Raw genomic sequence first — 254822 nt, forward strand, 5'->3', positions numbered from 1 at the left:
AAAAAACATTTTAAAAAGTTAAATATAGGCGAGATGTCCCAGTTACAGAGAAATATATACTCCGGCTTCAAGCCCAAATTATAAAAGCCTGTTTATATTGAACATTTGACAATTACAACATTACATAAATACTACAGTTGTTATGCAGACATTACGATGAATCACCAGCAGATGAATTGTCTGCCGTTAAGTCTTTTTGCTGTCTATATTGGCTCAGTTAGACTGAAGAACAGATGCCTGCTTCAAGCTAAACAACAACATTCAGCTGCAGCCTGTGGTATGTAGAATAAGAAGCTGTAAAAACAAGATTTATCACACATCCATTGGTCTTTATCTTATTTGATGTTAGATATAATTTTCCTGAAGTATTATGTATTTTTTTCCATTAAAAACTCTTAATCAATATATGTATCATATCTTTACTCCATAATCATTCAGATTTTTTCTTTTCACAAAAAAAATATATATTTTTGAGGCTTGTTTCTTTCTGAGACTAATAGCTACACTATGGATTTATTACTTGACTGAGAGATGATGAAGCCTCCTTTGACCAATGTTTACTTAAGAACAGCTGTTCAACCATTGCTGCAGATTTACATACATAAATTTAGAGGAACAAAGTCTTGAGGGAAAAGGATGAAAAACCCCTTGACATCTTTCAGATCTGAGCAAAAAAACTGCAGTTGGGTCTTTTCTTAATGTTCAAACCTTTTTGGAAATCTTCCCCTTGCTTTCAAATATTCTTCAAAGCAACTTTTGGAATATTAAGCTGACATTATGCTTTCATGCATAATTTCCCATGTTCGTCTTAAACTCTTCAAGTATCTGGTTGAGCGTACCCAAATGTAAATGGCTGAATAAGTTCTGCATTGGGACATTAAGAATGTATCTTTTAAAGTCTTCATTTCATGGAGGTGCTAAGTCACATTTTTCATTCATGAACCATTTCTTTTCGGCTAACATCCAGCTAATATCTACCACCTTCCTCTCCACCGCTTTTCGAAATGCACCAACAACTTCCTGTCCCCTCTCCTCTCCTGACATCAAATTGCAAACCCTCGTCGTGAAGCCTAATTCCTCCTCAATAGCAGCCGTGTGTTGGATTCACCTCTGGCGTGCCAAGGGGGATTATGGTTAATGGAGTTGTCCAATACAGAGGCAGAATTAGCCCTCACTGATCTTCCTGTGTGGTTTGAGCTCAGGTTCATTGTGTTCCTGCGGTTGGAAGCAATAAAAAGAGATGAGATTTGGAAGTGGGAGGATTTTTCTAGCCTGGAAGATGGAGGAAAATGCCTGTTTTATGTTTTAGCTTTTTATGCTAATAATGACTGTCCAGAATGTTTTGTGTTGCACAGGAGGAGACAGAAAAATAAAAAATAAAAATCTGACTTAGTGTTTAAAGGCATGTGGGTGTCTGTGTTTAAGATATTTATCGATTGTAGTTTAAGGGTTAGCAGGCTGGAATATCGATGTTGTCAAAAATAAATGATCATGTAATTTCACCATTTCACCATTAATTTCACTGTCAAGTGTTTTCCTTGCTCTCAATTGTCTTTTTTTCATATTTTTACACTCTGCTGGAAATATACTTGACTACGTGACCTACCATGGAAAGAACCATTTTGCTGTCATTCTTGTTTTCTTTTGAGCTGAGCTTTTGATGCTCCCAGGCTATGTCTGCCCCTGACTCCTAATCAAATGTTTTATAGTTATAGATGGCTAAAGGTGAGGTTATAGTTTGTCGATCCAAGTGGGCAGGATTTGTACACAGCCTTAGAGGAAGGTCTAATTTGGATGTTCCAAGGCAGTAGGTCTCCTGGGTTCTGAAACCAGCTGTCCCCAAACACCAGGCCAAGGACCAGTGCCTGGACAGAAAGAATAAATAATTTACATAACTTCACTTTATTGACTACAATCTGCAGGGTGTTTTATTTTGAAAAATGACCGGAATCTCTGCCCTCTACTTCCGTTTGTGCCTCTACAGGTATGTGTCCGCTTGACCCATACCTGTCTTTCATGACCGTGGTGCCCGAGAAATTAAGCCCACAAGCTAGCTAAAATGGATATTAAATTAATGTGTTTCGAGATCTTTTTTGTTAACGAAAAAAGCCTAATGACGAGACAGTAGAAGAGCCTAAGACTGTCAAGAAAAACAAAGCTGTATTTAGTAGGAAATACTAGGCATTCTATTCAAAATATGACTTTAACCCGACAGGTGATTTACATACTCCAAGGCCCTTCTAATAGCGACAGGCTATCAGATGAGGCAGTGAAGTCTTCAAAACTGCTTCGTCACATGAAGACAAAGCACCCTACTTTTAAAGACAAGCCTTTTGAGCTCTTTGAACTTGAAGGACAGAAGCAAGTCTTGAAGGCCAGCAACGCGTGTAGCTACATTGGGAGCATCGTAGCCTACTCAGTGGCTAAAGGCTCAGAAGCTATTGATGAGGAGTTGATCCTGCCTGCGAAGGACGCGAAGGACATTTGCTGCGAACCTGCTCCTATTGATTCTGCGTAATGGTGAGTTGTATTTTTTATGTAGCTACTTTCTGTTTGTTTGTTTTTTATCCATTTCCGGTCATATATTCTATTACATGAAACCGGTCTGTGAAGCAAAATCTTAGGGACTGCTGGGCTCAACCGTAAATAGCAGCAACCTTGGTCTTCATCCGTATTGAGATGTTGGTGTTCTGTTGCAGCCTGTTAGAGTGCCAGGCTAACGGCTGATTTTTTTTTTTTTTTTTTTACTTAAAAACTCTTAGTGCAGCTTAAAGTAAGAAATGTTTGATGTTGATTTGAGGAATCACAGCATGTCCAGTAGAGTGAATGAAGTGTGTGTTACTTTGACACAGGAGTCTGCTGTTTGCATACCATTTCCTCCTTAACCATGACTGCATATTTTCACAATTTTGTTTTTACTGTGATACATTTCGCCCCTGCCATCAAGAAAACACATCATAAATCACTAATAGGGTTTATTTTGCAAGGAAATGACAAACATGACATGTAATAAGTGCTACTGTTTTTCAACATTGACATTTTTTGGGGGGTGTGTGCGTCCAGATTTGTGTATATATATCAGTTAGCTCGTAGAAATTATAAAACACAATTTTATTTCAATTTTGTGGGTTTATTTGTGTTATGGTCTGTTAAAAGGGGTCAGCCTCATTGTGGTGATGTATGATGTTTTGTTGTTCTCCTCGTGGTGTAGGTGTGGATCGTCTGCTCAATCAGTGATATTGAAGCCCGCTGTGCATCATTAGGTCCTGTAAGCAGTGACTGATGGGTTTCTGCCAAGTTATGAAAGAGGGGTAAAATTGCTCTGCAGTAAATGACATTCTGTTGAAGGCGATGCACTTGTGGATGTGCATTTGTGCCCACAGGTAAACAGTGATTTCAGCAGTAACTGCATATTAAATTAATGGTGTTTGGCTCATTTGTTTTTATTATTTTCTGTTCTTGGTGTCTGTTTGACTCACCCTATTCTTACCAGAGTAGATGGTAGGTTCCAGGTGAGGCTGAGGCGGGAAAATGCCAGTCTCAGTTGTAAGAGTAGGTGGCAGTCTGCTGTGAAGTTCATTTTTTCCCCGTTCATTTTTAACTTGTTTTTGGTAAACCTCCAGGGCTTTGAATTTGAATCCAATAATATTTTTTAGTAAACATCATGTTTTTATGCAAAAACTCCTGCCTGAAGTGCTGTTTCCTTCAGCAGCTCCCTCAACTTTTCCATGGCTTACCAGCATCCACTGGTCTTTATATAGAGCTAAATTGTTCAGCTTGGAGGACTTTCATTTTCACTATTTTGAAAGACATGAGATTCTATCAAACATCTTATCCAACAGAGGCACATGATGATGTAATGTGACATGTATTTGTGTAGTTGTTGTTGAGGAACATTTAAAAAATATTGTCTGTGGCCTGATGGTCTCTGAACATGGTCCAGTCATCGCTTACATGCCCTACAAAATGTTGGCGTTAAGTTGTATAGAAATGTAATATGTAGGAGACAGAGTTGCCTGATCCCAGACACATTCAGTAACCAAGCTCTCCAGAAACTGATTGTCCTCTTTATATAAGCTGTCTTTCACATTACATGACAGATTTAGTTTATTTGTTCAACATACCTTTGTCAGGAAACAAACAGAAACATAACACTTGTATGTTTATTATACAGCACTTTGCCCTGCAGTGTGTCCTGTTGCCATTCAACAAAAAAGGGTGCAAAGGTGCTGATCCAAACTGACATTTAAAGTTGTTCCATGTGGGCAGAATATGCAGCCATGCGTTCACTTCTAATCTGTCACTGTCTGCTATTGTTGCATTTAAACGAGAGAAGAAGATAAGACCTCTGTGACACTGAACAACTCCCAGAAACACAGTTAGCTGTCAGCAATGTTCAGCTTTGTCTACGACTTGCTTTGGTTCAAGTGTTACCCAAAGAGGCGTGACAGTGTCTTAGCAAGCACACATTTGTTTTTTCTTTTTCTTTATTTTTTGTATATCAGAACAGCTTGTCACTTCATTATTATTCACTACAGAGGCATTTTACTTTGCACAAAGTTTTCATTTTGAAGTCCACGACTTTTAATTTCAGCTGTGACGCAGGGGAGGACTTGGTGTCTATGAGTGTGACACTGTGTGTGTGTGGTGTGTGTGTGTGTGTGTGTGTGTGTGTGTGATTCATGACATTAACTGGCTCAAGAACTCATCTGCTGTGTACACCTGCTAGGAGTTCCTCAGAGGGCTGATATTGAGCTTTAATTGAATCTCATTCTCTCTTGGAAGCACTGGGGCGACAGTGGAAATCTGATCTTTGACTTGGCATCACTCCATAGGCAGGTGGAATGCAAAGGAACTGCTGGCACACCAGCTGTCATAAAGTTAGTACTGGGACTTTAATATGTGGGCTTTGAGCTTTTTCCTAAAAGCCAGTGACTCCCCCTATGATTATTACATTTTTTAAGCCTATTTACAGGATGCCTGTTATCTCCAATGAAAATGTATCATGAGCAACGGATGCTGTCTGGTTCATAAACTTCCTAAGAGCATCCACAACTTGACAGCAAAGTAAACTGGGGCAAAAGCATTAGGAATATACATAGAAACTACTATTATCTTGTGTGAACAGTCTCTGATAAACAGGTGCAAAAAATCAAAGTCCCTGTGATGCAGAGGACTTACAACTGAGAGGACTTCAGATAATGCTATTCCATCTGTATTTGAAATAATATCCAAAAGAAAGAAAAGAAATGTGGCTTAAAGGCTGAAAGTTCAAGAAAAGTCAAAGGATTGAGGAGACAGTGTAGGTTATGAGGGTGAAGGCAGCCTTTGTTATAGGAGAGAAGAGAGAGAAGACATGTTTTAAAAGATGATGAAACCAGGGTTCACAACAGAGGAGCAGGGGGAGCAAGGGCGTTCAGTATTTACCATGTGCAGAGTGGGTGGTGGAGCCTAACAGCATTGCATTAAAAGACCTCCTGTAAAAAGGGACTTGTTAAATGAACTGCCTCACTTTTAATTATAGAGGATTCACTCAAGAATGCCTTGGCAGTGCACTTGCATCGCCACTACAGAAATAAGAAAAGGATATCAACAAAGCCATTGCTGAAATCTATTGCTGTCAACTTCTTCTTTTGATTTTCTTTTGTTGGGGAGAAAATGAAATACATGAGAAACAGGGATTTTTCATATTTCTTTCACAAGAAAGTTAAAGTGCAAACTGGCAAAGATGGCACACTAATGCCTGCACCTCATTTACAGTGCAAAGAAAGACAACAGACGCACAACAGAGATACTTGAACAGATAGAAATCAATGACTCATATAGTGTCATATAGCGTACCTGCATGTATTTCTGTAAAATGTAGAAGAAACTGACAACATAAGTATGTTGAAAGATCCTGTTGCTCACCATTTTCCTCTCATTTCTGGGCTGCAGTAGAATTTGTCAACGCTGCTGCTATAAGAACTGAGTGGGCTGGGAGACAGAAATCTCAGCATATAATTAGGACTTTAACTGATTTTGCTGGCACCCACTCCATAGAACTTTTTGAATAATGTTCTCAGTAGAAAATGAATCATGTATTTAGCCTTCTTAAAGGGAAATGCAATCCCATGGCTAAGTTATGATTGTTGGAAAGAGGAGAAAGATGTAATGTTTTGTTTCGGATCAACATTTGGGGCCATCTGGTCTTCTTTAGGATAGAAGAAAGTGATTATCTGATTGTTTATGTATGTAAACTTATGTATGCATACTTTATATATGCAAAACCATCTTCCTCCCTTGCTGCCCCTACAGTGCTTGTGATTGTGTGAGTGCCTAGTCTGACTCTCCAGTCCAGGATACCAGAATTTCCCCAGGTACTGTCATTCAGACCACCTGTGATTAGACAGCTTGCCACCATTCCTCTTAATTTGTCTTTCAGTTGTGTTTCAACAGTAATTGATTGACTTTATATGTTATCTACCTGTGGACTGGACCAAGTATAGTTTGTTACTAAATGAAATACTGTCTTTTTTTTCTTTGCTTTAGCAACATCTGCTGGCTCTTTTCCCTTGTGGCTTTTCCTTTTTGATGATAGTGATGATTATTTCTACTCACATCACATTCTTTCAAAATAATTCTAAACTATTAATAAATAACTTTAATTGCCCATTTTATGTTGCTTCCCTTTCACCTAGAGAACTGGGTTGTAACACTAACTTACATCATGAATTTATCTCATATTAATAAGTTCACAGTATAATCCTCATGACCATAAAATAAAGTCAAAAGAGAGCCAAAAAAGGCCTCCAGTATCAACATTGTAAAAACCAGCAAATACAAAACTGAAAAGTAGAAGTCCTAAGAAAAACATCTTAAACTTAAATTCAAATTAAACCTGCAATAACTACATCTGTCAGAGGAAACAAGCTGTAAACAGAGCACTGATATGTTATCACCTTTTTAAGTTGCCACATCCGCCAGACACAGAGCAACATTAGCATTCATTTGCAGTCGTGTCTCTGTCTTATATTCACTCCACTTTTAGTTCTGTACTGTGCGTTTATCTGAGTTTTTTCACTTAAAATAGCTGCTTTTAAAAGCTATGCTCAAGAGATCTGTGCAAATAAATGCAAATAAAAATCCAGACAGGAAATGCAATTGGGTGCCTACAGACATTGCATTAATGTATCCCTGTCAAAGCAACAGGAATGAATCGCATATGCAACCTTTTAAAACAAAGAAACCAAAAAACCTGCACTGAAAACTGCTAGTATGTATACAAAATACCCTGTTGCATTTTTGTGTGCACTGTGTAGTGTCCCAGTTTTAGTTTTAGATTAATGCTTGTAGTTTGTTGTTTTTGTTATCGTTTTTTTTTCTTTTTTTGCCTGTAGGCAGTGTTATTGTGTAATCTAAAGAAATTAGTGGATCAGGCCTCTAATGGCAGGTATTTAAAAGTTTTAACATCAACCAGAGTCTACAAATGACACACAAGTTTTCCAGCAGAGTTGATATATAGAGCTGTTGTTATATATACAGTAACTGAAGCTCAAAATGTTTCTTTAAAAAAATACACCCATCCTGTCAATCTAAATTATAGCTCAGTGGAGGAGGGCGTCTCATATGTTAAAATTAAAACAAATTATCAGGTACAGACTGTGATTTCCCTACAACGAAGGATAAATTAAAATCTCAAAAGTCCTGTCTTCCGAACAGCAGTGATCAGAACGTTCCATCCAGAAAATGTTCATCTCAACCTTCTGATGCCTCTTTCATCTTGTTGGCTTCCCTTAGTGTAAGCATCACAGGCTAGCTGATGTCATTGTTTTTGCGTATTGAAGTTTAATTTTTTCATACCTCTCAAGCTGTCTGCATTTAAAGTGTCCTCCAACAACTTTAATATTTCGTGGCATCTATAATTAAATCACTGATTTGGTTCCAGTGGTCCAACAACTTCCTCCTCAAGAAATGTCAAGTTATTCTGCACTGATTGACCGGCTCCGCTCATAGTCTTTAAGTGGACATGTCTGATGGAGAGAAGCTGAGTAGCTCAGTTTATCCTTAAAATGATTAGGCTTCTGTGAGTCTCCATCTCTGTCTCTCTTGTCACTTCAGTTCCACATTTCTGCCTCATCCTCTCTCTCTCCCTGTCTCTCCTCTCTCTCTCTAGTCTAATTCCCTCTCCAGTGGGAGTGACATGTCTTGTGGGAGGGAGTGTGTAACAGTGGGAGTTAATTTAATCAGCATCATGCTTGGGTAAGGCAACCATTTCTTCAGCCAGTCCACTCACTGACCTCCAGGTAGTTTGTGTGTGTGTGTGTGTGTGTGTGTGTGTGTGTGTGTGCATGCACACACGTGTGTCGAGGGAGGCAGGAGATTGATAGAAGGAGTTGATTGTATCACCTCACTGTCCCTGGAGACCACAACACTCTACTCTTTCTACACCTTGACTCACCCCCCGTGACTGTTGGAGGTGGGTGGTTGTGGGTCTCAAAGTATCTAACAGTGGGGAATTTCCATGAGATGGCAGCAGCAGGTATAGCTGTCGGGAGTCCAAGAGGACAGTGTGTTCTCTGGCTTCTTTTGTGTATCTAGGCTTGTGTGTGTGTGTGTGTGCATCAGAGGGGGGCTCAGCAGGGTAGCTGTGCTGTGAAGCAGCCTCTGCACCTCTCTGTGTGAGTCTGAAGGTAGCCAGGAGCTCACTATCCAGGTTCATCTCTGACGGGATGAGAGTGAGAGTGGGGCTTTGTTTTTACCTTAAATTGGTTTTGGATAAGTTGAAATAAAGTAATTTGCACAGCATGAAGCATTGTAATCAGCATTAAGTGGTAGCACAGCATGAAATTGTATAAATTAGGGATTGCTAATAGCCAAGAATTTATCTGGTCATTCCAAGCTGATTAACTGTTTTATTATTATTTATTCAGTGCAATAAGACCACTTGTCTATTTTCCAACAGCGCAAGTAACTTATAACATTGTCACTGTGATGCTTGGTGCAGGTGTAGATATACAGAAAATTACAGCACTGTTTCCAGCAGTCTGTAAGCACTGATGCAGATCACTATAAAGTTAAAATATGAGTTTTTGTATTTTCCATGAAAACTGCCCAGTTTTTGTAATTATGAACATAGATAAGTTAATGAATACATAAAGCATGATACAGCCTGAACATATATAGCACAAGTCTAGTGTTGTGGAGGTGATATCAACGGGTGAAATTCAACTCTCAACTATAAATCAAAGCCAACTCCATAGATGCGTCAGCAGGATGCTCGTTAATGCCTTGCGCCAACTGTAAATCCAGTTTTACTGTGACAACAAGACTCTGGGAAGTCACTACATCTATCTGTTTGCCAAGAAACAGTCACTGCATGTAACATTAAACTTTTGTTTGCATATGGATTAAACAAATGAGATCCACTTTGTTTAACAGTGACCTTTAAATGTGCTGGTAGGTATGTGTGTTTTAGCTTTAGAGAGAGACAAGCTAGCTGTGTCTCCGTGGTTCTGGTCTGTATGCTAAGCTAGGCTCCTAAAATTCATATCTAAGGTAATCCCAAAAATGCACTTGAGATTCATAAATGAATAAATAAAGATGACCAATGCCTCCTTTATAATAGATAACGATTAGGTATTTGAGTCCAATGTAAGAATTCCTAGATTATGCACTTCAGGAGTATGTTGTAACTTACATAGCCACATTCACTCAACCTATCTTGTCTACTGACTTCCTACATCTCCCACAGTGCTCTTCAGCCACCCCCAGAGACCATGCTAGACTTATATTCAGCTTCTGTAGGATTCATGTGTAGGCAGAGAGAGCAGGAATAAGAGTTGCAGCTTGAGAGAAGAACACAGTGATGGTGGGGAAATATTGCTGTGTGACAGATTATTTCCTATATTTGCAAATATACTCAGGGTGTCTGTGGGTACTGATGGAAAAAGAGAGAGATGGTTTGATGCAACATCACAAGGTGTAACTAACAAGCTTGGGTTTGTCCTGGGCTTTACAGTATAAAAATGTCTCCTCAATCACTGCCATTTTGAATTAAAGGATTCCTTTTAATCACTAATAACAAATATACTGTATTGTGCTTTGATCCACTGAGTTGGAGTGAAGAAACAGATTTTTAGTTTTGACCTAGCAAAGTTCCTGTTTTGGGAGTGGCAGTAGTTTTCTGCTGTGTAATAAATTAGTAATCTGGGTAGGCTTGTCAGATCAGGCGTGCTGTTCTGTTAGGCCAATTAAACTTTGATGAAATCCACAGCTTTTAGCATTTAAAAATGAACATTAGTACACTCAGTCATGCAGTTGAAACATCCTTCTGATATTCTTTCTGGGGCTAATATGTAGTTTTAAGCATGTTTTAAATCTATTTCAGTATATCAAACATTGCAGGTTTAGTGTCATCAAACTTATGACTACTGCATTTAATTATAGTGCCATCCTAAATCTGCAAAATGCAACGACTCTGTTATATCCTTCTTCATGCATTCACTGCTTTGTCAGCATTTACCCATACTAATATATTGTCTCTATGATCTGTTGATTCAGATCTATTGCTGGCTGCTGTCTGGTTTTAATTGCAGCCGAGTCCTGTAACCTCCCTTCTAACATATATTTTTCAGATTCACTGCTTATGTAAATCTTTGGAAACTGCTGTGGGAACCACCTCACTTCCTCCTCACATAAGGTCAAAACTGTTCCCTTACTGAATGGGATTGAAGTGCAACAGCACAACCTGCTGGATTCAAGTTTATCAGTTATAGTAGTAAATAGTCTAAATCATTCTGGTGTGTCTTCCTATTTATTCATGACTGTCTGTATATTTCCTCTAATGTATTGCTTGCTTTTTCTTTGAAATAATCCATTTATATTCCTCTTCTCATTTCCTGTTTGTCTGTTTCCTCTCCCTTTGTTTGCTCATCCTCCAATTTTGGTGTATTTCTGTCCACCTCCTTGCTTTTTTTTTTTTTAACCTCATAGCCTCTGTCTGTCCACCTTCCCTTCGCTCCTCTCTCCATTCTTCTTATTCATCTCCTTTCACACATTTCTTGAGTGGGTGATATTTAATGCATTAACAGCTGGTGGTTGACACGGTGTGCTTCGTGCAGCACAAACTGTTCCTCTGCGGTACATATTTGGCAGATGACTCATTATATCTGGATCCTTTTTTTTCCTCCAACAGCTAACTGATGATGTGATACATGCTGTAATGGAGCATCAATATAATTGCAGCTGGAGGAACAATAAAGTGTGAGGAGAGTTGCTTTGATGTTTTTTGACATAATCCCAGGCAAAATAAATGCCTGCTTAGATCAATTCATCTAAGCTATAGAGCATTGCCTTTTATCTAGTGTTAAAAATAGTGATAATAACTAGTGTTGTGTGTTATCTAGATAAAACTGAATTTTACATTCATTTAAAATATTTGACCATAGTGCCACATCACATTTCAATTCTCTACTTGTAACTGTTTTAACTTAAATGGAAAAAATTCAAAACAGATAAGTACCGCCACAAAAAGATGCGCAAATGTCCAAAAGAGATGTAGCAATGACCAACAAGGCATAGACAGAGCTTATTACACCTTATCATTTCATTGGACAGAAAATGTAAGAATCTTGGGTTGGTGTTTCTTAATATTTCATTTATTTTTTTGAATGCATAAATGGACCAGTATGTAGGATTAGATGGCATCTAGTGGTGAGGTTGCACATTGCAACCAACTGAATACCTCTTCCCTCACCCCTCCCTTTCCAATTGTGTAGGAGAACTTACTGTGGCCTTTAGGTAACATAAAAAACACAGAAGTCCCACTCTAAAGCCAGGGATTGGTTTGTCTGCTCTGGGACTATCTCAGAAACATGGTGGTAGACTTTGTGGACGAGGACCCACACCCTATGTAGACATGATGGGCTCATTCAAAGTGAATGCAGAAAAACAATGATTTTGTTAGTTTGAGCTGATTATACACTACTGAAACATACGTTACTTTGAGCTCTTCACGCTTGCTTAGTTTGTACACACTCTGACAGCTGATTCTTTTCATATAGATCTGTAACATGGCAATAAAGAAGCCAGTAACACAAAGAAATAATATAAGGTTCGAGTGGATTATTTTACACAAATCTAATTAATTCAAATGTAAAATGACAGAAGATTTCCATTAACTTATTATTAGAGAGATGTTAGGTATCACAGAAATGTAGACATGATGCTGTGCTCATCTTACCTGTGTATGGGATTTCCTGGGTGTGTTGAGTGTCACAATATCTGCAGCATGTAAGTGAAACATGGTATCGTGTTTGCTGTGCTGCAGGTGGTCAGAAGCAATCTCATTCTGACTGCTACATGATGGATGTTCCAAGAATTCAGCCCTGCTCTGTGTCATGTTCAATCCCCAAAGCTATGACATCTCTCTCTCTTTCTCTCCTCCTTCATCTCATTGTACTTGTGTCTTTACAAGTATATGTCCCTGTCTTTCACCTTTGTTCTATTCCTTTGACTTTGTCTGTGTTTCTTGTCACCATTTCTGTAGATAGGCTTTTCTCTGCTCTCTTTCTTTCTTATTCTATCATGGTATACAGTGTTGGGTGGCGGTGATGTGTGTGTATGGAGATGAAGATCTTGCAGTTTTAACTCTTTAGTGCTCAGTTTTCCTTTAAAATCATCTCATTCCTCAGTCTGACAGTGTCATATATATATGTCCTGTATAAGCTTGTTATTGACACTACAGTATACATCCATTTACATTGAGTGAAGTGTTCAAATCTAAGACTTCATGCTTTTAATTACATCATTTCACATTTTCAAAAATTCAGTCTTTCTTGTTTGGTGTTTCTGAAACTTTGGGTTTTGTAGGTTTGAACAACACTTTGTTGCACAGCATGGGCTTATACTCACTGACGAGACATTTTGGGAAATTCACTTATTTGCTTTCTTGCTGAGCGTTAGATGAGAAGATTACTCTGATATTGGTCCATTAGTTACTGCCAGCGGCTGGTTAGCTTAGTATAATGACTAGAAACAGGTTGGAAACAGCTAGCCTGCCACATTGATCAGCATGTTCCCTATAATTTGTTTAACAAAGACCAAAAAGCCCATTCACTCTGTAAAACCACAACATGTCATTTTTACGCTTTGGTTAGATTTTTTTTAGATGGTTGAAAAAAGTTATAACATGCTAATTGAGCTTTAGCGACATCAGAATTTTGTTTGGACAAAGTCAGGCTAGCAGTTTCCCCTGGATTCCAGTTTTAATGTCAAGCTTTTTATGCTAAACTAACCTGGCTTAACTAACTTTATACTAAAAGGACAGATCAATTTTCTCATGCAACTTACAGCAATACAGCATTTTCTCTGCCTCTTTCTCTTGATATTTCTCTTAATCTCTATGTCAGTACAGTTACTCCCACTCTTTTTCTCTTAGTCCACTCCTCTGAAAGATTAACATCGTATTGCAGTTCTCCCTTTTCCTCCTTTCTTTCATGCTTTCTCCTTCTTTCTCACTATCTCCAGTTGTGTTATTATTCTCTCCCCTCCCCAGAGGAGGAGAGAGAAGAGGGAAGGCCCAACTGCCGACTTTGTACTGTCCAAATATTATTTCATCTCATTCATCAGTGCCAGCGCCTACCCTCAGTGGAGAGGCAGGATGCCGGTAAGAGGGAGGTGATGAAAGCGATTTGATAGACAAGCTAAATTACCGGCAGTTCCGAGTCCCTGTGGACTTTTTTCTCTTGGATACGTTAATTAAGTTTTCTTTAGGTGTCACTTGAAATATAGCAGCACTCAAAAGGAAAAAAGAAATCACTTTTTACAACAAGGATTGTGCTAAATGGAGAATGCTTCCCCTGTATGAAGTGAAGGTTGTCCCTATACAGTAAATGAGTCTGTAAGCATTTCCACTGCAAGCTGTGTTCAATTCCAACCTGCTTCTCAATTCAGATTTTTTGGATGATCTCTCTTTTCGGATGAAAACCACACCCAGTATAAACTGGCACTGCATATTGGCCAATATCACAGACACATGCAGTGACACACCTGTGTCTGTGCTGTTGCTGCTATTGCTTTCAGAATGTCTATTTGAGGCAACTCGAGGCAACTCACACACCAATCATATCTGCTTTCCCTTTTTTACTGCTGTATCTTGTGCAGATAGGAGTTTTGCTTAAGGTAAGTCTTCCATCATAGTACCAATAGCTCAGCCCACCTGTGCAAAATGTATGTGTGTGTGTGTGTGTGTGTGTGTGTGTGTGAGAGAGAGAGACAGCTCTGACAAATACCAGTGACATATACAATTTATGGCTGAAAATCAGATTTTATTATATGCACCCTAATTGATTCAGAAATTAAACATGGGACTCCTGTTACAGCCTCAAACTCAAGAAAACATCAGAGCTATGAGGAAGATTTGGGCATTTTAGCTGCAGTGTGTGAAAGTTTGAGCTTTTATCATTCCCTGTATCTGCCCATGAGAATTCCAATTTTTCCTTTGGGCCACACTCATAAACATGTGAGCTGTTTAGATCAGCAAGTGGGTCATTTTGACACATCTCAAGTCCGATATGGAGCAATTAATTTCATGAGATCAAAACTTCTGTTCATGGGTGCATATTTAGCATTTTCTGCCAGTTCCTGGAATGAGGCCTTTATGTCAGACTCTCTGCATAAAGTGGTGACAGCAGCCTGCCAACTGGTGTCCTGTCTCATTATCTCACACCTATCTTGAACTCGTGCTGCTAAAGAAAACTACCTGACATCCCCAAAGTCAGATGAAGGGACTTTACTGTCGGATATGTTGTAGTCGACAGGGGTTTAAAAAGTCTTCACAGCACAGCAAGGAGGAAGCCATCAAGATTTTTGTGGAATTAATACTAGGCACATATACACACAAACAAAGAGTAAAATGTAAAAACTATCATTAAAATTCAAAATATTAAACATCCCTTATGATAATTATTTTTGTTTTGTTTCATAGCCAAATCCAGCTGCCCATCCATGTGTCATTGAAAAAACAGATTGACCTATGTGCCTTTATGTAACCAGGCAAAAGCTGGATTTATACCTCTACATCAAGGAGTTACACTGCAAGGCCTCTTCAGAATTTAAAGGCCAATTTAGGTATTTCAGTCTGGACCAAAGTGGTAGACTCACTGACACTACCATCCATAAAGCCAGGCTACCAGCGTGGCTAAAAATATGTTGCAGGAGGTCAAAAAGTGGGCTCATCTTTAAGCATCAAGACTACAATTCAATTTTAGCTTCAGTTTTGTTAGATAGTCAGGGAGCTGAGTGAGCCCTGCGGTATCCAGATGTTCAGCCATGTGTCCTTGAGCAACACTCTGTAAATCTACCTGTTAAATGTCCATCATATTAACCAATATGTCTTCATGAAAAAAGTCCTTGGAGGGCTAAAAGTTGTTTTGCTTAGTCAACCTTTGCTCTTTCTCTCTCTGGTTCATCCAATTCTTGGGGGGAAAAAACAATGTATTTGAGAAGACGGTTAGAGATGTGAAGTGGAGCATTCAACCATTGACAGTTTGTCACTGTCAGCTGGGCCACCAGAGAGCCTCACCCTGCGTGGTGGGAGGGGTTTGACACAAGGAGGTCGAGGTATTTCTAGTTTCTCATCTCCCGAAGGAGAAGGCATCATGTCAGAAAGCAGCATGAGCAGAGAGACAAGAGAGAAGATACTCTATGGGTGTAAACGATGCCTTTTTCATCACACGGTGCTCATGGTGTGTGTGTAGAACGTGCCAGTGCAGATTTGGAGCCTGTGTTTGCCTACTAGTTCCAGGAGGTGCCATTCTAAGTGTGAATGAGGCGGTAATTTATACACCTGCAGAAGCACTGGGAGACTTAAACATGGCACAACAACTTGCATTTAGAGTGGAAGAAGGCTCAGATTTGTTGTCCATGTTAGTAAGAATTGTTTTTTACTTTCAGTAGCATATTTATACAGGGATTTTCTTAATATTTTGCGTGTGAAGGGGGTTGTGAGTGCACATGCGCATGCAGTGATGCATGTGACTGCACACGTCTGAGACATGCACTTCCCACATCTAGGTGGTTGCTATGGAAACAGTCCCACAAGTGCAAGCAACACCCCATCACTAAAGTGACTTGGTTCAGATAGAGAGCACCTCTTATAAACACACAACAGTTATTTCCTCAGGCTCATATTTCACTACACACTTGGGAGACAACAGTATATGCAGTTAGAGGAGTGAAGGGTCATTGACAATTAGTAGGGACATGTAGTTTACCGCATAAAATATGCAGGCTCTCATTACAAAGAAACTCTCCCAATTTCCAAATCCCAATTTTGTACAGAGTACGGTGAATCTATCCATAAGCTGCTCTATTTTCTTTGAATGACATTAAGGCTGTGTGTGCACCACATTTAAGTTGCAGAGTTTCTAATATATTTTAAATCCCAAATTAACACTGTTTTTGTCTCCGTTCTGTCTTCTGTTCATTTTCTCTTCAAGTGTCTACAAAGCTCCAGCCTGATTTCTTACTTATGCTACTGTTCATCCCACTTTTATGCATGTACAGTGCAGTGTGATTTTAACATTTAACATTCTTGCATTCAAAGTATTTTAGCAAAATCTTTCTTCATTGTTTGGAAAAGTTGAGCGTGAGCTAAGCTGAGGGAAAGAGCAGATCGACTGAATAATTCATCAATTCAAAGAACAATTTCTCTTGCAGAAATGTCACCCAAATTTAATCCAAAGCATATTTTGGACTATAGTTAGATTTAGGAGATTTAATCATTCCTTTTAATTCTTCATTATTTATCCTTTTAATAGATGTTGAAGAGCTAATAGGTTTCCTCTGCCATTACAGTTGGTCACCCAAGAGCTGCAGAGAGACATGTTGATCCTCATGCTGCTGGAGCTGTTTCATCTATCAATCATCCATCAGTACATTTTTTTTTAGCATTATTTGTAAAGGTAGCGCAACCTAGAAGCTGTTTTGCTGCAATTTGTAAGGTTTGGCTCAGGGAACTAAAACTTCTTTGTTATGTTCCAGGAATGTTTGTGGTCACAGTTAAGGGAAGCTAACGTTGAGAAGTGGAGACAGGATATAATCCACAGTCTCCTGTGTCAAAGTCAGACAGTTTGCACATCCAACCATCAACCCCAGACATCCTTCTTACGAGTATTTGCAGTGCTTCCTCCATCTTTACCTCTAAGAGATGACACTCATTATTTGCACAAGAAGAATTCTTGAGAGAGAAATGGAAACAAAAGTTGTTGTAAAATTCGAATCAATGGCAGATGCTTGTCATTACCTAAAATCTGAGTCACCAATGATTTGCAATCAGATTTGCAGTATGTTTGCATGTCCTGTATTCAGATTACATGAATATGCACCCACTAATGGTTTTTCAAAGACCACTGTGAATCAATAGAAAGCCTTTGTGTACACATCATGTAACAGATACTACACCAAGGCCATTTCCCCTTTTTGCTTTTCACATTCTGGTTTTCACATTCTTCTGTTCGTATTACAGAATGAGCATTGCTAAATTGGGTTAATTTTGCTTCAAGGAACCATTTTACTTTGATCTTACCAAGTCAGGCAAGTACACAGTACACCTTTATGGCGCTCTTTCAGAAAGTAACATTACACTCATTTAACCACAAGAGGGTAGCAGAGTCCCTCTTTTAAAATGGCCCTACATCCCTCTCAGAGCCCCAGGTACTGCCACTAAATTCACCTCATTAATAAACCCATGCTTCTACTGACACAGGTTCTATGAGTTTGTTCAGCTTCCACAGGGACATTCCTGTAATGAATGACTGGAGAGGATAATTTTACTCAGCCACATACCAGTATCGAGCTCACTTTGCTTACGTCTTACGGGTCAGTGGTATGAGGCAAGATAGGAGGCACGTGTTGATATATCTAATGTGGCTGCGGGGTATTTTAAGCTCTACAACCACTGTCAGAGCGAAAGATGATATTTTCACAGGCAGCTGTAACTACAACTTAAAGAAGTGAAGAAACATAATCTAAGGTTTGTAGATTGAACCCTCAGGGTTTCAGTCAGGTCTTTGGCGATTAAACAAAATGCTGATGTTTCTATGTAGATATTCTGTTTGAATTTCTCTAGATGGCACTGTTTGGAGTGAGATTTGGAGTAGCATGAAGGTGATGTTTTAATATATTTTATCGATCCAGGTACATTGGCCAATCCTCTGTTTACTGTCTTTGTGCTGTAAGACTAAACATGTCCTGGGACTCTCCTGCACTGGACACAGATAACCATCAAGTTGTTTGATTTGAAAGTAGGTAATGGGGCAGTAAGGTTAGTTCCTAAAATTGTAACAATAAAACAGTTTTACAGTAATAGAGCACTGGGTTTGTTCAGTCAGAGCACTGAAGTCACACAAGCTGTCCAGTATCAGCTGTTTCATTTATGCCACAGCATGAGTTGCTCATTGAAACATCTTGAACAGCTGATTGGCTATCATATCCTTACAGGTGTTTGAATATAAGCAAAGTAAAAGAAATAAGAGACTCACAAAATGAACAGAGACAATCAACCAATAAATCAATTAATCGACAATTGTCATAAATTCCTTGAATGTACATGTTTGCTGCATGGGGGATTAGTCTCCCAACAGAGTCCTTACTATCTGTCAGATAATTTGAGGGCAGAGCCTTTTCCACTAAATCTGATTTTATAGCCACATTTGTGATAAATGGTTGGCAGGGCCAGTTGTAGGCATAGAGTGACACCAGTTGGAGAGGCCCCTAAGTAAAATATTTTGTATTTATTTATTATACATGTATTTATATTTATTTTGTAATATTTTGTAAATTGCTACCCTGAAATTACCATAGTGTAACCCAGGCATTTTGATATCAGTAGTCTGTCAGCTATAAATCAGATTTTTGCTCTTGGAATGACAGCTGTCAAAATCACTCCTTACTGTGCTCCCTTAAAACACTGAAGGCATGGCTTTTGTTATCTGCTGAGCCACAATATGTAACATGCCATTTTCAGTCATGTAACAGCAGCTGTGAATTCAGAAAGCTGTTTGAATGTGTTTTAGTGATATTTAGCAAGTTTAACAGTGCTGTTGTTAGTTTGGCATTTTGTCGATGCTTGAGGTTAATGAGTGTCTTTCTAAATCCTGTCCAGACCTTCCTGCTACAAAAGATTCACACTGACACCCTCTCTCTTGGTATAAGCCCAAAGTGTGCACTGAAAGTTGTATAATTAAAGAAAACTGAATAAAAATGAATATGAGTAACATGCTTCAGCACATCTATAAGTGAAAGTCCCATACTGATATCACATGCTCCTCAGTGCGAAAATGAAAGAGACTGTCTAATGTAGAGACATCAAAGACACAGATAAACAGCATATGGTTAAAACCAGGATAACACATAACATGGACATTGTGCATGTGAAGGTACTAACTGACAGATAATGTTGATGGCAGCTGAATCAAATTAAATCTGGAAATATTAAAATCTGATAAAATATTCAAATGAGTGATGATTCACATCCTCAGGTGCTGCAGCAGACATCTTGCCTGAGGCACCAAAAGTCCAGTCGTAATGGTTGGTTCCTTGATATAAATGTTTGTGACTAAAATGAGCTAACAGCTGACAGTAACCTAAGCAAACATGACCTCAGATGACAATAAGCTTCTGTCAGCCACTGTTTAGGAGTCACCACAACTGCCTCAGCAAACACAAACTAAGAATCTTCCTGTTCCTTGGCTTGTGATGCCAGTGAGGGCGGAGACTACTGGGCATGACCATTTGATTGAACCCACCGCACCCCGAGGCCGGTCTCAGTCATTTCCTCTCTGGCTTCTTTCTCTGTGTGCCTGCTCAGCCCTGGCCAGGCTGTTCCTGTTTGGATTCCTGCAGGAATGGATAACTTTTACTGTGGAAGATTTTTTTTGGAGTGTTGCCTCAGCCAGAGTGGTGCCACATTCTTTCCTCTTCCTTCTTCATACGTACTGAAGAGGTGAAACCCTGTCTGAGGGAGAAGAGGGAATAGGTCTTTTAGATAGTAGGGCAGACATGCTGGTGGAAATTTATTCCATCATATTTCAAACGTATTTATCTTGGCAGAGAACTGTGTACTGTTGACTGGAAAATTTGTGTTTTTCAAAAAAGAAATGAAAACATTTATATGATGAACTATTGCAAGCACCAGGTTTGTGTAACCAAACCAAATCACTCTTGGCCAGCTGTTAATATTTACATTTTATGTAGTGGTATGTAGTGTGCTATTTTATTGTCAACATTCATTTTTTATAAGTTACAAACAAGGGGTTGCAAGGTGCAGCTGAAAACCTAAAAAACAAACAGATTTTTTTTTCTTTTAATTTTTAGGGTCAAGAACAAATTCAAAAAATGTATTATTATCATGATTATTTTACCGGGATGTTGTGTTTTAATGCTTAATCTGAATGAAAAATTTTATTTCACAAAAATCACTTGCATCAGTTTTAGACTAAAGCGTTCCAAGTACAGGATTTTTATTAAAGCTAGCTGTTATCTGGACGAGTGTACAATATGTTTTAAAGAGGAACAGCTTTGATCTGGTTGGAGAGCCCAAAGTCACAGTGACCTGAAGAATAGAAGTAATAATGTGTTATTTCTTCTTCTCAGACTAATCTTAATTTAGTTCTTTGATAACCGCCCAAACAATGAATAATAAATTCTGAACTTTGTCCCTGTTCTGCCATAAAAACTTGTTCTGTATCTCCAGCACAAAGTGTTATTAAGTCATTACATTCTTGTGTTGGTGACATTTCCTTTGAAAATAGCCGTGTCATCTTTGCAGGGCAGCTTGCAAGATGCTAATAGTGTCTGGCAAGTTCAGATTTATGGCCTTTTTAGTTCTAAAAAAGCTGAGCTCTGACCAAGGCCAAGGTTTCCCACTGCTCATTTTATGCTCATGGCCTCTCCTCTATGTGGAACTTTGCCAAAATAGCATCTCCATCAAAAAGACCAGCATGGCAGGACTAAGTTTATTGCTTTAGCTATTGTCTTGGAGGTTGGTGTACAAAAACAAGACCTCAATAAATAAATCAACCCCAGACAAAGCACTCATCACTGTTTATCTTAAAGTAGTAACATGAAAAATTTACAGCATAAATAAATGTCTGTTTTGTTACTCCCGCCGTTATTAGACTTTTATCACAGGTTGATATACTATTGCAGTTCTCCATAGGATTATGAACATGTATATTTGCTGCCTAAACACCTACAGTATGAGGGGATTTATTGGGCGGTGGGGGCTAAAAACAATAAACATTTCTGCTGCTTTCTGATGAAGTCTAAAGACATGCTATATTGAAAATATGGAATATTGTGTAAAACCCTTAAGATGCAACAGTCTATAGCTGCATGGCATTATCTATATGATATCAAAGGAATGACGGTCACTGAAGAATCAAAAAATAATAATGACAATAATAAAATTGCACTTTCACCCTCATTACATAACAGATTGATGAATGGTAGTTTCATCTCCACAAGAGTTAGTGTTTCCTCTCCAGTGTGAGCAAGACACTGAACCACTCTAGTAACCATTAGCTTTGAAATGTGCCCCTGAACTCCACAACCCTCAGAGGTATATGTGCAAGTTGTCCTACCCTTGGTTGTTTGTTAGTCCACCTCAGACAGAACAATCCATATGAACATTTTATTAATCTGGCAGCAGGAGGAGGAAAAAAAATACCTTTTTCCAGCTAAGGCAACTGAACTATTGTACCTAGTTAATGGGGCACGTAGCCAATTTTACTCGAGTATCTATTTTCTTGCAATCGGATGTACTGTTCATCTTGACCTTTACCTTTTTTTTTTTTTTTTTTTTTTTAATCTTCCCCATGTATAACACTAACTCAAAGGAGCAGGATCATTGGCCGGCGGTAGGAGACAACATCATGAATCACCATCTACGTGTTGCACTACACACCTATTCACCCACACTGACCTCCCTCCTAAGCATTATAAGAATGTGAAATTACTTCTTGCTTTGTTGCTGAATGTGCTGTTTGTTTGGCTGTTTCTTGCTGTTTGAGCAATTTTCCAATGCTGTTGCTGTATAATTTGAAAGTAGGGTGTGTAGACACATGCCTTGGTCAGCCAGAATCAGCAGGTCTTCATTCCAGCCAACCTAAAATTCAGCCAAAGGGGAGAAAATTTGATATTTCTTGCTGTCGTCTTTGGGTAGGCTGCTCTCCTCCCTCTAAGACATACATTGATTTTCCATCCCTTGCTATAGAATATACAGTAAATGCCTCCTGTATGACTTAAGATCTTTGTATAGCTCATGAGTGAGGCCCAGCCTAGTTCGAAGTAATGCTGCTGGGACAGTTTTTGACCCCAGAGAGACAAGTCAGCAATGGGGTAGGTGAGGAATGTTTGGTGCCTCTCTCCTCAGGCTGTTTACACTTTAAACCAGTGACTGCACATTGTTGTGTCAGTTTAATAGACGAGTATACTGTGAGTTTCACAGAGTTGCTTTTGTTAGGCTGGTTCACAGTGGAAGAGTTGCTTTGTGTTTTCCCTCCTCCTAGTCTTCATTTGTTTTTCGCTGGGATGTTTTCCACTAGAGATGAGTAGTGGAGGGTTGATCAATGGCAAATACACCAGCTGAGTCTCCAGGGTTCAAAGTAGGCCATTACTCAAACTGTACACTCTACGGAGCATGCACAGAAATGCAATGGCACATGTGGAGTGTTAGAATTATACTGTCCTGTTTGTGGTTTTGATTCCACCCAGAAGCTATCTCAGGTCATTTCAAAAGGCGTAATCAGTAAAATCACCTGATGTTGCCTTTGGGTGAAAACAAAACCCATATTCTCTCTTACTTTGTACCAGATGTGTATATGCATATACTAACCCTTACTCCAAACATTTCTGATTTAGAAAACAGCTATTGAGAAAACTGGTAGTTGAGGACATTCACTTGACTCTTAAGGCCTGTTATTTTGGTTTGGAATTAAGGCTTTGTCTGCCAGTTGCAGATATTTTAGAGAAGTGGACATCATGCTCATGAAATGCTGCCAAGTAGAGCAGAGCTCTTAAGTGCATGGGGGAAAGTATTGCGGCATTAGAACAGCAATCACGATACCTACAATATGTGGAGTCTTTCAGAAACTCCAGAAAAAGCAGTTTGTCATACTCAACAAATGACTCCTTAACCCTTGCGTTGTCCTCTGGGTCAAAGTGACCCGGTGGCCGACAATGTGCCTTCGTGTGTGTGTGTGTGTGTGTGTGTGTGTGTAGTAGGATTTGTTGTTGTGCATGACATTCGTGATTCTGAAGTGGTTATCTTTTGTTTTTGAATAATAGTAAGAAGAAAAAAGTATATGGAATACGAAGGGCAATGGGAGGGTTAAGGAGATATCACCATATTTGGAACTATTGAAACAATTTTTCCATCATGTGATTCTTTGGCAGCTAATGTCTTGAATCATATGAGTTATCATCCTCAATGCTCTCATTCAGGGTGCTGCTGCATGCTCCACATGCCACACCTCTCTCATCACAAGCTCTCTATATATAGAATGTGACATATTCAACCCACAACTGTTTGATTGCCCCATATATCTCTGGGAGCAGATGTTTGAGATGCCAGTCCACGGAGATGCCTCACCCCAGTTTTTAGTAGCTATGTGCGCTCATCCCTTTAATCTCACATCATAGCTGCTCAGGTTAGACTTCAAGAATGATAAGAGTTCGTCCTCTGACCACAGTTTAGTTTTGCCTGTTCATGTCAGGTCTTTTTCATGGTGCTTTTAAAAATTTATTTTATTCATTGAATTTATTCAATGTTTGAATTTATTCAACATGCGTGAACCATATATATTCATATATTTCCCTTTCTGTACTTCAGTGGATTATCAATCAGGCAAGTGCCCTTGAGGCCCAGACTTTCAGAGGGCCTGAAAGCTCCAGGTTTACTGTGTGTGCATGCGTGTGTTAATATTTAACATTAATACTGAACTATTACACAACATTATAAGTATAACCCAATCTTAGCCCACATTTTGTAGAAGAACATTTGTAGAGGAATTTTACCCCAGGGTTAAGCCCTTTTATTATTTTATTTTACATTGTGCATGTTACTGCATAAATTTGTACAAAATCAAGTCACCACAAACTCCCAATCACTAAATAATAAATACACAAAGTACAAAGAGTGGACTTTGCTACACTTCTTGCAGAGACATACAGTAAAGCTGTTGCAGTTAACATTACAGTGCAGGGTAACATGATCTCATGGGATTGCCAACAATTAACACACCACTTTTGAGATATTTTGCATGTCATTTCTATGCCCTTTTGGTTAGGGTTAGGGGGAGGAGGATGGTTAGGGGTTAAAAAATGTGGAAAGGAAAAAATGTGTAGCAATGACACACAAAAGGACTTGGCATATTATTCTCTTACTCAATTTCATTAGACCAGGCAAGGCGGGGCTTCAATGCAGTGCAAAGAGAAGGAAGGCGTATATAATTACCGTATTAAATTAAAGTCTACATTAAGCATTCAGTAGACATATGTATCTAGGCACACACTCAATGGTGTGTGTAGGTGAAGATCAACACTTTTTCTGGGGCGAAGTTTATTCCTCCAAACAGCTCACATCTCGGCTACAGCTGAATTGGGGTGAATCGGGGTCTTGGTGCAGTAAAAACCTTTCTTCTCTCTGGGTCAGCGATTATCAGCATCAGACGTTAACAGGGAAATTACTTCCCTAAACTTTCTCATTGCAGATACAAAATAAATGCAGATCAGAAAACTGGTTGGAGAGGCTGCCGTGTAGCTGACACTTGGATTGATGAATCTGAGTCAGCTCCAGAGGAAATGTTTTGCCACTGATCATGCTCCTGACCTGCAGACCTCCCTTAGAATCAGAAAGATGGAAAAGTAAGTAGGAAACATAGAGCTTAGATCTAGTTATGTGCCACGGTGGAATAATTTATCCATGCAGCTGGCAGGAGGCTCTGCACCGTGGTTGTATCCCCTATAATCCTATCTCTCTAAAGGAGGCTGCTCACGTCTTCCTCCTGGTCCATCACGGATGACCTTGAAGCTATTTACCTTTACCTCTTCACATACTATATATAATATCTCATTGCACATGCCAAATGAAAGTTTAAAGTCAAAATTCTCCACATATTGCAGGTGAAGTTGTTTCTTGACCCACTGCTTTCATTAAATCAGCTTCGAAAGATAACTTACATTGAATGTCCGTGCACTGCCTCTGGCTGTTTCATTTGGTTGCATTCTTACCTGACAGAGATCCCTCTGCTTGAGTAGATTTCAATCTGAGATGCAGCTGTGGTTTTGAGTGAACTTTGGGTGGGATTATTTAATTATTAGTTCTGTTTATTTACTTGTGACATTTAGCAGGTTAAAGGGGAACACAGTAGCTGCCCAGGAAACAAAGCTTAAGTTTATACTTGGCTTCAACAAAAAACTGTAGGTATGGCAAAGGTCAAAGCTGTATGTTTTGTACAGGAGGTGAAACAAACTATCGTTGCAGTCTTAATCAAAAATGTGCTTTAAAAATCAATGAAACCCATACATAAAAACTTTTGAAAAAAGGATAGAGATTGAAGTTACAAGAGATGTGTGATGGGAAATTGAAATACTCAAGGAGTGAGAGGTAAGATTTGTAGGATGATATATATTGAGTCAGGACAGCTGAGTTGAAGCCCCTCAGACTTAACTTTTTTTGTTCACAAAGATGGGATCAGATGAAGATCCTGGAAGCATGCCAAGCCTGCAAAAGATGTTTCTACATGCAGCTAAAAATGTCAGAAAAAACTCTGTCATTGTGTGCTCTGACTCCATAAATCTTCAAGCACTGAATTATGAGGCTTTTTAGTGAAACAAGCAAGCTTTGACATGACTTTATCTGACACATGTTGACATTCTTTTAATGTCTCCTCTAACGTCCTTATCAGCATAAAGACAGCTTCCCTCAAACAGTGTTAGAGGCAACATGGCAGGACATTTTGTTGTGTCTGGTGTCTTTTGTGTTCAAGGAGACAAAAAAAATCATTATGGTGCTTTTTTCTTATCCTCCTGTGTAATCTGCCAGTGACCACACAGGTGCTGTGTTGTTGAAACACTGCTGGCAGAGACTATTGGCAGTGAAGGGAAGAGCTATGCTCCAGATGCTTCCAAGACTACATGGTCCAACAGTTATTAAGGCCTTTTGGAAATAAGGCCTATAAGCATGAAAGAAATCTTAAAGCTTGGGTTGAAATGTAAATGCAAACATGTCTTATCAGGAAAAGTGCAGCTGCAACAGAGAGAGTCAGACTACCCAATAAATTTGCCTTAGGAAAAAATAAAAGAAAAAGAAACAGATTGACATTTTGGGAAACTGTTTATTTGATCAATACAAAGTTCATATATATCCATAAATTATGAAGTTGGTTAGCGTAGCTTAGCTTGGGAGAAACAGTTAACCTACATATAACCACAAATAAAAACACAAATTGTAATTAGTGAGCTTTAGAGGTGTTGGTATGCAGGTTTTTGTTAACACCGCATAGTTAGGTGCCAAACCTGCATTTGACCCTTAAAGCCAGCCGTAAGCTAAGCTAATTTGCTGCTGGCTATAACAAAACATTCAATATACAGATATCAGTCTTCTTGTCTCAAAGCAAAAAACAGTTTTTTCCTAAAATACAACTTTTTCTTTAAATGCAGAAACAGCAGTGTACTGTCAGCTATATGTTCTCTGAATACTTAAGTTCAAATTTTGTAAAATATTAATTAATAATTTAATTCCTGTTAATGTGTGAAGTTCTTTGTGCAGCCACAAAATACACAGTTAATTGAGAGAAAACCCAATCCAAAAGTAAATGAATTAATGTTATGATAAATAAGTTACTCTGACAGATTCTGCTTGTGGGCACACAAGTTTTTTGTCAGAGTTCAGTGTGGGTGAGTGGCAAACTTTGCTGCACCAAGTGGGAAAAGTGACATCATGGTAAACCAGAACGATTATCGGGGCTGAAGCTGAGCTTTATGAGAATAAAGAGTCCTCTGTTTGGATGCTATTTGGAGTCTGACCAGAGCAACAGCCAGCTGGGTACAGTTGAGATGAACTGTCCCGTCCCAAATTATTTTCGTAAACTGCCTCAAAGACAAAATCTTCTTGTTTTCCATACTGCCTTGGAGACAAGATGAGGAGAAACATTAACTTCACTCAAAATAAGAAGACGAGAGAGACAAAAAGAAGATGGAGAGGAAGAAACACAGAGAAAAAGGCTCATTATCTGTGAAAACAAGAGTGAACATGTAAGGCCTGTCATATAGAAGAAAGAAACATTCACTGAGTAATTGTATACATTTCACAAACCATCCCTGAAGCTACACCTTGTGAGGTTATTTAAATTTTTTTGAGAAAATGATCCAATTTGCCAGTTTATCAAAAGCACAGACTTTCTCAGGGCTCAAGCTAAAACCTGCTTAATGAAATGGGAAAACTGAAGTACAAAGCCTGTTGCCTCTTGGAGCAGCCTGAGGACATACATTTTGCAAACCCTGCATTTTCCTTTAAGGCACAGAAACTTTAAAGTGATGCCTATTTACCTCATCAAACTTTCATCACAGATTTAATTAATTAATGTGTTGGTTCAGGGTCAAATTGTTCAGTTTCTATGTTTTGCTAAATTAGCTTTATCACATATCAATTCCAGGAGTCAGCAGGATAAATTCATGTTGATACAAGTGTTGTTCAAATGTGGTTGTGATAATGAGCAAAGCAAAGATGTTATTCTGTATCACAGCATCGGTCCTAGAGGGATGGGTAAGATCCTGGAGTCTCTGCTGGCTGCCTGGCAACTGGTCCCAGGCAAGAGGGATTTCCAGTCTTAATGCTAAGCTAAGCTAACTAGTGACTGGATCCAGCTACATATTTACCATAAACATATGCCAAGTGATATCAGTCTTCTCATCTAACTCTCAGCAAGAAAACAAACAAGCTTATTTCTCAAATTGTCGAACAATGCCTTTGACTGCTGATCCACAGTACTATTTTAAGATTCCAGCCTTTACACTCTGACTCTCATTCACTAATCTGTGTATCTAAAGAATAAAGTTATTAGTTTTTAATCTCTTGTATGTAAATCACACACTATAACCTAATAAGCTCATATCTGATAGGCTGTTTGACTGAGTTTAAGCCACCCAGGGTTGAGACAGTTAAAGCTAGCTTTGTTAAAACAACATTTTTGCCGTCTACATGATGAACTACTTTTGTGGTTGTCCTTGCTACCTCTCTGTCTGACAGTACCAAAAGTCTGAATAGACCATATCATAATTGTAGTAGTGTGAAATTATCTTGTTGTATAGGTTACTTAAGTGTGTAACTTCACCCCTTTAACAAATAATAAAATATCAAAGTCACAACATTGCAGTAGACGAGGTCACAAGTGCAACTCTTGTTGGTCTTTGCAGTAGTTTCAAGATCATGTCAGTTGCCTCTCCCCAACAAAGATTTCAAGTTTTTTTTTTCTTTTTTTTCCTTTTAATTTTATCTTGACTTTAAATTTCTTCATCTGCAATATGGTTGAATAATATTTTTCATGGGTGAAAAGCTGATGTTTGGCTGGGTGTGCCTGAGTTGACTAAGAACCTACTTGTAACGTCTTGTTTGTCAGTTTGGAGTGCAGCACTTGACCTGCAGACGTGTACACACTGTTTTTACCGTGGTCTAATTTCTCTGAGTCTGGTCTAGGTCCCACTGTTTGTCTGTGTGTCTGTGTGTGTCCTTACATATATGGTTACATGCATGTATTGGCCAAAAGTGGTCTTTTGTCTGTGTGTATGTTATTGTCTGAGAAAACGCATGCACACATGTGTGTAAAGAAAGTAAGTTCCGCTGCTGAGCACTCTGGGAACTAGAGGGGTTTTTCTAACACAAACACACAGAGGCACAAACCCCGCTGACGCACTAATACGGGTGCAGAGGGGTTAAAACAACAGCCAAGTGAATGCCCGGCATGGTCACAAGAAAATAACCCTCAAAGCCCATTGACTCCAACTCTGAGAGCCCAAAGCCCAAATAAATGCTTTTATTGACCATCTAATGCTCAAACATCTTCAATAGTACAAAAATAAATAAATACAATGAAAATGGTTGTGACAAAAGGAGTTTTCATAGTTTAACTGAAATAAAGAGTGCATGTAAAAAAGAATAGCACAGTCTGACTTCTCAGTTAAAATTCTCACTGTCCCAAGTTCTTTCCCAAACACGTTTCAAGATATATAATGTACATCATAATACAGTAAGTAATGTTGTATTGTATCTTAAAAATAAAATTATACAGGCAAGGCTATACTGAAAACAAGTGAAGCTTCTTTGGCATCTTTGGGTGTTCTTTGGAAAAGAAAAAGAGCATTTTTAAGACTGTACATAAGATAAATAGCTCATTTAAATGAAAATCTTTTTTCAGTGTATAATGTGTGATGGTGGTCAAGCCAAGTGGATCTGGGCCATGACTTATTAACTACAATAAGAGGCTTTATTGATATCTTAATTCCTGCTGCACAGTTGAGGAGTGGAGAAGAACATAATTTATCATTCCCGTCGTGCATAATGCAAAGTATGCTTGTTGGAAGGCCTCAGGAGGAGAAAAAGTTCTAACTGCAGCATATTCTTTACATAATGATAGCAGCTTACTGGCCTATGGGGAAGAAAGAACTGAAGACCTAGAGAAGGAAGTGAACCTAATTAGTTTCCTTAAGTAAAAGTTAGGTTCGCTGTCAAAATTAGTTAAATTAAAGAATTTCTCAGTATCTCATGCAAATGGCAGGTTTTTGGTGCTTCCTGAACCACAAATTACTTGAATGGGTTGCTATTACATAATTATCACAACTTATGCTTTTTTTAGAGGTTAGTGGGCAATTTATAATAAGTCCTTCATTAGCAAAAAAAGAAAAGAAAATATCACACTCTTGTGATACAAGATGATATTAAAGAATTGGCATAACTTACATTATATGTAATCATTTTAGGCATTAGTTGATATTTTTATCCAGAGCACCAAATGTAAATGGATGAAGCTCCAGTGTCTTGTAAAAGGACATTCTGACAGGACAGGATAGGACACACTGAAGTCACAGCGATCAAATCATTAATTTACTTGGCTGTCTCAGTAATTCTGCACTTGACTGGTGTGAACCTCATCACACATTCATTGTGATAACTTTGATCCCGTGGGCATTGATGTAGGTGAGGAGGACCTTTGCCCGCCTCTCAATAACATCGATCAGTTTGTCGATGCCCTGTCGGCCTCCCTGGCTCTCCCAGTACGTCTGGTCCAGGAACAGAGACTGGAGGAGTTTTTCCCTCAGCCTCCTGCTCCTTAGCACTGACACTGCCTGCTCTGGAAGTCTGGATAGATACACAAGTGTGAGAAAGTAAATTGAGTGTTAGTGAGAGACACACTGTCTCAGAAGCAGACGTGTTCTTTGCTGGAGGCATAGGTAATGCGATTGACTCTCTGAAGCTATAGCACCCTATGTGAAAGTGGTATAGGCTACCAACAACAGAGTGTGACATGCCAAAAACAGAAGCAGGTAAACATAGTGATGCAATCATATTTGTCTTTGCTGCAACTGTGTCTTGGCTATATCTTTAGAGTAAATCCTGCAATACTGAGAAGGTAATTGATACCACAGAGACAATTGCACAGAAAACGATAACAACTTTATATCTCCAAACTAACATTTAATCCCTGCTCTACCCTCCATGTGTGCACTGTTAAACAAACTAAACACACTTCATGGTTCAGGAACTAATTAAGGTGAATTAACACGGGATTTAAGGCAGGAGCTGGTCTTTAAAGTTTCTACTGGAAGCACCTCTAAAATATCTCACAACCCTTTTGCTGATTGTGGTTACCGTCTGAAAAAAGATGCAATACAATTAAGAAATGCTAGACACTGAAAGCAATATTACTGCTTATAGCTATTGTTTCTCGTTGTCTCACTCAGTTGTCAGTTCATCAGATTTCCCTAGTTATAACTAATGCAGTCTTATGAATGTAGAATATGAAATCCCTGGAATAAATCCTACCCCTAATACATTTAAAACAGTTTTTTGGAGGGTGTTGATTCAGCTTCATGGTCATTGCAAGCTGTAGTTTGTTGTACTGTTGAACTGTAATGCATAGTGACAGGCGTTTCTAAAATTACCCCAGTTAAATCAATGAGTGTAATAGATTTAAAGGGTCCTCTCAGAATAATGCAATATAATTAAACACTATCACAACCTCCAAACTAATTAATTTCAATTAACACCTCTTTAAAACTGTAGAATGTTTTGCAGAGCTGTTCTACTAGTTTAACCTAAAAAACTGGGAACAAAAATAGTTAGTTACTCTCCAGTAGTGGCTTGCCATTTACATTAGCTGACTTGAAATCAGAAAAACACTGGCACTTTTGTCAGTTGAAATTACACTAAATCCCATCCACATCCAACCACATATTCATCACTGACTGAATGAAATGAGGTTATTCATAATTCCAGCACAAGCAGGGGCAGAAAGTCACTACTTCTATTTTTTGACATTTCAACAGCTTTCGAGAGGCTCCACTCGTACAAATGAAATACCAGCAGAGATTAAAAGTGAGATCAGTATATCATGTGAAACTGCAGCAGCTGGTTGCAACAGCAAGGTTTGGAGTCAGACATCATCATGTTTTTTCCTCTTAAGTATGAATGGGGGTGAGTGATACTTCATATGTTTTCAACAAGAGCAAGACAAATCTGTGTGGGTTGAAGCATTCTATGCACATAGTATGGCTTGTAATTGAAGAAAACAGAAAGTGATATTTGCTGCTTTGACTCAGAGATACAGTTTTGTGGTTTGCCTGGTTGAGTTTGAATTGGAGCCTGAAAACTGCCTGCAGGGGGGCTCTACGTCAGAGAAATGTACAAAGTAAACAGACAACATAAGAGAGACAGGTGGAAGGTGATCATGCAGACTTTAAAGACAATTAGAAAATAGCCGCAAAAAGACTGCTAAGTATTAACTGACTAAGTTCAGGTTTTGAAGCAGCTCAACGTTTCCAATAAACTGTAATACAGTATGGTGTACATGTCTGATTGGATTGTGCCTGGAATAAAATGTCAAACATCAGTTCATTTAGCTTTGATAGGAGTCACAGATAAAACCTCCTCAGATCTACAAAAAATCCAACATATGATCAAAAAAAGATCAGATATTAATGATGTCCTGTGATCTTGTAGCTTTAATGTCATCTGATTGCAGCTAAATTTATAGTTTCGTTTCCCTTATATCTGATTTGAATGCCAGAATACAGACTACAGTTTTGATGAGGATCACAGGGATGCATGTTCGAAGGGGAGACACAAGCGTCCTTGCCAAACCACAGTTTCTCTTCCGTCTCCTCAGTGATATGACTCACTGATTTATTGATCAAAAGATGGATGAAAAGAAAGCAAAGTCTCTGCAGTGTGGTGTGGAATTATATATCCATAGAAATCAGTGGGGAATAAACCGAAATAACACATTATCATGGGACACACTTGCCCCCCAGATTCATCCAAACAACATTTTTACTTTGTGTAACCAGATTTAAATGTTTCTTAAAATGTTTAAACTATGACTTAAAAATATGATTTTAAAGTTTTAAAATAGCATGTTATTGTCTATAATTGCAGATTATTGTGTACAAAACATTAAATCCATTTTCTGAACACCCTTGTCAGGGATTCAAATCTGCTTTTTCAGCTTTGCATGCTAGAATTTTTCAAACTGTGTTGCAAAGGGAAAGCATTGATGGATCTGGCAAACATTATTTTGCTCATTTGCACAAGTTAATATCAACCTGTCTGTGTGAACATTTCATGAATGAGGTAGTGTAATAAAAACAAAATCACTGAAATTATTATTATTAGTATTAATCAAACAATAGATTGTTTTTTTTCTTGTTAATGTTATGATCCAAACTTACTCCTTGATTCCCGCGAGCAGCCTGAAGTCCAAGTTGTCCTCATTACGGTCAAAGAACCCTTTGTTGTTGGTGAAGACCAGGTGTCTGGGGTCGTGACCTCTGTGGATGATGTTTGCCAGTTGGATGTGGTCCTGGTCCCCGCATTCAGTGTGGTGGCCAAGCTCCACGCACACATCTTCCTGCCGGGGCCTGAACCCACAGCAGCTCTTATCCAGACGGTTGTGAATCTGAAAAAGGAAGTTTACATTTCTTCAGAGGATATTTGTAGTTGAGTGCTGAGTGATATGATCGCACAAAGGACTTTCTTAAGCCTGTCAGGCAGTACCTCCTCTCATATAACTCATGCTGCCTCCACAAGGAATGGCAGCTCCAACTCCCAACCACGGCACCACGGCTCATCCATTAATCTTTCTCAGTGTGCTTAACCATTTGATTGATGGAGGTTTCAAATGGTGCCACCAAATCAGGAGGGCACCAAAGATGCAGCATCTGAGATGTTGGATATCATAGGTTTCAGATGGGACTTTTGAAGCAAAGATTAGATGTACTTTTTTGAGAAACCTGGGGATTGAGGGGACTTGGATGGGTGAGCATCTGCCAAAACATGAAGTGTGCTGAGCAGAAATACCTCTAAGCATAACCCCTCCAAACCCAGCATCCATTGTCGTGGACCTACAGTTTCAAACTGTTCAGACTTGAGCCCAGTGAGTTAAAGAATTCTCACTAAAAGTGGCGATTAGAGGAACCACTGGAGTTCCACACTGGTGTTCAGCCATGGTTGTTCTCACTGGGGGTCAGTTCAGGATAAGCAGATATCTTTCTGTGACATGAACAGATGTTATCTGTCTGTTATGCAGTACAAAAGCAATGTAATAACTTCATTATATTCAGTTCACTGATATCTTTGACAAGATGTGTTATGTGGTCTGTAGAATCTGTTTCTCTCAACTGCACAATGTGGGTTTCTTGTTATTTATTCATTCATTTATTTGTGAGGAACCTGAAATAACGAATTAACAGAGATGAACGATCAAAGCTGTGACACAACAACCTCAACAGCCAATTTACTACTTTTTTCCAAGCTTTTTAAAATTCCTCAGTCCACAATCTTTGCTATTTCGCGATCAAGGGATGAATTAATGAATTCTCAGGGGATGTGTTGTCAGTGCCAAAATGTGATGTGGAGAGGTCTCTCACACAGGAAACAAGGCATTTATTCAGCCAAAGGACAATACCTCTGAGGATATTTAACTTTTTTTTCCACAGTAACAGCTGTTGGACCATATTGCTGATGTCACACAAAAGGATGTTTGCAAAAGACATCTGTGAGGCATTTTTGGAATTCAAAGAAGGCTGGGAAGGCTCTAACCGCACAAAAGTGAAAACACAAGGACATAGAGGTCACTGATATATTTTTCTGCCTTCAGAGAAATACCCCAGATCTCAGTGTTTGTCATTATCACACTATGTTTTTCAAACAGCCTTTGTTACCTGTAACAAGAAGTCGAACAGAGCTAGCTTGCTCCACTCATAGTGATGAATAGTGGAGCAGCCAGAGCCGGGCTTCGGGATGATGTTTTTATGCCAGCACCTTTGTTTCAGGGAGCTCTGGTAGTCCCCCCATGTTAACCTCACGGTGGCCTGGCCTGCAGCAAGGCCATCTGGGTACAGAGATGCATCCCATGATACCACTGGACAGGGCTGGCCATCTAGAGAGGGAGGATAGGCGGATTACATGGTCAGATTTCAACAACTGTTCGCTCTCACTGAGTTTTAACCTATTTTTATCCAGGAAAAGCTTACTGAGCAATGCATGTATGTCATCAGTGGCACCCTCACTGACATTTATTCAGTTTAACACATACACACCTGGTTGCTCAGTATCTACCATAGGTAACTGAGCAGAAAGCTTTCTTCCCACAGTGTCCAGGAATTGCATAAGCTGACCAGACTGTTTACCTTGCTAAAGCAACTCACTATCATCAGTTATGATAGGAGCTGTTAATGGAATGATTCGCTCATTTTTTGGTTATGCAATATCCTCTTTGGTGCATGCTGGAATGAGTTAGGGCACCTAAGAGCAAAGAGAACTGTGGGACTATCCAAGGCATCATCAAAGCTGACTAATGTGACTTTTATGAGTCAGAATAATATATTTATTTTTCAAATCAGCATTTCATCAGAGCACTAACAAATCACACACCTAGAGAGACATGATGTTCTGCGATCTGAGGCAAAGTGAAAAAAGAATGTTTTTGTTTTTTTGTTTTGAAGACTAAAAACAGATATAGACGTTAGTCATGATGGAATAATGGTGGTGTAAACAAGAGAAGGAAATGGACAAGGTCTCTCTTGTCTGCTGATTATATGCTCCCTAATTTGTAGTTACACCCCTTGGAAACGCTCATTACAGAGTGTTCTGCCATTCTCGAAGTTCTGGAGAACTAGAAGTTTAAATGTATAAATGTAATAAACACATTTTATTACACATTTAAGCACTGGTTTGGTAATTCAATCTGGCCTCAAAACAATGTTCCTGATGTCACAGACTTAAGAAAAAGAGAACTTTGTGTGGTCCCACAACAGGTCAGGTATGTAAACTCACGCCTCCCTTAAAGAGTCCTCCTTTGCCAGTCTTGGTCTTGAATATGTTTGGACAGCTCCAGTTTCAGTCTTGTCTCCTTGGAACATGTGCTCACTCATGGTTTTGTGTACAGTCCTGCTTACACTCTTTTGCCTACAACAACGTGCAGGTTATGATTCAGTGTGCAGCTGAAAAGCACATAGTTGTTGGATTGTCATGGCCCACCTCTCCCACTGCTACACTACAATTTCAGAGCACCTCATTTGCTGGAAATTTCATTTAAGTCAACCATAGAGTCCAGTAACACAACATATACACAAGATTTGTAATGAATAGATGGTTACCATAAGTATAAGTGTAGATGTTTAACATAAAAAAAAACTAGTCTATGACAGAGCTGGCACAGACTCACCTGAGCACATCTAAAGCAGTTCCACTCAGAGTGAGGAAACCGACCAGACAAGTTAGAAAATGTCATTTTTCATCCTCTGATAGAATCTTCTCCACCTTTAAGCTGCTCTCTCTCTCTCTCTCTCTCTCTCTCTCCTCCTCCTCTCTCCTCTCTCCTCCTCCCCCCAACCTCTCTCCCTCTTCTCTGTCCCTCACCGGCATGCATTAATGCTCAGTGATTATTATCATCATTCACTGCTTGCAATAAAATACACCCGGTACATTAATGAATCAACCTGTTTTTTTTTTTGTTTTTTTTGTTTTTTTTTAAATCCAACTCAGCTCAGGTAATCAGACACGCTATTCGGGTGACTGGTGACCTACCGTGTACAACTCGGAACTTTCTGCTCACAGCTGGTAATGTCCTATTCAGCCCCAGCACCCTGTCCAAATGGAAAGCAAAGACCTCAGTAGTGTCCACGGGGCTGCTGATGACTCCACACTGCCCCGCGCACACATTGCTCCGCTTTGTGTGGTTTTTGTTGGTCGGTGAAACCTTTGTCTCGCCGTCAAATATCAGAAGAGATGAAGAGTCTCCGTGGGAAACTTCTCTGATGCGCAAAACTTTGGCATCCGCAAGAAAGCGCATGGCTTTCACGTCCTGTGGGCTGAACCATGGTGGCGCTCTTTGGCTGTAAATTCTGATAGAACTAATGTTGGAGTCTGCTACTACATCTTTATGAGACTTCTGGATTATATCTAAAGATTTATAATCAACATCCCTGCTTTCTCTCCAGGAAGTCTTGGGTGCAAAGTTGCGCTTAATTTGGCCCTCGTCCCGATCCAAAGTGCCAAGTTTGTTCTGCGTAAAAGCTGAACTGGCTGTTTTATTCCTTTTCACTTTTTTCCTCAGTTTTGGTCTGATTGTACCCCGAATATTTGCTGGTTTCAGGCGCTTAGACCTTAGCGTTATGTACACCACGTTGGACCGGGTCGGAACCACAAAGCTCGCACCGGTCGGCAAGTCCACTGAGTCTTGAAGGGCACCATTAGTCTCCAAATTATACAATCCACGGGTGTGTCGGTCTTTATCTGTCCTTCTGTCCCGGCGGTGCTGCTGCGAGTATCCAACTTGTGAAACCACAAAAACCAAATAGACAACACATACGGTCGCAATTATCAAACTCCTTTTTGAAAGAGGGCACCTCCGAAAGCTGCTGCTGAGTCTTAAAAAAGGGAAGCACAGCCAGTGTAAGCGAGACTTCCCCATTAGAACTTATGTTATTGTCATGGTTGAGTGTCTTTTTTGCGCCAAACTCTAACCAGGGAGGAGCGCACAACTTCCGAAACTCATTTTGGAAGGGAGGCTTTGTGGCCACACAGGGCACGGAGACAACTGCGCAGTGGATGGAGGCGCTGGGAAACCACCCTCCAAGCCAAATATGAAGTAACTTGAATTTCTTGATTTTTTTTTCGTCCTCTTTCAGATAGAAACTGGACCTGTGGTAAAAATGCTATAAACACTCATGGAACACCTTATTAACCAGTTAACTCAATGTTGAAATGTATTGAACACCCCCTGAAAATGCATGGGATTTCCGTTTACACAGCCTCAACACAAGACTAAAAGTGATCCAGTTATGTACATAGTTCAAGTAACAACTAGTCTAACACGTGTCTAACAAATGTTTGGACAGCCTACTGCTTTTAACACAATGTAAACCCCTAAATGACTGTGAGATCATCGGGGATATAATTGCAATTAGTGCTAAAAATTTCATAAGAATTATCTGTTGACGCGTATTAATCTCTATAAGGACTCTGTGGACTTAATGGGATTATTATTATTATTTGATGATATCTAAATACAGAGGTTAGAGGTGAGGTTAATAAGTTCAACAGTCTTTCCTCTGAAGAACTAAGAATATGTTCATCCATTGTACATTCATGCGTTTTAGGCGACATCTGCTGGTCCATTTCCCTAATTATCAATTATCAAGTACAGGCTGATCACGGGTGGAGATAATAGGATTGAATAGAACAGAACAGAAATGTGAAAGGGGGAAACAGTTAACATCAGGAAACAAATTTCCTTCTTCCTTGTGGCAGGGAAATGCAGTCTGGGCGCAGCAGCTCGTGTTGCAGGATTTCCTGACTTGAATAAAGACAGGTTTAAATATAGATCTATTGTGTTGTGGCCTATAAAGATCATTGATGTCCAGATAAGGGATGTCATCCTCAACATACCAGAAAGACGAGTCTTCAAACCTGGGGCTTGTACTAAGAAGCGAGTTCAGCTTAGTGTGGCTCTCTTGGAGTTCTCTGGCTTCACTGAGCCGGATACTGATCACACTGATGACATGGATAGGTTGACACTGATTAAACTGTCTCTCGAGGTCTATCTGACATAAGTAGCCTATTGCATTTATTATCACGTAGCCTACTATTTCCGTGTGTAAATTATTTTTCTAATAAGATACAACAGATGGTTTCGTTTCCAATTATCACCAAAAGGTCTGCTCTGAGCAGCAGTGATGGAATAAAAGGCGTGCAAATGCATCCACACTGTAAGAAATGAAAGAAACTGCAACGAAAATGCAGCTCTAATGGTCATTATGGTGACAAATGGAAAGCGTGGAGCAGCGAAGTGTTTCCACTAATCTTAAAAAAATCTATTGCTCTTTTTTAAAATTTATTTGTTTATTTATTATTTTTGAAAAATCGTTGAGAATCTTCTGTCAGGATCCCATAAGAACTCAGTTTTTCCAGGTCAGGTTGTTGACGGGTTTAATCACATCCTCTGATGCTGACTTGCTTCGGAGCAGCTTAGTCGTACATCATGCGTTGCCAAGTGAACCAGCTTCGCGATACCGGTTAACCTAAGTTGATCCCGGAGAGAACACACATGGATCATTTCCAATCATTTCTCAATCAAATAAAAACAGTAGGCTATGATTAAGTTTCCCATGAAGCACTGAATAATAAAACAGTTAATCGGTGACTCATTTATTTTCTTAACTTCATTTGACTCATCGAGTTTGTGCCGACACTGCTCAAAATAATCAGTTTGCGGAGACAGTAAATTAAAATAAATCATAAATAAGGTTTCTATATGATTATTTCAGTTCACAGAGATGACAGAAGTCTTCATGTTTGTCCTGCAGTATTTTTATTTCTCTTGCCATACATCCTCTACAGCCGTTATGAATCAGATCGAGTGATTAGATAATTGGCAGCACCTGGCAGATTCTCTGTCCTCACCACCGCGGACACACAACGGCCTCAGCGCTTTTTAACATTGTGGCCTGGCTACATCACAGGAAAAACAAATATTTCGTTTTAACATGCTCCAAGCAAAAGTCCCACCTTTGCTTTTATTTGTCACTACATTATTGATGGCGAGCTGTCGTAGAGCTGAACACGCCGCTGAGCATGGTACGTAAACTATAATTGGTCTGTGATGAATGTAGGGGCTGGTGTGTTGACTGGTGTGTTGACTGAAATCGACAGTCCTGGATGTTTTCTTTTACTTCTCCAGGTGGCAGATATGGTGAAAATGCTGCAGTTGGAAAAGTGGAAACATTTGATTTCACCTTTAACTCAACTAATATGACTCATTTTGCCTATGGAATTGCTGCAAATGTAGTTGCTGTGTTGCTGTATGGAAGCAACTTTGTTCCTGTCAAAAGGATAGAGACAGGAGATGGTGAGCACACAGCATTTGCTTTTCAAAGACTAAATATTTTCATTTAAAGAAATTATTAATCTGCTTTTAAGACTTTTCTAGTGCTGTTAAATATCTGATGGCCTACTTAAGAGTTTGCCTGTGTTGTGTTTACAGGGATGTTTTTTCAGTGGGTAAACTGTGCAGCCATATGGGTCGTATCAATGATTGGAGACTTGATGCTTCAGTCACCCAAATTCCACCCTTTTGCAATGCTCGGAGGTGTGATCTGGGCCACAGGTATTGTACCATAAAAGCAAAACTTCAAGCTCAGCTCATTCTTTGTGTTGTTTGTGCGGTTCGAGTGCAGTTGGTCTCGTAGGATCAAGTGTCCAGCTGGACATTGGGCAGCAGCAGATGGACTTAAAAGATCCAACTTAAAGAGTCCATCTGTTGCAGTCCATCTTAAAAGTCCATCTTAGAATAATGATGTTGGTACACTTCTGTGGGAGAAGAGACCAACTTTGAGGACACTGACAGTGTGTCCCACTTTCATAAATACCACTGCCATAAAGTGCACTTCATGTGCCACTGAGGAGATATACTAAATAGCCTGTTCTGTTTTTTTGGTTTTTTTTTACTAGCTGAACAGTCATGCCACATGTTATTCACATTTTCCCAGCTGTGACTAGATTGTACTTCTGTGCATTGTGAGAAAACACAAACACTTCACTTAATTACACAAACATCCCATGAAAGAAAGGCTCTATAAAAAGACCATCTACAGTTTATGTTGCTGAATAAAACCAAGGGTCTGTTTCTCCCACACTGCTTTAAAACAGTGTCCCTAATGTTAAAGCAGTTTGAAACCTTGTGCAATGCATGTCACTGCTGTCTCCACTATTGATATGGACATAGTCTTATTGTACGTCATCACACTGTAAGTTCACACCATAAGATAAGCCATACATGCTGCTTCTCCATCCAATGTCGCCCACAGGAAACATAACAGTTGTTCCAATTATTAAAGCGATTGGCCTCGGTCTTGGGATTTTAATCTGGGGATCGTCTAGTTTGTTGATGGGCTGGGCCAGTTCAAGGTGAGTCAGAGTAATGTGTGGTCTTCCACCCAAAATGTAAAATGTAATTCCTTTTATTCTGGTGACTTTTAAATTGACTGTAACTCAATCACTGGGTCCTGTAATAGAGTTGTCGCCTAATATCAGCAGCAGGATTTTCCCCCCTCTATTTGACAATATATTCAAAATAAACAAAGTGCCTGTCTTTCACAGATTTGGCTGGTTTGGGATTGCTGCTCAGGAGGTTTCCAGGCCAATATTAAATTACTGTGGAGCTGGGTTGTGTCTGCTGAGGTAAACTCTCCCACCTTATTGCTAGTGTAGCTGTCTAGTACCTATTACCAGAGCAAAAAAATGTGATCATACCAGCTTGCTTTGTTTTCTTTTGGGCAACCAAAATAAATTTTGTGTTTGTTCCAGTGGGCTAATCTTTTTCTTTGTGAAAGCGGACGTGGAGCTGCATCCCAATTCTGAATCGATTCCATTACTTATCGACAGGGTGAGTATATTGATTGAATGTTTGTTTATTTTTCTCACCCCTTCTCAGGAATTTAAATTACCAGTATTCTCAAGTAAAATGTGAAGGACAATTGATTTCTCCCCACATGGTTTCCTGAAGGGAGTTGACATGACGTTGTCCTGTCTTGTGTACTCTGCTGGTATCACTTGTGAAAGACAACATGACTCCATATCAGGATGCTGTTTCTTTCTGCAGAGAACAAATTCAGGCAGTTATGGACCGAGTTCCTCTGAGTTCTGGATAGACGTCATCGGGCCAAAGACCAGACGGTTCATGTGAGCTCAACACACGCTGTGTGCAGCCTAAACACCAAGACAGGGGAGGGCTTATAAAACATTTAATTTGATTAAATTATCAATACATATGTTCCTCAAGGATAGAACAGATATTAAATTAAATATTTTATTAAATATTTTACATGAGGCTTGAGGCACTCATCATAGGCCTTACTTGTTCAGTCTATAGCTGCTGGCTTGTTTGATATTAAATGCAACATGATTTGTCTCTTTGCAAATGTTCTTTCTGAGGTGAGATACAGTAAGTCTCTCCTTACTTTAAATAACTTACTAGAACAATTTTATGATTAAGGGAAGTTATTAATCCCACTAGATAGATAAATTAGAGCAACAGAATACACTAGGCAGAGAAAAATGAAAGCACTCAAAAACAATACAAACAAAGCACTCAAACTATAAAAATCATTAAATACAAAACAAAATAATGCTGCCATCCTCAGTGATAAGATTTTAAAATTGAAATGTTGTAAGTAGGTTTGTATACATCCCTGTTTACCATGTGCATTCAGTCTTGACAATGCCATTTTTTTTATTAGCTTTGTAAACAATGCTGAAATTAACTTCACAAATTGAACAATGTGTCCGTGGAGAGTTAAAATAATCCATTACGCAGTTTTACAGTCTGTTCCTCATCCCTCTCATCAGAGGCTGCCTGCTCGCTGTTGTGTCGGGCCTGCTGTATGGTTCCTCCTTCGCACCAATCCTCTACATTAAGAGCCATTCATCGTGCCATGACAGCATGTTTCATGGAGCCAGTGTCTATGGTATGGATTCAGTGTTTGATAACTACCATTAAGCTTACCATTATCCTCAACTTGAAGAAAAGATGGAGAAAGATCAAAAATGCTGTGTCATTCTGTGTTGGTCTTGAATAACACTGGACCCTCCAAAGGACTAGATGTAATATCCAAATCCCTGATTGGCTCTCTGAAGTCAATGTAAGTGGGGCAGCTCAGGAATTTGATAAAATGTTTTCCTGCGACTTTTATATTGCTTTACCTCTAACCTGTTGACTACTATATAGTGACGAACCTTTTAAAAACAAAGAAATACAACCGATTTCAGCTTTTTTTAAATCACAAACCCACAGAGATAAACACAAATGATTTAAAAATGTCAATTCTTGTGTTAACTTCTTTACAGACCTTGACTATGTTTACGCGCAGTGCTCTGGCATTTTTGTCGCAAGCACATTGTACTTTGCCATCTACTGTGCTGCTATGAATAACAGGCCCAGGGTTTACTCCAGAGCCATCCTACCAGGTAACAGTTTTTCTCAAGCTTTTGGCATGACCATGGTCTTATCATGTTCAGCTTTTGGTGATACTGGAATTTAAGGTCTTAGTTCAACCCTGTAGAAAGCCTTCAGTCATTTCACCCTGAGCCCTTGCACTCTAGATAGTCTTCATCAGTGGTGAATGGGGCCCCCAAATAAGTCTGGAGGATCATAAGTTCACTACAAAACTCTCATTTTTTTCTGCAAATTTAGTCCTCATAATCAATGCAGTGAATCAGAATATTTCTGCTTTTTATTTTGTTTTTTGTTTTTTTCAAATGTAAAATAATTGTTTCTAAATATTTTCTAAAATCAAGTTAAATTGCAGTTAATTATGGACAGAGCCAGGCTGCAGACTGCTGTTCCAATTAAAAGCTTGCCTTTTAATTTCTTTTATTTTTTTCTGAATTTCTATTTCTATTTTTTCTATTCAGATTTCTATTGGAAGATAAATAGAAATGACTTAATAAGATGAAGATTGTCAGTGATGATCAAAGTCGTGAAATAAAAATTAAAAATGATGGTCATTTTTTCCCAGGCATTTCTGATTTATTCCTTTTTTTTCACCTCTTCAGGCCTCTCAGAATGGTTAAAATGAAACTATCTATGAAGGGAAATATCCTCTCATCTTCACACCACAGTTGTAACCTGTGATAAGTGGCCACGGGTTCAAAAAGGTTCCCAGAAAGACTGGGAACCACTTGTTTACACCATCAGTGCCATCACTGCTGAAACCATAAGCTGCTGCCTCAAAACTGGCATCTAGTCTGTTAACACTCCTCTGCTCAGACAGGGAGTGTAAAAACTGAGGGACCTGTCTTTAACACCATTTTCCACCAGCTGATTTATTTCTGTGCACCACTGCGCTTGTCGTGCACCAGGGGCAAACAGAGTGTCTAATAATAGCTTCAGTTTGACTCTCACCAGCACAGGAAGGATCAGCTGTTGTGGAGGAACTACAGTGGCTTCCTTTGCCAAGTTGCACATGTAAACATGTCCACTCAGGGAATGGTTGGATGTGTTCACTCAGGGAGAACTGTGGCCACTCTGGCCAAACATGGCCACTCTAGCCCAGAACTTGGCATGCAGTGTGGCTTGAGAGTTTAGATCTGTCATTTCATTTAGAGTTTGGTGGGTGGACAAACCAGAGTGGTCCTTAATTTCATGGCACCATAGGGTACTTGACCACTGTGTCCTCTCATTTACTGCACAGCTACTGTGTCTGTGTACCAACACTTCTTAACCCAACTGGTCAAGGCAGATGGCCACCCACCCTGGGTCTGGTTCTGCTCGAGGTTTCCGCCTCTTAAAACAAAGTTTTTCCTTGCCACTGTTGCCTAGTGCTGCTCATGGTGGGATTTGTTGGGTCTTTCTCTGTAAATACCTATTTTTAAAGAGTATGGTCTAGACCTGCTCTATATGAAAAGTGCCTTGAGATGACTTTTGTTGTGATTTGGCGCTATATAAATAAAATTGAATTGAAAATTGAACTGAACTTCAGTTTGTGAAACAGTCACCAGATCCTGCAGCTACTTGGTTGCTGCTGTGAGAATGTAAAAAGAAATATATCCCCACATTTTAATCCTGACTCTTTGTCCCCTCTTAGTACTACATGAATATATTTACCTGTTTTGTGAACTCTGCTTGCTTGTATGCTGAGTATTGACACTGTTTTTGACTCAAGCACATGTACATGTACATTCTCATTTTCTTTTGCTCCTCAGGTCTATTGTCTGGACTGATGTGGTCATTAGCCACATACTGCTGGTTCCTGGCCAATAACTACCTAAGTGCAGTCATTACCTTTCCTATTGTCACTGCAGTAAGTAAATCATGTCCTGAGTTGAGTGGTAATGGAAATGAATGCTGTCTGTTTGCCACCACTTGGACTGCCAGATTGTTTGAAGATTCACACTAAAAGTCTTTGGAGACACTTGGATGTCCAACTACAAACAGACCAGCATCATAAATGAATCAGTTTCTCCATACAACTGCTGATGGCATCTAGCTATGCAGATGGTTTTGGATTTTTCTGTTGAGATTTTGATGTCTGCCTCCGATTGTGATAGTTTTGTCCTGGGGTGGTGATACTAAGGCTTACGGTGTGTTTTGAATGCAAAGGGTTTTGGTTCCCTGAAGAGCATGACTTCTCAGTAAAGGCTCAGTTTTTAGCCTGATGGAGGTATACAGAAAATGTCAGGCAGTCATAAAAGCATTAGGATTATACCCTGGAGGGTATAACTCTTGGGCCATTAGTTTTCAATATAATTTCTCATGGAGAAAAATATTGGTCAATGAAAAATTTGAATCAAAATCATCAATAATTTTCAAGGGCCAATTTTAATTCCAATTTAACTAGAAGTTGTTGCGACATCTGGCACCAGAGTCTTTATTGGCTGGATGAACCAATATTGTAATTTTTGCAGTGGTGAGATGAACTAATGCCCTCCTATGGCTTATATCCCCTGCCTCTGTGGTCTAACAAGACTTTACATGTTTCTCTCATTACTCTAATCCCTCACAAAAAGCAGTGTAACTGTAATGAAATATCTTGAAACTGGACCAATTAAATGTATTTGTTAAAATAGGTTTAAAGAAAAGAATCCACGTGACATGCTTGTTAAGACAGTGTTGAAAGTCTACACCATACAGTATATTATTATCTGCAACTGTAGCATGTATGTATGGAATAACAGAGAGCGCCTAATGGCCACTACTTTTTATCCTCTTCTTACTCCTTCCTTGAAGACACAGATGTCAGAATGAATAACCAGCCGGATCTTGAGGTGGTAGCTCAGTGCAGGATGTGTGTAATTCAAAAACCTTTTCTCGGCAAGACCTTCAAAATTCTACAAAGCAGAAACAGATTCAAGGTAAATGATTTGAATCAGTGGTCTGTGTTGAATAAACGGATTGTTGTTTGGTTTCTCCTCTGTAGGGATACGGTCTGGTTGCAGCACTGTGGGGATCTTTGGTGTTCAGAGAGATTAAGGTAAGGATCATATGATCAACACTGATCATATTCAATAATCTTGATTTTCTCATTCAATGGTTGTATATTAAAGTAGCTGTAATACAAGTTGTACTCACTTAGTAAGTACAAAGGAACAGTTTACCAAGGTGAGCATATCCGCAGAACTACAATCTTAAAATGATAATATTAAACACCAGTTTTTCCTTCAGGGGTTAGTCAACTGCTTTATCTTCTTCTTGGCCTCCTGTGTCGTCCTGACCGGCTCCTTGCTGACTGCCATCTCAAAGCTCTAATAATTGCAAATAAGCTAATAATGCTGTTGATTGAAAACATCTAGTGATTGTCATTTTCCTCCATCTCCCCAACTGACTTAGAAAATAATGTCTGTGGTTTTAGAAAACCCTTTGAATCCCACCAGATTGAACCCAAATGCATGACAGTTGAGCTCAACTTAAGGCTCTCTGCAAGATGTCGTTTTGAACCAACAGGGTTTACACTGTCAGCCTACATTTGGTGGCAGTGTCTCACAGGAACCTCTCATTGTGCTTTCTGGTTGGGGGAGAGGATGTTTGCTGTTGTATTTGTTGTTGAAAGATGTATTTGGTATATATATGGTTAATATGGTTTTGTCACCTGTGCTTTTTTCGGATGTTGGTAACACAATACCCACACACCATGTTTAACACGTTGCTCACAAGCTAACAGTTGTTTCAGAGAGGCTTTCATACAGAGATACAGCACATTTCTATTTATACCATACAGATGTGGTGGTTGTGTGTGTGTGTGTCAACATGTGACATTTATTTGTATTTTTGCAAGATTCAGCTATTAAAAATAATTGATAATGTTGTCCCCAGCTGTCACAATTCTGCTTTTTGGGCAGGGTGATTATTATGAATATTTGTCACACATCCTGCTATCAAAACATCAGACATACTGAGGCATAACTACATACTTGTGTATCTACAAACAAAATTTTATTATTGTATGTGCTTTATATAGAAATGCAGTTTTTATATTTGTCTTTTAGTTGAAGGCATCATGACCTCTCCCCATAGAATGTGTGTGGTGTTATAACATAGATGAAAGTACAACGTTGACAGGAGTGTGATTTCTCTCTCTCTCTGTGTGTGTGTGTGTGCGTGTGTATGTGTGTGTTAAGTAAACACAATTGCTCAAAAGTGTGATTTATTATCACAAGTAAAATGGGAAAAGGCACACACTCTTAGTTGTTATGCTTATTCCTTATTATCACATGCTTCACACCAATGGGGTGCTGTTGCTTGGTTTGCATGAATGGTTTTGCTAACAGTAAGACTGGCCTAAGATTGAACTCTGAAAACCAGAAGACTGTTGACAGACAAAAGGAGACATGAATTATTAAGCGGTAGCATAGATAAAATATATAGAAACTTGCTGCTTTTTACTATGTTGCTTGTATAACCTGAAAACCAGACACTTTAAAATATGGAAATTTAAGATTTTGGTATTTTGTGAAAGAATTAATATTAATAAAATGAACAATTTTGTATGGCTTTTTATAACTAGGAATAAAAATTTAAATAATAAAACTACTTGGCATAATCAAGCTCAATTGTATTGTAATTGTATTTGTATTTATTTTTAATATTAACAGTATAAAAGAAAACCGGTTTTACAGCACCATGTCCCCAGACTTCCCTATAGAATTTCTGAGGACATGCCCTTTTTACAGACAATTTTTTGGCATTTATGCTTCAGCAGACAGATGATAACAGACAGACATAATAGAAATGAGAAATGACACAGGTCCCCTGGATAAGACAGGTTTTCACAGAGAGAGAGAGAGATGACATTTGACTCAAACTTTTTACCCAAACATGCCTTATTTGTCTTTCTAATCATTTTTTAAACTGTGATACTGTGAGCAGATGAGACCTGCTGATTAAATGTCTAAAATGATGATGATTTGGCCTTAAGAAAGTACTGCTTTGGTTCTTAGTGGGTGAAATGTTGAATTCCAAGGCACCATGTTTTTTATGGCTCTACAAAATGGAAATAATTTAGTACGCATTTCCACAAAGTTCAGCATAAAATACAAGATTCAGTGAGGGTTTAAAGTCCTGTGGGTTTGAACCATGTATGTTAACTTTAAATCTACTGTTCAATCAGGTAGGGGTGTAGGGAACAGGAAATGGGATCATCTGTTCATATCAGAAATTGTAAAATAGAAAACATTTTTTTAATTTGTGAACCGTTCCTCTATGTCACTCACGTTTATTAGATTTTAATTTGCAGTTTAGGTGGAACCTGTTCTTGTTTACACACAGCAGCATTTGGCAGACAGCTGTGCTTTACACCTTTTGAAAGCACCATTTAACAACCTGCTCTAAAACCCAGCTAAGATAATCAAACGTTAAGTAAAAGCAACAGCCTCCTCAGCTCCAGTTTTTTTCTAACACATGATAATGTGAGCTGACAAGGTCAGAGTCTGGGAACCTTTTTGAAGAGTTTTGCAGACAAGGGCTGAATTCTGTGCTGTTATCTTCAGTTTCATTCATCAAAGTTAATCCAGAAGCCAAATGAACCCATTAAGAGATTCAGAACAGTGTGTGTAATTCATTGCAAAACATACTTAATCTCCAGAACTGACTGGCTGACTTGACTATCCTCAACTGTATCACTGCATCATTGCATTTTTCAAGGGAAGTGAGAAGCCAAAAACGAAGTGGGGAACTGGACTTGACACAAAATGTCTTCTTAATTGGAGAAATGTATCTGGTGTTTCCAACTGTGTCCTCTCTGTACTCCAACACAAGTTAAGATCAATGTATTCTAAGAGTGTGCACAAACAGGTGCAGCCACGTTCTGCTTTTCCTATGGAGAGCGAGGCATGAAATTAAGACTGAGCGTTGTTAAAGCTGGAGCAGTGTTTGCCACACTCCGTGACTTCTTAGTGAAGAGCTTTAGGTTGAAAAGAAAATTTCTCATAATGGTATTATGCTCTTGAACAGGATTATCACACAGAGAGAATCCTATCCCTTTAGTGATGTAAATCTTGGATACACACAGTGGCAGTGAAATGCTTCGTCAGCTTGTTAAGGCACCTTAAATTTCACACACACACACACACACACACACACACACACACACACACACACACACAAAGTGTGTGCAGTGAATGTACACATGATGCAACAGATCAGATGTTTCTAAATTAGGCACCATGAAGTAAAGGTCTGTTGATTAGGTACAAACATGCCCATAGTTACCGTTTAAAATCATACTTGCAAAACTGCCCTGTCTGTGCATAATGTGATGCAATTCTTTTGTAAATACTTACTTCTCCACAGTAATTAAACTGGATACATATTTAGAAAACATTCACTTTGCTTTGAATGTGTTTTGAATGATTGTGAAGTGTGAAATATTGAGAACACTATTTACAGGTGCTGACAAGCAAACTTGTTTCATTTGGACAAGGGTCAGGCTAGTTGTTTCCTCTGTCTCCATTGTTAATGCTCAGCTAAACCAGCTGCTGGCTTTAGCTTTATTGTGTATTTACAAGATAAGAGTGTGGTATTACCTAAAATTTTGAACTACATTGTTAGCACAAAACATTCTCTCTGATTTTATCAACCTTATTCCTCCACGTTAATTTGAACACAGGTGTCATTATGCAACCAAAGAAATTTTGGGGACATAAGAAAGAGCCCAATTTACACCTTGATGTGTGGTAATACATAGTCTTTGTGCTTTCTTCCATTGGTGTCTTAACCTTCCAATCTTGAATATTAGTCAAGCAAATGCACAAGTGGGAGCTGGAGAAATCACAGGCCGGTGTAAAATTATAAATATCACCACTTGTGTTGGTTGATACTGGCTCAATCCACCAGGGTTATTATACAATTGTTGATTATTTATTTATTTATTTTTTTAAATCTTTCTTTGTAATGTGCTTTTTCTCTTCCTTTGTAATGTGGAAATTGAAGAATAAAAGCATGTACCATAATGATTTGATGTTTTCAGCTAGCAAAATGCCACAGATAATAGGTTAAATTGTAGTAATTATCGTTATAGGTGTGGCAAAATTGTTCAGATGGCAGAAAAGGTGCCACTGAGGTGACAAGTCAAACCAGGAAAACAACTCCACATGTAGTAGAGAGGCATGGCAAGATACAGATGCAGGCAGAACTGATATAGGCAGGTAACTGAATGATGGGTGGATAGACAACCTGGCTGAAGTGACTGATAGCTGTCCTCTGTGTATACACAAAAGCTGGCCACAAATGAGGAGAAACCAGGCAGGCAGTGGACAGGGTTCAGGTAATGAGCTGAAGTGAAAACTTTAGGTGGACAGGTGTGGATTGAAAGGTCTTGGGGAGGATTATATGAGTAACAGAGATGAAGAGATGGGCAGTTGAAATATCTGTCTCAACTACATACATAAAGAATGAGGATCTTATACAGGCATCAGTTTCAACATACAAATTTATAAATTGATGGCAGGATACACACTCTAGCTATAGCATGTGTAGCAACTTTTTGACATAAAACTGTCAGTCAAGGTCAGTCTAAAATAAACATGTTCTGAGTAATTCTTTCACATCTGTCATCCTATCATACAGATTACTGGCTCATAGCGGATTCAGAAATCCAGCAAAGTCATGGGAAAGCTTCATGCATGAAAAACTGAGCTCAGGATAGATGTGATTCAATGAAAACTTCCTCCATCTCCATAGGCTACCTCTGTCTATAAACCTGTCTGCTTACAGAATATCTGTGGCTTGGCAAATTAAAGCCCACATATGACCAAAGGTTTAATTTAGATGGAGTGGTTTGAAAGATGAAAGGCTAGGAGTTTCATTAGTATGAAAGGCCCCATTGTATAACGCTGAGTCCCCCAAACCAATCAGCTACCATAACCCCAGTACACAAACACCACTGAACACAATTACATGACTCAAGCAATCCAAAATTAAGGTGAGAGGCCATGTTTAATCTTAAAGGTATTGTCATTCACAGTCATAAGAAACCTTTGACTTGACACTGTCCATTCATTTCAGTGTGTTTGAAGTTATTGTGCGTTATTCCAGCGTTTCATTAAAGTCATTTCAATGGTCTGTAGGAGTTTGTAATTAATACCAGAATCTGAATATTTCAAAGGATAACCTGAGCCTTAGTGTTTGGGTGGAAATGACTGATAGGGACAAAAATCTTTGGCACTGGTGCCGTATTGAAAAGGATTTTTAGCCAAGCAGAACACAGGAACTGCTTTGCTGATGTGTGGGAGAGTTGAATGTGGGATGCAAAGATACTGTATTAGGAGAAAGGGATGGGCATATGCTGGTGTTCTGAAACAACAGGAATTCAGTTATCATCTGGTGCACTGATCTGGTCACTTATCACCACCGTCAGAAGCTGCAGATGTAGCATTGGCTGTGACTCAGAGCTTATAGAGGCAATTAAGATACTGTAACCAGATTACCAGAAGGTATGTCAAAAACACTCCTTTAACTTACCAAAGATGTTATTTTCGTGGAATAAACATCCCATGGAAACCCATGTACATTAACAGAGTTATCAATTTCTGTCATTGTGATTCAGGCCATGTGCCACATCACTTTTGTTGGACTATATTAGGAAGGGATCTTTTCACAGCCAGCATTGGCAGTAGAAAAAAAAATCTCTCAATGTAGATACAGGCTTGGGAGCATTGTTTTAATATAAACCTGAAAAAACGTGAACCTATCCTTTAAAGCCTCCATGGAAAGGATTTATACTATCTACCAATGTGTACTAGTGGCACACATTGGTAGATAGTGTCAAACAAAACTAACAAAATAATTTTGTAACAATGTGTTTTAATATTTCAAGTAACCTTAAATCAAGCAGCGCACTAAATCTCTGCCCCACTGCCTCACTACTTGTAACAGCCCAATGCAAGTGGTTTGCTTCTGACAACCAGTTTTGCATCAGTCTTGCACACCATCCTTTTGAAACAACCTCCAAAGCACCTTATTGGCCTGTCATCTTTATCATGGCCTCTACTGGGGAGGGAGACCTGAAATGTTTCACAGTGTGAACTTGTGAAACTAATTTCACAAGGCAAACTCTCTGTACTGTGTAAATAACTCATCACAGCAAGCCTGTAAATGGTCTTTTTGTAGGTCACCTTTGGGCATATTTCAAAAAGGTACAGTTTAGAGAAACAATGCAATTACCATTCCACTGATGTTTTCTGACGGTTAATTAAAAAGCAAATTTCTTGCCCCAGTTATTACTTTCAAGTTTTAAGTATTCACTATATTATGACTTTAGTGATTTTACTGCACTTTTAGCATACTAATGTACAGCACCTCATTTTACCACAGAGAGAACACAGCTTTGTTCTCCTTCATTTACTTCATGGGAAGCTATAGCCATTCTTTTCAAGTCACCCCAGGACTTCAATCTGTTGCTAAATTATGCTGCTGACTGTATCTCAGAGGAAACAGCTACTGTACCCTGGGTTTCATTAAAATGGTTATGATTATATTTCTCTCCTCTCATCTCATGCTCTCTTCCTTAATATCTCAGATAAGACCAGACCCGAGTCCCTTGCTGAGCTCCTGCAGAGATTCTTAACGGAGGACATACATCAAATTAGGTCCTTGAAGTGGGTCAGTTTTTGTAATCAGAATGAATCAGAATTCTCTGTGTGCACCATTTGTTTAAAGTATGCCCAGAGGTGGGTGCTTTTGTGTAAAATGCTTCGTTATAATGGGAAACAAATGGTCCCAACACTTTAAATTGGACAAAAATAAATACATCCCAACATTGGCATTGGATGCTTACTTAAATGCAACAAAACAATGCTTTTTGTTGTGTGCTTTATGGAGGAGTATCATAGTGTGTATTCCTCAGACTAGACAATAAAAGTGGAAATCACACAAGCATGATCTGCCTCCAACTTTGAACATTCAGATATCCAGAAGTAATGCTGTGAAGTTGATCCATAAACTAAAAGACTCCTAGTTCCCTATATTAACACAACTCTCCTACCCTGTTATATGTGGAGTTATAGTCACTCACTTTAATCATACATTTTGAAATCAAATTTTTCATAATCAAATCACAAATGAAAATGTAGTGACATCTGCATTAGTCTCAGCAAATGTTCCATTTACTTAAACTGATGCAAATTATGAATTCAAGACACGCGACATGTATAGTCTACATTCGAGAAAAACTCAACTGCTTCTCTTTTTCAGTCCAACCTCTGGCTGGTTCTGGAAGACTTGCAGTTCACCTTAGTTCAACTATGACCCATGATTTTGCAAAACTGTCCTCCCAAAAAAAGAACAGCACTGTTTTCTTCAGCAAATGTCAAAAAACAACATGACAAAGACTCAGCAGCTGTAAAATATGATCAAAGAGATGTAACTTGTAAAGTACAAATCACAGAAGAGTCAGCGTTCATGTGAACAACAAACTGTCGAGTTTATATGAGCAGTTGTCTCTGTGCTGTGTTTGTTTTGTTTTTTTTTTTTTTTAACATGATACAGTCGTTCTTAACTGAACTAATGTGTTATTGTATATTGATGATCAGTGTGATTTAAGTATTTATTCAGTACTTACTGAGTCATTTTAAGATTGTACTTTAGTACTTCTGTTTTACAGTACTTTATATTTCTACTTCACTACATTTCTGTGGAAAATACTGAACCATTTACTTTACTACATTTATCTGACAGCAGGAGTCACTTGTCTCTCAAAATTAAGTTCTCCCATAAAAACTGGGTGATGAATGACTAGGTTAAAAAAATAAAGATGTATTGCCAGAGACTCAAAAGTTCTTAATGCAATAATCCAGTTATTGAAAACGTGCCATTCTATGAGTAGTTTGACTTAAATATTCTAAGTGCATTTTGCAGGTAATACTTTTACTCATGTACAATTATGAATACAGGACTTTAAGTCATAATAGAGTATTTGTTTTCCTAAAGTAAAAGATTTTAATACTTCCACAAGTGATGATGAAGTCAGCTAACCTCGACCAAGTAGTAATTTTGACCCAAATCATAATCTTCAACAGGGTAAAAAAAGTGAGTAACATGGACTGGATGTCTCAGGTACAAACTATCTTAATAGAAAACATTTCATACAGCCTCTCTGTTTGACTAAAGCAGCAGGGGCTATGGCCCTGCAAAGAGAGGGCAACAAGTCATCACACAGTGCAGTAATTGGACAGCAAAGTGTAGTCCTTCCAAAATGCTCAGGTAGAAAGCATGATAAGGCCATGGTATTTTCCGTCGAGACCGGGCCTTATCTAATCTCTGTTTCCAAGGAAAAGCTCTCTGCTTTCCTACATTAGACTAGAGAGAAAGGGGAGAGGATATTTAGCCTACAGTTAATAGGCTGTAAAAAATGGTCATTACTGGGCACAATATCCCTGTAGACAGTAACACCAGTTGCTAGAAGAATGATAACAAAAACCATTTGTATTTTGAATAAGACGTCAAACAGACTTCAACCAGAGACATTCTATATAAGCATAAAAGTTTTTCCTGTACCAAAACCTATAGTCATGTCATGTTGCACTATTACCTGTACACGTAGAACCACGGAACTGTAACTGGTCAGCTTGGTCTGCTTTGTTTTTCCTCCTAAGGCTTTAATGGTGTATTTGTTGAGAAACCAATTTCACCATGGTCCATTTAGTAACTGTTTAGAGCTTTTGATCATGTCACATGATTTTCCTAATCAGATGGAGACGCCCAGTTGTCAGGGAATGGTTAATGTTCCACTTACCATTTTTCTGAGTTTTCAGGATGTCTTGTCCACATTGGCTTAAGTTTGCTCTTGAGGTTGGAATAATCACCAAAAAAGTCAATTTAATAGCTGTTCTGGAGCTTTTAATGACATAACATGACTTTCATTAGTGATGTAACATGGATCATCATGATATTCTTTGACACTGGACAAAGTCCACCTGCTGATGATGACAATGTGACATTATCAAAACCTCCAGAACAGCTACTAAATGGACCTTGTGGTCTCAACTGCTGTCTCCAAGGTGAAGAATCTGTTTTGAATATTAGTGTAGATGTTGTTGCCCTTTTAATACATAGCGTTCCCATTTTTGGACAGTGCAACTCAACAGTGATTTTAAAGCAAGCCAGTCTCACAACAGTTTATGAAATAGTCACAAAATGTAATCTACTGATCCATGTACATGAACACAAATTTTTTTCTCGACAAACTAATGTATTTCAATTTGCAACCCAGCAGTTCAGCAGCTCATGAAATATTCACAGAATTTCCCTTTTTCCCTTTTTTCCCCAGAGAAATTAAATAAAATTCCAATCTACTCTGCAATCTGTCACCACTTTACAGAATGACTGCATTTTACTGCAGATATTTTATGCATTAGATTTATTTAATTTCTATTCATGATGCATGGTTGTAACAAAATAAATAAATACATAAATAAATAATGACCACAGCCTCAGGCATATAATACAGCCTCTCATAATTTTTGTTTGGGAGAATAGTCAAGTCAAGTCAGTTTTATTTATATAGTGCCAATTCACAACAAAAGATATCTCGAGGCACTGTACATATAGAGCAGGTCTAGAAATGATTAGGCTTGTCACTGATTTAAAGGTTTAGTTGGTGTGATTCAGAGCTTCAGGGCAGGTTACAGACCACAAGCATTGAGTCTTTTCTTTATGTAAAGTGAAGATCTTTGATGTGAATTTCAGCAGTCTTTTTAATGCCTAAACATACCTCTGTGAAGTGGCTCCAGTGGAATTATATGCTATCATGCATCATAAGACGTCCATCTGCTGATGCTTCTTATCTGGCCAGACAGATACACAGAGGGAGAGTGTGAAAGAACCAGAGCTGGGTCTTCAGCAAACATTTTGTGTTTAAAGAGCTGATATGAAAGCCTGTGCTAGTGCTGAAAAGCTAAACTTGACAGAATGTATACAGTCATTCATAGCAGTTATGTGTACCTTTTGTAAAATTGAGGTCTTAACTGCTTTATGCATCTAAAAAGTTTTTGAATAAAGATCTGACATTCCTTAATGGGCTGTCACAACTTTGTGCTCCCTTCAATGAATATTAAATTCACCAAGTGTGAAAGCAGCACTCAGAAAACCACTTATGTATGAAGAGCATATGGATGTGCTGGAATTGTGCCTTAACACTGATGTGATATTTAAAGGTGAACTGTAGAGGTTTCCATATAAACAAACATTGGTTTATTTACACTCTCTTATGCAGATACTGACTATTAAGTGTTATCTAATGATAAGATCCATTCTGCCCCCAGTTTGTGCTTCTTGTTCCAAGTTTGTGCTTATCAAATGTAATGCTAAAATGGCTGTTTTATTTTTATTGTCTTCAACCACACTAACAATAAAGGTTAATGTTAGCAAATAACAATCCAGTAAGAATGCTACATCTATACTGGTACAGCTACTCAAACTTTCATTTTAACTGAGTATATATGCATATGCAATAAGTAGATTTTGCAGTACAAAAGTCTGTCTCTTTAGGTAGTGTCTGATTGATTTGGGACACTGAAATGAACAAAGCAATCAAAGTTTAGGTTTTGCACTGCTTCAGGAGCTCCAAGGAGCTGAGGTAGAGATTCCTGAGCCTCTAACTGTTTCAAATGACTACAAGAAATATAATGGCAGCACAAAGGTGAAAGGAGGCAAGACCTCAGCTCCTCCTGAATGTCCTGGACTAGTAGGCATCTGATAGAGTGGTTACTGGCCTGATGACCTTTGCCTGACACCTGTACATGAGGTGGCAGGAAAACGTCATTGTGGTGAGGCTGGCCTGGTAGCAGCAAAGGAGGCATCAAGGACAACCAGTAACAGCCTTGAAGAAGAAGGCCTTGATTTTGCTTTTTGCCCACCCACTGTGGTGTAGTTCCCAGAGCCATAATATCTTTTATTTGTACATGAATAATGCCTCTTTAAACTGCCTCTTTAATTTTTTTTTTTGCATATATTAGTATCTATTCTATTATCTATTATCTATCTATTATTTTTCTATTTTTCACAGAGCCCTCAGTCGTTTTGGAGAGGTTATTAATACCCATTCATTCTTATGCATGAGGTAGCATCTAGGCAGCAGGTAAGGTCCTCTCCATGGATTTCACATGCCAGTTTGTGCCATACTTACATAATGTGACTTCCATATGTCCAGAATATTTAGACCTCACGGACCTGAGACCCTTCATGCACCAAGGCACATGATTTCAAATGTGAGATTTATTTGTTACCGTTTTTGTTCACACCTCTGAGCTCCCCATCACAACCACTGTACATTAATGTCCAGATAAGGTTAGTGAGTTATTTACCATTACACTGATATCTGTATTTGTGATTGCCTTCCTTCCATAGTTTGTGTAATGCACTGGGTAGGGCTGGGTGTAGATTAATTGTTTTGTGCATTGTTTAATGAAGGGATGTAACATCTTCATTTGTCTTCCAGCAAGCACAGACATGCTTACATTACAATATCTGACATGGAACAAAATGAAATAGCACAACATATGCAGCTTTGTAAGCTTTGTAAAAGATTCCACAAGGTAAAGGCAGTTTCTGCAAATATACACACTTTACAGTAGAAATATTACAATGTCAGTCATGTAAATGTTTGATTTTCACATTTTCAGACCCCTACAAATTAAAGGGGAGGGAGAGCCCCAAAGCCCTTCAGTCAGAGCTGTCACTCGATGAGACAAATCAGTGGATTCCAAGACTGAGTTCAAAATGGTAGGTCATTTTGTGTAAATACAGTTTGTGTTGAATGTGCTTACCTAAACACAATATTTTCAGTTTTCAAGGGGTAAAGGCTCCCTGCTGAATTTGCAGATGAAGATGGAGTGCTTTCATCTGTGTGTTAAGCAGCAAACCTGAACTTTTATATTTTATTTTTTATTTATTTATTTATTAATTTATTTATTTTGGTTATCCAAGACATCAGCAAATGGCAAGCGACATTTTGCCGACGAACATAAAGGCAAATACAAAGCTGTCTGCAATGCTGAATGAAGATGCCATGGTGGAAGGAGCAGCCAGAGTTGGGTCAGCAGACGTCTTCAAAGACAATTATGTTTTCCCCTGGCGGCTGCCTTTTGATGGTATGTTCTTCATTTCTTTTTTTGTTTTTTTGTTGTTTTTCCCTGAGAGATTTTGTTTTTAAGTGTGCTGTCAGCAAAGGCTCTATAATAACAAGCCGTGTACTGTGTTTATTTGATTTCAGGCACAGCTGGCATCTTCACCCTAAAGATGATCTTGGATAATGGATGGTGATGGCTTTAAGAGGGCTTAAGAAACAAGAAGCGATACTCCTGAGGGAGATGAGGCAACACTGGAAGCAAAGGGAGCTGACTTTGCACAATGCCATCGTTGAGGAAAGTAAGAACAGCAGAGATGTTGCTTCAACACATTCAAACTCCCATTTGGGTATTTTGGCCCTATTCTGTTACAAGTGTACAGGCAACAGCATTATCAATAGGTAAAAATCAAGCATGTGACTGATGGGGAGATTAAGAATTTATTGATATGTTCTCTCCTTTGGATTGTCTGCTAGCTGGTAGTTTGAATGTTTGAAGTTATAGTTGTTTTATGGTCTTTCACGACAGGCCTTCTCACAGGCTTTTGTAAAAGAATGAATTAGTTCTTTTAAATCCTATTTATGCACAACACCTCTGAGTTTGGCTGTTCGTGAGTTGATAAAAACCTGACTTTCTATGGATAGAGATGTATAAGATGTTCAAAACAATCACACTGAGAATCACGCAGTAAGAGGCTGGTCTCTTGAACATGGCCTTTCCTTTTCAGAGGATCACAGTAAATCAGTTTATTCCATGAAATGTTGGAGAGTGCATTTATCAAAGCCCTTTAAAGGTGAGAGAAATAGCACATAGATAAATATAAGTACAAAGGACTACACTTTAGACAGAATTATTTGTGGTGTTAGTTACCCTGGCTGAAAGTGACTGGCAGCCTTTTGCAACTTCTGCAAACATACAACAAGTGCGCTCATGATCCCTTGCTCAAGATTCAGAAAGCAACAACAACATCCAGACAGCTCAGAATCTAAATCCATACTGTGTGACACCCTTTTATGTAGCATCAAGATATATATATATATATATATACAGTCAGTTACATTATCATCTCCAGGTTTGTGTAAGGATTTTAGGCTTAGTCTGTCATTCATACACCAAATTGTGCAAAAACTGAAAACTAAACAAAGGCACCTATGTCATTCTGTCATTAACCTGTTAACTTTAGTTTATGATCATCTAAAGAATTATGACAGTGGAAAGGGGGTAGAACATTAATTTACCAAATTAGTTTTAGTTTTAAAGGAAGCAGTTTGCTGTTGCCTGTTGACTGTACTTCACACGAGCCAGAGCCATTGACAAAATAGTGGTCTAATAGGATCTGCTCTACTACTTCATATTTCTTCATGACTTCACATGGATTTTTTTTCTTGAAGAAAGGATTCACCACTTCCACAAGCAACTGTGAGTCTGTGGGTTTGTGTGTGTTCACCAGTGTTTTTTCCGCTCATTTGGCTCCAGGATATCTACTGTTGCTGTTACTGTTTATTTCTGTAATCAGATAGATTTGTGTGTGTGTGTGTATGGACTACTACTTATCATTTTGTGAAGACAAGTTCGAGCTTGGGGGGAAAGTGAGGACATTTTGGTCACACCTTGTGATATACTGATGATACTGATGCATAGACTTGAGCTCAGGTTATTTGTCACATCTTGAGGATGGTCTGGAGGTGCTGGCAGCTTGTCAGACAGAAATGAACATGAGCAGTCCAATGGGGTTGTATGTGTTGTTGCACAACAGGGAACAACATGTTGAAATATATTAAATTGAAATGACAGTTTTGACTTTCTTAGATTTCTCTCACTAGTGGGGCAAAAAACAATACATTTTTGCCTGAGGGGGACACCAAGTCCATGCTGTTTGCTAAATCATAATGTTTTTTTCTGTGTTTAGTCAGTAGATACTTTGTGCAGTGCAGTGCACTGGCAGCGGTAGCTGTGCTTTTAACTGAGTGCTAACATATTGATCAGCGTGTCAATAGATTAATGGCCATCATGCATGTAAAATGCACCACTTAGCATTGCATTTGCAGTAGAATGCAATATAATGGCTGTATAAGTTTATAATCTCAAGCGGACACAGGTCACACTGACACGGTCACACTCAGCCTCAGTATCCCATATTCCCTCACAGGCTCCTGAAGAGGGAAATGGTCAGAGGCTTTCTCTCAGTCCCTAAAACACATGTAGACTGGATGGTCAAACTCAGCAACCAGGGATATAGGTGGGGTTTCCTCTTAGTCTTCAGACTCTACCTCCACAGAGGATGTGTTGGGTTGGGTCCAGGAGCTCCTCAAAGTGCTCTTTCCAGTGCTCGACAGTATCCCCCATCCAGGTCAGCAGTTGGCCTCCCTGGCTCCCACAGCTTGAGCCAAGCCCTACTTTCCCTCCCCAAGTATGTGAATGGTTGGCCAGAACTTCCTTGAGGCCAACCAAAAGCCCTTCTCCATTTTGTGAAAGAATTTAATGAGTGCTGCAGCAGATACATGGTTCAGTAAAATAGCAATCAAGCATCTGGGTACCTATTATGACTGTCCTGATTCAGGTGCTTGGCTTCAAAGCAGAGCATTGGAAGAAATTTTATATTGTGCTAATGACTAAAAAACATGGAAGTGTCGGGAGCCTTGTGCCAGCAACATGCCTACATGCTCTCCTCAGTGTCTTCTGCACTGTGGGGTTGATTAGCCCAATCAAAGTGACACAGTATGGAGGAACCTGGAAGGGTCAATCATCTTTCTGTGTGTTCTGTTGCTGTGGCCTCTGGCTATGTGTCTAGACCCTGAGGCATGCCCTGAGGCTTTCTACTACATCTACTTCATAGTGAGTCCGCTTGTGTGTAACTCAGGCAAGGCAAGTTTATTTATATAGCTCAGTTCAGGTATCAAAGGTCACTGAGCTGTGGTATTCACTTTGTATAAATCTAAAAAGAAATCAAGAATCCCTTTGCCCAGACAGACCTGGCCAAAATAGAAGCAGTATTTTTGGTTGTGAATGGAATACCAGTAAATACATTTGACAGTAACATGAGCAAAAAGAAAAAAAATAAGAAAAGAATAAGAGGGGGAAAAGAGAGAAACTGAATAAAGAATAAAGAAAGAAGAATAAAGATCAATAATTAATTAATTAGTAATCAGTAATCACTCAGTGGCAGTGGCATATCTGTAGGTTGTGAAAATCTATATCTAGGAGATAGGAAAAGGACCAAATACATACTGTATAAGGCATGGATCCATCCCTCACTAAAAGCTTCCCATAGAATGCAAATCACCAATATGATCCAACTTAAAATCAGTAGAGTAGCCAACATAGTGCTTGCATCATGGCTGAATTTAAACAAAAACCTTCACTCTCTAATATCCCATGACTAACAGCTTTTCACATAACAATTTTGGCTTGACTCCTAATAATATACTACTTTGCACATGGTGACCTGTGCTTGCACCTAAAATATACATTAGATGTAATTTTTCAGTAAATTTTACTACGCTGGGCTCAATTTTTGTGTTAATAAGATTTTAATTAATAACTGTTTACATTTTTAACAGATCTTTCTGGGGTGGGAACAAAAAAGACTAGAAAATTATTGGAAAAATACGTCACAGTACTTGATACAGTGACCAGTTAAGGTTTCCTGTTCATATTCTATACACTTAAGAACAGTTCTTTTATCCAGAAGTCCAGTACATGAGCAAATAAAGACAAAAACAGATCAGCATCCAGTACTTGGCACTTATTATTGCTTTACTGTCATGCTTTTTATTGGTATTTTTTTGCACCTGCAGTAGTAATAGACCTGCAGTTTTTAGTTGCACATGAGAAGGCTTGTCACTAGCAGCAACCAGCATTCTCTCCCACTGTGTCAGCAATCATGTACAGAAAACCAAGAATGGTATGAAAATAGACTGTAATCATAAGTGTTCTGCTGAGGGGATTGCTAGGAGAATGAGCAAGTTTATGCAGTTTTAGGTCTTTACATGAGGTGGTTTTGTTCAGATTATTTAGAGCTGAAACAATAAGTTGATTATATATTAAACGGGTTGACACAAAATTAACTGACAGCTACAGTATTTTGATAAGTGATTAATCATTAGTCAATTTTCAAGCAAAATTTTAAGCATCCTCTCTTCCCAGCTTTGCAGTTGTGAGGACTAGTTGCTTTTCTATTATATCATCATAAATTAAATACTGTTAGGTTGTGCTGGTTGAACAAAACAAGTAATTATTATATCACACTGGGCTTTAGGAAATCATGAATTTGCATTTTTCATCCTCTTTAGACACTTCCACTGCCAAACTGTTTTATAGATTCATTAATTGTTACTTGCAGCCCTTTCTGATTATTACAATAAAATGACAGAATGACCAGATAAGAAAAGTCATGACATATCACAACTTTCTGCTTCAGAATGAAGAATGAGGGAGCACAATTTTCCTCTGATATTTCTTTTTCCTTATCATGTGGTCTTTCTAGCTTTTCAGCTTAATTGACTCAGTTATTCAAAGGGGGTGTAGACTTTCACCTACGGCTCATTATCTTTACACCGTGTGCCTCCCTTTTGAGAAAAATGTGTTTTTCAGCAGTGTCCTAAAAGCAAGACTGACCTTCTCTGAAACTCTACACCCGGTTCTCAGAATTTCAATACAGACATTTGGACAAAGGTGGTTAAGAAATGCTGAAATAGGTTGTAAAATTGATATTTTCTATCTTGCAGAAAATTGTATAGGACAATGGGTTCGTAGTTTCTGCATGAGACCTGTATTGGACTTGTTTATCTCTATATGCTATTTCATTTGGGTAGTGTACTTTAATGTTATTGAAATTCTCCCTCTATTCATTCCTTCATAGCTTTGTCCTCTCTATGTCATTGTATCAGATGTTATGACTCCAATGTGACACACACACTGTGTGCAGTCTGCATGTATATATATACTACACCTGAACAACAGCCACACTTCACGCTTTGAAGCAATAACTATGAACATCACATTGGTCGAAAACATAGTATGAAGGATGTGTTTCTAAAGTAAATGCCACACTTGTAATCACATGACAAAGCTAGTTTTAGTATTCATAATGAAAAGTAGGAAGTTACAACAAAACAGCAACACTTTCAGAAGTTGGCATCCTTTTATATTTGTTGAGCAACAGCTCCAGTGTTTGAATAAGTGATTTAATCTAATTGGTAATGTGGGAGAACAGCACTTTTCTGGATTTAGATGATAAAGTAAGCTTAGAAAAATTGCTTTTTTGGTTGTCTCTTTCCCATTTTGGATTAAAACCAGCATTTTAAATGGTTTTTGTGGGATACAAGGAGCTGTGCAATCTCACACCCTCTATCAAAATCAAGACAAATATTGTTGTTGTTGTGTGAATGTCTGCAAAATATACAGATAGCCTCTGGTATCTGCCGGAGTCTACATCAATTCTACATTCAGGCAGGTTGTGATACACGCAGACTTGTATTACTAATCAAAATTCCTTAAATATAAAATTCCACTGCTGAAGAAGAGAAGATATCAGTATCAGTATCAGTATCTGAAATTGTCTAGAAAGAGTTGCCCATCAGAGTGGTGGCTTCTCATTTAAATGCATATGCTGTGTTTGTTGCTTAGGGATATATAAAATTTGAATTTACTTCAGATTCATAGTGATGACACAGTGGTTTAGACTGTTGCTGAACAGTTCGATTGTGACTTTTTGTGTGGACCTGACAATGCATAGGTAGAGAAAGAGTCTTCATGATTATTAGTTGCCTCTTCATTTAGCAGTTCTCCTTATGTGGTTCTTTAAAAAATAACACTTTTCAGGCCTAAAACATGTCAGCCATGCTGGCCCTGTTTCGTACTCTCAAAGCAGGGCAACACTTAGTCATAATCCACTGGCTGGCTTATCTGTTTCAGCAGGAACATAACCTTGCAGATGAATAACTCAGGTTTGAGCCTAGTATCAACATCTACTGTATTTGACCTGCTGTTCTATCCTTTAGTGAAATGCTACATGCACTCATCTCCCTGTAAAACAGAGAGGACCTGTAAGCCCTCAGGGCGCAACACACTTTGAGAAATGAAATGTTTTTATGTATTTTTTGGTTTCTGACTTTTACTCAATATGCATCTCTTCACCTTGGTAGAAGTTGACTTGTTAGCCCCACTCTTCTCCACCTCAAGTGGTCCAACTCAAGCCTAAACACTCTGTCTGCCTTGAAACACCATATCGTCTGATGGTGAAACAAACAGCATCTGAAGAGCCACCACAGGAGCTGAAAGAGCAGATGGTGAATGCTGTTAGCACCATTGCTTTGAGCAAGACTTGTGCCTGCTGCATGTTCTTTTGTTTCTGCCATTGTTCTGCCATTGTTGTTGCCAAGACCTCTCTCTTTTTTTATTCATTTATTTGAATGCGAGATCCAGTGCATTTTAGTTTAAAAGCTGCTCTGAGTAATTTCACACACTGGTGGCTTCAAAAGGTAGAAAATATGACGTGTGAATTTTGAGGACCACATACCCAGAAACTGTGCATTGGTTGGATCTGTAATTGCCTGCTGGTGGAATCAATGAAAACTTTTGTTTTTTTTCCTTACAGATGCACTCACATGCTGTTGTGAGTTTTCTATTTCACTTTCAAGTTACAGATGATTACCCCCTGAGCAACAAGTGAGTTTCCCGATGACAACATCCAAAAAAAAAAAAAAAAAAGAAAAGAAAAGAAAGAAAAGAAAAGAAAAACACAAATCATAAAGAGAAATTGATCACAACACATATGTAGGCCCTATTCTTGGCATATGGCTCAGGCCTGTAATTTATCAGTGTATTGCACTATGCAGATTTAAACAGCTTCATCCTCTTGCTTGAAAATTCATATTCACATACATCAGCAATGCCTTTTTCTGTCTCCATCTTGGAACTGCCAGTCCAAAAAATAGCTTTCGATAGTGGCACATTTGTATCTGTCAGTTTAACCCCAAAAGCCCATTCCTCAACACTGACTGTGACATCAAAGTGGCTCATTGCCATTCTCAGTTATGTATCTTTGCCTTCTGTTGCTCTAATAGAAAACGTCCAGATACATGGTCAGTATTTGTTTATATTTTCAGAAGTGTTTGAGAAAGTTGATTTTCTCTGAAGATTACAAGTAAAGTGGAGTCCAGTTGGCCTGAAATTTACATGTAGTTTTTATTTATGTTTTCTATCCCTGCAAACCATTTGGTTGGAAAGCTCTCCCACCAAGTGTGATTTGACTTCTTTGATACTCATACCATTAAACCTGTTTTGCTTTGTCTAGATGTCTAAAAGCCTCCATTTGAGTATATACAGTATCCCCAGTTGTCCAACTGTGCTTTGTGGGTTTTTGACATTTGACAGCTATATACTTCTGTCCATCAGTACACTGCTGTGATGTCACAGACAGCCTTTCATTTCCCTGACCCTGGGAAAACTACCACCTGACACATGATTCATTTCTGCAGCCAATTAAAGGCAATTTTCTCTTCAATTTAAGTGACAGAAAACATTGTACTCTTTGGACACAGTTAATCAACTTCTGGCATTCTGAGGATATATATGTCTATATTTCTTTCTTTCAGCTCAGCTTTTGTGAAGGGCATGATGACAGGATCAATTGTATTTGCTCTAAATTGCAGGAAGAAATGGCCAAAGCAGAATGGCAAATAATCTTGTAAGATGTGCTCAGGGAGGACAGACTGTGTCTTCTTTGTACCCTCTGAGGATTTATGACCTCCACTAAAGGTAAATCCTTATTGTCGCTACTTTATTTTTACTTTGTACCTTCCAAAACTCTTTACAAATACTTATCCCTGACAAGAAATGCGCAGCAAAACCAAATAATAAAGGCTTTAACTTGAATTCTACTAGTGCTACTGCCACTTTCCGACAATATCAAAAAGTTCTATAAATAAAGAATAAAAATGTATCAACAAATGGCAAGGTTTCAAGTGACAAAAATTATAATTAATAATACATGATTAAAGTTGTCATCAGAGGATCATATCCAATATAAAGTAAAAAATAAAATAAAAATATTTCCACTTCATTTATATTTACAAATAAAAAGTGTTTAAATACCTCCTTAAATAGTCACTTAACCAAAGCATAGTCCCACTCACTGAACTGAAATACAGCGAGACAGTGTATATTCCTCGTGATCTGTGTTGTTGCTGTAACAAATACACCAAACTTTTCCAAAGTTTCCTTGCTGGACTCAATAGTTTTTAATGACTTCTAAGTTTGTTTGTTTGTTTTTTTTTAACTGACCCACAGTTCAGCATTACTCTTGAACTTACTGGGCCTCATATTCAAAATGATTTTGAAGCTGTTGTTTTGAAATAAAAATAGTTGCATAATTACATAATGTAATTTCCTATATGACAGTTAAGCAATGTGAAGATGATGTAAGAAGAGGAAAATCTCAGCAGTACTTCGCCAAAAATTTTAAATATACATCAAATCAAACTCTCTGAGTCCTCAAGAGAAGGTCCATCAAAAGCTATACAACCAGATTTAAGGGAATATCAATGATGTTGAGGCATAGTATCAGCAAATGTTTGCATCTCAATCACTGGAACTTATTTGCATCGTGTGCTCATGATATAAACCATGTATCGCCAATGCAATTAATTTCAATTTCATCAGTTGTAAATGACAGCAGCATAACATTCTCAAATAAATAATTTACCTAGTTGAGTTACATTAGTAAAATTCTTGTTTACACAAGACCACATGTTCACTAAGTCTCAAAAAACCCCAAAGTTTTCTAAGTGTGTTATACTCATACAGTAAGTATTTCTAATTGGTTGTACACTACCATCTAACTAAATTTGTTGAGAAAATATTTGTAACTTAGTACACAACTCAAACTAAGTACTGGACAGCTGGCATGTAGCTGTCACAGACCCACTCAGTTTCAACAAGACTTGACCATCAAATGTGAATGGCCATTAGGCTGTGCATGGTTTGGCATGGGTAGCATGGTCACCACTCCAAAATAAAAGACTGGCCAACTTAGCTGGCTTAGCTTCTGAGATTTTGTTATAGTTATTATTTTTGAACTCCATCTTAGTTTGCTCTTTTCTCGTCAATGATACTGTATGGGGATTTAGTGGCAGTTATGACATCAGTTTTGTCTCATCTATATCACGGGAAAAAAGGTCATTAATAAATTCATTTGTCACGATTTTCATTAACAAAATTAACACTAATTAACACTAATAAGTTTATATAATAACTTCTTGGGGTTTTTTTTAGGGGTCAGCCCTTATTAGCATACAGTTCAATCACTAAACCAGAATTATGTAATTAATAATTGTAAAAAGTAGTCATCTCAATGTATTATGAAAATGTTTTGCCATACACTTACTTCCATCCTTTCTACCAGCCCACCATCACTATCACTTCTCCCAGTAACATCCCCAACTTCAGTTAGCTGAAGCTGCTGTTTATTTCACACAGTCTTCACTGTTATTTTGAGTCCTTGAACTTGATCCTCAACAAAGAGACAGCAAGTTCCGCTTTAGTCCAAAGTCAGCTTAAATCCCAGGAGGGAAACACTCCTAAAGGCTTCCTCATGTCGAGCGGACGTAGACGGAGCAGGAGCTCATAACAAGCTGAAGATGGACAGCCTGTCCAATATAACTAATCACAGAGACGGCTGGAAAATCTTGAAAGGATGGGCTTTGGTACAAGCTGGAGAGAGATCTGTCCCCTTCAGTTTTAATAAATTTAACCCTCACTGGGTATAAAATAATCACCAACTGCTGTCAGCCCCTTGAAGGCTCAAATGAGTTAGATTTACATATTCAGGATCCACAGGAGCATCCTTTATACAAAAACATATAGTTGATTACATAAGGAGGTAAACTATACAGGAGACAGCTTATCACATATTAATGTACCTCACACATATTTGATGCACCTAATTTATAATTCATTTAATCGAATGCTATTTATCCTGTGGCCAGAGACACTGTGAGTTTAGAGGCATCATATATTATGTAATGGTGTGTTGATTAGACCAGTAAAAGGAGTTGTCTGTTACTGTATAAAAGAACAAAATTTAAATTTCCACTTCCTTCTTATTCACCTGAACTGAGCTGTCCAGCTGAAGTTACTGATTATGTGCCTTTTGCCGCACATTGGGATGTTTTATTTGTCTATTTGTTTTATAATTCTTGTTTGGTGAATAGTTTTCTATGGGCACTCACTCAAAATAATAGATTGGACTCTACAGGTCCATGGTGTGTGTGTGTGTGTTAGTAGGTAGCCACAGTGAGGTATTGTGCCTGTCTGTTTACATTAATTTCAATTCAGTTTCCAGTATCTCACAGCAATGACGACACAAGTGTCTCCATCAGACTTTCATCTGTTTTGACAGACACAAAGTTCAGCACATTTGATCCCTTGCTGGGTGACAGACCTGACACCAGGCGCCTTGAGCAGTTCCTACTTTCTGTTTTTTTTTTTTTTTTAATTTAAAGCCACAGATAAACAAACAGATAACGCATGAATCAGATCAGAGAGAACATTTCTGTCATATTTTTTAGAAGTGAAGTATCCAGTCACTGTGTGTCTCACTCTGCTGCCATCTACAGCCATCAGCTACTGAAAATATGGTGCCCACTCTCCTCTTATCCCACTTCCTGCTGTCCTTTTCCACTCTCTTACCATAACAAGCATTTGTCAAAACTGTGTGTTAGGCTTAAACAGATTGAAACAGTGAATATATAACACTTCTTTGACAAAATAACTTCCCCATGCCCTTGAATATGTGGCGTAATGAGACATTGGGCACATTTCTGTTAAGACATTGATGTGGAGACGTGTTGCTTCACTTAGCCTTGATATCAAACTTAAAATGTTGTGCCACAGCCCCACTGAGGCCTAATTTGGCAAATTGCAAAGTAAGAAGATTTTTTCCCACAGGCAGTAAAAAGAAATGGGCACATTTACATACAAGAATTTGCACTTTCTGGTTTGGTAAATCACAGAGAGGGAGTCATTTAAATAATCAAATTATAATAAAGTCCTTCTCAATTTTTATGACTCTAAATTGACATTGGTCAAGTAGAAAGTTTGCAGCCTGGATTCATCCGTAGTTTTCACTTGGAAAATGTTCCTTGTGCATCCAGTTTTGTGCAAGTGCATTACTGTCTGCATACAGTATGAAATAGTGCCAAATGTGCAAGTTTAAATGTGTTAAGCCTGGAAATGCACATAGGGCTGCATCATAGAGTCCTTGAACTTGATCCTCAAGTTGAACTCAGTTTTTCCTGAGGAGGAATATGTAAATTACTAATAACATATGCACAAACAATCAATGTATTATGAGGTCTTTTTATGAGTGAACAATACATCTGTTTAATGTGCTCTGTGATTTTCTTTGTCTGTTAATTTGTCCTTTATCTAATACCCCCTACATACAATATACACACGTCTCTGAATAGAGGAGAAACTGATAGTGTTCATGCTTGACAGCTTTTTAATATATTGGGATAAATGAATGACTGCATAACTACAAACCAAGGTTGTTTTATTTTTACTTTGTCAGATTAGTTTTACTTTTTATTACTTTATGTCAGGATTTCAATTCTAGTCTAATTCGTCAGAGCTATTGAGGATTTCTTCTTTTTAATTTACATTTCATTTACATCAAAACTAGATTTACTTCAGAAAATTTTAGATGCTGGGAATTATAGCAGTGTGACTTTTTTGTCCAGCATGCTCCTGTGCATTTCAGAAGCAGGTATTTTACATAATGCAGAAACTTCATTTTCACCCTGTACTGACTGTTCTGACCACAGAAACTTTATTGAAGCCAAACATTACAGTCTCCTAGCTCCTGGCTTGTATTGTCTGCTATCTCTTTGGACGTCTTTATCATCTCAGTACAGAGTTTTATGTAAGCACTTGAGGTGCATTATGAGATTTTTTGGGGTTTTCCCTTCCTTTTCAAGTGTGTCAGATGAGGCTGAGCACCTTTTCATGGTGTGGTTTGTATTCAAAATGATCCCACACAGTGCTGTCACATTTGCCGCAACTAATTCAGTCTCAGGTCTTTGATTCCAAACATGTGCTCCATTTGTATGTAACATTAGGCCAAGCAAACTGCTGCTGCTGCTTACTGTTTTTACTGACCGCAACCCACGCTGAAAACATAGAGCCTTGTTCAAGGATCAACTTCAGGCTGATTGGCTTTTCATGGAGGTAGTGATGTTCAGTGGTTCTTATCAACACTGTGCACGTACTGCACATATGCTCATGAATGTATGTGCTCAATTTGAGTGTTTCTATCTCTCTGTCTCTTTCTCCCAATGTATTACTAAATTGTTGACGTTGTACTGACAAATGTAATCTCTGCCCACAACATTGCCTTTTCAGAGGCAACGTTTTCCCTTTTCCTTTTTTGAGTGAATAAACCACTACATACAGAGATGAGGATAGGTGTAGGCAACAACACGACTTTGCTTAAGGTTGGGCAAAAATAATGGTTTTGGTTAAATGTAAATAAACACATTGTGTCTCAGTCAATGTGAACTTTTTCTGTATTAAAACATCTACAGTCTTTTCCTAATCTTACCCAAGTCCTGCCAGTGCCTGAACATAACCATTAAAAAGTGTAGCTCTGTAGTCACAACAAGCAAAATAGTATTTCAGCAACTTTCCAGCTACATTAATTAAAAAAAAAAAAAATAATTTCCCCATTATGGTAACAGAAACTATGATCTGTCTATATTACGTTTAAAATGTCTTTGCTGTTGCAAATTAGTTTTATATAAAGATAATTTCTAGGAGACAGTGGAGCACTGCAGAAAAATATCGTAATTAAGATTAAGGATTAGCTTTTTGATTTGGAAAAAAAGTTTTTGCAGACAATAGAAAGACAAAAGGAAAACACATAAAAACAAAACTTGCAGCTAATTAAGCATTTACCTTTTCCCCCTTTTTAAATGATACCTCTACAGCTTTATATAGCTGCATCAGCACCTCTCAGAAAGGGTTTACTACACTGTATGGCAATGTTAGACAAGCTCCACAAATTATATTTAAACCAGCAAGAAAAGTATAGTCTACTTCAGTTCAACAAATGTCAAAAATACGATGCCTCAATAAGCCATCCATCGACACACAGTTTTCCCTACACAGTTTTAATCAGTTTGAAGTTTGAAGTGCCATCAATCACCAATAGAAACGGAGAAAAGTTACTGAGTACTGAGTGTGTAACAGAGGTCATATCTCTTGTGAAGGGCTGAGGCCTGACAGTTTGTATCAGTTGAAATTTATTGGATGCAGCAGCTTTTCTCCAGCATGCTGGACTGAAATAGTGACTGTAAAGTCCCAGCTTTCAGCTTTAAGAGTGTTTAACTGTTGATCTCTGATACACTGGGTGAACAGGACTTGTAGTCCTTTTTACCTCTGGTAGTTATGTACAGAATAGGTTGCAATTTTTGCACAAGTCATTAGACATAAATGCAAACACCCTTAAATTACACATATTAATCAACAGAAACACATGATCATCATCTGTTTTTCTGTGTCCTGCTTACGGTATGATTAATCATCATCAGAAAACTAGTTCTACATGTGAACTGTTATGTAAACACAGACTAACACCAGCAAGTGCAAGATTTTTTCCTGTGTGGCATAATGGATATCACACAGCAAACAGCATCCTTGATCTTATATGAAATCCCATTTCATGTCACACCTCAAACCAGAACACCTTGGTTCACTCCTTGATGCTTGTTGTCATTCTTTGGTCTGCTGGAAGGGGAAAGGACACACAGGATGATATTGTTAGAAAATTGTTATTGTTAGAAAAAAAGAACATTGGGTTTTTTCACACTGTAAATCTTAATTGCTATCAGATTTCTTCAAGACGGTATGGAACATGATTCAGACAGCAGATGAAGGGAAACGTCTTCACAATTCATCATCATTATCTGCCTTTTTGCACCTGTGAATGTGTCAAATTAACTGTGAAGAAGCATTGCGTAGTTAGGCCTTTCTGTCCGTTTATCCCTCTCTCTGCATAAATGACCTTTAGTCTTTAAGTCAGTATGATTTGATGTACATATTTGAATTGTATTCCTTTCAAAATAACCTAACTGATTAGTTAAATAATTATTGATAAATTAGAATAGGAGACATTTATCAGATTTTAACCTTTTTTTCTGAGCTGCTCCGCATAGTAACAGTATTCTCTCTGTGGACGCTTCATTGAAAACTCTTGATGGATTTATTTTACAGCCATGACTCCTGGATTTTCTTATACTGTCATGATGAAACAAAAAAACTTCAGTGCAGTCCTGATTACAGAGTACATTCTTTCATTCTGTTCAGCCTTTACTTTTGCAATCAGAGAGCTTTATTATGTTAATGTAATCTATCAGTCAGCCATGCCGCAGTGCTACAGATCACTGCCTAAAGATAAATCTACAACTGAAAAGGTTGAGGTTGTTTAACTGATCATGACCCAGGTGTCCACCTGCAATCCTCTGACTTCAATTTCAATATTTCTCTTATCTCTACAGCTTTGCACAGATACATGTAAAACATTCATCTTCTACCTGTGCTTGTGCTCCAGTGTAAGAACTGACTGTAATCATACATTAATGTGCACATAGGAATGATCTGTGCAAAACTACCACAGATGAAACATGTAGGCCAACTGCTCTTAGCTTCAGGCATGTGATTTTTAATCTGCCAGCATATGTCTACAATTTTCAATAATCATAACACTCACTAAGGACCTGGTTTTATGAGGTTCTATTGAAGAGTTGGAGATTAAAAAGTAAAGAGGATTTGACCCAAAGCACCTGACCATGCCCTGTAAGATAAAAAAATCTCCTTTGTGAAGGCTGCTATTAAACTATTGCAGTCAGTAAGTAATAGTGTTACTTTACAGGCCAACAGGCCATGAGATGGAAAAATTAAAGATAAAAAAGTAAAAAAGAAAAAATAATCAGTAGTTAATTCACAAATAACACACAGAGAGTTAACCTTGTCTAAGAGTGAAAAAAAAAAACAAAAACAAATATGATACTGTGGAGTATATATACATTTCTGTCCATTATAATTCTAATCAGTTTTGTAGCCCTGATCTTTTAAGGTGTAGTATTTTGTCCCTGAAGGGCCTTTATAGTCTTTGATAGATAGATAGATAGATAGATAGATAGATAGATAGATAGATAGATAGATAGATAGATAGGTATAATTAATGAATTGAAAGACAAAGTGTACAAATTGTGTGCATGCAGTTTTAGTGAGGGTATACCACTGTTTCCTTATATTGCAGTGATCTGATCCGTCAGATTTGTAGAAGTTGAACAGTCATTCTGTATCAGCAGGTTGCCACAGCCTCATATTACCTTTTATAAAAATGATTCCACTAAGTTCCACAGTGAGGTAAGCAGATTTTACATTTTTGGGAAAAGGCACTGTTATTGGATTGGTATTTGGTACTGGCAGATAACTTCATTTGCGGTATTGAAATTTATATTGTCCTCCAAGGAGTCTTAGTCCTAGTGTTCTGAATGAAAAGAGCCATGGGAGAAGAGCAAATGAACATAACGTAGGGATAAAACAATGGTGAGCATGACGCACACAACTATCAGTGGCTAGTAGGTGCTGAAATGTGCTGTGAAAATGAGGTTCCTGACACATTTATTTACAGTATAGCACAGCGGAAGTAACATCCCCTTGTGTCTGGTAACAATGTCCCATTATCTGTATTGATTTATTAACAGGTTCAAAAACATGTATTGAATAGAGAAATATGTTACTGTTAAGGCTTCTCTGCCTGACAAATACTGTCTACTGTTGCAATGTAATTATAAATCTATTACTGTTATCACACAGACAGATTAACTGTCATAGTGTCTGGAATCTGTACTTTCCCAAGTTAGATATTATAGCACTAATTATAGCAGCAACATTGGGACTGTGGAGGAAACATTTTTGGACTCCTTGGCTTTCCCTGAATGAACTCAGATGATGTTGGGAAGTAAAATGAAAAAGGAGAAGAAGAAAAAAGTATCATGAGGCCTAATGAGGAAACAATAGACAAATCTGCAAAGGCTTTTTAATGATTTTCTAATGGCTTTATAACTGAACAGCAATAATATTACTGTCACTGTTGTTGGTGTTGTTCCTGCTCCCAAAAATAACTGCCCCAATGTAGAGAATTTCAGTAATGATAAAATTATTAGGGCCCGAGCAACGAGTTGCGTGGGCCCAACGGGGCCATGCAACGAGTTGCAAGGACCCTCTTGTTTTCGGTCTGTTTATTAGGGCCCGAGCAACGAGTTGCGTGGGCCCAACGGGGCCATGCAACGAGTTGCAAGGACCCTCTTGTTTTCGGTCTGTTTATTATTATTATTATTATTATTATTATTATTATTATTATTTTTTTTCTTCTTTTTCCGCCTCTTAGATCGGCTTTTTGAGGGCCTTAACATGCGTGAAAACTTACCAAAATTTGCAGACGCGTCAGGCACGGCGAAAAATTTAATAATTTAGGGGTCTTGAGCATGGGCGTGGTAAAATGCCCTCGGTAGCGCCACCTACATTTTTAAACGGAACAGCCCCTCAAGCCCGTTGCGCCTAAAAATCTGAAAATCTGCACACATATGTAACATCCCATGACGCACCAAAAAGTCTCTTGGAGCCATATTCTAAACCCAACAGAAAGTATTTTTATTTTGACCGGAAGGTGAAAAAATTGTGTGTTTTTGGCCATTTCCAGGGGTCGCTTGAACGCGAACTAGTCCTAGACGCATTATCCGATTGACTTCAAAACTTAATAGTATGTTCTTAAGACATAGACGATGTTAAATTGCGGCAGATTTTGAGTTTTTGTTGAAGGGCGTGGAAGTTATGGCCCCTCAAAGTTCGATTACTCGCCACGAAACAGGAAGTTGCTTTATTTTTGCTATATTTCGGCCATACTTTGTCCAAACTGCATCAAACTTTACAGGATTGTTAATGGTACCTATCTGCACACATCCATATGTCAATATTCATACAATTGTTGTAGCGCCACCTATTTATAGCAGGAAATGACATATTTTATAGTGTGATGTCCAGTTTCTAGACGGGTGACCAGATTCACTTCAAATGTTGTCAGCCCCTCCTTGACAATTTTTGGAAGACTGGCTCCGAAAATTGTGAGTTTGGGTCGAAGCGTGTGCCGGTTCTGGCCCGTCAAAGTTCGGAAACCCAACTTCCTGTTTGAAACCTCAGATTTTGGGGTAACTTCCTGTTGCGACTCTCTACTTTATCCTACAGATGGAGCCATTGTATTACTCTTTGATGGGTTTTTGGAAGGGGGTCTCTGTGTGTGTGTGTCTGTGTGTGTGTGTTTGAGGGGGGAGGGGAAGAGGAGTTGATTGAGTCTGTGAGAAGCTGCCACAGGGAGGTTACAGTCAAGAGAGCCATGAGCTGTCACAGATGATGAGTTCTGAAAAATATTATCACAGAAAATAATTAGCATAAAAGCTTTTATTTTAAATTTGTTGCAACAAATTCAGGTTTCTTACAGCATTTTCCTTATTGAAAACTAAATTCTACCTGAAATGTATCAATAAAAATCTTCTTTTGCAGTTAATGTCACCAGTTTATAGTTTAGTTTTAATAGCATTCCCTGTCACTGATGTGCCTTTAATTATCGGTTCTATCAGGGATCATTTATGTGTTTATCTTACGGGGGTGAGCCACCTCACAGGTTGGTTATATTACCTGTTGACCTCAGCTCAGTGAGCTAAGACAATGTTTAATGCAGTGTTTTTTCTGATATGAAAATGGATATTATTCAGCACATCTAACCTCAGCAGGCCCCTCTTCAGAAACTCATATCTGCAGATGTCAAAGCTGGCTCAAAAAATTAAACTGGCTTCAAATTAATTTGAAGGAATTGTAGGTTATTTTGAATTCATGTAATCTTTCTCCATCACCCTTTCTGTTTCTTTCCATCTCTCTACTCATCTTCTCCCATATGTCTCCCCTTGACCAAAGCTGAGCGTGGATTGATGCTGTCTTTACAGTTTGGTTTTGATCAGTTAGGAAATTTCACACGGGGTCAGCTGATTTTTTCGTGTTACTCAGTGTACGGCGACAGGAAAAGTGCACTAGGTCCACGGGCGTCGAGGTGAACCAGCTGAATATAAGCCACTCAAGTTGACGACAAGTGCATTGAAAAGTAAAAGCTGCTGGCCTTTACCTTTTCTTTGTCAAAGCGCCTGTTCGGCAAGTAGTTAGTAAAGTAATATTTTCAGCCTTGTCCACAGTCTCATAACATGTTTAACAGGAAGCACAGCACGCTGGTTAAGCTCATGGCAAACTGTTACTAACAGCTAAAATGAAAGCTTGTCTGTATGTAGTCTAACTGGTTAGTTTGTCACTAATCTCCAAATTTTGCAAATTGCTATAAACTTCACTCTCTTAAACCAGTAACAGTCTGAGCTGGACTGATAGGGGTCTGTATGGATAAAGATAAAATCCTAATGATACCCATCCCTACAGCTGGTTAGTGGCTTCGCCCTGACTTTAGGCAGATGAGATATTCACTGTTCAAATAACTTCATTATAACCCTTGTTTAAGCATAAATGATTTATATATGCACCCAATAACAGAACTTGCAAAAAAATGCTTTTGCTCAAAGCTCAAAGCTTTTAAACTCAAGTTAAAACTGAGTTTTATCTCCTTTTGGGAGGGGGTATCTGTGTGTGTGTGTGTGTTTGTGTTTGTGTTTGTGTTTGAGGGGGGAGGGGAAGAGGAGTTGATTGAGTCTGTGAGAAGCTGCCACAGGGAGGTTACAGTCAAGAGAGCCAAGAGCTGTCACAGATGATGAGCTCTGAAAAATATTATCACAGAAAATAATTAGCGTAAAAGCTTTTATTTAAAATTTTTACATCTCGGAAGTGTGAACTGTTACGCCAGCGTGTGCCCTGCGACCTGCGTTGACCCCGCGGTTGCCGGGGTCCCGCGGTCGCCGCTCCCCCGACGGGCGCCGGGTGCGAGGGCCCGTTCAACGCTGCTCGCAGCTTTAATTATTATTATTATTATTATTATTATTATTATTATTATTTTTTTTCTTCTTTTTCCGCCTCTTAGATCGGCTTTTTGAGGGCCTTAACATGCGTGAAAACTTACCAAAATTTGCAGACGCGTCAGGCACGGCGAAAAATTTAATAATTTAGGGGTCTTGAGCATGGGCGTGGTAAAATGCCCTCCGGTAGCGCCACCTACATTTTTAAACGGAACAGCCCCTCAAGCCCGTTGCGCCTAAAAATCTGAAAATCTGCACACATATGTAACATCCCATGACGCACCAAAAAGTCTCTTGGAGCCATATTCTAAACCCAACAGAAAGTATTTTTATTTTGACCGGAAGGTGAAAAAATTGTGTGTTTTTGGCCATTTCCAGGGGTCGCTTGAACGCGAACTAGTCCTAGACGCATTATCCCATTGACTTCAAAACTTAATAGTATGTTCTTAAGACATAGACGATGTTAAATTGCGGCAGATTTTGAGTTTTTGTTGAAGGGCGTGGAAGTTATGGCCCCTCAAAGTTCGATTACTCGCCACGAAACAGGAAGTTGCTTTATTTTTGCTATATTTCGGCCATACTTTGTCCAAACTGCATCAAACTTTACAGGATTGTTAATGGTACCTATCTGCACACATCCATATGTCAATATTCATACAATTGTTGTAGCGCCACCTATTTATAGCAGGAAATGACATATTTTATAGTGTGATGTCCAGTTTCTAGACGGGTGACCAGATTCACTTCAAATGTTGTCAGCCCCTCCTTGACAATTTTTGGAAGACTGGCTCCGAAAATTGTGAGTTTGGGTCGAAGCGTGTGCCGGTTCTGGCCCGTCAAAGTTCGGAAACCCAACTTCCTGTTTGAAACCTCAGATTTTGGGGTAACTTCCTGTTGCGACTCTCTACTTTATCCTACAGATGGAGCCATTGTATTACTCTTTGATGGGTTTTTGGAAGGGGGTCTCTGTGTGTGTGTGTCTGTGTGTGTGTGTTTGAGGGGGGAGGGGAAGAGGAGTTGATTGAGTCTGTGAGAAGCTGCCACAGAGAGGTTACAGTCAGGAGAGCCAAGAGCTGTCACAGATGATGAGCTCTGAAAAATATTATCACAGAAAATAATTAGCATAAAAGCTTTTATTTTAAATTTGTTGCAACAAATTCAGGTTTCTTACAGCATTTTCCTTATTGAAAACTAAATTCTACCTGAAATGTATCAATAAAAATCTTCTTTTGCAGTTAATGTCACCAGTTTATAGTTTAATTTTAATAGCATTCCCTGTCACTGATGTGCCTTTAATTATCGGTTCTATCAGGGATCATTTATGTGTTTATCTTACGGGGGTGAGCCACCTCACAGGTTGGTTATATTACCTGTTGACCTCAGCTCAGTGAGCTAAGACAATGTTTAATGCAGTGTTTTTTCTGATATGAAAATGGATATTATTCAGCACATCTAACCTCAGCAGGCCCCTCTTCAGAAACTCATATCTGCAGATGTCAAAGCTGGCTCAAAAAATTAAACTGGCTTCAAATTAATTTGAAGGAATTGTAGGTTATTTTGAATTCATGTAATCTTACCATATGTCTCCCCTTGACCAAAGTCTTTACAGTTTGGTTTTGATCAGTTAGGAAATTTCACAAGGGGTCGGCTGATATTTTCATGTTACACAGTGTACGGCGACAGGAAAAGTGCACGTCTACATCCACCGGCGTCGAGGTGAACCAGCTGAATATAAGCCACTCAAGTTGACGACAAGTGCATTGAAAAGTAAAAGCTGCTGGCCTTTACCTTTTCTTTGTAAAAGCGCCTGTTCGGCCAGTAGTTAGTAAAGTAATATTTTCAGCGTTGTCCACAGTCTCATGACATGTTTAACACGAAGCACAGCACGCTGGTTAAGCTCATGGCAAACTGTTACTAACAGCTAAAATGAAAGCTTGTCTGTATGTAGTCTAACTGGTTAGTTTGTCACTAATCTCCAAATTTTGCAAATTGCTATAAACTTCACTCTCTTAAACCAGTAACAGTCTGAGCTGAACTGATAGGGGTCTGTATGGATAAAGATAAAATCCTAATGATACCCATCCCTACAGCTGGTTAGTGGCTTCGCCCTGACTTTAGGCAGATGAGATATTCACTGTTCAAATAACTTCATTATAACCCTTGTTTAAGCATAAATGATTTATATATGCACCCAATAACAGAACTTGCAAAAAAATGCTTTTGCTCAAAGCTCAAAGCTTGTAAACTCAAGTTAAAACTGAGTTTTATCTCCTTTTGGGAGGGGGTATCTGTGTGTGTGTGTGTGTTTGTGTTTGTGTTTGTGTTTGAGGGGGGAGGGGAAGAGGAGTTGATTGAGTCTGTGAGAAGCTGCCACAGAGAGGTTACAGTCAGGAGAGCCAAGAGCTGTCACAGATGATGAGCTCTGAAAAATATTATCACAGAAAATAATTAGCGTAAAAGCTTTTATTTAAAATTTTTACATCTCGGAAGTGTGAACTGTTACGCCAGCGTGTGCCCTGCGACCTGCGTTGACCCCGCGGTTGCCGGGGTCCCACGGTCGCCGCTCCCCCGACGGGCGCCGGGTGCGAGGGCCCGTTCAACGCTGCTCGCAGCTTTAATTAATATTGTAATGCTTTTTAGAGCTGCCTGATGCTTTTGCACTCTCCCTCACTGAACGGGTATTGCCATCCAGTAAAAGACAATGTGTCAGATACACCAGTGTTTCCTCCAGACTGGAGCTTTCTAGATTTTGATTGATTCATGGAGGGCAAAGAGCAGAGGATGGGAGGAAGCATAATTAGTTGAATGGAAGACACCCACACAGTCTCTAAAATAGGATACAGAAACTGAGGTGGAAGAGGAAAATGATGAGAACGTCCCATTGAGAGGGTTCGATTCAACTCTGACGTTGACAGAATTTGAGATTGTAGTTTTTGGTGTTAGAGTATTGGATTATACTATGAGGTGGTTTTGCTACACATCCCAAGATTCTGTTATAGCTGAACCTGAGATGACCTTCCAAGTCTTCCTGGAGATGATCTGTTTACCAAGCTCACATGTCTGAAACAGGGAAAGAAGGAAAACATTGGCATGTGAGGCTAAAGGTGATGAAACTTTACAAAAGAAACGTAGCTGGTTGTGCTATATGGATCAATTTGTTTTTCCTTGACAGTCAATATTTGGACAAGACAAGGGCAACTGCAGAAAGATCCTTCTAATTCCATCCTTTTGGTGGTCATTTGATGGTATATATATATATATATATATATATATATATACACATTTTCAAATGCACACAGAAAAATAATATTCCTTAGAAAAATAATAATACCGCGAGGGTGGGTGATGAATGATGTGATGTTCCGGTTCAATCCAACAAAGAACAAGAGCTATTGGTAATCTATGAATGGATTTACTCCATAAATAGAAACTTGAAATGCATTTGTGACCTGGAAACCAGGATGTAAGACATATATTTACCTCTCAGAATGACAGACAGAACATCATCTCAGGGCAGACACATACTTTCCCAGTTCTAATGCCCAAAGAGTACATAGTATTGCCGCATCCCAATCATATATGAGACTATACAGTATGTATGAAATGTCAGTCTTCAAAGCAAATGCACTTTATTATTTTGCATTAATGGGGAATGCTAAAAGATGTGTGCTAATGGGAAAAAAAGACTCGGAAAGATACAGTCTATTTTCAAAGTTGGCAAAGAGACAAATAGAAAGATTTTTTAAATGTATCTATATTTTTTAAAGTTTTTCTTTTGTTTTTAGAGATGTTCGCGGAGCTTTCTCGACACATCAAAATATTTTCTTCCAGCTGTCGAAGCATCCTCCACTCCTATTGGGCATTCCATTGTGGGATAACAGTGACCATTGACAGCAAGCAATTTTGCCTTTTCATAGTGAAGGCACATACTGATATACATTAGAATAATATGTATGGAAATGGGGCAGAACTTATTTAATAACTGTAAAATGTAAAGCAAATATATGTAAACTTGCAACTTGAGCTGATAGCAAATTTAAAGTCTAAATTTTGTCAGTGTTCTGTTATGACTGAAGATTTACAACAGAAATGTTTGCTGGCAATATTGTGTTGTATTTATGTACTTGGCTGATTGAATCCTAAATCACCTGTGATATAAAAGTCTCAATTTCTTTCTGTTTTTTTCCCATCATATTCACTCTCTGGGACTAGCCTTGTTTGTTCGGCATTTTGCCTCGCTTCATTTAAAATTGAAACCAGCTTGTAAATCACAAATTCACTCCCTCATGTTTAGCAGGCTGTAGATTTCCACGAGCCAGCTACTCAGTCATAATCAAACCAGCTCCATAAATGCAAAGTTGAATGGAAATGCCATTCAGTTTGTGTCTATAAAACATAAAATGTTGACTTTTAAAGATTTAGTCAGTTAATTTATTATTCATTTCCATTTCCAACCCAGAAATAACATCTATATACTGTACCCTCATTATGTTAATACACAATGTAATCCAATTACAGTTACTTTTCCTACAAAATGAATTTACTTTTGCAGCTTAGTTAGTTGCATAGATTCGTAATTTGCCATGTCTCTTTATACTGGCTCTAAATTAAAGCTTTGACAATCACACAAGTGAGTCTCAGTGTTACCTTTAGAGTCATTAACTACTCTACCCACAACAGACTGATAGTATTAGTTGTATACTGTATATTTTTTTTTTCTTGGCATCCTCTCTCAACCATCTGGTTTTTGATTTAAACAATAAAATCTGGCTGGGACTCTTTTCCTCTCCAGAGTAACCAAGTAGATACACCTGTAAGCTCCCTTTATTCTGCTTAGTATTAATGTGGTCAATTTAACAAAAGCCCCGTATGTTGAAGATTTAAAATAAAAACCTCAATCCTCAAACAAGCAGTTCTCTTGCAGTTCTAATGCTTGCATGTGTTACAACAAGTGTTAAGAATTGCTGAAGTTATTGTTGTCATCAGCATGTCTACGTCTGACTGGAACCTGGAACTGAAGGTCTGAAATTGCTACCATTTTTAAAAGGATAATGAGGACAATCCATTTATTCGTTTGTGCAGTTTTTACAGTAAATATGACATTTAAAAGAAACATTAAAAGACTATTTACATTTATCAATTGTTCTAATATTAGATCTATCTGTGACTTTAAAGTTAGAAGGGAAGTAATATGGGTCAGGGCACTTACTACTTTACAATATACCAGAGTTTTTCGAATGGTACTTTATCTTGCAAATTGTTTCCAGCTGTTCTATAAACACAATTCAGTTTTCCAAGATAAATAGCTTTCATTTAAAGGACAGCAAAAGCCTGTGATGCCTCCATCTATTTGTGATTTTTTCCCTCAACTTCCCTGTACAGTTTCACAAAAGGTGACCACAATAAATGAATTGGATGTACAGATGGCAGTATCAGCAGCATTTATTCCCACTGATTTGTGTCTTTCTGTAAGTTAAATGACCACCTTTTCACCTTCCCTGCTGTGTGACTGTTAAGAATTCACATCAGTCAAAAAAAAGAAAAGAGAAATGAGTGACACAAAAGGACCATGCTGACGACAGATGCATTTGCCTCAATTTCCCACAAATGATAACAGATTAGTACTGTCCCAGATAGTAGTTCTATTATATTCAGATAACCGTAATTTTTCAGCACATTAAATACTGGAACCAATGGCAATAGCATGCCTCCATTACTCTGCAGCTCTATCTTAATATTCATCAAAACATTAGCTGGTGTCATCAGTGGTAGAAGCTAAGCTTCCAGACAAGTGACGTTCTCCACACCACAACCCAAAGACCCAGTAGATACAATGACATTTTCTTTTCATACTTTATTGACAGACCTCACTCTCTTTTTTATTTGCTCTCTCTGTTTACACCTTAAGCTGTATATCTCATGTATATTTGCCTTTCTGATTAAACAACAGATGTAAGTGTCCAATGGAATAATTTTGGGAGATTATTCTTGGTGATATGAGTCACTGATCCATAGATATTCTTCCTTCCAGGCTGTATTGTTGGAATAGAGTCAATTCAGGAGATGTTTTCTAGGAATGTGAGCGCCTTCCCACATACATAAACCTCTATACCGCACGTGTGTCTGGCAAATCCAGTTCTATGCTATTATGATCATAGCTGGATTGTTTGGTATCATCCGATGCTGAACATTATGTATGGCTATATTAACATGCACACAAAAAAACTAAAGAAGGCAGAGAATCAGAGCTTGCATGCACAGTAGTAACCTGGTATTATATATAGCCTTTTTCATGCAGCTGGTTTTTCAGATTAATCTGATTTCTTTACTATTCCCCATAATTTGATCATTTTCTAACTGTAATTATATTCATCTTGTATAGTAAAACACTGCTTCCTGAAAGCTTCATTACTGGGCAGACAATACGCTAAGAGAGCAGGCTCTGTGAGAGTCTGCACTACTTTTTTCTAATAGCACCCTTTTGCAATGTATTTTTTACTTACTTAATAAAATTATATAGATTCCACTTTTTCCCATTTTTGTATAAATTTCAGTTTAGATTTGATTTTGTATTTAATTATTTTGAGTGAAACAAGGTTTGTAACCAACAATTAATTCATCCTGCCAGGAGATCCGTCTGTGTACTGTATCTTATTCCTCAGTGCCATAGAGCTCCATTGTTGCCCAAAACTGTCAAAACCCATCAGTGAGAGACATTGTTGCACAGTGTGACATGTCCTTTCCTTATGAATACAGGCAACCATAGTCCAGCCACATCTGCACACTGTTCTGCTGCCACTGTTTCTCTCCAGTGCAACAAATTTGCCAGAAGATCAGACTCAGTAGCAAATACATTCCTGTTTGGGTAATGTTTGCTTAAACTAGCATTCTCAATTGTGGTCATAATTAAAAAATGGAAGAAGATATCCATTATCTTTGAAAGCTTAGACCTTTTGTAGAAATGAATGGGCTTGTGGCTGAGAGTCACATAGTTGAATTTGGTTATTGTCATTTTACTCTTTACAATGAATTTTGTAAAATAGAGAGTAAATATAAGTAAATTTTTAATTTCCTATTTTACAAAAAATGTTGACTGTGAAGTCATTTGGCATTAGACCCCTGGTTTGATTGTTTCTTATCCAAGGACATTTCAGCAGGGAATGACTGTCAGGTGAGCTTCAGTCCATGTCTTCTAATTGACAAACTGACTCTTTGTTATTCATTATCGCTCCTCATTTTTGTCAGTGTTTTCACTCTAACAGTGTTCAGTTTCACATTATGTTGCACATTGGCCAAAGCTTTACAGTCCAAACTGTTTTCTGCTTCACTGTGTCAGAGATCCATCATTTTGAATTAACCTTGGAGATAATATGAATACACACAACGTGTGTTTCCCCTTTCATCGGGAATTTCAAAGGTTTTTTTTCTTCAGTTTTTTTGTAATTTACATATTATTAAACTAAACCTGAAGTTCTTTGGTTGAGATTTAACATAATGAGATTATTTCAGAGCCGACAGAGTTGCCTCCCTCCTGAGGAATGTTTACGTAACAAAAACTCAAATCTTGCGTGAAGGGTTACTGATGCAAAAGTCTAGCACAGGCATTAGCAAAATGTAATTATTTACCAGTTTTCGTGTGGATGAAAAGCTCCTCTTCAAATGGAAAATAAGAAGATGACAGACAGTCTCGTCTCTTGGCTTTGTTGTGTGTGTGTGAATTTCAAGACATTGACAAATTTGCTTTGAAAATATTGGGTGGTTAAGAATGTTTGCTGAGACACTTTGTGTGAGTGGGGGCGAGTTATACCTTCATGACCTACATACATTATCAACAACAACAGCCTTACATGAAAATCCACCCTGAGACATTTAAAACTGTTTACCAACATCTGTCTGTTCTCTGACTGAGGCCATTTTAATGTCTGCTGGTGTACTTTTCTTACTCCTGTGGATATCTGTCAAAATATCAACAACATGACAGTATATTAATGTATTCCCAAACACCAACTTTAATGTCCTATGATGATGTCAGTACAGGGGAAAATTTATAGTAGAAGACAGTTGCCCTAGCAGTAGCCTTTGTGGCCTAGAAAGCAATGCAACATCAGACATTTTACTCTGAGTGAAAGAGAAATGAAGCCTTTTGCGGACTTTCGGCTCATTTGAATGCAGCAAGGTCACACCTGCTGGGGTTGTGTCATATTATTATGACAATAACTGACTGATGATTTTTGTCAGAATTTAAGAGGAAATAGGCACACCAATAATAGTCATTTAATACTGTTTTGGTAAGAGTTGGGGAGAGGGAGAGTTAGGGGTTAGTAAGTAGGGAAATGACAATGTGTGAAATGACACACGAAAAACAAAAAAATGCGTACAGAAAACACAGAAAATAACTTGAGGAAATTGACGTGTTATTCATACACCATTTGGCAACATGCTGGCGTGAAAGCCTAATACTGAAGTCAACTGCAGAAGCCTTCTTTGTTTTCAGCTCGTTCTTCGTTGCTGTCTTGTCCATCACGTGCATCTCCTCTTTGCAGTTGATTTTTCTCTGCTTCTTTTTGAAGTGTCTTACATAACCAATACCACTCACTTTGGTTATTCTGTTTGATTGTGACCATTTGAAGCCAGATGGAAAAGCAGGTGTCAAGAGAGGAGCGCAGATAGTCATGGAGAGAAACGAAGTGACAGAGGGGAAAGTGATGGAAAAAGTGAAAAGGGAGAGGTTTGCACATCAAAGACTCTCTCATGGAAAATAGTTATACAGTAGTTGATGTGATGATACTGACTCTCAGGGTTTTAGTGAAATATGTGTAGCTTATCTCTCTAACAGCTGTAACCAAGGGGAGACATGCTACTTATTAAACACTTGAAGATATCAGTTTTTATTCTGCAGTGTTGTTTTACATGTAAAAAAAAAAAAACAAAAAAAAAAAAACGCCCAAATCATTTGAGAAAACTGCCAATTTTGAACATGTGAAACAAGGTGAAATTGCAGATCAACATGAGTCACACATAACCACTTACAGGTTATGTGTACTCTTTCTTTTTTTTTCTGGTAAATAGTGAAGGAACCAAAATCCTGCATACTATCAATCATACACTTGTACTCCCTTTTTTAATGATTACTTGTATTCCTGTTTATGATGGTTCACATCTAATCTTTTTGGCTCTATTCAGGTGAACTGTGGTGCATTTGGCTGATTTGGTTGGTTCAATTCATTTAAGCTTGTGAGAAAGCTGTCAATCAAACTTTGCTTGGGAGGAGGGAGGGTTCAAACCACTTGATTCTGTGATAGTAGATACATAATTTCATATATAAAAATGTATTTAGTCTATTGTTAAACACATGTGATCTGCCAAGATTATAATTATGTGATATAATCATCCGATAGTGATATAACCATGGTGACACACATATTCATCAGCATGTGAGTGGGGGAATCGAGAGTAAGCGAGTTTAGCAGTTTGTCATTAAAGACTACCTGAAACACATAGTAATAACTACATAGTAATTATCTCCCCCTGTAATGTTACCTCCTGTTTCTTTCCATTCATTGTAATTTATGATCTGTTGCATTAATGCTTATTGAAGCATGACTTGCTGTCAGTTTCCTGTATTCTGTATGCTTTCCCTAACTGAGTGTGTTCTCAGATAAAATGGGCATGATTTGGTTTAGTAATTAACAAGATTGATCCAGTTCAGTAATCTGCTTCTCTACTTGTGCACTATAATGGTTCCGTTTCTCAGTATACATCAGTTAGGCTAAAGATGCTCTAAGTATCATTTGCATAAACAACGTGCTGAATACAGAGCTCACACAGATTAATGGATAAGAATCTGTAGGTTTTTGCTAAAGTGTTCTGAGAATACATCTCTGAGTCCCTACCTGCTCTCTTATTGTGAGTCCTCATACAATACAGTAAGTCAGCTAAATGAGTGAGAGTGACTTCAACTTCTGTCTTTTTGAGTGACCTTCATTGCTAGTGTCTGTATCTGTACGTGGGTGGCCTGCATAGGAGTCTAACTCCAAGCTATGGGTAGTATTAGTGTCACTATTGATCTATGCAAGACCACGAAGCAAATGTGAGTGACTCTGAGCTGCAGCAGGTCTTGATCAATACCTGTGATGATTTTTCCTTTTCTCTCAGCACATTATCACTGATCAAATTATTAGATGTGACAGCCAGCTGGAGCCTTGTCGAGGCTCATTTTAACAGAGAACTGGGTTTTTTTTTTTTGTTTGTTTGATTGTTTGTTTTTTTTTCAGATTGAGACTTAATTTTTCTATTGTTGTTCTGTTTTATAATGTATAATGTAAATGTGCAGCATTGAGGGGTCTGCACTCTTAGAAATTATTTTTTATAAAAAGGTTAGATAAGGAACCAATGAGATCTTTTTGCCACGAGAGGTATAATATTATATTTGTACAGAACATAAAACCAGCTACTGGAGAGGAGAGCTGCAGTGGTGTCCCATGGCAGTGTGTGGTAACCCAGTTTCATTTAACGTGGGTTGGTAGCACTCTTTTTTTCTTTTTTTTGCACATTTCTCTTGCACTTAGGCATCCATCTCTTTAGTATGAGCATTTCAATGTAAGATGCATGAATATTGAATTATGCTCTTACATGTGAGTCAGATATCACAATTAAAGCTATTCATTAAAGGGGCTATTTTTAAGTTTTCTCTGCTGCTGAACATGTTTTTTTCCTGGGAACAGGTAGTGGCGATGGTCGTTTGCCAAGAGCTGCAGCTGACAAGACTCTAGTGGATTTCATATGATTTCATGTTCTTCAGCTGCCTTTTAACTTATTTTAATATATCTAACTTAAGATTGATTTAATTAAACCAATGCACAAATATTTATATTCTACATTTTCCTCATGCCCAGTGTGGCTCTGTTTCAGTTTAGATGCCTTTTCTTAGTATCATTGTCTGTGTGCATCAATTAATAGAGAAAGTAGAGACACACTGCAGCTCCAACACAGTGCCTTGTAGGGCTGTGTTTCTGCTTCATACCAAAGTTCTGCACTGAATATGCAAGTTGAGTATTGTCAAATATAGAAAATCTGAATTAGGGTTGTTTCTGTATTTCCAGGATTTCCAATTGCAAGATTTTTTTTTATTCAACAATGAAGCATGAGACCTAAAATCTACTTCCAGCTATTTCTTGTATCCTATATTTACATTCAGCACATTCAAGAGCAAAAGCCCTTTTTGCTCCTGAATGTGCACACTTGCTGCATATTAAACAAAAGCAATGAGAAGACAAAGAACTTGAGCAAATACTGTGCATAACATGCATAAAAATGCATGTATTCAAAATCGTAATTTCCATGAATAAGATATTCTTTGTGGCTCATCCCTAATCCTTTCCAAACAAAACAGAGAGAGAAGAGACATAGAAAAGTTAACTCAGACAACCTCAGAAACTTGTTATAACAAGGGGGTGAAGATCATGACCACAATTAAAAGTGAGATAAGAAACTGTTTCAAAAAGACTAATAATAGCTACAAGCTTTGCTACTCCCAAGACATGTATATGACACGTCCTGACAGCTTCCCACACACACTGCTGCCCTTTCTCGACACTTAGAAACTCATAAAATGTATTTTTATATTTATTCTACAGCTATTTAATCTTTATATGTTTTTGAAATATTGATACTTCTTTTTTAATTAATGGGTTTTAAGAAAATGCTAACACAAAATGTATAATTCATTAGCAACACTGACAGCAGACAACTTGATCCAATCATGCTGTTGGGTGTTGATTCCAGCTCCAATCAGTACCCTAATTAAATTTTAGGCCTGACAGCCACCTCTTTCTCCTGCAGTATACACATGCAGCGAACTGGAAAAAATAATTCAGTAACTAATCTCACAGCAAGAATGACAAATTCAGCTTGCCAAATGTCCTCTCAGCATAAAAATTGCATTCATTCCAATTCTGAAGTAGAAGTTTTAAATCCATTATGTGTACGATGCTTTGGCTCTCTAATAACTAATATTTTTTTATCTTTAACCATGGGATTCAAAGTCATTTTCATACACGTTTTTGAATAATCTCCATGTTATTAATAGCTTAGAAAATAGCTGTAAAGTCGTTTTTTCAGCTGATGCAAGGTCTTGCTTTTAATTCAGTTCTAGACTTTGCTATTATTCTACTCTGTTATCAGTTTAATTTCTTTTGATTCAATCATTTTTTAAAAATTATTAGTTAGTTATTTTTAAATGTTTTGTTACATTCAAACAGCCTTCAGTTACAAACATTTATCAGAGTGTAAGAAAACAATGTTTTAGCTAAAGGAGGAAATGTGCAGTATCATAACCAGGGCTGTAGAAAAATTGAGGTCATGAGTTCAAGTCCCTGTTCCATTAAGTTTTTTTTTTTTTTTTTTTTTTAGTCATCAGGATTTTTCATATTTTATTCATTCAAATTCATTTCAGAATTCTTTTTCCAGCATGAAAGTCTGGTCTAAAGCCCTCGGCACATTGTCAGGAATAAAACTTTATGAGAGAAATAAGAGTCTGTAGAGCTGAGTATCAAACCTTTAACTTCTTACTTTTTGAGTGCTGAACTGAGTATTAATGCCATGCCACACATAAATGTTTGGTCAGACTCTCAGACTTGAATTTATGATAAACAAATCTGTAATATTTCATTGGCAAGTTTTAACGGTAACTGATCCCTAATGTTAACCACGTTTGTGACTGTAACAGTCAGTAAAGTTTATATGAGCACTAATATTCCACAATTCTTCCCAATATGGTAATATTAAGAATTTGATGTGTATGTAAGCTGCATATTCATTTGGATATACTGAATATATTTATGAACTGTTTTATTTTTCAACAATGGTTTGCAGCTGCTTTGGGATAGCACAGACAAATGATCATGTCAGATGATGAGTCATCCTGCTGATGGGGGTGTCAGATGAGAGGGTACAGTACTGCTCTGGCACTAATTTTGATACTCGGCTCTAGTCTTTTATTTTTGTATTTAACTATTAAACATACTGGAAACTTCCTCAAGTTGCTAAAACACCCAAATTCATTCAAATACATGACCTCGGTGACCTCAGTGGTAGCTGCAGCCTTGGTTAGAACATATGCCTGGTGTATACATTTTAGCCAGTAAGCAGTTATTTTCTATGTCTTAAGTCAACACTAATTAGGCCGACATTAAATGGGAAATCTCAACTCTGAGAAATTATACATGTCTCACCTTTTCCACTGTAAGGTCATGCATAATATTCTCTCCTTATTTATCCTTCTGAATTTTGAATCTGTAAATTCAGAGCTCTGCCATGTACCAACCAAAAACAACTGCATGCTAAAGCAGTGAAGCCTAAAAATAAACATGAAATCCCCTTTTCCAAGAACAGAGAAAAGATTTGAAGATGAGATTGAGGATGCCTTCAGTGGTGTAATTCAAGTAATTCACTGGCTGCCAAAACATTACAAGCTTGCCCACAGGGCTTGTTTGTATCTAATGATCTGACAATCTGAGGCTTGTCAGAGACTATAAACTGCTAGAGACAAACACATGTAATGTATTGAAAGCCAACTGCTGTGGTATTTTCAAACAAGCAACCTCAAACAAGCACTTGAGAAAGCTCCAACGTATTTTACAGATAATAACTGTCCCAAGGTCAACTATATGAGAACAAATGTTTTGTTTTGTTTTTTCTTAGACAAGGTCAGAGTCAGTGAAGCTCTTTTTCCAGTCTATTGCTTGCATGTTGCATATAGGGGATGCTGCATGCTTACATGAATGAAAAAGCATACTTGCGTATAAATTGTACTGATTCTTTATGATTTCCAGTTTTCCAGAGTATTTCATTTGAAAAAGCAGAGTTTATGTTTACAGTCTGATTCCTTGAAAGACACACTGTGCATCCTTGTGCATCTGAGCTTTTCATTGTTAACAGTATCTGAAATTAATGAGTAACTGGGTGGTGTTTGTGTGTGGGGGTGTACTAAGTAAACAAAGCCTTTGGTTTGCTCTTTAAAGCGACAATAATTGATGTTTTTTTTAAACACTTGTGGGCAGTGGAACAAGCTGTGAACACAACAGTGGCATTTTATTACCACATTAACTTGTCAGGAAACAGTTGCTTTTTACACATTTGGCAGACAGTGAGCAACACTGGCATCTGTTTGAAGTTGTGTTCCTGGTTAACTGACAAGTTTAAGTTCAATATTCACTGTTTTTAGCTCTGTTTTCAATATCCACTAACTTCTGAGGGAAATATCTGGCTCTTTAGCTGCTAAATTCTCCACTGTGTTCACTAACTACTTGCTAACTTTGTCAATCTGCTGTTTGGTGCTGAGCAGACAATATATGGTGGGTTTATCTGAGCTTTTTTTTTTTGCAAAACAGATGTCTGCTGAAAATAAGACCAAGCCAAAACAGTAAAACTAGGACTCACTAAACCAAAACAATGAGCTGAAAGACAGTAAAATCAACAGAAATATTAATGAGTGCAGCTTGAAATCCCCATTTTTACTCTCTTCCATTTACTTTAAAAGACTTCTGATGAAAGTAGCTACTTATAAAACAGGACTGGTGACTTGAGAAGGACTTTAGAAAACTGAATACAGACGAATACACTGAGTAGATATACTGTGTGAAGAGGCAAGATAAGATGAGCCAGTAAACACTAGGAATAAGATTTCAGGCATGGATCACCCTGCCTGTCAGACCAAAGCCTCTGCCTGAGAGTCTTTTTATGTGAACACATATATATAAACAGTACAGAGGATAAACCTAAACTGACAACATCCTCTGGACTTACTCTGCTGCTGATTACTTTGAGGATTTAGCACAGGATAAAATTCTCTCAGGTAATCATCATGCCAGGATTGTTTTATTCTCTTGAAAAATAAAACACGAAAGCTGTTCCAGGCTTGTGGAAAATGAAGAGACTGTTTGTGAGGCTCTTAAACGCATCAGTCCTCTCATGGCACCAAAAACAGAGCATGGTGAGGGGTTTTTACAAGCTATATTTTTAGTGCTTATAGCATAATGAAGGGCTGATACGCTGCACCTGGAGAGTTTCCCGCTGACAGTCATCGCCCTAATGAATGCAAATCAGCGGAGCATTTCATGAGCAGCACCGCTCGGGTCAGTATCAATATTTTTCTGTTGTAGTCCAGATTTTCCTCTTCGTCAGAGCCCCAGATAGATACCTACTCCCTCCAACCCACCGCCCCCCTTCTCTCCCTCTGTGTCTCACACTCCCACCCCTCTCTGCGCGCTGCACCTGTGCTGCCGCTGCTGCCGCTGCTGCTCGTGCGTCAGACGATGGCAGCTGACTCTTTAGACCTTTCTCTCTGTCGAAGTGGCTGCAGACCGAATCGACCGTGCGAAGAGGCTACAGGCTCTCCCCCCTGCTGCCGCGTGCTCCCCGCGTTTGTCCATCAACAGAAAGACGCGAACAAACTTTTGGTGATATCTCTTTTTTATTTTTTACGCACAGGTTCCCCGATTTGGACAAGCAGTCGAGAATATCTCTACTCTACCCGCTTTCCCCCACCACCCGCGCGATTTTCACAAAAACTTCAAGAGGTACCATGCAAGTTTATTTGGCTGTGATATTCGCTTATGGAGTCTTGGGTAAGTTAAGCAACTTCTCCCTCAATTCACATCTTAACCCCAACAATTAACGCGTAGCCTTGGGATTATCCCAATACACAATCTCTGAAATCTGAAGATAAAGAGAAAGAAAGAGAAGAAGGTAATTCGAGGACTGAGAGAAATTTGATACTATTTGTGCCGAAGGAAGATATCTCTGTAATTTGCATAGTAAATTCGGTGTATTGGTATGGAAACACCAGGAAGCCATACTGATATTTTCAAGGCAATACTTATGCCCTCCACAATGTGGTAACTGCCTGCATATCTGGAAGGGGGAGAGAGTATTATCAGTGGGAGGCATCTCAGACGATGCCTAGTTATTCCGTCAGTTACAGACTCTAACTGTGAAAATCTGTTCCAAACACAGAATGCCCTCCTGCCCTACTATTATATAGCAATATAGGGATTGAGGTTTTAGCGTCTTTATCCCCTGTATTTTGCGCTTTGTGTGAAGTTGCTCAATAGTGCTGTGCATTTTGTACTTCCCTTGAAGCTTCTTCTTTAAGATCAATCGCAGTGCAGAATCATTCACTACTGCAATAGTGAACGTGTGAGCTGTAACCAGTCACTATCCAGTAGCTCCTGTTACATCATGTTCCCAGGGCAAGTGCAGGGTAAAAGGTCTGTGTGAAGCTTGACGTGATGGTCCACTGAGCTCACAGAAATACTGCCTGTAGCTCATAGATAATGGGAGCTTTAATTCAGTGTTTGCATAATTTTTGATTTCACAAATACATTTTAGAAGGCAGTCAGTTTCAGCTCAACACAAAATCGTGCGCAACTCTGTGAGATGTGATATATAACATAGTTTCAAATCCCGAGCACATGCACTGCACAGATTAAGTTACTATAGACTAGAAAGGAGCAGGAGCAGTTTCTTTCCTTGTGCAATCACCTCATGAATAGCTGAGCTGTATCATCTGCTATTCCATAAGTAATCTTTTTTTCTTCAGATAGTTATCACACCTTGCTCCACATCTACACAGTATTGTGCAAATAATCTTAGATCACAATTCTAATATGTGATGCACATCACATTCTTTGTTAGCACAACCATACAGACTCATACCTAGTGTGTATTGTTTATCTTTATATAATCTGTATATTACTTGAGAGTCACCAACAGCCTGAAGCAAATCCCAGTAAATCTGATACTGACTCTGTTTCTTTCCTAGTCAACACATTCATTCATAGTGTACGTATAAGGCATTGGTCAAGACATGGATCTGTTTTCTGTAACTTGTGTTTGCTTTTCATTCTAGTTTGAATCATGTAGGAGATCTGAGAGAGAGAAAAAAGAGTCCAGAGCCATAACTGGCCCTACTGTGTGTGCTGCCTTGTGAAAAATGAATCTCCCGCAGGAGGAAACTACCCATGAAGATTCTATTTTTTAAGTTGTCACAGTCTAAGAGATGATAGGCTGCTCTGGAGAAGCTCACAGAGAGATGCCCCAAAGATCTTTTTGACCCTGATTCACAATCAGTCTGCCAACTGTTGCCTGTGGTTTTTGCTACGAGCCTGGCACTGCCTGCTCTAGTTGCCCTGTATCTTCTCCTGTTTGGCTGACTCTGCATATTAAATCAGTGGTGGAGGCAGTCTGTGAGAGAGCGCTATCTCAGTGACTGTCCAACTTAGTCAATCATTGTTTGTATTCATTTAGCGTGCTTTCTCTTCTATTTTCATTTTCACTGCACAAGAAAAACACCACAGGCTGCCAGGTCAAACTTTTATCAGACATAACACTTATTTCATATTCCAAGCAAGGCTGATAACAAGTGGCATAGAAATGTTGAATATTTATGGCTGATCTCAATGCGATGAAGTCGGGCAAAGTTTTCTCATGAGAATAATGACGTTTATCAGAATAGTTTGTCAGTACAGATAATGACTAGTTATTTCCAATGCTGCGCCTCAGTCCCTCTAGTATCTTGTATGGGCTCAATCATTGAGTAGTGGCCATTTGAGCTGTTCAGAGTAATTTCTACTTATGCAGGTGCACAGCATGCATACTGGCCATCAGCTGTGGCCTTTACAGCGTGTTCAAGTGCTGTTGGTAAAGGAACATACAAAGCCTTTGATTAATCTGTTTTTAGTCAGCATAGTCCGACAGCATATTAGGGTCATTGTAGTTAAGAAAAAAAATTATGGAGTAGGGGAAAGGTTAATAGTCAGGAAAAAAAAGATTTAAGTCATAAATTGATGTGATATGAATTCCAATATTCTCTGAGATCAAAGTGCTAAATCTATGAGAAAAAGCTGTTAGCATTACAAAATATATATATTCAGAGATTATGAAGTCATAAATTGGTTTGAAAAACATTTTTAAGAGTTTCTTTTCTTTTTTCCTTTTTTGTTTTGGTTAAGGAAACGCATTGTTTCACTTTGCAAGGCTGGATCAACCTCAACACATCTTGTAAATGTTTCAGTTTTTTCTTGAAATATTAACCTCAGTTCCATCATTTTTAATTTTTTATTTTATTTTATTTTATTTATTTTTTTTTTTTTTTACCTACAATGGCCCTAAAATGGCATTGTTACATAGACCCTACAGTACAGCCCCTGAAACATGTAGCTAGTCAAATGTGAGCTTGGTGTAATCTGTACTGCACTAATAATACCTTTATATCTTTAATTTGTGATATTTGTGTTTTTTATTTAACATGCTGTAAAGCAGGAACAGTGAAATGTCCACCACTGCACAATGTTCCAAAACATACTTTTATGTATAGTCTTTGAGCATTACAGTCTCTGCAGTCCCTCCTCAACACTCACAATCCACAGGTGTCAGACTGCTTTCCTGTTGAAAAGGTTATACTTTGACTGACTGACTGAAGCTTTATTAGGGACATATAACAATGGGGACTATGATTCACAGCCATGGTCATGATTCATAACATATATGTAATCTTAAGAAAGAAAAGAAAAATAGCTAGTGATGTCATCTGGTCACCTCTGAATGATGTACCCACCTGTTGGCCTTTGTGAAGAAACTTGCATGTCGTAGTTGTTGATTTTTCCTATTCTTAATCCTAAAAATCTTAAGTGTTTACTCATGTTTTTCTATTATGTGATCACAGAACTATCATTTGCAGCGATGGAGACGCTTAGACTGAAATAATTAAGAATGTTGATATAGTGGCAGGCATTGTGCATCTCACACATTAGAGGGTGTCTGTTTCGAAAAGAATTTCATTTTTTCCAAGAAATTGCAAGTTTATACTCCAGGGAATAGTGATTTATTTGGCATCTGGAAACAGATGCCTTTAAACATCCTCCCATGTGGCTTGGAGGCAAAATTGCCACAGTGTTATTCAATAGTTTGGTTCCTGTCAGGTGGGAATTTCACAATTAAGTGCTTAACTGTAACCTTACCATTGTAAATATGATGGATTTCTAAAGTAGAGCAAAGCCAGTGATTGATGACAATCTAATGTGCTTTATTTGAACCCATATTATTTTAGATGAATGTACTTAATATCTGTGCTTAAACCATTTGCCATCAGAATGGACCTACAGTACTATTTTAAAGGTGGCAAATATTAACTGGTGTAACATGTTTCACATATCGTACCGTATCGTTCACTACAGTTTTAAGTGTAAGTGGACACATAAGTAGCAGCAGTTTTCAGCCAAGGAAGACCAGCAGTCACCAAAGTCATCTATAAATATAGCGTCAGTGGTTGATGCTGATATAGAGATTTGCAAAATACTGACTCAGATCTGCTGCTTGCAAGTTATTTTAAAATCACACCAACTCATAAATAGTACACCACCTACTTGAGGCAAGCAGCAGTTGATGTTCAGCATTTGTCTAATAGCGGTAAAATCTATAGTTGGTGCTTTAACTGTTTTCTCTTGGCACCCAGGTAGATTAAAAAAATGCACTAAATGACATAAAAAGGTTTCATAAGCTTGTGATCTATTGTTCCTTGAGGCCTGGCTGATCATGCTGAGTATTAATTATGTAACACCTCAGCAGCACTTTGATTTTCATTAACTGTCTCCAGGGACGTGTCAAAATTACCTGAGGTGATTACACTGTGCTGTTCACTGTGAGGTACCATGATGAATCAGCTTAAATTATTGTGGGCATTCCATGTGGCTACACTAAATTCTCTGCTTGTCAAAGATGATGACGACAATGTTTTTTTCTAAATAGTGGGTCAAGCATGCAGACCTTGGTCCTTGATGCTCTGGGAATGGCTCTGAAATCCAGCTGTTTGACAGCAGGGTTTTTAATTTATTCTTTCTTTGTCTCTTTCTTAAAATTTCATTGTTCATAAGTTTTATTGTTTGCCCCCTGGTGGCTAGTGGTTTACGCTGCAGACCATGAACCACAACATCTGCACACTACCATTTGGGGACCTTTGTTACATGTCTTTCCCCCCTCTCTTCCCTCATTTCCTGACTTCTTTTCCCTGTTGACTCACTAATCAGGGCATGCTTAAATTATAGTTGATGTTTCCATCTGATATTACATCACTGATGTTTGACCTGTTACCATCAGGAATAGCAAAATGCACCAAGGAACACGAGGTGCCTCACTAATTGTTTTCTTTAAAATAACCACAAACCAAACATTTTCAGATGTTTGATGCATTTTTGCTTTTATCAGGATATTCAGACCAGAACCCCTAAGGTAGATATGCAGTTTTTTAATGCAGGAAGCAGTTGTTTGGTTGCCTGAAAATGCTGTGATTTTCTTTGATTGAATCTGTATCTATGCCCCCAGGAGCAAGATGTGCCATTGAGGAAATGTTATCATTTTACAGGAGATGAAGCGTGGAATTTTAATATGAAAGTACACTGAAATGTATGTTTTTGACACATACAGTAGATCATATAATTATACACAACATAAGAGTATGCCTAGAAACAGGAGTAAACAATACAGAAAGGTTAGTTTCCAACAGGATTTTACTGACATCATCTCTGGAAAGAGCTGAAATACACAGAGGTAAAATTCAGCCATCATGTTTCTAGTCAGAAGCAGGTCACACAGTCTTTGAGGGCCCAGCAGGGTGATGAATTGTTTATCAAGTTTGAATAAATGTTATATAACTAACATTTATATTTGCAGAACACTAATGGCCAAATTACACATCATTTAACCTGTATGCACTTTTACTTTCCAATTTTATCTGCTGTTTAACATCAGACTAAAAAGGTATACCTTCTGATACTCATAAAGTAATACAAGGTGGTTGTGATGGGTTAAGACAGCTGAGCACAGAAGGTGAGAAAAACTCTAAGGTGTCATTGGGACATGAAATGATAGGTGATTTAACTTGCAGCCAGACTGGTAAAATGCCTTGTAGATGATGAGGAGAATCATAAATTCTATTCTGTTCTTAACTGAACACCACTGCAGGGATGCCACTAATATGTAATCTACAGCTGGCTTGTCATTAGCTTGTCTGCTTTATTTTGAACCAGAGGCATGATAAGGCAGATTCACTATGGTACATGAATAAAGACTTTCACTAATTAACACAGGATGAGCTTAGGGAATTAGTAATTTTCTCTCCCATCTTGCACAGCATATGAAGTGTATTTTACAATTACCACATTTCTCAATCTGTACTGTTTGTTCTATGTCTCTGCATAATTTAGACTCTGACTTAAAGTATAGCAGTAACAGTAAAGGCTGTTGATTAAAGGCATATAGCAGCTCTCAACATGCACAAAGAGTGGCTCCTTGTGGCAGTGATGAAGCTCACTTACATGGGTTTGGACAAATGCATACAGAGGCTTCCATAATGAGATGCACATACTCCTCATATTTACTGAAATCTTTAACAAGGGCTCTCAATATGTCTCTGACAAAGATGAGTGGCATAATCAAATTCTTTTCTGGCTTGTTTACAGCGCTCAATATCACAGAGGAGAAGGCGACATGCCCCCTTGGATATTTCCCCTGTGGCAATTTGACCATGTGCCTCCCTCAGCTCATGCACTGCAATGGCATCGATGACTGTGGAAATCAGGCAGATGAGGAGAACTGTGGTGAGTCACTGTTTCTACTTAATAGATGAATGTTAATGTGACCATGTTTTGTATAACCTCATGCCTACACCTACAATGTACCAGCTCTGCAGGGCACTAATAGTTAACATGTACATTGAGAAAGTTTCCACACTGTCTCTCAACTTTAAAGAGCAACTTTACACTAAATCTGCATATTTGAAAAATTTTGGCTTGTATGCCACTTTCCTGAATTACAGCACAACTAATTTTGGTAGTTTACCACTTATTCATATCCCATACACGCATTCTGTCACTCTCCATTGTGTATTAGACCATTCTAAGTAAGCAGGTAAAAAAGGTCCAGCTCTGAATCACCATCTTTAACATCTGTGTAGGTTAAGAATCAGGGAAACTAAAGTCACTGTCAGTGCTTTCAGTGTTGGGTACTAATGAGACATCTCAGGTCGTGCAAATGAAACATGAGCCACTACAAGGCTGGTGTAGAAATTAAAAGAATGTCTGTTAGTCTGTAACTACAGATCTGCAGTAGTCCACCAGATGTACAAGACTGAATGTGTACATTGTAAACAGTCAGGGAGAGATAGAGGGACAGTGGAGCAATAATCTGACAGAGCTGTGAGCTGGTCAGAGTGCCAGTGCTCATGCAGTAACTGTGGGGTGTAGGTCTGGGTTAAGGTTTTAATGCATTTTAAAAAAATTGCTAAGCAGGTATGTTCAATTTAAAAAGGTAGACATAAAATGTATTCTGTCAAATACACAGTACATATAAAGAGTTACCATGACAAACACAGCTATTGCTTTTGAATTTTGCTAATTTGCTTCTGTCATGCAGCTCAGAGTTCTGCATGGTTCCAGTTTTACAAAATTGCACCTGTACCTGACTTGACCCATGCCCATAATCAAATAGGCCCAGAGCTGTCCTGCTGGCATAAGCAGTTTAAATAAAACTGTGGGGCATCAGGGTACTGTAGGGAAATAAACAAAAGCTAAAATGAATTTCACAGTGATGATGCAAACAAACTGCATGATCCATTTTTGAAATGGATTATGTTCCCTTGTGTTTCTGCCTTGTTAGTATACCTCATTCTCAAAAAACAAAAAGCCGGCATAGTGTGGATACAGTCATGAATTATTTAACTCACCTGTCTCGGCACCAGAATTTAACAGCAACTGCCCCCTGTACTTTAATACACACTGGTGAGCTGCTCTAAAAGCTTTGTTTAAAAAATATCAATTATATTGGTGGGGATGAATATAAAAGAATGCAACACCATACATTATTTTCATTTTCACTCCTGTTTCTATTTGTTCACTTCTCTTTCTGTTTCTATTGCATCCAACCTGGTCCAGGACTCTGGTGCCTTTAAAGACCAAAAATCATATCCTCAACATGTAATCACACATACAAGGAGTTATTGTGCCAATAACAGCCAACATTTGTGATTTTAAAAAAAAACAAACAAACCAAAAAATCATATGTATACTGTAATACTTCAAAATGGTAACTTTTTAATGTCTGAACCTCCTCACGTCTGCTGAGATCTGCAGCTCTACTATGTGAAAATGTCATTATGCATGACTGATTTCCAGAGTTTATCTTGAGGAGACAGTCATCAATCACAGCTTCTGTGCTTGAACAGGTGCAGCTTGTGAAATAGCTGTCAGATTATAATAAATGATATTTATAAAATCTACCGGACTTCCGTCCATTCCTCAGGCTCAATGTAGTCGTCCTGCAGGAAGAATTATGATCTAATGGCAGCTTTTTGTCCAGTAAGTGCTGGTGGTTTGAAATTAGAACCATTTCACTGCCTTTTATACTAATGCAAAAAATAAATGTTCCTGTCTCCAGCCATACTCAGCAATATCCTCTCACAAATATGCCATTAGTGCATTACTGGCTAACAGCATTAGATGACAAACACATTTATTCAGTAGTCAATTTCTTGCTAGTTTATGCTGAGTAAAGTTTCAAATCCCCATTTTATACACACTAGCACTCCCTCTTTCTAGATTTCACATACACAGCAAACATCACAGCAGCATTGTAAGTTGTTGTGGTTAGCACTGGTGGACAAGTAGGGCATAAATGCTATTAATCTGCTCTATCAGTCAGTGTTCAGCTGCACAGTCTGTATTTTCCCAGCTTGCATCACTGTTGCTGCTGAGCAGGATGTCCATGGGAAAGCCAGGCTGGATGTCGTCTGGCCAGCTCAATCAGCAACACCCTCTGCCTCTTTTGTCTTTTGCATTTCCTCAAAGGCAGACTCATGATTCATACATTCCCCTGCACAATCAGAGTCGTAAAATGCAATCAGTACAATAACCCCCTAATTATTATAGTCTACTGCGGGATATATTTAACCCCTCTCTGAAACAGAGTAAGAAGATGATGAGTTTCAGGAAAGATAGAATGTGTTGCATGGTCTGTTGTATTTGATTTGATTAGATTGCAGAGGGGTACCTAATAAAATGTGAACTCGATGTATCACTGGGTGTTGATTGGCTGACTAAAGCACAGTTCTTAACTCCAGTAGCAGACTAAGCTGCAGTGATGTTCCCATGCTGAGACAGGCAAAAAGCTTCAAAACACTTCATGTAGTTCTTTAATGATACACTGACACAACAACATCCTGCTGTGTGAATCTTAACCTGTGTAACGCTCTCCAAGGTAAACTCCATACTGTCAGGTGAAAAGAGCTTATTTATAGCAGCAAATAACTTGCAGCTGACTGTGGCAAAACTGAGAACACTGGCAAGAATTTTGAATGTCACAGACACAAAACTCTTATGACTAAAACATGGGAATAAGGCTGAAAACTGGGAATATCCTCATGTTTCAGGATGAAATATTTAAGGCTGTATGTAAGTGATCTCTGGCCTGTACTGTCGACTTAGGCACTGCAACAAGATTTGCCCAAAATATCTGCCCTCTTTCACATACCTCTTGAGCTTAAAAGCAGAATTAGTTTATATTTTATATTAACAATGGAGAAACATGACTTTGTGTAATGTGAAAGGGGTCACTAGGTTCACTTGAAGTGGAACATTGTTTAGTAATGAGAGTTATTTAGATATTAGGCATTTTTGGCATGAGTTGATGAAGACCAAAACAGAGCTAAAAGGAAAGTGTATATTAGATATTACATTCATTAGGTGGCTAGAAACACAACTCCAAATAAATGGTAATGGTGTATGATATATTAACTTCATCACATAAGGTGAAATAATGTCAGTTTTGTGTTTGTTGTAATGCTCCAAGTGGCAACAAATCACTTAATGAATATTTAACTGACATAATCTGAAAACACTTTTGAACCAGCCTTTTAAAGGAGATTTGGCTTTTCAGTTGTACTTGTTGCCTGCTCACAGTATGTGGTTCACCACTCAGTGCTTAGGAGGATTTGTTATGCTTTTGTTTTAGTTCATTTCATTACTGACATTTCATTAATTTATCAGTAGATTAATTAAATGATAAATAATGAATCAGAAAATCAAGGCCTTGTATAACTAGATTGCTTTTTTTTTTTTAGATTTAAATCTGACAAATGTAAAAAGAAAAATTAATGATTTATATCAAAGATCAAACATCAAATGTTTCTTGAAATAAGTGACTGGAGATGAGTGAAGGTACCTTTAGCAACACAGTACACTTTTAAATGTTTTCTGCATTTGCAAAGCTGCTATTTGCAAGTCCAGACACTGCTTCTGTCAAGAAGAACACATTGCTCACCTTAGACTTTGAGGGTCACCGATAAAATCCTCTTGGGGCAGTTTGATTGTCACTCCTTTTTCAAGTGTCTCTGAGCAAGACACCATGTCCCTAATCCCGTGTGGATAAGTGTTAAGGTTAAATGCAGCAATCTCTCTAGGGGTGGTGGTGCAAAATACCAAAATCCTAAAATTCTTAAAGCTGCAGAACTGATAATAGTTTTTGCTCCAACTTTCAGGAGGACAAATCCATCATGCTTCACTTTAATGACTGATTGAAGCTGCAGATTTTAAAAACACAAAGAGCATTATTTCTGTCATTATGGGCTTTTCACGGAAGAGTGTAATGGTTTGTTGATTCCACCATTTTTCGGAAGTGTTTTAAAGATTTAAACAGTGCAGATTTCTCAAATTGCCTCTCTCAGTCATTATCTCCTGCTGAAAATAGCAGCCTGCCTCAGGGGTGTGAGAGGCACAAAATCGCTTGTCCCACTTGAAGAATCTGTGATCAGCTGCATGCATGGGGTGACTAGTTTAGACAGAACAAGCACAAGAACCATGGACACAACAGGGGAGCCTGTTATTCAGATTGAATTGTTTTTTGTTTTTTTACTTCTCCGGTATTCAATCTGACATTGCCCTCTTGCTAGCCATTTTGAGGGGGATTTGATATCCAGCTGGTCTGATGTCACTTGCAATCAAAATACTGAGGATGACTGTTGGTGCATAGTTTACAGAGAATGTCAGATCTTTTGCAAATTGCAAAATCTCATTGAGGGGTTTCTTTTGAGGACATTAGGAGTAGAAATACTTGAAGCAATTTCCTGCAGCCCATAAGTACATGTTCAAATTACTTTTTATTTCTGACAAAAAGTCCAACCCACCCCCCCAATTATTATTCAGTTTACTGTAATGTAAGACAAAGAAAAGCAGCCCAGAGATGCTGGATTTGGCAATGGGTGGAATTTTTACTCAGAAAATGTATTTAAATAATTAAATGATTATCAAAATAGGTGGCAGTCCATTGCCTGCGATTGGCTAATCAGTTAATCAAGTAATCACTTCAACTTTATTCCTTTATTATCAACATTCTAACTTAAATAGTATCTACTACAGTGCTTGCTGTTTGAATTTGAACCCTCAACACAACATATGCACAGTAATCTGTCATCATAATCTTTAGGTCATTCCCTTTCCTCCACCCATACACTCTCTGATCTTTCCAGTGTTTTAGCAGTGATTTCCATTGTCTAATCATCATGGTGCATCAACCTCTAATATGGCCCCAGTCCAAACCATCCAGTGACATTTATACATATATAATCCAGACAGTTGAAGTGAACTGCAACATATATTGTTAACCAAGGTTTTGTTGTAGGGTTGGAATGTCTACTTTGAGACGTGGACAGGGCTCAGTAAAATGCGTTTTACGTGCTGAGCACCAGGGCATGGTATTGACAGAAATGGCAGAACAGACAGAAATGTTGGCAGATCCCCCTCATGCTGCATTCAGAGCCTCACCTTCACAGAGCCCTCATAGAGCCCTCAGTGTGCACTCTCACTTAAAGAGTAGGTATTGTTGTATGTTTGACTGAGAAATCTGTTCACCACAGTGACAAAATGCTTAAAGTCAGACACTGACTCCCCTTGTTAACCTTTGCTATATATGCGAGGTAGTCACAGTAACAGAATTCCTCCAGTCATTATATTGAATACTTCATCCAGACTTCATCCTTGTCCTTCTGTGTCTCATTTTTCTCTCCCTTGTGTTTACAGAAAAAATAAGGTGAATTTGTTTTATCCCAACAGTGGAGGGATGAATATTTTTCAGTATTTCATCTAGTCATCTAATTCATCAGCATGCTAAAGGTGCAGTGGTGCAGCGTATGTGTTTATATGTTGCTATGTTATTTAAATGTAAAACCTGATACATTTCTTCCTAGTATGATGACTTCATTAGTCAAAGAGTTTACAGAAAGCTTCTGTATCAGTATCGCTGGTTAGGCTGACAAGATACTGAGTCGGCTGTTATCACAATTACCTACAACCTCGCAAAACATGCTGATGTAAACAGAATTAGTGATTCAGCTTTAAATCACATAAAAATACAGTCCACTCATCTGTGTCAAATCTGAATTACTTTTGCTAAAAAAAAACTTATTTCACGGTGTGGAGTGTTTTTAAAGCCATACAGTTATTAATGTGCACTGTTTTGACAGCAGCAGTCCTTAAATTATCCTTACTCCTGATGTATTCACTGTAGTATTTTGGCAGGCCTCCAACTAATGAATAACTCAAAGCCAAGTAAGCTGCAAGTTTGTGCAGAAGCAGGAAGAGAGAGTGAGTTTGTGGTTGTGGTTCCTGTATCACTTGTAGGCTTAAACACCATAAACAGATATTTTGCAGCAAGTGCTGAACAACTTTTTAAAAACTTTTTCTTTTAATGTAATTTCAGTGGGAAAATAAATGAAGCAGATTCTCATCAGCAAAGCCCCATACTGAACTGCCTGTCAAGATTTTCATAAGCACTTTTGAGGACACTGGGAGATTTCTCTACAAGTCACAGAATGTCAAAGCTGCAGGAGGCCGGAGTGGCGTGTGTCAGTTGAACAGAAGGTGTGCTGTGTAATTGTCAGCTTTCTGAGTGTGTGTTCAGTGGTTAGTGTTAGTGTTTGAGTATGCATGTGTGTGAAGGGATGTAGCTGGATTATTAATATTCTTGTTTTGAGGAACAGTATAAACGAGGATAACGTTTCACAAGATGAGGGATGAGGTGAAGGAAAAGTGCTAAGTGCTTTAATGAATTCAGAGTGATCACTAAAAAAAACAGTGCAGCTTAATGATTGTTAATGGAAATGTGTTCAAGAGACACAGCAGTTACTAATAGTAGCTGCTTTCCTAATAATGCAGGAAGATTCCCAGTACAAAGCAGTACATACTAAAAAAAACACATTTAATTATAGCAAAGTCTGTTAATGTCATCAGTGTACCGTGCATTACCCATTTAGATTTAAACCTTTTAAAATATCAGCAATGTTGTGTTGGGAACATCCCTCCTCTGTGACCTTGTGCTTGCTTCCAGCAACAAAAATCCCTTCCCTAAATCCATTAATTTAGAGAAACCTGCAGCAATTAAATAGAATTTCAAATGTGTTTCTCAAAGACACACTATTAGTATAAATGGCTGCTGATCAAACATACTGTGAAAAAGAACTTCAAAAGTACAGAAAACTATCTAAAGGTCTGACCTCTACATTTTAATTAGGAAACTGCAGCCTCTTTCTAATAGTAAAAAATCTTCCTACTAATAATTTTGTTTCTTTTCCCCAAACTTTGTGAATAATATAACATGAGGGAGTGCTAGCCCAGAATTTTGGGGCACACACTGTGTTTTAGTCTTGTCAGGTGATTGTTATACTTGTAAACCTTGATTTAAAGCTGGAATCTCTCAGTCACATGGTGCAAAAAAATTGTTCTGTGTGCATAGATTGGTAAACTGAGTGTGCCGGTGACCACTGTTACAGAGCATTTCCTGGCCTGTGCAGCCTCCCCACCATGTATGGAACTGTGATATGTGACTGTCTTCATTTCTTCCTCCTCTCTGTCCCCTTGACCACCACAGACTGACAATCTGAGTGTAGAGTGACAACCCATTGTTTGGCTCTCTGTGTGACTTTCACGGCACTTGATGCAAGTGAGAGCCACACTGACAGAAAGTATCTTGGTGCTGAACAGCTCCAGACATGCACAGATGGTGGGAGTTTCCACCATCTTTTTTTAAAAATATCTTTTACACAGCTCCTACCACATAATGTTTCTCACAAGATGCTTGTTAGCAAGGTGAAGAGAGGTGAAAAAGTTGTCACTTCTTCTACTTCTGCTTCTTGCTGTTGAAGGCTTCATTAAACATAGCGGCACTCTCTTGGTGCTGTTGGCATAAGATTGTTGTCATCCTTCACAGGACTGACTTTGGTCTCTTCCTCTGCTGCCAGCCAAATCTTCAGGTTTGGCTGGTGTATTGGGTGAAAGGGTACCATAATTTAAAGGATAGCAGCTGTTCAGTTGCTCTGATGTTAATATCAGGTTGGTTGGAGGAAATTACTTGTAGGAGTTGGTAACTTTTTTATTATTGTTATCTCAATACCATAAAGATCAATGCAGAGTTTTGCTTGATTGATGTACAGGCTGAGAGCTTTTATTGTTCACAGAGAGAATTAATACTTATCTGAACCTCTTTCTTTCCATCATCATGCTGAAAAAACAATTTCCCATTCCTCATCTCAGAAACTTTACAAATCTGTGATTATTCCTGGCTTTATATATCAGAATAGTTCTGGAGGATTAAAGTCATCAGCCCTACTACTTTCATGCTCCAGCTGTTGCTTTTCATTTGTTGGTGGGCCTCAGCATCACTGCAGTTTCAATTGAGCGGCAGTGTGATTACACTTAGTGGACTATTTTCAGTATTTTGTTGACAGAATTCTACTTTTGTTGTCACTGTGCACTTTCCCCTTGGCTGATGCACTCTTCAGCCGTTTCTTTCTCCACTTTCTCCACTCCACTGGCACAGTTGGTTCCAAGTGATAAGAAGCTATCATGGGTATCCCTGATCCAACAACCCTAGAGGGCAGCAGCAGTAGGACAGAGAGGATGAACGGTCAGGTATCAATTGAAATGGATCTGTGAAAAACAAAACTCTGTGTGACTGCAGGACATGACACTTGAACATTTACAAGACATTAGACATAGGCTGGCTGAGAACAAGCCACCCAACTGTCCAGATACAGACACAGCTTATTTCTTCTTTTTTTGGATATTTTTAGAATTTTCCCAATTTCTGAGTAAACGCAATGATCAGAGGAGTCTCAGAGGAGCCATAAGACCAAACAGCTCAAGTGCTTTAACCCTGTCTGACACAGTGCTTCCCACAGAATTAGATTCTATTTGTGGTGGTAGCTGACCTCCATATTTCTTCAGTAATCTCACCTGTTGCCTCTGCTGTAGCCAGCTCTCCCACAGCAGCATGTTGGCTGCTATCCTCTTCTTCCTCTCCAACTTCTCTCCCTTTTTGTTAGCTACAGCTATCCCTTCCTGACTCACTCTTAATGCTTCAGCTGTAGCAACAGCACTGGTTAAGGCCTGAAAATATTAAAAACAAATCGATTGAAACTAAACACACTGGTTTCAAGTTTCCCACTTGTGTTTTCTCTATTTTGGCACTCTGTTTTGCTAATATCTCTGGTTCAGACTCTCTTTGCACCTCCTCGGGATAAGCCTTTTTGACAGTATTTAAGATAAGATAAGATATTCAGTGTCTGGATTGAGGGAGCAAACATTTAACATTAACAATTAAAGAATTAGCATAAACGTTATCCACTCGCACGAGCAGTTGAACTCTTCAGGATTCTATTCAGGATCTCGGCCAGTCGTCTTCTCTGTAGGGAACATGCTGTGGTTTGATCCAGAGTGTGCATGGATAGGAGGGGGGCGTTTTCAGTGTGTACAATGGAATTAGATTTAACCCATTTGAAATGGTCAAAAAAAAAAAACAAAATCAATATGTGGTGGTCAAAATTGATATTTGCCTGTGACATGCTCTGTCAATACCTTGTAATCCTCTCTGCCTTATACATCATTACCAGGTGAATAAGTTATAGATCTTCTCCAACCTCTTGGCTTTTATGTCCTCAGTACCAAATCAAACAACAACAGCAGAGAAAAAAAAATATATTCTGTATTTCAGCAAAAGGCTATATAGCACCGGTTCTGTGGCAGTGACACCATTCATAATCAGTATTTCTCTGGAAATATCATAATTGAATGAAGGTCTGTGGTTCCACATTTCCAATCACACACTTTATCTTTCTTTCATGTGCTCTCTTCCTGTGGTGAGTAGGAGGTGGCAATTGCCATTGTTACTGGTATAATTCCAACTTCAGTAGGCCATATGTGCATTCCTGAAATAGCTTATATCAAAACAATGATTGGGAAAATGTGATTTGAAAAATGCAAAGCTTCTAAGATGATAGGCTTATTCTGAGCCTGTCAGCAGTATTTTAATTGGAACAATTCCTACACAAGGGGCTGTAAAACAGTATTTTGTCTAATGTGGAATAAGAATAAGTATCACAGTTTTAATGAAGACAGAAAAATACAGAGTTGGGCCTGAATTTATTAAGCAGCTCAGAATAAGAAATAAAACACGCCTAAACCCAGAGAAGCCATCCTAACCCCTTCAGGATTAAGGTAAGCTACAGAGCTGTGACCCTGTTAAGAGTTCCAAGATTTCTTTACGAAGTAACTTAAGACTAAATCTACTTTTCTGAGTTCGTAAATTATATGTGCAGTCGATTGTAGACTCAGTCTGTGCTGTTCATGGCAGTGGTGGTTATTTGCATTTTTCAGAGAATCTCAAGTAATGTTGCTTTGTAGAGCAAAGAGAAAATCTATGACAGCTCCCTCTGACATATTTATACAGAAATTGGCAGTAAATCAGCAGTGAGGAGAGTTTAGAATTATAATATGCATGCAACCAAAACCAGAAGTACAGAAGTTGAGCCTTGTTGAGTTGTATTGTGCACATCCATAAGGACATACAATCATGGTGACATTTAATGCTGTTTCACAGGCTGACAAATGTGCAAAGAAATGTAGTAGTGCACCAAAAATGCAAGGAAGAGGACTGAGAGCTAGACAACATGGATGCAATGCAGATCTGTCTTTACAATTTATATGAAGTCTTTGTTGAGCTTCAAGGATTTACAAATGTTTTTTTGGTGTGAAACACTAAATGAAACATAGCTGTTTGATAGCAAGAAAACTCCACAGGGTACCTATTAATTATGATCAATGTGTCAAGTGTAGTTTAGTAGTTTACTAATTTGCTGTATCTTTGAGCATTCTCAGTGATCTCAGCCCAATATGGACCTCCTGTCCAGAGATCAAAAATCGTCTTGCTCAGAGGATGTATTCTACCCTCTTGTCATGTAAATGCAGCGATGGAGCGATGGAGCAATAGCAAAAACATACATATAGCACCTTTAACTAGTGTAACACATTCAGAAAAACAGAATCCACGCAGGTCCTGCAGGTTCATCAGCTCTCAAAACATATTTTTAGCATCCACCTATATTAGTAATTCCTTAAATTGTGTTGAATAAGTCCCCACAATAACTTTTGCAATTATTTTCCTGATGCAAGCAGCACAAACTGTGCAGGCAATATAGTGACATTTCCAAGAATGTCTGCAGTCATTTGTTCCTGGGGCAATGAGGTTTTTCACTGTAGAACACTGAAGTAGTTTCTGACTTATCCTTTCATTGCATTAGAGTGGCTTATAAAATTTTTGTGAAAGCTGCTATATGCTTTTATTAAGAACAGCATATGTTTTCATTCTGTGTTCTTATCACTTCTCATATTACCACTGCTAGCTTTGTTACCACCATCACAACTCCGGCCATATGTATAACGTGTTTGTGCATATAACTAATTTTGATTAATATCTTTTATTTTCACAGACTTTTGTATTTTGTTTCTCCCCATTCTTTGGTGTCTTTTCTAGAATAGTCTCCTATATATGATTAATGTTAGGGGTGAGTTTGTGTGGTTAATAATGAGATATGTTTATGCATGGCATATTGCACAAATCCAAAGACAAGGCAATGAAAACATAGTAAATAACCATGTAGGCCCCAAACAAATTGACTTTAGGAAAAGTTATTAGGGTGTTAGAAAACATGAATTAATCATATGAGCACAGACAAAGACTGAATGACAGCAACATGTATGAGGCATTTATATCCAGCCCTGTGGGTTTACATAACAATTAGGTTTAATGCCTGTTTGAATGTGCTCTGAATTTTCACTGTATGATCTCATGCTTTTACTCCCATTTACACTAAACAATATATATATATATACACACCCTCAATTTCCATTCTGGCTCTGGATTTGAAGGGGTTTTCAACTCTGTAACAACATTGGCTGTTTATCAGAGTTTGGCGGATGTCAAACCCCAAAGATTCAGACATCAGAAAGATGAAATGTTGTTTCTATCCAGAGAATTGCTGAGCAAACAGTACTTCACATATAGGTTCAACGTGAGGGGGATGAAACAAAGTTGTGCTGGTGCTTTTTTTTACACTGTTGGAGAAAGTGAAGCGGTGTTGGAAAAAAGAGCTGGGAGGATGATGTAACAGTCAAAGAGAACATCTTGCCATTGAAAGGTTCCAGGTTAGATCAAAGCAACCACAATGTTCCCTGTTTAACTGTCCTTAAGAAAGTCAAGTCAAGTCAGTTTTATTTATATAGCGCCAATTCACAACAGAAATTATCTCGAGGCACTGTACATATAGAGCAGGTCTAGACCGTACTCTTTATCTTATAAAATTTACAGAGAGAAACCCAACAGATCCCACCATGAGCAAGCACTAGGTGACTGTGGCAAGGAAAACCTTTTAAGAGGCAGAAACCTCAAGCAGAACCGGACTCGGGTGGGCCGGCCATCTGCCTCGACCGGTTGGGTTTAGACAGAGAAAGGGGGGTGGGGGGATGGGGTAAGAGAAAGACAACATTGCAAATACACAGACTAAGTCTAAATGTAAATAGTAGTAATAATAATAATAATTATTATTATTATAGCTAAAGGAATAATAATGACAAAACAGTGAAACATTAGTAGCAATAACACTATCACTAACATTAATAACGCCACTATCAGGAAGACGTAGTGTATGTATAATACAAGACAAGAGACAGAAAGATGATTCTGCAATTACAGATTTGACCTGAATACAACCACTGCATCACTGAGAAACTCACTTGCGAGCAGAAACAGATTTCTATCTGAAACAGATTTCCATATCAGAACTATAGAGTCTCTAGATTTTTTGAACAAGCTACATTTACTATGAGTGGCACCTAGTTACAGCAGCTCCAGCTGCTCTGGTCTGGTGCTAAGCTTTCTTTCTGTCTACTTTCCCCAACTGTTGTGTCTCTTTTTGTGTGCATGCTTTTCTATTCTATTCTTTCTCTCTGTTCTTATTCAATTCTGTCTCTTTTCTATTCCTGCCTTGAGATCTATCCCAAACAAAATAGACAAGCTGGTGCCACGAACCCAGTATCAGAAGGATCACCAGGAGTGTTAATTACCACTTATGGCTGCAGAGGCCGTTGTTGCTGCTGCTCAGCAAAAGTTACATTGTGTTGCTTTAAGAGAGAACAGCTACTTCAGCTACCAGCTGCTCCACCCACTACTTTCAGACTGTACAACCAGGACTGTTTCCAACCAGGCACTTCAAAAACACCAGTGGACAGCAGTATGTGCATTATTTCTGTGTAATACACACAACTTTTTTCTATAAATATTAATGTAACAACAATGTGCAATATTGCACCTCATGTAAATCATATATACAATATCACACATTACATTACACCTCATGTAAATACACATCTAAATATTTTCTTACTCTCTCAACTATGCCTAATCCTTGTCCCCTGCTGCTTCTGTAATGATTCAGATATCCCCCGTTTAGTCTCAGTTTTGCTAAAAAAAATATATATTTTTATAAAATAAAATATATAAATATAATAAATATATATAAATATAATAAATAATATATATATATATATATATATATATTTTTTTTTTTTTTTTTTTTTTCTAATTGAAAACACTTCCACTGGTGTTTAATTAAGTGTGCTTTTTTTCCAATATTGCCAAAACAATAATAAAAAAAAAACCTTATGCTATGAACAAAAGCAGTATCTGAATTTGAGCCTTGATTTTCATAAAATGTTAATTTCCCCATGTTAGAAATGTGCATTCTGTAACTACACTTGATTGGACCCTTATACAGTCAGTCTCTAAATAATGACTGTGGCTCAGTGTGATCTAATGACGTGTTGATATGAGATGTTATTGTAGTTCCAAATGAAAAGTGCACTAATTGAATACCAAAATGAAACCTCCTGGTTGAATGAAATGAAATCTCACTCAGTATTTTCTGCCCTGAAACACTGTAACAAATGTGCTGAATACATTTCCTTCCTGAATGAATTTCCAAGCCCATTTGTAAAAGTAATTTCAAACAAGCATTGTGATCATCCACATTCACCACCTTTCCTTCTTTTCGTTGACAAAGAGCTGTATTTTTTTAGATGTTACTGTCACCTGTGCACATGTGGATCTTCATGTGAGTAAGCACATATTATTTTATCTTATCATCTTATTTTATTATTTACTATCTGCAGCACTGAAGTAGACCCTGTCATTCACAGTGATTTGTTATTGTTTATTACAGTGTCTAACCAATTTTAGTCTTTTAATTGCTATTGTAAAACACTGCCATCGTATTGATCTATTTTGTTAAAAAAAAAAAAAAACATTATTTGAGTCTATCTATTTATTTTCTTTAACTGTATTTACAGTATCAGAATAAACAAAATGCTGGTGCTTGCTCAACAGGTAAAATAATATTTGATCTAAATCCTACCTTAGGTGGGAAACCAATGTCAAAACTCTGTATCACCCCCACTTCCCCCAATCTTTTTTTTCTCTCTCTGTCTCACACACGTAGTCGAGTCAAATCAAATCCATTTTACTTACATATATATCCCAAAAACACAAATGTGTCTCTTTGCAGTCTATACAACACACAATAGCCTCTTCTCAATTCAAAGAAGGAAAAACCAACCCTACTGACGGACAAATTCTATCTCCACTGATAAAAATCCTAAACGAACAAGCTTAATAAATCAAAACTGGCTCCAGTCTTTGCTTTGATGTGAGAGTGAAGAGTGAAGTTATTACCATTTACCAACAGGTTATTTACCAACAGGCTAAAGCCTCAATTATCAGCACCTTTGGAAACAAACAAACAAGGCAAATTGGTTGCTGGTGAAAGCTCTCAGTTCTCTGCAGTGTGTCTGGTCAGATAAGCAGTCTCACTGCAACTATGCAGTAGTTACACTGTTTGGGATAATCTTTTTCTAACTTTGATTTATCTCACTGGAAGAAAACTTCAAGCCCTGAAGTCATGAGCCTCCTTTTTAAACCTGCAATTATTTATTTAGGCAACATCTTTAGTGCTCAACATTCACATCTGTGGTGTTTTTGTAATGTATCCCTTGAGCTCTCCAAATGTGGACAGTTTCTGTTGTCTAATCAGTTCCTTTTACCTGGATTTTAGTGCAAATGCTAGTTACCTAGTTCTTCTGCTTGTTCCAAACTACCTGATGCTAGTCTTGTGCTAAGATTGAAGGCAACTGGCCTTTTTTTTTTGGTTTGAAGATGTTTCACCTCTCATCCAAAAGGCTTCTTCAGTTCTGAAAACTGGTTCGGGAGTCTCAGGACTGCATTTTAAGTTGCTGAAAGTTGCTGTTGTAAGCCATCACCTCTGTTCATGATAGGAAATCTCTCTTTCTCATTTAGAACCCATCATTGCCAAGTTAATGCTTTTCAGCTGTCCTATTGGTTTTTGTTTATGCTGGTAGCTATAAACCAGGGTAGTTTTGTGGAAGGCAGTGTACTCCTCTTTTTTTCTTTTTCCAGGACTGACCTGCTTCACACACACACAGTCACCCTTACACACACCTGGAAGCTAGACAGTATAACCACTGTCTGATGTATGAATCAGCTCACACGTGACGTGACAGTCCTGAAAATGGTGATCTGAGGCCAGATTTTGTGCTTGAAGTCTTTTCTAATAGTCCAGTCCTCTACTTGGATGCTCAGCAGTTTCATTGTCTTTCAGCCTGTTTACTTTAAAAACATAAGAATTTCAATCTTTTCACACTGCTGTGGTGTAGAATGACATTTGCCACTCTACCTCAGGGTGCTCCTGAACCGGTTGTTAAAGAGCACACAAAGGTATCACAAAGAAACACCCAGTGAGGGAGACTTGCTGGAGCATTTTGTGGCACATCAGCTCCAGTGTAAACATCATCCTGTCATGGATCATTTCAGGATTATTTCTGAATGAAGCTGTGGGTGTGAAAGGGCTTAAGTGCAAAACCTGAGCTCTTTAAGTCAATCTTTCCAGATACCTGCTGTTCATTTGTTCCAGAGCCAAAATGAATTTTATTATTTTTTGAGCTAAACCTTAATGCTGGTGGCTCAGTTTGCTGATGTGACACCAGTCTTAGCAGGTTAATCCTCCTAGAGAAAGATGAGGTTCTGTGAAGTATAAGAAAAACCATATCGAGTTGACTGCACATTGTGTACTATTTCAGTCTCTTGTCTGAGCACAGTCATCTCAAGCCCATTGTGTAGTGTTGATCATTTTGAAATGAAAATCAAAGGACTTTAAGTGGATGACATATTTTCTGAGAATTGGTCTGTCCAACTGTCTCAGGTCACTTTGTTCCAGTGTAATGCATTCACTAATGCTTTCTCCTACAGTAACAACAATTTGCATGTAATAGAATACTGTGTATGAACAATAGAGTGTGGAAAAGCAAAGGCTCTTCCCAGATAAGGTTGGCAGTATCTTGGGTTATGAAAGATGTAAGTGCTCCCCACGCCCCTGGCAAACAAGAGCTGTTCAGGTTCTCTGCACTGTGAATTACATTCTCTACAATCTGTGTCTACTACAGGGTATTGTGCATATAGAATAGCCCTCTGCCCAATTAAATTTTACATATATCTGTCTGTCTCTTTAAAACCTGATGTATCTTATGTTTGTATGTGTAGTGCTACTACACATCCTCTGTAGTAGCAGTTGTCAGACCAGGCCCTGGGACACATAGCGCTGGTCTGCCCTACCAAGTACCTAATTACATTTACTTGGCGTCCTAGGTAGCACCTCATTAGATGACTAAAATGAAAACCAGTGGGGGAACCAGGTCGTGAGAACTGGAATTGAAGATTGTGAGAGCCACTGCTGTACTGTGTAATTGTACTTCAGGGCAGATGCCTGTACATATAATGCTGCCAGGAGCAATATGCTGTAGGTCAGATCCATTGTCTGAGATCATATTTCAGTAACATTTTGATAGATCTATTGGGGGTTCATTTTAACACAATTACACCAAAGTGCTCCAGTCTACAGAAGAGGGAGTTGCCTAATTCTACTTGTTTAAGATGCTGACAGATGCTTGAAGTGGGGTTTGTTATCAGAAAGAAATTAATTTTTTCTCATAAGTCCTGTATCTGCAGGCATGTTGTGTATCTCTTTGACTTTGACTTCAAATAGTGTAGAGGCTACATCACATCACAGATTGTCCCTCTCCCTCTTCCTTCTTTTGCATCAGTGTGATTGTTGATCTCTGAACCTCGATGATGCCATGATTTTTTATTTTTTATTTTTTTTATTTTTTGCCACATCATTGGTGTGTTTGAGCACGAGTCTATTTGTGTTATTTAACTTGTGTCTACCATCACAATAACATAATCAGTCTGAAACTGATCTGCCTTTGAAGCCAAAGTTCAAAGTGACTCAGTGAAATTCTGATGATTTCACTTCCATGGTTTATCAAACCGTGGAATCACATCTATGGTTTCTTCCCCTCTAATTAGGCAGTTGACTGAAAATAATATAAACAAAATGTAATATTGCAATGGATGGGGTGTCAACAGTGACAAATTGTGCAAGCTAAATTTCTTCTTGGATATGGCTAGTTGTAAGATGTGTGGGTTCTTAGTCATGCATGACTTTTGTAAAAGATTTATTTGCATTCAAAAACTTAGATATTCACAAACAGATGTGAACACAACCCAAAAGAAAATAGTGAAAGGATTGAGGATATATTGTCTTTTGATGCCGTTAAGCTAAACCCCTCTCCTGAACGGGGAAGTCCAGTCACACCTTAGCAATCATAGCCAGGCATCAGTGCATCTGTCAAGCTTTGTCACATGCTGAAGGTGGTGCATATTCTGAGTCTTTTGAGAACAAACACAAGGGTAAAATTCTGGGGGCAGCAAAACAAACTATTGTAGTTTTAACAAGGAAGTCAGGTAATAACTGGCCTTTTTCCATGATTCTATGAGCAACTGTTATCTGCACACAGCATGAGTCTGCAAACACCTGGGCTCAGTGAAAGGTGTGGGTTACCTCGCTGAGAGGTTGGAGGTGTGCTGCCTGTCATCTGCAGCTCTTCATCTAACAGCTCACTGTGGCTGCTGCATCACTCTCCATTACTCCTGCAATATTTCAATTTGATCCGCTGTCCAAAAATGCTAAAATTACCATTGCCAAGTGCCAAGTTCAGACAGACACACTGCATTTCCTCTGAAAACTTCATAATAAAGAGCCATTCATGTTTTTCTACTTAAATGCTTTTAACGTGAAGCTGCAGCAGTAGGACATGTTTACTTTGCACCAGCAGTAAGTAATAGATTTATTTAAACAAGAAATCTTCAAGATTGCCTCTTTAAATTAGCTGAATACCTAATAGTAATAGTGTTACAGTGCATATCATTAACTAACTATATAAGTTTTTGTAGTTACAGGGGAAAAAACCTCTGCTCATAATAAACACTTCCCTCACTGTGTGGAAGTTGCTCCTGGATGCTGCTGTGTCACAGTAGGCTGAAATTAGCAGCTCTGTGCTGCTGCATCAGACACAGGATAATGTTACTTTTGTTACATCCGTTAATCCTCATCCTAAAAGCCCTTTCTCTTATAACATTAAAAGTGAAAACATATTGTTTGAAAATACCATATACGTAAGCTAACCATCCCAAAATATTTATGTTAGAACAGAATAAGTCTGACCTACCATTTTTCCTTATCTCACTTATTGGATTAACCAGTTTTACACAGGCAGTGCAAGGTGTCGCTCCTGTTAGCTTTAGTCTAAATATTTTAGTAGTAACTATCTATGAAAGTGCCAATTTAAGAGGATTTTACAGGGTACTCATTTTAAGTCAGCTTGAAACAAAAAAGCCAACTAAGCTGCCACAATTGACAGTTGCCAACTTGAAATAAGAGGTCTTCTTTTGTCTACCTCTCTCTGAAATCAAGGAGCCATTGTTTCATTGTTTGTAATTCTGCATGTTAAATCTGCCACCCTTATCATTTGCTGTCTATTGTCAGCTTGATAAATTGTTACACTCAACAACCTCACACCATAATTATATAAAAAAGCAACCATCATATTTACACTGATAGTAATATAGTGTGTTTTGTCTTTTCTGCTTTTCTAAAGTAGATATGTAAGCTAACCACTGTAAAGCCACTAATCCAAAGGAGCAGAGGCTCAAGAAGTAAGTCAGCTTGAGTTCTGGGCCATGCACTTGTTCAGCAGCTGTTTTCTGGGTTTTGCCTCATTGCATTAGAGACTGCATGTGCTTTGGGAGGGTATATATGGTCTTGGATGAGTTTCTGTCTTAGTGGATTTCAGGGTTTCAAGAACACAGTGGGAGTGACTGATGTAGCTTCTGCTCTGCTTCTCTCAGCCTGTTATTTCTCAGGTGTATCTTTTTGCTCAGCTTGAGCTGCTACGATCTTTTGTCTTGTACCTTGCTGCTTCTTGGCACATTTTCCAGCAGTGAAAGGTTCCAGTAACCCTCAGCTTATTTTCCAGCAGGTGATGAGAACCATTTTTCTGTCAGCTTTGACATCCAGGCTATCTTTACCTTTTGTGTGGGCCCCAGAAAGCCCATCTATTCTCTTCTGCATCATCTTGTGTCACAGATTTCATTTGTTCCATAAGTACTTGCATTTGGCTAGACTAGGCTGATAATGTACCAAAAAATGAACATGCCATGGTATGTGACCTTAAAGATCCATTTGAATGGGCACTTGAACCTTTTTGAAAACAGTGCATCTTCAAGGGTGAGCTCATCCTGCTTTGCCTCTGACTACAAAAAAACCACAGTGGAAGACAATGTTTGTGAACAATAAAAGTTTAAAGTTTTTTTCCATTTTGTTCTAGTGGGTGTACATAAAAAGTACAACCAACACTTATTTTCTGGTAATTTTAATCTTCCTGCTGTATGAAAAATACCTTTCTCTCTTCTCTCTAACTTCAGTGTAAATGCTGCATTTACATTTGAGACTGACCTTGGACTGTTCTGTATTCCAACAGAAAATACATCACACTAAGGAAGTGATGATAGCATTTCAAGGGAGCCTTAATAGCTCACAGGTCTGCTTTGTGACTCTTATGTGACATGAAGGTGTAAACAACCCACTAAGGACTAAATGGAACCTCTCTGGCAGTCTCTTCTGTACCAATTTAGTATGTCTAAACATGACCCGGATGACCGAGAATCCTCATTATTTATTTATTTATTTTTTTCTGATAGAACTAGGGTAATGCAGACGAAAACACAAGGCAATGACTGATGTAACTTGGATCTAAAAACTACAGCAAGGGGACAACAAGGGGAAAGAGATTTAGTTTTAAAGTTCAGTAACTCACTGATCACTCGTGCATCATGCATCATTTGGCTCCTGCCCAGCGCTCCTTTCAGTAAGTTAGTGCAGCATCTGACAAATGTGCATGTCCTAAAAGTGAAAAAAAAAATCAACAATAAAATATGGGCGTAGAAACAAGTTGTGAATACAGCATTAACCTACCTACCTTTTAAGTTGATATGGTGAATTTGTTCATTAACACTTGTTCATTTACACCTCAAGCAGATAGGAAGAAACATTATCATTCATGTCCCTGTCCATGACTAATATTCACTCTCTTTTAGCTCTGTTTTTTGTCACTACCAGCTCCCGAGGGAAATATTTGGTTCTTTAGCCGCTGAATGTTTCAATCAGATACTGTGTTTCTGCTGTTTGGTGCCAAAAAGGTGTGGGCTCGACAGCTAAACAATGAGCTGAAAGTTGCTACTAAGTTTTGTAAAGCCAAGAGATTCAGCTGATAATTCTCTGTAATTTCTTTGTAGATTCATTTTAAACTGTAAATTTCCCCATTGTGGGACTAATAAAGGATTATCTTATCTTATCTTTACTAGCCTTTTCCCACATGATATCAATTATAAATAAAAAAGCTACTGACTGTATTATAATTTTAGTCTGTGTGCACTTGGAGCAAACTATTATTTCCATTGTTTGTTTCATTTTGTTTTAGCATTTGATAATAATAATGGCTGCTGCATGAATATTTGAAACACTTTATTCATATGATAAAAATTGAATTGTGAAATGTTTCGTTGCCTTCTGAAAATATGTCTGTTTTCTTATTTCCTCTGTCCTCTGTTGATACTGTTTGATCTCTTTCACACAGCAGTCCCTGCATTGGATTGCATCATGTTGGGAGGTGTTTTGTTGCTGCTTCAGTCAAAACAAGAATAACGGAATCCATAAATGAAAGCATGTTTTGATATAAATGCACATGTAATTTGATGTTAGGTCATCCTGCTCTCACCGTAATCATCCAAATTTGTTTTTCTTGCAACATGGGGATCCATTTATCATAGCAGTTTTCACCATTAGCTTTCATCAGTGCAGTTTTAAAAAATCACACTGAGATATAAATAATGAGCCATTAATGACAACATCAATCAATATGAAAATCATTACGAGATCCAGGGAGCTGTCATATCACGATAAAAAAAGAAACTAACCATTAGGGGGAGAGGTTCTTCAAAGGCATCATCAATCACCAGGCAGTAGTTGGGTCCAATTAGCCATGACAGTGTAAATCCTACATGATCAAAAAAACAGCCCCTCAGGTGAGGAAAAAGGAATGGAAGAGCAGTATTATTTCACTAATCAATAACATATGAATATGGATTCACTGCGCAAAATAGGTCGCAGTTTATCCTTTAAATTATGTACAATTTGTACTTGTAACAAATACACATAATATCAGCATAATAAGAATGTGCTCATGAATCTCTGAGCCTGGCCTGTGAGTGCTGCATGATGTTTGCCTTTCACTCTTTCTAATTAAAATGTGTTTCAGCTGCCAGACAAGCCACTGATACACTTGAACGTCAATTTTCTGCTGCAGCTTTGTAATGTTGAGCACTGAGATGAGCTCATGAACCTAATCTCAAGTCAGATACTCACATCCACAGGGCCACAGTGCTTGTTGAGTTATACTTGTTTAATTATACAGAGAATTATTATTGACTACATCTTGTGGAGAGACAGTAATATTTTACAAGCTATTAAATTTTTATTAAATTTTTTGCACTAAATATGGAGCTAACCTCAACAGCTGGTTAGCTTATTTTAGCATAAAGACTGGAACAAAGGGAAGCGGCTAGTCTGCCTCTCTGCCTTTTGCTGAATTATTCCTTTTAAAAACATGAAGTTACACTACGTCAGTTTGAAGTTTAACAAAATTGACTTGTGATGATCACTGATGATCTGCTACTCCAGATCCTTTAAAGAGTAGAGAGTAGTCATTGTACAACAGTATTAAGATGGTAATGGACAATTATTTTCATAATAAACTAAAATGCTGTATTTTTTCAACTAATTAATTGTGTAGTCAACAGAATATCAGAAAATGATTTTAAAATGTCCCTCACAAAATCCCAGAACCAAACATGACAACTTCAAAATGTCTTGCTTTGTACAACCTACACTCCAAATGCAAATATATTCCATTTGGGAATCAGCAACTTTTTTGCATGTTTCCTTAATAATTGACTTTAATGATAGATCACTTATATACATTACATTGTTCCATGATATTTGAATACATTTTAGAACATTTATGTCTTCATTTGATAGTCAGGAGACTAGAGTTGTCAGTGGAGAGATAACATGAAACCTATTCCTAAGATAAAAAAAAATCTCATAAGGCCCAGTGAGAGCAGTGGATGGAAAATAGATGAGTAAATGCCTATATGCAGAAACCAAAGGTCATATTTGCTCCTTGGATCAACCAAGTGTATGACCATGATCAGCCCCATGTTCTGTCAAAGTGTCTTTGAACCAGTAGATTAGATTGGATTTCAGCACTATTAAAGATTATAAGTGGTCTGTTTTAGAGGAGAGTGCACACGTCCAGTCAATCAGAAGTGCCCTACTAAATGTTTTTGACTTGAAATTTTCTTCACAAAGCTGCAGTAGGGGTGGTACATTTTTATTTTATGGTAAAGTCTGAGAGAAAAAAAAAATCATCTCATCTCTATGTGAAGAAACTTTTAGAGTGATACTTATTCCAAATTGTAATAGGCACTTTTGAAATTAGTGTCCTGGCTTCAGCTAGTCTGTGGGGTCATCACTTTGTATTCATGTTTTCAAGAGAATGTTTTTGGCACAGACTGATAAAAGGTTAAGGAATGTGTGCAAATCACAGTTAATTTGCCTAATTTTGATACAGTTTACTTAATATGATGCAAATGACACAGAGGACTGTCTAAAGTAGCTGCCACAGTCTGTTTGTTGGGTTCCTTCATCTGTGCAGTGTGTAACATGGCAAACAAAACACTGTCTTAGCATAGTGATATAAAAGGGAACATACAGCCAAATCAGCATTACTTCATTTTCAACCACTGTATAACAGGTTTAACTGTGTTAACAGTGATGTTTCTGATAGTGATCGGGAGTGAAAACAGAGAAAACCAACAAGGTATGATGCAAGGCATGATGCACCATCATTGGCGACATTATCTATGAATTAATACAATGGTTTTGGACAGTGTCTCTAAACAGATAATGGACCTGTGTTTGAAAATGAGGTTTCTGTGTTTTTAATTTTCACCTGGTGATTAACTAGAAAGTGTCCTCAATATCGCTCTTTTTGCTAAGTGTTTGAAACTTGGGTGTCCTATATCCAAACGCACTCACATTCATGGGAAGCTTATCAATTAATGCCAGCAGCACTGTCTTTTTTATCATAGCTGCCTTTATCACTGCTGTTGGAGTCACAGCAACGGCACTTTGTGAGATTTGTATTTCACATCCAAACTGCAGCGAATGTGTGAGAGACCTCCCGCTGCCTTTGAAGTAGAGCTACCCACTGAATGGTAAAATGCTAAACATAAATCTAAATGACAGAGGGAGGGGTAAGGTTTCACCGCCCCGGCACTCTTACTGCAGTCACTTTGATCACAGACCTCAGCAAATTGTTTAGCGCTGCTACGTATTGTTGGTATGGTTCTACAGTGAGTACTGTACATGAACAGATTCACAGAATGATATGTGGGCTCCATCTATGTATTAGAGGGCTGTATGAAATCACAGCAACACCACATGAAAAAACTATGACGACTATGTGTTTGAAGTGAAAAATTCAATGTTAGTGTAGCACTGCTTAAAATAATACTGCTACCAAATAACGTAATAAACGAGAATGCTGCTAAACATAAATGGTTTGTTCTTTTCCTGCCGAGATACAAATTCCCAACCCATCATTATATGCATGTGCAGGCTTTATAGGTACTGTGTGGAATTTACATTGTAAACAAAAACAGCAGTAGGCCTCAGGGCCCAACAAACACAGTAAATGTGTTTTGTACCCCATTAAACAAAAAATCCTTTGTATGTTTTGAACCCTGCTTTGCTTATTTCAGAGGCTGTCTTCTTATTCTCCTCTTTTACTTATTAATTGCCAATGGTTACCACCCTTTTTGTCCTAAGGCTGTGGAATACCTGTCCTTCTTACAACACCTGATTCAAACTAGTACAGACTTGGGTCCTGCTCTGTAATAATTGCAGAAGTCAGTGGTGTTCTCAAATTCTTGCCTTTGCCACTTCTTTGTCTGTTGTTAGATGGAAATTCCAGTGGAAACAGACCAAACAAAAAGAGGGCATCTGATAAATAAGTCCAGTGTGAATCAGCATCCCACCAATTTGGGGTCTTGTTTTGCATTTTTTATGGAGCTGCAGTGCAAATGATGAAAAGCTTCAGTAGCATTTTGACCGCAAATTCAAGAAGCTCCTCAGTGACTCAGCATGGAGACCCATTTGGAGAAGGACCAACTTCCAATTAGTATGTCTGTTAACTTCCGCAGAAACAGATTTTGTTTATTTCATCCAAATGCATCACACGGCACAGATTCAGATGGGGAGTTATTGTACTTCAATGCGAATTTAGCTTTAGATAAAAGAATGCAACTGATCCCATGACTCTGCAGCTATACAAACATGTAGATGACTAATTGTGTTGTAAGGCTATTCAGTACAGCCAGAGGCTAAATAAAAGTTTAAAGAATTTGCTAATCAGGATCACCATTTTACTGATTTATTCAGGTAAAAATGTTAATGTTAAATAACCAGTGCTAGATGAGATGACTGCTATTCTCTGATAAGCTCATTTTTAAACAATGGTGTATTCGTCAATGAAAGGATATACCCTGTTTGGGTCTGACAGGTTCAAAGCGAAGCTGGAAGCTATCAGCAATCTTGTACATTTCCACTGCATGATGTGTCCAGCATGTGGGGCACAAAACTACAGGGTGATTTTAATTTGATATGTTGCATGTACCACACTAAGACTGGTTCTGTTAAGTTCATAGCCAGCGACTGCAACAATCAGGATGAGGTGTTGAGTTGGACAGGACACAGGAGTCAGGTCATCAACATCGTGCCATTAAATCTGTTCCAGTTTTCTTAAGGTTTCTTCACTCTGTTTGTACTGTCTCTCTGTGTCTGTGCTCAATACTTTATTTATTCTACAACAATCTAAAAGACATCTACAATAACATTTTTAAAAAGCATAAAATTTAATTTTTAAGGATGGCACTGTTGGTCGGACAAATCCTAATGACTTTTCCACTAAGGCCATCATCAATCTAAAATGTCACTGTGTCTAATAGTTTTCTTTATCATCAAGGACCTAATGACTTCAACCTTCTAAACTAATATGGTAAACATAACACCTGCAAAAACAGCAGTATTGTCATTATCAGCATGTTGGCAGTTGGCTCAGTAGAAACCTCACAGAGCAGCTAGCGGGCTGTTGTTTGTATACTCAAGAGATTTTAAATTCATGCTGAAGTAAAACCATGGCACTCCTTCTTTAAACAAATACAGAATAAAAACTAAACTGGAACGAGTCCTCTCCAGAAACCGAAAAACTGTACTCAACCTGTTATCCAAACGGAAATCTCAAAGATAACGAGGCTTTTCTTCTCCAGAAAATAGACACTGTTTAATACTCATTATTAATTGTAATACTGTTCAGTCCACATTATGCTCCATTATATTAATCCCACAAAAAGTCAGGCCAAATAAAGACAAAATTAAAAGGATGATATTTATGGCATTGTAATAAATCACTCCATTTCATTTGCTGTTGAAATTTCATTCTGCTATATAACTTGTAAAAACTTCCAATGACACCATGCTGAATGTCAGTGTAGACAAAAGACATTGCCAGTCAGACAATATTGATTTTAAAGGCAAAGTTCGTAATTGGTGTAGAGAACACTTTTCCATTCCAAGATCACATGTCAACGTGATCCACATGCCAACAACACCCCTGGTAGTTTGTTGTGGCAGGCAGATCATGTTGACTCTGCCTTCAGAGGTATGGCGTTTTCTTCAAGGTCTATGCCTTTAAATCAATACTGTGATTACTCTTTATTTCACCAGATTGAGGATTGACTTCATTGTATTTTCACAATGAGCACTGAATCTGAATGTTTCATGTATGACAGACATAATGAGCGTAGCAATTTCAAACTGTGATGGTAATGTGGGGGAGATTATAGATCATTTGTATTATATATGTCTTTAATTATTCATCCAGTGAATAGATTCTCCAACAGCCTTATGGCAAATAAAGGGGTAAGCCCTCTTGCAGGTCACACAATGGCTGGTGCCATGGTCTGATGGTGTAATTGTTGTAATAACCATTGTTGTTATTATGTTCCTGGGGTGAACTTTGCACTTTATCTCAATTATTCTGAGCAAAAGCATTTTTTTCAGGTGTATTAACGAATTTTACACAAGAAAGCACAACAAAACAACCAATGTATGATGCGTATAATGGAATGGCAGAGGTTATGGGTTTATGAAATGGTAGGCACAGAGATAAAGTAACAGTAACCTAAGAAACAGCAACAGCACAGTGGGTTAAGGATTAGTTCCTGGCTGAGGTTGCAAGTTACTGGAAAGCACCTGGGTTTTAAGAAAGGTGATGGATAGTTGGAAAAACACTTGTGAGGAGTCTTCTCTGGAATCTGGACTTGGATGTGTAGGGAGTGAGTCTGCCAGAGCAGGATAAGTGGCCTTTAGAGGAGCTTGGTCTGACTACCTCAAACGCTGCATCAAAGCCTCACAGGGATTGATGCGGAGGCTGAGTTGCGTCTTTACTGTCCGGGGAGTGGCTCGCCTCAAATTTGAAAACATTATTTCTCTGCAGGATATTGTTCTCATAACACTTTAATAGTTCAGATCAAGGTCTAACATGTTGAGGAAAGTAATCATTTTCATTTTCAGTCAAAATCTCCAAATATGGTTCAAGTTAGGGTGAGGATTTGCCACTCTTCTCTGATTTATGTTATTTCAAACTGAATGTCTGAGGGATTTGGGCTGTGGGTTGCACAGAACATTTAAAGTTGAGTATGAAATACAAAGATTTGAATTCCACTTTAAGACTTTCAACCACATGTCACAGTCTTCCTCAGCAGATGGAGCTCAAATTAAAAGTGGTGGCACACATCACAACAGCTGAGCCGATTGCGAATTAGGGTGTGATAACTGATCGGACTAAGTTGGACTGGATCTCTTCCAGTCTTGGTTGGTTGGTGTTGACAGTCAGCAGATAAAATCATATATTGTGTGATTTGTAAAGATTCTAATCTTAGGCCAGTTCCTCCTGCAGGCTTAACAGTCTGCACGAATGTCACTGCATGTAAACAGTGCAAGCCGCATCTTTGTTTTGGTAGAAGAATGTGCATTAGTTGGCGTTCTGACATTATTTGCATGTTCGACTACCTTCAGAACACCAGTCAATTTTTAACAATTTTCTGACATTTTTTAAACCAAATGTTTAATTGAGTAATTGATAGATAGTTAGAGGCATCCCTAAACTTGATGTTAATGGTACAGAGACTGAAGGAATACTGTCATTGAATGTACAGTATAGTATGGCCCAGTAGAGAGTATTGCTTTTATGGTGTATATAAAAATCTTGTTGGTGTGTATTTGTAGGTTGGGTGTCACTGACTAGGATTGCTAAGTTTTGTGTGTGTATCTGTGTCTTTGGTTGATCAATACACATTGCTGTGGCATTTCAGTTTAACTTGTCATCTGTTAGTGGTTCTATCAGTGAAGTGCTCCATTTGTTTTGCAGGAAGTCTTGTTGCTGTTTGTCCTTGTTTACTTGTCAGATAATTAAGGTCATTTTGCTCCTTTCTTAAGATCTGACATTGACTTGGCAGCTGTCTACATCATTTACGCCTGTGATCAACATTGTTATTATTACCATTTATGTGTTTGTGCCACTTGACCTGGCACCTACTCCTCCCAAGGAGGGTGTGACAGCAAATGATGAGGTGTTTCCAGAGTTACAGCACGCTGAGCAGCCCATAGGAAAATTTTTAACAGAGATGTTCAAGGTTACACATTAGATGATACACCAACAGTTATTTTAATGAGTGCACAAATATTTTGCTGGTTTATGACCTGTCCATGGCTTACAAGTAAGTTAGAGGAAGAGGGAGGGAGGGGGTGAGCAAATAATTGAAGATGGATGGATGAAGATGGATGTTGCCAGCCTCTAATTTCATGCCTCTGCGAAGCTGTTGGTAGAGCAAGCACAGTGGCCACTTTCACCAGGTGCAAGCCAGTGATTTTGTGGCCCCAAGGGAATTTTCTTCCACTACTTTGTATGGCACAGTTCAGGTTGTGCAAGCAATTTTGTTGCTGGTTTTTGCATGAATTCACCTTGTATTTCACTTTGATATGGTTTTGCAAATCATATTTTGTACTTTGCTAGATCAATGGATGATTCTAACCAATGACGACATCCACAACTGCTTGCATTGTCTGCAAGGCCAGTGCCAAGGCTATGTTTATCAGTTACCAATAGCCTTCAGAAAGCGACAGGAATGACCTTGATTTTGCCTACAGATATATGTAGGCAAGCTCTGTGTATGTCGTCAAAGAGCGCAGAGCAACAGGCACTGTGTATTTTCTCCCCTGCTTTGTGACAGAAAGGAATATTTTATCTAACTCAATTTGTACCAAATGAACGATGTTTGGTTTTGAAGGACAAATGGTCGGTTGTAATCTGTGTCTTATCTTCTTTTCCAGGAGATAATAATGGATGGCCCCATCTCTTCGACAAATATTTTGGCATGCCGAGCTATAATACTGGGACCAAGTCCAATGTATGCTGTAAGTATTGTTGTTTTGTTTCTAAACTTTTAAAGGCATTTTTTGGTCTATTGCTGCTCATATATAACTTTTTTTTCTTTTAAGAATAACATGACTGTCATCATATCAGCAGTGATTGAATTGTCCTCATATTTTCTCCTTTCTTTTTGGTATCCTTTAAGGCAGCAAATAGAAGGCTGAACCAAGTTGAATCACTGCTGTGTTTTCATTATTTTACCAACAAAACGGGTACAGAACTGTGTAAAATAAAAAAGAAGAAAGTGTAAAAAACGCTCCACACAGCAAACTGGTTTTAATCATAAGCACATACTACAAACTGGTAGATGCAGTGACAGAAGTTTGATATTGAAGCAGGGGCTATGGGTTACTATACGCAGGTATCAGGCACATAGGGAAACATAGGGGAACATAAGCAGATGATCTGACAGGCAGCTTGTTTAAATACTGGCTGAGAACAGGTGTGTGAAGTGGGCAGGGAAATAGTTGGAATAGGAAACAGGTGAGCAGGAGGATCTGGTAGTCGGAGGAAAGTCTGAGGACATCTGGTGGGTGGTTGGAGAGTGTCAGGAGATGGAGGCCAAAATAAACCGGGCTGAGACAGGAATAGTGACATTAGGGATGGTTGAAGTCCAGAAACAACTCATGACATATTTAACTCACCCTACAGCACAGTAATATCAGGTTACAAGACTACCTGAAAATTTATTAAAGCTAAATTCAAACTCTCATCACTATTTGTCTTATATCTGTATTATCAAAACTTAAAAGTCATAAGATGTGTTGTCAATTAGGATTTGAAAATCACAGCCCAGTTAATCAACAGATAAACCAACAAGCCCCCATAGCATCTTATGTATCACCAGGACAGAGGAAAAATATCATACGCTTGTAAGTACCCACAGTGTTCTTTCTATGTAAGAGAACATGAGCAAAAAAAGAGGGAAAATGGGCAAAGCCGCCAATCATGCTTGCTGCTGACTTGCTGATGTTTACCTGCTGTGCAGTGCTGCCTTAGTACTTCACACAAGAGAGCACAAAAAAGAGAGTAACGCTCTATTTGTATCTGAAGATAAAATTCCAGCCAGTTCTACAACTTTACAAGGATATATGTTCTTGAATATATTGAGTTTTATCATGGGCATGAATATAAATTTACTAAATAAAAAAATGGATAAAAGGAATTACATTCATAGATAACAAGCCCATCCAAAAAAGAAAAGTTTAACACATTGTACTCATTAAACTCTTCTCCAGCAGAGAAATCATTTTTCAACAGTGAGTCTACTTCTTGAATTCTGGGTTTGGAAGAAAACAGTTTTTATCCAGCTATAAAAATTAAAGGGTATTTTGGGTGATGTGCTCTCCTGTACTATTTTTTGCATGTAAGCAAATCCATTATATACAGCTCTCTCGTTAACCCAACCAGGCTTTCTCTCAGCTTGTTTAGAAATTGAATGTATCCCATACAAGTCCTAGTATTAGGATTAATTTACTTTCAGTCAGTGGTTTGTCAGGTGCTCTTAATTGAAGGCATTTTATTTTGACAGCTGGAAATTTAGCTGGCTGTTGGTCTGCCAGACTTGATCTGTATATAGATGAATAATGCATGGCCTAATTGTTGACATAATTATACATTTAATGTGCCATCTGTACTAAATTACAAAATCTCAAACACGAAAGCCCAAACAAGTCAAAGGAAACCACATTTGTCAGGTTTTGTTATTAGCCATTACATCCAGATTTGTGAATTTTTCTCCATACAGTGAAGTTGAACAATTTCAGTAATGTGATGCAACTGTGAGGGAGAACTGATCTAGTTAGTGCCTTTATGTAAATAGTAGCTGATGTTTATCAGACTGCTGTAGAAGAAAGTCCCTTGTCAAGAAGTTCTAAAGTGAAAGACAGTGAACTCCTTTTGAAGTGGTCTTTCTTTATGGTAACAATCACACTGAAAAGTGCAGAATGTGTATCACTTTGTCACCAGCAGAAGCTTTGTCTTCATGGTTAGCTCCAGTCCAATACAACACCCACATCACTGCAGATGCTAAACCTGGGTCAAACCCAGGTTTAGCATCTGCCCATCTTGCCTTTTACCCTAGCTAATGTACAAGACTCCAAAATAATTAAACTCCTTGATGTGGGGGCAGCAGTTTGCTCCCTCATAGGCTTTCCTGAGAAGGGGAGCAGTGTGATACGCCGATAATTGAAACAAACCTTCTGGTCCCCTTTTATAAGATTGAAACCAACACCCCCCGTCTGCCATTTCATCAGCTGTGTTCTTGTCCTCAAGCCCTGTACTTTGAACATCATTCAGATTCCACATCCCTAACATCCCCTGGTATGCAGAAGACATGGCAGTTGAACATCTTGCAGACAGGGACATCTGCCAGACATTCCCATTTTACCCTCACTACATGTTCAGATTTATTAGGTATGTCCCTCAGCTTCTCTTGACAGCCGAGCACTGTTTTAGGACCATGAGCAATGTCAACCAAGGGTTTGTGAATATCTTCACACAAACTCAGAACCTCCCAGCTTCAGCAAAAGAGACAGTCTTGCTCCAATCTGCTTCCAGAGTGGGTACTGTGTGTGGGGGGTGAGATTAACTTCACGAACTGCCTCTGGATCCTTCCATGTCAGAGATTAAAAGTTACCGCCCTCTAGCCAGTTAACAAAGCCAGCGGTCTTTCAAGGCATGTCTTTTCCTAGCTGCCCCTACTTGCAAAGCACCATATATCTACATTGATCCATGCGGGTGATGAGCTCACACTGGCAGCTTCTAATAGATATACATACACATAATAAACGTTGTGATCACAAGCATTACCACCATTACTGTGGCGTGAAACTGAATATGTTCATACAGACAATGAAAACAAATGAGTTAATCTGGGTTGACAGTCATTCCTTCCCACAGAAGAAGGTACTGTATGAATGTCTGGATGTGAAAGCACTGTGTGGAGCAGCTAATTAAGCTCAGCAGGAATTACCGTCTTGTGTATGATTTAAATCATCCTCAAACTTGATGATTTCTTGCACTGTAATGAGAAGAAATGCATCATTTTATAAAATGGTGAAAGTCATGATACTGTAATAGTAGAATTTCAGTACAAAGCTTGCTCCGATTTTAGTGATGCCTGGTCAGCCCTTTTGTCAGCAGGGTGCTCAGAGTGCAATTGAAATGTGGGAACTTATGATTTATGAAAGTTCATGGAGCAGAGGCTTTGTGTACTTTCCTTTTTTTCCCCCATAGTGTCAGTTTGTTGTTGGAGCAGCTGATATCAACACAGAACAGAAAATACACGTAGCCATCTTTAAAACTGGGCCAAATTTTTTTGTAAAGGTTAAGTTTTATATCTTATGACCTTCATTTTTGAACAGCTTTCACCATAGCTCCTGGAACTTCTGTTCTGGATCTTATTAGATTGCCTTCTTCATGGAAACCATCAAAGTCTTTCAGTCACATTTGGTCATGCATCACCTTGTGCCATTTTGCTAGAGGATCTTTTCTCACACAGCTCCAAGGGTCACAGAGACATACAATAATTTATCTATTCATGGAGGGGTTTCTGAATAATGTTTTCCTACATTTCTTCACTCCTTTCAGTGAAAATGGCAGTAGATTAAACTGCAGTTGTGGACTTCAGCGCAGACCTCTGCATTCTGTCATATCTCAACCTTGAGATCTTTTTGTGCCAAACTAAAATAAAAATAAAATATTGTCTTTTTCAGTGCTAAAGCTTAAATGAAATCTTTTAAAAGTCAAATATTCTTTGGCAGTCAGTTTTCTTTATTCAACAACTTACATATTGAAAATAGCCCCAGTTGCCGTTCCCTCTTCTCTGAAGCTCAGACTTTTCAAACAGGCCTCTGTGTGTTTGTATATTGTTTAAGAAGCCATTTCCTGATATGGCAGCTGGTCTCATTCAAGCCTACAAATTGCCCTGCCTCTTTTAATCAGGTGTGTCGATGTGACTGCAGCCTGTTGTTGAGCATGCAGAATTCCACCTCATGATAAGCAGTGTGTTGTTCATTTAAAATCAAAAGAAGGCTCAGTCCGTTGCTTAATCGAAATACACCTTGTGCATTCACACCACATTCATGATGATTGCCAAAGACTTGTTAATTAATAAAACTGCTCAGTGTAGTTTTCTGTATTTATCAGCCTTTAAGCCTGAGGGTCTGTGTATATATCAGATACATTCTATATAGCTACATTTTCATGTCAATTCACACAACTGTACTGCTATTTTGTAGACCATGAAATGCTTTGCCCACGTTCTTGGTATTTTTGTGCCCCGGAGTAGCTATGCAACAAGATGTTTAATGCACTTCTTGATAACTGTATGAGGGCCTAAAAATATGCCTCAAAATAATGATTATAAAAGGCAAACATTTCCTTCTGGCAGTTATATTCAGTGCTGAGGTTTATTTCCATTGTGATTCATTTGAAGCATTTCAGAGGACTTCAGACTGACAACCGCAACATTATTTGGTCACAAAGACATCCAGTTTTTTAATTACTATTCTTTCCAGGAACTTTCATATTGTTATTATTATTATTATCTGAATACTGGTGTGGGAGCTTTTGTGTCATTCTGTGAAAGCCAGAGTGAGATTTATTTCTATGGGGTTTTCCCATTAAATAGAAATAATGTCGACTTTATTTTCATATGCCCAGATTTACTACAGCAAGGCAGTATTCACATCAGCAGAACAACACAGAACATAGACACACAGATGTTGTTTGACTTGTTTTTGTCTAGTTCTAGCTGACCTCTAACCCCCAAAATGAAACGACCTTTCAAATGGGTTCGAAGGATCCTGTCCTAAATCATAACAATAGAGATGTTTCATGTGAAGTTTCATGTGAGCCAAGGGAGCAACTAAAAGGAAATTGTTCAGTTTTTAAGAGGTAGTTCCAGTGGACCTGTTCTCTGGTGCTCTCTTCATCCCCATCACGAACAGTACATTAGAATACTGAAGTAAAAACCCATTTTTATCCAGTTTAGAGGTGTGGTGCACCTACAAATTGCTGCAGAAATAGAAGGAAAATTATTCTTTCTTCTTTTCTTTTTTCGTTGTTCAGCTTGTTGTTGTCACTGTCAGACACTGACATATATTATAATTACTTAAAAGCTGGGTTGTGTTCATTTCAACAGGACTGGTAATGCATTGTACCCTGTATAGTCAGTACCTATATGAATAACAATAAAAAGATAACTGAATCTGTGCTGTTGTATGAACTGGCAGACCTACTGAGAGCATTCTAACTAATAAGATGTATATTTTTTCATTATCTGCCTCAATCAATAGTAACTTTGAAAACATTCATTTAGCTGAAATGGGAGTTAAATATGACATGTCACAAATGTGTAATTATCTCAGTAAATGAAAATGTGTTTGTCTGACAAAGGGGAGCCTTCCATTAACTTACCCATGTGGATAATTCTGATGTCTCCTCAAATATAATTTGCTTTTATTGGAGCCAGGAAAGCCTGGTTACACAATCTTATCTGCCCCTTTTCATCCCATCTTGCATATCTAAACTGTGATTTAATCAAAGATAATCAAAGGTAGCTTAACCTGGGAGTATTCAATAAGCAATATTCAGAAACAAGGGTATGTTATTAACTATTGCCAAACTGTGTTTATCCTCTAAGTCATTTATTAAATTCAGCTTTCATTTTATTCTTCACTGCTTTAATCTCAAGGCTTACATCCTCCTCCAGCAGGACTACGTTGCCATTCTTCCAAACAGCTCCAGTTTTGACACATGGTAGGATGACCATTTGATTGATGTATCCTCTGATGTGGCCTCCGTCTCTCCTCTATCTTTCCAGTGCTGGGTGCCGTTCCTGAGCTCTGCCAGTGCCGAGACCTTGAGCTGGACTGTGACAGCACACAGCTTCAAGATATCCCAGTGGTGGCGATGAATGTCACCATGATGTGAGTAGAAAATAACCCCTTATTTTTTTAATAACTTAAAGCTCATGCAATTCCAAGAAAGCCTCCGTCCCCGACTTTGACTGTCACAACATGTGAGAAATGTTGTAGCAAATCCCCCCTTCTCCAGAGCCCCACCCTGCTACTGTGAGTACCTGTCATTGCCAGGTGCTTACTTGCAGCTAGAATTAAAGATGAATCTCTGGCAGGAGAAGTAATGAAACCTCATCACATTGAGCTGATGAGGAGTGTATGTCCTTGAAAGTCTTGTAAGAGTCATGCATCACACATTTTATTTCTATATCATGGGAGTTTTCTGTCAAAATTCAAGTTTTTTCTTTTTTCATTTTTTCTTCTTTGTAAACCAAAAAAAAAAAAAAAAGTCCAAAATAATTTTTGTCTTCTTGTCATGTATTTAACAAGGACATATAACCTCATGGTGATTACAAAGTTGTCTGTGTTTGATGAAAGTGCATTACCCTTTTACAGACCTTATGCATCATTTTAGGCTGTTTTTATATGACCTGGAATATTAACACAATTACCCGGCAGATTGTCCTGCTCTCATTATCTTTCCCAGTGTGTCTTTTTTGTCACAGCATACATTTACTTTATGGCATATTTGGGTTGTATAATATTTTCTTGTCGGCTCACTTTTTATCCTTTCTGAACATCACTAGTAGAGTAGAAATCTTCAAAGCAAAAAGCTTTTCTTTTTGTGACTTTAAAGTGCAGCCAACCAAAGCAAAAGACTTTTGTAATGCATCTAAATTTCAATTAAGGGCAGGAGAGCACTCAGAGTGCAGACCTCTTCTGAGGCTGATGATCTACGTAGTTATTGGTTATTTTCAGAGGCATCATGGCTCTGGGAGTGTGATGATATATAGAAGTTGCTAGTATTTGATCGTATGGTGGTCCAGAGGTAATGGTTACAGAGTTGCTGCAATCACATAGGTTTCTAATTCTTGGAGGTGGTGCCAGTCCACCACAGTATCAGTTTTTAGGTCTGTTGTCCAGTAAGTAGGACTGAGATATATCCACAACTACTGAGCTACACATTACTACCCTTAATGCTCAATTTCAGTTATTTTCATCAGATCCACCATTGTGTTGATGGTTCACAATCATGTTTGTGAGTGACATGTATCCATCTCTGATGTGAATGTCTGCTTAAGTCAAACTGCCTAATGCATGGGTAAATAAAACTGGTGTTTCAGGGTGTTTAGGTCTGCATTCATGAGTGACCATGAAATGAAAGGGACAGTAATAGCTGTATGGCATCCCTCAGTTTCAAAAAGTGTAAAACAGTCAAGAGAAGAAATACATTTATCATGAGTGTTTGCTCTTAAGGATACACACAATAGCTCTCCTACAAGAACCACTTGTATGAACAGATTCATAGATTCAAGAGTTCATGATTTTTACTGGCATATTTCAGCACAGCAGTTTATACAATTCGGTAGCTGTTGGGAAAATTCTCTTACTTTGACAGCTGCCTCAGGGTCTTTATACAGGTCTTTGTCCAGTATCATTCTGCACTGCATCCAACAGTTTAATATCACTTACTGCAAGCTGTAACATTCTCTTCTTTAATATATCAATGACCATCACCTCTTCTTGACTGCTTCTCTTATCAGTCATGTACCATGCAAAGATATTTTTCAGCATCTAATTTTATTTCTTCATGCTCTGATGACACATTGTTGGTGTACTATTAAAATTGTCCAGGTCTTCTTAATGTGACTTCTGACACCACTAAATTTGTTATGTTTTTGTTTGCTGATTTCAAAAATCTTTTTACTCTTGTATGACATTTTTGTGAATGATATCAAATATCAAAATGATAATCTGACTCAAAATAGTTGCTTATTGTATATGTACTTAATCAACTGATTGTTGCATCTCGAGTGATGGTCAGATCTCAGGAACATCAACCTCCTCATGAACAGGCGATATTCATTTCCAACTTAGAATATTACTGCAAGCAAGCTTCAAATAAAAAAGTAAGAGAGATTTAGTATAAGAACTGAGCTCCAGAGTGTTTTGGTAAGAAAGCTTGTTTGTTTGTTTACATGAATGCTCCAGAGTGCACCCTCAGTGTTAGTAGGTCAAGAACTACAGTGTTGTAAAATGTTGTGTTTAGAGAACGGCAAGCCCAATGAGACATTGTCAACAGTAAGAAAATCTTATACACTCCCAAAATGGACCATCTCTAACAGCTTGACGTGACGGCATGTGAGTGGACGAGCCTTTAATCACCCGTTAATCCGTTAAAAGCTGTGGAATCAACAGCTGAATCAAATAGTTAATTCTGAGTTTGTTGTTGTTGTTGGTATTTTAAATATTTGACACAACAGAAAATGACAGGAGTAATTGTACCCACATTTGTAGTTTTAAATTAAGATAATACAGTCTACTGAAAAGGGGGAAAGTGTACTGATGTATTGGATGTCATTGGTCTCATGATCCCCAGGCTCAAAAAAGAAAACGTTTTTTAACACTGCATAACTTAAAGCCACATGTTAAAATGATAAGCTTGACAGTCTGAAGGGCTGAACTGGTCAGCTGTTCAAATGCAGCAGTAGTGAATCATGATGAGCATTGTGCACACTTCATTCTATACTCTGATTTTTATCTTCTTTCTATTCCTCAGGTCTCTACAAAGGAACCATCTTTGGAGGCTGAGAGCAAACATATTCTTTAAGTACCAGAGCCTACAGAAACTGTGAGTTTCCCATGAATTATTGATTACATGTTATTCAAGTATTTACCATTTATATTTTATGATGATATTTAGCCATTTTTCATTTATGTCTTTCCTAAAAAGGACCCTACAGTATATATTAATACTTGAGTGTTATGACCATAAATCGGGGTCTATACCATTCATTCAGTGAGGCATAATGCCGTCCTGACGCCGAAGAGCAGAGAAAAAGAGCAGCCTTTGAGTGATAAATACAGCAAACGAGTTTCACTACTACAAAGCTGATATGTATAAGGCTAAGAGGACTGCTGGGAACGCTGACAGAACTGATTGTTCTCTTCTGCATACGGATCCTTTCAGCCCCGACTTATCAACCTCACACAGTACCACTGACTGTGTCTGTAGGAGAAAAGGTCTGATCAACCGCCAGGAACCATTTGGCTGCGTCACACCGTCAGCCCTCAGTCACCGCTCAGACTGTTTGACCGGATTGAAAACTTCCCCGAGATATGCGTAAACAAACGTCCCAGTGATTTGCCAAGTGTGTAAAATACACAAAGAAACAAAACACAGCTGTCAGCAGAGGTTTGTGAAGCGCACAATGTGTGATGCCAGAGATGATCTGGTGAGGTATTAAATAGACCGTGATTGTTAGATATCAAAAACTAACTTCTCCAAGCTGGGCTAATTTCCCCACTTTAAAAATCAGTTTTCATGTAAACAAAATTCTATTCATCTATTCCCTCACTAATGTATGTGTGTGTGTGTGTGTGTGTGTGTGTGTTTTCCATTAAATCAACAGGCTAAAGGATTATTGAATTTTCCTCTTTTTTTGTCCTTTTTCTTAATCAGATACCTTCAGCACAATAAGATTCAAGATGTGAGTCCTGATGCATTCAGAGGGCTGTATAACCTAACAAGACTGTAAGTTTGTTCATTTTTCTAACAAGTCATTCAGTAATAAAGCACACAGAGTTATAAAGCTGTACGTCTTTGTGCATAAAATGAAGCAAAGGATTAGTTCAAACTACTGAGGCTGCACTTGCAGTATCTAATTGGCACCAGCTGCCTCATATGTGTTGTTAAATGTTCATGGATTGTGATCTACTCTCTCAGTGGAATACTCTTTGAGAGCTCCGTCAAAGTGCAGATTGTTATGTCTAGCTGTGAAAGCATTAGTTATAAATAATTCCTTGAGTGTCTCTGACTGAAATGCCATATATACGCCATTATAACAACAGCTACATAAGGAATGCTAAGGATGAATGTGACCTCAACCCAGGCCTGAATTTAAATTTTAAATGCAATTATTTTCTATAAACTAGTGGCCTTTATTTGTGATATACAGGATATTACTGAACCAAGTATGAACCATAAGCCAGTTGTCATTACAGCTTAACTTTCACTTATTTGCCCCAGCTTGTGAAGACACCGTTAATTATTTAAGTTATTATTAAAATTTGCAGTCTTTCACATCACTGTTTAAATATGAAAATGATTAATGGTTCAGTCTTACCTCTACTCCATTCAATACCTTTGGCGTAATTTGAAATGCCAACTGTGAGCCAGGCTTTATCTCCCGTCATCAGTGCCCGACCTTACTAATGCTCTTTTGGAGGCATCGTGGCAAATCCCAGCAGCCAGGTAGAAAAACCTTGTGGAGAGCCTTCCCAGAGGAGTGGAGGCTGTTATGGCTTCATATTAATGCCTGTGGTTTAGTGAGTGAAATGTTAAGCATCCACATTCAGATTTAATATTGCCCACATACTTTTGGCAAAGCTGTTGGTGATGGGTGGTGAAGCTTGATTAGATGCATGTACATTATAAGAGGATGGAGTGTATATAGTAACCAGCAAAGAACAGCTGTTGAGAGATTAACATGAATTACAAAACGCTATCAAAATGCTTGTTTAATACTCTATGGTCATTAGCTATGTATGAAATAGGCAGCAACAAGCAGCAAGTCATCCCAGTTAAATTCATCATTGTCAGAGAGCATCCTCTTCAGGTAACCTTCCAAACTCATCTTTCCTCCCTTAGATATCTGAGCTACAACAAGATATCCATCCTGATGCCAGGGGTGTTCCAGGACCTTCACAAGCTGGAGTGGCTGTATGTTTATTTTCTACTGAAGGAAGGTCCTGCAGCAAAAAAATACTGAAATGCTGCATGCATAGTATATTAGGATATTTTACTTTCTGTAAATATTGGTTTGCCATAGGCAGAGAAATCCAGGTGAGAAATAACTGATAAATCAGATTTTGATTTCTTTTTCTTGAATTGTTTTTCTTTTTATTCCATACAGGTAATACATCATTCTATTGATGCTAGTTTCCCCTGAATCAATGTTCTGCAAATGAGGCTGAAACTGTATCCTATTTTGTTTTTGTTGTGGTTGTAGGATCCTTGAAAATAACAACATCCATCAAATATCCTCCATGACCTTCTCAGGATTGAACTCTCTTGTTTTACTGTGAGTTTTTATTTCCTACCTCTTTTTTCTGCTTTGCTGTGAAAAAGCTCTGCTATTAAGAGCCTTTGTTGATCTGTTCAAGCTGAATGATTCTTCCTCCTTTCAACACTGACTGAAAATGCGATACATATGTGCCTCACTGATTGGCAGGGTTCTGTTGAACAACTCTTTGACAAAGCTGGATGACATCTGTCGAGAAATGCCAAGATTGAACTGGCTGTAAGTAGGATGTGAGGAAATCAAAAGTTGTCTTGCAATAAAAATGACAGGTTCTTCTGATGACAGGTCTTCTCTCTGTGTGGTGGTATATTTCCCCTGTGCACATGCATTCCATAACATGCAGGGATTTGGAGGGAAATCTCATAGAAACCATTGGAAATGTCTCATTCTGCTCATGCAGTATGCTGACAGTTCTGTAAGTATAAATTTACACAATTTAATACATGGAAAAGCAAAGTTTCTGCTTTTATAATTATTGCTTTTGCCTGAATTTCATTGAGATTCTTGTAAAACAGCCTCAGTTTCTCAAATTTGATTTGCAGCTATTGAACTATGTACCATGGAATCAATGCTGGCAGATCATTAAATGGGATTAAGAATCTCAAAAAGTAGTAATATGATTCTGTTTTGTATTAACTGTCCTCTAGGGTTTTACAGCGAAACAGGATCAGCCATATACACGAACAGGCTTTCTCTGTCCTCCGAAAGCTCGGAGAATTGTAAGTCCATTTTGTTTGATTCCGCAAAACAAACTGTATGGGAAAACTCTCAGGATTGTGCCAGCAAGAAACTGAAGTGACGCAACTTAAGATGTGGATTATTTTAACTATTTGTTAATGCATGATAACTTTAGAAACACAACAGAAGGAAATTAGAAAAATTGCATGGCAAAATTCAGTGAATTGTAACATCCACAGTCTTTGCTTGGAAAAATATGTCACAAAGTGACTTCCTGTGTAAGTAGTAAAAGCAATGAGCCTAATGGTTTCACATTTAGAATGAAGGCTTCATTGAACAATTTCATGTCATTTTGTTAATGGAGACAGTTTGTTGTTCTCTGTAGCCTGGGGATCGTCATTTGGGTCAGTTAGGTTTGTTGATGTGTGAATTAGTTGGTCTCTTCTTTAATATGTTTTTAGAGATTAACATATGTCTGAACTTGTGGCTAGATTTTAGGGATATTCATGGTCCCCAGAGGATGACTGCTATTGATTTTGGTGACCTCCTTACATTAAAAGGCTATAACTGCCAGCTGAACACAATAAATAGCAAAATGTAAGAGAAAATTTTAGACTTAATTTTAGAAGTTTACAGATTAAAGGTATTCCAGTAAAGATAATCACAGTCTGTACATGTGCACCAAACTTTAGGTACAACAGCACAATCAGATCATGAACTGTGTCAGTTTTTTATTGATGCACGAAAACTCATAGAAATTTTGACCAAATCTGGCTGCCAAAGTTCTGAATTTTGACATCAGGCTGCTTTTAGGCAAGAGGAGTATGAAGACAGTCATTGGTAGCCGCTAATAAGACCTCTAGAATAGTTCATCACTATTCCACACCATTCTTTGAACTGAAAGGAACTGACAGGAATTTTGTTATTTTTGTTCATTTTTACATTTTTTATGTCATAGTAGTGTTACAGTAGCAGTGTGGAACATTCAGTTTTCATGTAAAGCCATAATTGATGTTATAATTGGAGATCAGTGCTTTTTTTCATAGTGTATTTCAATGAGCACTGCTCCTTTTCAGTACTTTTTGTATTACTAATTCATAAACACAGGGATTAAGAACAGCAGGGGATGCCTGCACCTCTTTACTTTTTGCCTTTGATGTTGTCACCCTCCTGAGTATTGTACACTGTCAGTTCAGGGTCTGTAGCTACTGTAGCTGTTAAAAGTCTCGTGTGTCTAAACAACGCCTCTTTTAAAGTGTTCAGAAATCCTTAGCAATTCAACCTTTCTGCCTCAGTGGATATTACTTTTTAAAATACCATTGTTAATATCAGTCAGTATCTTAATGGCTACATACTTTGCCTAGACTGTGAATGCTTCAGACAAGGTCTTTAATAAGCACATGAAAAAAATGCAGTGTCTTGTAGAATGAGCTCTTTTCAGGGGATCCGGTCAATAACATTTAGTGTAATTAACAAATATAGATGGGTAGTATTGTTAAAGAATAAGGCTAACAACATTCTGTATTTTTATTATTGACAGCAAATCTCATGAAAAGAGCAAAACCAACACTGGATTGTTAAAAACACATCACTGAGCTATGTTGCTGCACTGGCTGACATGTTCCTTCATTACCTTGAACACACACACTGTGATTTATGTCATTCTCACATACAATATTCTGCTGCTGTGAATACTTAATGGTGCACATAATGTGTATTTATCTGTAGCTGAAAATAGTCCTCAACAAATGCACTATTTTGTCCAGCTGAAGTATGATTAGTTAAGAACAACAGTGCCCAGCCGATTTAGGAAATTACTAAGCCTTTTTTAAAAATATATAAATGAAACAGTATAGAATACCCTTTATTTCACATTATACTAAAAGTACAATGAGATTGGAGGTGCAACGATATTTTTAAAGGTTCACATGATTAAAGCTGACAGCTTTATTAATGACCTTTCTTATCCAATGTGCAGTGAATTTGAACTTTTGTCCCTCAGGGAGATGTTATTGATTAGTGGTGGCTAATAGAAATTCTTTGTCCTAAGTGCTGTCAAGGTAAAAAATGAAATTATGATGCGGTAGACTAGGATACAGGTTGGTGCTCCTGACCTTGCTGCACACACACACACACACACACACACATATATATATATATATATATATATATATATATAGTCACTGAGTATTCACTGGGAGTCACTGAGTATTCAGAGATGGACTAAGACATTGTTTGTTTTGGTATTTTCATGAGATTTGTTGATAATAAGGAAAATAACACTGTACAGAACTGTAGTTTCTGATCATTGTGTTTCAGTATTTAAGAGACTTGGCTGGGGTGAGAGGTTGTATGTGATCTCAACGATAGGGGAGGGAAATTGGTTGCACCCATAGCCTTATATGTGATTGTTATCCCTTATGCCCTTCGCCTCAGAGGCGATTAACTGTACACTGCCTGTTTCCTCAGTAGACTCACGTTTCATAGGAGCTCAGATACTCACCCTCACTATCTATCAACTGTAAAAAACTGACACTTTCCTGCAGATACGATCATTATCACCATAGTTTCCTCCTTTTACACATAAAATACACAACTGAATGCATTAACTTCATACACACTCTGTTGGGACTAATGAAAACCGTGGGTGCACCAAAGAAGTGAATTACATTATTAACATGTAGAGGAAGTATTTATTGCAGGGCATATTTCAATGTGTTTGTTATGCAATCTGCATCATGTTACAAGGATTACAGAGGGTGCATTTTTTGTCTTTAAAGGTATATATGCATTTGTTAGATAGAGTGTTGTACATCAATATTTGTTTGTTATTTTGTGTTTTTGGGGAACCGATGTGGATTTGTCATGGCACGCAGGGACCTATCCAACAACAGACTGGTGACAATTCCACCCAATCTCTTTGTCTTACTGGGGGATTTGCTCCAACTGTGAGTTTTGTTCACACAAATACACTGTATCATATTCAAGCATGCCAGCTCCATGAGTATTTAATAGGGAGATGGTATTTACTGTCTCCCCACAGTGCGGACAGTAAATTCCAGTGAAATTACTAGATACAAAACACACTGGCTTAGATTTTGGGTCAACTGTGCTTACTGTATCAAGCTGAATATGTACTTTTGGTGAGTCATCTTTAAATAAGTATCCTTTAAAATTGTAATCCTTGAGGTTTTAGTTATGCAATGGCAAGGCACAGTAAAGATCAACACTAATCACACACATCTTTGATCATGGTCAGCTCTAACATTGTTTACAAATATTTTACATTCCCTTAGGCTGCTTCACAATAAAAGCCACCTTGTGTTTCCCCAGTTGAACATTTTCAGAATGAGGCAGCAACAGCAGTAGGAGGTTCTATTTGCATTAGCAGTAACGTGTCGTTACATGGTGTAAAGAGATTGAGCAGTCAACAGTGACGCTGATATTTGATATTATATGCATGGATAGTTTTTTGTGAATCCCTTGTTCTTATAAATGTAATCAGAATCCTCCACAGGAACGGTGGACTTGGCCACCACCAATAAAAACTACTGTGTAGAGAGCGATAATATTGGATGGTAATCGTAGAAATAATGTCAGTCATACACAATATCAAAAATGGGGTGTGATTTTATGAAATCTTAAGGATCATAAATATGGATATCAAGCAGACAATGTATTCAGTCTCTAAGAGTAAACAAACATTGTGGGGATGGATAATAGGATGTCATGGAATAAGGAATAATGCAACAACACATCTTAAAAACATACAGCAGAAGGTTGTATGTTACAGGAAGGTACATTTATGGAAGGTAATAGAAACAGTTCACATACATAAAAAATGTGTGTATTTCAACAAGAGAAATGTCACAAATATCATGCATTGAAAATTGTTACTAGGTCTTTGCAATACTAAATGCAATGCACTGTTATGTAAATAATAAGTGGGATTGATTTCCATGTTATCCAGTTGATTTTCAATGGTTGTTTTCTTACCTTTATTTTCTAGGAATATATCATACAATACCATTGTGGAGCTCCAAGTTGACCACTTTGACAAGCTGCATAAGCTCAAGTCATTGTAAGTATGAAAGAATATGTCTCTCTACTTGTAAAAATGTTTCTCCCTTGAAAGGCTACTTGGTGAGGAGGACTTTTTGTGGAAACAGTCTGTGTGCTTTGAAACACTCTTGTAATAGTTTACAATTATAAACCGTCATACTGTAATGTATCTCTGTGTGCGTCATCTGACTAAGACAAAATCAATGTGCTTTTATACTCTCAAGGAGCATAGAGGGGATAGAGATTGGAAACATACAACGGCGGATGTTTGAACCTCTCAAATACTTGACTCATATGTAAGTGCTCCATTTTTATGCTCAATGTTTTTACTGTTAATCCTCAACATCTACTGTAATGTAGACCATAGGCCTTTCACACATATTTCTACTGTTGGGTTCCAAACTAGCCTTATCAAGACAGTCAGGCTTCTCTTCCAACTGAGAGATGATTAAGTCAGGCTTAGTGTAATCCATTTCCTCTGTGGGTAAAATGGTTCGAGATACACCCATGCAGCTCCTGGATAGAATGCAGCAGAGAGAAAAGAAATGCCTTTACAGCTGTGGATACAATCGCAGAAGCTCTCCAAGGCTCAGATGGTGATATACTGTTTATTATGTGGGCACTTCACCAGATTGTTATTTGTCCAAGTTTGGAGATATGTCTCTGCCTCTGCCTAGACACATTAGAGATGAGCTGAATTTCATTTGTGGTGCTCACAGCATTAAAAATGGAAAACATTTAATCAAAAGTAACATCTCCTTAAATAAACAATGTCCCTCTTACGCAGATAAAACTATTGTCACTGCTTTAGTAGAAAGCAGATCCATTAGCAGCTGTTGACTGTGAAGTGTGTGAATTAATGGGAGAGACCTGGACAGTGTTTTTGGAAAGACATATTGCTGTTGAGGTTTTAGCAATGCCAACAACATGGCTTTAGGGATGGCAATGTCAGCCAGTTGTATAATCATTGATGCTTCCCAGAGGGTGAATCTTACTGACATTAGTGATCATTGAGTTTTCATCTAGTGCCATCATCAAGTCAAGATTTGTCCAATAGTTTAGTTTATTACCAAATACCTGCAAAATTTATGACATTCCCATAAGCCTCAGTTTTCCCATGTGTTTAGTGCTAATTAACAATGTTAGCATGCCAACATGATAAACATTACCTGCTAAACAAACAAATGTTAACATGGCCATTGTGAGTATGTTAGAAGGTTCACATTAGAATTTAGCTCAAAGCAGCATTGCCTCACAGAGCTGCATGGTAGTAGACTCTTAGTCTGGTTTAAATGTAATTTTTAAATGCTGTGAGCACCAGAAATGGCATTTCATTCACCCCTGCTGTACTGGGCTGGAGGTATAAATCTTTGATATGTCAAAACAGTGGGAAAATAAAACCTTTAAAAAACCTTTAAAAACTTTCTGTGTTGCCACACAGATACCACTACCAATTCTTTAGACAACCCAAAATTTTGAAGAGTTTTGAAGAAGAAAAGCATCAGTTTTAAACCAAATAGACTTTTTTTTTTTATTAAGTTCAGTATCTCTATAGCCTCAGGACCTGATGCTGCCCATAGTTCAAATCAAAGTAAAATCCTCCCTCAAAATCACCAGCATATTTCTTCAATGTCTTCTTTATCTCTGTCTCAATTTTTAAACAGAAAAGCAGTACATAGTGTGTGGACTATCCACTAGGCTGTAAAATCCCCAAATCCCATAGCTGTAAATAAAATGACTCCTGTCTCCTTTGCTTAACATGATACTCTGCTTTAATTTACTCTCACAGCTACTTTAAGAAGTTCCAGTACTGCGGCTACGCTCCTCATGTGCGCAGCTGCAAGCCAAACACTGACGGCATCTCGTCCTTCGAGGATCTGCTGGCCAACATCGTGCTGAGGGTCTTTGTCTGGGTGGTGTCTGCCACCACCTGCTTCGGCAACATCTTTGTCATCTGTATGCGCTCGTACATTCGCTCGGAGAACAAACTACATGCCATGTGCATCATCTCCCTCTGTTGTAAGTTACTGAGTATAAAGGAAAGATGTAAAGGGAGAGAAACTTTAGCTAGATTTTTATTTTTAGAATATCATTTACCATTACACTTGCCAACACATACCAAGTATTATCCAATGTCTGTATCCAGTCTCTGTAATTATGTCAGATACAACTACAGAAGTGAAAATGACAAATTCTGCAAAATATTTCCCAGCTTGTGAAGTAAACAAGCACAAAACTCAGCAGGAAATTGGAAATTAGTGCCCAGTGTGCTCATCAGTGTGTTTCATCAACACTGGTTTCATATTACACACACTGTTAGACGCACTCATAAATATTAAATGTAAAAATAACAAAATCTCATTTCAAAATGTAATATCTGCCATCTGAGTACAAAGATTCATCTAATTATTCAGGAGGCAAAATTGACACAAATTATGGTAACTGCTCAAGGAGAACAGTCTAGTGAAGTCAGTAGTTGATTAGATAATTGCATTTTCAATGATCCATCTACCCAGATAATAGAAGTTATCCTCAGATCATTTGTACACATAATAGCATCCTTATATCAGTTTGACTTAGATACAGTAGATGCCCTAAGTTTGTATAGTTTTGGAATGTAGCTTCTAACCTTTATGTTATTTTGTGCTGTACATGCAAAAATGACTCCACATGGAAGGCTTGATATGAAATGGAGCAACTCATGCTAAAAAAAAACATGTAATGCATTTTCCCTCACATTTCGGCATGTTGACTTCTGATTGACATAACACAAACAAACTAACCAATCGAGGTAGCGGTATTCCAGCAGCTCCCGTGTTCCCGTGCAAGGTAAAATTACTGTTTTTATCAATGGAGGTTTAGAGTTATATATAGCGATGCTTCTGGTTGGACTTAAAGGATCTCACTCTTTCATAAAAAGGTCTATGTCATAGGAGATCTTATCCATAATGTCGTCAAACACTTTAATAACAATCTGAGCTTGTCAGTGGCAAAAACAATCACGTAAGTGGACGTACTGTGGCATGGACAACTGTCCTTGAGTTTATATTGCAGCATTTTTTGTTTTGTATCATTTACACCCAAAAACGTGGGAAAATATAGCTCAGGTTCAGTTATCCTTTAAAGAGAATATGATCGAAATAAACCTAATTTTAAAGGACCTCCTCAATGTTGGAAGTAAGATTCATCAAGATACTATATGCAGATATAAAACAAGGTGATGTGCATTACTGAGAGAATTTAATTTGACCAGTAACTGCACAGAGTGAGAGAACATAAAAGCACAAAACCTGTAGGAAATAAATGTTCTCAATAACACATCACCATATGCTTACAGTGGTGTTACACATTTATATGTAAAATACAAAGGAATCCATATGGACTTAATATAAGTCTCAGAGCTCCTCAGATCAAAGAGCACAGAATATGCAAAGCAGAACTAATAGTGGATATCTGCTCTCTTTCCTGCTACATCCGCAATGAAAAACATGCAGAGGATGGCAGTTGTTATTCATTATCTCATTTTAGGGCTCACTTGCTTAATACGTCGACCTTTATAAGTTTATTACTAGAATGTCAGTTGGGACTGTTTTTTGTAGAGCACTAATTTCTGGTGGCTGAGAGCAGACAAAAACAGAGCTTAAGGTAATTACCACAAGCAAAATAGTCAGGATATTCTTCATTGTTTGCTTCTTTTTAACAAGAACGGATTATATCCCTTCATGCATGCAGGACATGTGTGTTGCTTTTAATCCTGTTATTAAAGGAGTGAAACAGAGAAAGAAAAGTCCAAAACAATGTAGAGGCACATAGATGGAGTTTGAGCTGGAACAAGAGTTGACTTGAAATAATGATTCCTCCTTGTTGTAAGTGAACTTGTTTGTGGCTGTTCAACATATTTTATCACTCAATTTACAGTGTCATTTCATATATTTATCCCCCAGCCTTTTCTTTCCTGACACCTTTTCTATTAGTTATTTCCCAGAACACTTAGTATACTTAGTCTCAGTATCCATGCAGATGCACTCAAGATCCCCTGTGGCCTCTCAGTCATGTGTTAGGAGGGACTTTGAGCTCAGTTAAGTCAGTCACTTGTGGGAATTTCACATGCCATGTATAGTGAATATAAAATTAGACAAGAATTACAAAAGACATGTATAAAATAATATGGCAAAATATCATTTAGAAATATGTGTTGAAATATATGCTGTACAAGTTATCAGAGAATCATCCTGTTTATCCATCACAACATCTTTGCTCCTGCTGTGTCAATTATCACATGCCATATACTAACATAAAAACATACAGAGGGTCTTGAATGATGATATACACTGTGTGTAAAATTAGAAATACTTTTTGATGATCACTGGTATGTTTCCATATCAAAAGAATGACTGTTGGGAGGGTTTGGGTAATAAATTTACCACATTATCAAAGAACTAACCATAAAGCTGTGACTGATTAAGCAGTGGCGAAATCCTTTAGAGGATATTAATTGTGAATTCAATTTCTTCTTTGACAAACTTTCAACAAAACATTGTGATGAATTTTTGCCATAGGCACAAAAAGTAGGCGTAACAGAAACACGTGGGGTGGGGTTCTTTCTGTTTTGTTTTTCAGTTGTTGTTGTTTTTTTCCTAAACAAGCGTTTAAAGTATGAAAACTGTTACTGGACGTAGAGCTTGAGGCCAGAAGCTCATTAAAAAACAGTCTATGCATTAAGGCATAAACATTCATATACAGTCTTTCCAGGAGATGTACAGCGTAACACCCTACTGTACTGTATATAATTACTGTTCCTTGTCATTGTGTAATTAAGCACACATGATTCATGTCTGTCCATAAATATTCATACTTGTTTGTTGACAACCCCTGTAAACAATAGCCAAAGCCAATCTCTGATTGAAGACTGTACAAGACATGTAAAGACATTTATTCACACCAGAATGTAACTGTGCGTGGGCTAGTTCATGACTAGGTTGACATTTGAGGCAACATGTTTATTCGCATGTTCTTATTTGCCAAGAGTTGAGATGAGAAGATGAATACCACTCTCATGTCTGTCCATTAGATGTATAGCCAAAGCAGCTATTCAGTTTAGCTGTGCATAAAGACTAGACTAGAAAGAGCCTAAGAAATGTAAAACCAATAATCTACCATTGTAGGGTGAAAACTGAGCAGAAACTGCAGAAAGTCAGTGCCAGCACAGAACAACGCTTAAAACTGCAAATGGTTGTTTTTGTACTTGAGTTTTTGTACAGATTGAAAGAATGAGATACTGTATGTGTTATTTAATGAGTTTTAAAGATAATGGTAAACAGACTTTGTTACCTTTAAACAGAGATGGGCTAGGTGTTTTCCCCCTGCTTCCAGTGTTTATGCTAAGCTAAGTTTCTGCTGGCTACATGATATGGCACAGACACAAGACTGGCATTGATTAGCTCTTGGCAAAGAAGCAAATAAGCATACTTCCCAAAATGTTAGGGAAGCACATTTCTAGAAATGTTCTAGTATGAATTTTTATTGGGATCCAATAAACTGAGGATGTTGGTGTGCCACAAAGATGACTGATCCCAATAAAATGTGGCCCAAATTCTTCCTTTTGCCTCATTGCTATGTGAACTTCCACTTGTAAAAGCATCAGTATGCTCAGAGTAGACATACAGTACCCACAACATTGCATTTGCTTTTATAAATACACACTGTATTTTCAAACACTGCGCAGTGTGACAAGATTGATAGAGTCTGATGTCAGAATGTACCCTCTATAATTTGTGTGCATCTATATTCTATACCTCTAGCCATTCAGCTTGTAAAAAAGGCAACCTCACACAGAATTATTTTTACACCTTATGTAATATGTTTCTCTCTGTCATTATTCCTTCACAACAAAGTGTGATGCTCTGTACACTGTTTGCTGTAATATGTCTTCTCTATTGATCATAGAGATCAATAGATCATCTATCCAAGGTTGAGTGGCTGTTGTCTGTCTGCTTCTCTTCATCTGTCTCCACATCACAGATGGAAAACCTTTCATGTTGGGCCATTTCTGTACTTGGTTTGATTGTATTCACACTTCTCACTTCTAAGAAGTCACACTGTCGTTCCCTTAGAAGCGAACTGCCTCACAAAGACCTTCCTTTATCAGGCCAGCTTCATATTTTTACTTGGTGTTACCTTAAGTTTCTGCGCTTACGTCTCTGAATGAACCACAGAATAAACACTCCAAAGTTTGTTAAAACCTTTAATAGCACACTTGGTCTGATAGTAGCTGTAAGATCAGGCATTTAATCTTATTGCACAGATGTTTATAAAGAATATAAATCCCCTGAATAAACTTTAATATACAGCTTTCTTTGCTTGCAGGTGCAGACGGCCTGATGGGCATCTACCTCTTCATGATTGGTGCATATGACCTGAAGTTTCGAGGAGAGTACAATAGGCACGCTCAGGCCTGGATGGACAGCAGTCAGTGTCAGGTCATCGGCTCTTTGGCCATGTTGTCCACTGAGGTATCCGTCCTGCTCCTCACCTATCTCACTCTGGAGAAGTACATCTGCATCGTCTACCCTTTCCAGTACTTGACACCTGGCTGGCGAAGAACTGTCACCATCCTCCTCGGGATTTGGGTGTTTGGCTTTATTGTTGCCTTCCTGCCATTGGCCTGTAAGGGGCTATTTCGTAACTTCTACGGGACCAATGGCGTTTGCTTTCCGCTGCACTCGGAGCAGCCTGAGACGCTATGGGCTCATGTTTACTCCATCGTTATTTTCCTGGGTGGGGATTTGTACTTATTTTTTTAAATTGTGTTTACTTTTTGTTTTTCATTCAGTTACTTTCTAAAGCTTAAAAATTCACATCCACAGTACAAATATACACTTTTGCAGTTGTGTAGCGATCCAAAAACTAACCAGATATCTCTCTGTAGGTCTGAACTTGGTGGCGTTCCTCATCATTGTTCTATCATATGCAAGCATGTTCTATAACATCCAAAGAACAGGCACTCAAACCACAAAATACAGCAACCACATCAAGAAAGAGGTGACCATCGCCAAAAGGTTCTTTTCCATCGTCATTACTGACTCCCTTTGCTGGATTCCCATTTTCATCCTCAAGATCCTGTCACTGCTGCAGGTGGAGATTCCCGGTATAGTAGAAGTGCTATGACCATTTAAAGGAACACTCCACTGAAAGTCTACTTTTTGAGTATCAAATACACACCCCCAGTATGCCTGCTGTGTGGCTCTAGAAGGTTTCTACAGCAGCTGTAGTCAGCTTGGATTTGCAGCAGTTGACTGAAAGATACAGAAGCTGTCTTACATACCTTAGTTTTGTCATAACTGAACTGCAATGGTCTTTTTACAGGTGTAAGATAGATATCACTAGGAATGTTCCAGCTAACACAGAAGGTGGCTGCTTGACTTTGAACTAAAACTGGGAAATATTGTGTTTTAGCTTCACCACACTGGTTACCCATTTTGAATTTACCTTTAAGACCCCTCATGGCTAGGCTCCAGGGGCCACAACCTGCAGCAGACAAAAACTGCTGGCTATTGCTGTGTCTAGACTTAAGACTAGAGGAGATCATGCCTTTACTATCAGAGCACCTAAGCTGTGAATTGGACCTGTCTGATGTGCTTGGGTTCACAAAATCATCATCTCCCTTTAAATTACTGTTTAAAACTCATTTTAAAACAATTTCTTCTTATGCTTTTTATATTTGATTTCTACATCCTGCTTTGTACACCTTAAATTATTATCTTAGTTTTACCGTCAATTTTATTAGATTTTGCATTGTCTGTGGTGACAGAAAAGACCTCTTTGTAACACTTGTTTTGAGACTGCTATACAAAGAAACCAAATCATTATTACTATTTCAGTGTCCAACCAATGTCACAGCAAAATGTATCAAAGTTTTGACGGACATTTCTGAAACTACTTTCACGGCATAATCCATTTCTCTATTATTGTTCGGTATCCTCAGTGTGTTCCAAATAATCATTGATTAGCTAATAAACAGTTAAATTAGCTAATTCTGGCAGAGCTTTGGAGCTTTGAGGATATGATAGCATGGTAATGAAGAAGAGTAAACTTGTTCAGAAGAAACTGTTTGGAAGATACTGAGCATTTGACTGTTACACATAGAAGTGGGTTATGATTAGTGTCTAAGGATGTTTGACACTTTTTTTTTTGCTATGACTTTGGGCTGCCATTGGAATCCACTGCATGCTGTGAATCCAAGCTGACTACGGGAGCCATCCTCTGCAAAGCTGCAAACTTTTTAGAGCCTCCATTTCAAGCTCACAGGGAGGGAAATACTCAAAAGATATATTTTCTGCGGAGAATTCCTTGAAGTATTCTATCTTATGTGTATCATTAAAGTGGTCTAAGCTCTGCTAAGTGGTTTTTCAGAGGACATCTGTTACTGTATAAAGAGCATGTAACTGTAGCCACCTTACTGAAGTTTGCACTGAAATACTCAGATGATCATTTAGTGTTTTACAGAATCCATTAAATACAGAACCTGGTGAGCTGTGACTCCCTAATTAGGTCCCCTGTAGGGATAAAGGGGATTTTCATTTGTTATATAAATGGCTTTGAAAAAAAGGCTTTCATGATGAAGTAATCAGAACCATGTTAAACTTAATTATCTGTAAACAGAGACTGAATACCCAGTCTGTTGTTTTATTTCTTTCTCTCTGTGTGTCTTTTCTCTCTCCACGGGCAGGCACCATCAGTTCCTGGGTGGTCATATTTATTCTCCCCATCAACAGCGCTCTTAACCCCATCCTTTACACACTGACCACACGGCCTTTCAAAGAGACCATCATGCAGGTGTGGGCTAACTACCGGCAGAAGAGGCCACTGCTCAGCGGTCACCCAGCTCATCATCCGTCGCTCACCTGGCAGGAAATGTGGCCCCTGCAGGAGAACAGCCATGGCCTCACCCCGGGGCACCCACTGGAAATGACAAGTGCGCTCGCCAAGCTCACCCCTGTGGAAAATGCCAACGAGGAGTACAATGGCACTGCTGCGTGCACGCAGCAGCAACAGAAGCAGCACACAGTCCTGTCAGTACGCTCACAAAAACAAACACCAAACATGCTCACAAACAATCACACACACACACAAACAAATGAACTCATTTAGGTGTCTTAACACCAAGTAAATGCAATTCAGGTTCATTCATCTCTGCAAGTAAGAGTATTAAACCTGTTTAAAAATACAATTTAAACTGTATTTTTAAATGTGTTTATAGTCATATAATTTATTTATAATTAACTCCTTGATTTGTGCTCAGATTTTTCCTTTGTGATTAAAAATCATAGTTTTCATTAATGTTTTTGGACATCCCACTGTGTGCCGCCATCACAGCAGAGGGGTGAAGTCAGTGCAGAAATCCCTTACATGGCAGTACAGTTTGCCTAATGAAGAAAAAATCTCTATCAATACAGAACTGAAGTCCTGCCCCAGTTCTTGTTTAGTTTTTGTTCCACTAGTTTTCATTGCTCAGTTTTATTTCTCACAGAGGCCGTCTTTCATTATTCTCACTGGAAACTAAAAGATGATAGTGGAGTGTTCAGTCTAAGATGTAACTCAAGATTCACTTACCAACTCTTTCACTTTTATCTTGCCATGGATTTTACTAAAATAATAATAATAATAATAATAATCAGTGTTATCTTTGTTAAAATGATGAGATGCTGAAATTTTATTAGCCAGCAGTTATTTTCTTTAGAATACAAACAAAAATAAAACAGTGTGTAGCTTTTTAGAAAGACCAATGAAAGTAACCCACTATGGCTGTAGGCTAGCTTAAAAAGATACCAGGGACTGTGGCTCTTTAATACATCAAACATAAATATCACTAATGTGTATCAGTGTTTTGAATCATAGCTATATTACAGGGGTCTTAAAGCTTACAGAGTATATATATATATATATTTTTTTTTTTTTTGAATGACATGCCTCAGCCTTTGACTCCAGTATTGCTCTTACTGTCAACAAATCCCATCAAAACACTAGAATATCCTCCAACATTCACTATATGACTGATTGTATCCATTGCTCTGTTTGTTGTCCCAAGCAATTACACATTAATCCGCCCATGCTATTACACTGGTTGGCATGTTCTTTTATTACCATAAACAGAGCCACAGCAAGTTGGTGTACGAGACTCCCACATACATCATCCTACTGTCATGAATACTCATTAGTACACCACCTCCACAGCTGGGAATAGTCCCAAACAAACACACTACATACATTTGCTAGAAGCAATCATGAAGCCTTTTTTAATAAAATGAAACTATATATTGCCGATTGTTTTTAAAGATTTGTGTAGTCTCTGGGAATGAGTGGACAAGGGGGCTGCAAGCACCAGGCAGGGGAAGATTGAAGAGATACTGAGAGACAGGTTAATACATTGCTGGTTTTTTCACAAATGCCAAAGTATCACCAGCTGTAACCATTAACTCCATCCAAAATGACTGCCATAAAAACAAATTGGATTTTCTTGCCTAAAGGTAAAGTTCTCGAGTTGACAAAAAACAAACATTATGTCCACAGTTATCTACAGTCTTTACCATAACCCCCCTGCGTCCGCTAGTTCATCAAGTTTGTTCCTTTCCGCTTGAATTTGAGATTTATTTTAGTTTAGCCCTCGACCCAGGTGTACCACATTTTTCTAAACCAGAGCTAGTCCCTCAGTATCATTGTCCCTCTGGGATTACTGTGCCATCAACACCAAGAGGCCCAGTAAAGGAATCTCAAAGGACTACCACAAACTTTAATACAAATCAACAGGCACTGAACAACAGGGAACAGGCAGGATACTACATCAGCGTCATGTTACATCAGTGTTACATCAGCCACGGATTACTCAGACCACTGACTATATACAACTATGTGAGGCTCATAGATTCACATTTTCCTGCCACTAAATCTGGGCAGACAATGCGCATTTGTATTAATTTTGTACATTATGTACACATTTTAATTGGCCTTCCTGCACAGCCAGAACCTATGACTTGTACAGGTCAGGCGACTGGCCACAGCAAGATTCAAGATCAAGAGTGTTGGAAAAAAAGAGAGAGAGACAGCATAACTTCAACTATTAATGGAAACTAAGAGGAAAAAAGTAAACTATGGAGCCACAGATGGCTGAGTTACAGACAAGTCTGTTCTGCTACCAAGTTTAGTTTTATGTTCCAGCAGTCTCTCTTTTTAGACTTTTAGTTACACCATGAAAAATTATTCCAGTAATATTAAAAAGAGCCCACTGCAGTATACAGCAGAAGTTCATCCAACCATGTCCTAAGCCAGAACACTGATCATTCAGTCAGTTAGTCATAAGTAGTGACCCCCTCAAACTGCATATCAAAGGATCTTGCAAAAATTTGACCTGATATATAGAATTAGTCTGGAATGACCATTTGTTCAGTGACTGTCTGATCTATTGTACCACAATAAAAATAGTGACCCAAAACTTTTGGTTCTGATGCCTCTGACACAGTGGAGAAGTGCATTTGTATACTGTTTTTGTGTTCAAAACACACAAATTACTCAAACAGCATTCGGTCCTGCTACAGCAGCTTTCACTGATTGTAGTGGCAGCACTCAGTGATGAGAGCACGCTGCGAGTTGACATGTCTCTTTTGTAGCAGTATAATTATCCTCTTTACAGTTTTTTTTTCCTATAACTTCTAGATCTAATTGTAAGATATAAAATCATCATGGGCAGAGTAATGAGAACATGATGGTCCCAGTGCTTCTGTCATTTCTTTGACATGGCTTGTGTATTTGACTAAACTGAGACATTAAAATTAAAATGCTGGCTGAGTCAAGTAAGCCACCGCCAAAACCAAAATGTCTTAGTTAAATTGTCGCTGTAACATGACAAATTCCAATTAGACTGTTAAAATACAAGTTACAGTACGTTGTGCGCATTGAGATCCAGTATTGTAATGCACATCTATCTGGAAACAGCTGGAAAACGTGCCACAAGACGAAAATAACAACTGGGGAACTTTAAACTGCAAGTGTGAATGTATTTATTTCTGTTTAGATGGGGTTCTGGGTTCCAGCTTTGTTTCATTCACACAGTGGTGTGACAATTTCCAAGTGAACCAAGTAAACCATCTGATAAACCAAGAAAGGCAGAATTATTGGTAATTGGTTGAAAATTTGGTGAGAAAGCGATGGAGAATGAAATAACAACAGTATTGATAACAGCTTCAGTTTGTGATCAACAAGCTCTGTGGGAGTTCTGTCTGTTTTTGTCTTTGTGACCATCCCACTGTTTATGAAATTACATTCTGATTGAATTACTCATAAAATCCCTACTCCTCAGCTCAATTTTTAAGAGTCTCTGATCAACCAAGATCCTTTGCTGTTGAACTATTAAACATGTTTACTGTACATATTATGCTCTAGTGTGTGAAAACCATTAAGTTCACTGCTTCCTGTTGTTGGTTGAGTGTAATTGCAAAGCATGAAAACGGTTTCATATTCATCACAGGTTAAAGTTTTTCCAGGCTTTGAAATGAAAACTGTTATAATCATAATTGTAAGAATTTATACTTACGTCTAAGATCCAAGTCTGTGGAATGTATGGGAAAGAATTTTGATTGATGTATTTGATTGTTGTATGTCAGGCCCACATATAGGGACTTTTCCTGGAGGCAGTGTTGAGGGTTTGTTGGACAACAGAAAGAGCGTGAGAAGCATATAATCAAGTGCTTGTTTTGCTTTGGGGCAACAAAGATGATTATTTCAAGTGTACACCTTGTGTGTGAATGCTTTTACTTCAGGTAGATAATCATGCAACGAAGGTGGTGTTGATCAAGGGCCTCAAGGGTGTCTGTCATGCATTTTTCATATGTGCACATTTTGCTGCCATCACTTTGCAGCTAATGACTGTCTTGACTCAATCACTAAAAGATGTGACATTTATTGTTGCAAATATTGATGACAAGTTGCCTCATTCATGTGAGGAATCCTCTTAGAGCTGTAGCAGCAAATTCAGCAGCAGCAAACAGCTTGTTGGGAATAACAGGGGCAGAACTGGATGATCAGTATAAGCAGAAGCAGCCACCATGGCTTAAGGGACATAGAATGCGGGAGAGGCTCTAATTACTGAACAAGGACACTCAGTGTCACTCATGTGGTGGCAGCAGCTCCCATTCAGCTTAATAGAAATAGTAACGGCTGCAGTTTTTTTTTTATCTTTGCACCATCTGTAGGCAATAAGAATAACAGCTGCATATCTTGTTTGTTAGTTTTTAGCCACAATAGCAGCGTGGCTGTAGGGGAGGCATTGTCAGTCAGTCCACCACTTTGGTGCAGATTGAAATTTCTCAACATCTGGTTGGATTGCCATGGAATTTTGTACAAACATTCATGGTGGCCAGAGGATGAAGACTAATTACTTTGGTGATCCCCTGACTTTTCCTATAGTGCCAGCAACAGGTTAAAATTTTTGTCTCTTAGTGAAATATTTTGATAATGCTTTGGAGTGCTATGAAATTATCCATGGTCCATAGAGGATGAATCTTAATCACTTTGGTAATCCTCTGACATTTCATCTGGTGTCATCGGCAGGGCACAATTTGTCCAGTACTGTGGCTTATTACTAAATACCTGCAAAACGAATGACACTGCCATCCGCCTGAGCTGCAATTTGTGTTCAGTGCCAATTAGAAAAAGTTAATATTTAGTTAATATTTTCTGCTTAATAATAGGAAGAGTGTACACACTAAGGATTGTCCTCACCAAACCTTTTTTTTTTTTTTTTTTTTTTGGAGGTTGTTGTGACAGTGGTGATGTTTCATATTACTGATTTTTGTTTTTAGGCAACGAGGTAATGCTGAATATAATATTACATACAAAAACATAATCAACAGAAATAATACTGCTGAAGCCTGAAGACTTATTGCCTGCAGGTGGCACAAATGTTAAAATAAATGTAGGATTTGCAGCTCTAAACTGCTGCTGCTATTCATCTCCCCTCCTGTAGGCAGGGCAGACTGACATGCTTAGAACTGGTCTACCAACAACTGAATAGATGTCTCTTGTGGGAAATTTGAAACCTGCTAAATGTAACCTTTAGTCACAAGCCAGTCCATGGCAGTGCTGCACATAAAAACGACAATAATAATAATAATGGTCTTTTGCTCATCGAGAGGCATACATTCTAAAACTGTCAATTGTAGCATTTTTTAAATAACAAAAAGGAAAAATGGACAAATTGCTTTTAAATTGTTGTATGTTGAGCTAATGTCTATGTTTAGTCATAGCTGTTACATGTTTACTGTAAGAAATAGTTTTCTGTAGTCAAAATTATTGAGTACTTTCTTGTAGCTACTGACTGTAATACATTTGCTATGATATGGTTACATAATTTTATAAAGACATGTTTGATACATTTCTTACTGTATATATTACCATGTCTGTTAACGGTAATGTGCCAGCTTAAGCTCTGGTGTCATAATATTTGTGGCTGTAAATCAGGCCATGCTGGCATGGCAGATGATGTAAAACCAGTGACATTAAAGGGTACTGATCAAACTAATGCAAAAGGATCGTGTGGGGGGTACATTGCAAAACACCACATTAAAGACCATTCATCACTAAAGATCTTCCTATATATTTCTAAAAAATTGTAGATTTTTACTATAAATGTAAGAAAAATGGGAACTACTAAAATAGGCAGCACATGAAGAAATTAAAAACAATTATCTGTATCTCATTATGATCTCACAACTGATGAGTAGTCAAACCTTATGGCAGTGCAGTGAAAAGGATCACATATCCATGTGTCCACATTTTTGAAACTTCACTGCCATCTTTGTAAGTTTATTGTAGTTCTTAATGTTGTTCTCTGTATCCTGACGTCTTATGGAGATATTCCATGACCAGAAAAACTGTAAAATTTGTAGCTAAAGTTTTGAACTGTCAGAATTCATGTAGTCATTTGTATTTAGAAAAGAAAAAAATTAGGATCAACTTGAAGATTACATTCAAGTTTGGTTTTTTGTGGTCACTGGGCAGATCTACTGACAGACTTTGGAAGGTGTTAATACTCACATCAGAATTACATGCTGTATGTTGCTAGTTTATTCTCATTGTCATGTACATGCAACCTACTTGCAACAAATACCCCTTTTAAACGTCATGTTAAGTTACTAAGTTTTAGGATTGTAAAGTCTGCCAGTGAGGCATAAGATGTTTTTATTCTGTGTTTTATCTTAAGTCCATTTTGTGTTGCCTCTGTCACGAAAAAATATTTTAGGGAACTATTGAATGTAATGTATAACATAGATCCAGTATGTTCAACAAAGAATGTATTTCATTTCAGGAGATATAACGTGGTATAATAAGGTATAAAGGGGATTACAGCGACACAGGCAGCAGTTTTAAATTGTCTTTTATAAATCCTGTCTGGAAATTCCCCAGCTGGTCTGGGCCCTGAACATAAACTTAAGCTCACCAACAACTACACTACTGTACACATTTTTTACACTGATCTGTACAGTGAGGACATTTGTACAGTGATCATAAACTCTTCTGTGCATACTTTATTCAGTGAAAGACTGATTCCTGTGGAAACTGATTTTTCAGATGTTATAAATGTATGAATAGCAAACATGCTATAACACAGTGGAGAATAAATTAGATGTTATAACAATGATTTGTGAGTACATTGTATGTGACAGTTTGTGTTTACATTACATTCACATAAATGCTGAAAAGACAGAGAAGCCAGCAGTTTGTTTGAGACTGAAACTGATCATATCTGCAGGCTTACATTTAATATTGATGGGGAAAAAATGTTTTAAACGTGTTATTGGTTCATTTGTTGTATTGACTTGTGTCCTGAAATAAAATTACTTATGAAGTTAATATTTGTATTTTCTATTTTTCTTGAGTGAGATTTGGTTGTTTACTTACTTGTGAAGTATAAAGTTGTATGAAATTTAAATATTTGACCTCAAAACTGTACAGTAGTACTAACAGTAAATTGCACTTACTGCACTCATTCACCGGTAAACAAAGAGGTAGGTACTTTTTTCTAGTAGGTTCATAAACCACTACATTCAGTTAACGTTTGCTTACATTTTTAGAAAAGTTTTTCTTTTGCTGTGACTAGGGATGAAATTTAAAGGAACTTCGAGAAAAGTTTATAGAAATAATTTATTTTGACTACTTGATTAGTAGATCCTTTTTGTGTCAGTTCTTTTTTCTGTCTTGGCATATGTATAAGTTCAGTTAAATTTCTATTTAAAAAATAATTCAAAAGAAAAATTTGGGTAGCTCAAACCTCAGTCTAATCCACAGTTCCCTCCACCTTCACAACCGCTGACCAGTGGCCTGGGATCACTCCTGCAATACAACGCCTGACTACTAAGCTTCACCCTCTCAGATCTACCGCTGCTCTGGCGCACAGTGAAATGTAGAGATCTACTCTTGCGCAGTTACGTGAACGCCGCAGTAGCAGCGCAGCTTTTTGATACTCACAAGTATCTGTGTTATGAGACGTATTTTGTAAGGCTTAACATTTGTTTGCAGAGCGGGTGGGTTACACAAGCTCTGCGCCGGCAACGAAGTGAGAGCACCTCAGCTTCACTTCGGCTGATTGAAAGAGAAAAACTGAAGTTCGCTAGCGAGGTTACACCAGCTGACACACAATGTTTCCAGCTAGCAGATACTCAAGTCGAGGTACGTCAGCTAACAGCCGGCTAGCTAAAGTATTGCCAGTTTTTTCTGAGCTGGAGTCAGCTACTAACTTAACTTTACTAGCAGTGTTGTTAGCTTATTTTGCATTTTACAAATTGATTAGGTGCTGAATAATTTGTCCTCGTGTTTAAATTTGTCTGTCGGCTTTCTGCACTACACTGTCCCAAACAGTCCAGCATGCTAATTTGTGCTAGCATCATGCTAAAATGTAGGTTAAAGTTGAACCAATATATAGGTCACTTGAACAGTGTCCTTGTCCTGAGTTTCATGATCCCTTTGCACCCATTGTTAAATGTACCGATGTTGACATTAACTTATCATTGTTTTGGTAGTATCTGTGATCCTAGAAGGATATTTATTCGCAGCTTGGACTTTGAATTTACCTTAGCAGTGGTCACACATACAACTCTGCTAGCTAGCATGGTGCTACTGCTGCATTTGCACAGTGTGACAGCTGCTTGGCATTTTCATTACATTAGCTTCTAAAATAGCACTTTGTTTGTCTCTGTCACGTGTTTGTTAAGGTATTGTATATTTGTTCAGGTGTCAAATAAGTTCCATTGATGTATTATGTGAACAGGGTTTCTGTTGATGTCACTTTATTGTATTCCATGAATTGTTCATCTTGCAAGAACCAGATTAGGCTTACCTGAACTAGTGAGTTCACTATAGAGAGTATACAGCCACATTCCCACCAGTCTGAACTGGTCTTGACCGGGAGCTGTGCTCTCTCTCTTGCAGCCCAGAGGTGTATAAGAGCATTGAAAACGGTACCTCCAGATCATGCTGCCCCTCAGCTGTATACAACACTACACAGAAGAGCATGCTCTTCAGTGTCAGCACCCCGCATCACAACACACTACACCATCCATCCTCGGGAGAAAGACCCAAGATGGGAAGGTAAGGCACTGTGTCTAAACTCAGTTTAAAATTACATGTTGTTACAAGAACCCCTTCTCAAGATGGTTTCTCGTGATTTTGGCATCCTTGAGGTGACTGATCACTTTGTATCAGTCCAGTCTTATCCAGATTTTTGGTATGTTTGTACAAGAGTATAAATTCTATTTTTGTTTACTTTTCCTACATAGCAAAGTTTACAGGGCAACTTATTATATGCTTGCAATGAAATTATCATTTTATCATAACTCATTTAGACATGTTGAAAGTAATAACCTGCTTTACACCTCTCCCTTTATGTCATTTGTAATATGTTACATTATTGCCTATAATATTTTGTATTTTATCCATAGAAAGAGAAAAGTCAGTGTGAATTTGTTGTGGCTCTTAAACCAGAGCAAGTCTTTTCATCTTATGAAATATGATCCATCTTTTAACATAACTCCAAATTGGAATTTCAGTTAGTTCTTCTTTTTCTGTTCAGTAAATGGTTCTAATCTGTTTTTTGGTAGATGTGAATTAGTCCAAAAAAGCATTTTATTTGCCTGCTGAATTCTACTTTGAAATTCAGTTTTAGAGGGTAAAATATTCACATCTGGTTATTGGTTTTGACTGCTCTGCTGCCTAATCCTGTCAGTTTTGGTTTAAGTTTTGCCAAGTGTGCCACACAGGACTTCACTTATCTTTCTGAAATATTTCAAATTGAGCCTGAATGCAGTGCCCTCCCTCTTTCATGGGTGATATAGTTCTCCTTTAATGCTTTTTTCATAATCTGTTGGTTCTTTCCCAGGGGTTGAAATGGAAAGGTTTGGCGATGAGGCAGATGTGGTGATAGTAGGTGGGGGCCCTGCTGGTCTCTCGGCAGCCATTCGTCTGAAGCAGCTTGCTAACGAACACGGGAAGGAGCTGCGAGTGTGTCTTGTGGAGAAGGCCTCTCAGATCGGAGCGCACACTCTGTCAGGAGCCTGTCTGGAGCCCACTGCACTCACCGAGCTCTTTCCTGACTGGAAAGAACGAGGGGTGAGTGTCTTAATTTAACATTTCTTCTTTGGGAGTTTGGTGTATAGACTGGTATTCACAAAGCTGTCCCTCCTTTATAGCGTAAAGAATGGTTACAGCAAGTGTCCCTTGTTGTTGTTACATGTTGTGTAATATGTTTTATTTTGTGACTGTACAGCACGCCCACAAAGGTATATATATAGCATAGCTACGCATATTGTACATACTGGTATACAGTACACTTAATTCTTCATATTTTGCATACACCTACGCCGAATATATGAATGAATATGCATGTATTTGTGTATTACATATTAGAGAATATAGATTTGAATATCAAAATAGTTATTTTAAAATAAAATCGTAAATGTGTCAAATAATGCTCACAAATCCTTATGAAGTCAAACTTTCAAAAACACCTTGTGTTCTTAACTCAGGCACCTCTCAACACTCCAGTGACTGAAGATGTGTTCAGCATTTTAACAGAGAAACACAGAATCCCTGTCCCCATGTTGCCAGGTAAAAACCTCTGATATTTTCCTTGAGTAAAAATGGCATAATGCTATCTCACTTTGAAAGCCACACTATTGGTCTGACAGCTTCCGCCCCACAGAGAGGGTGTGTTATCAATAATTTCATGGTTTCACTCAGACATCAGAATTGCATTTGTGACTGTTAGTATGTATTATTTACTGTGGGAGTAAGGAGGATCCAAACAGGTGAGAGCATAGAGGATTTAAAACTAACAGACAGGATGTGTCTGCATTTTAGTGCAAATAAAGTGGTGTGTAGAACAAACATATTGTGTAACTGAACTGATTAGAGAGAAAGATGCAACATTCTTCAAAGGCACAGTCCACACTTGTGGAGCAGCTTGTTATAAAACACTGTAACCTGAGCAGTGCAGATTTTATATGTGCATGATTTTCCTTGCTGTGTATAGGTCTGCCCATGAGAAACCATGGTAACTACATTGTGAGGCTAGGGAACTTTGTACGATGGCTGGGAGAGCAGGCTGAGGAGCTTGGAGTGGAGCTGTACCCTGGTTATGCTGCAGCTGAGGTGAGACCTCCCTTGAATTTCTTTGATGTACTGCATATTTTTCCCCTCTTTTTCCTCCCCCTCCTTTTAACTTTCTTATAAGGTACTATAGATTGACTATGGTTGTGTAGATCATTTGTCCATGAAATACAGTTTCTCAGTCGCCATTGGTCTGTTTTTAACAAGGTTTTAACAAGGTCTTTTTTTTCTTTTTTTTTTTTTGCTTTTTACTGTTGTGTCCTCAAATTGTAGTGATTAAGGTGCTATAGTGAAGATCAAACTTAAAACCTCTAAAACAAGTGCTTACAATACTAGTATTATGATTCATCAAATTTCCCCCCTCAGCTTGAAAAGTAAACCTTTATCTGTATTACTTTTGTGAAGATTTTATTTCATGAAGATGGAAGTGTAAAAGGAATTGCCACCAATGATGTCGGCATCGCCAAGGATGGCTCACCAAAGGTACTGTACAATAAGAAGTTTTAATAATACTGTCCTACTGTTGTCTCTTGAACACTCACTCTTGATCTATATGGCTTCATGAGAGTCAGAAATTCAGGCCATTCTTTACAATATATAGTCACTTCAGAAAGAATTCAGATCCTTTCACTTTATACACAGTTAAGTTCGTTGTAGATTTAATTTCAAATTGATACAATTTTTGCCCATTAATCCACACTCAGTCAATTTATGACTCTATAATAGCCAAATTTGACACCGTAACTATCTTATCAGACAAAAATATTGTGTAGTCTGAACCTAGCATAAGAGAGTGGCATTTAATGTTTTTCTTTTCTGTCTGATTGTATCAAATTTTGTTGTTCTCTATATAAGAAACAATTGTATAAATTATTCTCTCTATTCTCTGTATACTCTGTGTTCTTGTGTTACTTTTCAGTCATAAAATATAGTGTTATAGTGTTCCTCTCTTGCATCAGGATGTTTTTGAGAGGGGAATGGAGCTCCATGCTAAAGTCACATTGTTTGGAGAGGGCTGTCATGGTCACTTGGCCAAGCAGCTTTACAAGCAATTCAACCTGCGTGAGAACTGTGAACCCCAGACGTATGCCATTGGCTTGAAGGAGGTAAATGACATGCACCGCCCACATCAAGCTATTGCTGGAAAGGAACTCTGTTACTCTGTTGGTGGCCTACATTTTGTTTCCCCTTAATCTGGTTTATCTGATCATTCCTAATGAGTAATGTCCTTCCTGAGGAATCTGATAAAAATCAGTTGCTGTAATGCTGTTTCTGCAGTGGAGATTCAGCAATGTATACACCATCTGCTGTAAAATCACAACTTAATTTCAGTCACAGTAGCAAACAGAAAAGCAACAGCTTGCACTCCCCAATCATGTTTATCTATGAGATCAAGAAAAACAGGATTTATGGCTAGCGGCCTAAAAGCTGCCACCAATATTTACTATAGCAAGGTGTCTAGAGTTACCATAGCAACCCTGTAGTAACCTTGCTTTAATTCTGCTACTTCCCATTAGCCCCTGGCCAAGTCTGCAGCTGTATAATTCCATTATATATTTACTAAATACATGGTGGCTTTAGTGTCAAGAAAACAATTTGTCTTTTCATAGCAAAGCTAAATACAGTCAATGTGGATCTGAAAGAGGTATAAATGAATATAATTAAAGGACTCTTGTGTCTGTTAATACCTGTTATCCTCTCTGTGTTTTTTTAAGCTCTGGACGATTGATGAGAAGAAGTGGAAGCCAGGCAGAGTGGAGCATTCTGTGGGTTGGCCCCTGAACAGGAACACATATGGAGGATCCTTCCTGTATCATCTGAATGAAGGAGAACCGCTAGTGGCCTTGGGCTTTGTGGTGAGCGGCTTTGTGTACATTTTTGACAATGATATAAACACCTATGACAACTGGATGTCATGCATGCAGTAAACAACCGGAGGATAATTCTGGAGCTTCTGAATAAACAGTGAAGCTGTGGGAACATCATTAATGTAAATATTGTATCCTGCAGAGGAAAAACAAACAAAACCTTGAATTTATTCTTTACATTTAATGAAGTCTATAGTGACCACTGCCAAATTGTGCTCAGCAGCATTTTAGTGTTCTTCCTTTACTGACCAGTCTCATACTTCCTGCCATTAAGAAACATCTCCATATTATTATGTTGCCAACACCACCTGCCCATAATAACCAGATGACGAGCAGTATGCAGTTTTGACCAAACACTGCAGTTTGTATTCAGGCCAGATTTACTTATTTTTTGTCTCATTAAACCATAGTCTGTGTATACAGTCTAGCCGTTAGTCCAGACAATTGAGTCATTAAAAGACACCTCTTAGAGACACCACCATAAATCTATGGCAGATTTTACTCATCCAGTCAGTGAATTTGGCCAGACATCAAGCACAGAATAGTCTTTTTTTACATGCTTACTTAGACCTTTAATTCGTGACAAGGTGACCTCACTGGACAACGGAGACCTGTTTTTGCTCTGACATTCACTGTGAACATTGACACCTATAAAAAGACAGGTTAATGACTTTCTAGATTGTGTCCTGCAATTTTATTTTTCTCTGGCATCAAGTTTTAGAGACCTCAAGGATGATAAAAGTTTGATTTGAAGTGTCACAACCAAGAGTCTGAATAAATACTTCATAAGGAATTTCAAGTTTTTGCACATGCTGCAAATTTAAGCTTGCATAGATTTATCAATCACTATAATATGTATATAATCACAATAATTTATACTACAATACAAGAAAGTATGAAAAAATAAATGTAACTGAATGCTTTCCCTAGATGATGTGATGTTAGAGAATAACAAATGCTTCTCCTTCTACTTGTCTACTTGGTCTGTTATGTTCTTGTTTGAAATGATTGACATTAAACTAGCAAATCTTTTCCTATTCCAGGTGGGTCTAGACTACACCAACCCTTACCTGAGCCCCTTCAGAGAATTCCAGCGCTGGAAACACCATCCTTTTGTAGCACCTACTCTGGAGGGAGGCCACAGGATTGCATATGGAGCCAGGGCCCTGAACGAGGGAGGATTACAGGTATTATCAGTTGATTGGAAGACAGTTGTATCGCATAAAACACGTTTATCAAACTTGTCTGTCGTTAACTTGCTGTTTTACACGATATAACTATGTGCAGTGAAACAAGCCAAGCACTTGCAGTGTTATATAAAAAACATAGCATCATAAATCTAATGTCACAAGATTGAGGAGGAGTGTAGCTATGTCACTGGGGAAATAACTAAGGTATACTTTCAGTTTATTTTTGTGAAATACAGGGAAGATTGTTGTGCATGACTCCATTAAACTTGCCAGTTTGGGTTGCTTTAATCTATTCCTACTTTCATATTAAAGTAAAGACATCAGCAGAATTAGAGTCTAATTTACTCAGCAAACAAAACAATGGTGTCACAGTGCAAGTTTACTTTGATGTTTCCACTATTACTGATACATTACCGTGTGTTTGGTCATTTTATTCTGCACATTAAATGTGTTTATGAGGCTGTCAAATGGTTAGTTTGATTGTTCCAATTGGTGTTGTCAGATTATTTAGATTTTTTAAATTCTAACACAGCGATAGGTAACATATTTTAATCTGTCAGAGGCAATATTACTTCTATTGGGCAAAAGTCATAGATTAGAATATGATCGTGGATGAGTAAGTTAGTTACTTAGTTGGCATCTGCTGAATGCCTCCCTGTGGAGGTTTTCCAGACATGTCCAACTGGATGGAGACCCTGGAGCAGACTCAGAACAGGGTGGAAGGATTATGTACACCACCTGGCCTGGGAACACTTCAGGATCCTCAGAGAGGAGCTGGAGGACACAGCTGGGAAGGGGGATGTCTGGGCTACCATGCTCAACCTGTTGCCTCGGTGACCTGGTGGTGGAAAGCTGCAGAAACTGCTTGCTAAATAAACACTTAGTTAGTAATGTCATACACTCACCAAGCTTTTTATTAGAACACCTGTACACTTGCTTGTGCATGGCGTCATCAAATCACATGGCAACAGATCAGAAGCGTCAGTTAATGTTCACATCAAACATCAGAAACAAGGAAAAAATGTGATCTCAGAGACTTTGACCATGGCATGAGTTTTTGCTCCAGATGAACTGCTGATCCTCAGGGATTTTCACACACAACAGTTTCGAGGGTTTACTCAAAACAAAAATATTAATTGAGGGGCAGTTCTGCATGGAAAGTAAAAAGCTACAGAAACTCAGATAACCAGTCGTTGCAACTGTGGTTAGCAGGGGAGCCTCTCAGAATGCACAACTCATTGAACCATGAGGCAGATGGACCACAACCGCAGAAGACCTCTCCTGTCAGCCAAGAACATTGCTGACCATGTGCATCCCTTCATGGCCACAATTTATTCATCTTCTAATAGCTACTTCCAGCATGATGATGCACAACCATGACCATGACCATGACAATGAGTTCAGTGTACTTCAGTGGCTTTCCCACTTTTGAGAGCAAAAGGGAGGCCATACCCAATATTGGTATGGTGTTGCTAATAAAGTATTTGGTGAGACTATTTGCTTAGGATACAGCAAACTGAACAGCTACCACTTCTTGAAATCCAGTCAGAAGTTTAAAGTCTCAGAAAGTAGAACGCAGGAAAGTTTAAAATGGGCTTGAACTTTCTCCTCTTCCTCTCCAGTCTATCCCAAAGCTGACTTTCCCTGGAGGGCTGCTGATTGGCTGCAGCCCCGGTTTCATGAACGTCCCAAAGATCAAAGGCACCCACACAGCTATGAAGAGTGGCATGCTGGCTGCTGAGGCCATTTTCCCCAAAATCACAGCAGAGAGCCTGGATTCAGAGACAGCAGGTATGGAATTTAATACCCCATTAATAATCATGATAGTAGTACCAGGAGCTGTTTGTATTTCATTTTAGTTACTCCATTAAGAGAAAGGGCATTGAAGCCCACTCTGTTAAATTCAGAAAGCACACCAAACAAGGTAACCTGCAACGGAAAAGTGTTTTTTACTTTAAAGTTACATAATCACAAACAATGCTACAAAGTTGGCAAGCAAGCTCTGTTTGACAGCTATGAAAGGTCAGTCAAACTGTTTTTAATATGAGTTTTTAAAGCCAGGTGAGACTCCAGTGGGGACAGATGCCTCCTATGCAGGCTATAGGTGCATCAATCAAAAAACAGCAGTGTCAATAAAAATGTCAGTGGGAACAGTTTTCAGAGAAGAAAAGGCAGTCCCCAAACCTAGTTAAAAGTTGTCCTAGTTACACACACCAGACTGTAAAAGGGAAGATTTTAACCTCTAGATTTCTGGAAAAGTGGCAAATTTCCATCTTTTTTAAATAGTAAATCTGTATTAAGCAAGGTCAGGTTTACTCAAGGCTTTGTGCTACAAATGTGCAGAATAGTAAATATGACAACAGCAGAGCAGAAATTAAAAAACATTTTCCTCCCTCCCAGGACTCCATGTACCTGAGTACGCCTGAGACCTTGAAGAATTCGTGGGTGTGGAAAGAGCTGTATGCAGTAAGAAACATTAGGCCATCGTTCCACAATTACTTTGGCCTTTACGGTGGCATGGTCTACACTGGGGTTTTCTACTGGATCCTCAGGGGAAAAGAGCCATGGACACTGAAACACTGTGGTAAGTTTCTTGGAGCACAATCAAGACTAACATAGAGCTGAGGGAAACAATAGCCAAATCAATGTTAGCCACAAAGAATGAACGTGTTATAACCGAGCTCACACCTGATTTAGACTTACTGCTGTTAAGAGAAATAACAGGCTGTGAAAAGAAAATAACAGAGGATTGAAGGCTTTTCGAGTGGTGAAATGTGATTTTCTGTATGAATAAAATCATAGTACCTTATGTCACCTGCTTACATTAATGATTCTCAGAAAAATCCAGCTATGCAGTTGTAAACATCCCACACAAAAGATTATACCATAGCTTAAAGTGTAGGGTCCATGACCCTAGCTGAATGTGGAAAGCATCTTGCTGTGTAAAGCTGTATTGCTGCAGATGAGCAGCACAATGCCAGTGGGTCCTTCGCAGGTGAGGTATGAGGTCATCTTATCTCAACAGAGAAAAACAACATTTCGTAAGTGGCTGTACTCGATCTATTTCAGGCCTTGATGCACACCAGCTGAAACCAGCTAAAGATTGTACACCGATTGAGTATCCCAAGCCCGACGGCAAGATAAGCTTTGACCTGCTCTCCTCTGTGGCCCTGAGCGGCACTAATCACGAGGGGGACCAGCCCCCACATCTGACCCTAAAGGATGACAGCGTTCCAGTTGCCAGGAACTTGACCATATTCGACGGGCCGGAGCAGCGCTTCTGCCCTGCAGGTAACACAGTTAGAATCAGTTAGAGTGGACATTAAACATACTTTATCCTGCCAGCTCTATAGTATAAAGTCTGTGTAATGTCCAATCAAGCTGATATATGAATATGAATAGACCCACTCATTGTCTGGAGAATTCACAATGTGCGATGGGGAGTATTGATGATATGTTAGTCCAGCCTCTTACATGTTCTTCTCAGGCGTCACCCCGTGACTAAACCAAACAGAGTATTTCCAGTAGGTGAGAATGTGCCTGATATGGATACTCCTTTGTTGTGTGCTTCATCTGTGAGCAACTACAGACGATGTCCAGAATTCATATAAGAATTGGTTTTTGGACTGTTTGTCAGACAAAACCAAGCTAGTTGTATATGTCAACTTGGATTATAGGAACCAGAAGGAATTTTGCTCTATTTTCTGCTATCTATAAAGGAATAAAGGAAATGATCTTATCAGATTACTTGATAAGGAAAAAAATCCTTAATCTAAATCCTGTAATTTTAAATAAATTAGTTATCTGTTGACCAACTAATGATTAACTCATTACCTCAGCAGTATTCATCAGAACAGATTAAGTGGGTGACAGTGAGCACCAGTCCAGACCATTCTCTCTTTGGTCAGTTTGTTACTCCTAGATTTTCAGACATAACCGCTGGCTGTCAGATGTCGGTGTATGCGCTAAAATCATCTAACCTTGTGTTTTGAGATAATTTCCAATCAATGTTTCAGGTTTGTGCTCTCACTCAAAGCAAAGTAAAATACAGTTTGATTTGGAGATGATTTTTGAAAGAAGACCAAGAGCAACATTTGAGACACTGTTTGGCAAACAATCAATCTACAACAACAGAGGGGACACTTTCATTTTCAAATAACCCCAGACATCCTGGTGGGAACAAACTGGATTTTGATGGAAAAAAAATGATGATTGTTCCTTGAAGGACAGGCTCACTTTCAGCCCAGTGTTACTGCTCAGAGATGTGTTTCATTTTGACAGCTTCAATAAATGAGAAATGGAAAACATTGCATCACCTATAACCTGAAATTACTGAACTAGAATAGTGGCTGATTTTCAAAGTGTGATTTTTTTTTTTCTTTATCAGTTCTTAAAAAGAGTAAAGAGTTGTTTGTGGCAGAAATGAGATACACTAATGAAAACCTTCTGACTGTCCAGTGTGTTTACACAGGGTCTCCAGATAAAATACCAAGAAAACTTTTATACCTGAAAACTTGGATTATTGCTGCATTCTTTGTTTATTACCAGTATTATTCATGGAGGTCCACAACAAATGTGCTGGTGTTTTTATCAGCACTGCAAGTGTAACAGAGTCTGCATTTATTAAGCCAGGCAGACTTTGCAGTCTCAGGTTATTGTCTGTTTCTTATTTCCGGTCCAGCAGTTGTGACTGAAGAGCTAAACTCCTTATTCTGTCTCAGACAGCAGAACTCTCTGAATTCTCTGGAAACTTTGAAACTTAATGATGTGTGGTCAGTGACGTCGGTAAGGTGGTCACTAAGAAGACAAATGCAGTGAGACAGTTGTGCTTTTTGTAGCCCACAGAGGCGAGCCATGACAAAGAGCAGGGTTGGTTGGATAAAGCAGGACAACAATTGAAACAAACTCTGTTCACACTGCAGCTTTTTAGTTAAGGGCTATGTGTCATTGGCTGGCATGAATCAGCAGTTTTTTTTCTTACAGGATTCTGTAATTGGTAATAGTAGGCAAAAATTAACAGGCACTTGTATCAGCATGTTCCATAGCCTGTGTGGTTAGCAATTTCAGACTATTGTTGGGAGGCTAATTGTCATCCACATTCACACAGGCTACCTTCATTTATGCTTCATTTGTGCATGCCAATTGTGATCAGTCTTAATGTGTGTATTCAAGAGTGACGAGAAACTCAAATCAGTCAAGTCTACAGCTTCAGCTTTAAAACATAATGACTCAATCATTTAAACCACGATTAAACTTAACAAAGAAAAAAACAACAGGAAGCTCAGATGTGTCCAAAATAGTTTTTCTGTCACCTTACTTCTCATTGGCAATGCTCGTTTATCTTATTCTAGTTTCTTTGTTTTGTTTTCTGACTTTACTTTCTCTCTCCAACAACCATTCCAGGTGTGTACGAGTATGTTCCAGTGGAGACAGGAGATGGGATGAGATTGCAGATTAACGCTCAGAACTGTGTCCACTGTAAGACCTGTGATATCAAGGATCCAAGCCAGAACATCAACTGGGTTGTGCCTGAAGGCGGTGGTGGACCAGCCTACAATGGAATGTGAACCTCGTGGGTTGTTCATTCTTTATTAACCTTTAGTCTTGAAAGATGACTGTAAAGAACAATGACATCTTCAGGGTTACAGTACTTGTCAGCAGATGGCAAATGTGCCTAAATGTGGAACTGAAAACATCTATGTAGTTGTTTTTTAGGGTATAAAAATAACATCTCTAAAAAGTAAGGATATTGGAAAGAAAACTCCAAACTAAATTATACAGTGTGATATTAAATTTTAAAATGTGGAACAGGGGTTATGAAACTCATTCAGAAAACAGGACCATGACAAAACTTACAGCAGAATCAGCAGTTTTGTAGTTGTTGCATTATTGCAGTAATATCCACAATATGGGCATTTGAAACTGTTTAAAAGTAAAGTGGCTTATTTTTTGTTTTTTAAAAAGGAAGTACTTGACCAACTGTGATAGTTAATATATTTCCTTCAAAATCTGTAATGGAACAAGCAAACAAGCTGTTCTTAAGTTAAGGTTTATTTTAGCATTATTGCAAGTATTTCTACAGCTTTTGATCTGCACAGTATTGTACATAATATCATTAGATGATAATATCACAGTAATGAATAAAGAACACTCAACTGCTGTCCTTCAATTTATTGATCTCTGTAAAAAACATAAATTAAAAACAAATGGATGTACTGTATGTGGCCAAGGGCACTGTATCAAAACGCCGTCTTTGAAATAATACAACACATGTAACCGTTTCAAAACCCCAGAACAACCAGTGCTAACCCAGTTTTTTCAGAGCATCAGAGTCTAACTAATGTTCAAACTATTCATTACAGTGAACACACTTGTCAAAGACAGGTCAAAAAATGTACAACAGTTATTCCCTTTTAAGAATACCAATAGTGAGAAATGTGCCAGCTGGAAAACATGAATGAACCCATCATCACCTGGGTACAGACTCCTTATCTTTGTAAGTGCAGCTTCCCCCTGCAGAGATGACTTCAAACATTGATAAACAATATTACTTAATTGCATCATTAGGTGAAATTTTCACGCAAACATTTTGGCATAGATTTTCTTCTCTTTCTCCTTCTCCTCCTGGATTTTAAGATGAACTCTCTTCATCTCGTTGCTGATAGCTGTCAAAAAGAAATTGGTTTCACTTAGTTTGTTAAACAAGAAACTCAACAAGTCAATCAATGAAGCAAATGAAGTACTGCATAATATTTCTCCTTGAATGCCCAGGTTTCAAACATTGTTTTTGGTCCCCGTGTGTCCACTCTGGGCACATTTTGTTTGTCTTTCTGCACACTGTCAAATTCACTTTAAAGACAGTTTCCTCCTGAAGGCACAGGGAGAGCATGAAGCAAACTGATAGCTCTTATCTCTTAGCCAGCAGCCAATAAACTGCAGCTTAAAATATCAAAAGAGCAGCCCTGCAACACTGTCAAAAAGCAGAGGAGAGTTCCAGATTTAAAGAGAGCCAGATTCCACCCAGTACACTCAAGCTGTTCCCCTAAACAACCAGTGTAGGTGTAATAAAATCTCACAATAACGCCCAGCAAGTTCAAAAGTAATGCCGAACTGTAGATCAATGAAAAAGACTTGAAAGTCATTAAAAACCAGCGTTCATCTCTGATCTGCAGCAAGGAAACGTTTAAAATATCAAGAATTATAAACAGAGTTTGGTCTGTTTTTACAGCCAAAGCTGGATCATGAGGAATATGCAGACTGACCTCAGCCAAAGTTAGACAGTGCTGCTTCTTCTTGACTTCTTACCAATTATTGAGAGATGATAATGTCTTTAAGAATTATAATTTTAAAGTTATGATTAATATAACTGAGTGTCTACCACCACACTCTCCCCTGGTCAATTAAGTGTTATCTCTTATCTTATGACTCACTTGGCTCTCTGTAATAAAATCCTAGCAACCAAACACAAGAGTCATCAAACTTACTGATTCATCGTTGTCCTGCAATTCTCCCTTTGTGAATAACTTAACTGTTAGTAAGTTTCCCCCATAAAGTTTAACTAACATTAGTTAGAACTAACATTGCAGAGGGAAAAAAACAGGACATTTTCCTGCAGTCCAGGACTAATTTTCTTCATGAGCTTGCATGCCAAGTTTGAATAATACTTGTCAATATGCATGAAATGTTAAATAAACTAAATGTGCAAATGTAGGAGAAGGAGGAAAATATTTGCTGCATTCTTGGCATGTTAACAAATCACAGTCACACTCAGTGAAAAGGCTGAACAAACTGAAAAATGCTCAAGATAGAATTCCCCACCTTTGTCTTCTGGAGCTATTTCCTGAGCTTTCTTCAGATCAGTCTGTCAAGTAAGAAGGAAAGAGAACAATCTGTAAGTCAAGCTACTCTCAGATTCAGTGCACCTGTATTCTGTCTAGTCCTAACAAGCCATGTAAGCATGAAATAAATAGGGAGTTACTTCCATCTGCCAACTGTTAAACCACAGCACAGAATGGAGGTAAACACTTAACAGTATAAACAAGACAGTCTTGTGCTGCTAATACTGTATGAAACCACAACATAATCCATGAATACAGATAACACATGCACATTTTGTACTGCTGTGTCGTATAGTATCTAATACAAAAGGCTTTCAGTCTTTGATATTTTAATTTCTCAACATCCACTTAAGAGACAGAGGGACGTTACCATGGCTTTGCTGTATTCCTTTAACCCCTGCCAGGCCTGGGCCCTCCGGAAAAGTGCCTTAGTGTTTGCTTGGTTGAGCTCCAGAGCCTGAGAGACACAACAGAAATACACATCAGATATGAAATGCCCTCTTCGCTCTTTGCTCTATGTTCATTTGTGAACCAATTATATTCCCTATATCATTGATTAGGTAGGATGGGATCCAGCCGAGAGTTTATTATGGTGCACTTGCACTTCCCAGAATCATGTTTTCATGGAAGCTGGCCGAAATAAAATTATGGCCATGTTAAAGACACTTCAAAACTTAACAAATTTAACTTCAAAATAGATAGTATACTACCAGTAAGTCAGAAATGTACTTATTTGTTTTATTCTCCGCTGAGTGCCTTGCAACGTCACAATGAATATGTCATATTAATGCTATGTTCTGGCCTCTGTTACCTCATTGCAGCTGTCCAGAGCCTCTTGCCACAGCTGCATCTTCAACTTGCAGGCTGCTGTGTTGAGGAAGCAGCTGAGGGCTGTGGGTTCGAGCTTCTGCTGCGCCGCCTCCTCCAGCTGATCTCCACTCACCTCCAAGTACCTGTAGATGTTAAAGTCAGGTTGCTCATTTCTGGCAGCATTAACTGATGTCACTGGAAAAATGCTGCTTTGCGTTATTAAATCTGAATTGAATAACAGGTGAAACTGGTAGGAGGTTGACAAAGGATGTTATTGTGCCTGAAGTCGTAAGACAGTGTATCTACATCAATGTGCTGCTGCTACCTCAGAGTATTTTAAAGGTAGAAACATCTCTCTAAATAGAAAATGAAGGTCATCTGCAACACGTAATAGTTATATAACCAGTTCTTATGTATGCTGCACATTTTTCTTCCAGCTTCTCCTTTCTGTATGAACTTAAGTTTTTCATAGAAAGGTGACCATACTTTAACACATCTTCTTCCTGAGAGGCACACATCATTTAATTGGATAGCAGTGAAAGCAAGTGTGGTCTCTCATTTCTGTTTTAAAAGATAAGGCCAGTGATGTTATAGATTTTTCTTATTGTCACCACATCCATGATCAATACTGGGTGTAATATTAATTAATTGTCTGTAGATGATCTGAGATAATTTATTTCATTTGGATGGTTGCCTTTAAAGTGTGCCTCTCAAATCTGTACTTAGTAAAAGTGTGACTGAAAGTAAACCACAAATAGTGACGCTGTACATTACCTGAGGGCTTTGCTATATTTGTTGACAGCAGCTTTCCAGTTTTGATTCTTAAAAAGGTTGTTTCCAATATTCTTCAAGTCCTCAGCAACAGACAGGACTTTATCAACCTGAAAGAAAAAATGCAACTGGAGGCTAAAATTCCATTCCCTTTCCTTTGAAAACATGGCTGCTGGCATGAAAAATATAAAAATAATCCAGTCCTTTTGACAACTTTCATCTTATTTTTGCAGTTTTCTTTTTTCTTCCTTTTTCTTTTCTATTGGTTACGACAACACTATGTTCAGAGTGCAGACTGAGGTCTGAGAACAAGGAGACATTGCTAAAACAAAGTCCACTGGGCAAGAAACTCAATCATTCAGACAATCAGACGTTGTAAACAAAACATTTAGCCAGGCAATCTAAACGACTTTAAAGTCAAATCTAACAGGAGCACACATGAAATGTCATCAGTGGTCCATCATCCTTAATTTTGAGGATATAGCCCTTGGATTTGTTCAGTAACTGTTTTCCTCTACTTCCAGTGTTTGCTATGCTAAACATGTCCTGGATCTTGAATCTTGGATCTTGGATCTGACTCTGGATAGAATGACAAACATTCACTCTTCCCCAAATGCCAGAGAGCCCCTGTAACTGAGGCCTGGAGAGCAGTCTGATGCTATCTGCCAAAAGTTCACCCGTGTCCTTGAAGATCAAAGACCTCACTGGCACTTACATCTTTAAAGTCGATGTCGGAGTCCTCGGGGAAGTCAGGGTGGGTGTCCCCTGATCCATCGTTTGTTGCAGCGCCCCAGCTGTCTCCATCCTTATGCTCACCACAGTCTGCTATGACACATGGCTGAACAGGTAGGCATTAGCAAAAAATAAAGTTTAGACAGAGAAAAATGTCATTTACAGTACAGACCACTCTAAAACAGACTGCAGTTTCTAAAACATAGTTATGATTTAACTCATACCCAGTTGACTGTAGATTTTGAATGTACTGTGTATAAAAATGTTTTGGTCTTTACATAGAGGAAAATGTCAAATAACGAGGACAACAGAACACCTGAAAGCAACACCATACTCACCATAGTGGTAGTAGTAAAGTATAAAGTGACACTTTTGAACTGCTAGGTGTGAACTTTTTAAAATTTTAAATGTATAATTTTGGAATTTAACTCTATACATTTAAAGGGAAAATGTATACCTTTACAGGAGCATCTTCGTTAGTGTCAATCAACTCCAGCATTTTTACAACCCCCATCCCTTTCAACACTTGTCCAAAGACCACGTGCTTTCCATCTAAGTGTGGTGTGGGGACAGTAGTGATGAAGAATTGTGAGCCGTTGGTGTTTGGCCCAGCGTTGGCCATGCTCAGCAGACCCACTCTGTCATGCTACATGGAGAAAGGATAGAAAAGCCATATATATTTAAGTAAGAAATGTGTTAGTCTCATGAGGTAACTTGAGGGTTAGGGTTAGGTTATACAATCAGGATTCTGGACAGATGTAGTTTTTACCTTGTAGTGGAAGTTTTCATCCTCAAACTTCTCGCCGTAAATGCTCTCTCCCCCGGTGCCATTATGGTTGGAGAAGTCACCTCCTTGGATCATGAACTTCTTGATGACTGCCAAAAACAAATGAATAGCCAAATCAATTTCCAAATCAACCAGACTGAATGTCACTAGTGCTTTAAATACTAAACTCATATGATAAATACTATACTTTCGCATGATCGTTGAAACCCACAAATGGTGGCTTTTTATTTTACAATATTCAGCAGCTGACTACCTATCTTGTTTAACTGTACATTGTTGTGACAATATTTTCGGTGCTGGTGCTGTGCATTTTAATGGTTAACATCCATTTTTTCTCTCACCCCTTGTTAAATTTAGCCATGTATATAGTTTTATTTGCGGCAAGTTTGGGTGAACTCTACTTTTCATGAATGTCTTTTAAAAAGCAGAAGTTACAGATTCTCTAAATGGCTCACTGTCCCAATAGCTATGTCTGCATAGGTGATAACTCTTGTGTGCTCTAGAGACTTCAAAGCATCCTCCCGAACTGAAATGTCACATTATATGCAGATGTGAAGGCTATTTACTTCTGTGAAATGGGCATCCCTTGAAGTGCAGTGGTTTCCCAGTCGATTTGCCAGTGCCTTTCTCTCCAGTGCAGAGTGCCCGGAAGTTTTCAGCAGTCTTGGGGGTAATATCAGCAAACAGCTCCAAAACTATTCGGCCGGCTGTGGACAGGAGACAGTTCAGTGTAACATTACTGCACAAGTTAAGTCGCAGATTCTGACTGACTAAACCACCTACAGGATAGTCTAATAGTCTGGACCAAATTATCACATAACTTTACATAAGACAAATTATTATTATTTATTATTACATTACTGTTACTAAATTAAATGCAAAGTGGAACCTAACAGAGCCAAGTTTAATCTTGAAAATAGGTCCTAATAAAGCTACAGTAAAATATCATAATGCCTTTTTGTAATGTTTGATGTGTTAGCTGTAGGCTGTTAAATAATCAATAAATTAACCCAGTAGCCCTGACAACAGGAATAGCATGTACCAGCTATATTACAGTGGTATAACAGAGTTAAGGTTGAAAATGGCTAAATTTACTAGACAAAACAACCACACGTGGTTCATGCACTCACAAGAAAAGAGACAAGCTCTCTAAATAAACATTTATCTGACACAATGCAAGCTCAAAATAAACATTAATAAGCTCCTGCAAATACAAATATCTATATTTCACAATCTGGCTTATTTCCAAATTGCAACTTTTCTGGTAGTTGGTAAATTAACCAGTTTCTAGAAGTGACCAGAATGTGCCAGAATGGTGCTAAGCTAACTAGGCTAACAGTTACACTGGTCACAATGAGATGCTAGCTGACATTCATTTTAAAATGTCCTGACCTCTTTCTCCATCGATGTCTACATCGAAGAAGACACGGGGGTTTTCACGGTTTGAAGGCTTGTCAGACGGTGCTGGGTGAGACATTTTAAGGACGATGCGATTTTAAGACACTTGTGTCAGTTAGCCTAGCTAAACCCCGGCCGGTGCTGTGCACTGGAGCGAGTTAAACGAAGAAGAATAAACTCAATATCTTCCGGTCAGAAATCTTCAAAATAAAACTACCGTTTAGAACGCATATATAACGGAAAATATATATATACACAATAAACGCATATGTTTGAGATTAAAAATCAAACAAATATTCAATGCAGTTCCCACTACTTATCTCTTTTACAACTAGAGCGTAATTATAAACATGAGACTATGTATTTAAACGACACTTCCGGTCAGGATTTGTAAAATAAAAATTGAAACGTCATTCAGGATAATTAATTGAAATAGGATTTTTCTTTTCACAGTACACATTAACCATTGTAAATAGAAGAGAGCAGTGTGGATAGATTGCGCTAAATCCTCACAGTATATGTACTTTTTTTTTTTTTATCACAACACAGTATACCATAGTATATTGTGAAATAGTACATTGTCTAGCAAATCAGTTGAGAAACTCTTTGTGGATTTGTTAACCAGAGATGAAATGTATTTTTGGCTAATCCAATAAATGAAGAATTTCATTAAATTGCTGTAATCATATTAAAGATGTCTCAACAAAATTCAACTACAACATGCCTTGAGGTGGCTGTCAGACAGAGGGCAGCCTATTGTAGCGATGGTATTTCCTGCAAATTGCAAGAAAATAGGTGGCTTCTCTTGTGGTAAACAATCTGTCCACTTATCTACACCAGACGTAAGTGGATATGATTGCTTTGGCCGATGGGGATGGATTACTAGGTGCTTCTCAAATAGGAATCAAAAGTCCATATCTGTGATACTGTTAGAGGGGAGAGGGACCTTCGATGACCAACTTGGTTGTTGCTATTATTTTTGGAAATAATCTTCAGTTTAAGAAATCAATGCTATATCTGACATGTTACACCACTTTGAACGAATTCTCAGAATGTTTACAAAGACTATTTTTTTGCCCAGTTTTTATTCAGACTTCCATTGTGATTGTGATTCCATTGTGTCATTATAACAGATAAAGTGTACTCATAAACTTTCCGTGAACTTTTACAGGTGTGTAGAACTGTGCAGGACAACTATCTGAATCTATTTGATGCCGAAAATCTATGTGAAGTTCTCTGTAATCATACAGGCTGGAGGGTGTGAAAAATGAAACTGCTGAAAAGTCAGCGTGTTAGAGGGATTAAAAGATGTTTAATCAAACTCGACGCATCTCATTAACAGTCAGGTCCTTCAGCTGCCGTGGGTGGTAGAATGCCATCTGCTGTTAGCTGTAACTGTCTCTGTGAAACTTGGTGTTGACTTGTTGTGAGTCATCTGTCATGTTCTTTCTGGGAGGAAACAAATATGAGAGATGGGGAAGAAAATAAATCAGGGAAATTCAATTGACATCACTGACCTACATGTATACCTACAGGGTGTGGTATTTTTAATTGGCTTCACTTTTTCAGAGTCATTAATTTGTTTTCTTTATAATGTCTCAGACTTCCCAGAGTTATAAACAAACTATTGGTCTGACATTTATTGGATACTAATGAGTTTGCATTGGTCCTTTCACAAGGAGACACTTGTCCTTAGGATTTAAAGGCCCCATATATAGAATATATATAAAAACCACATTTTAACAGAGGCCTTACAAATACATCTCAAAGGGAGGACAATGTCTGGCTTTAGTGTACAGAGACTTTTCAGCTTAGCTAGGAAATCTTGAGGGCATTTCAGAAACAAGAACCAACATTTTATTTTCAGCAATTTTCTTTATCAGTTGTTATTTCCTAGAGATGTATTTACTGTACATGTAATAGCTACAAGGCTTGAGAGCGGGGGAACTTAGTGAAGGTCGCTCACACTAATTCCTGTACTAGTTGTGCCTTAGCTAATGGATCTATGTCAAGACACATTGCTATTGTCAGTCTAACAGCTCTGTATACTGCTGCACATAGCATGGGTTCCATCATGTGCTGTTAATAACACATCCTTAAACAGCCATTTATGAAATTTTAGTCCATGTCTTCTTGCTGGTCCTGAGTGTGATCTACTGTGTTTTGTAGGGTGTATTTTAACATACATTTTGCTATATCTGCATATCATGTAGGATGTCATAATTCTCTTTGAAAGTTTGTTTTCTCTTTAGTTTGTTTTGTTGTTACATTTTCCTTTTCCTATATACAGTACAAACATGTTCTACTTGTTGACGCCTGATGTCTTCCCCTGTAAGACTGTGTGCTTCTTTTGTGTTTACGTCAGAGGCTTTCACTGTGCCCTGTTCCCGTGGACAGATGCACAATATTGATTCATCTATTGTTGTATGTTATTGTATTGTGTGTGCTGACTGAGAGAGTATAGAAGTGGCTGATTCTAAGAAACTGGTCCATAAACATTTCTTAGGAACTGTGGACCTAATCACAAACCCTTTCAATAATATTTGATGATTGATGACATAATGACAAACCTGCACTCACATATTATGGTTTCTTTGTGAGACGTTCCAATAGTTGGAACTCCCTCCAGTTCTTTATTCAGGCTGAAAACATGGTTGAAAAATCATCACATATGTCATCCTGCCTAGCTTTGTCTGTGACAATATTTTCAATTCCCCCCAGCTCTATTTTGTCTCTATTATTGATGTCTCTCATCTGTGACATCAGTGTCTTCTCAGCTGGCCTCTGTCTTGTATATTATGCTGATTTGTGTGCCTTACCATTTGGTTTACTGACTATACAGTTTTCGTCATGTGATTGTTTTCTCACTTTTGTCACGCAGGTTATTTCAAGAACAGCTGTTTAAAATGGGCTGTTTGGCTCACACTGAGGCAGTGACATAGATTAATGTGCACTGTCTCTGCAGAAGAATAAGTCTATATAACCTCACGCTCTTGGTCCCATTAGGCTGTAATGCTCATTAGAGACCAGAAAACAAAATTACTGACTAAATGATAAATGGGAAAACATCCAAGGTGACAAATGAAAAAGAAAAACCAACATAAACTGTTTCTGTAAGTTGGTAGGGCTCTTTAGTAGAGTCTTTTCTGGGTTGAGTTTCTGGGACTCTACTTGTCTGATACAGCCAGAGCTGTAGCTACTGTACCATTGAGGGCACTGAGGTCATGTTCTCTGTAATACTTCTGGGAATTTGGGAGGTATAATGACATGAGGAGGAGTTTACATTCTATAATTACACACACACATACTGTCCACATTTTGGGGTTTTAAGGCTTATCCTAGCTTATTACCTAGAGTAAGTATCTTAAAATGTTACTTTTTGGGTAAAAAGATGGAAGTGAAATGAAATAAGTTTAAAGAAAGGGGATTTAGTACTCCCCTGTATATGCAGTATGGAGAGGTTTTTAAACAAGATGGATGGCTATTGACAATTCTTTGACTTGTTTGGTTCTTAATAGAGTAGTAGGGCAGAAGTTGACAATTTTGGCCTTGTGGTGGCACCAGAGTACATTTTTATCTTTATTTTTTTTTTAAACAGTTTAAAAGGGTAGAATCTAAAGGTAAGGTCAAAATGAACAGACAAAGCTAAATAGATCCCCCATTCATTTTCTATTGCAATAAGGATTCTTTTGTGTGTTGTTCAACTAAATATAAAGTGCCATGGGAGGGAAGTGAGGATCTCATGTTTACTGAGTAAATGTAGTACCACAGTTGACTGGCAATGCTGTGTTAATTAAGAAAATTGTTTATAAGGTGAAGGATAAATCATCCAGGGTTTGTGTGGTGTGTGTGTGTCTATCTGGCTGGTTTCTTGTCTACAGCTTGAGGCAGTGTGTGTTCCTGCAAAAGTGGAAGTGTTGCATTATGAATGGGCAGGCAGATAACCAGCAATACAGTCATTCAATGCTGTGCAAACCTGAGATGTTGTCACTTGTCACACACACACACACACACACACACACACACGTAATACGATTCTGAACAATGGAAACAAGAAATTCAAAGTGTAGACTAAGAATTCTGTCTTACTTTTTTTCCTGAAACCTGTGAGTCACTCTGTCCTCCAACGCTGTCCGTAACTCAGTTCTCTGTCAGGAGAGGAAGACTGAGTTCAGTTTAATTTATCCCTGAAATGCTTTGTACTTTCATTTATACAGTAAGTTACATCGTGATAATTCTGGTTTTCCTGAGAGGGAAAATGAAAATACACATTCCTGGTAAATAATGTGTGACATTTTTCTAGCCCACAGCATGTAAGATCAGTATTTATCATGTCAGGAATAAACACATAATGTAAATCACTTAATGCGTGTAAAAAATATAAGATAAACAAATATCAATAAATCAAATCCAGACTTGATAAATCATCCAATCATTATTGCTGTGCTACACTCCTGCATATTGGATCATGTCCAACTATTTCTCAAAGTCATGCTCAGTGTAACTTTGTGGCACATTAACTCAAGGATGATGCTTCTACGTGCTCATTTGCATAAGCAGCACATGGTGGATTTTAGCTGTACCTTAATTTGCATATTGCTGAGCAGTGTCCCACTGTTAAGCAGCTGGTTATACTGCCAGCCCCAGCCAACCTCCCCCACATATCTCTGCCTGGGCATCGGAGGGGGGGCATGTGGTGCGGCTCGGCACAAGTAACTGAGGTCACCTGTGGCCTCAGGTGATGAGGCGCCCACACCGATGTAGCGGGGAAAATAATTAGATCTCGGCCTGTAGTCTCCAATTCCATCTGGGCCTTGTTAGAAACAGTGAACATTTGAGAGAGGGAGGGATACAAATATCAATGAACCTGAATACTTTACTTATTTAGATTGTACAGATACAGGTGTATAAAGAAAGAAATAAGCATTGTGCAACAGTAGCAGCATACATTAAGGAAAGTTAGAAATATTTTCAGTGCAATGTAAAGAGTTAGTTGCAGTTACTGAACACAACACAACAGAACTAAATGAAAATGAGAAACACAGAAAGAACAAAAGATAAAGAGTTTGGGTAAAGTTTGAAAAAAGGAAGGAGTGCATACACTCAGCAATTATCTTGGCACTATTTGTTACAACTAATTATCTTTCAAGATGTATTAGGATCAATGTATTTCAGAGCATTTATTCTTTATGATATTGCTTTTTTATTTAATTGTTTATTATGAGTAGTAGCAGTCACATAAATGAGGCATGTATTATTCAAGTGCTTTCTGTGAATTAACAGACTACAGAGACACATATATAACATGTCTGCATTAACAATGTCTTAATGCATACAGAATGCCATATTGTACAACTACACACTCAGGCACACACAGAACTTAACTTAACTTACTGTCAATGTACTTTTATCCCTGGTTACAGTGCCATCGTGTGTCCAATTACCGTTATATTTGCTGGCTACAGGCCATATGTTAGGACATATTATTGTGGCACAGTGCTTTGAAGTCTTTTGCATAATCTCACGGGAAACTGGGATATAGCAGTCTTACAATACATAAGTTCCCAATAATTAGCGATCTTCTCAGTGATAATAGTAAGCACATATTGTAGATCCAGCAACAGAGACACTGCTTTAACTCAAATTCAGATTTTTTTCAAACAAATTCTGCTTCCTATTACTGCACTCAGTTGAATGACACAACACAAGTATTTTCTCTGTGCTTCTCCTACCTGTAAAAATCATTCTTTGTCCATACTGCGGCCCTCCTGCAGCTGCTTCACTGTTTCGCATCATTTTCCCACTGTTATGTTTGGATTAGTTGAAGGCTAGACACACAAAATAATGGGCACCCTTGGGTGATAATTTGAGCCCAGCGGTCTGCTCTGTCCATGGGGTCATGGTTGGTTGTCATGCAACAACTGGTTGTCATGGTGTCGGCACTTGTGGCTGTGGCCTAGTTGCATACTAGAAACAGGGGACGTTTCTGCCATCGAACCATGCCCACTTCACATGTGTCTCACCTCGTCCCAGATGACTTAATGAAATAAATCAACATGAGAGCAGAACTGCTACAAAATAATCTTATAATACTGTTGGTGCTTTTTGCATTTAAATAATCCCATTGGATTCACTGCACAATAAACAACAATAGCGTGACATGTACATTTCTTGATAATTGTGTAACTATATTGAAGACCTACTTACTACTATACTCACTCTACATATATAGTTCACACATCATAGCTACCAGAGCTGCTCTACTGGGCCTCTTTTGAACAAAGCAACTGCCATGTAAGTTGATGCTCCTCTATGTCCTGGATCATGGACTACCTCCTCAGCATGTGTCTACTCACAGTGGTGAGCATTCCTGGTGTTCTACAGGGGACTGTGCTTTCCCCTTTTCTTACACCTCAAACCTCAGATACGGCATGCAGACCCACCACCTATAGAGTTTTCCAACGACTCTGCAATAGCTAGTGCACTGGGGGGAGGATGCGTCAGAGTACCAGAGGGTGGCGGACAGTTTTGTGCACTGGTGTGAGTGAGCTGAACCACCTGCAGCTCAACGTTATGTTGATACTTTGGTCTGCTATGGTCTTTCATTCAGTTTACCTTTGCACATTAAAGTTAACTTACTGTGAATCTACCTTGCATGTTTTCATTTTCACATCTTTGTCCATACTGTGATTCTACCTTGCACATTACTTTTTACTTTCTGCACATTTGCATTTGCATAATTTTTCTTTCAGTAACTGTGTATTTAATAATAATTGCTAGATGTTTGCCAGAATTCAGTTTATAGTTAACCTCTAATGTCTATGGCACATAATTATCAATTTGTATGAACTTTCCTCTGCAGTTCTGTTATTTTTCTCACCCTGCTAATATCGCTATAGGACATAATGTATTTTATATGCTTATTTTGGTTACATGTTTAAGGAAAACTAGGTTGTTGTAAAGCCAATGACCTTATACTGTACTTTATTGAACCCATCTACCTGAATGTTCCCTTAATTAGTCGCTAGGTGGTACCAAAGCATCATTTTACAACTTTGCGCCCCCCCCTCCCCATTCCCATTTTTTTTTTCCTTTTTTGTTAAATGGACTCGCCCATGAGCCGCCCCTTGTGACTAAATCTCTGTCAAGTCAAACACAGGTAACAACAGCTAGACAGGAAATGCAACGATTTTACCTTCACAATAAAATAATACAATGTTCAGACTAATTGTAACACCCATAACACACGCGGATTAAATTTTGGACCAGATTCTAAATTGTTATGTTGTATTATAAAGCATGGTAGACGGTGGTACAGTCCACTGCATGCCGTGTAATCTCTTGTCTGAGTCTCATTCGTCCTTGGGTTTAATGGAACTTTTTCAATGTACTGGATAGCTAAATTAATCTGGTACATCATTTGAAAATAGCCAACGTTTTGTGTGTCTGAGAAACCTTTATGTGTTACGACATTTTTCATAGAGGTCTTTACTGATAAACTATCAGTGCGTGCAATGAAAAAAAATGCGGGGGACAAAGCCTCAATCTAAAATTCATTTATCACAGGCGCCGCCCTCAATAAACCGTATCCTTTATTGTCTCTTTGTATTTACAATATGCACGTTACTCTCCTTCGGGGTTTATTTTGGAAAGAATTAGAGGAAGTGCTACATTTAATTCTGCCCGACTTAACACTGGTGTGTCAGTCACCATGGTGGCATACAACAGAGCACAGCGGCGGTGGACCTATTTTCACTTTTAGATCCATTAAAATGGTATTATAATGAATTTTCTCAGTGGGTGTACCCGGGTCTACCTCTCATAATGGATACCAGGTTGTTGTTGACTGGATAACTGTTAGCCTTTCGCTTACTTTTTTTTTTGTTTGTTGGATCCTACATGGAATTTCTTCCCGTCGCTAGCAGAATGCTGAAGAGACAAGGAATGGCTTTGATGAACGTTGTCTTGAATAAAGGGACATTTTTCACGTTAAGAAAATAGTTAGAAGAGACTGTTTCTGACGCGCTTTTAATAAGAAGTTTCCTCTCGGTTGGGACTGGCGTTGGCAGCCGGTTTCGGCTCGGGCAAGAGAAAGACAAGACACCCAGAGGAGACCTGCACGGCTGTCTGGCTCCAGTCGTGGCCTGGCTCCGGGCACTCCCAGCTTTATCCGCTAGCATCGGAGCACAGGCGACAAGAATAAAGCAAGACAGCAGGGGGACTTCTGTTGTATATATCCGTGCCCCCGGGTATTTTTCAGCGTTTTTTCTAGGATAAGGAATTCAATATTCTCCAGACGGCGTCTTCCAAAACAATGGCGTCTTATGTGGATAACAGCTTTCGCCAGGCTGTGATGATGAATCCGGCTGAAAGGACGCAACAGGTCAGAAGAAATTACTAATTGTATTTAACTAGTAATTGAATCTGTGTTCAGGGGTGTTTCTCACCGTTGTGTTTTGCCACTCAGTTGTTACATTATAACACTGCAACATCCGCTGCCTGGTGTCCTAAACTGCAAGTGTTTTCTGTGTGTGCAACTGTTGCCATTCAGCTAGTATCAGTGTTACGTATGGCTACATCCCTCTAAGCCTTCTATCAGCAGAGATAATCAAGGCCACTTAACATAACAGGAGCTGCAGCCATGGTGCGGATCTAACTTGGCCAATAGTATCAGTTCGTGTCTCCTGTTTTTCCTTTTGAGAATGGTGCATTTTGCAAAAGATTGTCAGGGGACTTTTGCATTGCGCAAAAAACATCTAAATTGCTGCAAAAATGAGTGCGGAAAAGGCAAAGACTGGGGCTAATCCTAACTTAGCTAATAGCCCATACTAGCCTACCAAAACAGACGTTAACCCCAACCATTACTGAAGGACTAAGGCACAAAATAAAAAATTATATGCTTCTGAGTGTGGCCTGCTATTGATATTCCTCTCTAGTTTTTCATTACTAATCGTCCAGTAGAGTTTTATCATTGGTTTCTGCAGCTCAGTACTGTCACTGTACTATACCATCTCAGTATCATCTGATAATGCAATCTCTGGGAAGTTTGTAGTGCTAGTTGGAGAGACTTCTGAATATTTAAATCCTGTGGACTACGGTTGTCACCCCTGAGCCGCATACACGCACCCAAGCTTGCATATTAGCGGTTACGCTATGTAGATACACGTAATAAATCCAGTTTAATGGTATTATTTCATTTGAGCACTGCCTCCACTGCACATGAATGCTGTGTTGGCAAAGGCTCTACAGACAATAGACGATCAATAGGCCACCACTTAAATCAGTGGGCTTCAGTTAGTGGCACAGCCTTCTACCCGTTTATCTGACATTGAGGAAGCAATTGTGGTGTCATTGACGGCTTGTTAACTGTACTAGGCCCATGGTCTCTACAGCTCTGTAAAAGCTATGATTTGTATGGGTGACAGATGCCAGCATGGTTAAGAAAACAAAGATGGGGATACAGAATTTGGCTCACATCAGTGTCCGCAATGTTCATTTAAGAGGTGATCGAGCATTGGTATTTTATATCAGGGTTACACGAAATAATTATTTGCATTATCATTTATTTGATGGGGTAAAAATGGGGGGAAAAAATCTTAAAAAAAAAAAAAAAAATGCTTCTTGGAGCCTTTATGGTGGCATTTTCAAATTGCTTCTTTTGTCTGACCAACAGTCTAAAACACAAATATTCACTTTACTAACATATAATCTGTGACAAAGAATTATACAGCCATATATGACATGATGTTGTAAAAATGACAGGGAACCTTTATCAATACAGTTGCCAGGTAATTTCTGTTAATTGACTTACTGAGAAATCCACAAATTGTTTCTGTAGTTTAGAATGTTGGATTGACTTTGAATTGCTTGCATTTTTTCAGCTGTGGTGGTCCAACATTTTGTTTCTTTTCCCACGAAACAGGTGATTTTCTCAGCAGGAAGTAGTTGCTAGATATGATACTTTAAATAATAACAGGAAATTGCTTTGCAGTGTTCCCATAGTTGATGTGGAAGTGAGAATAAGATTCAAAGCTGGCACTCTGTGATACATGTGACATAACCTTCCTCATCCAGTAAACACCTGAGAGGATTTACAGTACGTCAGTGTAGCTGTCAGCGTCATATCAAAGTCTGAATGCTGTCTCTGAGACTTTCCAGGCGATGCCAAGAATATGTGTGGGGAAATGTACTAGGAATTTCTGATCTGGAAAATAGTCTGATTAAAAGATACTGAGCTGGATAAATATGTCCTGCTGAGCGATTAAGTTAGAAAATAAGTGTGTTTGATGCCTGTGGTCGTTTAACACTCTGGAGCCATGGTACGAACCGTGCTGTGTCAGTATACAAACATGTCGTTCAGTGGGTCTTTGAAATTATGAAAAATGAATGGAGAGGCAAACGAGGACAGTTTGAACAATGACATGTTTAACAGTTATTTTAGTCATAGGGAAAGTTGTGATATTCTAACAGGATTTGGGAGTCTGCAGAAACACTGCATCCATCTTGTTTTATAATTACATAACAGCGATGTCCACATCTTTTTTTTAACAGTTACAAAGGTGGAAGGTCTGTGGAAAGTTCAGAAGACATGTCTGTGATAAGTGAGAAGTCTTTTCAACATTAATCTTCATGGTATTGAATATCATGTGACTGTGTGCCTCTATTGGATGTCTTTTCAATAGCAGCACCTTCCCTGGTGTTCTTTTCAAGTGTCTGGCGAATGTGGTGGCTGACACAGTTTATCCTAATGGTGTTGGCAGGGCCTCTCTGTCAGGATTAGCTAACGGTTAGAGGGATCTGTCTTTATCGTTCAAGGCTGACCATAGTGGGATTTGACCCTCTGCCTCCCCCTATTGTCACATGGCAGGTTAAATAACTGACCACTTGACAGCGAGTGTTCACACTGGCTTTGTCAGTTTTCTTCCTTTTCGAAGTGTAACTGGCAGTGCACTGAATTTTTGACAGTGGGCTAAGGAGGTAGTCTGATAGTCAACGAAGCAGAGGGAGGAGGGTGACACAATTATTTTACAAAGAACTGCTGCATATTTCTGCAGTTGTGATATAAATTAAGATAACATGACATGACTATTTGATCTGTAATTTCTATTTCATGTCCAAATTCAATAATTTATTGGGCAAAAAATTACATCACTTTGAATGAAACAGAAATAGTGCTAGATTAGACATGCCAGAGGATGTTTTCCAGAATTTGAATTTGTCATCTTGCTGATCCTTCTGCTGGTTTTGCCAACTTTCAGGCCACACATTTCACCTGTTTTGACCCAGACCAGCCTAACATTTTAGCTATTTTTAACTTAATCTTTAAATAGGGATGTAGGGTGGATTTCATGATGTAGACTCAAATCAAGCAAGCGTTTTATCTTAAAAGAGCTTCTGCACTGTTGTCTCCCTTAGGGATATCTTTTTATTCACTATAAAAATGACTGCAGGAGAACAGGGCATGCTTATTATCAGATTTGGAGATGACACAATGACAGAAAGTCTGCTTCAGGAGCAGGATGTATGGGATGTATGGGCATTGTAAATAATATACCTTGTGTTTATTGCCTATTAATACAATGGAAACTTTGAATTAACCAGCATCTAGTTTCTCCAGAATGAATGTTAATCATCAAGTGTCAAGCTCAGGCTTTGTTTGTCAAAGTGGTGTCTATGACATGTTTGTATGGCAGGTCACTAGGTGGGAGTTGGACTATCTTGAGCTGTATAAATCAAGCATTGCTTAACTCTGAGATCTAACTTCTCTCATCAAGTTATAGATTGTCAATCGTCAAGTTAAAATGCCTGAACTGAATCTTAAAACATAAGTTTTAGTAGAGGGATATGTGACAGTATTTTATATCAGCACCTATTTGCATGCTTAGGTCTTCAGTCTGCAAATAACTATTAACTTAGAGAACTGCTTGTTTATGTTGTTGCATATTTAATGTCATGACTTTGGACCACAAAGGCATTGAACTGAACTTAATTGATTTGAACTGTATATTTTAATATATCATCAACCTCTTTATCTTGTCGTTCAACTATGTGTCATTAAGGAGCAAGAGCATAAAACTCAGGACTGTGTCAGCCAGTCAGGAAATAAGGAGTGAAATCACTCTCTGTGGTCTTACAGGAACAAAAATGATGCCTGCACCTGGCCCTCCACAGTGCCCACTTCTGCTTTCGCTGCGGTTCTGCTTATTTTCAGCAAAGTAGCTAGACACAGGACAGACATCTCTCCTCTTGTTTAGCCAGGTGGCAAAGCTAAAGGCCACAAACAACAGTCCCCGTCTGCCGTGACCCTGCTTTACAGCTTCATAGCTGGAAGGACAAGCTGCCTACTTTACATTGTTTCCACATATTCTGGACCCAGGCAGGAGACCAGTATTGGCTTTCAGTGTCTGTATGCAGACAGGGGAAAAACGAATGCATTTGGGCATTTAGCAGACGTTCATGACCCCTATGACTTGTTGTGAATAAATGAATTGTATTATCTAGAACATTAGGTGGTCATTACTCAAAGAAACCAATAGTAAAGACCCAGCTAAAATGGCAAATATTCAAAACAACTTCAATCTTCCTGTGTTTGTAGAGTGATTTTGGCATGATAGAGATGTGCTATGTACAAAAATAAAAGGGTCAAGAAAAGAGCTGGCATGCCAACATAGCAGGACCATGCCCTGTTATTGCATAACAGATAAAGACTGTTATTTAATGGGGAATGGAGAACAATATTTACTTTCAAATTAAGTTGAAATGGTACAGGATATTAGCATAGACCTGCAGAGCTGTTTACCTAATGCATTCAGCCCCATGATTTTTAAGAAGTAAATACTCAATTTAAACATGCAAATGTATATATATGGTGCAAATTAAACTTTGTGTAATACTGTATCACATTTTAAGTTGTAGAAAGTAGAATATCACCCTATTCACTATACTTATACAGCACCTTTTGTTTGAGATGTTTGCTGTAGATAAAAAATATTCACTTGCAAAGACATTACTGTACTATTTCAACCAAACCTTTAGAACCCTAACAGAGTAAAGTACATCTGATAATTAACCTGCACAGGATGCAGTTGTTTCAAGTTGTAAAATGTCTGATGAGCTGCCCTGTCTCTCAGCATCCTGCTCAGAACAATTAGGAAGAGGAAAAGCGTCAGGATGCTTTTTGAACTTAAGCAGGAAGAATGTCTTAACAACAGAACCCCTTTCCCCCCCAAAGCTGTTTTTATTTTCTGGAACTGGGTGTTGTTTTGTAACTGTCTTCCTATTTTTGTCAGGGCGTCAGAAGCATGTGATCGTCTATTTAAAAACCCTCCCGATTGCTGGCTCAAAAAAGTAGGACGGACTTCTGCAGAAACTTTTTTTCCTACAGGAGTCATAATGGTGTAATTTTCCCAGGCAATACAGGGTTTTCTAATTCTCCACGACTTCCGTCCATCCTGTAAATTTAGGTGCTGGTTGCCTTGGCGTATGCTTGTGCTCTACAGTGCTAAGCCTGTAGAAGTAAAGTGATGTCACATGTTATTCTTGTGTTGAAAGTGGAGGCTGAGTGCAGGCTGAAGTGGTTACACACACCGCGGTCACAGTGACGTATTCCTCCCAGTTTAAATACAGGGGATGATTTCAGGAAGGGAAGAAGGAAACAAATGCACCAACGTACAATGCCCACACACCAGCACAGCTGCTGATTGGCTCTTTTGAATCATGCTTTTAATCCCATATGAGATTTCTTTTCATTATATTGTGATAGTAATAAATCATAGTGCAGACTACTGGTCAGTGGACTCATAAAAGCTATTGATTATTGTATTAAAAGCATTGATTCTTGAGCTTTATGACTGTACAGGGAGCAGCTGATGAAAAGGTCTGATCTTAAATCAAACATATAATCTCTTCACTGCTGGAGGATGGCATTTATGGCAGTTTTACAGTTTAATTGCACCGATAAATGTCTGATATCACGGTTGACTACGAGCCAGAAAACATTTGCATTCCAGAAACTTACTCCTTACTGGAATACACAGGGATGTTTGTGTAGTCCTGTGTGCATGTTACTCCCTTAAATCTAATAATGAAAAGACCAATCCAGTAGAGTTTGTGTTTGAATGCACCACTGAGATTGAAGTAAATTAAACACACCATGGCTTTCACCCCATGGAGCATCATTTAGTACTAGTGGAGCACAAAACCAAGCTAAAGCTCTTTATTTTTATGGTATATCTACTTCTATGGTTGTGCTGATATTTTTTATGACTAAGGTAGGTGAGTCTACTAGTCTAGTCTACTAGTGTCCTCAAGTATAGATATAGATTGAAACCTCATCCTGAGATACTCCTTTATGAACGTTTCATATTAATCAAGGATGATAATTGCATTCCTGTTGTGATACTATGCACTGTCCTTAAACTGTTTTTGTGTACTTTTGCTGAATTTCTATGAACAAAAAGTTGAAAGAAGAGGAATAATTTGAGAGATTACGTGCCTTGCTTGGTTGTTGTCTGCAAATAGATCTGCAAGGATGTGATATTTGGCTGCATTGCAGCCTGACTCAGTTTTTCATACCAAGAAAAGACTTTTTGACAGTGTTCGAGGTAGATTCTTCCTCAGGAGGTGCATGTGAAAAAAGGAGTTCATTTTGCAGAGGTTGCATAAGTATCCTTGATATCCCTCAGCAAAATCATATCAGTGTTCCTTTTACAACAATAGAGGGTGAGGGGAAGTTAAAGTAAAACAATTTCTAAAATGTTTATCAAGAGACCTCATGCTGGCTTCTGAGTTGCTTACTCCGCAGTCCTCTCTCTGCTGTACTTTTATTTTCTGGCCTTTAATTCTGGCTCACTGAGGGCTCACTCCAGGTTATGTCATTCATACAGTTGATGTTTTGATTTTTGTGTTTCATGTTGCTTTTGTTATTACTATGAATAACTTAAAGAAAGAAAAGAACATGCCTTGTGGTATGAAGCCGTACTGTTCTATTTGTCGGTAAACCTCACTTTATCTTGTCAGATAGATTGGTGATTGATGTTGCCTCCAGGGTCACACAGTACATTCGTTGCAACTGAATTACACACATTCTGATGTCAATGGCATGTTTCAGTTCCTTATGTTCGCATTCCTAGAGATATTTTTAAAGCAAAGAAAAACAGCTCTCTGTAGTCAAGGCTCCAGAAATTCCATTGGCCTTCACTGCAGAAGGCAATAGACCTCATGCCACTGAGCGACCACAATCTTTACATAACGTAGCCCAGGACCCACTTGGCTGCTTGGAGAGCTTAAAGAATAAACCATTCCTGACGTGCGATATTTACATGACTGCTATTGAATTACGCTACTTGTGGAGGCTGTCATTAAGAGCTTCATTCCTAAATGGGATTTTGGAAATTCCAGCATTTGGAAAAAGTGACACCTGCGTTTCAGAAAAGATTGATGGCATTAAGTGAAACATTTAGCATCTTTTTTATTGTTCAGTAGGCAATGCTTTAATCCTTGGTTGACACAAAATGGCACTTCAAGAGACAAGATCTATTTATTGTAGTGATACTGAATGATATTTAACTGAAACTAAAGGCATATGTGTTAGGAAATTATTCAGTTGTAATGTTTTAATGTAAACAACTACCAGACTTCTTTGAGTGAGTTTGCTTTTTAGCCTCAATCTGTTGTATAATCTGGAGTATAATCCCCCCTTCTTGGTGAACTGCTCAGACATAACAATTTATCAGATGGAGGGCTGATTAATTCGTGTGATTAGAGATCTCTAAATCCCAGTATACGGGTTTACCATGCAGCTAAAACTTGTTTACAGTATTTGTAACAATGGCACTTAAAGATGGTTGCCGTTGCGTGAACAGGGTCAAGACCAGGGCAATGTTTTTGGCAGGGCTGCGTATAAACAAATTTCTAATGCTATTGTTTTTGCAGATTTTAATTTGGAGAATAATGCGTGAGTCGGGCTATATGTGTTTACTGCTGTTTCCACATAATTTATTTTCTCAATCCTTAACAATTGGGAGGAAAGAGGGTGAAATTAATGCTTTTGACGTTGACATTTTGCGTAGGTTGAAATGAAAGATTTTCTCTGACATACTTCTTATTTGGCAGAGCAGCCAGTAAAGCATTCCCTTGTTTAATTAATGTATTGTTCAGACTTGTTTACTATCACAAGTGTTATTTTTCATCCTTACAAAAAAGCCCAAGCCACTGGCACCTTATTGGCATCCTGCTAGCCTGCTGTGGAACCACAGCCAGGTTCATTAGCATTATGGCTCTCCGGTTTTTCTTGTACACTTGTAGGAACCAGAGCCAGTTTCATTAACACTGTGCCTCTAGTGGATTACTCACCTGCTTAAGTTTAAGGTTTCAAATATTTATCAGCAAGGCACAGGTAGCTTCTCTCACTGCACTGGATTCTTCCAGAAATCTTTTGTGGCACAGGTATCAGGCTGCAATGTGTTCTTTTCTACAAGCCGTGTCAGGAGAGTGATACACTTGCATGTATTCACCAGTCTGTTTTCAGTATATAATAACATAACAGACCTAATAGCATAAATTAGTTGGTTGTCTTGGTTTTCTGCTTTGCTTTTTTGATATAAATATTTTATTCAGCAGATTTTATATGGCCTATTGACAGTAACATTTCTAAAAGGAGCATGCCACTCCTTGTGCCCTAAGGACTAACATGTTGTCTATAATATTTCTCAAAGTTTTTTAGTACTTTGCTCTGCTCTTATCAAGAGCAGTCTCCCACATTATATGCAATTAGTCATGAGGAATGTCAGACGATAAAGGATAATTATGTTCAGGGAATGTATGGTAAAGAAAATGAGATGGATAGAAGTAGGACACAGGAGTGATCTGTTTACCTCTTATCAAGATATAGCAAAGGCTAGGCCTCATATGTTGCAACCTCAGACCAATAACCATACAGTTAGGGTTGAAACCTTCAAGTATTTGGACTTTCTGTTAAGCTGCTGATTATTTTCTCTATTAACTGCATGGTGTTTAGAAGTGAAGAAAATAATGAAAAATGCCTGTTGCCATTTCACAAAGCCAACAAAAGTCTAAAACCTAAATACATTAATTTACAATCACATATGAATCATATCATGAAGAAAATCAAATAGTTGCAGATACATTTTCTGTTGATTTACTGATTAATTGACTAATAGCTTCAGCTCTGCATACAGTCTGATTAAAGCATAAACCAAATATATTTAAGACTGCCTAAGTTGATATAATTGGTTGGCTCATTTGAGAATTTTCAAACATACCAGTTCCTGCAAGCATTGGGAAAGTGCCACTCCTAAAGCCAATAACAATGAAGCAATAAAGGTACTCTTCCTCCGCCAGCCAGTTGCGTGTCTGTATGCAAAGGAAGTCCTCCCCTCTCTAGTGTAAACAAATACACACTGCGGTGTAGATGAGGGCAGGAAGAGTGTAAAGTGAAAGTGTGTGAAGATAGCAGATTAGGAGAGAGAAGAGAGAGAACTTTTTGTGATAATCACATCACATCATTCAGCCAAAACCTCTTTGACCTAATGGCTAATTTTACATTTTCTTGTAAAGACCTTGTAGTCAATGTCAAGCTCAGATGTTGAGTCATTACACTGTTTGCTGGACATGTCTTTGATCCTAATGTGGCCTGTCATGCCTCACGCAAACTGTGGTATATTAACAGCTGTGCTGGTGGAAGGCAGGTGATTACTTGCCATGTGAGCTAAAGGAGGGGATTCATTACAACACTAATATGAGCAAAAACAGCTGTCTTTGCTAATGGATGCTTTTGTCAGAAGTGAAAACTGCTGCAGCAGCAGTCCTTGAGTTCTGCCAGCGGGAATATGAGGGGTAGCGAACGGCCTAAAAAGAGAGCAAAGAGGAAAGGAGGGAAAAAGCCTCCTCACAACGTTGTTTTCCCCATTTATAAATCAGTGATTAGGAATACTGCTGTTCCACTTCCTGTGTGCAGTGGAGCAGATTGGTGTACGATATCTGTCTTGTTGAAACCTTATCTTTGTAATTGGTCCCTGAGGGTTCGTCTAACCTGTGGTTGGTCACGTTTCCAACTTCTTCAGCCCTCTCTTCCTGCGTTGCCCATCAGGGGAAAATGTCCGTTCGTTACCAAGGTCTCAACGTAATCTGATTCTCACTGGAATGTTTGACAGTTTCTCCCAGCTTCCTGCTTTTGGGAAGAAGGGGATAATTATCTTAGCTTGCTTGAACTGAACCACCGATTACGTTCTCTTTCTACTGGCTCCGAGTCCAGATTGCTTGGGTGCCAGTCGAGAGATTATCAGGACCAGCGAGCTTGTCTGTGCCCAGATTTTATTATTTTTTTTAGGATCTTCCCTCTGGAACAAGTTTGTGGAACATATACTGCTGTGACGCAACAATCCCCCTTGCAGCCCAGTAAACATTGATTTCACCCTGGTGACATTGTGGTATGCTTTTCTTGCACTATTCCAGCAATACTTTTTCTCTAAATGGTGTAACATCAGTTACATCTGAGCATTATTTATTAAACAGCATTAGCTCATCTGCACCTCAGACCTTGACCAAGCTAATTGACACTTGCCTCGGTTGACCTTAAACAGCCATCCGCTGCCAGACGTTTTCCCATATGGCCCTATATTTCTTCGCACTTAAACCACTCCTGCTGAGACCAAACCCTTTTCATTAATCATTCTTGCCATGACTAGCATACAGATCTCCTTATGTGTTATGTAGCCTTTATGCAGCAAAGACCAAGTATCAAAAATAGGCTTACATAATACCACATTAGCCATTCTTTTGAGAGGCTAATGCTTGTACAATCTTCTTAAAGCAGTATATGCTTATTTGTGATTGTGTAATTTGGTTAGTTCCTCTGTTCTGTTTGTAACCGAACATTCTCAGGAAAAGGCTGAGTATGACGCTCTGGAAGGAAAATAATGTTGAGCAAAGGGGCTTTAGTCTGAACTGTACAACTCAACACAATGGGCACCGATCAATCACAGTAACAAAGGAGACTTGCAGCGTCAGTCAAAGTGACAGGTTCCTAATGGTCCTGCAAATTTATTTACTGTGAAACCTCAGCACAGTCAGTGCATTTACACAGTTACATCATACATACGGTTAATGGGATTCTATGTCAAGAGTGAATACTTGTAAAGCATGAGCTCATCATTGCCGATTAGTCAGACACCGCATGTGTGAAGCGAAAACTTGAGATGATGAGAAATGATCTACCCAAGGGCAGAGAGTAATGGTTGATGCTGCATATTTCTAAATAAATCTACATATGTTGTGTTGTGTAGTGTAGTCCTTTTTAAATTGCAACTTTCAAAATTCATACATTCCTATTTCTAATATTACTTACAATAAATTGACAGTGAATTTTGACTCTACATTTGACCAAAATACTTCTATATGAGCTGTTCTGAGGACCTTTCAATTTAAAGTGATGGACATATTATAAAGTGACTTATTATATTTTTTGCTTTTCCTAACCTTTCTTCTTACTTTTCCAATTAAACAGACATATTTAGCTAAGTGAAAATTAATTTATAATCATAGCTCCCTATATATCTGTTTGTAAAACTGTACATTTAAGATGCTTAGTTAACCACTCTAATGTAAATCCTTCACATTTAAGGAAGAAACTGATATAGAGAAAATACCACTTCAACACTGTAAAACAAACACAGCGTCACTGTGACCTGGGAAGTGTTCAGTAGGTTTTGTTGTTCCTGGTTTGTATTTGATTTGTAAGCCAATACCTTTGTCACTCAGAGTTACTTGTAATATTCCATAAATGACTGACTGATTGACGTGGTTGTTCAAACAAATTCCGTTAAACAGTTTGACTAATTGGTTTCATACACATCATCTAAAAATATGACTTTGTTACCACTGTAAAGAACTTTGCTGTTGTGTCATTTTCATGAAGTATGTGACTCAGATTGGGACAGCGGTCTCATGTGATATTTTAGTTGCACTGTCAGCCTGCATAGGTCTGACTGCCTGCGGCTGTGTTATTATTACACTAAATTAAGACTGTATTTGATTATAACTGGAGGGAAAGATGCAGCCCATTCAGGCATGCTTCCCTACAGGCCCAGGCACTGTGAATTCAACAGCAAGTGTGGTGTGGACCCAACACAATGACTCCCTGTTACAACCAGCTTCTGCTTGTCAAAAACAGTTAAAATCACAGCAATTATATTGTCGCTGCATTGGGAATAGCTGTTTTAGCTAAACTGTACCAACTGCAATTGTAGACATGCCAAGTAGACTTAAACAAAGGCTTGCATTATAGCCCAGTGCTGCATGAGTTAACATCTAACATCTAGCTTAATTTTATTCTAAAAGTAAAAGGTGGTTGATAATTGCAGTATGAGAACCAAGAAAATGGACAGATATAAGATTCACTGAATTGACTAATTCCATATATTATAGCATTTACAAGCCAAGTTAATTTTCAACACTTTATGAAAGATACATATATGATTCCAGGAAAAATACATATCAAAGCTTACTTGTTAAAACCTTAAATTGTCAGCTTTTAGTACAGCCCTATTTTCAGCTTTGTGTTAATACTTCTTTTCAGGCAATAAAATGGGTTTTAAATGGTTTATTTACAAGAAGATTTCAGCATATACTATAATGCGATGACATGCAACAACATAAAATAAAAACAATAAATGGTTAGAGGAATAGGATCCTAGGAAAATGAGATGAAATGAAAAAAAAAAAAGGAGATCTGAAGTTCTGTGATCTTTACTAGCTTTGGTGATGCCCAGGGAAGGAAAAACCTTAATTTGTGACTGAAGTCCTAAAAGATCACAATGGTTCACCATGTTTCTTTTGTAAAACATCCTCAGGATATAGTCTGAAATCCCCATCCATCTAGAGCTGAGGCCTATTTTAGTCTGAGTGAAGTGAAAGGCCTTGGGTGGGATCATAAGGCAACTCTGTAAACAGGAAACTTACCATTCAAGACTAGGCGAGCTGGGTGCACCAATGTGGTGCAGATGATAAACTCAAGAACACTATGATCAGTTACTGAGCAGTGCAACTCTTGAATCCTGAGCAGGGCTTCAGGCACTGACCCTAATGTATGGTTCAAGCTTGTAGTTAGTTATTATAGACATAGTTGGTCTTATATGCTTAAGTGGCTCTTACAGCACTGCTTTCTCTTTGAACTGGCAGCTGACCAGATACATCATCAGCTCACATTAAATTGTTGTTAAGTGTCTTTTTTTTCTTTCGAAGAAACAACTCTGTCATTGTCTCTTTTGTGTTGAAGGTTTACACTGTGACAGTCACAGCCTTTGAGATAAAAAGGTGAGGTGTCACACCTAACATGGGCAGGCGCTAGACCCCACTCCATTGTGATGAAAAACCATGAAAGAGCATAGATGACAATGTCGTCTAGTGACTAACAAAGGCAACGCTGCTGGCTCGCTCCCAGCTCAGAGGGAACATGCTGTTCTGGTACTGCAGCTCAGAGACCCTCTGGAAAACCTCCAGACAGGAAGCCACTGGCACTGCCAAGGTTGCATTTAAAATTAATTTAGGAATTTAGTGCACCAGATTGCCAAATTGAAAACAGTAAGTCATATTTATTTAAGTAATTAGCATTTAGTATCATGCATGCACATTTTCATGTGCTTTATTATGTCTCATAAGGATTATGTTTGATTTGTTTTAAGCCTTGTTACAGTATTTCTTTTTGTACCATGTGGTACTTGCAGGTATACTGCATGTGTAACACAGTGCGACTGAATTTTTGTAACTTTACATTATTTGGTTAGATTGTAATGGTCCGAAAAATGGGATGTCCAGGTATTTTGATCCAAAAATGTAGCACCAAACTCAAAAAACATCTTATCGCCATCTGATTAAAACATGTTTACATGTATGGTGACAAAAAGTGCAGAAAACAAAAAGTACACAAGTGATAAATTTCAGCCATTCTTACATGGCTCTTGCTTAAAAGTGAAACACATGAAAATGTTTACCCTATGCCGCATCTGCAACATTTACAAGACATTGTCCTTAACAACAGTACATGAGAATTTATTTGTGATTTCTTACAAACACAAGCTCTAATGGCCCTCTAGTGACCAGAGTGCGCTTGCGGCCTTGGGGGCCCAAAAAGAGACATCTGGTTTGTGTGAAAGCAGTCCTCGTATTGAAAGAGTTTCTCCGGTTGTTCCCTAGCAACCAGCATCCAGAGAAGCATTGTAATGTCTGAATTACTTTATGCAGAAGGCCATAGGAAGAAGCAGTGTAGATTTAAAAGATTGATTATTGATTTCCATAAAAATTTCAGATGCAGCAGGAGGGGAAGGTTTGGGATCAATAGCTCTACAGTTCAGAAAACAGACCAAATGAATGCAGCCACAGTAAGGTATTGAACCCAGACAGACCTGGGAATTATGTTATTTTTCTCCCATTGTGGAACTCTGGGGGATTTCATTAGTAACTCTCCTTCAGCCTTTGGCTTCTGTTTGTGTCAAGTTAATTGGACAGAAGAAAGGGGTGGGGTAGGGGGGAGGCTGGAACTAAGCGTTTTTTGGTTCATTTAGGCCACCAAGCAAGCTATTTGCCCTGGGAAGATTAAAGCACATCCTCATCCCATTTTATCCACCGTACCCCATCTCTCCTTGCTCTCGCTTTGAGCCCTCATGAATTGATCTTTATATGATGTTGCGTAACTTTGTGATGATTGCGCGGCTCCTCTTTGAGGCCTTTGTTTGAATGAGATGGAGCGGGTTTCATTTGGCCAGACAGTTGGCTTTGTTCCTGGGTACAGACCTGCTACGATGAGGTTCAGTGACAGAGCTGAGAGATCCCTTTGTGTCCAGTATCAGTCAGAGTCCACTGTTGAATCCACATTGAGCCATTGTTTATATACGATTGCATTATTATCAGTCTTCATTAGAAACATATATATCAAAAATTGTTGCGCTTTTCTCACATCCTCTTTTAGTAATCGATCCAGTTATAGATGTGGAAATTTGAACTTGGCTATGCAAAAGAGCACATCATTTTGACTGACCAGTAGTCCAAAACTCACTGTAATGTAATGACACAGAAAAACAACAAATGTTCACATTTAAGAACCTAGTGTTTGGTATTTTTGCTTGAAAAATAACTTACACAATCAACTAATAATGGAAATTGTTGTACCTCTGCATATACAGCCATGTTTTATCTTTTGAAACTGCATCATTTCACTTTCTAAACCGAGATTCCAACACAGGATTAATTATTATTATCATTATTAATTGTGCAGAACTGCAGTAAGTAGATGCCATATGTGTGCTGGGGTTGTGTTTATAGTCCGGTGCAGTGGTTGACTCTGAATGAGGCTGTGGTCAGAGTAGTGGTTTTCATGGTGCAACACTGTGGTTAGAGACTGTGTCAAGAGGCTACATATTGAATGTTGTTGTTTCCTTATATTTAGTCAGCATCAGTGACAATTTTTGGTGTAAAATCTTGACTTGCGGTCAGTCCAGATGGACTAAAACATTGTACTGTGATTAAGTCAAACATAAAGAGAGTTACGATATTTGGAGAGAGAGAGGAAGTTTTGTCAACATAATAAGTTGCCTAAAGCAGCTTGAGAAAACAGGTTCTAACATGATTTGTTTCTGTTTTGTGATACAGTGATGGAAATGTGAAGAAAAGAAACTCAATAGCTGAACTTTTCACATTAGGATTTCCTCAAGGTGGATCATACATGTACGTGTAGAAACAGCTGTTCTCACAAAGTGGCACAAACCTGTATTTATATAAGCTTTACTTGCTAATTTCTGATCAGCTGTAACAGGTTAATGCTTCAAGACCTAGCAGTTAAGACCAATTCTATCTGAGCATGTTCAGCTTTGTTTTTCTCAGTGTACAGTCCAATCACAGATCTTTAATTTATTCTTGTGATGCTGTTCATAGTTTTGAGTTCTTGTCCTGTGTGACAGTGCTCTGGTGGGTGCGACTGAGTCAGCAAATATCATTCAGTGCTAATTAGATTGCTGTGAGATCCTGTATCAGTGTTAACTTGACTAATGCTTTGAGGATGATAGTGAAACAGAAACAAAATGATGCAGTGAAGTTAAATCTGACATATAGGACAGCTTGTTTTGTTCTTACCCTCAAGGACAGCAGTGCAGTATTGTGTCCTCAGTCTTCACTGCAGATTCTGAATTACTTATCAGCTTGTGCTCAATGCAAGAAACTACCCTTTCTCCTTTTTTGCAGTTCTTTTGTATAGATTGTACCGGTACTTGTTAGTAAATTAATAAAATATATGGTGAACAATGCAGCTTTTCCTTAATGCTGACCAGAAGCTACTTCCACATTTTCCTCATAAATTATTTCTTCTCTTATCTTGTAACTTTGAGCAACTCTCAACCTTAGATTGTAGGCATACGGTGTTTTTTCCTTATTCTTCTTCTGGGAAATACTGAGCTTTTTCATGAGTTATGGAGCTTTCTTTACAATACCAGGGACAAAATGGGCCACAGTCTTAGTAATTACATAATTGGAATTAATTTTTAATTGCCTCATATGAATCTCAGTTGGATGGTTGGTTAATTAATGTGAAATTCTTTTAGAGTTCACTGTTATTCCCAAGGAATCATACAGCTGTGTTGGCAACACATCTACTGAAATAACTGCCTTTCCAGATCACTGGTATCTGGTATCTGGTATTTGGTGAAAACATAACTACCTTAAATATATCTTTTTTTTCCCAATTGCTGTTTGGCTACAAGTAGTTAACACAAGAAAACATGAAATATCATGTAATTTTTCTAGCCTGAAGGTTGTTTTTGTCTTTAGCTTGTGCTGGTTTGCTATCATGCTGCTATCAGAGTGAGATAGTGCAGCTGCAACAATAAGTTACTCTCAGCGCATTCTTTACACTGTAAGATATATTTTGACATGCCACAAAGATATTCAAGCTGATGCTTTGTACAACATGATCTTTATCTTTGGAAGATGTATGTTTGAGCTTTGGCTGAACGGTTCTATTTTCTGAAGTGCTTGGACATTAGCACACACTTCCAACCCAACATCTGCCTCTGCTGGCTGCAGCACTGATCAAAGCAGATGGGTTGGAGAGGTCAGTGAGCCTTTAGTATTCATTTTGACACGCTTACTGCGAAGACAAATTTGTTGACTGTCTATGGAACATTCACATGTTTTGTTTTTTTCGCTAACATCTTCTTGCGTCACTAAAACTTGTAATAAAACTACTATCACTATCACTATCTGCTCCTATTTGTGCAGTCCAGCATGTGTGTAATTTGCATGCCTCGAGAGACAGAGTGCATTTTAGCTCTTGAGGGTTTTATACTGGCAGGCAGCTCAAGTAGGTGCTGTTAAGCTCATTCACATGCCTCCCTGAATCCTGTTCCAGCCAGTCACCATGTCCACCAGCTGCCTGACCATGGTGGGAAATAAACAGCAGCTCCCAAGTGCCTTTAAATCGTGTCTGCAACTGCAAAGTTGTTCTGCTCAGCCAGCCACTTCAGCCACCCACCATCATTCACAGGTTTAATTCTATTCAATAAATTCCATCAAGCTGGTGTAAAAGTGAAAGTGGAGGATGGTTGGATGCATTAGAGGCCATCCCGTAGATAAAGAGGAGTCCTGTCTTCGCCTTAATCGTGTCTGAACAGGTGGCAGAGGAAGTGTAATTGTTTGTGCAGTGTTTAATTCAACATCCAAGGCAAAGAGGGAAGAGGGAGAGGGCCATGTGCTCTGCTAGCTTAACCTGTTGAGTTAACACTAAGTGCTTAATGTTAATAAGACTGCTAATTAGCTTTGTGTAGTATGTGCCAACTTCATTCAGGTGGCACATGGTTTTAATGTAGTCCTGGGGGCAGAACATGAAGGACATTTAAAGAATTTATGTGTGTGAATTTCATCAATCCACGATATATTTAAATAAGCTGTTTAATTGCAATAAACAGCTTAATTCCAGGTTTGATAACACTTATGCTTTTCTGGATTGAGGTCTTTTGAAGGATTTGTTCTGCCTGTGACTCTCTTTGCTATGATCACATGCTGTGTCTTTGTAAAACGGACACTCAGACCTCGACGTTTGGCCAGAACAGCCACAGATAGTGGCGTAACGTCACTCGTCGTTGTGTGACCTTGTTGTAGCCCACAAAGCCTCCACCTGCTCTCTTACACAGGCTAATGGATAAAAATACCCAGCAGATCTCACACTCTCTGTCAATAGAGATTCAAGGACAGCTGCTGGCCACCCTGTTAACATGGGGAATGTACAAACGAAGGCAAGGGGATACACACATGCACTCACACATATTAACACAAACAGAGACGTGCGCGCACAGTGGCACCCACTGGAGCATCATGCCGCTGCTCCCTGAGGTGTACGGTGAACGTCGCTATGCACATTTTGGAATAAACTGCCATCGCTGCTGTTTTGTCTGCTTCAGGGGGCGGTCCTTCTCAGTCCCACTTGGCACACTGACACAGACATGCTGCGGCGTTTGTGCTGAGCAGACAATATAATGCAATATATTGCCATTAGCAGATACTGCACTGTAGGCAACATGACCTCCCAACCTTCAACACTGGCTGTCCGACTCCCAGTGATCTGTTTACCTCATTACATGGCCACAGGCTGTTTACCTCCTCGCACAGCAGCTCTGTCCGCCTCATTATGCTCCAACACTCGCTTTAAGTTGTTATTCAGTCTCTGATGCAGACATATGCTGTTAGACAGCCAGGCATTGATGAGACTGACATTTCATTTCATGCAACCGCACATTTAAGTCCTGTGTGAAGTATCTAAAAAAAGCACAGAAGGATTTTTTTTAATGAAAATGACATTTTGCAGTTTTAGCTAATGAACCCCAGTAGTAATGATAGTATTTAGGTAACATCTTCAAATGTCTTGTTTTTTCCAACCAATACTCTACCTAATGATATTAAATTTACTAAGACAAAAGAAAAGCATAAAAAATTAGTCAATCAGTCAATTAAGTGATTAACAATCAACTATTTTGGTATCAGTGAATGCTTTATTTATTTAGTAAACATAATTGCTAAACTTTCTGTAGCTCCAGCTTTAATAATTCTAAATAATTGCTGTTATTGTCTTGTGTGATAGTAAACTGAATATCTTTGGATGTTGGTTTCAAACAATACAGGGTATTTGAAGGCACCTTGGGGCTATAAGATTGTAAGAAATTGTTTTTTTTCCCAATATTTTCTGAGCTTTTGTGGGCCATAACAGTTATTAAATTAATTGCCCGATTAACTGATGATCAAAACAGTGGTTAGTTGTGGCCCTAGTATCTTTTAAGACTGTTAGTATCCCAGCAGGACCCCAGGCGCACCATCTAAATAGTTGACCCAGATGGCTCCTCCACTTGGTATGCTATATGGTACCCTCCATAGGTTAGCGAGCTGTAGGGGGTGGGAGGCACATCTGAGATGGCCTCTTTAGGCCTTATGCGTGTCTGTCTGTGTGTGTGTGTGTGTGCGTCAGTTAATGGTGTGGACACCGAGACACTATCTAGCCAGTGTCATCTGAGGAATGCAAGCCTCACCCCGGCCTGACACACAAGACGACCCATACGCCGTCACGGTAACAAGATCCAGGAATACCAGCACATCTCTGAATGAGGGGTCGTTGGCACAGAGAGGAAAACCTGGAAAAGGTCACAACTTAAAAGGAATGCCGTGGATCATGATGTGGTGTGTGGCCTGCAAAAAAATGTTGAATGAATGAATGAACTGATTTATAAATATCTCAAAATGACAGGAGTCAACATTTTTTAAAATAGAATGATGTAAAAATGAAAAACATCTCAGGCATTCGTATCTCCTTTGCTGCTAGCCACTAAAAGAAAATAATGTGGAAAATGCAAACAGAAACTACCATCTGATTTCTTTTATCAGTGTTTCATTGCCCTAATGAGATATTTTTGCATACCATATTCTCGTTGTTCGATTCCAACCTAGGAGCAGCCACGCTAAAGTTCAGAGGGTGAAGGTATGGAGCGAAAAGCTCACCCCACAGTGACAAGTGAGCAATTGTTATAAAACTAGGTCGTCCTCGCTCCCAAGTCGCAGAGGATTAATTTGTGCTTTTCGCAGCTATTTTCTGAAACAGAACAACAACAAATCCTCCCTGCGCAAAGTGCCGTGATTAGAACGGCCATTCCTTCTCCGACTGCCAGGGATCAAGGTCGTAAGCATCTTAGACAGGGATGGTGTAATGAGCCGACTGGTAGAAAGATGCAGCCTCTTGCAAACGAGACACTGCAGCAGTACAGTACTGCAGTTTGAATGTGATTTTTAAATGCAATAGTTTTAATCACAAGTCGAGATTCGGCTGAGGTTTTACACACTTTGTCAGCACTTCGCTGTGCCACTGTCCTGCTCCCATTTAATTACAAACCAAAGAAAGTTCTGTAACTCAAAATGTCACTGATGACAGAGTGTGTCATGCTCTACAGTTTGTCAGAGTTGAACCAGATATGGTCCTCTGACCAGCACCGTGGATGGAAGGAATGATTACAATTTGCCAGATTTCACTATCTGCCAGTGAAAACTCATTCAGACAAGTTCTTTACGAGTTGCCTGGCAGTGCTGACAGAAGTACATATGCCTCTCAGTAGGCAGCCACACTGGTTTCTCTCTCTCACTTTGCCTTTCTCCGCTCCTGTCTCTCTTTCCCTTGGCTCAACAAGAATAGCAGTGTCCTCAGCTAGAGTTGGCAGGCAGACTCTGGTTTTAACACATACAGAGAGAAAAATGGTTCATGATGAGCATTTTTCACTGCGTTTACTTTCAGACTTTTTTATTGCAGCCCTAAATATATTGTATTAAGACCATGAGTCAAATGATTAATTATCTAGTCCAAGAAAGTATCCACCAAACAGCCAAAAATGAACCAAAACTTAATCAAATGTGTTTAAGTAAAAAACAGAGGAGTAACATTGTGAAATAATAATTATGATGGTGAGGAGGAATAATTTAATTCTGTCTTCCTAAGTTCTGACAAAAATGTAGTTTTCATGCCAAATAAAGAGTCATATTCATTAGAACTTGTGTAAACCTGCAGTTCTTCAGGGTAAAACCACAAGTATACTTCAGTACCTTAACCACCACCACAAAATGTAATATCAGGCTATGAGGGCCACAGAACGTACCAGAATATTCTTGTTTTTTGACCACAAAAAAATACGGTATATCATCATACCCGAAAAACCTTTAATATGCACAAGGGCAGACAAGAAGGTGAGGCAAAACTGATTTTCATCATTTCCTCTTTGTAATCTCAGCTCTCTGAAAAGCCTCCTTTGATATTAGATTTCTCAGGTGAAAGTAACATGCTTTGCAGAAACATGTATTTCAGATCACTTGGGTTTCCTCAGCAGTAGTTGGATAAGAGGTTGGCTTGCATGCACAAATGCAGATGGCTGGAGAAGCTAATAATGTCAACAGACGAGACAAGATCATTGATTTACTCTGCTGGGTGACTCGGTGAGGGCAGCACATCACTGAAACAGCAATCTGGTGCCTGGTTTTATGGTTTTATAACACTTAAATGGTCATTCCTACAAGATATAAAAACATAACATCACTGCCTGCAGTTGGCTACCTCAGTCCCTCGACTCTCATTAACAGATCATTCTTTGAGTTACTGCTCAATAAAATCACACCTATGCTCATTCTGGCCACAGAATTTCAGACATTTCAAATGAATTGTGTGTCTGTTTTGGGACAAGGGACACCGATAACAAATTTCAAACAATATTTGTAAGTGACACGTGCATTGTTAGACTCATGCATGTGTTGAAAATGTGACACAATGTGTCTGAACATCCATCAGATACTGAGGAGGCTGTGAGGGTCCCTCACCTCTCTACCTGAGGCTCTTTTGTTTGTCTTTCCCACAGTGTCCCATTGTTTTTGAAAGGTTGCAGCCCCTTTCTTTGATGTTTGTCTGTAGTGGCTGATAGATGCATGCAGAGGTCTGCTATCTGCACTCAGCCAGAGCCAAATGAATAAATGGATTGACCATTTGTGCCACAGTGAAAGGGCCCGACCAGAGAAAAGCTTCCCTATCTGGCAAGCAGACACTGTTGTGTTAAGAGATAAGAAAAGCAAAGGCGTTTTGTAACCTGGGTTTTGGATGACCCTGAGCTGTTGAATTAATTGAATCAAGAACTAAAATGACATTATTGACTACAGCAATGTTGAAATACAGGAATGCATCACTTTCATGGTTTGGACTGACATGTCAAGTAAGTTAACGTGTCAACTTGGGCTCTGGGTTTTTTATCACTAATTTCCATTTCCTGGATAAACAGGCATCAGAAACGATTAATTCTGTCAGAGGAAATTTCATCAGTCAATTGATGGAAAATGAATTGGCAATTATCGCATAATGGATTAATCATTTAAGTCTTTCAGAGACACTGGTTTCAACTTCTCAAATGTGACTATTTGCAGTTTTGCTTTGTTATCCATTGACTGTAAATGAAGTAATTTAGTTTGTCAGATAGAATGAGCAAAGTGGATATCGCTATCAATATTTCAATATAGGTTTAATAATTAATTGATTGATAAAGAAAATAGTACTTTTTAAAAAGATTTTAAATTTTAAGGGAAATTCTTTCTCCCCGTTCCACCATTCATGTTAACAACTTGCCGTATGTCATTCCCAGGCACTGATCTGGCTTCTTATAGTAATCTCTTTTCATGCTAAACTGTATTCGTTTTCACTGCAACCTTATGCCCTTTTGTTTTGTCCTGAGTCTCAATGAACACAATGTGGGAAAAAACATCACAACTTCCTTGACCTCCCTTTGCCCACTGAATGCTTTGCCACTCAGTGGGCTGGCAACAGGCCCGACACTGCACCCTCTCCCTCTGGGGCCTAACATAATGGGTGGAAAATGGAGGACGTAGTGGTCAGTGTGTGTGTGTATTCGGGCCCCAAACAGGGAAGACAAGGCCTGCTATTGTTTAATTTGTATTCTGGAAAGGAAATGCCTCCACTCGTTTGGCTGCATTGCATTGTTACCATCTGTCTTACAAATGAAGGTGTAAAGTGATGACATAGTGTGCTTCACCAAGGAAAGACATTTGATTTGACAGTATGTAACAAGTATGCAAGGAATGGCATGCATAGTTTTGTGCAACCAGCTTTGAAGTGACCCTGAGGTTTTATCAAGAACAGCATCTTGGTATGTTTTTCCTCTTGTGGGGGCCACCTGTGTTCCTGGAAGGATTAGTTTGGAAAAAGGAAGGGGGGAGGGATTAGATGGTGTTACTGGTATAGCCTAGGAGTTTTGAGCTGCCCCCCAAAAGCCCAGAAGCCAGCAGTTTTTAAAAAATGAACAAGCTTTGTCTTTATTCAGCAGCACACACAATGAGCAGAATTTTGGCTGGATGCAGCCTTCATCAGCATGTCCTAGTTTTCAGCTACCTACTACTCTTGGTCTAATCTCCTTCCTTCCTGCTTCTGTTCTATGAGAGGCTGTTGGTCCTGTTTTCAGCCAAAGATGGGAATGAACCTGAAGCACCTAAGTGGTGTTGAAAGCATAGATCAAACACTCTCTTCTTTTGATCTCGGCACTAAGAGGAAAAAGCTGAAAAATCAGCTGTTAGAATAATTCAAAGTCCATGCAAGTGCTTTTATATTGTTAATGTTAAATAGTTTGAAATAAAGCAATAGGAATAATGAAGGTTGTTCGGGATTTGATGCTCCTGTCCATGTTATAAAACTTTCATGTATCCTTTCTCTGTCTGTGCACTTTGTGGTGATTGTGTTTGGCTCCGTTTAAAAAGGAGACCAGCAAGAGCAAAAAGAAAGAAAGTCAGACCGGAAAATGTAGGGCCCAGGGAGTGGAAAAGATGGGGTCCTTTACATTCTTTCCATACAGTCAATCTGAAATATTTGAGACTGAAGCCACAATTGATGGTTTTGCATATTTCTCCCTGTGAGGCTGTGTTTGAGTGGTGCTGTTTGATTCACCGTGATGTCACTGTGGGATAGGGGGAGAAAGAAACCTACAACACTGCCACCTAGTGGTGCCTGTCTGTCTGGATTATTTAATACTCTGTGCCTCTGAAGTAATTGCCTCAACCCTTTACAGTCAGCACAGTCAGAAATGATTTGTGTCTTGAAGATCACTGAAAGCCACTCATACACTCTACCTGTTTTGTCCTTTTCTTGGTTTTTTATTTCAAATTCTGTGACCAAATTCCCAGTCAAATATATGAGAAATTGATATCTGGTATTATATTTTGTGTTTTTCAAATAGTTTGTTGTCTTGTGTCTGTACTGGACAGCACTGAGAGGCACACAGTATGGGAAGAAAGAGGAAGGGATGGCATGCAACAGAGGTAGTGGTTGATGACCTTTGTGATAATAGAATTAGTTACATAAGTGGGGAGTCAGTGGTCAGTGGGTTAGCAATGGATTTGTGAGAGAAGTTAGTTTACAACCATGGAACAATATCTTTTTTAATAACATTACTCTTTTACCTTGCCACACAAAAACACATCTTTCAAAAATCACCCATTTTATGAATAGCTTCTCGTGATTTTTCAGCTTAGTCTTATATGACAATAATTAAAGCCATTAATGTGTTTTGAATTGATTTGTAATGGGAAAGAGCTAGAGTACAAAAGGTGAATTATGAAAAATTGTGGTACCTACAAAAATATGTAGATAAGATAAAAATTATGTGGACATTTTAATTTGTATTTGCAGTTCAGCAGAAATTTGTCACTTTGCCAAGGCAGTAGTTTCTCAGTCCTCCAGTAGGTGGCAGTAGATGTCAGAACATTGCCTCTGTTAAATGACTGCTCCTGTTCATAGTGTTTTCACTGACCACAGACACTTTGAACATAAGGATTTGGTTAGTGAGGATATCACTGTGTGATGTAACAGGACCAGGCAGCCCTCAGGACAGTACAGTTCTTTCTCTGTGTCTGCTTCTTAAAGGCCAAACCCACATTTTAAAAATGTAAACGTTAAGACAGGATCTACACTTGTTTGTGTAGTTTCATAACAGTTTTGATATTAATTCATAGTCTGTAGTAATGTGTCAACACATTTGCTGACTGTGGTAATGTGTAACAGGTGGTGATGATGAATTACACTACTCCTTTTTTCAGCTGTTAGATTTGGTGTTTTCTCACTTTGTTGTTTATAAAGGGAACCTTTGAATTTAACCTTGACCTTGTAAATAGGCAGAACATTTCTTTGTGTCATACCTTTTTGTTGGCTTGTTAGAAGGTTGTTTATTTTGTTAATCCAAGGCTGTGAGTTTCATTCATCCTTTGTATGGTTGATTTGTATGAAAATGTAACAAATGATAATCACTTTGGTCAGACTATGGTTGGAGTTTGACTGGCACCCTGGCTTTAAGTCAAACCAGTAAAGTTTATGAATTGTGGTTATGAGAGGTGGTTTTCCATTGGAAAAAAACGCATTTGAACAAGAGGATTTCTTTGCTCTTGTGCATAGTATTTTCTCTTCTTTTGTCAAACCAGTTTAAACTTATCATAGAAAGGCCTTTACCACTGCAGAGACTCTGACACTTTTATCCTCTGCTCACACTGACATTTTGTGTCACCAAAACCAGCACAAACAAAGTCTCATTCAGATTTTGTGGTCAGCATTTCATAAAATTTGCAATAAGCTTATGATTGTCGCTCTCAGAAACACAACCCAAACACAGGGTGGCCATTCTGCGTGGTTTCATGTGTGTGATTTTGTGTCTGGCGAGGTCTTAACACAGAACCTCTGTTGTCCCTAAAACTCCGCTGTCGCCACATCTACCTCCAGTTGCCGCCGACAAAGGCATCCCAGTAGCTGCAACCAGCACCGCAACACACACAAACACACACACTGTCAGTGCCCCAGTGTGTACCAATAGACAGTGGAGTAGCTGTGCGGGCTGCCAGCTCTCAGAGAGGGCCACTTTGTTTCACCTCTGACTTGGACTCAGGCCAAACAATCTGAGAGTCGCTCACTGGGTCACTTGATGAAGTAATTGAATGGGGAGTTTATAGTTGTGCAATGTAGTTCCTTCATTTTTTTCACTGCGAGGTGCTTTATTGCTTTCAATTCCAATGTTCAGTCACACAAATCAAGGCCATTGTCCTTGTAAAATGTTTTCTGTTGTATGAGTAGCCGGTTTGTCCTCCAGAATGAATGATCAGTAGTTTAAGCGTCAGTGTGAATACATAATCATAAATTAGCTGTGTTTCAATGTGTTTTTGTAGATGCAGTGTTAAAACAGTGAGTTGATTAACCAATTGATTAATTGACTAAAATTAATCAATAATTATATTAGTTAGTTCACTGGTTTTCATGTTTCAGACTTGAGTATTTGCTGCTTTTTTATGTCATGTAAATTAGATGTCTTTGGGTTTTGTACTGTTAGTTGGACAAAAGAGATAATCTGGAGATGTAATTTTGGACTCTGGGAAACCGTACTGGGCTTTTTTCATTACAAGCTGATATTTGATATATTAAATGGTTAACCTTGAGGAGGAATAGTAACAGTTTTTTGCCCTCACATTGAAAGCAGAGTGGAAATTAATGATTGTATTAATCTGTCTTGATTAATTGATTAACTTTTTAGTTTATAATATGTCAGAAAATAGTGAAAAATGCCCAAAACTTGTTTAGTTTACACTGATATAAAACAAAGAAAGGCAACAACACACTCACTGGAGAAGCTGAGATCAGAAAACAATGCAATAATTAATCAATTATCAATATAGCTGCAGGTTAATTGACTACCTGAATAATCAACTTATCATCTCAGCCCTAATTTAAGACCTTTTTGTTTTGATGTTTCCTTTTGGACCTAAGCTCCTGTGTCTGTTGACACCTTTGCTTTTCTTCCTCAGGACCTGGAGATTGTCTACTCTTATCTCCATGGGATGGAGGCCTTGTCTAACCTGCGAGAGCACCAGCTGAGGTGAGTGTCTGCACACATTTACTGGTACTTAATTAACACACCTTAAAAGCTTGATATCACAATCACATGGATTGAATTTCAAATACAAATTAAAACACAGTGACAACTCCTCAGTGTCTGTTCCATAACAGTTATAGTCCGGGGTGGGAAATGAGACACTGAGCCACTAGCCAGCAGATGCTAGTAAAATTTGTGTGTTTTTTTTAATCGAACAGCCACTCCACCTTCTAACCACTTGTTGGATGGAATCATTTTGCTCTCTAAATAAAAAAAATTCCGGTTTGTTAGTACTTGTTGGGCTCATCACCTAGATAAGAAAGTGATAAGATCTGTTGGTTCGTGCATGTAGACATAAACATGTAATTTAACAACCTTCAGCTCTTCTGAAAGAGGAGTTTCATTTGGCTTTAAGCCAAAAACATTCAGAAATATCTGACCCCAGTTATATCAATGAGCTCACATTTTTCAAACTTGCTACCCTTTGATGTAATGCACTCACACCCTCAAAAAAAAACTCTCTCACTCTCATGAGTTGTTCACTGACAGGTACAAAGTTGTCTCACATTGACCTCTGAATTTCCCAGAATGTTGAAAGCAAGGTTTCTTTTCTTGTTAGTGGGTTGACATCAACAGGGAGGTTTTGTTCAGAGGAACCTGATGTTCAGAAAGTGGCATCTGCCCTTAGATCAAGGACTGTAAAGGGGAATTCCTCTGATTTTTACACATCGATATCTGTGTACAGGTCTTGGGAAGTATTACAGAAAATGTGGAACCAGTTGTATAAAGCTTTTTTTGGCTCTAGAGAGAACTGCCTAAAATCTGAGTTAAGTCTGGTTGCGTTTTTTGGCAGGTGCTCTTTGTATTGGCACCTTCACTGTGTCAAGAGACTGGCCAAGTAATTTGAAGACGTCACTTTGAACTTAAGGAAATTGTGATGGGAGCATAATCGATAATGAAAATAATTAGCTATAGCCCTATTTTCAGCTCTCACATTTTTCTCTGTTTCTGCTGGAATCGGTGTCCATTTCTGTCACCAGGCATCCAGTGGGGCAAATAAGAAAAATTGAAAGGGTTCCTATGAGACAATGTTGTATATTTAAATTGTTTCAGACTGAAAAGACAAGTGTATTTTTATATAAACTTGTCAAAACATCCAAACCTAAACTGATGTGAACATACTACACACATGATTTTTGCTTTTTGCTCTCCTGTCATCACATAAGCCTTCCAGTCTTTTCTGTCTGGCATAGACTTTCCAAACAGTGCATGTCAGATGTCTGTTCCCAGCATGCCTTGTGTGCATACATGTGGATTATACTCGCGAGGGAACAATGTAGCAGTACATGACCCACGAGCTGGAACATTCCTCTGTGAGTGACCCCTCAGAGGCCTCCCACCCTACAGTAACCCCTCTCCCTCTTCCCTGTTTGGATCCTGAGGAATGTCCCCGTGGTCCCACAGACCAACCCACCACTACTGCCAACTTTGGTTTTTGCAACTTAAAAAAAAAAAAAAAACAACTCCCAGCCAGCCAGACATTGCACTAACCATGGGATTATGTTATAGTTTCTCTTCTCTTCATTTCATCTGGGAGGAATGTGTTGTTTTTCTTCTGTGGTTCTTTTTCACAGCGACTTGTTTTTTAGAGCCAGGATTGTTTTTGGTCCTTGTGCAATGGGGCTACAACACGACGGCCGCCCCCAGCTATTTTTGAAGCCTTTTGTGTTTTGATCAGCTACTGTTTACTATAGTTGCCTGCTTGTAACATTGAGGCGCTCTTGTCTTCTCTGGAGGCATCTTGGGAAAGTCTTATATGGATGACTTTTTCACACTTTATGTGGAGGGGAAAGAGTTTGATTACAAAATTAAAGAGCTACCATCTGAAAGTCTGTGACCTATTATTTATCCCTATGAAAGGAAGTGTGAAAAAAAATCCAACAAAGGAGACATTGCTTCTAATTCAGTGGTACTTGAAAATAAAAGCACTTTCACAGTATTTTAAAAAATATGTCATTCTTAAACTGAGAAAAACAGAACAACATTTCACTAATGAGAGTAGTGGGAGCATAAAGTTTATGTGTGCCTATTATAGGAAGAAAAACAAATGGACAGAGTTTGCTCAATAAGTTGTTTAAACCCTTACTCTGAAAATATGTATCTGACCTTAATAATGTTTTGGGAGCAGAGGCATAAGTAGTCCTGTGACTGTAAGGTTAATTGTTTAAATCCCAAAACATAACTAAAAATCTCTGCAAGGCACTAAACCATCAACTGCTATTCTGGAGCTGCCCTGCGTCCAAATATACAGGACTTAAATTGGTCTGGATGCATTCCAGCTGACATGGGTGCAACTATGAGTGTGTAGCAGCAAATTAGATTGAGCTGTGTAACACTAGTACAGCTGATTATTCAACTGTGAAATTAAACTGTGTAATGGTAAATTATTTGTTTGTTATTTGAGTGTTAAATGGAGCCAAAGCGTAAAAAGTTGTTTGGTGATCCAACCATTTCATATGTTTAGTTTTCCCATAAAAATCATTGAAATATTTTTAGTTTAATTTTAAAGAAAGATATGGAAAAAAACACACACAAATGTATCCAAAACTTTAGAAGTGAATGTCAAATTGTGGTGTAAAAAAAATGCATTATAGCAGAGGCAGAGCAACTGACTTCCCCACTGGCAGTAGCCTCAATAGACCATAATAAAAAGTGACACAAGACTCTCATGCTCTTGTTCTTAATGCAGTGTCACCATTGTTCTTTCCATCAACACACAGAATACAACCTGGAACTGGATAACACTTCCATTTAGCCTTTTATGTGACCATACAGTACTTCTACCTTTTAGTTATCAGCAGCAAATTCAGTATGTTTCACTGACAGTAGCCTAAAGTCATTCTGAGGAATGTAGAAACATCATTAGTTGTGTGTTTGCCAAAAAATAAATGATAATGTTTCATCTTAAAGCTAATTTCATTGGAGGGTGAATATTTGCTTTGACTGGATTCAGAGCTTTATTAGAGCTAGATTTTGATGTATTCTTTTCATTTTCTGTCTGTTTTGTAACAATATTAACCTGAATTAAATTAAAGTTATTTCCTCTCGTTGTTTTCTGACTGCCACTCTCCCCTCCCTCTCCTCTCTGTCCCTGCAGGATAATGTGTGAGACGGTGCGTTATGAGAGACATGAGGCCAACGAAGTGCTATACTAGTAAGTACTGCAGTGTCTGGTTCTGTGTGGGTGTGGATGCTTGTGTGTAAATGGTTATTGATGATACTTGGTCAAATACTTACATCTCTACCAGCATAAGAAAACATAAAGAAAACTGGGGGCAGCCAATGTAACAATATTTCAATTCAGTTTGATCAAAACACACTCTGCACCGGGCTATTGCTCAGTTATTCATGAGCTGAGGTGTGTCAGCTCCACACAGACCTGGGTGACTTAAATGAAAACAAATGTCCATAAAGCTCAGAGTCAGTCAGAGGATGCCTTTATGGAGGTATGTTTCAATGTCACACAAACCCACTCTACAGCAGAAACAGATTTTTCCAGCCTAATTTTAGCTTGATTCAGTAGGTTACTCTGTATTGAATTGACATAGAAGTAACTGCAGCTATAATGGCTCCGGAAAGCTTTTCCTTCAATGGGGGAAAGCTAACCAGTCGCAAGTGGTAATGCTCATATGCTTCCTCATTTGAGCTATGTGTTGTGGAGGGTTAAGATGATCGGAAAGCTGTATTGACAGTTTCCAGACAGCTTCTGAGTGCGTTTTGGATCTGTCTGCCACAACTGCGTTAAGCAGAAAACACACACAGTGTTTGACCGCTGTCACATGTTGACGTCTTCCAAACACCCATGGTGAGAATTAAGACAGTTAATTAACTCTAGCAGCGTCTCAAGGGGCTAGGGAGGGTGCATTGTCCCTTCTCTGCCTCCTGATCCCCTGTGTGTGTGTGTGTGTGTGTGTGTGTGTGTGTGTGTGTGTGTGTGTGTGTGTGTTGGGGGATGATGTGGAAGAGTCAACACCTCATTAGAAGACCACTTGGCGGTGTGGGAGCTGATTAAACAATAGGAATGCAGATTAAGTCGTGGTCGCATAATAGACTCCAGTTTCAGCAAGATTCCCTTAGGCCCCTCACTGCACACAGACACACACACACACACACACACACACATAAATATATATATATATATATATATATATATATATATATATATATATATATATATATATATATATGTTTACGTGTGTGTGTGTGTGTAGTCTAGTCTAGTGTAGTCTGCATTATTTGATGCTCTAGTGGTAGTGGTAGTGCCTATTCAAAATGTGTTGGGCATAGAGCATGACAGGTACGGAGACCCTCTGGGGTCAGCAGGGGAAAAAAAATCCCTCTGTAAATGTGTAGGCTCTGGGTTTAGCACCCTATGCACCCAGTTCATTAGCTACACTATAGAGATTCATAGTTCATGCCCTTAGATATGTAAACTTTGTTTATTTTGTCAGACAAGTTTGCAGTCATAAAAAGTGAGATAACCATCTCAGTACAGCAGTGCAGGAATAACTGATGATCGGTGATCACATGGAGCAGCAGGCTCACTGAATGGACATTTAACCAGCTGACACTCAAGGCTGTATGTCCCACTTTACTAGATGTCAGCTGTGATGCACACTTTTAGCATTTTCTGACAGAAAGAGGACAAAGGAGAAGAGATTGAACAACTTTCCTACTCAGTGTTGACAGACAGATATCTTTATGAAAATAAGAAAACACTTATAGACAAACTTTAGTTTTGCTTGTATGCAGTGTTTTCAGATTTAGCTGGCTTGGTGTGGAGCAGGAGTGCCTGTTTGCTTAGTTTAACCCTGTACAGAAACACAGCAGGTTATTTTCTTTTTGGTTTATTGGTTCATTTAATTTTGCACGAGTGTGTAGGTTTGACTTTTTTTTGTTTGTGTGTCTTGGCACAACTGTTTGTATGTATTAGTGAATATCTATATAAGCATTTGCGTGATTGCATGTATTAACCAATAAAGGTCGATCAGGGCTCTCCCTGATTAGAGCTGGGTGTTAAACATCAGCAGATCAGATCGAGTTTCCTCCGCTGCAGGATCTTAATCAGTCTTCTCTTCTGAAAATACAAGCTTCTAACAGCCTGTCTTCATTCCCTCGTCTGTTTAACAGCAATAATCTGCTGGAGAATGAGGGCTTTAAAAGTCAATGGGGGAGTTTAATGTGATAGTATCTCAATTAAGTTGTAAAAATTGTATGGCTCGTACATTGAGGCATTTCTCAGATGGTTGTAAAGAGAGTTCATTTGCTTAAAGGAAAGAGCCACCTTCAAACTATATTTTTAGCGAAACTATCATGAATTTAAGTCTCATGCAACCAAAGAGTAAGAGCTACTTTCTAGAATTGCCATTTTACAACATGCAAATGGAGAGCATTCACAAAGTTTAACTTTACATTTTAAATGTAAATATACATTTGCATTCACAGGGAATGTTCTTTGCCATAGTACAACTACCGCATCTGATCGTTCTGCTGAGGTGAATTGTGGGATGTACTTCATCATGGAATTAAGGGAGTATTACTAAAAGAATGAGGGAGGCTATTACTAGTGGTGGGCAGGATGAATGACATTTTCTATTTGCATATATGCATGTATTATATATCACAAGCAATATACTGTATGTTGGATATAGTAAATTTCAGGAGGTTCTGTTAGAGAGATAAAATAATCAGAAGGCACGGGCTGTCACTGACAACCTCAGAAACTGTGATACCTCATATCACTACACAACAAACTAATGTTGAGACCCCATAGGGTGTTGTGGAAGTACTTAGCATCAGACCCTCACAACTCAGCTGGAACCACTTACTAATAATCAGTTATCAATATAGTTGTCACTTAACTTTCTGTCAATCAACTAACCATTCCAGCTGTAGTTTTTTTTGTTTGTTTGTTTTTTTAAAATGTTGAATTAGCTAAAAAGATTCTTTCTCTCAACTCCAAAGGCCTGGAAATGATTTATTGCTTAGCTGTAGATATTACTGCCCTTGTTTCATATAAATTGGAGCAAAATTTCACTGTTTGGCAGCCATGTCTCTTCTGGGCCTTCCTCCTCTCTTAAATCATGCAAGCACATGATTTTAGCAAGGAAGATATCCAGAAGAACATTTCACATAGAACTAAACCCTGGCTACGTATGCATGTTTTTCTTTTTCCGCGAACACCCATAATGCTGGATAAAACCACTCAGATTCATTCAAATGGCCTAGTTAATGACCCACACACTCACAGCCTCACTCTGACTATCCCTGACAGTTGGCAGTCCTGGAGTAATGATAGGAGGATAATAGTTTAAAAAAAAAAGTACTAATTTCTCCTGCCTGGGGCTCGATATTGCTAGAGTGCAAATGCTACATACATGCACACACACACACACACACACACACACACACACACATACACACACACACACACACACACACAGTCACACTCAGTATCTCCTGAAAACATCCCATACTGTGAGAGCCTGAACCTCTCAGGATTTACCATCCAGAGATTATGGTGCTAAAGCCCTCCTGAGATGGAGGCTGACCTGGCACATTTTACAGTGGCTGGTGAAGAGGGTTAGTATCTTCTAGTTGGCCTTTAACCTCTTCCATGTCAGCCCTTTCAATGCAACCCTAGACCCTTGACCCATACTGGTTTGTGTGGTCCAACTGAAAAACTCAGCAACTACAGATTTGCAATTCAGTGGTTTTTGCTTTCTGTTGGAGTGGTACAGTCAGCTTGTTTGGCAGTCAGATTTTTTTTTTATAGAACTTTGACAAACCATGGGCTGTGGACTCAATTATGTAAGTAATCAATTCAATAAGAGCTGAAATGGCAGTATCACAATTTTGTTAATAGACTGGCCTTGAAATTGTTTTTTCAAGCAAAAATGCCACACATTCAGTGGTTTCACTGATTACAAAAATTACAGTCCTCCAATGATAGCAAATGGAATATATTTGTGTTTTGGACTGTTGGTGAGACATGACTTGAAATGTGAATGTTACCATAGGTTCTGGAAAGTTGATATTGAAAATAATTGTTAGTTACAGTCCCTCATATAATGCAATCCATTTTTTATTACCTATATTTCATTTTTACTATAATGAATATAAAAATCAGGCCACATTTGGGACTGTGTCAGTGTCTGTCAGCTGAAGTGTTTTGAATTACATTGCATTTCATAAAAAAAACTATCAGCCAGTTGCATAATGTCTGTTATCTGTTTCAGTGGAAACATTCACTGTAGCTGAGTGAAGTTGCCCTTAAATAAAATGTACCTTCTACACACGTCTGATTTTGCCACCCTGTGTGACTGTCATGCTGAAATCTGATTGTACTGTCACAGTCAGGAGCTATACATATTGACTGAGGTAATTAAAAGAGGAAGAAGTAGAATTTGTCTGTTGGCACTGGGATGCATCGGTCCAAGTCAAAACAGCTGACAACTTGGCGGCAGTGTCAAATAATCACCAGAACCAGTCGATTAAACTGTTACCATGGGAGAAAAAACAGAAACCTTTACCTTAACCCTTACCTTACCTCTTAAATCAGTTGCACTTCACCTAATAGTCATTTCATTTTTGAAGATATAGAAAAAAGTGTTGATGATAATGTATCATGACAATACTAAAGAAGTGCAGAACAGTTTGCAGACTGTGATATTTTAACCCCTGGCTGAGCTTCAGAGTGACTAACGCTCCAGTGCAGCTGTTGGAAAGTTGTCCCCCTCGTGCAGCTCCTGTTCCCTCTGACACTATGAATCTGCTGGCCTTCAGACACAGCGTCACAGCAGGGTAGACCAGGAAACTGATGGGTGATAGAACTAAAAAAAACTCATCACATCCCAATGACCAGTTGGCTTTATACATTCTAGTGCAGACTGCACAGTACAGTATGTATGGCACTGACAAGGAGACACTAGTGTCTTGATAAGTATCTGCTTATTAAATTAAAAAAGTGTCATTTATATTTGAGACAACAGACAACAATCCTAATACTTTGGTGCTGTGCAAACTCCCAAGTATACAGGTAAGGATGTTAATCGTACACATTTAAGAGCAGACTCTCAGTCCTCTCCCACCCCCCACCCCCACACCCTTAACTTTTTAAAGTTTTGTTTGTTGGACAGTTGAAAATGTGGTACGAACACTTGATTTCATAATGTCACCCACACCATTGTGTTGCTGAGTCTCTTGAGGATTTCATGATGAAAACATCATAACAATATCAACTTAAAATGGTCATACGTCTACTGGGAATGTGCTTTTCAGTAGACACACCTCTTTTGTTTCGTAACTCCTGACATCCCACCATCCTGTTGGTCCAGCATTTTAAACCTTGTGTTTTGTTGACATTGGCCTTACTCGCTCATTGTTAGTTGGACCACAGACTCCACTGCTGTGTGAGCAAAATAACAGTAACTACAAAATCAACCAATTTTTTTTCTTTTCTTGTGACCTTATTAAAACCCGTAATTTAGAAAGGTATTGAAGTCGGTCCTTCCTTTGCCACAGATGGTGGTAAAAAAAAAAAACAAACAAACAAACAAAAAAACAGAAATGATCATAAAACACAGTTTCTCATTCTCAAAAGGGGCATTCATTGAATTACCTCCACCAAGCAGGTTATGTTTTCTCCCATGTTTGTTTGTTTGTTTATTTTTCACCAAACTTGTTGGAGGGATGGGTCATGGGCCAGGGAAGAACCCATTAAATTTTGTTGCAGATCAGGTTAAATTGACGGCAGATCCAGATCCAATTTTTCAATTTATTTGACATAAGAGCTAGACAGACATGTAGGATTGTTTGGCCTTGGCGGAGGTATGCGCTCCACTTGAGTGCCATTCATTCTTGAATAAAACTCTTCATTTGAACCTCATCTCACCAAAGTCTTGAAGCAATAATCACTCATTCCTGGTCGTTTTATTCCCCTCCACCGCACTCGTATAACCTGATTCCTCACTATTAAAGGCTTCCTGGTGGGGGGTTTTGGTGGATGATGCTTAGTATTTGATGATCGCTTCTATTACGCGTGACCCAGTTCAGTCAAGCTGTCGCGGCGCATAAGAGTCTCCTATCTCCTACTTTTTTGGTGTTGTATCTTCTCTTCCTCTTTCTTCTCCTCCTCAGCCATGCAAGTTTCTACTCTCACTCTGTGCATCAGCGTGCCAGCAATTAATAATTGAGCATTTCATTCGTGTCGTCTCCAAATGCAAAGAAGAGTCATTAAAGGATGGAACGAGTCTGGAGGGAGGCGGATGAAGATCAGTAGAGGGAAAAGGAAAAGGGATGCTGTTGGAGGGAGCGAGGGAGATTTTGTTGTGTGTCAGTAGGGTGTGCTGTCTACAGCCTCATTAGTTCTGCAAGGAAAATGTGGAGAGGAGGAGGAAGGAGGCGAGACTTTGTTCTCTGTGATTTAAAAAAAAAAAAAAAAAACTCAGCACAGTGATGCTGGGTGTGAATATATGTGTCTGTGTGGGGGTGGGTGCATAATAAGTGCACCCATCCTTTACCTTTCTGTAAGCAAAACCCAGTCCCACCCTGCTGATGTCTGGCTGGCCATTGATTTTCTCTTTCTTTCCCCCTCTGGTTTCAATTAAGAAGTCTCACTCAGGCCGGGTGAAAATGTTCTGCGATAATCACACAAGCTGCTGCCTTATTAACACCAAAACACCTTGAGGTACAAGACTCGATTTCAGCTCAATCAGCAGACATTCATCTTCTGTGTTGAGGTGATATTTCAAAGCTCTGACTGATAAACAGACATTCGAATTGCCAGTTAAGCTGATGCTGTGCATTCATAGTGAGGATATTTATAGGTTTTGCATTTTCTGAAGCATAAGTTTAATACTTGAATTGCAGATTTAGATTTCTCATTTGTTTAGACATTCCAAAATGTTATCACTGCTCCTCATAAGGTATATTTCAACATTGAAGTTACATGTGAATGCACTTATTCACTTTTCTTGCAGAGAGTAAAATGAGAAAACTGACACCACTTTCATGTCTATATAGTAAGTATCAAGCTATAGCCAGCAGCTGGTTAGCTTAGCATAGTAAAATTTCATATAGATTGAGCAAACAAGACACATGGTGGTAAGCTTTGGCAGTGCCAGGCTGGCTGTTTCTTCCTTTTTCCAGTCATAACTTAACTAAACTAAGCTAAGCTGAATTAAGAAGTAAGCTAAGCTAAGATAAGCTGAAATAAACAATAATGGCATCAAACTGAGACATTTAATCATGATATCTAGCAAAATAATCATAATTGTTGCAGTCAAACTGCAGCTTCGGTTGTTGACAATCACCAGACTAAAATGAAAGCAGCAAGCCTATTTTTGTCCACCGCTGCCGAAACTGTACCGTTCATGCCAACTTCCCAGCACTGGAGAAAGATGGTATCAACGTTACGTGTCATGAGGATACTTCCTTATCTGGATTTTTTAACTTCCTTTTTACTGTCTGAGGGCTGTTAGGCGACACGTTTGATCAACAAGGAAAAAAAAACCACACAATTAAATATACATTTTCTGTTGACTGTTGAATTTTCCTGAGAACACATACAGTTATTGTGTTCAACCCCAGTAAAATCTATTCACAAGTACAAGGAATCTATTTGTCAAAATCCAGGTCAGAATGAGACACAGTAGCTAAAATTCTACTACAAACTATGTTGGTATAACAACAGTGTCCTCTGTGATATTTGAACTGACCTGCACAGCGAACACATATGTTATGTTTGTCCTTTGAGCTCTCAGATGGGTCGTATATAAATGAAAGCAAGCATTTTATCTGTCTCTATAGCATTTGTTTACATTCAGAGTAGATTAACATACAGCTTCTTTGCTAATCCTGCATGTACTAAGTGCAGAAGATTCGATGTATCTCAGCCTGGTGAGATTATCTTTTTGCAATCCCTCTGGTAGCCATGAAGGCCCAAGGATAAGTGAGATGAGCAAGGAAACAAAATTCATGCATTCTGAAAAACTATGTTATCCTCTAAAAATTACCAGCGCATTTTATTAACACTGACAATCCAGATTTAATATCTGAATTCTTTTATATATGTAGTAAGTTGTTTATCTAAAGACAAATTTCCCCCTGTAACTTCTTTGATGTTCCTTAAGAAGGCCTGTAGTTCACTGTTAATGCCATGTAATTATTAAAACCTGAAAAAAGTGTCTGTAATTAATTTGGCATAAGAAATGCCTGTGAAATGCGGTAGCTATGTGTGTGTGTGTGTGTGTGTGTGTGTGTGTACACGTGTACTTGTGTGTGTTTGTTTACCAGTCATATCGTACAGACTTGACAGCCAGCTGCATCATCCAGGGGTCAGTCTGAGTTTACTTTGTCTGCGATGCCCAATTTCCTCGTCTGTGTGTTTCAGCAGGGCCATGGGTGTGGGTGGATGAGAGATGATTCCTCAGTTCATTCATAGTTCTCTCTCTCTCTCTCTTTAACTCTCTCTACACTCTCTCTTTTTCATGTTTTTTTTCTGTTGCTTTCTCTTTTTTTAACTCTGTATTTGGCAGAGTGAGTAGTCTAACATAGCTGATGTGTTTAGTCACAGCCTCATCACTTAAACATGCAGCAAATGAGAAAGCAAAATTATTAACAACAGAGTGTAGGGCTGCCACAAAAGTAGATTTTTTATATTGATTAATCTGTTGAGGAATTTCTCAGATTAATAGATGAATCACTACATCCATTGAATTTTCAGAAGATAGTAAAAATTGTACATCACATTTTCCCAGAGCCCAACTAAATGCCAGTGTTGTACTTTCCACATTTGACTAAGGGAGGGTTTTGGTCCACTCATGATCGAGTGATCATATGGTGGAAGTTAGGCTAGTTTAATTAGCTCAAGATGAATAATAACCCCATAGGGGCATTCAAGTCAGTAGTGTGGTATATTTTGGTAGCCACCTTAAATTAAGTATGTGAAGTACAGTTTTATAATTTTGGTAAAGGGCAAATTTACAATCTTGTCAGTGCACTAGATTTATTTCTAAGTTAAGTTGAGTTGAATGTCCCATACAAGCCGATATGCTGCCAATCATACCCTATTCACTGTGCAGAATCATTATATTTTGATCACCTTAGAATTTCACACTCATTGTATTCTGTGCCAGTTTGTACTAATGTTTCTAAATGTCTCTCCTGTTCTCTCCTTCAGCCCTGATGACATTGGAAGCTGTTGGTACATCCTGTTGTCCGGCTCCGTCTTCATCAAGGAGTCCATGTTCTTGCCCAGAAGCAGGTAGGACCATCGTCTGGTCATTTCCGGGCTGGGTGCTGTTTAATGGCTCGGTCTTGGCACTGACATATGAGCAGCTTTCTCTCTTCAAACACTATTTAGAACAGTCACAGAGGGAGATAAAAAAGCTAATCCTGGACTTCAAAAAAGAGCCAACTTTAATTTATTCCATCTCGAAAAAGTTTGTTTCCCTTCTTATCAGCTTGCTCTTATCCAGAGAAGTAGACAGGAGTGAATGTTGTGTGCAGAGTGGCTAGTAAAGGTTACAAAGGACACACATGCTTGTTGGATTTCTAAAAAGGAAAAGTTTTAACGTGGTCATTGCTTTTTCTATCACAAAAATTGGTTTTATTTATGATTTCACTGAAGAGAATCACTCAGGAGAAAGTGGCCACTCCTGCCAACTGCTCCAGCCACTGGACAAAATGTGAATGGTTTGACTTTGAATGTTTTTTATTGTTACACATGACTTCAGTTTGCCCTGTTTGTATGTATAGTCCAAAAATCCCAGTGCTTCCCAACACACAATTTAGGTACTTCCCTTAGCTAAGAGAAGGATGCTGGAGTGGTGCCTTGCATTTTATTGCTAGGCACCAGAGATGGCATCATATCTGTTCTGCAATTCTAAAGAAACGAAAACATTCATGGTCATTCAGGGTATTTCCATCCTGCTGAAAAGTCCCAAATACATTGACATAAAGGATACATAAAATTCTAGATAAATAAATACATGACCGAAATTCATTCTATCTGAGAAATGCCACAAATGAAAAAAAAACAAAAAACCCAGGCATAATCCCACATACCTGCAGTTTTAGACAAACAAAGCACTCACAGGGACTAACTTACATAAATGCTTTCTTTGCCTCTTTAATATCATAAACAGAGTCACAAAATGCTCCACACTGGCCAACACGGTCTCAACAGTACACTCAAGAATTCCACAAGCTTCTCTGCAGCCTACAGCATACAGGCCTCTACAAACGTCTTTCCTGATCAGCAGTCTGAAATTAAATAATCCTAACAAATCATAACAAAAATTCTATAAATAGAGCAAAGAAAATGTGCACCTTCCTGGGAAAAAAGTTCACAACAAAAAGAGGAATTGAAATAAGTGGAAACACAACAATCTGTTCAACTACATAACTCGTTCAAATTCTACATTAGAACATCTTTACTTCCACAGAAATATGTTAGAAACACTTCAGGAAGAGTGAGAAAACCTGTACCCTTCAAAATAAAAGTCTCCACATAAGATTTTACAGAAATTGTTGATACTTTAATTAGGGTCGTCCTGTTAGCATAAGCAGTATATAAACACTGAATATGTGGTGCAGAGTAGAAAGCTTTGAGCAGCTGCTAGCTACTTTGATTGTAAGAGTGCGTTCAGTATTGAATGGGGAAATATAACAAATCTTATTTTGTCACCTGCTCAGCTTAGTTCACAGTGTTTGAATTCACACTGAATATTTCACGATTTACATATAATTCAATCCACTTTTTTCTGACAAGGTATATTTGACTCTTTGAAGAAAGAAGAGGGATAGAGAGAGAGTTTGTCATCAGGACGTGGATAATAATTATCTACAACAACACCAACAAACGACTTAAGATTCATGTTCCCTTTTCCAGCTCACAGCACTGATCACCACCTCTGAAGCCAAGTCCCAAATGTTAAAAAGCTGTGATTTCACAAGTGGATCTGTTACATGAACCGTTGCTGTGGGCGTCTTGAAAACAATGATCTTTTCATCCATTAGGCTTGCATAATACTCCTACAGCCATAAAGAGCTCAGGGCCATCACTTTGGCCTGTGGAGCGGAGTTGTGCCGGCAGTACAGTGGGGGTCGGCAGCGGTCATTGTCTGGATTCACATGAACGTGGGAGGCATTTAAAACGGAAGGCTTGATCGGAAATGTGCCAAAAGGCTGCTCCCCTCTTAAAAATGACCTTTTCAGTTTTGCCAAGGTGAAAGTGTGTGTGGGATGCCGGAGGGGGATTTGCAGGTATTGGCAGATTAAAGTTAATGCCGGACTGCAGTCGCAGGGGGAGGAGAGGACTGTGAAAATGTTTACTAAGCATATGTTGCAAAGAAACCTGTGTAGGGATCCACTTCACTGCATGAGACTGTATGGGGTTGATAATTAGCTCACTTTGTTTTAGAGTGCTGCCAACTGCATTGCACAAGACTGTTCTGTTTCTGTCAACTGCACAAAATTATACATTTGATGCACAAACTGCACATTGAGCATTTTCAATTAAAATCACTTAAAGTGCGCAAGTATTTCTCTTGGTGATATTGTTGAGGATCATATGAACAGTTAGATCAACAAACACAGGCTGACACCAACTGCACAGGGACCTTATATCATACTGCACAGATTCACACATGCTCAATACTCAATACTTTCACAAAAACATAAAAACATACCTACATTCTGACTCAGTCCTCACCAGGAATACAACACCGTCTGTTGTTGACATGCTTAAAATTACGTATTTTTTACATTGCTTTGACAACAGCCTCTTGTGGTAATGACTGTTGTTGTTGATGCTTTGTTATTATGCCTCCATAAAAGCCATGGAACAAAAGGACACTATACAAGAACTTGATGATACAACCTAAATATTACATCACACTGACACATTTACCTGGATAACAACATATGTAAGGATAAGTATTTATAATCAGTTTAAATATAGTATGCGGTTCAGAGAATTGATGTATTGAAAAAGAGCAAATGAGCAAATTTAGATTCAGAATGTCTCTGATTTTATAATGTCTGGTTTTTGTTAGCTCCCTATTATAGTCTTAGCCTCCACCTCAGTCCTTGGTGTGTGCCTGCAGCATGAAAAATATGATTTTTTGGGGGGGAATGAGGCAAGATATATTTCCCCAGCGACATTTTCGAAATGACACATTCAAAGTGACACATTACAATTCAAGGTTTCAAGGACTTCTGGGTCATGAAACTCACTCAGTTCTTAAATGACTGTAGATTTTCAATTCAAGAAAGAAAAAGAGAAGAATGAAACTTGTGGCAAGAGTGGTATGACTGTATTCCCAGTAACTGAACAAGAGAAAGTGGTACTGCTGTACAGCGTGGTACAGTACTGTCAATCTAACCTCACACTTCCCTGTATGTCAGTGTTACCACAGAAGTGACATGTTTGAATATTAAATGAGTGTTTTTTGTTGCGGAATTTTCTAATTAGTCGCCAAAACGGTTGTCATATGAATCTATGTCACTTTCAATTTAGAGTATATTTTCAACATTTGGTTGCAGTATACTTTTTCTGTCATTACAGTCTTTTTTCAATGTCCATAGTGACAAAGAAGAGAAGAGAGTCCACACTGCATCACCTAGTCTATAAAGAGGAGGAATGGTGAGGGCAAAATGGCTCAGAGGGGAAATTGGTTGTGACTCGAGGAACTGAGCAGAGTCCAGCGGGACTTCCTGAAGCTTTTAAAGATGTGGTGGAATTAGGTTTCAGACAGGCCCTGCCTAGAAATGGCCGTTCATATCTACACTGGCAGCAAGGTTGAAAACCTGATATGCCTCCATCATTCTCTCAGCGCTTCTCTCTGCTCCCTTCCCGTTGCTGGTTGCTGTAGCGAGATGTGATCTAGGGGAAGATGAATGACTCAGTCGTCAAATGAAGAGGCTGGAGCTCTGTGCCTTTATTTAACCCAGAGGCCAGTGTGAAACCAAATACAACCCAAATGGATAAATCTTAATAAAGGGGTGACACACATTTAAAACATGTACGGGCATGTGTAATTAAAGTAAATTGGTTCATCAGGCCCTCTGATGCCGGGATCAGGCTACATGATAATGATTTTTTGTCAGAATAGGATATCATAGAGTAATGCAAAGGGAAGACTAAATGTTGAACCAGTCATATCTTTCATGACATACATCAGTAAAACATCAGGGGTCAACTTGACTGTTCCATCTGACAGCACCAACAGCAAATGTTGAAGTAATTAATAAGAGTTTTATGAATAAAAGTGAACCTAGAACCCTTTATCATCACTTACTGGTGAAGGCAAGCGCTGTGTTCGTCTTTCCCATTTAATAGGCAAAGGGTGAGTGTGTGGGCGAACATATATATGAGTGCAGATGGTGATGTCGCCCACTGGTATGATTAATTTGGTATAGTTCTCCTGATGTGAGGGCAATAGTCAAATGGGTTCAGGTTAACTGAAGTAAAGTGCTCTGTGCTCCTATGGGCTAAAGTTATGATATTCTGTAATATTATTGTGCCAAGATTTGTTAAGTTAATGTAAAAGAAGTTGGAATATCTGGTTTTAAAATCCACTAATATTTTGCGCAGGAGTTGGCGGTGGGGTTTTGCATTTTCCCTCAAAAAAGATGCAAACATAGTGTCATTCCTTAAAGGACTTAGCTCTACGTGTTGATGCTGCAGCTTTCATCTTAAATAAATGTTCTGTAATGACCACATCAGAATATTTTTAGTTTGCAATTTTTCAATAATATCCCACAGTATGAAACTCTTAACTTCCACTCTGATATACACTTTAACCCTGCTCTGGTTTTACTTCCCCTACTGCGTACTGCTGTTTGCTTTTAACAACATTATCAGTTGACTGCTGTCAGGACTTTACCTCCGGTCATTCACTGATGATCAGTCCTTATACTGGCTAACCAAAACCACATATCTTAACTGAAACAGCTCATATCAGCAACCAGGATTCTAGTTAGCACCAGAATATCAGCCTCATCACTTTTGACCGTGTGAACTGCTGAACTGCTGGGAAAAAGGTGAGTAGAGCTCAAAACATTTCTTTGCAGCCAGCAGCAGCCCAGATATACTCATCTCTGACTGTAGATGACAAACTGATCCAGTGATAAGTTATTCTCAGATTGTGCAAGTACAGATCTTACTCATATCTTCTTAGTATTGCTCATATAGTATACGTTCTGTGTTAGCTGACAGACAGTAGTGGGAAGTGTGATTCTTGAATACTTACTGTAACTGCAAGTTTCATGCTTTTTATATTTGGATTGAAGTTAAAAAAAAAAAAAAAGCTCTTCTTCTTGGTACCAGAGTAATGAATCCATTCAAAGATCACTGACTGCATGCCAAGCACTCTGATAGTTACTGACTTCACTGACCAGGCTACTTAAAATAATAAAAAGTTAATTGAATGATACATAATATAAAATACATAAAGGCATAATACCCGACAAGTTGTACGTTGTGCACCATGGCCACTTGCCAAGAAAATACCACATATAATCAAACTAAAAATATCCATTGATAATTTACACATACAGCTAATTCTGATCTAGCTTTTCTATTTTAAACATCCTGAAAGAAAAAGAAAACAAGTCAGACACACTTAAGAAATTAAGACACGGGCAGTTAGAGTTAAGCATTGATAAAAGTTGCTTGTTAGACTCTTAGAGACTGTTATGTCTATTTAAATCTAATCCTTTATGTGCCTTTCAGCTGTGTTGTTAGCAGCCACATTCAAACTGGGATCACTGCTAAATGACAGTTACAGAGTCTGTGGCTAAAGTTACAAAGAAAAAGTATGGGGAAGTGGTTGAAGTAGGAAGCTTTACTTCTCATAACATCAATTCATTTGGAAGGTACTTTTGTCCACAGCAGTACCTTTAAGCTTGATAGAAACAAAAGGTAGATTTCATCAAAAATGAAAACCGCAGCCTGCTCAGATAAACAGCTAAAGTCATGTTCAGAGAGCAGCACTTACACAAGTGCATAACCGCCACCACCAATCCAACAAAACCCCCACCCCACTTTTGTCATAGTTTGAACTTAAATCAGAAAAAAGGCCACAAGACTAATCAGAGTTATGTATTTAAAAAAAACAAAACAAAACACATAACAAGCCTTCATCATGTAACTTTAATTAAAGTAGAGAAAATGACATTTAAACATTTAGTCATACATGCATTGCATAAGTCCACAACTAAATAATAGTTAACAGAATGTTATAAATGAATGTAATGAATCACAACTAAAGATTGTAAGTTACTGTAAGTTACTCACAGGCTGGATTGGTTTGTTAATAATATTATAATTTATGTGTCTCTTTCAGAATATCTTGTTATCCTCAAAGAATATTGTCATTTGTGTGGTTGAAACAAATCTTGATCATGATTTAGATTGCTTTAATTTTGATCAGAGAGAGCAACATGTGAATCATCAAGAAGGAATTAGAGGAGGAAATTTTAATTCGATCAGTTGAGCGAATGATCAGTTGGCCATTTTGTCTGTTCGTGTTTTAAAGATTTGATTACTATCTCTAAAATTTAGCATTTATTTATTTATTTATTGCTTCATATAACAGGGACAGTGTATATTAAAACATTTCTGTAAATGTGCCACAAGATTTTGTTTTATTTTTTTATCTGTAACACAATCAAGAGATAAGCAGAGATAAGCAGTATGATACATTGGGCAATTGAAACATGCAAAGCAGAAACACATTGACATAAAAAGCATGTATAGTACATAAAATACTTAAATCACTCTGGGACATTAAAATGGCTCTAAAAAAGAACGATAGTTGAAGTGTTTGAAATAACTAAGATTAAATGATTTCATATTGATTATGAAATTTTACAGTGTTGTCAGAGAGTTTATGAGTAACTTCTACCGAAAGGGGAGGACGAAAACTCTCTACACCCCCCACCCCCCAACCATCCACAACACACACACACACATACACATACACATACCCCACCCTCTCACTCACTCGTAACTCTGTAGCAGGAAGTGAGTTGTACGCTGGAATGCTGGATGTAGTCAATGCACCACATTACAGAGAGAGACACACAGAGAGAGAGAGAGGGGGAGAGAGAGGGAGAGAGAGAGAAAAGGGGCAGAGCCGTTGGACACAGACTGATCCACACACGCTCTCAGAGCCACACACTCCCATTCTCACACACAAATCTCAGACAGCACTGGGGCGTGCACAGGACGATATGCCGCAGTCACACCAAAGTCTCGGGACTTGGAACATGCTTGTCGGACTTACTCTGGACTAACAGCAGGGGGATATTTTAGAAAGAGGATCCTGTTATCTTATCAGGTGACTGTGTCACTCTGGGAACAGTGTGGACAGCTGGGGGTGAGTGTCCTGACTACAGCAGCACTTAACTCCTGTATGTGACTTGCTAAAAGTCTGCATAGAAACTTGTGTATTTGGTTGTAATTTAAAAATCTGACTCGTCTCTACACTGGGAGCTGGTTGCAGTAAAACCTTCAAGTCTGGAATGCAAAACATGACTTTGATGTTATTTTGGATGTGTCAGTGAGCAGAGTGTGCTGCCAGTAAAAAGGGGTGTGTGCGCTTCATGTTTGGGGGGGTTAGACACGACTTTTGGCAACTTTGAAACCAAAACAAAGATGGAGCTCCTGCTGTGGGGAGAGTGTGTAAAAAACGGATGATAGATGCCATGATGATTGATTGATGCATCGTGGAAAAGTTTTGAGTGGCTAGCCTTGTTGTTCTCCTTCTAAACTCTCTACTTCAGTGCCCTTTTCTCTTTGCTATTACAATGTCAGTGAAGTTGTATTTTGGGAAGCAAAAGTCACAAGTTAATCGCACATTCTTGGCTGTGTGTCGGCTTCTATTTCAGAAGCGACGAGGCAAAGGTTCAGGGGTTTACGTGTGGTGCTGCCACGCTGTTACTCCGAGGAATTCTGTTTATGTTTGCAAGGTGAGAGGTGGCTGGATGGTCAGCTGAGGGGATGAAGGTAAACCCGTCAAGCCTGGATGCTGTTTTCATTGACTTAACGGTTGTGGCCAATCACTCCTTAGAATCCCACCCTCCTCCCTCCTCTGACCTCTCCTCCTCTGTGCTGGGTCTAAAGTCTTGCATAACCAGGGAGTCTAATCTTCTTCCTTCTTAAGGGTCTGGTGGGTTAAAAAATCTTGCGTGCCCTCTCACCACTTACTCATTTAAAAGGCTTAACAGTGTGAGGAGACCCCCACACCTCACCATTCACCTTCCTTCTCCAGCTCAGACCAGGGGCGCAGATTAGGGATTGCATTGGTTCAGTCAGACGGCAGAATGGATCTGAGGCTTTGGCGGTGGGCTGCCAGGCTCACAGAGTGAAAGGCTGGTGATGCATGTGGAATGACATTCCAGACACCCAGGCCTGTTGTATAATGGGGGGGAATGCAAGGCCGCTGAGGCAGAGGAGATGTCAGTCATTCAAGTGAGAGAGAGCTTCAGGGTTTAATTTGAAAATGAGATACTGGCCGCCTGTCTGAAACCAGCTCACACAGAGTCTGATGGCAGAATAGAAGCAAATCTGGGAACATTTTTAAAGGCGTACAGGATCTTTAAAGGATCTGTTTTGCATGTGCATTAGTCTCCTAAATTGTCAGTCAGCTATAAAGTATTTTGAAATGCAATAACCTCTACAAAGGGAGCAATATAAATAAAGTTTGACTGATTGATAGTGGGTCTCAAAAAAGATACTTTTACTGCCAAAATAAAATGTCTTTATTGCTAACAAAAAATTATGACAAAGTTTACTTAGTCTTTCATTGAATCAGCACTCTCTTTCATTTCTTGGTTTGGGGCATGAAATGTACAGAGACTGGCAGAGACTGTAAAATGTTATGAAGCAACCAAGTATGTTTGTGGTCAGTGATGTCATCCTCATGTCATCTTTGAGCAACAGGTGCTACACTAAGCCAGGCCCATAATATCTCCTAACAGGAAGAGTTCCAGCTTTTACCTTTGAGATGATAAGTGATAAGAAAGATTTCCATGTTTTTACTCAGGAGGCTCTGGACGACTACAGCTGTAGCTCTCCAGTATGTTCATTAAATGTGGGTTTAATAACCTTGAACAGCGGACTTTGGCAGGACAGACATTCCAGTTTCTTTGGTTTTCAAGCACTGGCATATTCTTATTATATCTGCCACATTGTACAGTGTCTTAAATTGTCAAGTTATTTTTGGCTTGCTTGTCTTTGACTACATCTTGGAGGTTATGTTTGTCTATATATAAATATATGCTACGTCCTTATGTATGTATGTGCTACATGTTGTCTGTTGTATTTTTGATGGCTTCTGCAAGGCAGATTCCTCTGAAAAGCACAATAAAGTGAAGTCAAGTGAGGATAATGATTTCTTCAACACTGTTGTACAAAATCACACAGACAAACAGAGTTCGTTTTGGTAAGGAAAGTATTACACTGATAATCTTTGTTCAGCGCTGTTACAAAAGAGCTGCATACCTGCTAGAGTATTGGGCCACCTTTCTTTTTCTCTCTTTTTCATCCTCTTATCTGATTTTGTAAGTTTGTCAGCCAACACGTAGTTCATAGGAAAGGACCCAAATTCCTCAACAATGAATTATTCATAACAAGTAAATTGTGTGCACTCTTTGGCATCATTAGTAGAGCTAATAAAAATTAAATATTTGCATGGGTCAAACTTTGCAGTGTGTTGCGCATTGATTGCTACAGAGAGTCCCACACCCCATGTTCAACCAAGCATCTGTTGGGAGAATCGAAAGGTTTATTCAAGACATGTTATATTTGTTGTCTAATATACATTCACCCACGCGGCAGGCCTAGTACTTTATATTTGCTCAGTACTAGTCATAGAGCAGTGGAGGCTTTAATCTCCAAACAAGGCATTTTTGTGTTAGAAAAAAACCCTCCCGCCCCCTCACTCTCCACTTCCATAATCCCCTCTTTAATATCTCACATTGCCAGTGGCATTTGCCTCCTGCAAAATGGAGGATTGGATTACTAATGTCAGGAATGTAATGGAGGAACATGATTGAACATGTCACTTTGGTGTTTGCATTTGGTGGCCAAACGTGTTTTGTGATGCGTAATGAGGTGGAATCACTACTCCCTTTTCCACATGAGCGCGAGCCAAGGGAGGCTCAACAGGATAAGAGCTGGTACCAACTCCAACTGTCTGTAAAATCAGATCAAAAGCATGCATTCGCTTCTCTGAAGACGCTGCCCAGCTGACAAATCATCTTTGCTGGAAATAAGTTGCAAAAGAATTACAGCAATTGTCTTCTTGTAGGAGCATGGGTGAAAATACTTAGTAAGCTCTCCATGCTGTAGCTCAGTTCGGCCCTGTGGTAGAATTCAGGCTTGTGTATGTCAGGGATGCAAGCAGAGTTAAAACGCATTAAACTGAAGCCCAGGCAAAGCAAACCACAGCCGTCAGCATTAACCCGCTCACTGCCTTTCACTCTCTCTCAGCTCACTGTGGTCCAGCCAGTCACTCATGTTGTCTTTGATTTCAGTTTATCCTTCCCAGCAGTAGTTAACTGTGAATCATGCAGAGTTATTTGACAAACTGTTATTCAAAAGGCATCAGAAAGTTGACAAATTAGTCAAGTAAAATTGCAGCTCTGGCAGAGAAACAACAGAACGGCTGACAAAAGAGGAAAAAACACAAAACCCAACAAAGGATCGCCTGTGAAAGGAGGCAGAAAGGGAAAAGCAAAGCCAGCTAAATCGACTTTCAGAAAATAAAAGGCACCACAAAAATCATTATTTGCTCTTTGCCAAAGTGGCAGTATCACCAGCTCTTTGCAGCTGGCTGGTGTTTATTTCCCAGCCTGACCAAGCTGTACCCACAACATGTAGCCACAAGCCCAGGGCTCCAAAGCATTTAGGCCATGCTGTGCCTGAGGTCTGCACCTGTCGGCATGATTGATGAAAACTGCCACATCCACAGCTTCAGTGCAGGTAGCCACACACCACTACTCATTGCTCACTTGATCTCTGAGCACTGAGGAAAACTTTATGCACCTGGAGTTACTCACTTTGAAGAATTAGCTAAATATCTCATTAGACACAGTTTATGAATCGAGAAAGAACAAAGAATTTTGACATAATAAAAAAATGGTCATCTAAAAATCATGGCTGCAGCTAGCGATTTTTAAATTATCATTTGATCTGCTGATTATTTTCTTAAGTAATCAAATTTTCAGTCTATGAAATGTCCAAAAGGAGAGAAAACATCCATTTCAACTAGATATTAGATATTGATAAGTTCCTTGTTTTGGCAACCAATAGTCCAAAACCCAAAAACATTTCATTTATCATGTATAGTCTATCAAATATGACAAAGACAAGCAGGAAACCCAAAGCCATTTGGTTTCCTATTGTAAAAGACAAGGAAACCAGAAAATATGATCTACTTTTGCTTACAAAAGTACCAACAATTAATTGATAATCAGTTAATCATACACACATTAATTTTCTGTAAATGGCTATTGATAGACTAATTATTTCAGCTCTAAAAATTCTGAGTAAATAAATGTTTTATCCCTCTAGGCCACCTTGGCTTTAATTAAAATTTAAAGAGAAACATCTCTCTCACTGGTCCAAAATCCCAGCTCTTGAATCTAAATAATGAAAAACAGCAATGCACAACACGAGGGAAGGAACACACACTCGACAGCTGCCTGTTCTTTCAGAGTCACTTGAGTTTATCTTACAAAACAGTCAGCAAACCAACACGATGTGGGTCACGTTCTTAATTGAAAGATGTTAAAAATAACAAACAAGGAAGTCCTTATGTCTCTGCATTGAGGTCAGGCGCTGTACAAAGGCTGCATTCTTTTACCAAACCCACAAGTTGGATCTCTTCATGCTCAGAATTTCCATGGCTGCTGCCCTTGTCTGAGGCATTTTGGTCTGTGCTGCTTTTAATATTCCCTGGTTCCGCCCTCATTAAGGAGAGAGGCATACTGTACAAACTGTGACGTCATGATAGTGGACTTTTCCAGAGGCGGGTGTTTCCCTTCAGGTGGGAGGGCTCACAGCTCAAAGGAGGAACTGTCTATTCAATACTGCTCTGTTTCACATTTTATACAAGAATTCCATGCTGCATATATTAAAATGTTGGGCAAAGTGGTACCTATAGGCTCACACAGATATCCAAGTGCTTTTTGGCTGGCTGTGTGAGCTTTAAAACTCAAAAGAAATATGCCAAGGTGCTATATTATACAGACAAATAACACAAACAGAACTGTATCACCACTTTCTCCACTTTCTGTAGGTGAATGTTGACTTCTTTTCTTTAATAATTTTATGTTTTCTCCTCTAGCTTTGGGAAGCGATCAGCAGGCAGCCTGCGACGCGGATGTGAGTGCATCGTCCTGGAACCCTCAGAGATGATTGTGGTGAGTACCATTTATCAGACTTTTAGCACACAAGTGTCACAGTTATTACCTCACAGACACACACACACACACACACACAACCTCAAACACATCCCAACCATAGAATAGAATGATAGATTTTATTTTGAAACAGCTTTTCCTGTTATACAACCACAGAGAAATGGTGGAAAATAACAAGACACAAAAGCATAGAACATGATCACTTTTTCCATCTTCCATATTATATATTTCAGTCACTTTTTTTCAACCAAATCACACCTGTGTTCTATTTTCGTAAACCTGCCTTAATGGAAATCATATTACCCTTCACTTACTGCTACAGTGTCACACTCTCTCTGGTTCTTCTCTCTCTTAACTAGTACTCCCACAATTTTAAAAAGCTGAAGCTAGAACTTATCAAGACATATCCAGCGGCCTCTGATGTTACTATACTTTAAAATTACTGTAATTATTGATTTTGTAATTTCATCATGTAATAAGAGCAAACTGTACCCACATGGATCATCAAATGTATATTACCTACAACAGAGTATGGTTCTAATTTAGAATAATGTCCTTGAGAGTTGGCCCTGTGATGTTTTAGTCTAATCTGTGTAAGTGCCCCCCTATTGATATGTTATCACAGCCTTAAAGCACAGCTGTATTTAACCGTGTCTTTGCTGGAGTCCTTCCAACATCGTGGGGTTGCACGAGTCCAAGGCTGGTAGAAACTCTGACCCAGTTTTATGGAAAATCAAATGTTGGCTCACGGAAGACGTTGTTGAGAACAAATCACTCCTGTCTCAGTGGGGCACAGAAGCAAGAGATAGCAGCACAATACAGTCATTTGTTGAACAGACACCCTCCGAGGCCTGAAGATCACAACAGATGCAGTTCTGCTGATGATTTTGAGCTAAAGGGCAGCAGTAGACCTATATGCAAAACAAAACCGACCTTGTGCAAGTCCAAACAGCTGTTAATCACAATGCTATGAGATCATATGTGTGTATGTGTGCTGCAAAGGAACCTTGAAAATTGCTAGTTAAAATATGATAGGATAGGAGATCTGGAGAGTTTCATCTAAACTGGACTGGAATTTTATCGTAGGATGTTTTGTTCATCTAAAAGTCTTCTGCAGCTGTAACTTTTCATGTGGAATAGTGCCATGAGGTGATAACATCCAGCAATAGGGGGGTCCACCAAGGGAAGTATCAGTAAATCACAGGGATAAATAGGGCTGCAGCTAACGATTATTTACATTATCTAGTAATCTGCAAATTATTTTCTCCACTAACCAATTCATCACTTAGTCAATAAAATGTCTCAAAATACTGAAAAGTGCCTATCACCATTTCCTAAAACCAGTTTTGTCCAGGCAACAATCCTAAAAATATTCAGCTTATTATAACAGGAGACAGAAAAGCAGCAAATCCCACACTGAGAAGCTGGAACAAGACAAGGCATTTGAATTCTAGCAAACACTTGGAAATGAAGAAGTGTTTCTGATGAACAGGACAGTGTCTTCAATCAAAACCTCTGACCAGAGATTTGGATTTGACTTTATCCACACTTTGTACCACCTTAAAGTCTGACATGAATTCCCCCGTACATACAGTGTAAGATGAAAGGAGAAATTTGTGTCTTCATGGTTGAGACTATCATGTTTAAACTGATTTGTCTTAAAAGAAGAAATAGGACCACAGGTAGGGCAAAAAACACAGACCTCAGCACACTCATATAAAATATAATTAACATATTTATCGTTCTGTTGTTGACCAGCTGCGGGCAGCAGTCTGTTGAGAGCTGTGAACAAAGCTGTGCAAGTATTTTGACCACCTTTTAGTTCAGTCAGCCAGACAGCACTCACTGTGGATACTGAAGCCAGTATGACACAACATTTTTCCTGCAAACTGACCATTTGAACAGTGCCAAGATGCAGAATTCGACTTAGTTTCTAGCATACTAGCTACTGCCACTTTTAAAATCACACACATGCACCTACACACTCTACACACATTTCTAGTACATACTGTACAAATCCATCCTTTGTCATTTTTTCTAAAAAGGAAGACATCAAATATAACCCATGTCTTGTCAGTTTAAAATAATGAGTGGTTGGCATTGGTGCGGTCATACCACATCTCAGTAATCTCCCTTTCGCATGCTGTAATTGCTGTGTCTCCATGAATGTGCATTGTAGATGGTAGTGGTGGTGGTGGTGGTGGTGGGGGTTATGTTAACTGAGCTCCTACTGTTTCAGACATGCACAAATCCACAGTAATAACACCCTCTGCTCTGCTAGCTGCAGACACTTTGCGGCCTTACCCCCTTTGCTATCATAGGTGCCAACTCATCCTGTAATTACTGAGAAGCGTTTTGTGATACTGCAGTGTAGAAACATATGAGTAAATCCCCTGCTACAAGTTTGAGGTATGCACACAGAAAGATGCACACATGCAGATCTGCAGTTACAAACACATGCAAAGATGTATGAAGAATGAAAAATAAGCCGCTCACGTGTCCGTACTGTACACACACACACGTACACATTGCTCAGAGATTTGCAATTAGACACACAATCACACTTATGCCCTCACTCACACACAGCTCCCCTGCCGTTGTCATGGCAGCAGTTGGTACGGCAGAGAGAGATTTTAGTGGTGTAATCCCAAAGGCTGAGCGCTGTGAAATGTGAAGCCGCAGTGAAAGTAGCAAGTGAGAGGAGAGGAGAGGAGAGGAGAGGAGAGGAGGAATAGGCCTAAAATTAAGAAGAAGAAAAAGAAAAAAAAAACTTAAATATGTCATTCCATCATGACCCAAAGCCGCCAGGCAACAGAGTGGTCTCATTTAAGTAGCATTTAGCCAGAAATACTTTAGAAAACTGTAGAGTATGACTTCACTGACTTTTATGCTAAAGTAGCAGTCTGTGCCAGTTTCCACTTGGATTTTTTTTTTTTCCCTCCTGCCAGTTCATTAAAAATGGAAACATGGATTTTTATCTTGTTTTAACATGTAATTTCATTGTGGTTAATATGTTTAACAGAGACAGAAATGAGAGCATCTCTATTTCTGTGTTCTTCTTTAACTCTGCTGGGATTCATCTCTGTTTATCTCTGCCTGCCAATCCATTCCCCATCAGTCCTCTCCCTGTTTCTCCCTCCTTCCATCCAGAATCCTCATTCGAGCTTCTGTTTCTCTCTCCCTCCATCTCTCTTTTTGTGTTGTGAAGCACCCTTTGACGTAGGTGTGCATCGTGCAGCCCACACACACTTCTATTTTTACGCAATGAGAGGGGCCGAAGGCAGGGAGGAGGAGGAGGAGGAGGTGGAGGAATAGAAGATGGAGTATAGGAGGGTGGGGTTTTTAGGATGAGTGTGTGTTTGTGTTTTCTGGGGGGGAGTGGGTATGGGCGTGAATGAAGATGAAGACAGTCACTCCCCCTTCTCTCTGTGTCTCCCTCCCCTCCTTCCCTATCGTTTTCAGGTGGACTATATGGATGAAAATGAGGAGTACTTTCAGCGACAAGCCTCGCACAGACAGTCCCGTCGGCGCTTTCGGAAGATCAACCAGAAGGGGGAAAGGCAGACAATCATTGACACAGTGGATCCGTACCCCACCGGAAAGCCGCCCATAGCCCGGGGATACCACACGGTGAGTTGCACCCCGTGATACAGTTTTGCGTTTACCCTCGCTGTGGTGGATCGCTGTGCACTTCAGAGGCAGCTCAGTGTTGCTCTGTTGCTGTGTTTGTGCTCTGTTTGTGTGTCGCGCTCTTTCTTCAGAACCTGTTGTGCACTCCTGCTTCAGAGCATAGCTGAAAATTTGTGTTGTCTGTCACACCAACTTCATGTTTCCTCTCTCTTTGGTGGCCTTAGCTGACCCTGGGTCATAGGTTGTTGTGTTGTCACGTGTCATGTCCTGGAGAAGGGCACTCTTGTCCCCATGGGAACCTGTTTTTCTAATCTTTGCCCTGAGCTATCCTCCCTGTAGTGTTTAATTGTTGTTTTACCCAGTCTTCCTAGATTAGAGTTGCTGCACTTTTGTGTAATTTATAGCTCCTGTTGGCTTCAGTGTGTTGCTCTGTCCTGCCTTTAATAAGTGTGTTTGTAATTCTTTGAGCATCCCACATGCCTCCTCAAAATACAGTTTGTTTGTTCTGCTTATGGTTGTTAGAAAAGTCCTGCAATGTGTGATGTTACTCATGTTCTTTGCTACTTTCTTTGTACAGCCGATACACTAATACTCCATCTACACAAATGCGTACTGTAGCAGTTGTCTACAACACACTTATGAGCATGGAAGTAGTGAATACAATCATCATTTTCCTGTCTTTACAAGTCTTTACAATGCGTGCTGTGGATAATCCATCTTTTTCTCAAAAAAGCATGTTGCTGTGTGATGATCATCTAACCAGTGGAAATTGAATTTGTTTTGTTTCTAGTTGAAGTGGTGGTTCCCAACCTGGGGGTTGAGACCCCAGCAAGGGGCATGAGATGAATATAAGAGGTGGCAAGAAGATGAGGATCATTATTTTACTTGTGATAAAGATGTACATATTTACATCCTCTAGCCTCTAAATTACAAATCACTTTTCAATTGGGCTGCTTACAAATATTGCATTCACCTGTAAGAAGGAGTCACAAGTTAGTTTGTATGAAAGGGTCAGTCAGTTCTGTCATTTTTGCAAGGGATCTATTTCCATTCCACTTTCAGTTGTTTCAGAGTGTGACTTGGAAAAGTGACACAAATTTTATGTCAGGAAATCTTGATTGATTTGGACTGAACAAAAGTCTACATCTCTTGAGATTTCATTCATGAAGAAGCATTGCCTTCAGTTGTTTGCAAGACTGGCTTTTCTGCAATACATTAAATAAGGGAGAGGATGGAAGTTAAAGATGACAATATATCGTCACTGGTTTGTTAGTTATTGTTGTAGGAAAAGGAGAATGTTTTAGGGGTCAGATAGCACCTTGTTTCATAGGTTTTACAGATGTTCTGTTCTCATGTGAAGGACATGTTTTCAAATCCTACACAAGAATCGAATGTGTTTTTTTTGATACAGTTCTCAGACAATACTTGCAGAGATGTGGCTCGGTACTCTGACTTTTTAAAGAAGATCCAATCACAGTACCATGTAAAATATTGACTTTACCCATGTGAGGGGATTTGACTCCAGCAGAGGCAGAGTTAGTTGCCCGTTGCGTTCTCCCCTATGTACTTTCTTTCCCTGGGAATAGGAAGTGAAGCATTTTCACACTAATGATGTAAATACCCAGCATGCAGTTGCTGCACAGAGGTTTTCCTGTTCTGCACAATTTCACTGCATTCCCTTCATTCCTGGCGCTCCCTTGGGGGTTCTGTCAGTGTACCAGTTCTTCTTGGAACACTGTGAGACAATCGCGCTTAAAAAGAAAAAATGCGGCAAACGTCATCTTCCTCCTGCCTCCGTGCAGCCCCACCCTGTTTCCTAAATTTAGACCGGCTGTGTTGTTGATTCAAAACACTGCACTGAACTTTCTCATGGCCTGACATCTCCCGTCACACACTCAACTCTCGTCGCTCTAGTACCGTTCCTGTGGGAAGGATGGAGCGGTGCCATGGCAACCAGCAGTCCCAAATGGGCTCTGCTCGAGTGCACTTAGAAGTACAGTAGGGAAGGGAGCTAACTTAACATGAGTGCAGTATGCTGCTGCTGCTGCTGCTGCTGCTGCTGCTGATGACAGAGGGGTGGAGGCGAGCAGAGCGACAGAGAGATGAATCTGGGCGGATGCTAAGCTGACATAGCAAGCTAATCTCCAGCATTTAGAATGCCAGGCACCGCTCAGATTTTCCTCCCTCCTACCCCGAGGCATATTTAGGAGGTGAGAAATGCACCGAGGAGAAACTTGGGATTGAAGAAAGGAAATCTCTCCAGCAGGCAAGGTTTTTATTCAGCTTAGTCACTCCCATGAAGGCAACTGTGAGGCCAGGTATGAAAAACATCAGAGGAATCACTAATTTGAAGGCTTGCAAGCTCTTTCAAAAGATATTAATTTAAGGCTGAGGTGTATTGTCATACTTGATTAATTTGCTGATTATTTTTTCACTGGTTTAATCTATTAAAGGTAAGAAAGTAATGACACTTGTCCATCACAGCTTCCCAGAGATCAAATGATGTCTTTAAGTTGCTCTTTTTCCCCAGACACCAGTCTAATACTCAGATATTTAGTTTACTAAGTCCACTCTCAAGCTGTAAAAATGTGCCATTTAATTGATCAGTGAATCAACCAAAACATAATCTGCAGCTATTTTGATAATAGATTAGTTGTTTAACTCAACTTTTAAGGAAAAATACCAAATATTGTCTAGTTGTTGCTTCTCCAATGAACTGACATCACTGAATATCGCTGTCTTTTGAACTGTTTGTTGGACATTAAAAAAACGTTGAAAATGTTACCTTGTGAGTTTGGACATTATGGTGTTTATTTTTCACGATTGTCTGATTCTTTATAGACCAACAACTAATCAATTGATTGAGAAAATAATCAGCAGATTAATTCATAATGGAATAGGTCAATACGACAGATACAACAATACAACACAATCTCAAAATAATACTTTTCCTTGCCTGAAATGGAATGGAAACAGCCATTTGTAAAACGTGATTTTCTGCTCTGATCGTGTAATTGCTGCTATAAAGACAAAAACCATTATGGAAACAAATTTGAAAGTTTGGTTATGTGAGGATGAGATTATTTGAGATGAGATCAATTTTATAATAATAGGTGGAGTCAGCCTCTTCATTTAAAACTTAATGGCTTTTTGAGCATGATTAGATGTGACGTACCAATGCCAGCCTTTGTCCTGAGTGCTGCATTAAATCATTAATCTGAAACAAGTCATCTTTGCCGGTAGTAGAGCGGCCTTCACGTGTAGCAGGAGGGGGTCATGCCTGCAGGGTCGCAGGTTTGATCCCCTGTCGTGACCAGACTGTCTGCGAACAGCTGTGTGAGCTGCTGTTGTCCCTGAGCAACAGACTGAACATGCCCAGTCATTGTAACTTGCTCTGGAGAGTGTCAGCTTAATACCTAAAAAATAAATGTAATGCTAACCCAGTAGTGGAACTCCCAGTGGGAGTGCTGACACACACACATACACACAGCTACCCCCAGCTCCCACGCTCCACCACGATGAGAAGCAGAGCTATTATCTCTATGAAGTGAGGATTATTTGGCTCTCAGGGTTCAAACTTAATGCAAGTTATTTCTTGAATCTATAAATACAGTCTGGCCTAAAGAGCAATATCTGTGAAAATAAATGGATCATTTGGATCTGTTTGGGCAATTATTATCACTTGGAAGACTTGGGAGAGAGATAATTAATGTACCATTAGTTAATTAAGTTTTTATTAATCAGTTAATCAATATATCAGCCTTGATTTATGTAGCACCTGTTCATAAAATTCAGTGCAATGTGCCTCACAACACAGACTCAGACATCACTGTGTTCATGGTCATGGGAATAGGAAATGCTATTTTGTCCTAACCAGTCATTAGTGCGTGACATATCTGTCCTGTATATTACATTTACAGGAGAAACTCAAGTGGTTAAAGGCCTTCAGTAGCTAGGAGCATTTATCTTGATATTTTCCATGTTAATTAAAGAAATACATGCATTTAGGAGGTACCATTTCTGTAAGTCAACTTAAAACAGCCTGTATGGCAGCATTAATCTCAACCTACGTTGTTGCCATTTTGGTACCATTTGTCTATCACTGTTTTTCTGGCTCTGGCACAGGAAGATAACATCCCCATTCTTAATCCCGCCTACAAAGCTGTGATTGACTCAGTTATGTTTCCAACTGGGAAAACAGCTGTCAGTGAGCACGACACCCAACCTATGTGAATCACTGGAAGATATTAGGATTTTGGCAGCAATTAATGTTAAGGTTACACACACTTCACAGCACAAGTCCTGAACAAGTTGTATCTGATGTGTAGTGTATTACAGTAACACATGCTGCTTGCGATAAGAGCATGCATTAGTGTTTCAGCTTCCTCCAGAAGGAGATATGGACTGACCTTTGCAATATTTCTAACGTGAAAGATGGAAGTTTTGGCTTCACTTCTAACGCACTGTTCAGATTTATTGTCAGAGGCAAATACCACACCTACTTTTTTCTCCTTGTTGGGCAACATTAAAAGCTTCTGATTTACAGTATGATGCAACTACTTCTTCCTTTTTACTTCTATGTCAATATGAGCTAAGTTGTATCTCCATGTATCTAAGGGGAAGTTATGCTCTTGTCCCAGTTAAATTTAGCTTGGTATGGGAAGTATTATGTCATTTGACTTGAGGAATGTGACTCAAGTGTCATCTAAAATGCCTGAAAAATAACACAGATATGGTTTAAGCTTAAATTTATAATTTGTCATCATTAGAAGCAAAGATGACAATCCAGGGATTTAAAACGCTAAGGATAGATAATATAAAAATACATTTCTGTTTCCATAGACGTGTCCTGGATAAATCAGGGCAGTGAAAGAGGACAGTGTGTTTAGAATTCAACACATGTCTCCTGTGTGCCCAGAGCAGTGGGTTAACACTTGGGTGCCTTGTTCACAGTGGACACCAGTTATTTCTAGCATCACTCTCCCTCTCTCTCTCACACACGCACAAACACATACACATACACATACACATACACACTATCGTTCTGTATTCTCCCTCACAAAAGGCTTGTAATCTCCATTTTTCAGTAGCTCTTCATTTTGCACTTTATCTCACCCACGTTATCTCTTCCTCTAATATCAACAGCCATTTGCGCTGTTGAACCTGACACACACATATGCACACACATATGCACACACACACACACACACCACACACACACACACACACACACACACACAGATTTTCTCTCTGATCTCTCACTCAGCCACTCACTTAAGGCCTTTGTGTAGATTCTGTCTGTCACTCGGTTTGAAATGAAATGTTGATTTGGCTTCTGTTAAGGCCTCATGTTTTCAGAGCGCTATGATAATTTCCTTTATCTCTTTTACCCACTATCCTCTTTTTCTCCCCTCCTACCCTTTCCTTTAAACTCCCCCTCAGCCCCAGGCTCCACCCCCAAGCAGATGAGTAATATTCCTCTTCTGGGTTTACTTAGTGGCCAGGAGGGCATCCAAGGCCCCAAACAGCTGTTCCATAATTATACAGGCAGCAGGAGGTCAACAATCAATACTCCTTTTACTCCTTTCCTCCACCCGGGCAGCCTGGTGGTAAGCGAGGCCACCCTGTAATCAGAAGGTCGCAGGTTTAATCCCTGCAACAGCCATGATGTGTCCATCAGCATTCATGCACTCTGTTGGAGTGTCCTTGACAATGACATTGCTCACTCATCTACTGACAACTTTTTAATTACCTCAAGGTGTACATAGAAGTGGAGTTGTTGCAGTATAAGTTGTTGTCATGTCTTTTAGAGGTATTTATGTTCAAGAGGGTGTATGAGGAAGATTTCGGAACTTAGATGTTATGGGGCTGGAAGATGAAAAATCAATGTTTGTCTGTAGCAGCAGCCACTTAGCTTAGTGTGGCATTATATCTAGCCTGGCTCTGTCCAAAGGTAACAAAATCTGCCTTGCAGCACCTCCAAAGCTTAGTAATGAACACATTATATCTTGTATGTTTAATCTTTTTGTGTAAAAACAACAATTTGTGGGTTTTATGGTACCAGCTGTGAAGCTAATCTAAAACAGCTGCTAGCTGTAGTTTCATATTTAGCATACAGACATGACAATGACATTGATCTTCTAATATAACTTTAAGCAAGAAATCAGTGTACCAAGGTTCATCCTGCCTTTGAAGCTAGCATTAGCATAGGCAGCTAAAGTACAGAGCCGTAAATCACTGATACTATCTTGCAAAATGCGATGTCAACCTGGCAAGTCAACAACTGCATCATCTCATCTGATTCTTTTCATTAAGAAACCGTATGTTTTTGTAATTATGCTTTGTAAAAGTTTGATACTATATATGTAGACCTACAATACAGACCTTGACAATAAAAGTAAGCCTGTGTCAATACTGGTTAGATATTTTCTTCCGTTAAGAGACAGAGGACAGTATGAGTTGGTATGAAGTGTGGTCTTAAATTTGAGACCTGGTACACTGCAACTCCTAAAATGAGATTGAGGCTCTAACCTTTTTCCACTGTGGTCTCATGTGTTTGAGGTAATTAAACCTAAGTTTTCAAAGTTAATTTCACAAAGATATGGTGATTTTTAAAAACCATCAGATATACCACCTTTTAATTGGAAGTCTTATTGTCTGGTTAGAGGTTGAAAATGTCCTGCCAGTGGTAATGAAGAGGTTGAGAAGTTAAAGCTATCTGTTCAGTAATCTGCAGGCATGCTATGGAGGGCACAATCCAGAATAATAATGCAGTGTGTCTGTGTGTTCCCTGCCTGTCCTTGACTAAGAGCACTGAGAAAGTTGAATTTTCACCTTCAATATTCATTAAACTGCCAAGTCCTAGAACAAGGAAAAAGATTTTACCTGTAGGTTGATATAATCTTTGTTTTAGATACAAATAGACTTTTTTAAAAAAGTGGAATATCTTCACACAGTTAAGAAATTCCTTTCAGAGAAATTATTGCTACAGCATCAAAAACTACAAGACAAATGTATTAATTTTTTTAGTCTGACTGGGAGAAAAGTAAGTTTAAGCCGATTTTGGCTTGCAGTCACATGGAGCTACCTTCGGTCTGGGTTTAAATTTGACTTTTTTTTCTCAGTTTGGTGCAGAACGTTACATTTTAACAAGTCAGTGAAGCTTTCACTCACCATTTCTCACATCCTCGACTGGCAAGCGGCATGTTTGATAACTTTCATCTCCTTCTCTTCTTTTCATGGCTCTCTCCTTAACCTGGCTCCCAGGAATGCAATAAACCTCAGGTACCGTATCTATTAACAATGTTGTCTGTTTTGTTTACTATACGTGAGTGTGAGTTTGTGTGTTCTCTGCTTTTCTGCTTTTTCTAGCTGTCTGTGTCTGTGCCACTGTTAGTGGTTTTATCTGCGTCTGTTCCCCATTTGTTGTATCTGTAGATACTGGTAGACTTCTTTAATATATACCTTCCATTTGCTGGCATGGTGGCTGATAAAGGCGAAGAGGGAAGCCTGCACCACACTCCAATTCTATCACCTCAACAGCAACATGAACTGAATTCTTCAATTCATGTTGCAATTCTTAACAGCTCTGCTCTCTCTCTCTCTCTCTCTCTCTCTCTCTATATATATATATATATATATATATATATATATATGCTGATGTGCTTTATAATGGTATTGATTGTCTCTAGGCTTTTTGGATTATTATTATTATCCCCACTGCGTATGGTTATGGTATGGTTCTAGTGGGTCTTGCCTTAGTGTTGTGATGATATACTGATGGCCATGTTAATGTGCTAAGTGTTTGATTATGATGGCTCTGAAAGGTACTTATCCAATCACAAAACGGCTATTTAAAGTCATATCTAACATTTGTGCTGTATATACTTTAGTTATAAAGCATATAAACATAGTATCACCATTCCCCTGCTAGGTCAGGAACCAGTATGTCATATCTCAGTATTTCATCATGGAGTCCTGCAGTGTCCGGGCAGAAATGGGTAGCAAGGAAGAGGTTGAAAAGATCAGAGCTCAAGGTGTTGAGCAGTCAGACCTGCTGAGAAATGCAAGAGAACAAACCTGCCACTCTCGGGCGAGGAAAAGCCAAGCTCCTATTTTTAGAGTTGTCCTTTGTGACAACCTGCTCTGCTTCAGCTGTGCGGAGATACAAAAGCCTCAGTTTTTAATAGATATTGTGTAGGAACTGCAGCAGTAAAAGCAGGAACAGCTCATTGTACACATTTTTTGCCTCCTGCATTCCTTCATCTACGGGTGTTTGGACTCAAAATTACTCATAGGAGCTTTTTAGAGCTGCTTATTTTCACTATCAATTCATTATTGTAAATGAAGCCATTAATCTTAAAGGTCATTAAAATATAAATGCCCATTACAATTTCCTGAAGCTCAAGCTGACATATTTAAATTGCTTGTTTTATCTCACAAAAGTTACCTACATTCATAATCAATCACTAAGATATTTGCAGATTAATTTTGTGTTTACCAATTAATCAACTTATTGTTTCAGCTCTAGAGCTTTTACATTATTTTAAAGACAGTGAAGATGACTTGATTGTCAAAAATGGTGATGGTGATTGATGAAAGACGACATGGCTCATTTATTTTCTATAGTATCTAATACAATAAATATGCATTTTGAGTTGCAGATAAAGTTGGACTTCCTTTGTTTCGTTGAATTGGACTCCCAAGCTTCTCTTTTTTAGCTTCGACACCAAAAGCAGAATTTACCTTTATAGTTATTTATAGAAAAATCTCAAACATTATGCTGTGATGGAAATAGAACAGATATTTTTGGACAGAGTTCACACTCGATAATACAGCTAAAACTGTGCCTTGTGCCAGTGAGGAAACTGAGCTGCTCATTTACAACTGGCTGTGGTTCATTTCTCAGCCTGTGTTACAGAACACACTTACTGACATTTGATGTGCTTTTCATGTCAGTTTTGACATTCAAAGACCTTTTTGAACATTGAGTATTTTCAGATGGTTTGACAGATGACATTTATTTAGATGGTAATGAGCCTGCACGGCGAGGATAACAAAGTACGCTGTTTTTGTTGTTTGTGTCACCTAAATAAGATCAAAATATATCTAAACAATTGATAGCAGAATTGTTTGATCTGTGCTGGTGTTAGACAATGCTGGATGCTGCAGGTGATGCTTGAGATGTTAATAACAAAGCCTAGTCTACTTGTCTGGGTAAATAATGGTTAAAATATGATTTCTGTGAGTCGAAAATCAAATTTGTACAACTGCCATTCCTCATGCTGGGTGCACAGTCTCCTGTACGCATCTTAATGCTGAGAAAGAGAATGATAAGAGCATACTAAAAGACTGCTACTAAGAGACTTTCATCAAAGATTCACATAATATTATATTCAGAAGTTTGTAGCAGTGAGTCAATACTGTCCTTGTACATTAGCATATCAGTGTAAAAATGGAAAATAAAAGTGGCATGAGATAATATCTTCTAACATAATGTGATGAACTGTTAAGCTGTAAAAGATGGTATCAATTAACACTTCAAATTCCACATGAGCAAGTACTGCTCACCCAGAGATCCATTTGTATCTGACTTGACACACCTTCCTACAAATTGCACCAGTTTTAAATCCTTTGATAATGATTGGTGTGTCTCATCGAGGAGATATTCAGCCTCTTACTCTTCCTCTTACTCATCGATGGTTTGTGATTATTATTGAAGGTATTTCATAATGAAGAGTTGCCATTTACTTTTTGGTTTGACCTTTTCCCCTCATGGTTGTATATAAAATAAGCCAGTTAGCAGAGTAGTCAGTAGGTTTGTGACGGAGCCTGTGACTGCTGGTTTGTTAAGGCCACTGGTATTCAGTCTGCCTTTTTTGTGATGAATTTCATCCTGTTTGGTTTTAGAAAGGCTGTGCAAATGATTCAGTAACATATTCATATAACATATTTTAGAAGGTATAGCCAGAGCTGTTTTAGACATGGCGCAGTGCATGCTGATGTTGGCCTGTTGATCATGTCCAAGTCAGTTTTCAAGTCTACAGTTATATATACAGTCCATATGAACCCTTTGACTTATAATATAGCCTGCATTTTAACTTAGGATTTTACAGACAAGGAATTGTTTTTCTTAATTCTGCAGCTTTAGCTTATACATTTGTCCTTCCACTGTTAAAGATTGCCTTCAGCCTTTGTTTTCATTTCTTGCTGATATAGAGTGGAGAGAAATGGGGACATTGGCCAAGAAACAGAAAGGTGAAACTTGCTCTCTGTAGCTGACTGGCACACTAAAACCACCTCATTCCACCTCCTCTCCCACTGCTTCTGTAAAGTTAAAGACTTCCTGTTCATAACCTTTCACAGTTAGTCTATAATCTGATCTGGAAACCTCTAGTTAATAATCAACTTTTCACTCACTCGCCAACAATCTTACTTCACCATTTATTCTCTCATCTCTTGTCATTCCTTTTGATTTATGCACCTTGCAGCAGGTGCTGGGTTTCGACAGATGTTTTGCCCCTGTGCACCTACAACCATAATCTTTTAAACGCGCCTGGCTGCGTGTGTTTCTGCCAAATTATTTTCAGAGCAGCGTGCAGGTGACAACAGCTTGATAAATGAAATAATCCCCTGGGCTGTAGCAGCCATGAAAATGTAGTCTCTTTATTAGATGATCTTTCTCGTTCTAACAATGCTATTTAGAGGCATTGTAATGGGACCGAAGTCAAGGATTAATGCACTGAGCTGGCAGTCAGCAGTGCTGTGTTTCCTCTACGTGTGGCTTTCTGTTGGCTTACATACAAATTCAGTGAAGGAGGGTGGATACAGATCAATAAATGAGCACATGTTGGGTTTGATCCTGTAATAGCCAGTGTGTGTCCATGAGTAGTCATGTGTCCTGTTGAAATTTTCTTGAGCAAGATCCTGAAAAACCTGCTCACTTGCTGCAAGTCAGATAAGATTAGGAACTGAAGTCTCAAGTGTTCATTGATGCAAGATGTATTTTATTTGTTAAGATTCAGGCTGGTTGATTCTGTATATGCTGTCAAATATTCAGACTTTGTGGCTCCCCAAATCAGTTAAATGAATCAATCACAAAAAACTCCTCTCTGAAAAATATTTTTAGTTGGAGAGATATCAAAGCATTCCTCTGGTCAGTGTGTACTGTTACAGTATTTCACTCATGTCTGCTCTCTTACTAGCAAGCTAGTATGGCTTTGAGGATCATTGAAGTCTCAATACACAGAATATCAGATGAGAAACTGAAACACTGGTTAAGGAACTGAGCCTCAGACAGGCAGTACAGATATGACAAAGCTGGCTGGTTTGTTTATTGTGAATGCTTTACGATGCTGAAAGTCTGTTTTGCTCATGTTGGATGCTACGTAAGATATATTGACTGAAATCACCATTGAAATGCTTGAAATGTGAGTGTCTTCTGCTGTTTTGCTGAACATAAATGTAAAGAGCTGAATTAAGGCTTTAAAGAAGGTGGATGACATTTAAAGCTGTTGCCATGTAATGATCACCTTTTTTGTTATCGCTCTTGAAATGCTTTGCCTGTGTGTGTGTGTGTGTGTCATGTGTTTGTGCACTGGTGTGTCATCCAGCAGCGTAATGAGGTTTTTATGGCTCTAATGCTACGCCTCAGCAAACAAAAACCATCACATGGCCTGCGCTTTAAATGCATGGAGCAGTTGCAGGCAGGCCAGGTTCACAGACTGTTTACAAATGGCAGATGAGGCTCCGCCTCCCCCCTCCACCTCATGCATTTAGCACACACTGCAATTGAGCATGAGTGCATTTATGTTATTCTCAAGTGGCATTTTTCACGTCACTGTCACAGTCCTCTAAGATCGATGCTGCCTGCCTCTTTCCCTTTACATTTAGCTTCTGATTACTCAGTAAAAAATGGCTTGTTTGTTCCTAGAAAGCTTTAAACAAGGGGGGGTTGGGCAGGAAGGTCTAATATTCCCTAGACACGGCCCCGTTACCACGGTGATGTAATGATGCCCCAGCCCTCTCTTCACCCCCCTGGCAATTGTTTTAGACGTTAATGACCGGGCTGCACGGCAAAGCACCTGAGCTTTTTTGTTGTTTTGATACATTACATCATGGCTCGGGGCAGGAGAGGTGATGTCATACCGGGTCTCCAGCTTCCCTCCCCCCACCACTGCCTCCCACTCACCTCCCCATTGCTTTGACTGGAGCAGCTCCAAAACCAGCCTCGTAGTACGCTGCTTTCTAGGCATTGTCTGAGGCAGAGCAGCCAGGCGCTTTATACACCATAACAAAAAGCTCCAGCCTCAGCTGCCTGCACACAAAAAAATAATGTGTCAGATGTTTTATTGGTTTTATTGGATTAGCTGTTGCTGCTTTTGAATGTGTATTAAACGTGGTCGGAAACTATTTTTATATTTGAGGGCCTGTGTTCGTACTTTTTTTTTTTTTTGGCACAATTTAAACCAGATCATCATGTATGAAGCTCAGAAATAAAATATATATATATATATATATATATATATATATATATATATATATATATCACACAAATAATGTGCAGGTGCAACCAAGGATTACGTTCATTATTTTTTAATCAGTCAAATCATTTTTGATTAATTGTTAAATCTACAAAACTACAATCCCACTGTTTGCCCTAAGTGAAGTCTTTCCATTGGTTTTAACCTCACTTGTCACTTGTCAAAATAGTTGTTTTATTTTCTCTATTCCCACTGATAAGCTAACCAGTAGCTTTTGTGCTAAAATTATGTTTTAGCTGTTCATATTTTGCAAAAATGTATTGTTATTTGCAGTTCTATTGCACTAAAAGGCATCAACTGTTCTGTCTCTTCCTTTTTCAAAACATCAAAATGACAAGAAAAACACCTGTAATGAAACAGAAAATGACTGGCACTGTCAAAAATGCAGGAAAGTGGTTTGACAGAACAATGACAAATAACAGAAATAAAAAATAAATGTCATATTTATGAGGTGTGACACTTTGGTTGTGATGTTCTGTTTTATCTTCATAGAATAAATTCTCACAGCTCCAGCTGATAATATTAAGTTCCTATTTGTGTTTTGGTTGTGAACTGAGTTGCTGCTGCTTTTGTGATGTGGATATGAACTGTAGCAGGTCTGTTGTTTATTGTCTCGGTCGACCTTTGAACCCTCATTGTTCCCTGTGACGTGTTTTTGTCACTTAAAGTGTCACCATCCTCATATCTCTATCTGTCAGGAGACCTTTATATATGGGACTGTCTGTGCATCCAATATCCAGAGTCTCTAGAGGCATG

The 254822-nt window shown here is 38.6% G+C and overlaps 7 protein-coding genes across 9 annotated transcripts; 4 read left to right on the top strand and 3 right to left on the bottom strand.

Moving 5' to 3' along the window:
• Positions 1-29037: 29037 nt before the first annotated feature.
• On the bottom strand, positions 29038-37694 carry gask1b (golgi associated kinase 1B). Its single transcript, XM_018679420.2, has 4 exons — positions 36347-37694; positions 34480-34697; positions 32989-33215; positions 29038-30400 (listed from the first exon to the last, which is right to left on the bottom strand). The coding sequence occupies exons 1-4, from the start codon at positions 37230-37232 to the stop codon at positions 30193-30195; spliced, it is 1539 nt and encodes a 512-aa protein (XP_018534936.1). The 5' UTR covers positions 37233-37694; the 3' UTR covers positions 29038-30192.
• A 1411-nt stretch (positions 37695-39105) lies between these two features.
• On the top strand, positions 39106-47301 carry tmem144b (transmembrane protein 144b). Of its 2 annotated transcripts, XM_018679421.2 has the most exons (12): positions 39109-39397; positions 39501-39668; positions 39804-39926; positions 40627-40726; positions 40919-40999; positions 41126-41204; positions 41421-41500; positions 42167-42285; positions 42665-42784; positions 44522-44619; positions 45736-45789; positions 45981-47297. In XM_018679421.2, the coding sequence occupies exons 1-12, from the start codon at positions 39307-39309 to the stop codon at positions 46062-46064; spliced, it is 1197 nt and encodes a 398-aa protein (XP_018534937.1). In that variant the 5' UTR covers positions 39109-39306; the 3' UTR covers positions 46065-47297. The 2 variants fall into 2 exon arrangements, with proteins under 2 accessions (XP_018534939.1, XP_018534937.1); XM_018679423.2 differs by lacking the exon at positions 42665-42784 and having other exon boundaries at positions 39106-39397; positions 45981-47301.
• Positions 47302-92273: 44972 nt separating this feature from the next.
• rxfp1 (relaxin family peptide receptor 1) lies at positions 92274-159256 on the top strand. Of its 2 annotated transcripts, XM_018679424.2 has the most exons (18): positions 92274-92573; positions 98463-98600; positions 127418-127501; positions 133345-133450; positions 136101-136172; positions 137004-137075; positions 138192-138263; positions 138553-138624; positions 138775-138843; positions 138968-139039; positions 139272-139343; positions 142179-142250; positions 143312-143383; positions 143589-143660; positions 145154-145383; positions 149731-150141; positions 150293-150511; positions 152093-159256. In XM_018679424.2, the coding sequence occupies exons 1-18, from the start codon at positions 92531-92533 to the stop codon at positions 152512-152514; spliced, it is 2370 nt and encodes a 789-aa protein (XP_018534940.1). In that variant the 5' UTR covers positions 92274-92530; the 3' UTR covers positions 152515-159256. The 2 variants fall into 2 exon arrangements, with proteins under 2 accessions (XP_018534940.1, XP_050928484.1); XM_051072527.1 differs by lacking the exon at positions 92274-92573 and having other exon boundaries at positions 98202-98600.
• Positions 159257-159865: 609 nt separating this feature from the next.
• Positions 159866-172235, top strand: etfdh (electron transfer flavoprotein dehydrogenase). The gene is given in 14 exon segments (XM_018679427.2): positions 159866-160083; positions 160843-161001; positions 161789-162018; positions 162435-162516; positions 162941-163059; positions 163423-163500; positions 163977-164123; positions 164733-164873; positions 165929-166072; positions 167698-167866; positions 168476-168495; positions 168497-168659; positions 169145-169366; positions 171479-172235. Coding segments are annotated over 14 exon segments (1869 nt in total). The 5' UTR covers positions 159866-160052; the 3' UTR covers positions 171643-172235.
• ppid (peptidylprolyl isomerase D) lies at positions 172232-178593 on the bottom strand. The gene is made up of 10 exons (XM_018679428.2): positions 178406-178593; positions 177580-177720; positions 176996-177102; positions 176684-176872; positions 176210-176332; positions 175498-175604; positions 174725-174866; positions 174284-174370; positions 173894-173936; positions 172232-172740 (listed from the first exon to the last, which is right to left on the bottom strand). The coding sequence occupies exons 1-10, from the start codon at positions 178488-178490 to the stop codon at positions 172652-172654; spliced, it is 1113 nt and encodes a 370-aa protein (XP_018534944.1). The 5' UTR covers positions 178491-178593; the 3' UTR covers positions 172232-172651.
• A 566-nt stretch (positions 178594-179159) lies between these two features.
• On the bottom strand, positions 179160-184350 carry LOC108885199 (uncharacterized protein C4orf45). Its single transcript, XM_018679433.2, has 4 exons — positions 184144-184350; positions 182995-183224; positions 182501-182559; positions 179160-179860 (listed from the first exon to the last, which is right to left on the bottom strand). The coding sequence occupies exons 1-4, from the start codon at positions 184205-184207 to the stop codon at positions 179797-179799; spliced, it is 417 nt and encodes a 138-aa protein (XP_018534949.1). The 5' UTR covers positions 184208-184350; the 3' UTR covers positions 179160-179796.
• A 1734-nt stretch (positions 184351-186084) lies between these two features.
• LOC108885197 (rap guanine nucleotide exchange factor 6) lies at positions 186085-228183 on the top strand. The gene is made up of 5 exons (XM_018679429.2): positions 186085-186794; positions 213329-213399; positions 216554-216610; positions 225638-225721; positions 227231-228183. The coding sequence occupies exons 1-5, from the start codon at positions 186726-186728 to the stop codon at positions 227238-227240; spliced, it is 291 nt and encodes a 96-aa protein (XP_018534945.1). The 5' UTR covers positions 186085-186725; the 3' UTR covers positions 227241-228183.
• The last annotated feature ends 26639 nt before the right edge of the window (positions 228184-254822 follow it).

The sequence above is a fragment of the Lates calcarifer genome, linkage group LG8 (assembly GCF_001640805.2).
Source record: "Lates calcarifer isolate ASB-BC8 linkage group LG8, TLL_Latcal_v3, whole genome shotgun sequence".
Taxonomy (NCBI): Eukaryota; Metazoa; Chordata; class Actinopteri; family Centropomidae; genus Lates; species Lates calcarifer.

What these genes read in the sequence shown, in the direction of transcription:
- gask1b (XM_018679420.2), bottom strand. Translation starts at nt 37,232, where the DNA reads ATGGGGAAGTCTCGCTTACACTGGCTGTGCTTCCCTTTTTTAAGACTC. An exon ending in TGTTCGACTTCTTGTTACAG is followed by an intron (nt 33,216 to 34,479) that starts GTAACAAAGGCT and finishes TTCCTTTTTCAG; the next exon opens with ATTCACAACCGTCTGGATAA. An exon ending in CTGCTCGCGGGAATCAAGGA is followed by an intron (nt 30,401 to 32,988) that starts GTAAGTTTGGAT and finishes GTATCTATCCAG; the next exon opens with ACTTCCAGAGCAGGCAGTGT.
- rxfp1 (XM_051072527.1), top strand. Translation starts at nt 98,333, where the DNA reads ATGCATACAGAGGCTTCCATAATGAGATGCACATACTCCTCATATTTA. An exon ending in GGCAGATGAGGAGAACTGTG is followed by an intron (nt 98,601 to 127,417) that starts GTGAGTCACTGT and finishes CTTCTTTTCCAG; the next exon opens with GAGATAATAATGGATGGCCC. An exon ending in CTGGGGGATTTGCTCCAACT is followed by an intron (nt 142,251 to 143,311) that starts GTGAGTTTTGTT and finishes TTTATTTTCTAG; the next exon opens with GAATATATCATACAATACCA.
- LOC108885197 (XM_018679429.2), top strand. Translation starts at nt 186,726, where the DNA reads ATGGCGTCTTATGTGGATAACAGCTTTCGCCAGGCTGTGATGATGAAT. An exon ending in CTGCGAGAGCACCAGCTGAG is followed by an intron (nt 213,400 to 216,553) that starts GTGAGTGTCTGC and finishes CTGTCCCTGCAG; the next exon opens with GATAATGTGTGAGACGGTGC. An exon ending in GCCAACGAAGTGCTATACTA is followed by an intron (nt 216,611 to 225,637) that starts GTAAGTACTGCA and finishes TCTCTCCTTCAG; the next exon opens with CCCTGATGACATTGGAAGCT.
- tmem144b (XM_018679421.2), top strand. Translation starts at nt 39,307, where the DNA reads ATGCTCCAAGCAAAAGTCCCACCTTTGCTTTTATTTGTCACTACATTA. An exon ending in ATGGGCTGGGCCAGTTCAAG is followed by an intron (nt 40,727 to 40,918) that starts GTGAGTCAGAGT and finishes TGTCTTTCACAG; the next exon opens with ATTTGGCTGGTTTGGGATTG. An exon ending in TTCCATTACTTATCGACAGG is followed by an intron (nt 41,205 to 41,420) that starts GTGAGTATATTG and finishes TTCTTTCTGCAG; the next exon opens with AGAACAAATTCAGGCAGTTA.
- ppid (XM_018679428.2), bottom strand. Translation starts at nt 178,490, where the DNA reads ATGTCTCACCCAGCACCGTCTGACAAGCCTTCAAACCGTGAAAACCCC. An exon ending in AGACATCGATGGAGAAAGAG is followed by an intron (nt 177,721 to 178,405) that starts GTCAGGACATTT and finishes TCCTGTCCACAG; the next exon opens with CCGGCCGAATAGTTTTGGAG. An exon ending in AGGAATACAGCAAAGCCATG is followed by an intron (nt 173,937 to 174,283) that starts GTAACGTCCCTC and finishes CTTACTTGACAG; the next exon opens with ACTGATCTGAAGAAAGCTCA.
- LOC108885199 (XM_018679433.2), bottom strand. Translation starts at nt 184,207, where the DNA reads ATGATGCGAAACAGTGAAGCAGCTGCAGGAGGGCCGCAGTATGGACAA. An exon ending in ACAAAGAATGATTTTTACAG is followed by an intron (nt 183,225 to 184,143) that starts GTAGGAGAAGCA and finishes GTTTCTAACAAG; the next exon opens with GCCCAGATGGAATTGGAGAC. An exon ending in TCAGCAATATGCAAATTAAG is followed by an intron (nt 182,560 to 182,994) that starts GTACAGCTAAAA and finishes CTCTCCTGACAG; the next exon opens with AGAACTGAGTTACGGACAGC.